General features: G+C 41.4%; 3 protein-coding genes across 18 annotated transcripts; 2 read left to right on the top strand and 1 right to left on the bottom strand.

Annotated features, from left to right (window-relative positions):
* The first annotated feature begins 43,902 nt into the window (after positions 1 to 43,902).
* Positions 43,903 to 45,285, top strand: INSM2 (INSM transcriptional repressor 2). The gene has a single exon (XM_060262381.1). It carries the CDS (start codon positions 44,010 to 44,012, stop codon positions 45,282 to 45,284), a length of 1,275 nt encoding a protein of 424 aa, XP_060118364.1. The 5' UTR covers positions 43,903 to 44,009; the 3' UTR covers position 45,285.
* Positions 45,286 to 47,424: 2,139 nt separating this feature from the next.
* RALGAPA1 (Ral GTPase activating protein catalytic subunit alpha 1) lies at positions 47,425 to 224,451 on the bottom strand. 16 transcript variants are annotated; one of them, XM_060262571.1, is made up of 42 exons: positions 224,075 to 224,451; positions 215,123 to 215,233; positions 214,162 to 214,211; positions 210,803 to 210,860; positions 210,037 to 210,080; positions 209,708 to 209,885; positions 206,583 to 206,698; positions 204,385 to 204,523; positions 202,630 to 202,838; positions 199,917 to 200,156; positions 197,251 to 197,442; positions 195,054 to 195,191; positions 192,218 to 192,366; positions 191,149 to 191,278; positions 189,837 to 190,074; positions 187,590 to 187,751; positions 170,077 to 170,217; positions 156,483 to 158,024; positions 154,574 to 154,698; positions 153,649 to 153,865; positions 150,239 to 150,415; positions 147,599 to 147,751; positions 143,555 to 143,748; positions 143,364 to 143,462; positions 143,108 to 143,263; positions 138,305 to 138,433; positions 137,659 to 137,784; positions 137,211 to 137,269; positions 136,908 to 137,016; positions 128,214 to 128,324; positions 123,049 to 123,117; positions 113,485 to 113,619; positions 112,598 to 112,781; positions 106,586 to 107,450; positions 104,931 to 105,002; positions 103,847 to 103,985; positions 98,678 to 98,833; positions 80,422 to 80,580; positions 77,927 to 78,054; positions 62,953 to 63,077; positions 50,731 to 50,845; positions 48,311 to 48,608 (listed from the first exon to the last, which is right to left on the bottom strand). In XM_060262571.1, exons 1-42 carry the CDS (start codon positions 224,178 to 224,180, stop codon positions 48,518 to 48,520), a joined length of 7,836 nt encoding a protein of 2,611 aa, XP_060118554.1. In that variant the 5' UTR covers positions 224,181 to 224,451; the 3' UTR covers positions 48,311 to 48,517. The 16 variants fall into 16 exon arrangements, with proteins under 16 accessions (XP_060118557.1, XP_060118558.1, XP_060118565.1 ...); XM_060262572.1 differs by having other exon boundaries at positions 103,847 to 103,970; XM_060262580.1 differs by having other exon boundaries at positions 157,857 to 158,024; positions 224,075 to 224,448.
* Positions 224,452 to 237,186: 12,735 nt separating this feature from the next.
* On the top strand, positions 237,187 to 273,001 carry BRMS1L (BRMS1 like transcriptional repressor). Its single transcript, XM_060261872.1, has 10 exons — positions 237,187 to 237,520; positions 253,533 to 253,623; positions 256,244 to 256,371; positions 259,313 to 259,392; positions 261,616 to 261,712; positions 264,320 to 264,403; positions 266,105 to 266,169; positions 267,790 to 267,829; positions 268,505 to 268,631; positions 270,643 to 273,001. Exons 1-10 carry the CDS (start codon positions 237,385 to 237,387, stop codon positions 270,764 to 270,766), a joined length of 972 nt encoding a protein of 323 aa, XP_060117855.1. The 5' UTR covers positions 237,187 to 237,384; the 3' UTR covers positions 270,767 to 273,001.
* Positions 273,002 to 288,358: the final 15,357 nt, after the last annotated feature.

Below are 288,358 nucleotides of genomic sequence, written 5' to 3'. Positions count from 1 at the left end.
GCCGGAGCAGGCGCTCAGACCTTCTTGGCTGCTGTGCATTGAGTGGGGCCAGGGCTGCTGAGAGCTGCTATTTTTAGGCTGGAGGGGGTGTGATGAAAGGGCAATTGGTTTGTGGATGTGCCCATTGTTTGGTGGGGCTTCCTGGAAGGGTAGTGATAAGGAAACTGGCTGTTGAATGTGACCATTGTTCCGTGTTAATTGCTGGGAGAGTTGGAAGGGGTTTGAAGATAAGGAAGATGGTTGTTGACTGTGCTGATTGTTCTGTGGAATTTGCTGGTTGTTCTGAGACTTTCTGCAATTTATAGTCTGTAGGGTGTTTTGCAGAGCTGGGTACCAAGACTGGTGAATGAAAATGCCTTCTTCCTTTCTGTTAAAATTGTGCTGGTGTTTGTAAGTCTCAATACTTCTCTGTTCAGGCGGGTATGATAATGTGAGACCGTAGAAAGGACTTCAGTTCTTTCAAAGTGGATGACGTGGTCTCCTTCTTGAAGTGCATGTTGAACATGCACTTCAAGAAGGAGACCACGTCATCCACTTTGAAAGAACTGAAGCACTTTGAAAGAACTGAAGTCCTTTCTACGGTCTCACATTATCATAACGGCTGAGATAGGTGAAGAAAAGTGGTTGTCATATAATCAATTATTAAAAATACAAAGTGGCAAAATAGAACTGAAAACTGCTGAAGAGTTGAATAATAAATATGATTGGTTCCAAATGCAACAATTAATAATTAATTAATTATTAATTAAGGGTACCTTTAATGTTAGTATTTTAAGTATAGAACACCGGCAGGGGTCAAGTAACGGGGGTGGGGTGGGTAGAAAGTAATATATGGGATAGAAAAAAAGTAGTTATTAATGATGTAAGAAATTGAAATTTATTACCATATTTTACTAAATAAAATTGTTTTACACACAAAAAAAGAACTAAAATTAATATCCTCCTCCCTCTTTTACTTAATCATTATCAAAAATTGTCCAATGTCCTTTTACTTTCCAGTCTTTTTCTATGTAACTTCTAAACTTTTTCCACACCATCTTAAATACTTCCAAAATCATAGTCTCTTAAAGTTCTTGTTAACTTGTCCATTTCACTCCATGTCATAACTTTTACTATCCAATCCCATTTCTCTGGTATTTTTTCTTGCTTCCACAACTGCGCATACAATGTCCTAGCAGCTGTGAGCAAGTACCAGATTAAATTCCTGTCTTCTTTTGGAAATTTTTCCATTTGTAATCCCAACAGAAAAGTCTGTGCAACTTTATTAAATTTGTATCGCAAGATCTTAGAAATCTCTTGTTGAATCATCTGCCAATAATTCTTCGCTCTTTCACAAGTCCACCACATATGGTAGAAAGAACCTTCATGTTTTTTACATTTCCAAAATCTGTCTGGCATCTTATTGTTCATCTTTGCCAACTTTTTAGGAGTCATATACCATCTGTACATCATCTTAAAACAGTTCTCTTTAATACTCTGACATATTGAGAGTTTCATAGAGTTCTTCCACAAATATTCCCATGTATCCATCTGTATTTCTTTATTTACATTAATTGGCCACTTAATCATTTGTGATTTCACTACTTCATCTTCCGTAGACCATTTTAAAAGTAACATAAATTTTTGAAATTAATTTTTCATTATCTCCAAGCAGAACTTTTTCCATTTCTGTTTGTTCTCGTCTTATTCCTTCAGTTTTAAGATCACTTTCCACCAAACTCTTTATTTGTTGCATTTGAAACCAATCATATTTATAGTTCAATTCCTCAGCAGTTTTCAATTCTGTTTTACCGCTTTGTATATTTATTAGTTGATTGTATGACATCCATTTTCCCTCTCCTGAAACAGCTGTTATTCTTATTATTTCTGCTGGCACAATCCATAATGGTTTTCTCTCATGACCATATTTCATATACTTCATCCAGATATTTAGCAAATTATTTCTTATGAAATGGTGAGAGAAAAAACCATCCATCTTTTTCTTCCCATAGTACATATAAGCGTGCCAGCCGAATTTATTTCCATAACCTTCCAACGTTAAAAGCTTTTAATTCAATAACGTCACCCAATCTTTTATCCGCACTAAACAAATTGCTTCATGATATAGTCTTAGATCTGGTAATTGGAATCCACCTCTTTCTTTAGCATCTATTAAAACTTTCATTTTAATCATTGGTTTCTTTCCAGCCCATACAAATTCTGAGATCTTCCTTTGCCATTTATTAAACTGTTTACTGTCTTTCACAATCGGAATAGTTTGGAATAAGTATATTATTCTCGGCAAAATGTTCATATTAATTGCAGCTATTCTTCCAAGCAATGACAAATTAAGATGTTCCACTTTATCATATCTTCATCCATTTTCTCCCATAACTTTTCATAGTTATTTTTGAACAAATCAATATTGTTCATTGTTATTTCCACACCCAGATATTTTACTTTAGAGGTAACTTCACATCCTGTTAGCCTCTGCAATTCCTTTTGTTTATTTACTTGCATATTTTTACATAAAAGTTTTGATTTTTCTTTATTAACATAAAATCCCGCCAATTCTCCAAAATTTTGTATTTTAGCTAACAACAAAGGTGTTACTTGTGTAGGATTTTCATTTATAAACATTTGTCATCTGCAAATGCTCTGTATCGATAAGCAAATCCTTTAATTCTCATTCCTTCTATTTCTTCATCATCTTGTATTTGCATCAATAAGATTTCAAGAGTAATTATGAACAACAATGGCGAAAGCGGACAACCTTGTCTTGTACCTTTACTGATTATCATTTCATCTGTTAGATCTGCATTTATACATAACCTTGCACGTTGTTTGGTATATATTGCCTTTATCATTCTTATAAAGTTTTCCCCCAATTTTATTTTTTCCATTACTGCAAACATAAAGTCCGAGTTCAGATTATCAAAAGCTTTCTCTGCATCCGTAAAGAATAATGCAACTTCCTTCTCTGGATGTCTTTCGTAATATTCTACAATATTTACAACAGTTCTAATATTGTCTCTTATTTGTCGTTTGGGGAGAAAACCTGCTTGGTCTTCCTTTATGAAATTTATTAAATATTGTTCAAGCCATTCTGTCAGGATTCTTGTATAAATCTTATAATCATTATTTAATAATGAAATTGGTCTGTAATTCTTTACATTCGTGACATCTCTATCTTCCTTAGGAATCAACGAAATTACAGCTTCTTTCCATGTATTATGTATTTCCCCAATTGATCTTATCGTATTCATTAATTTGTGAAGTTTCGGTACTAATTCTTGTTTAAGTATTTTAAAATTTTTTGCTGTATATCCATCTGGTCCAGGTGTCTTTCCAACTTCATTGCATTAATCACTGCTTCAATTTCTATTATTTCAATTGGATCATCCAAAACTTTCTCCATATATTCAGTTAAGGGTGCTATTTTGATATTTTGCAAATATGCTTCAATCTCTTCTTTCTTTACTTTAACACCCTTCAATAATTTAGCATAATACTTAAAAATTCTTTCTTTATTCCTTCTTGATCTACCAGCTCTTTTTCATCAGCCACAATTTTATTAATAATTTTACTTTCTCTCTTTTTCTTCAATTGCCAGGCCAAATACTTTCCAGGTTTATTTGCCCCCTCAAAGGATTTCTGTTGTAATTTTTTTCAAATTCCATTCCATTTCCTTATTTAACAAATGTCTCATTTGTGTTTGCAATATTGTAATCTCCCTTATAATTTTCTTTTTTCCTGGCCTTTTTCTTAATTCACCTTTTTTTCTTAATTTCATTTTGAATATCCAACATCTGTTTATCTTTTGCTCTCTTATCTTTGTTATTCAATGTTATTAGTATTCCTCTCATTACTGCCTTGTAGGCATCCCATACCGTCTGAAATTCTATATTTTCTCTATCATTAAGTTGGAAGTAAGCTTTAGTTTCCTTTTCTAAAGATGTCACTATTTCTTTATTTTGTAGTAAATCTTCATTTAATCTCCATCTTCTTGACTTTTTAGACAATTTTGCAATCTACATTATTGGGTTATGATCAGCTCCTATTTTGGGTAAGATCTCTATCTTCTTTGTTATAAGTCCCAAATCTTTGGTACCCCACAACATGTCAATTCTAGGCTGAAAAAAAGGTATAGTCCCGTACTTCAGGATTAAACTTTCTCCATATATCCTCCAAGTTTTCTTGCTTAACCAACTAAAAAAAAGATTTTGGCAATTTCCCTTCTTTATCATTTTTTTACTTCCCAGATCTATCTATTGTGTTCTGAATTGTTCCATTAAAGTCTCCCATCAGCAAAATTTGCTCATAAGTCACTTCATCCAAATGTTGCATAATATTTTTTTAAAAAAATGTCCTTTGCACCATTTGGAGCATAAAGTCCCAACAATAAAGTTTTTTTAGCATTCAGTGTAATTTCCACCGCTATATATCTTCCACCTTTATCTTTAAAAACCAATTTCAGGTCTAATTCTTTTTTAATATAAAAAATTACTCCTCTCTTCTTCTGTTCAGCCAATGTATAAAATTCTAGTCCCAATTGCTTATTCCATAAGAATTTATAATCCTTTTGTCTAATGTGCACTTCTTGTAGACAAACTATATTACAATTTTGTTTTTTTATCCAATGAAATGTTGCCCTTCTTTTTTGTGGTGAGTTTAGTCCATTTACATTCCAAGATATCAATTTGTAATCCATTATGGTGCAAATTCTTTATTCTCTCCATAAAATCTATGCAGTTCCTGTGTGCTTGCAATTGTAATTCTTTCCCTTTGAAGTTTAAAGCTCAAACCTTCAGGTATTATCCATCTGTATCTTATTCCGTTGTCACGTAATTTTTCTATCAATTTTTTGTATGCATTCCTGTCGGTTAACACTTGTCTTCGCAACTCTTTCATAATTCTTATTCTACTACCTCCCACTATCAATATCTTTTCGAATTTTTTGTTTATGATCTTTCCCACCATTTCTTTTGTTATAAATCTTATCACCATGTCTCTTGGCAGATTATTCTTTTTTGCAGAGTGAATTCACCCTATACATATAATCATACATATTTCTATTCCCTTCAGGATCTTCCTCCAAAAATTCTGCAATTATTTTTTAATATAATCTTTCAAATCAGATTCTTCATCCTCTGGTACACCTCTCAGACGAATCTGTGTCTCCATCAATTTACAGTCATGTATTATCATTTTTTCTTGTAATTTTAACAAGGTGGAATCATGTTTTTTCACTTTGTCTTCCACCTCTTGTACTTTTTTTGTTATTACTACAGTCTTGTTTCTGAGATTCTCTATTTCTTTTTTTAATTCTTTTTTTGAGTCCTCAATATCTTTTCTTATTTCTTTTTTGGAGGCAGTTATCATTTCTTTCGCCCCTTTATTATCCTGGCCTCCATTGCATCTAGCTGGGCATTTTCTCCATTGAGCCAGATCTAGTATAGATTTGCTTCGAATCTGACATATAAAAAGATCGAAAATTTTAATCTCACCAAATTAAATTTGGACCATCAGGATTAATAAAGTGAAACTTGCCCTTTCCAATGAACCCAATTTCGCTGTCCTCTGACTTTTGCTTCACTTTAAAAATTTTCCTTTATTCCCCTTTATCCAATTCAAATCTTCACCACTGTCCAATAGTCCTTATTTTAAAGTTGACAACTCAATTAACTCAGCCAATTTTTATTGTCCTAGTCACTTTAAAAACATTGTTAAAACTTTATCCTCCCAGCAATAGTCGCCAATGTTTCTCTCTGATATTATAATCCTAGAGTAGGCTGTTTACTTCTCCTACTTCTTTCTTCTTCCTCTGGTACTTTCTACTTTTCCTGCCACCAAGTCTCGTTTCACTGGTAGAGAAATCTCGCGATGTCTGATGTACTTCCTGTGTTGACTGTGAGTGCTGCAGATCTATGACAATGGGGCTACTTCCTCAACCGCAGATAGACTAAACAATAAATTCCTTTCTCCTTTTAGTACTGTCTCTTAAATTTACAAAGTTCAAATTTAGCCCCTTTTCTTCTCCTCCTCTCAAGCTTCCATTATATCCAACTCCCACCTTTTAATTTCATTTTGTTTAGCTTTAAATAGTCTTGGAGTGAAGAGATAGCAAACAATACCTTTTTTTGTAGTCTATCCAAATCGACACCAGTCTTTTGTAGAATAGATGTTTAAATTGTAAAAGAAGATTCGGATCCTGTCGAGCTTAAGTCAAATGAATGACTCTGGAAACTTCTGCAGATGATGAATACGCAACTTCTCTCCGGAGATCTCTCAAAGCCTCAAAAGAGCCAAGGTAAGTCTCTTCAAAGTATCTGTGCATATCTTGGACGATTCTCTAACTGAGAAAAGTAGGCAGAAGGCATTAATTTGCCTTTTACTACCCTGAACAGAAGTGCCAGCCTGCCCCCGTTAAGGAAAGCAGCTCAGCTTGCCATTTTCTGATCCTTCAGCAGGGCTTTTTTTTTGTAGCAGGAACTCCTTTGCATATTAGGCCACACACCCCTGATGTAGCCAATCCTCAGGGCTCTTAGTACAGGGCCTTCTGTAAGCTCCAGGAGGATTGGCTTATTAGGGGGTCTGGCCTAATATGCAAAGGATCTCCTGCTACAAAAAAGCCCTGGTCTTCAGGAAGCTTTCTTGACAGCTGGCATTGGCTGAGATCGCTGAGAAAGTATTGAGATCTTAAACATATCTTTTAATTTGGCTAAGAGCTTCTTGTTTAAAGAGCCAGAATGTGATTCCATTGTGCCTTCAGTGGTAGGGGCTGGGATATTCTGTGCAACCCACCCTGCAAATTGTCACCGCAGGCCATTAAAGACACAACACTTTGCCATGTTTGTGGGACAGAGCTGTATCTTTATCCAAGGGATTTTCTCTGTGAGTAGGAGAAAGCATCTCTGTTCTACAAACTTTTCACACACTGGTTTGCAGAGTGAGCAATGGCAGAGGGAAGTATTTGTTAATTCTAGAAAGAAGTCACTATAGCTGAACAGACAGAGCGCTTGCCCTAAGACTGGAAAGCAAAGGTTCAGATAAGAGGCACAGGATTTGCTAACACCTCATGGAAGAAACTGACAGCTCTATAGACTGCCATTTAGCCATCACTGTGCAGGTGAGGCAGTGTTGGGTGGAGGCAGATGTATTGCTAATTGCACCCACCAGAGGACAGGCAGAAGGGCACAGAGAGCAAAGGCTGGGGAATACTTTCACAATATTGTTATTATTTCTGTATCTTGCTCATTTATTAGAGAGTGTGTGTGCCTGGTGGATAATGAACACTTGACTAGAAAATGTTTATTGAAGAGGATGTTGCATCACATTTGCACAAGGGACATATGCAGCTGATGTGGGCTTCAGGGCAAAAGCCACCACAGCCACCTGTTATTCTAAGGTGACTGCTGTGTTGAGTAGCACTTGTAAGTTGTGAACCTGACTTTTCAAGGGGAGTATACTCCCATCCAAGGCAGGAGAGATTTAAAGTCCCAGGTCTGCCTTTCTACTAACTCAGAGAACTTCCATCTTCAGTAATTTCACAGCTAGTCCTTTATCCTGCAAAAGAAACTCAAAGACCTCTTCTAATTCATGAAGTACTATTTTACAAAGGTCTTGATGGTTGCTGGTAAAACAGCTATGGGTGTTTTCACATGGTGACTGTTTGCAAGTGGATTTTGCTATTCTTACACAGTAAAAATCCAGTTGCAAACCACGTTATTTAGTGTGTGGATGCACCCTATGATTGTACAATTTACATTATGTTGTTAGTGGAAATTTACGGGTTGAGGTGGGATGCAGACAGCTTCTTTGACACTAAATACCTTTGCTCTTCTGTCTCAAAAGCAAAGCAACTACAACCCCTGATACCTTGCTTAAAAAGTAGGTTAGAGAATGGCCAAATGTTCCGACTTCCAATTTCAGCGGCTTGCGAGTGAAAGTGGCTTGGACCGTCGCGTCCAGAGCCGCTTTCAAATTGGGTCATTGAGGGGTCACCCCTCGAAGGTCTACTCGACTCTGGGGCCCAGGAAGGGTCCCAGAAGGAAAGGGAATCAGAGCGGTGGATCGGGAATGTCAGTGGAGGTGGCTGCTTCCCGATCCCGCTTTTCCCCAGCATCAGCTTCCCGATCACCATTTTTAAATGGCCAAAGAGTCAGCCACCGGTTTTCTTTCTTCTTTTTTCTCTTTTTCTACACACTACATTTTGGTTCTTCAAGACTCATATCTTCAAGACTAAGGACACTGATCTTCTCAATATTGTGTTTCTCCATATTTTTGTTTGGATTGGTAGCAAGTTGCAGGGGAAAAAAAGAGAATCAGGAGCAGACTTCAAGTAAGGCAGGAGACTGAGAAGGTGGTGGTGGGGAAACTCTCCCTCTTTCTTTTCCAAGGCTTGTAAAAGTTTGCCTAATCTGATATATTGAAAATACCTGCAGCAAGAGATTTCATCAATCTGTAATGGAAGGTTGAAACTAATTGACTTGTATTAAACTTTCTTTGGGAGATGAAAATGTTTTGCTTCTTGGGAAAGATGTCTGCTGATAAGTGCACATGGATGAGAAAGTTGGCTGGTTTAAAAAAAATTTTTTGAAGGGCAAGTTCAAGTGCTTTGACTGAATTTATAAATACTTAAAGAAATTGGTGGGTACCTGATATGGATTTTAAGACACAGCAGGATCTTTGGTTGCAAGAAGAGTATTTTGTGCTTTTTGTAAACTTTTATAAAGCTCGATTTCTATCTATTTTAGTGAATATAATCATTCTAACTGGTATTTTATTTTTTTATTTTTGTTCTGTGTACATTTCTGGTTGGATTATTTTTTGGATATGGTTTTAAAGACTTTTGGTTTGGGATTTCATTTTTTGTGCATCTATATGTTTTTATTTTTGGATTTGCTGGCTTTTCCCCCTTTTTGTCTGGATTACTGATTTTTTGTTTGTTTTTGGGGGTCATGCTTGGATTATAAATAGGGTAATCAGCCCTGGATTACAGATTTATATTTTGTAGCCTCTGCATCTGGATTATTTATCTTTGGTTTTATGCATTTGCTGTTTTTGCCTTTATTTTTGGGTCTGTTGGTTTTGGTTTGTTTGTTTTTTCTTCCTTGTCTGGATTACTGGTTTACAGTTGAATTTGGGTCATACTCTTGGATTATAAATAGGGTAAACAGCCCTGGATTACAGATTTATACTTTGCAGCTTTTATACTTGGAATTTAATGGAAAGGCCTGGTGCTGATCTGGTTACAATTGAACTAGCTCTGCTTCATATAACAAACAATGACTGCAGCTCCAGTAAACTGAACTGAATTGTTTTCTCCTTGGACTATCTACTGTGGTGAACTGAAAAGGGGTGTTTATTATTATTTTTAGTACTGTTTTGACTAACACAAACTGTTGATAGAAGTTAGAAGGTTGTTTTTATTTTTGAACTGCTTTATAACAAGGATACTCTGGTGGAGCTTAGTTTATCTGCTACAAACAGGAATACAGAGTTTCAAAACAAACAGGGAAGAAGTGCCCTTGGATTTTTGCTTGTGAGTGTTTTTATTTTAACAAGAATGAGTGGTCCCAAGGAAACTGTAAAAAAAAAGACAACAAAGAAGGAAAACAAACATTTCTTTCACCTAGCAACCCATCTGGACCAGGCAAATTTACGACCATGTCAGGAGACATGAAAGAGATGCAGGCTGCTTTAATGACTGCTATAGTACAACTAACAAGCAAAGCAGATAACATTGGTGAACAGATGGCACAGATCCAAAAAGAACTTTTGGAGAATACCAGACGGACAGCTGAGACTAATAAAGCTCTAAAAGTATTAGAGGGTCAGGTGACAGAGAATAATCAAAAGGTGGAATACCTAGAAAAAGAACAGTTTACAAGACTCTAGACTCTTACAACTGAAAGTAGATAGAGCTGCATATATGTTGAGGTTTCAAAACATACCAGAAGAGAAAAATGAAGATTTACAGAAAATTCTAAGTGAAGCCTTGGCTGAAATTTTGCAGGTGACTCCTGAGAGGATGAAAGAAGAAGTTAGATGGGTTCCTTTGAGCTATACAAGACGAAACAAACTGCCTAGTGAAGTTCATTTGAGATTCACAAGAAAGAGGACCAAAGATGATATTTTAAAACAAGTAAGAGATAGACCGATGATGATAGCTGGAAACATGGTGAAAATTTTGAGAGAGGTTCCCTGGCTTGTGAGACAAAAGAGGAGAGAATACCAAGACTTAACAGACTTTTTGAGAAGAATAGAAATACCTAATATGTGGCTAATGCCAGAGGGCCTTCTTTTTACATACCAGGAGAACAGATACAGAATTAATTCCATTTTTAAAGCTCAGAACTTTTTGGAGAGAATAAAAGAGAAAGAAGAAAAAAAAAGAAGGAGGAAGAGGAGGAAGAGGTAGAAGGTTCTGGGGAAGAAAATCCAAATGAACCACGGAGATACCATACAAGGCAACACCTAAAAAAGGATAAGAAAGATAATGATAATCCAAACCCATAATGGCTTCAATAGTTTCAATTAATGTGAATGGACTTAATTCTCCTGTTAAAAGGAGGAAGACATTTAAATATTTGGCAAAACTGGAAATGGATATAATTTGTTTACAAGAAACTCATATTTTAATGAAAGACCAACATTTTTTGAAAAACAAAAAATTGGGCAATTTATTCACAGCAACAGACAAGTATAAGAAGAAAAGGGGTGTGACAATATATATTAAAGATAAATTTAATCCGCAATTGCAATTTGCCTCTGAAGATGGAAGAATTTTATTGGTGGAAATCACAGTGGACAATAAAAAATTTTTACTTGCAAATATTTACGGCCCAAATGATCGCCAAGAGAAATTTTTTCAAGACCTGCATCTTAAATTATCAAATTTGGAATATGCAGAATATTGTTTAATAGGAGACTTTAATGCAGTTTTGGAAAGGCAACTGGATAAAAAAATGCACAAACAGATAAAAAGTAAAGGTCTTCAGTTACCAGCAAGTTTTGGGAAATTAGCAGAAGAAATGGACCTGGTAGATGTATAGAGAACAAGATATCCCAATTCTAAAGATTTTACTTATTATTCTTCCAGGCATCAAACCTGGTCAAGAATTGATATGTGTTGGCTTTCGGCAAGTTTGATTAAAGACCTAACTGATGTAGAAATTCAAACAAGGGTTATCTCAGATCACAGTCCTGTAATGATAAAGCTAAAAGGTTCATGGAAGAGAAAATTTTTGAATTTAAATATTTCAGTTTTGAAAGATAAAGACTTTCTTAAAGAATCCAAGGCGGAGATGGAATGCTTTTTTAAACAGAATGAAACACAAGAAGTAAAAATGCAAGTAGTTTGGGACACTGCTAAAGCGTACTAGAGGGGTCTTGCAATTAAATATAGTAGCAAGAAAAAGAAAGAGAGAATTGAAAATTTCCAAAATTTAATATCACAAGCTGGAGAAACTGAAAAGAATCTTTAAAAAACAACCAACAAAATGTGAATTCCAAAAACGGTGAAAGAAATGCAGCATACTGAATTTAATTCTTATGAAAAAGATGGAAATTAAACTAAGGTATGCTAGACAAAACATTTTTGAACATGCTAACAAGCCTGGAAGGTGGTTAGCGTATAGGATGAGAGAAGAGAAGCTAAAAGAACAATTACGACACTGAAAGATGAGAATAATAAAGAGAAAAGTCAAAAACAAGAAATACGGCAAATTGTGGAGCAGTTCTATAAAAAATTATATGAAGAGAAGCAAGTTCAGAAAACAGAGTTAGAAGAATATATTAATCAAAATAACCTTAACAAATTCACAGAGGAACAACTTGAGCCAATAACAATAAGGGAACTTGGAGAGGCAATGACATCTCAAAAGAATGGCAAAACTCCTGGGCCAGATGGTTTACCTGTAGAATTTTGTAAAGCTTATGAAGACTCTCTGCTTCTACCAGTCAAACGTCTCATTGAAAAGATCCAAAATGAAGGTCAAATACCAGCCTCATGGCAAGAAGCCACAACATCTTTGATCCCAAAAGAAACTAACAATTTGAAAGATATTAAAAACTAATTTCCCTTTTAAATGTGGATTATAAAATTTTTGCTGCAATATTGACGCAATGCCTGAAGAAAGTTTTACAATCTACAATACACTCAGTCCCCGGCATCTCCAACTAAAAAGGGTCCAGGCAAGTAGGTGTGAAAAACCTCAGCTTGAGACCCTGGAGAGCCGCTGCCAGTTTGAGTAGACAATGCTGACTTTGATGGACCAATGGTCTGATTCAGTAGAAGGCAGCTTCATATGTTCATATGTTCATGTACACTATAATCAAGCGGAATTTCTTCCTAAAAGATATTTGAAAGATAATGTCAGAACAGTTTGTAATATTCTGGAATATTATGAGAGACATCCAGAGAAGCGAACTAACACATGTTATTAAAATTCAAAAAGGTACAAGACGAGGCTGTCCATTGTCACCTCTACTTTTCATTTTATCTTAAGAGATGTTGAATAACCAAATAAGGGAAGATCCAAATATAAAGGGAGCTGTGATAAAAGATGAACAACATAAACTGAGAGCTTTTGCTAATGATTTAGTTTTTATATTAGAACAACCAATTGACTCAATCGACTGCCTTATAAACAAGATGAAACAATTTGGCCATCATGCAGGATTAAAGATTAATTTTACAAAACAACATTTTTGACAAAGAATATGACGACGGAACAAGTTCAAGCCTTCCAGCAGAAAGCATGATTTTTAATTAAAAAAATTTAAATATTTAGGTTTGGTTTTTCCAAATAGATCCAGCAACCTAAAAGCAGACAACTATGATAAACTACTCAAATAAATTTAAAAAGATTTGGAAAAATTGCATGATTTAAACATCTTTAATGGGAAGAATAGCCCTAATAAAGATGAATATTCTACCAAGATTATTATTTCTATTTCAAACTATTCCAATATTTTTAAATAGTGGATTTTTTCAAGAACTGAACAGGATGGTTGCTAAATATGTTTGGCAAGGCAAAAAACCTAGAATCAAACTAAAGACATTGCAGGACTCTAAATTAAGAGCAGGCATGGGCCTACCAGATTGGCAGCTATACTACAAAGCATGTGTACTTTTATGGGTAAGAGAATGGATACTTTTGAATGACAAGAGACAAATGCTATTAGAATGACATGATTTGACTTTGGGATGGCACGCATATTTGTGGTATCAAAGACTCGAAGGCCACTCCTATTTTAACAATCATTGGTTTCGAAAATCTTTGTATCATATGTGGTCATGGTTAAAGATGAAAATTTACCAAAAAATTCCAAGATGGGTTTCTCCAGTAGAAGCGTTTACTCATCCAAACCTTCTAAAACCAAATCAGAATTATAGATATGAAGACTTATTGGGAAAAGATTCTCCATAAAACTGAAAACCAAAGAAGAATTGGAAAATGTGGATATTAAAATGAATTGGTGGTTGAGAATGCAAATTGAATCTAAATATGCCAAAGACAAGGTGACAGGTTTTAATACAGAGCAATATGTATTTGACAAAATTTTGTTGGGTCCACAAGAAAAGTTAATTTCCAAAATATATGCATACCTACTTCAAATGAAGACGCAAGATGAAGTTGTAAAGGACTGTATGGTTCAATGGGCAAAAAACTTTGGCTACAATATAGCATTAGAAGACTGGGAGAGACTACGGAAACTTAATGTTAAGTTAACTAGGTCAGTAACTTTCAAAGAAAATCTATATAAGATGTTTTATAGATGGTACCTGACCCCACAGAAACTCTGTAAGATTTATATTAATGTCCAACAAGTGTTGGAAATGTACTAAATAGATTGGTTCCTTTTACCATATGTGGTGGACATGTGAGATTGTGAAAATGGTGCATGAAAATGGAAAATGGTGCATGAAATGTTATAGAAGATCATGAAGAAGACAGATTCATTTCAAACCAGAACTATTTTTATTGACTATATTTCTGGAGGACTGTTCCAAAGAGATGAGACATTTGTTGGCCCATTTTAATACAGCAGCTAGGGTCCTTTTGGCACAGAGATGGAAAGCTCAGGAAATTCCCATGAAAATGGATTTGGTGGGAAAAGTTCTGGAAACAGCAGAGTTGGACTTCTTGTCGCAGCTGTTAGCTGGTAAATCTAAAGAAGAAGCAAGAAAATATTGGATGAAATTCTATGCCTGGTTAGATAACCAAGTCTCTTAGGATTCTCTGATGTGAACTTATTTTTTCTTTTTTCCCCCTGTACTTTATATTATAAAGGTTATCTTTACTGGAATTGTCAAAATTACTAGACAATTTTAACAAAAGGTTTATACTATAAAATTTGAAAATGGATTCTGTGCAGTTGAGACAAAATAATAGGGGACAATTTATGTAAAGAAAATATTGTAGAATTAAGTTTTTTGAAAGTATTCCTATGCAAAATAATACCAGAATGTATTGGGTTTTTTTATTTCTTCCCATCCTCCATCCCTTTTCCTTTCTAAAACCAATAAAACTTTATGAAAACCCAAGAATGCCCAAATGTTCCTCAGCTTCTTGCACTTTGGTAAGTTTCTTTCCAGCATCTGTCTAAGCTTCTTGTTTTATAGGATGAAAAGGGGAATTCCACCTTTGGGAGGGAGTATTTAAAATAGTGGCATTACCAAGGCTAATATATTATTCATTAGACTTTTCATTCTTGGAAAAGAGACTTATTACTGAGAATTCATTAACTGAATTGCTTATCTTGATAAGAAAGGCTAGTTATCTATTAGATTAACAAGGTATATATGTGTTAAAATAATGAGTATGAGAGTTGTGGGGAGGGAATGTGGCATAATTTAGCCCCAATTTGTCAGCTTTTGGAAGCTAAGGAGGGTTGGTGCTTGAATGAGAGACCAACAAAGAAAGCTGTAGTGAGAAATGCAATGGCAAACCACCTCTGCTTCTCACTTGCCTTGAGAACCCCTTGCTGGAGTAATCATAAGCCGGTTGTGACTTGATGGCACTTTACACACACACACACAGTAAGCATTCTGACCCTGCACACCTAAATTTTGTAGAAGCCAAACAATTATTTTGTTACTGCTCTGCTATTGTGATTGCAACAGCCACAACAGCTTCTGATATTATTATGTTTTCTTTCAGAAAAATCTGTCTTTGGAATCTCAGTTGCATGGGGGCACTCAGGAAAATCAGAGGCACCTCAAGGATTTTTCTTGCTTCTGATGTGTCCATCTCTGCCATCCCTCATGAAGTAAGTGATCATCATCTGTGTGTGAAGTGCCACCAAGTGAGAGGCTTTCAAGGCAAGTAAGAAGCAGAAGTGGCTTGCCATTGCCTACCTCTGCAGAGTCTTCCTTAGTGGTCTCCCATCCTACTGACCCTGTTTAGCTTCTAGGATTTGACCAGATCAGCCTATATCATGCTGCCTTCCCTCCCGGTGGTCTTCATACCCTTCCACAAATTTTCTTTGCACTTTGCAGGACATCACAGGGATAATCACATTTCACTTAGAGCTCCTGAGAAGGGAGTCTTATTGTTTCTATTCACCTGGGTGCCAAATATGAAGTGAGAGAACCAAATGAACACCAGGGGAGTAGGATAGTGAAGGATCCCTTCTGAAGTGTCTCCAAAATGCCCTGAAATTAAGCATTGGGAAATAGGGTGGTGGTGGAGGGGCTAGAAGGAAAAACAACAATCTCAGGATAAGAAGGAAACAAAGTAAGCAGTGCTGGATATTAATCTGTTAGAGAAATTAATGGTTAAAATTATCTTCCACACAATTCTGTTTATTTCCAATAGTCAGATAAAGGGCAGGGATTTCAAAACATTTCTGCTAGAGAAAAAAGGGCATCTATAACAAAGCCTGCTAATTTAATTTTCCAGTAACTCAGGCTTTTTTTTTTAAAAAGTAGCATTATAAATTACAAATTACCAGTGGCTTGTCATTGAAAAACAATTGTTTTTTATTTTCTGTTTTAAAATTCTAAGAAATGAAACATTTTAGCTGGTTACAGCAGTTTGAAATGCTGGTTACAAAGCAGAAGTATATTATTCTTCCTCCTGCTTTGATGCTCACCTTTTCATACAGAGAAACATTCCCAGCTCCTCTAGCTGCTTTTCAGACCAAAGCTTTGACACACAATAAAACACCTTTTCCTTGCAAAGATGGAGTGAAGTCATTCAAAATGCATAACCTCAAAAGGGACTATACATTAAGACAACCAGCTTTTTCCTTTCAGTACATGATTGCATAGATTTTTGTATATGCACTGAAATGCATTCATTTACAGGTTTGGTTGCAAACATTTTTTATCATATTGGCTCATAGCACATTGTCACATTACTACTCTGTTGCATTGAGCACTGTTATTTTGTTGTTGTGTAATGGAAATAACATTTGACTCTACCCAACAGTACATGTGTCATAATAGTTATACCTCAATGGGAGCAACAGGCATGCAACAGAGAATAAAATAAAAGTAAGAAAGAGGGAAGAATACAGAAATAGAAGGAGAAAAATTAAGCAGATAAAAATTTTGTAGGACAACTTCAGTGTCAGATGAAAACAGAGCTTGCAGTGTAACCAGAGACTGTGTCAAAATATGTTTTGCTATACAGACTTGGCGAGAAGCACATATTAGTGCACGAGGCAGAAAATGTTGCTGTGCTTCCATGTGTTAACTGGAGTCTCAATAAAGCAGAAAGGTTTAATATGCAAGCTTCATTGGAATTGTTATATTTTTGCCATATTGTGCTCAGGGCAGCATACATGTTCCCTGCTTTTATAATTACAATATCCTCATAAGGTATGTTAGGCTGAGAGACAGCCAAAAATGAGGGGCGGGGGGGGGGGGTGAATCCAGGGAATTCCTCTCATTTGATTGCTCAAAATAGCATAAAACTTTATGCAAGTTTTCAAACCCGTCAGAGATTTTTGTTAGGCTTGGTACACAAAACTGAAAAACTATCAAGCTTGCACAGAATTTTATGTTGATAATTTGGGTTGGTCCAATAAAGGGTATTACATGGATTTTACTCTTAGTTTTGGATTTTGCATGGACCCATATGGCCATACGTTTTCTACTTGAGAGGCAGCAACCATCCCAAGGTCACTCAGTAAACTTCACCATTTTGTAGGAATCTAAACCCAGATCTCCCCACTCTAAACCCAGGATTCCACTGATGATGACACAACACTGATTTCCTTTACTCCTGGGCCATTACCCAGTTCTGTGTATTTTGAGGGGGTTCGTGCAGGATCCACTGAGTCTACTGTGCTTGTTAGGACTCATCTGTCTATTCCAATCTGCCTTAAAACAGTCTCAGGTCACCTCCTCATGACTACTGTAAGAAGCAGTGCTAATTCACAATGACATTCCTTCTTCAAAAAGGTTAGGTTCCTGCACTTATCATTCAATTATTTAACCTAAAGTAGCTGGTGCAGAATTTGAAAACAGAGTTATAACATAGTGCTGGAATGGGGGATTTGTGCATCAGCAGTGATCCATGTCGTGTGTGTGTTCTAGTTTGTTTTTTTAGTTTGTGATTTAACTTTTCTGGTATGTGGAGAGATGAGGTGCTGTGTGGTTTATGATGAATGAGAGAATGCACTTCCTATGTTGACAAGTCCTTATATTACATCTGTTCTTGTGGACATGTGGTGTTATTTCAGAATAATGCATGCAAAGTTGCCCCACCCCCAGTCTCAACACAGTGCCCGGGGCTGGAGTTGGTATGATATTTATCCAGGGCTGTCTGGCCTTAATGTGGCCCTGATGTGATGCTTTGTGCCCCTTCTGGCTTTCTCATCTATGATGCACTGCAGAGGAGGCAAGTCCACAGGTAGGCTTCATAAACCATGCTGCTGCTGTTTACTTCTGTGTCACATGATTGATACCCCTGCTGAGTGCTGGCATGAAGCAATGTAGGTGCTATGTTACTCTCTTCCACAGGCCAACCACAAACCGTGGCCTCTTTCCCAACCCTTGCAGAATGGGCAGGATGGGCATTTCATTAGGAAACAAGCCCAAACGAACCATTTCAAATTATCTTGTTCTATAACATCTCTCTTTTAAAAAACGTCAGTCATTGCAATTCTAAGAACAATTTTCCTGGGAGAAAGGCCCATTGAATCCATCTAAGCAAGATTCTGTTTGGAACTGTTTAGGATTGCTGTGAGCTTTACTCAAGAACTGTGGATAAATAAAGTAAGGGAAAGATTTCAAAATGTACTTCTGAGATGTGAATGTTTTGCAATATAATGATGGCCTGAAAACAGGCCTTAAGTGAAACAAGTCTTAAGTTGGAAGCAACTGCCTCTCCCACTACAGCACTTAGAGGCTGATTGACAATATTAGCTCAGCTACCTTTTGGTTTCTGGTTCCATTTCAAATGCATTTTGGTTGGTGTGTCATGTTGTAGAACACACTGTGCTTCTGTTTAACCATCTATTTATAGTCATAAGAGGCATAAACATAAAATAAATGCATCTTGATGCATAGCTGTGCAGGAGTACAGATGTTTTATTAATGAAAATGAATCCAGCTTTTTGTAAGTCATGGCAGTAATATAACATATCATTGTTTAGTTCTTTGCTAGACAGTCCCTGCTGTTTTTTACATAGAAATTCCTGTAATACTTAATGGACATCTGGAAGAATTCAGCCAATTAATCGAATTCACACAGGAGCTAAGCTAATGGCTGTCTGAAAGACAGTTTACATTAAATCAAACTTGCAATATGAATGAAAGTACTTAATCATACATGCAACATTCATTAGATGCAGCACAGCAAGTGTTTTGATTGCTTTAATGAAAGATCAGGTAAAGTGCATCAACTGAACAGATTGAAGAGACAGCCTGCTTACAAATGTTTGATTATGCCGACTATCAACAGAAACAGTGCCAGTAATTTACAGCAAAATATAGTTGTAGATAGGAGATAGGGCCAATGAAATTGATGTGTGAAATTTGGGCCTCTCCTCCAAATACTTTAAAAACTAGAAATAAAAAGAAAACTTGTAACCCAACATGGAAAAAGCAGTCTAATTTATTGATACACATACAAATACATACATACATATATATATATATATATATATATATATATATATATATATATATATATATATATATATATATATATATATATATATATATATATATATATATATATATATATATATATATATATATATATATATATATATATATATATATATATAATTTTTTCTTACCAAATAAGCCACAGGCTCAGAACAACTACTACTGCTACAAAATCACTGTCTGGAGTCTGCCTCCAGTCTCCCAGATCTACCCAATAAGTAGGTTTGCCATCGTCCAGACGGGGCCAGATTCCCCTGGAATCACAACTGCAGGTATCAGTTTCCCTGGAGAAAATGGCTGCTTTGAAGGTTGGAATCTGTGGTATTATGCTGAGGTCCCTCCTCAAACCTTGGCCTTCCCAGGCTCCAACCCCCCCCCCCCAAAAAAAAATTAATGAATTTCCCAATCCAGAGTTGGTACCCTACCAAGAAGCATTGGAGCAATGAAGACTCCTCTAGGGCATGTGGACCTATGGGATGGGAATGGAGTCAGCAAACAGCTGACACCTGGCCCCACCTTCTTCCCCAAGAAGCTGCTCCCACCTAGTTGGCAAGGATATTGGAGGCAAGATCACCTTTGATGAGGCCAGCAGGGGTGGGAGATGTCCCCACTAGGGGTGGGAGGGGTGGGAATGTCCCCACTAGCAAGAGCAGGGCTCTTTCTCCCAGGGAGTTTCTCAGGTGATGTTTGCTTCTGGCCTAGGTTCTAAGCAACTACTGGTTGGAGCTCTGAAAAGGGAGCTCAGACAGAGGGGAGTGAGGATGACTGTGTTGGTTGGGACAGTCTGTGGCAGCTGAGAGGCACTAGCATCCTCAGACTTGCTCTGCTTGGACTGAGGCTGATTTTTCCAGGGGAGTGGAACTCTGGAGGGTGCTGCAGGGCTAGAAGGGCTCCTGGCTCATCATCTACTCACAATTATTATATTCAAAAACACAGACTTTGGGTTGGTTGGGATTCCATGACTGGCTCTCTTTCAGGTGAAGCAGCTGCAAGCTAAGGCTATGAGTGAAAGAGCCCATAAGTTATTCCTAGGTTTATAGGTTGCCTGCTTGGGTGGAGAACCTGCTGCCCCTGTGCTCCAGCTCCCAGCCTTGCTCTGTGGAACAGAGTAAAGGAAAAAATGGGGATATGTCTTCACAGGTGATCAAGAAGCTTTGTCTGCAATCTGTACAGGTGCGAAAATGGCTTTGATAGATAAATTTACTATAAATTTTATTTACCAAGGTGTGATGTAACCATAGGACAAAAAGCTGCTGTGCGAGCACAAATCTGCTTGGTATGGCATTCCAAAATCCATCAGCACTTACATCTAGTATGACCAGGGCTTTTTTTTGCTGGAGCCCACCAGAGCAGAGCTCCACCTGGGCTGGTGAGGGCTCCAGTTGGCCCAACACACCATGCAATAGCGCAGGGAGCAAAAGCTGCAATTTACAACCAGATTCTACCCTGACTTAAATCTAGCATCACCCTGAGTATGCTTAAGTCCCCCCCCCCCTCCACATGCACATTAGGATAAACAGAGCTGCCTGAGACAACGCTTTCCTCTCTTTGTACAAGCACACCAGTGCTCCTAAGCAGTGGATGCTCCTGTTTCCCCCTCCTCTCCAGGCCAGTTTCCAGTGAGGAATGAAAGGCTAAAGTGGGGCCCGACTTCAAGGCAGTTAGTGTGACGCAACTGATAGACAAATTAAAAACTAATAAGTCACCAGGCCCGGATGGCATATCTCCAAGAGTTCTGAAAGAGCTCAAAGGTGAACGTGAATCTCCTGACAAAAATATGTAATCTTTCATTGAAATCTGCCTCTGTTCCTGAGGACTAGAAGGTAGCAAATGTCACCCCCATCTTTAAAAAGGGTTCCAGAGGAGATCCGGGAAATTACAGGCCAGTCAGTCTGACTTCAATACCAGGAAAGTTGGTAGAAAGCATTATCAAGGACAGAATGAGTAGGCACATTGATGAACACAAGTTATTGAGGAAGACTCAGCATGGGTTCTGTAAGGGAAGATCTTGCCTCACTAACCTGTTACAGTTCTTTGAGGGGGTGAACAAACGTGGACAAAGGGGACTCAATAGATGTTGTTTACTATAATGTACTGAGTGACGAGACGTGTGGAAGGCGAGTGAGTACATCAAAAGGCAAGGCAATGCGGACCGGGTCCCGATTATATACATACCTCGAAACAACCCTCAGTCTGGCCAGGTCCAATCCTGGTCAGTTAAACTTCCCGCCACAGATCTTGATTAGCAGAGCGTATTTGCGGAGCTACATCTGGGGACCAGTGGACTTCCACTGGTCACCTCTGTAGCATCTGCTGTGTTGTAATTTCGGGACTGAAATGCAAGACCCAACACTCCTCCCCCCCTAGTTCAAGACACGAAGTCTTTCAAGTAGGCTGGCACCCTGCATTCCCAGGTCAACCTCCTCGGGGTTATTTGGGGAGTTGGAGCGGCTGCCATGGCTGGTAGGGCGGCTGGTTCCTCGTGGTGGGGTGAAACCGGAAAAGGGCTGTCCGTCACCTGTTGCTGTTTCGGAATCTCCTCTCTGGGGGGGGAGCTCCCTCCGCTGTGGTGCTCTTCCGCCCGCATAGTCGGTGCGGCCAGCATAGGCTGGGCAGCTTCCGGGGGTGTTGCTGTTAGTACTCCCCCGCTTCCTGCTGCCCCGATCGCTGTTGGTTCTTCTGGCAATGAGCGACGGCGCAGCTGGTCAATATGTCTCCTTAGGATCTGGCCCCCCTCCGACGAGCCCTTGTAGGAGTGGGACCCAGTGACTCGCAGTACCTGTGCGGCTAACCACTCTGGCCCTCTTGCAAAGTTCTTTGCGTATACCAGATCCCCTGAAAAGAATCCCCTAGCGGCTTCCCTGGTTTTGGGGGAACTGCGGAGGTCCGTAGCCTGGTCAGGATGCAACCTGTCTAGCCTCGTGATCAACTTCCTCCCCATTAGTAATTTGGCAGGGCTTAACCTGGTGACGGGGTTGGGGGTGATTCTTTTATCAAATAGGAAGGCTACCAGGCAGTGATCCCAATCTCCTTGTACAATGCGACCCAGGGCCTCTTTAGTGGTGTGATTCAAAAACTCCTGGAATTCCTGGGAGGTGAAAGTAGTCCCATTGTCCGTGATGAGGGTCTCAGGAATCCCATGAGTGCAAAAGACCCTTCGCAAGGCTCTGACTGCCGTCGCAGTGGAGGTTCTGCTACGGGAATCACTTCCAACCACTTGGTGTATGCATCGACTAAGATAAAGAATATTTGGCCCTGGTATGGCCCCGCAAAGTCTAGGGGTAACCGGGACCAAGACCTCCTGTTGGTCTCCCAGCGGTGGACAGGGACACTGGGTGGACCAGGTCGGGTCTCTTGGCAGGGTTGACACTTTCAAACCCACCCTTCTATCTCCTCGTCCATCCTCGGCCACCATACATAGCTATGTGCCAGGGCCTTCATGCGCACTATCCCTGGGTGTGTTTTGTGTAGGGCTTCCAGCACTTGCTTCCGCAATGGGGGGGGGGGAACCACCACCCTGCTACCCCAGAGAAGGCACCCCTTGTGCATGGACAGTTCTTCTCTGCGTGATGCAAATGCCCTGAATTCTGCATCCAGTTTGCCTGTGGGCCGCCCCCTTCCCACTTAGTCTAAAACGTGTGCAAGGATGCGGTCTCTACCCATGGCCCTAGCTACCTCGGCACCATGTAGGGGCCTCTCTGATAGAGTCTCTATAAGTATCACATGGTGGGCGGGGGTGGGATCCGGGTCCATAGAGGGCAGCGGCAGGCGGCTGAGGGCGTCCACGTATTCCATAACTTTGCTGGGGCGGTGGACCAGGGCATATGTGTACGAGTTGAGGAACTGGTTCCACCACAGGACGTGCTGTGACAGAATTTGAGGTGTCTGGCGGTCTGGGGCGAGGAGGCCCAGTAGCGGCTTATGGTCCGTGGTGATCATAAAACGCCTACCGTACAGGTAGTCATTGAATTTATGCACACCCGCCACTATTGCCAAGGCCTTCTTGTCTATCTGGGCATAGTTGCGCTCCGTGGGGGTCAGGGTCCTTGAATAATAGGCCATGGGAACCTCCCTCCCGTCCAGGAGTTGGTGCCCCAGAATGGTGCCTACCCCGTACGGGGAAGCATCGCAAGCCAGAATCACTGGTAAGGATTTGTCAAAATGGTAGAGCACATCATTGGAAACTAGGAGGTCCTTGACTGCCTGAAAAGCAGCGGCCTGCTTCTTTTCCCAGATCCACGGGGCATTTTTATCGAGAAGCCTATGAAGGGGTTCTGCGATGGCCACTTTGTGGGGCAAAAATGAATGATAAAATTTAATAATCCCAAGAAACTTTGTAACTCCATCTTGCACGTGGGGGCTGGAGCGTGGACAATAGCCCTGGTCTTGTCAGCCGTTGGGTGGATTCCCACGGTGTCTACTGCAAACCCCAAGAACTCTACCTTCAACACCCCGAGGGAACACTTCTCCTGCTTTACTTTAAGTCCCGCTGCCTGGAAACAGCGGAGTACCTCATGCAGATGGCTGCTGAACTCCTCAGCGTCCGGGGCGGTGATCAAAACGTCATCAAAAAATGGTTGCAATCCGGGGATCCCTTTGAGAAGAGCATCCATTATGCTCTGAAAAATCCCTGGAGCCACACTAACCCCAAATTGCAACCGCCGCACCCAAAAAGCTCCCCTGTGAGTCACAATGGTCTGGGCTTCTGCTGTCTCGGCGTCCACCGGGAGTTGCTGGTATGCCTGGGCCAAGTCCAGTTACCCAAAAACCTTAGAGCCTGCTAGGGCTGCCAGTACGTGGCTGACCACCGGAACGGAGTATGGGTTGTCCTGAAGTGCCTTATTTATTGTGCACTTGTAAGCAGTGCATATGTGCACATCTCCATTCGGCTTCACTGGAGTGACTATGGGTGTTTCCCATGCAGCATAGGATATCGGTTCTAGCACTCCCTGGGCCATGAGGCGGTCCAGCTCCGCTTCTATTTTTGGTTTAAGAGTGAACGGAACTCGCCTGGCCTTCAGCCTTATCGGTCTCACGTGGGGATCGAGGGGTAAGGTGATGGGAGGCCCCTTGTAGCACCCCAGGGACCCATCAAACACTTCCGGGAATTCCCGGCACACGTGCTCGAAATTTTGCGTTCACATCTGCTGCACTCCCACTATTTGAATACCCAGTGGTCGTAACCAAGCCAGCCCCAGTAATGTGGTGAGCTGGCGTTTGACCATGAGAATGTCCAGCTTGCCCTTAAAGTTCTTAAACTCTACCCTTACAGTGGCCCAATCCAAAATCTGTACAGGGTTTTTTTGGAAGTCCCGCAGTATGAAGACTGCTGGTCCCAGCTGGGGCCGGCCACGGGGACAAAGTTTTCTTAGCGACTCCTCCAAAATTATGGAGATTGAGGAGCCCGAGTCCAGCTCCATTAGGCATGGAGCGCCCTCGATTAGGACCGACACCCTGACCTTATCTGGGGTAGCGAGGGGCAAGTTCATTACCTGCAGGCTAGTCGATGCAGTCGAGTAGGCATCGGTCGAGTCGTGGTTGGTGGACTGGCATCTGCGGGTGGCCTTGGCCCGACAGGCCCCCACTATGTGGCCCACTCTTCCATAGTTCCTGCAGTCCACGTTGCAGTAGGGGCAGTCCCGGTGCTCGTGTGGATCCCCACAGCTGGCGCACTTGGTGTTGGCTGGTCTCTCTGTCGCTCGTGGCTGCGTGGGCACTCTCAGCCCCATTCCTGGTTGGTGACGTAGCTGGTTTGCCTCCTCCTCCTCTGGGTTGCCCTGTGCCATCTCCTCCTGGTGGACAGCTTCCGCTCGTGGGTTGTTGTAAGCTTTGGTTGCTCTCTCATGGGTTGCTCTCTCATGGGTTGCTCTCTCATGTTCGCTCATAGGTAGCAGTCGACCCGTTCCACCTATCAGGGTTGGCAGGGTTGAACTCTGCAAGGTGGCCCGTCATCCCACTTGGGTTAGCCATGGTGGCGGGCGCTTCCGTCTCCCTCGAATGCGTGCCTTCCTCATCTCCGGCCAGGTCAGCGAAGTGCTGCTTGGGGAGTTACCTGGATAGAATCCCATCCTCGTCGCCACTGTAATGTACTGAGTGACGAGACATGTGGAAGGCAACATTCTTTATTAGCGAGTACATCACAAGGCAAGGCAATGCAGGCCAGTCCCGATTGTATACATACCCCGGAACAACCCTCAGTCTGGCCAGGTCCAATCCTGGCCAGTTAAACTTCCCGCCACAGATCTTGATTAGCAGAGCGTATTTGCGGAGCTACATCCTGGGACCAGTGGACTTCCACTGGTCACCTCCGTACTGTCCGCTGTGTTGTAATTTTGGGACCGAAATGCAAGACACAACATTTACCTTGACTTCCAGAAAGCTTTTGATAAAGTTCTTTGTCAGAGGCTCCTTAGTAAGCTCGAGAGTCATGGAGTAAAAGGACAAGTCCTCTTGTGGATCAAAAACTGGCTAATTAATTGAAAACAGAGAGTGGGCAATCTTCTCAGTGGAAGACGGTAAGCAGCGGGGTGCAGCAGGGCTCAGTACTGGGTCTCATGCTCTTTAACTTGTTCATTAATGATTTGGAGTTGGGAATAAGCAGTGAAGTGGCTAAGTTTGCAGATGACACTAAATTGTTCAGGGTGGTGAGAACCAGAGAAGATTGTGAGGCACTCCAAAGGGATCTGTTGAGGCTGGGTGAGTGGGCGTCAACGTGGCAGATGAGGTTCAATGTGGCCAAGTGCAAAGTAATGCACATTGGGGCCAAAAATCCCAGTTACAAATACAAGTTGATGGGTTGTGAACTGGCAGAGACTGACCAAGAGAGAGATCTTGGAGTCATAGTAGATAACTCACTGAAAATGTCAAGACAGTGTGCGATTGTAATAAAAAAGGCCAATGCCATGCTGGGAATTATTAGGAAGGGAATTGAAAACAAATCAGCCAGTATTATAATGCCCCTGTATAAATCGATGGTGCAGTCTCATTTGGAATACTGTGTACCATTCTGGTGACTGCACCTCAAAAAGGATATTATAGCATTGGAAAAAGTGCAGAAAAGGGCAACTAGAATGATTAAAGGTTTGGAACACTTTCCCTATGAAGAAAGGTTAAAACACTTGAGGCTCTTTAGCTTGGAGAAATGTCGACTGCAGGGTGACATGATAGAGGTTTACAAGATTATGCATGGGATAGAGAAAGTAGAGAAAGAAGTATTTTTCTTCCTTTCTCACAATACAAGAACTCGTGGGCATTCAATTAAATTGCTGAGCAGTTGGCTTAGAATGGATAAAAGGAAGTACTTCTTCACTCAAAGGGTGATTAACATGTGGAATTCACTGCCACAGGAGGTGGTGGCGGCTACAAGCATAGCCAGCTTCAAGAGGGGATTGGATAAAAATATGGAGCAGAGGTCCATCAGTGGCTATTAGCCACAGCATATTGTTGGAACTGTCTGGGGCAGTGATGCTCAGTGTTCTTGGTGCTTGGAGGGGGCAAAGTGGAAGGGCTTCTAGCCCCACTTGTGAACCTCCTGATGGCACTTGGGGGTTTTTTTTGGCCACTGTGTGACACAGAGTGTTGGATTGGATGGGCTATTGGCTGATCCATCATGGCTTCTCTTACGTTCTTATGTTTGGATTTACCCTGGGTTCCTCAGGAAGGGCTCACTGCTTTTCTGAAGAGAGGAGCAGGCAGAGGTTGCATTTTGCATTTTGCTGTGGGCCACCTGAGGCCTGGAACACCCCCCACCTCGGTTATGGAAGAGTGAATGGGAGCTGAAGAGGAGCAAGAAAGACCGCAGCTGTTCTAAACGCTATCTTGGTTGGGGGACTTGGAAGGCGAAAGCAATGTAGAAGAGAGCCAAGTTGGGCTGGTGTAGTGGTTAGTCCGTCAGGTTGATGGGTGATCTTGGGCCACTCACTGTCACCAACTCCCCACACAGGGCTGTGATGGGGGTCAGATCAGGGCAGAGAGAGCTATTTAGGGATACCCCTGAGGCTCAGAGCAGGGTTAAAAGTATGATGGATGCAGCTGGGGGGGAAGTCCCCCCCCCCCATCAGATGTGCTGGTTCACAAAAGCTTTTGTGTCACAATAAGTTGGGTGGCCTTTCAGGTGCTGAGACTCTTGAGTTGGTTATTTTGTCTGCAGAAGGCAGCTAGCCCTCTAGAATCTCACTCAAAGGGCTATTCAGTGTGGCCTTAACTGACCTCACAGAGATATTGTGGGGATAAAATGGTAGCAGGAAGAACCATGTAGGCTATCCTTGAGCTTAAAGCAGGATTAAAAATATAATTGATGTAATTAAAAAATATTTCCCCCATTGGGTTATGTGACTCACAAAAGCTCTTGTGCCACAATAGTCTTTAAAGCAGTGAGACTCTAGTTATTTTGGCTGCAGAACATGGCTAGTCTTCTTGAACTGGCTGCAGAACATGGCTAGCCCTGTCTACCTGGCAGGATAATTGTGAATTTAAAATAGGGAAGGGGAGTTATGTATGTCTTTATGGGGTTGGAGTAGAAAAGAGCCGAAGTCCAGTAGCACCTTAAAGATTAACAAAATTTGTGGCGGGGGAAAGGTTCAGTGAGTCACTGGTAACTTCTTCAGATAGTGTGTGTTGGAGTTTAGCTGCATCAGACTACCAAAGCCAGTACTCTACCTTGCAGCCTTGTTGTAAGGATCAAGTTGCTGAAGGTGACACTTCCGGTGATGTCAGGGGGTGTGGCCTAATATGCAAATGAGCTCCTGCTGGGCTTTTTGTAGAATTCATAGTGATTAGTACATACATTGGATTTTGCAGCTACTAAGTTGAAAGTCCTGGATGGTTTTTAGAGATAAAGAAGGGCTATAGCTCAATTATCCATGTTTTATAGTCATACAAGTCAACAGTTAAGCTAACCTGTAAATTCATGTCTGTGACAAACTGTAATAAGCCATATTTTTGAATTCACTAAGCAATTCCAGAGCTGAGAATAACCTCTGTAAATTTTCAGTGCATTTTAGTGACTACATTTCTCCAAGAATGTCTAGCTCTTCACATGAAATCTTGAACTCAAGATCCTTTTCTACCAAGAGGTATGACAATTCCTAAGTACAGCCTTTTTCTGTTTGTATGCCAAAGCTAGTTTTAAGTAAAACCATTGAGTAAACTTTTTTAACATTATAAGTGTGAGGGGGGAGTAGAAAATCTCCATGTTAATTTGCTATAAATAGGAACATAAAAACATCTGTTCCATCCACAGAAAGGATGGAGTCCTGCAGAATCTTGGAGCTTAAATCCCATGGGGCCAAACAGGTGTCCCCCAAGCACCACTTTCTAGAACCTCCAGAGTATGGTGTTACTGATACCCATCCTAGCCAATTATTCCAAAAGTATACCAAATATACTCTGAGACTGATTTGCATTTTGAGATGGAATCTAAGTTGCTGTGGAACAGTTCTGCTTACACAACACATTCCAGATAAGTCATAGTGAGCTACTGTACATTCTAGACCAACATCATCAGGTATCAAAAACAGAAGCCTTCTCACCAGAGCCTCGAAGGCTTGAATCAGATAAATTTGTTGCCTGTAAGATTGTATGAGTTTTGTGTTTTGTTTCTGAACCTTAAATCCAAAAGTAAATGACTTATGTCCAAGAATTTCTGAAAGGTAAATGAGTTTTGTTCCATACCGATCTCTTTGCTGTGTTTCTTTTTTGTAAAGGTATAATATAGAGATAGCATAATCCTGTCAGCTTTCTGTTTTGCTTTCCTATTTCTCTTTTGTTCTGATCTCCCTTCCCAAGATTCTTCTTAATAGATAAAAATGCAACCAGATGTGTTAACCCATTAAAAATTCAAACAAAGCAAAACATGATACTTTTATTAAGACAAAATAGAAGTTACTGAATCTCACTGATTTTTTTTTCTCAGACTAAATGCTAATTCTCATTGAAATTTTTCTTATATTGAATGCTAAACCCCAAAAAGGCAGGGGGAGAGAAAAGACACTTCTGCAATATTTTACAGTCCTAAAATATGGAACAGAGATGTTCCTCCAGGCCTATGTTGAGGTCAGCAATGGTCTACCTTCAAGCCTGGCCTCCATCTCTCATTCTCCCCTCCCCCACAGAGCCTTCAGACAAGTATACTGTTGTACTGTATTGTTTTAATTGCTTTTATTGAGTTTGTTTAAACTGTTTATTTATTGATGTTGGCATTTGTTGTATACCGCCCTGAGCTCACTGGGGAGTTTATAAATGGAATCAACCAATCACTCTTTGCAGACTTATTTTGTATCCAGTGCAAAAGATCTTAGGTTGCATCAAAGTCTATTGGGACAAAGAAAGAATAGCCATTTTCCTCTTGTAAACATGAAACCTGGCAGATATTTGGATTTGTTTCTAGCCCTAATCAGATCTCACAGGTCTCTTGGAAGGCAGAGAACACAGTTAAAGGAAAGAACCCAATGTTGTGAGATAAATGGTGGTTAAGTTGTTTCTTATAATGCAAACTTGCATTTAATTTTTTCTCACAAATTTCAAGCAGGGGAAAAAACACTGGAATAATTTCACCAGGAGGGGTTGGATCCAGACTGAATCAACAATTTGCACCAATTGCCTCTCCTCACTGCAGATTCCCCTCATGTCCCCTATTCCTCAGAAGCAGCATTTTATGGAGATCAGTGAACTGCAGTGTGGTGGTGGTAGGTAGGCAGGAAAGATCTGTTTTGGTGATGGATCCAGCTCAATAATTAGTCCTAATTAAAGCTAATGCGATGTACTGTCAGTCAAGGATTTCAGAGATGTAAGTTTAAATCCCCAAACTGCCACAAATCTCACTAGGTGACCTTGAGCAAAGTACTCTCTAAAATAATCTATGTTACAGGAGGAAGGGAACACCATATATATAGCTGTTCAAGCACCTTGGAGGAAGGGTGGGCTATAAATCTGAAAGACAGATTAACACAAGTGGGGAAACCTGCAAAGAGTTGTGGGGTTATTTCATTTCCCTATGTATCTCCTTCCCTATGCTGTTTCCTCTCTCTCTCTTCCAGGCAGCCCCCATATCCTCTCCCTTTCCCCTACTTTCTTGCCTCCTTCTCACTCACCAACAAACTTTTTTTTATCTGCCCCCTTTCTTTAGCTTTATTTATTATTTGTATACTTCATATATACCCTGCCTTTCTCCCCAGTAGGAGAAAGCAGCTTACATCAGTCTCCTCTCTTCCACTTCACCTTTACAGCATCACTTTGGGTAGGTTAAGCTAAAAGTGTGTGACTGACCCAAGGACACCCCATAAGCGTCAACTGCGAAGTGGACTTTTGAACCAGCATAACTGCTGTAACTGTTAACCCAACCCAATATTTATGAAAGCTTATACTCAGATATGCACACTGTGGAGGGAGCCATGGCTTGGTGGTAGAGCATCTGCATGGCATTCAGAAGGTAAAAGGTTCAGTCCTCGGGACCTACAGCTAAATAGTTCAGATGTGAAAGCCCTCATCCTGAGACTCCAGAGAGCTACTGCTGGTCTGAGTAGACGATACTGACCATGATGGACCAATAGTCTGATTCAGTACAAGGCAGTTTCTTGTGTGTGTGCGTGTGCGTAAAATACTCCAAGTGGTCAGTCTACTGAATCAGAATCCTCTTCATCTTTGCTGCAACAAACTAATATGGCTACTTCTCTGCAATTTTTAAATTCAAGGAACTGTGTCAGCTAAAAGCTTCCCAGTTGGTCTTTGTCTTTCCCTTTGAGAATTTTTGGATACATAAAGATGCTCCCATTAACCACAGATGAAGCCAAACATACTTAGTTACAAGAACAAAAATCTCTCTATCCATACTGGATAACCTGAGGGTATCTTTCACTATCAGGAATAGTCTGGTAAAAAATTCTCATGCACTGTGAGTGCTCAGTCCTCAGGAAGTTCAGCTTCTCCTACCCTAGTTCATCACTTTAAATCACAGCTCACACAGCTGCAATTACAACAAAAATAACTATGGAACTTCATCATAGTTCTGTCCTAATATTAGCAGACTAGTCAGTTAATTTGATACAACTGGTCAAGTAAAGGATCTTTAGTAATCAAATGGGGCAGTGTTCCCTAATGGTAAAAAGGAATATTGTTTTTTAGACTGGGAGGGAGGTGATCTTCTGCATCTTCAGTACTTTCTGGGTCAATAAAGACCTAGTTACAGCTTAGATGAAAGAGAGGAAGGAAACAGCAGCCGTGATGCTGTAGGCTTCCTCACCTGCATTAAATAACGGCCACACAGAAAATCAGGGCTAAGTAGTTTTGATGCTTTTTGAACTGGCCAATCCTCAAGAGCTTCCATCCAGTGGCAGATGATTGAAACACTGGGAAAACAAAGCTGCTGGTATTGAAAAGCTTTTTAAAAAAATCAAAGGGAAGCAGCTGCAGGGGCACATTCCCAAATGCAGAAAATGACTGCTAATGACTTAGTGCAGTTTACAAAGGTGGGTGGTGGGACTGAGAAGTAGTAACTCAATATGAAAGAGCCGAATCAAGTGTATACAAAGGAAGGAATTGGGGATGTGTCCGATCAAGGTACAACTCAATTGCATGATTGGCTACGATAAATTGAGAGGAAATTAACCCAGATCACTCCTTAAGCCTTTCAGCAGAATTATCTTAGTAGTTGCAATGAAGGACTTGTACTCTTTAAAGCAAAACAGTGTAATACTAGTAAACACTCTAAGAGTAGTAAATCATAGTGTATTACCTACCAAGTATTCTCATATTACTAGAAACAATAGATACAGCAACCTTCAAGTCCTTAGAGTGTCTTGGGCAGGTTCACACATTACAGATTACACTCATGAACCATGAACCTATGAATGTTTACTTGGAAGTGGGGCTTACTCTCTAGGGTTTAGAACTGCATCCTTTGTGAGTAGCCACATGTAAGGTGATCTCCCTCTGCCTGTTTTGAAACTGTCTTCAAAAGGTCACATTTTTAAGCAAAACAGATGGAGAGTGTTTGAAGTCATAACCTGCCTATTGCTTTTCCTTGTACTTTTAGTACTAAGATTGTCGCCCCCCCCTCTCTGTATACAATTGGCCATGGAAGGAGGAACTCCTTGCCATTGGGGACAAGGAAACACTAGTTAGGTCTTTAAAAATTTAATTTACTTATTTAAAATGTTCTTTTATCCCACTTTCCTTGTTCTCTCCAGTATACTAGCCCTTCTGGGCTCTTTTCCAGCAGTAAACCCCTGAACTCTGGCTACAGTGTAGGTCTGTCTCCCATTTGCAGGGTCGTGACCCGTTACCAGGCCACAGAAGCCTCACTACCAGGCCACAGGAAAAGTCAAAGCTAATCCTGCCCCCAGCAAAGCTAGCCCCACCCCCAACAAAGCTAGCCCCACCCCATCTCTGTGTTGCGCAGAGAGGAGCTGGGCTGCCTCTCCTTCCTTCTCCCCCATTCCCAGTGTTTGAGAGAAAAGCTGGCATCCATTGGCACTTTAGACCCATGAAATGTTCTTCAAGGTATGAACTTTCATGTGCCTTGCAGTATGTTCTTTTGGGGAGATTTCCCCGGGAGGCCTGGGCGGCAAAGAAAGGTGTGTTTTTTTTTCAGCTGGGAGGGGCGGGGAGTGGGCATTCCAGTAGCTGTTTTTTTTACCAAATGACACCCGGGCAGAATTTTTGCTGTCTGGGGTCATCTGATGGTGAAGGCTTTTTTTTCCTTTGCCCCCTCTTCCTTCCTTCCTTCCTTCCTTCCTTCCTTCCTTCCTTCCTTCCTTCCTTCCTTCCTTCCTTCCTTCCTTTCTTTCTTTCTTTCTTTCTTTCTTTCTTTCTTTCTTTCTTTCTTTCTTTCTTTCTTTCTTTCTTTCTTTCTTTCTTTCTTTCTTTCTTTCTTTCTTTCTTTCTTTCTTTTCCCTGCAAGTGATGCTCTGTCTGTATTCTTGGTACTGTGGAGGGAAGCAACAGTGGGAGGGCTTCTAGTGCCCTGGCCCCACTGGTGGACATTCCGGTGCTTTTGGGGCATTGCATGAGAGAATTTTGGACTGGAGAGTCCACTGGACTGATCCAACATGGCTCTCCTTATGTTTATGTTCTTCCTTTCCTTTCCTTTCCTTTCCTTTCCTTTCCTTTCCTTTCCTTTCCTTTCCTTTCCTTTCCTTTCCTTTCCTTTCCTTTCCTTTCCTTTCCTTTCCTTTCCTTTCCTTTCCCTTCCCTTTTCCTTTTCCTTTTCCTTTTCCTTTTCCTTTTCCTTTTCCTTTCCTTCCATTTTTGCTGGATGAAACTTTTCTGTTCATCATACTGTTGTTGCAGACATAGGAGCTTTGCCGTGAGGCAGAAAGAGATTATTGGAGATTACTGCGGTATATCTCGACAGCACTGGAATAGATGGTACTATGAACTTGGCACCATTTTCCTGGTCCTGCTTTTAACAGCTGTCTGATACCAAAATTAAACTCCTCCTGTAGATATTTAAAAGGATAAAAGTAGATTCACTGGCTAAGTATCTGCACAACAGGTTGCTTTTAAAGGCATGGGAAACACAGCCAGTAAAAAGCTGCAAGCCCCTCATAAATATCCTTTTTGGGATAACTGCAGAAAAGCTTGTATGAACTTCATATAACTTGAAATTAATTCATTAATTGCAGTACAATTCTCTGATACCTTTCACAGCAATTTCCCAGCGTTTCAACCAAAGAAAAGTATGAAAAATAGCTGTCAAAAGATTTTCTTGAAACCAAGCAAGCTTGATTGTAGCTTGAGGCAGGGTTCCAGTAGCAGCTGAAGGAAGGACCTACTAAATGGGTCAGCATATTTTGAGGTAGAGCAACTGCCAGGGCCCAGTGTGGATGGTACACAGTGCTGGCATTCCTGATGGCAATGGCAACAGCACTCTCAACTGCATACACTGGCCAGTGCTGTTGAAGAAGGGATTGTTGGAGCAAGAATCTACATAAACCCAGTCTGACAGCTACAGTATGACAGCTGGTGATCTAGCTGCCAGGCTAGGTCACAGTGACCTGATCAGCAGACCGGCTTGAGCCGGCAGAAGCCAAGTGATGCAATCTGCTGAGTCAGCATGGCCAGGATTGGCTGCTTGGACTATATATGATCTGTGTGTGCATCACACAGGTCTCTCCCTGTGAGATGGTGGTTAGGCGAAGCACTTTGTCCGTGGAGGTGATATTGTATAGACTGCACAAGAGAGCACTTGTTGTGTATATATGTTAATACACCTTTCGGCACTAGTTGCACGTGTCTGCCTGATTTTCTTTCCTGAAGCCCTGTGTCGGGCAAGTCATCTCCCTCACTCTGCTACTCCCGCTCCGACAGGGTTATGGGCCCAGCACGCTTCCGCTGCGCGGAGGAGAGAGTTGAGAGTTGAGCTGACTGTGAGTTTGGAAAGAGCCGGAGGCGAGGAACGCCGGTGAAGGACACAGAAGCACCACCGTTCTCTGTTTGAGAGCCAGAGGGACGTCGGCAGCCAGCCGTGAGGAGGAGTCGGCACGATGGCTCAGCAACAGCTTGGAGTAGCCGTTGAGAAGCTCACCTCAGCCAACTACGCGGTGTGGAGCCTGAGAATGCAACACTACCTCAAGCGTGAAGGGCAATGGCTGTTCGTGAGTAACCCCCCTGCTGACTTATCTCCTGCCGAGGCTGTGTTTTCGGATAAGGCACTGGCCAACATAGTGCTGTCTATAGGAGATGACCAGCTGGTTTATGTGCGAGGGAAGGACACTCCCAAGGCTGCCTGGGACGCGTTGAGTGCGGTGCATGTTAGCACCACTGCTGGTTCCCTCATGGCCTTGACAAGGAGGATGTTCCGCACCGTTATGCCGGCTGGAGGGTGTGTGAAAGATCACATCAAACGGCTAACGGACTGTTTCGTTGAGCTGGAGGCAAGAGGCAAGACTGTAGCTCCAGACGACAGAGTGTACATTTTGCTGTCGTCGTTGCCACCTGAGTACACTCCCCTGATAACTTCTCTGGAGACGGTGGACGTAGCGACCCTGACCATGGAATACGTCTGTGCCCACCTGCTTGACTTCCAAGAGAGAATTGCGGCCGTGAGCTGTCCGGGGGTGTCGGCCGGGCAGCGTGCTGTTATCGGTGTGTCCGGGAAGACAGCCAAGAATGAGCCAGCTTTTGCTGCTGGCAGGCGTCCGAAGGTGGAGGAAGTGGAGCCGACTGCGTTTGCAGTCCGTCGCTGCTATGGATGCGGGTCGTCGCAGCACCTGCTCCGAGCTTGCCCTGAGAGGGAGAAGAGGCGGGGGCGTGTGCGGCGAGAGCGGAGGACCGCCAGCCCGTGTGAGGAAGCAACCCGGCTGGTCACGTCTGCAGTAGAGAGCACAGGGTCTGCTTGGATTTTAGACTCCGGGGCAACGAGCCATCTCTGCTGCGAGAAGGAGTTGTTGAAAAACATTGACAGTCCTGAGCATAAGTATGTGAGATTGGCTGATGGGACCACTGCCAATTCTGTTTGCTCAGGCAATGTGGAATTTCCTGCACTGAAATGTATGTTGCAAAATGTGTTGTATGTACCCTCACTGCAGTCTAACCTGTTGAGTGTTAGCACACTGTTTGACCAGGGATACCAGGTGAGATTTGAGAAAACCTGCTGCAAAATCCTGGGAGGTGGGGGAAAGTTGCTTGTGACAGGAAAGAGGGAAGGTAAACTGTATGTGATCCAGAGTGATTGTGCCCAGGTGGCTCAGGTGTCGAATGAGCCTGTGCACAATAATTGTATACATTTGCTCCATAGGAGACTTGGGCACTGCGGATTTAGGGCGTTAAAGAAAACCCTGGAGCTTGTGCCTAGTTTGAAAGTAAATCCTTGCAAATGTTACTTGGATTGCCAGGTCTGCAAGAAGACCAAAAGCAAGGCGTGTGCTGTTGCTAAAGAAAGCTCAAGGGAAAGCACACGAGCCCTGGAACTAGTCCATTTAGACGTTATTGGCCCATTGCCAAAGAGTCTGTCGGGGAGGAGATACTGCTTGGTGGCCACCGACGACCACACGAGGTACGCGTGGGTTTTCACCATGGTGCATAAGTCTGAGGTGTATAAGACATTCACCAAGTGGGTCAAAACAGTGGAGAGACAATTAGGGGTTAATCTCCTAGCTGTACAAACCGACAGAGGGGGGGAATTCTTATCTAACCAGATGAAACGTTGGCTGGAGAACAAGGGCATTGCCCACCGTCTGACGAACCCAGCAACGCCCCGAGAAAATGGGCATGGGGCTGTATTGCAGAATGTGATGTATTGCATGTTAGAGGATGCACAACTGCCAATGACCTATTGGGCAGAAACCATACATGCAGCTGTTTTTTTGCAAAATAGGGTTTGGTGTAATACTGTGAAAAATGTGCCTTACAGGTTACTGTTGAACAAGACCCCAGATTTGAGTTCTTTAAAAGTCTTTGGGTCACGGGCTCGGGTTGGCATCCACTCCACGAGTAGCGGGGAGGGGGATGTCCGGGCAGAGAGCCTAATTTTTCTGGGCTACAAGCCAAGGGCCAGGTGTTATCGTTTCTGCAATAGCAAAAGCAAGATAACACTTAGTAAGAGTGCCCAGTTCAATGAAGAAAGCAGCTGGCCAAGGTTGCACTCCTTGCAGAAACAATTTGTCCTGCTGCCAAGTAGCGATAACGATGTTGGAGCGCAGCCCAGAACTCCAGCCCAGGAGGTGGCACCCAGTGGGGCTGGAGAAGGTGAGCCGAATGCTGGCACAGAGCCTGACGAGCAGAGTCAGGAGGCAGAGCCTCAAATGCAGGAACTGGAGGTAAAGTGTGAGAGTCAGGAGGTTCAACACCCAATTACAGGGGCAGAGCAACCAGCCCAGGAGGTGGGAACAGAGCAACCCGAAGAAGACAAAGCTGGTCCAAGCACAGGGCCACGGGTGTCTGCCAGGTCCACCAAAGGCCAACGTCCCGCTAGGTACAAGTGTCCCTATGTCACTCTGACTGTCAATCCAGACCCACCCGGATTTGAGGAAATGTTAAAAGAAAAGGCTAAGAAATGGAAAGCCTGGGTGGCAGAGTGCGAGGCAAGGGAGAAGGAGGCTGAAGCCAAGCGTCTGAAAGAGCTGGCTGAACAGGAACACGATGATGTGTTTTACAATCATGATGAGTTCCTGAACGAATTCCGGGAAGGGTTCCGAGCTACGTAAATATGAACTGTAATGTTGCTGGTGGACATGTATGTAAACTGTGTAAAGTGTTTTGGTGCACTGGGTTTAAATAGATTAGGAGGTGTGTTGGAGCAAGAATCTACATAAACCCAGTCTGACAGCTACAGTATGACAGCTGGTGATCTAGCTGCCAGGCTAGGTCACAGTGACCTGATCAGCAGACCGGCTTGAGCCGGCAGAAGCCAAGTGATGCAATCTGCTGAGTCAGCATGGCCAGGATTGGCTGCTTGGACTATATATGATCTGTGTGTGCATCACACAGGTCTCTCCCTGTGAGATGGTGGTTAGGCGAAGCACTTTGTCCGTGGAGGTGATATTGTATAGACTGCACAAGAGAGCACTTGTTGTGTATATATGTTAATACACCTTTCGGCACTAGTTGCACGTGTCTGCCTGATTTTCTTTCCTGAAGCCCTGTGTCGGGCAAGTCATCTCCCTCACTCTGCTACTCCCGCTCCGACAGGGATGTGTAGGTGGTGCAGGCAATTGAACATGGGCATTAGGAGTGCTTGCAAGCTGGAGAAGAATACACAAACAGATAGGTTCATGCAGGTGTGGGGGTGAAAAGAGAAGACCGCCCACTTTCCACCCCCTTTTGGCTCAGCATGAGTTCCGGAGAGATTTTTCTGAAAATGTATTTACTTCCAAAGACAAGGCAGGTTTGGGGGAGTGCCCTGGAAGTGACATCATAGGAAAAGGTGGAGTTTTGGTTCAGTGTGCTCTGGAAGTGACATCACTTGATCCTTGACACCACAGGAAATGACATAATTCCTGTCTCTCAGCTCCACCCCCAAAGTCTCCTGGCTTCACCTCCAAATTTTACTGGGCCATGAAGGAGAAGTGTAAAAATAACCAGGAAAGAAAAGTTTGGGAAACCCTGGTGTAGGTCATAGGCAGGACTGACACACAAAAATGGGTAAGAAATCAACCCTACAGTTCTATATTATAAAAAGCACAGCAACAGCCACAAACTTCTTACTGACATAACTTCAGAATCTGGCAATTCAGGATCTAATTCACCTTAGATATAGAGCAAGGCAAACACTGGACTTGATAGATAAAACAGCAGTGTTTGGTGCCAGTATAGTGATGGAAATCAGCTTGACTTTCTGCAGAACTAGTACCCTGAATATGGGTTTTAGGGTTGCCAGCCTACTAGTGGGACTTGGAGATCTTCTGGAATTACAACTGAGCTCCAGACCACAGAGATCAGGTCAGTGACTGCTTTGGAAGGTGGACTTTATGGTGTCATGCCTTGCTTAGTCTCTCCTTCCCCCAAACCCCAGCCTCCTCAGGCTCTACTCCCAGATCTCTAATGATTTCCCCAACCTGGAGCTGGCAATCCAGGTTCACTGGCAGGACAGCCTTAGGTTTGTGAATGCACTGGATGGGAGTAGTTTGTGGATTGTGCACTAAGGAACCAGTCCTCCAGATTTTTTTCATGAAGAAAATGCATTTACAAAAAATATAAAAAACTACATCAAGCTAGAAACATTGAGATACTATAAATCCCGTTTACAATGGAGTTGTTTTATCTGTTAATACAAAACCACAATGACCAAAGATTATTTATTCTTGGTGTTCATTAAAAAAAATCTTGAATAGTGTAGGCTGCAACAAGTATGGAGTATTCTCAAAGCCTCAGGAGATTTTAGAAAGGAGAATGTTCCATACATCATACTAATATACTAGCAACCAATTCACTACATTTCCAGTTGAAAATGGAGCTGGATTATTGCTGGAGACATTATAGATTTTAAGAGGAGAGCACTGTAAAGATTTCCAGCAAATGCACTTAGTGTATATCCTTGCCAACTTGTGCTAGATCCTTCCTTGCATATTGATGTAGAAGCATTTTGTTGTTGTTTCAGTGATAAAAACAGGCTCATGCTCCCTGGACCCCAAAAGCAGATTCAGAAATGGCTGTAATACTAGTATGAAGTGATGAGGTGTTTCTCTGAAAATGTTATATGCAGCACAAAACTTCTTCCAAATTAATTTTGGTTTTAGCTAAAGCTGTGACCTGGTACTCCAGGTTCTGCTCCAGCCTCACTTGTTCTCTCAGCTATTCTGAGATGCAAACAAGCTCCACTTTATCACTTCTCTGGTGAACCACAGCAATATTTGCTCTTAACCTTGAGCTCTTTGAGGCCTCCCTCACGCATTCTATCAACACAGCAGGAGCCACTTTATTGTGTGCCACACTATACTGGCACACACATGATTAACATGACCATGTGGGTGGGCATATTGCACAAGTCTTTCCCACCTGGTTAGCATCCAATTGTGTAATTAGAAAAAAAGACTGCTGCTGTCATGAGTGAGCATTCCTAGTTACTTCTAGGATGGGGAAGAACAGTTGAATACTCGAAGAATGTATGCACAGAAAACCAGCATTGAAATGCACACTGTGGATTCCTGTGCCAGAAAGGTGCTGTTCTCTGTCTTTCATTCATAAGACACTTCTTGTTGATTTTATTGATTACTGTTTTATCAGTGAGATGGTTTTACTCCTGACAATTGTAATGTCAGACATTGAAAAATATTTTTCCATTGTTTGAATCAATTTTTATGACTAGGTTTGTATTCTATATTGTTTTATCATTTGTTTGCTTAGCTGCAAGATTTTGGAGAGGTGGGATAAGAAATATTTGTAAATAAATAAATGCAGTGGTCTCTCTGTTAAACATTGCATGGGTTAAACATTGTACAGAAGGCAGCAATCGGCACCATTCCAAAGAAAAAGAAATACAAGAAAGCAAAGTGGCTGTCTGATGAGGCTTTACAAATAGCTGAGGAAAGAAGGAAAGCGAAAGGCAAAGGTGAAAAGGAAAAATTCACCCAACTGAATGCAGATTTCCAGAGAACAGCAAGGAGAGATAAGGAGGCCTTTATGAAGGAACAATGCAAAGCAATACAGGAAAATAATAGAATGGGAAGGACAAGAGATCTCTTCAAGAAAATTGGAGAAATCAAGGGTACATTTCGTGCAAAAATGGCCATGATAAAGGACAACAACGGTAGGGACCTAACAGAAGCAGAAGAGATCAGGAAGAGGTGGCAAGAATACACAGAAGAATTATACAAGAAGGATCTCAATGACCTGGACAACCATGACAGTGAAATCGCTGACCTTGAGCCAGACATCCTGGAGTGTGAAGTCAAATGGGCCTTAGAAAGCATTACTAACAACAAAGCGAGCGGAGATGATGGTATCCCAGTTGAGCTATTCAAAGTCCTAAAAGATGATGCTGTTAAAGTGATGCACACATTATGTCAACAAATTTGGAAAATGCAACAATGGCCACAGGATTAGAAAAGATCAGTTTATATTCCAATCCCAAAGAAGGGTAATGCCAAAGAATGTAAAATGTAATGTAATGTAAAATTTTATTTATATCCCGCCCTCCCCCGCCGAAGCAGGCTCAGGGCGGCTAACAGAATGTTCAAACTATCACACCATTGCACTCATTTTACATGCCAGCAAGATCATGTTAAAGATCCTACAAGTTAGGCTTCAACAGTATGTAATCGGGAACTACCAGAAGCTCAAGCTGGGTTTCGGAGAGGTAGAGGAACTAGAGATCAAATTGCCAGCATTCGATGGATTATGGAGAAAGCACGGGAGTATCAGAAAAACGTCTATTTTTGTTTCCTTGACTATGCTAGAGTCTTTGATTGTGTGGATCATAACAAACTGTGGCAAGTCCTTAAAGAGATGGGAGTACCAGACCACCTCACATGTCTTCTGAGAAACCTGTATAAGGGTCAAGAAGCAACTGTCAGAACAGGATATGGAACAACTGATTGGTTTAGAATAAGAAAAGGAGTTCGACAAGGACGTATATTGTCATCCTTCTTATTTAATTTATATGCAGAGTACATCATGCTGAATGCTGGCCTGGATGAAGCAGAAACCAGAATTAAGATTGCTTGGAAAAACATCAACAACCTCAGATATGCAGATGATACCACTCTAATGGCAGAAAGTGAAGAGGACCTAAAGAATCTCTTATTGAGGGTGAAAGTGGAGAGCACAAAAGTAGGCTTGAAACTCAAAATCAAAAAAACTAAGATCATGGCATCTGGCCCCATCACACCTTGGCAAATAGAAGGGAAAGACATGGAAGTAGTGACAGACTTCACATTTCTGGGATCCAAGATCACTGCAGATGGTGACTGTAGCCATGAAATTAAAAGACGTTTGTTCCTTGGGAGGACAGCTATGGTGAACCTGGGCAGTATAATAAAAAGTTGAGACATCACCCTGCCAACAAATGTCGGTATAGTCAAAGTGATTGTATTCCCAGTAGTGATGTATGGCTGTGAGAGCTGGACCATAAGGAAGGCCAAGCGCAGAAGAATAGATGCTTTTGAGCTGTGGTGCTGGAGAAGAATCTTGAGAGTCCCTTGGACTGCAAGAGGATTAGATCAGTCAGTCCTTAGGGAAATCAACCTTGACTGTTCCCTGGAAGGTCAGAAATGAGAAGGGAATACTCACTGGAGAAGATCCTGATGCTGGGAAAAGGCAAAAGAAGAAGGGGACGGCAAAAGATGAGATGGCTGGAGAGCGTTACTGATGTTACAAACATGAATTTGAGCAGACGTCAGAGGATGGTGGAAGACAGGAGGGCCTGGCATGACTTTGTACATGGGGTTGCAAAGAGTTGGGCTCAACTGCGCGACTGAACAACAAAATGGGTTAAACTGAAGTCTCATTTTATCCCCCAAACTCACCAACTTCCCCTTTTGATTAACTGTTTCTTTGTATCTTTATTGGCCATACAAGTCAATCCAGATTTCCAGCTGTCCTTCACCACCACTAGGACTAATACAAGATTAATTGATACAGATAATATACATAATTCTGTCACTGATTAGTTGGAAGAAATTCTATATTAACAGATTCTATATAGCTGTCTTGGGGTCCCATTGGATGTGGTGGGGCATAGGGCATTCTAAACAGCATCACCAAGTTTGATCAATATCTCTTTTGCTTCACAAAGCAACAGAATTTTTAAAACAAACCCTTATAATTCAGGTTTGAGTTAGGGTAAAGAAAGAGATGCAAAGGTAAATAGGCAACAAATGTATCTAAATAGGTCACATGAACAACTGAAACTGCCTTATACTGAATCAGACCATTGGTATCAGTATTGTCTCTTTGGACTGGCAGTAGCTCTCTGGAGCCTCAGGTTGAGGCCCTTTATATCATTTGCCATCTAAGCTTTTTAACTGGAAGTGCCAGGAATTGAGCCTGGGACATAAGAGACCTGCTGGATCAGACCAGTGGTCCATCTAGTCCAGCATCCTGTCTTACGCAGTGGCCATCCAGTTCCTCTGGAGATTCAGCAACAGGGCAAAGAGGCTGAGGCCTTCCCCTGATGTTGCCTGGGGCTGGGATTCAGAAATGTACTGCCTCTTAATGTGGAGGTTCCCTTTAGTCACCATGGCTAGTAGCCACTGATGGACCTCTCCCACATGAATCTGCTAGTCTCCTTTTAAAGCTGTCTATGCCCATGGCCATCACTATATCCTTTGGCAGCAAATTTCATATTTTAATCACTTGCTATGTGAAGGAGTATTTCCTTTTGTTCACCCCAAATCTACTGCCCATCAACTTCATTGGAGCCCCCCCCCCCAGTTCTAGTATTTTGGGAGAGGGGGAAAAGTCCTCACTGTGTGCTTTTACTACTCTTTGCATTACTGTATGAACTCTTAGCCATCTCTTTTCCAAATCAAAAAGTCCCAGACTCTTCAGCATCGGGAAGGTGCTCTAAACTTTCTTCATACCAATCAGATGCTCTATAGCTCAGCCATGAGAAGGGTTGGAGGGGGGAGCATTTCAAAGATGTCCTAACAGGAGGTTCCACAGCCTTCAAGAGAAGGCAGAAACAGTTAAGGAAGGGCTGGCAGGGAAAAACAGATCTTGGGTATGAGAGAGGAAGGCTACTCAGGCTAGCGATTCCAAGTCCCCTCCCCACGGTTTGTAGTCTCTCTTTTCCCCAGCGAGGAAGTGAGGCTTCGACAAGCATTTGTGCAGCTGTGTGAAAATGAAGCATGGTGAGAAGATGCCACAGAACAGAGATGGCCTCACTGGCCAGTGGCGACCTCCGCCTGGCTCCACGTCTCAGAGGCAAGGCAGCCGCTGGAGGTGCTGGACAGCTCCCTGGTCGCCTTCGCCCCGGGCAAAGCCGTTTCCTTGAGCTTACCTGCGCCGTGGCCGTGGCTAAGGCTCGGGTGGCGGTCCTTGTTGCATGTGCCAGGGGAAGGGCGGGACGGAGAGCTCCCGCAAGCCTCTTTCCTTCACTACGGCGCGGGGGACCAAAGGCACCTGACCCCAGCTCAGCGGCGCCTCCTCAGCCTGCAGCGCCTGACTCGGGTCGGGGAAGGGCGCTTGTCCGGCCGACGGCCGAGCGGGAAGGAGAGCTGTGCCTGGCGGCGGTGGGGAACTTACAAGGTGCTGGGCCATAAGCGCCCCTCGTCCTCGCCTCAGCCCCAGGTGCTGGCGAAGCGCGCACCCCCCCCCCCCGATTCTCCCGCCTTTTGCCACCCGCTCCCCCTTCTCTTCAGCGCGTCTTCCCAACTCCTCATTGGCCGCCGCGGGTGAGAGAAGGATGACGCGCGGGCTCCCCAGAGGTGCCGGAGGTATAAATGCCCGTCGGGCACGCCGAGCCGCCGGTGCCAGTTGAGCGCTGCGGTCCGGAGTGGCCGGCAGTTGCCCTCCCGGGAAGATGCCGCGGGGGTTCCTGGTCAAGCGGAGCCGGAGGCCCGGCGGCTCCTACCGGCTGCGTCCTCCCGCTGCCCTCCTGGAGGAAGCGCCCCTCAGCCCCGCGCCTTTGGCGGAGCCGCCGCACCCGCACCAGCCTGAGGCGCTGCTGACGGCAGTCTGGGAAGTCGGAAGCTCGGACTGCGCTGCTGCTGCTGCTGCTGCTGCCCCGGACGCCGAGGAGCCCAAGCCCGGCGCCCGCTCTCCCGCCTCGGCCGAGCCCTTCCCGCCCAGCCTTGCCATGGTGGCCGAGGAGAGGCTGCCCCCCCGCACGCCTGTGCCCCTGCCCGTCGTCCCGCTGGCCCTGCCCGCAGCCGCGCCTCTCTGCCCGCCCGGCGCGCTCAAGCGGCCGCCCCGCGCCAAGCCCCCGGCGGCGGCCAAGAAGCCCAAGGCGGCGCGCAAGCTGAGCTTCGCCGACGAGGTGACCACGTCGCCGGTGCTGGGGCTGCGGATCAAGGCGGCGCCCGAGGGGGGCTGCGAGGAGGGGCCCCGAGCCGCCCGCCCGACGCTGCTGGGCGAGTTCGTGTGCCAGCTGTGCAAGGAGCCCTACGCCGACCCGCTGGCCCTGGCCCAGCACCGCTGCTCGCGGATCGTGCGCGTCGAGTACCGCTGCCCCGAGTGCCACAAGATCTTCAGCTGCCCGGCCAACCTGGCCTCCCACCGCCGCTGGCACAAGCCGCGCCCATCCGCCGCCGCCGCCGCCGCCGCCGGCCCCGCCCAGGACAAGGAGAACAGCAGCCGCGATCAGCACCACGGCGCCCGGGACAGCTCCTGCTGCCGCGACCCGCCCGCCGCCCTCCCCGCCCGGCTTGGCCAAGGCGGCCCCGGCGAGCTCTTCCTCTGCCCCTACTGCCACAAGACCTTCCGCCGCCAAGCCTACCTGCGCAAGCACCTGGGCACCCACCAGCCCCCCGGCTACCGCGCCAGCCCGCCCCAGCCCCCCCTGCCCTCGCCCCAGCCCCTCTCCTTCCCGTGCCACTTGTGCGGCGCCCACTTCCCCTCGGCGGACATCAGGGACAAGCACCGGCTCTGGCACGCCGTGCGGGAGGAGCTGCTCCTGCCCCTGGGCCAGCCCGAGGGGGGCGGCGCCGCCCCCGGCCAGCAGCAGATCTTCTCCTGCAAGCACTGCCCGGCCACCTTCTTCAGCTCGCCCGGCCTCACCCGCCACATCAACAAGTGCCACCCGTCGGAGAACAGGCAGGTCCTCCTCCTGCAGATGCCCGTCCGGCCAGGCTGCTAGGCTCAGCTCCGCTCCACCCGCCGGGCCTGGCCTGGCCTGGCCTGGGCCCCGGGGCTCTCCTTTATCGTGCGATAGGACCCGAACGAATCCTATCCGGACTGTAATTCCTATGGAAAGTCGCAGGGCATGGCCAAAGGGAACCCACAGACTTTCAGCCTGCGTCATGCCAAAAAGTATTAACGTCTGAGCACGAATCCTCCTTGCTGCCTTATAATGGGGTTCGAGCGCACGGTATGTTCTGTGAATCAAATCCCCACCCCCACCCCTCGGGACGGAAATCGTAGAATTTTCAGCGAAATAACGGGGAAGGAAGCCAACTCCATCTGCTCCAGGAAGAAAGCGCCCTCTCCGCCTTACGACGGAACATTGTGACGTTGCGTGTGGCAAAACTTTTCCGTTTACGCGAAATACTCTATAGCCAAATCTAGAGCCATCTGCGTGCCTGCCCGTGTATAAGCTTTCTGGGGAGAGTAGGACGGGTGAGCGACTTCTTTCATTCTGGTTCTTTCCGCTCCCCACCCCCCCGGTCTTAAGTAATTTCCCGACACTGTATTTAACGAAGGTGTATTCGTTTTCATTAGCAGAATCTGTTTTTTCAGCCTCGGAGGTTTATAACCTTTTAATTTGTTGTGAAGTATTTTATTCGTTGTGTCCTGTATTAAAATATCGCTGGATACTCGTAGCAAAGTCAAAGTCCCGTCCTATATATTTACATATTAAATAAGCGTCAGGGCCCCTTCTGTCTCGCTCTTTACTGGCTATTAAAAATCTGGATTCGTGATCTTTTGTTGTCCCGCGCTTCTTTTCTGAGTACCTTGTGCTGTACTCGAAGTTTATGGAAACGCCAACTAGGAATGGAGGGGTGGTGTCACCTCCCCCCCCCCCCCCCCTACTTCCAGATTCGGCTGAGATCCATACAATCATCAGACTAGTTCAGTGAGCTCTAAGGAGTTTAGACTTGCTTTTTTGAATAGAAGTCCTCCTCACCCCCAAGTCTAACCAACTATTTTGGGAACTGAAGATGATTCCAAAAATCAGTTTGCAACAGGGCATAGAGGTCAGCCCCTCCAAGAAAAGTCACAGTTTTTGACTGGGATACTGCAAGCCCCTTGTCAGAAGCCTGATATGACTTTCTGGTCCCAGTTTACAATTCCCCTTTGATTGCATTTGACATTTATTAGTTAATTATGATAGCCAGAAATAAAGGTATGCATCTTCTCCGTGATGTTCATTTTTTCAAAGCTTTTATATTTTCTAGTTTTAAGAAATTAATTTTGCACAATCTTTTATATGTTGCTGCTTTTTTTAGCCTGACAAAGCAACTGTTCCAGTACTGTGATGTTCAATGGCAGATTAGTAGAGGTGGCAAAAACCCGCTTCTCTTTTAGTTTACCTGCTGGGATAATTTCCCACTCGTCTGGTCAGGTGAAAAATACAACATGCAACATGAAGGATAATTCAAGATGAATTTAGCTTTGAGCCTCCCCCCTCCCCCAACTCACTCATTTACGAGAGCACCTAATACTTTTCCCTGCAAATCAGCAGGCAAGGGCTGCCTTAAAGTAGCTTACATGTTTGATAGTGTAAGAAAAAAAATAACCCCCACCTTCTTTCCACTTGGGTAATTTTTCATATTTCGTGGGAATCTGAACTGCTTTGGGCAGTGCTGGGGCTGATATTTACACAAGGCAGCCAGTAAACACTGATGAATTGTGAGAACAGTTTACCAGCACTCAGCTGTGAACACTGAAGCCAACCTCATTCTGCCCAGGACAACCCTACAGGGCTGGGAAATCTAGAGCCACCTTATACAGAAACTTCTGTAGAAGAATGTTTTGTACATGGTAAAGGAGGTGTTTTAGGCAAAATTAATTCAATGGGACAATTGCTATTTACTTTACTTGGTACAGGCCTATCAAATGTATTGAGCCAAGAGGTTTTAGATGGGAACCACTAATGGAAGAGTCTGTGAATGAGATTATTAGTTGTCACAAAGCTTGCTGTAAAAATCTCAGCAATCCCTTATCAAAAAGACAAGCCATTCCATGACTGCTCTTCAACCTCCTTGCAGAACTAGGCAAATTGCTATTGATTGAAGCATTTTCCAATGTTTTAAGTGGAATACAGAGTATACAGAAGGTGGTAAGAATAATTTTATTGTATTATTAAATAGCATGTCTTTTTTTCAACCATTACAAATTTGTATATACTACACGGTGAACAAATACATCAATATATAATTCTATAGTTGCCCAAGTGAGGGATGGGTATTTACACATGCAGTTAGTACTGGTGCCATGCTACATTTTGTTAGAGTGGAATATGGCAGACAACACAGTTGTATGTCTTCTTCAGTAGGAAAATACCTCTGGGGACAGTGGGAGTGTGAGGTGGAATGTGTTCGCATAGACATCTGCAGCTATAAGGGCACAGTCCCTTTTTCCCAGTACATAGCTCAGAGCAGTGACTTGACATGGCAAAGTGCTTGAAGACGTGTGAGTATATATGTATTTTACAGACTTAGGAATAGTCTCATTTTGCTGAAAGTAGGAATTGCTTTCTGTGGCCATAACTCCCAACTGGAAAGCAAATACTAGCAAGAGAAAGTAGAAAGTTTACAATTCAGCACCAGGATCCTGTTATTGTGCCTGTTCAGTAGTGAATGACAGTAACAGAGCTGGTGTTGGACCTGTTTACTTGAAAGGATTTATTCATATCACACACATACTCTGTACATAATTTTATGCAATTTTGAACATCACCTTTGAAGAGGACTTCACAGACACATCTTCATTGGAAAAGTAGTACATTCATTTGCAAATGGTACATTTTTTTTAATTATTGAGAGGGTTGCACAATAAATAGAGCAGAACATGCCTGCAGTCTCCATATCCAGGGGTGGCTAGCAACCAGCCCCAGAGGTTAAAACAGAGTGGCTGCTGTTGAACATCTCAGAAGAAAAGGTAAAAGATACAGAAAAGGACTGCACTGACAAAGTATGGCAGCGGGAAGTCTGATAAAAAATACTCTAACAAAAGCTAAAATATTTTCAGTGTGAAAATATTAAATTCCAATATGGTTTTCTAAAATAAACCTAAGAGTGGATGACTGTGGGGAAAATATTCTCTTTAGGCACAGGAATAGCATGAAAAGGTGCTGCAGGCATAATTTCTTCTTAGGTCTTGTTGGCTGAACCAGAGGAGCGCCGTAGCTTCATAGACATGCGGCTCTTGCTAGTCCGGGGAGACATGGGGAAGGCTAGATCGGGCCCGTCCATCTGCGCTGCTGCTGGAACTTCGGACGTCTGAGTCTCTGGGTAGGAGCCTACAGGGAACAAGAGGGACCCCATACATTAGAGCAAATCTGCTTCAGCAAGGAATCAGGAAGGAGGACCTCCCCCCCCCCCCCCCCCGCAATCAGCTGCTTCTTTGGTGCAGGCAGGACAATGTTAACTCAGCCAGCCAGAACCATCTCAGCAAACCCAGTCCATCTCAAGTAGTCATGCAAAGCCTGCATTTGTAAGGCTGGTGGGGTGGTCTAAGCTCAAGCTCCAAGGTCTGTGGCAACAAAGCAGATGGGGGCTAGGCTGGTTAGGCACTGAAAAGATACAGGCTCACATCTATTTTCTTCTCTATATTCTCAATACATAAATTCCTAAAGGTCAGAAGTGGATACTACATGGTTCATTATCTTTGTAAAAAGAACAAGACGAATTTGAGAGGCAGCCTGGTTGAGATTCTAAAGAAATCATTTTCCTTAGACAGGACTCCAAAGGAGAAGGGCAGCAACAGCAGCACAGGAATTAGATTTGATGGCTATAGCAGTGAAACTGCTATAAGAGATGGAAAAAAGGGCTATATTTCATGGGGCAACCTTCCATTAGTCCAAATATGTGCAGTCTTTTCATTTAATCATAACTGATTATTTCTTTATTCTTTGCCCACTGCCTATTAGAGATCACTTGCACAGCCCTGTAAATATAACACTGTAGTTGGGCACCAACTGACTGCAGCTGAAATTTACAAAAAGGTACCAGCTGCCCATACCATGAACAATGCCAATTCTGTCCCAAGTTCAGACACTCTCAGCTATACATTAAGAGCTAGAGACATTATATTGTTTACCTACAGCAAATGCAGGAATCTTAATTTCTCTGCAGGTCAGGTATCCCCATCGTCAAAACTACACAACTCATTTCTGTTTTTCAACAATGATGCAAACATGAAGGAATACCACAGTAAGCTAACAGCCAGTTCTAACAGGAAGAAAAAAGTCAAGCGTTGACTCCCAACACACATGGGCATAAAGTCAACTTATTTCAGAAAGTTTTATACACATGCACACCCACCCAGCTGAGGAACCTGCAGCCAAACACTGCACAGAAGTCCCTCTGAAATCTATGCCTCCCTTGTGCTAATATACCTTTACACTAATTTTAATGTTATATCCTAATATATTCAATGCATATTTTAGATTTTAAAATAATAACATTCTTCAAGGGCATCACTATAACAAATCATTTAGGACATCCATGTCCCAAAGTTATTTAACAGAATGTACTCATAGTCTGGGCTCCAAAGAACCCCAAAGCTCAAGTGAAAACACAGCAAGATGGGAGTGGTTGCTGATTTTTCCCTTCCAGCTGCCTCCCTATCAACCATATCAAATCATGCTCAAAAGGATACCCTTGACTTTTCAAGGGATATGATGGGGTGCCAGCAGAAAAGTGGTCAGAACAAGCTTTAATTCATGTATGATTTTCAGCCATACTGGGGTAGGAATGCTGAAAAGGCTTAGGAGAAAATGTATTGAAAATGAGTTAAGATGCTGCTTTTAAGCCAACTTTTGAAATAATTTAGATATTTAATATTGTTATGACTTTGTGAAAAATGTGTTGATATCAGAAAGCCACTCTAAATAAATGTTTGTGCTAATTCTATAGTAAAGAAAACCCATGCGTCTGGATTTCTGCTGAAGGGAGATAAATCTCAGGATGCATTTCTTGCTTTCATTCTGCTAGATTCTCTAAAGAGGTTACTGAAAGCCATGATGGCCAGGTCAGAAGTCTAACACGGCTTTTAAAAGCGCACTGCCACAAGCCTGATCTAATAACTCAAATGATACTGTGTCTGCTTTGCCCCAACACTTTCTGAAACTAGCAAAATCTTCCGTTTACTCTTGAAGTGGGGATGTTTCTCTTTATGACCCAGGCACTGAATCTTAAAACAATCACCGCAGGCACAAAAGTGGGGAATTTATTGTGCCCTGTAGAAGGGACAAAAAAATACACACGAACACACGCACAAAGATAAAAGAATTCCCCTTTTGAATACCCCATTCCAGTGTTCAAAAATTCTCTCTTGTTCTAGTTTTACAAGGAGCCAAAGCATTTTAAAATGGTGGGGAAGAGCAAAAAAAGTAACTGTTGATGTTCTGCACAGCATACCATTCATAGCTAGTGTGAAAGACCTTCCGTTTCAAGCCTTTGCCCTTTACCTTGAAGTGGCCAATGCTTTCTAGTGGTGGCTTGGGAAGGAGAAGAAATATCACACCATTTCTTTCTTTGTTGAGAATGGAGAAGTGATGAAGGAGAGGTGGACAGAAGTGAGGAAAAGGGAAGAAAGATAAAAAAGATTACAGGTGTGAGACGTGAGACGAACGGCAGAGGTTGGAGGGCATTTACAGATGAGTACAGGAAAGAAAAAAATTAGAATTTGTTATGTTGCTACTATGCATGCTAAAAGTTTAAAGAGGGATGTGTTAGTATGCAAAAATGAGCCAACAGCTTAACAATCAGGAAGAATACTCACCGTCTACAGGTTTACAAGAAAAAAGAAAAGAAAAAAAGAAAAGAGTTCTATAAAAATAGTTTTGATCCAGCAGTCTTGTAGCTAAAATATGATACATCCATTATGTTATAACCACATTTGAATGTTTTTGAAATCACACAGTACTACCAAAAATTGTTAGTGTTCACAAGAGCTGGAGCGTGCTAACAAGCAGTTTTTTCATCTTATAAGAAAAACGAATTAGGCTCCCTCTAAAATTTCACTTTGACCTTAGACCTCACCAACTTGCAAAAGAAATATAAATGCTAAAACCAGAAGAGCAGGGTAATACCTTTATTAGGCCAATCAAAAGAAGGCAAAATAGTGAGCTTATTTTCAGTTTCTCAGAGGATTTCATTGGTATGGATGTTAAGAAAAATAAGACACTCCCCATACCCTGTAAAGAAGAGAGATTGGGGAGAGACAGTTTGCTGAGGATGATGGGTTACAATCTTGTTCTCCCCCTTTCTCCTTCGTTGCTTTACTAATCAGCCTGAAGAAGGGTTCTGCTCACTACTTCGTGATGTTTCAGTTGGCCATAATAAATGGCAAACAACACTGGGTATGATTTCTGTGTGCAAAATTATTTAATTGTATTAATAAACAAAACAGCCTTTAGCTTCAGCAAAAATAAGTTGAACATTTTGTATATCAGAGCAGTAGAGTTTAAGAATTTTTGTCTGATAACAATGGATGGGTATATTGACATTTAATGTAGCCCCTAATAGGTTTTTTCCCCACCAGACTTTATGTCTTTCATGTGTGCTATTTTTAGGTTTGATATTTCCACATCATAATGTATTCACTGAATCTTGGGGCTCATTTAAAAATATGTTAAGGTGTTTTATGACATAAGCATTTAGAAGCCAAAGCTCACCAAAAGAAAGTGTCTTTTAAAGCTGCAGTTGACATTGCTACTCCTCTGGAATAATACTACCAAAATTTAAAACCAAGACCCCTTATCTGATAAATATATAGAGCCAGAAACCAAACATGGTAGCAATACTGATTAGTTTAGAAAGCCACAAACCACTTAGCTTTTCTGTCAGATGGTTGATACAGATTTAGGTAATTTGTTAATTTCATGGGTTATAGAAGTGGGCACAACAAAACTGTTAACTTATTACATTTATTTTAATTTAGAAACATGAGGTAACAAACTGTAGAAAATATGGACATGCTGAAAAATTGAAATATTACTTTATTAATTTCAAACTAGTATATAAACAAAATTCTTTTCAGCATGTATCAATAATGAAAACAATATGAACTATAAACAGTTGAGTTTTTTACCTTCTTTAAAATATTCTTTAAGAATCACCTATTTTGGCTATGTGTTTAAAAGGTATTTACAGTAAAAAACCCTCTGTCAATCAAGTGGGAACTATGAAATCTATATTCCACTGAACTTTCAAAGAGCTCATCTTCCATCCATGTTGTCTTCCATCCAAGTGATGTCAAGCCCTGATCTGTTAAAATTAAGCTGCTGATAATTTCCATTCAAGGGGAATTTGCTATTAACACAATGGTTTAAGACTCCAATGTGCTACTGGGAACTCTGTGCTATATTCAGATAAGGGAGCTTGTGGCAATCAGGAAGGCCTGAAACAGATCCACTTAAGGTCAGGTCAAGATTCTGGAGTATTCTGCAGCTGACTTATGATGACCCTGTAGGGTTTTCAAGGCAAGAGATGTGCAGAGATTGTTTGCCACGGCCTGCCTCTGTGTAGTGACCCTGGTATTCTTTGGCAGTCTCCCATCCAAATACTAACCAGGGTCAATTCTGCTTAGCTTCTGAGATCTGCAAGACCGGGCTAAAGATCTGCCAGATTGGGCTCTCCAAGTCAGGACTCATCTAACATGGGCCTAGGGCCCAGAACCCACAAATCCAGTGTCTGCCCCCCACTCATTTGGAGCTATTACTCCATCACTAATTGTGAAAATGACTGAAACATAAACATGGCTGCTCTGCATGATTTTCATTATTCAGATGTTTCTGGAATGGCTATTAGGTCTAGCAGCCCATTTTGCTCTGAAGTCTCATTAACAGAAGAACCCTTTCTCCTAATTTTTGTTATGTTTTTGTTACATTTTGTTACATTCTGGGAATGGCATCTGTGATTACTATCAGAAGATGGAATAGTGAGCTATAGAACCAATGTCCCAATACCATGTTTTTTCCCCCTTATCATCCCCACAATATAATATTGCTGCCAATATTAAGTGCCCCTTATTTTATTTATTTATTTATTTATACCCCACTTTTCTCCCCAGTGGGGACCCAAAAGTGGCTTACAACATTCTTCTATTCTCCATTTTTTGGTTATTTTTATTTACTTAGACATGCAATTGAAGGAGAAAATACCCATAAATATGCCAAAAATTTAAATTCATTATGAGACCAGAAAATCAAACTGCATGGGTAACATGATGAGTCATACCTCTTGGAGATGCTTACATTTCAGCATTACAACTACAATAAACACTACTCTCAGTCTCAGAGCCTCTCCCCAGCAGGTTGTAGACTGGAGCTATTTTCACTGTCAGATGAGCAAATCCCACAACCAGACAGGGCTAAACTAGGTTTGCCATGGGAAGACCCTCCCCAGTGGGGTCATCAAAGCCCCAATGCCACAGTCAGAAAGCTCAAATTAGATGATGATGATGATGATATTGGATTTATATCCCGTCCTATACTCTGAATCTCAGACCGGTTACAATCTCCTTTACCTCCCCCCTCCCACAACAGACACCCTCTGTGAGGTAGGTGTGGCTGAGAGAACTCTTATAGCAGCTGCCCTTTCAAGGACAGCTCCTACAAAAGCTATGGCTGACTCAAGGCCATTCCAGCGGCTGCAAGTGGAGGAGTGGGGAATCAAACCTGGTACTCCCAGATAAGAGTCCACGCACTTAACCACTACATCAAACTGGCTCTCAATTGGCACTGGCACTTCACCAAACTATGCTACAATCTGCTGACTATTTTTAATATTAAAAGCAGGTATACTTTATTGACATGGAAATAAAAGAATGACATGACATCTCTGTTTATCACTACACAGAGATTCAGTCAAAAGTCATATGTATGCACCAGGGCACCAAATGTGACAACTGGAACCTCATTATTTGTAATGAGGCAATACTTATATCTTTAATGAATTTATTATTTAACAAACAGATCAAAGCAAATGTAGAACCATACAAAAACTGGTCATACAGATACTTTTGTCAATAGCAGGCCAAAACAAAAGAAAATCAAAACACTTTTTGAAAGGAAGATATGGTAGTCAAAATCTCAACAGCAAGAAAGTCTCTTCACCCTCTCCACTGTGATGTTACTGCAAATTTGGCTCACCCTAACATTTTCAAATTACAAAGAGGGATCAACTTATATTTGAAATGATCAGTTTGTTTCAAAAATCCAAATATTTATTCCTTATATTATTGTACATTGTATAACAGAGCAAGTAACAGTCAAAACTTCCCACAGCTATATAGAGCTATTAAGGCTATGGGAAGATTTTTATTCAATTCCTCAAGACAGGATTTTGCAATCTCGAGGCAAAACAGGACCGGCAAAAGAAGAGAGAAGAAAAAGGAATGTAAATAACTCTCCAGGCCATGAATCATTTCTTACAAAATGTAAAAAGGTAAAAAACTGGAAGACTGCCAACAAGATTCCTCCATATAATATCACCAAGCTCTTTTATATGACATTGAACCTAGGCTGAAGACAAGAACTTTAAAGCTTGAAGATCTAAATTCATATATTTCCTAATGTCACCTTCTCTAAAAGGCATTTTCTGGAGTAACATATTGTCATCAAACAATCAAGCTTAAAATAATATATCGCAGATAACAAGATTTAAATATAATATTTTTGAGAATTTCCAGTAGCTGAATCTCCACCATTCCCCCTACTTCAGCAACATATGTTATCTATAGAACAACTTTCCCCAGGAACATCCTTAAGTAAAATTAGGTTTCCTCATTCAGTGTATGGAAAATTCAATATTATCTTGGCTGGACTGCAGCCTTTCATTTGGTTGCAGCCAGATAGTACTTCTGTGAACATTTTTCTGAAAACCCCAAAATTGTTTTTAAAAAATGTTGTATGTCCTTTGTAACCTATCCTTCTTGCCATAAATATTTTCTCCAAGACTACAGTTGTGGTCTTTTGATGTGTTTAAATGCTCTTGTTGACTGAGGTTCTATGTTGCTTAAGTAGGTATCTCAGCCCAGTTTCTGTGATAAATAATTGTACCATATCATCAGCATATAGCAAGATGGATAATTCAATATTAATTCAACACTGAGACAACTTTCCAGTATTGAAACTAGAAATGTGCTGGTGACTAAAGTTCAGAAACCAAATAAAACAAAGGCCAAACACCTTAAAGAATCATTTTTTCTTCCCACTGTGGGATAGCAATGACAGTAGCAGCAATTCTACAAAGCTTCATACAAATGTCTCTTTGGATCTTGCATATATTTGCTAATGATATAATTTAAGACAAAGTTTTGATCAATTGTGCCATGAACGGTAGCCCAGCCTTCCTACTTGTCCCACATGTATCTGGGCATACAAATTAGAAGCAGTATCTAGAAAACATATGGAACAATCATTTCTGCAGTCATGTTTGTACCCATTTTAAAAGCTGGATCTAATTATACTAATCTTTTGGGGATGTTGCTATAAAAGTATTTATATATGTTTATTTACTTAACGTATTTATGTACCACATTTATACCCTGCCATTCTCCCCAATAGAGACCAAAAAGGGCTTCTTTAATTTTCTTTTCCCCATTTTTTCATCCTCACAACAATCCTGTGGGTTAGGTTAAGCTGCAAGTATGTGCATGGAAGGTCCCAAACAAGCTTCCATTGCAGAGTGGGGATTCAAACCCAGGTTTAGGGATGTGCATTCGGTTCGGCCGAACCGCATATACAGCCGAATCACCACTGATTCGGCTGTATACAGAATCAGCTGTAGCCGATTCCCATTGCCGCCTATTATGCGGCAGCCGAATACGGCTCGCCGTATACTGCCGAATAGCTATTCGTAAGTATATGGCTGTCAATACAAAAGGCGGGAAAGTAGCTTCTGCAGCCTCAGGGGAGCTGCTTGCCTACTTTCCCGCCTTTAGTAGCCTCTTCCCGCCTCTCCCATAGCCTCCCTGGGATCAGGGGGGGGGGGGGAAGAGAAGCCCCAGCAGCCAATCCAAAGCATGCATTTTCAAAATGCATTGCAAATGCATGCTTTGCAGGGCTATTGTGTGTAGCTGATGGCCCAGCCATCAACTACATTGTTGTTATTTTGATCTTTTGCTTACTTGGGTATCCAAGTAAGCACTGTTGTCTGGCCAATCAGAGAGCAGTGCTATTTTTTGAAATTGCTCTCTGTAGGGCCAGAGAACCTTTCTAAGGAGTCTTCCTGGCTGGACTCCTCCATTGCTGCTGTGTTGGTGTGAGAGATTGTGCTGCTGCTGGCTGGCCCTTGGCTTCAGCTGCTGCCTGCTGCTCTCTCACTCAGCCTTACCAGACTTCCCAGGAGTAGAGAAGACAAGGTAAGACAGTTTTGGGGTTCTTCTTGTTTTAGTTTTTGTTGGTAAAAGGACTAGAGTCCCTTTACTTATCCAGATTTGGGTGGGTGAGTACTGGGTGGGTAGCCTATTTGGGGTTGGGGTTAGGTTCTGCTGGGGGTGGGGGCTTGGGGTGTGGGGGGGTTTGCTAATTTGCCCATATCTTAATTTAGTGAGAGGACTTTTAAAAGTGCAGTGTCCTTTTACTTCTCCTGATTTGGGTGGCTTGGATTTCTTGGGGTAAGGGTGAAGGGGTTTTTTTTGGGGGGGGGGGTTGGCAAAGTTCCTGTATTGTTAAAAGTTGAGTTTTTTACTGTTTTAAAAGTATTCAGTGTTTGATTTGTTGCTGCTGTGTTGTGCTGCTGTTACTCTTCTCTTCTGGTTCTTGGGGGGGGGTGCTGTTTGGCCTAATTTCCTAAGTTCCTGTATTGTTAAAAGTTAATTTTTTTACTGTTTTAAAAGTACTGTTTGATTTGGTTGGTGTGGGGGTTGGTGAGGGTGTGTGTGGGCTGGGTCACTTTCTTGTTTTTATAGAGTAGATTGTGTGCTCTGTGGCAGGGAAGCTGGCACCTGGGTGAGAGACCCAGAACCAGCAGGCTTGTTGTGGTTGGCCAGCTCTCCCCGTGTTGTTTGGGGCAGGGCTGGAGAGCTGGCATCTGTAGATTGCATGTTCTGTGGCAGGGAAGCTGGCACCTGGGTGAGAGACCCAGAACCAGCAGGCTTGTTGTGGTTGGCCAGCTCTCCCCGTGTTGTTTGGGGCAGGGCTGGAGAGCTGGCATCTGGGTTTGCTGCAGCCAGGTCTGCAGAGCAGACCTTGAGCCGATTGTGTTTTCTGTGACAGTGATGTTGGCAACTGAGTTTATATTGGTTCCAGGCCTGCAGGGTTCATAGAGTAGATAGAGGGATGTAGTGCATTTGGGTCCTATAGAGATTCTCTGGTGTGAAGTTAGGTTTGGCTTTGGGTGCCCCAGAATTGGACCCCCTGGTCCAATTTGTTTTTGGCCTTATGGGTTTTGTGTGGGACAGTGCCCTGAAGCTGCACAGCAGTTTGGGGGGCTCTCCTCAAAACCCCCTGCTCCCCAGAGCCACTTTTCCCACGACAATTACAGTGAGGAAGTGGCTAATTGGGCTTTCCCCATCATTGTTGGCAATGGGCCTTTTGGGGAGCCCAAAGACAGGGACCCCCTGGCCCAATCTTTTTGGGACTTGGGGGTTTTGTAGGGGAGAGTCCCCTGCGGGTTCCCTGCAGTTTTGGGGGCTCTCCCTCAAACCCCCTGCCCCCCAGTAGCCTCTAATTATGCCCTATGTTGCCATTGATTTCAATGGCCCATAGGGTATAATGATGGAATAGGGGCACCCTCTTTGGGTGCCCCTGGAATGGGATCCCCTGGCCCAATCTTTTTGGCACTTGGAGGGGTTGGAGGGGAGAGTCCCCTGCAGGTCCCCTGCAAATTTGGGGGCTCTCCCTCAAACCCCCTCCCCTCCAGGCGGCTTCAAATATACCCTATTTGCCATTGATTTCAATGGCCCATAGGGTATAATAGGGCCGTATATTCGGAAATAGCCGCGCATCTACCGTATATGCGGCTATTCCGAATGCGGTATTCAGGAGTATACCAGGATTCCGAATTTTTTCCCCCCGTATACTTCCGAATCCGTGTAACACCGAATTTTTTTTTTTTTGCACATCCCTACCCAGGTTTCCCAGTTCCCAGTCTAACTTTCACCACTACACCACACTGATTTTGCCAACAGGGAAGCTTATCTCGAATGCAATCTGTAAATAATCAAAGGGGCATAATGATCTGCTTTTTTTTTAAAAAATGGATCAATTGAATTAACCTTTTAGCTTCCAAGCAAAACAGTGCTCGTGGTCAGTGGCCAGGGTTGCCAACCTCAGGTGGTGGCTGGAATTCTGCTGTTATTACAGAGATCAGTTCACCTGGAGCAAATGGCCACTTTGGAAGGTAGACTCTAAAGCAGGGATGTCAAATATCTGACCTGAGGGCCAGAACTGGCCCGCCCAGGGCTTTAATCAGGCCTACTGGGTCTTTTCTCCCCTTCCCGTTCTCACCCTTTGAAGCTCCAAGGCTGCCGATGTTCCAAATTCCTTCTTCCTTGTCTTTGCAGGCTTAAGCAGGAAGCAATTCTGGGATTGCAAAGCTGTAATGAAAATGCGGAACGGAATTTCCATTAAGGTCTCTGTGCCCAGACAAACTATTCTGGGAAGTCTCCCTTTGGGCTATAATCCACCTGGCTGTTCTCTTTGCATTCATCATCAAATGACTCTAATTCATTATTTTCAATTCTGGTAGTAGTCTATCTGACCTTAATGGAAAATCCATTCCATATTTTCCTTGCAGCTTTGTCTGTGTTGCAATGTATTTTAATGGAGTAGAGCTCAGTTTCACTTTTCAGCATTTATATGGGCAATCAGAAGTTATTCCTTGCTGGAGTTGTGTGACCTTGCATGCCTCTGCTGAATGGACTTTAGAACTGGTCCTAGTGAGTACTCTAACCTGGGAACCCACTGCCAAAGGGGAACCATTGCCAATCTAAGTAGACCTGGGGGCAGGGGGAGAAGCTTGCAACGCTCAGCCATTTCATGGTTTCCTAAGCCCAGAGCATTTTATATTTTTGGTTTATATTTTTCGTTTCGGCTGTAATCATTGTGCTTTTTCTTGATGTTTTATTTTTAAAATTGGATTGACAAATCCCACTATTCCCTCACCTTTCCATTTTAAACAAACCATCACAACAGTTTTAAGCATGTTTGTATCTTAAGTAAAAAATATCGTTAATTGTGTTTCTCTTTATAAAGTTTATATATCCACTACCTGGCATTATATTTTATGATACACATGGCCTGGCCCCAGAAAGTTCCTGGCCTTTGTAACAAATGAGTTGACACTCCTGCTCTATGGCATTAAATTTATAATTTAAAGTATAAAGTATAAATTACACCCTATTGAAGTCTCTATCCTTCCCATATCCCAGCCTCGCAGTTTCTACCTCTCAAAGCTGGCAACCCTATCAGTGGCCTGTGTTCCACAAATCTAGGAACATGTATGTTGGAACATGCCACATAGGCTGATTAGCACTAGAATTAAACACCACTCCAAAATGTTTTACCACTTGGTATTAGCTGGGTCTCTGCATCAACTAGCGACATTTACTAGCATCTTACCTCACTGAAGTTAACTTAAGGATATGACTAGAGAGGTTTGAAATATTTTGCTTCAAGAATTTCTTGATAATAAGATCTCAACATTCTCCCTTTAGGCTATAATCCACCCGGCTGTTCTCTTTGCATTCATCATCAAATGATCTAATTCATTATTTTCAATAATAAATGAGCTTTGGGCACCTATCTGAGGGGGAACATTCAGATAACTTCTAGAACATACTGGCATAGTTACTGTTAGGACCAATTTCTACAAACAGTAAAAACTAGAGCATATTTGTCTAGAAGCAGGGCTTTTTTTCTTTTTAGCAGAAACACACAGGAATGTAGTTCCAGCTGGCTTGGGGTCAGGGTGTGTAGCCTAATATGCAAATGAGTTCCTACTGGGCCTTTTTTACAAAAAAACCCTGTACCGAAGGAAGAAGACTGAAAGAGATGGACACAAGCCTAACACTAATCAGAAAGCCCTTCCAAGAACCCATTGCTTTGATGGATCTTGATCTGCATCATAGTCCTCAAGAGAGTTGCACTGTGTAGACTGCACAGGCTGGGTAAATTATTTAATGAAGCATTCTGTTTTATTCTCAGTTAAAATGGAAGAGAAAATCCTATCTGAATAATTTGTCATGTGTAACAGGCAAATCCGGACCCCATAATCTAAGCAAATCGTAATGTATTTACAGTGCAATCCTAAGAAGGTCCCCTCAAACGTAAATCCCACTGAATTAAGTAGGAGTTCCTTCTAGATATATGTGTTTAGGATTGTGGCTTTACTCTAGGAAAGCATCTACTTAGAACATTAGCATAACTTAGAATAAAACAGATTTATCTTCTCTTACAATGAAATTTTAAAAATATATAATCATGTATAAAACTTACTGCCTCTTACTACTGTGACATATCAGCAGGGGGGGAAATGAAACAGAATATCCACTTTTTTATATAGAAAGTCCCACTTCAGCTCCCAGAATTTCAGGCTAACAGATATTAAGTAGAAGGGCTGGAAAAGCTTCTGCTTGAGACTTTGCGAAGCTGCTTCCAGACAGCAATGGGGTCAGCAGCCATTGGTCTGCCTCAGGACAAGTTGGCAATCCTATCCAAGTTCGCAATATTTAACTACTGATTTGTTTGATTTTAGTTGTTTTGTCCATGTAATTTTTTTAAAAAAACCCAGCTAAACACAGACAAAAAATTCTAATGTTGGGATTGAGAAGTGTAATTTTCAATACACTTCATATGTCTATAGAGTCTTCCAGTGTAAATATGGTTCATAATTGTTGGTCAGATATCTATTTTTTAAAATTAATTTACAATAGTTGTTAAAAGGTACCTGTTGAAGGGGGGTGGGGGTGGTACTCAACGTTTAACTCAACACTTCATCAAGCATATTATTGAAAAACAATTTCTACCCATCTCAGAAAATATGTACCAAAGGAAAATTGTGCCTTTCTCCATTAGTCAAAAGAATATGGCACAAGTTGATGAAAACATACTGCCACACTTTCTATAAAAAGAAGCAGGCAGTGCAAAATAGCCCTTCCCAGTCTTGGGATACATCTATTAAGCATTACTTGGTTGTATAAAGACTATGCAGCTGTTATATAAATGCACGTGTATAATTTCAAACATTTATAATTGATTGATAGATTAAGCAAGACACCATTAATAAAGGTTTAAGGACAATATTCAATATATTGATAGTATTTTAACACTGATTTTACATCTGTCTTATTTTTATCTTCATTCTAAAATGCTCCTATTGCTTTCCACTCTGGCATTCACTACACTGTGTGCTGCTTTTATTTCTATTTACCATTATCGTTTAAAGTAAAAACAATGAACACCGAAAGACTAAATGACTGCATCTTTTTGAGCTACAAGCCTTTCCAGTTTATTTCCTTTAGACCATATGTATAAATCCTGCTCTATTTGCATCTCTAGATTTCCATCTATTGTTTTCAGAAGCAAACTGCTCTGTGACTTTTCTTTATTGCAAGTAGGTGAGTAGCATCAGCAGTAGCATTTTAGTTTATTTCAAGACAGTATAAAAGTTTATCTGCAACACATAAATTGTATTTCCCTTCCCTTCTCTATCATACTGAATTTATAAAGTATCTGCTAACATCAAAGAAAGACAGTACAGGGTACAAAGCACACCACTGCCATCCAGTACTACTTGTTCATGCTGAGAAACAAAAGGTCAAACACAATCAAGTCTTACTAGCTCAACAGATGTCTCTCCCATTAGTTACCTTAATCCCAGAACCACAGTGTTAGTGTTTCATGCAGACCTGGGGTTAGTAAAGACTAAAACTCGAAAATGTAGTGGTAATTTCTCAGTAGTGTGAATTCCCCTCTCTCTTTTAGTATAAACAAGAGCAATCAGGAAAGTTTGCATACAACATGGTTACAAGCTTAGTGCTCTAGTAATAGATTAATAAGAACAGAAGGGGTTTTTTTTTGGACACTTTGTCTTACCTGCTGATAAACAGAACAGATATTTAATGATCTAAAGAGGGGAAATAAAATAAATGAAATAATCGTCAGGAGCTCAAGAAGTTATTTGTACAGGAAAGGTAAGGCCTTGAGTTACTTGTATTCTTAGTGATTGTTTTATTAGTTAACTGAAAATGCAGTATCTTATACAAGGGATTTAAAAACTTGGTTTCCATGGGGAAATGACCATATACCTATGTATATTTTTGAACTATAAACTCACTGATATCAGAAATGCTTACATATCTTCCAGAGCAAGAATAAATGTAAGCTTTCTTTTAAGATAAAATACATCACCTAGGCTTAAGATGATGCTTAAGTATCCTATACAATGATGACTTTCACATATAATGTGATGGTGTATTGCAGAAAAACAGCTGATTAGCTAGCTGTATTCAATGATTTTGATTTTGTAAACACAATCAAATTATATTTCATGAAATATAAATTCTTCAATATGGAAGTCTCAATCATACTATAGAACAGTTTGGTAGAATCTATGTTTTGACTATCTAGAAATACTGCACTTTAAGTATTAATAAACATAAAGATAATTTTTAAATTATTATATTCTTACCAGTTTCAGAGGGCACATGATGGCAGGGTGCTGGACAGAAAACCTGAGCTGCAAAGTCTTCAAAAGTTGAAGGATCTAGATGGTGCTGAACAATTGTTTGCAGGTACCGAGCTCTTTCTTCATAGCTAGTTTTACTCAAAAGTTAAGGTTCAATTTTAAAACTTTAGAGGAAAACAGAACTTTGTGTAGATTCTGGTAAGACTAAGTGACATCCATTGCTCAGTTTTGATTATAACAATAGCAGGAACCATAAGAGTGGATGGTCTTTTCTTCTGCTCAAACTCACCAAATATATTCCTCAATGGACAGGAAGGAATGTGGAAATACCGCATTGTTTTAAATTATTCTGTTAATTTTCAAGCAACATCACAATAGCTATCTGACAGAACATTAGGAAGAACTTCCGGACGGTTAGAGTAGCTCCTCAGTGGAACAGGCTTCTTTGGGAGGTTGTGGGGTCTCCAGAGAATTATAAACAGAGGCTAGATGGCCATCTGACAGCTATGCTGATTCTGTGAACAAGCAATCATGAGGAAGAGGGCAGGAAGGACTGCATTAGTGCTAAGTTCTCTTGGCCCCTTCTTACGCACTCAGAGAATTGCTGTTCACGACTTTGGAGTCAGGCAGCAATTCTTCTCCAGGCCAGTTTGTCCAGGGATCCTGGAGGTTTTTTTGCCATCTTATGGGCATGCAGCAGAGATTACTGGGGTTCAGTACGGTAGCCAGAAATTTTTTGCTGGGGGGGGGGGGGGCTGGCAGGGAGCAGTTTAGCACAGTGGAGCTTACTTTCAAGGAAACCTGTTAAGTGGATCAGGCTGTATGAAGGAATGGAGAAACTGCTCTTGCTGTTTTGACTGAGCAGCCATGTCCCAGGTCAGGGCTAACCCTTTAGAAATGCTAATGACCTCCCTAGCCAGAGACAATGACATGGTCAGTTCACACCTACTCTCCAGCCCAACAATTTAGAAATTCTAATAACCTCCCTGCCTGGGCTGGACAAATTGGGGAGAGCCCTCTCATAGCTATGTGTCTGCTGAGTGTGTTGGGGAAGGAGGCATTTGTGAATTTCCTGCATTGTGCAGGGGGTTGGGCTAGATGTCCCTAGAGGTCCCCTTCTATCTCTATGATTCTAACTATACCATGGAAATGAAGCACATCATACCAGTCCGAGATTCACTGAACTAAAACTTAAGGTTTAAATATCTGAACACAGTAAAAAGTTTAAATTTTGACCAGAATAATGGAAAACTTTTAGATGGACTGTATTCTATTGTTCTGCCTAGATAAGTGCAGTAAATTTTGTTGGCACAGAGCACATTCTATTGGCAAAGTATCCTCCTGGTCAGTCAGATGTGTTTTGTACCAAAGGAACTTATACCCTTGTTTATGTGAAGTGATGGGATACAAGTCTCTGTATTAATGTTGGCTATTGTACGCTACCTTGAAGGTGAGAAATATTTTAATAAATATCTATAACCCATACTTCTTTCATTTATATAGGCTCTGAAAGCAGTTCAAGAGAAATATGTTTTTCCGTGTGATTCTAATATTATTATTTATTCAATTTAATTAATCACCCCATCGTGGCCAAGGCCAAGCTCTGGGCGATTTACATAAGAAAAACAATTTCAATAACATCAGTTCAGACTGACGAATGTTGTACTCCAAATGATTCCATGTTATACTGGAAAACAAGTACTTTAAAAGGCAGCATACTCACAAAGCTGGGTTATAATAATCTCTACGAAGTGAAGTATAAAAGGACCAATTCCAAATGCAAATCCCACACTGGGGTTGACTTTAGAAATGAACTCCCTTTAAAGCAGTTAAGATAAACGTATAACTAAAAACAGCTAGTCAATTAGGTCATAGTGACAATTAGATATATTTGCAAAAAGGCCATAGGATCCATAAGCAAAGAAAGTATCTGCAGGACACCACCAGCAAAACATTGTACTTCTTCCCCTTTCCCTGCATCCTCTCTTGCTGATATTATTGACAAGAGAGTGGTATCTTGAAGTGCTGTTGCTTTTGAAGAACCCTCTCCAGGCTTCTTGTTCCAGCAGTCCTGATTGTGCTGTTAGCATAGGGAGTGAGAAAAGAGACAGAATATTTCTGCTGTTCATAAAAGCATCTATGGAAATGGCTGTCAAAATGTAGAGCAGCAGGCAGCAACACACAATTATCAAGAAAAAAAATACCCTGCTGACTTAGTGTCATAGGCTGATTGTGGGCTGGGAAATCAGTTACCTTTCTTGCAGAACTTATAAAACTTGTCCTGCTGAACTCAGTGGGTTATTCACGTATTACTTTATATCAGTCCTTGTTCTATACACAAATGTATGCTTTCATGTGTAATTTCAATTTGTGATCTTTCCTTAAAGAAAGAGAAGAAATACTTTGCATATTAAATTTAGCATCAGGAACCTGTGAGCATTCGTGGGAATTTCCCATCCCAATCCTTGTTTGATCAAAAGGAGCAGGGCTAAACCCTCCTACTCAGCTTCAACTACTGTTAGGAGGAGTGTGGGCCCCCCAAATCTTACAATACAATTTTACTTCCCTTTGTGATCTTTATTGCAATATGAGGCTGTATCTTGTTTGTGATATCATGTGCATGGAAATGGGTTAGGAGGATGTTTGTCTCTATCTTTCAGCAGCAAATGGACTTCATTCTTTCAGTGATGGGGTACTAACTTTTAAGCAGGGAAAGGGAAGCTGCCAATTGCTCTGTAAGAATGTCCACCCATTTCCTCCCATCCCTCTTGATGCTTCAGTGCTTCAGCAGGTGGTGAGGGCTAGCATCTGCAATCTTCCACTGCTATTTCCTGCTGCCATGAGAGAACTGTGCAGGTACAATTCTCAACTGTGCTTGTTTTTATGGGGAGTAGGGTTTTTTTTTTTTAAACAGAGGGTCTTTACCATGGTAGACTCTCTCCTATAGTGCTTGTCCTCTTAGTTCTTACTGACAGTATCTGCCAATGGAATCTGATATTGAAAATAAGATATAGAGATTATCCAAGTTCAGGGCTGCATGCACTGGCTTCTGCCTTCCACTCTCCATTACTTTAAGGCAAACATTTCCTATAACCAAATCCTTTCTAAGGCCCCTCCACACAGAATCATCAACAAAACTGGATGCCTTGCAACCAGAAGAACACCCCCCCCACCACCACACACACCACTTCCCCTTGGCTAACCTTTCTCCTTCCAAATTAGAAAAGTGCATACCTCCTGGTGATCTATTACTGGAGACAGGGAAGTAGCCATTCACTTAGTCTTCACTTCCCTTCATTTACCCTCATGTCACTAATGTGTGGTACACCTATGTGATAAACAGCATACACTAACAAAAAAGCCAAGTTTTAGGATTAATGAAGATATGTGTAAATAACAGAAGAGAACATAGATCAATCTTTCACTCTTCTTCACTATATTTCAGTGATTGTGAAATGCACAGCATTAATTCTACCACACAGAAAACAAAAGTATGCAAAAAAGTGCTTTGAATTAGAATGCATAGCTCAAACTAAACCACAACAAGGTCTTCAGAGTTATCACTTATACTATATCTGTCCCCTTAAAACAGAGATACAGTCTAAAAATTGCTTCTGAAACATCATAAATTGCAACATTAGATTTGGGAAGAGTATAAGCCCTCTTTGTTGTGAAGGTGCTTAGGTTGTGGGACATACACAAGATTGAGCCTTAACACAGAAGAGTAATATAGCACAGTTTTTAAGAGGCTGTATATAAGTGGTGGAGGATGAAACTGATGGTTGAAGTCTAAATAATACTACATATCTCACAACTTGTTGAAAAGCACTTTTTTCCATTGGGGGAGATTCACAGCTGCTGAATTTTCTGCAGTTAATAGAGTCCTTTGATTCACAGCAGTGCCCCTTGCACAAAAAATACTGGCCTTTGTGTATTACCAGAAACTAATTTTCTATTTGGCTGAAAAGGGAAAAATTGGGTTATTGCTTTTCCCTCCTACAGAGCTTTTCATTATGCCTGATGCACTCAACTTCTAAGCTCTTCTGAGAAAAAAAAATAACTGAAGAGGCAAGAGGTAGAAAAATGAGCTTGTTAGCACATTAGAAGTGAAGTATCTTGGTGGGCCCCAGAAATTCCCAGTGGTGTGTTAACTTATCACTCTATGCATGCTGGCACTGATAGTCTCCCAATTGAGCACTCTCTTTTCGCACCAAAGGTGCTGCCAGGAAGCAAAGGCTGAAGGCCCACAGGAGAACAGCCTGCTATCAAAACAAGCTGTTTTTAAAAGTCTGTTTGAATGGGTAAAATGCTTTATGAAAAGCAGGGTGGAGACACCTACCTGCTTTTAAAATACTCCTGTTTCAGAGGTCTCTAAATGAAACCTTGTAGGTTTATTTTATTATATATAATGCTTACACACAAATAGGACAGAACTGAAGGAAAGGTAATGCTTTTGATGTGACTGCATTTGAGGTTATGGAGGATAACTTTCAAAGACAGAAAGTATATGCCCTTCTGTTGATTCTGAAGGGTGGCCCTAGGTTTCATTACACAAAGAGAATGCATACTTAGCTCTCTTGAAAACAAGACTGAACACAAACCTTCATTTCATGTGTTCTTTGACAAGCTCCTGTGTGATGATCCAACAAATCCTGCTACCCATGCTGAAAAAGCTCTATTTTAGCATTGTAAAAGCTTTCTACTTTATTACACATTATAGTGGCCAAAGCCAACATTATCCTCATTCCATGTTCTTCACATACATTAACATGAATACTGGAAGGAAGAACTACACTGATTTCTGGAAACTGTCTGTCATGTCACCTTAAGTTCTGTGCTTTGCCCTACTTTGGAATTCCATTATTTCCAGATGAAGTTGTCAATTAGATTCATAGAACAGTGTCTGCTTGCTTTTGATGCTCTTTCTTTTCTTATCTACTACATGCTTCTAAATTGGTAGGGAATGCTCTCTCAGCAACACTATACATAGTTAAAATAGTCAAAACCACTGAAATATAGGGATTCCCAAAGGACCAAAAAAAAAAAAAAATCACAGAGAACTTCCCATTAACTATTTCCAGTTTATGGAATTATCTCCTGTAGGATCTGTCAGTGTTTGCAATACTATGCAAGACTTTCCAAGAAACAATGCCAGCATTCAATACCATTTTCTATACCAGTGGTCTACTCCTTATATAATCTATATGGCAATTATTGGCTTTGTGTGATTTTGCACTAAATAAATTGGAGCAAAATCTTTGCTTTTTGGATAAGGAAAGACAAAACCATTTTGAAGATGATGATGATATTGGATTTATATCCCGCCCTCTACTCCAAAGAGTCTCAGAGCGGCTCACAATCTCCTTTACCTTCCTCCCCCACAACAGACACCCTGTGAAGTGGGTGGGGCTGGAGAGGGCTCTCACAGCAGCTGCCCTTTCAAGGACAACCTCTGCCAGAGCTATGGCTGACCCAAGGCCAAGCTAGCAGGTGCAAGTGGAGGAGTGGGGAAACAAACCCGGTTCTCCCAGATAAGAGTTCGCACACTTAACCACTACACCAAACTGGCTCTCCAGTTTTGGCATTGTTTTCCTTTATAAAAAATTATGTGCACATAAACTAGGAAGTATGATAGTTCTTTTTGTCCCATGTTTAGTGCTCACTTCTCTCTCAGCTTCAGATTCTTATAGACCAAATGAATGCTGAAATGTCAGGGATCAAATTTAGAAAATCAAAACAATTTTATCATTGGTTTTATCATATATTAAATATTAGATGGCTATTTTAATTGATTTAGTAAGGCAACAATCATATGCATCTTTACTTGAGAGCAAGTCCAACTGAACTTAAGCAGGGCTTACTTTTGAGTATGCAAGCATAGGATTAGTATGTATGTATGAGACGTTGCTCCTTAATTCATTTTAAACTCTTTTCAGTAACATTATCAAAAAATGGTTGAATGTAGCAGTATGCTGACTTTTCATGATGAATTCTGCTATGGCCACTCTGACACCATACAGCAACAACAGCAGAGTTATTTTCATTGTTCCATCAGGCTACATAGTAGCTAAATTCTTCAGTATGGTTTATATTCTCACTTGTGAATGAAAGCTGTGATTCTGAGAGAAGACAATGCTGGGCTTTATTTAATCCATTCCTACAACCATACTGCCAAATATATATTGTTTACATTGAGTCTCAATTAAACAACAAGCCTGACACCTGGTACTTTTGTCCTGGGGGTTGCCAGATGATTCAAAATCCGTAACAGGTGCTATGGCAGTGCAAGTGGAGCCCATTATGAGAAGCTAGAGTTAGATACAATATGGACAATATTATAGGCTTAATCACTTAAAACACAATTGCTGACTGGAAGAAAGGAAGTGAAATTGTTCCATTCCCACCCCCACCCCCTTCACTGTCTATTTTAAAAATCAAATCTTTATTGTTACAGATTTTACAACTGCAAAACTGACCCTGGGCCTTAAACTCATGTTAATAAAAACAAGTCTTGCTGTAATCTGAAAATGACTAACTACCAAGCAGCTCTGCAACAATTATTTAGGGCTACTTCAATAACCAAATTTAAAATGTTGAAATATTATATTATTACTCATAATACAGCAATAGTGAGTAGCAGTGCAAACTTAAGAGTACTTTCCTGGGAGTAAGTCTCACGGAATAAAATAGGATTTAGCACACTGGCTTATGATTGCTCCCTTAATGTCTTAAGAAAAATGCTGGTCAATTGAGGTATTGTGTTATGAACTTTTGCAGACAAGAGCTTACATGCATGAACTGCACAGATAAAGTTATTTATGTGATTTTTAAAGTTAGCTTTTTGATAGATGGACGTTAGAGCACTGGTAAATTGGCAGATTTCAGACTATTTCATTCAAAGTAACCCCTCAAAGTTTCAGAACTGCCAGGACTGGATTTCAACTTTGTGTAACTTTTGTCTTTGGAAAAAAAATCAACTAAGGTCACACGTACACAAAAATAGATACATGCGCTAGACAGTTTGACATATTTGTGTTCTGCCCATGCTGAAGTCCAGCACACAAATATCTTCTGGGGACTGGCAAAATGAAATATACAGCATGATCAGAAAGTTCCTTGGGACTCCATATAGTTTCCTGGGTTGCAGTCTCCTCAGGGAATAAGCCATCCCAAGGACCGCAAACCTTAATGCAATCACCTGCAAATAGCTTCCAAAACAGACTTCAGTTCTCAAGGATATTTAGTTTAGGCATTCAGCCTCAGTCTCAGGGGTGTCTGTTCAGTCTCAGTGGTATCAGTTTATGTATCAGGCACTTTATACAGTATGTCACAGAAATGACTACACCCCCTCACATTTTGTAAATATTTTTTTTCATGTGACAACACTGAAGAAATGACACTTGGCTACAATGTAAAGTAGTGAGTCTACAGCTTGTATAACAGTGTAAAAGTGCTGTCCCCTCAACATTATGCAACACACAGCCATTAATGTCTAAACTGCTGGCAACAAAAGTGAGTACACCCTGAAGTGATAATGTCCAAATGGGGCCCAAAGTGTCAATATTTTGTGTGGCCACCATTATTTTCCAGCACTGTCTTAACCCTCTTGGGCACCAGAGCTTCACAGGATGCCACTGAAGTCCTCTTCCACTCCTCCATGATGATGTCATGCAGCTGGTGGATTTTAGAGACCTTGCGCACCTCCGCCTTCCCTTTCAGGATACCCCACAAATGCTCAATAGGGTTTAGGTCTGGAGACATGCTTGGCCAGTCCATCACCTTGACCCTCAGCTTCTTTAGCAAGGCAGTGGTTGTTTAGGAGGTGTGTTTGGGGTTGTTATCATGTTGGAATACTGCCCTGCTGCCCAGTCTCCGAAGGGAGGGGATCATGCTCTGCTTCAGTATGTCACAGTACATGTTGGCATTCATGGTTCCCTCAATGAATTGTAGCTCCCCGGTGCCGGCAGCACTCATGCAGCCTCACACCATGACATTGCCTCAGAGATTGAAGGGGTGGGGGGGTCAGTCTGTCAGTGCTCAGACCATATGCTGCACGCTGCATCAAATTGGTCTGCAGGGCTGTCATCCCAGATGGAAGCCTCTTCTAAGGTTGATGCACAAAGGCTGCAAACGGTTTGCTGCAGACAAGCAGACTAAGGACATGGATTTCTAGAACCATGTCCTGTGGTCCGATGAGACCAAGATAAACTTATTTGGTTCAGATGGTGTCAAGTGTGTGTGGCAGCAACCAGGTGAGGAGTACAAAGACAAGTGTGTCTTGCATACAGTCAAGCATGGTGGTGGGAATGTCATGTCTGGGGCTGAATGAGTGCTGGAGAAGTGGAAGAGGACTCCAGTGGCAACCTGTGAAGCTCTGGTGAACTCTATGCCCAAGAGGGTTAAGGCAGTGCTGGAAAATAACGGTGGCCACACAAAATATTGACACTTTGGGCCCCCTTTGGACATTATCACTTCGGGGTGTACTCACTTTTGTTGCCAGTAGTTTAGACATTAATGGCTGTGTGTTGCGTAATTTTGAGGGGACAGCACATTTACACTGTTACACAAGCTGTAGACTCACTACTTTACATTGTAGCCAAGTGTCATTTCTTCAGTGTTGTCACACGAAAAGATATACTTAAATATTTACAAAATGTGAGGGGGTGTACTCACTTCTGTGACATATTGTAAGTGACACCTGAACATATCTGAACATCTGGTAAACATGGCTGACTTCTGCAGGTAGGGAGAGAGTCTCTCTTCTCATCACCACTGAGTCTGAATGTGCCACCATGTGAGGCTCAGAAGAAAAGAAAGCTGCTCCAGATGGAAACAACTTGAGCAATCTTCTCCCTTCCCCTATTCTCATCCTGGAAAAGAGGCAAGCTGACATTGCTGCTCTCCAGTCTATACAATGAGCAGAATCATGGCACAGGCAAGGAATCATGGTACAATTGTAAAAAGTTGATAGGCACCAACCAAGTTTTTGGGGTTAAAAAGGAAATGTAGAACAGATTAATCAATCAAAGCTAATCAAAGCTAAGGAGACACCCTGTATTAAGTACTGAACATGAACACTGATGGGAGACCCTACAAGAAGGGGGGGGATCAGAAATTTTACAGTGGGCAATTACTTAAGAGCTATCTGTATCTAAATGTGCAATAATTTGATTACATTTCTATTTAATATTGCAATGATCAAGAACACAAAATAGTGATTTTATTACGAGAGAGCAGTAACAATACACAGCAAACTGATATTTAAGACTGTGTCATAGTATCTATGATAAGCTGCATATTGGTTTAAACTAATGCATTATATGCCTCTAGGGAACAGCAGGTTCAGAGACTGGATTTTAACATCAAAATCTATCCATTAATCTTGACTTAAATATAATCTACTCTGCTGTAAGAGGAAGAATGGGCATTCAATAAATTACCATCATGAAATACAGCATTAATATATTTTATCAATAATTTAAGTAGACTCTCAACTATGACCATACATATGCTTTCTAATTCCCTAAACCAAGAAAAAAAGACATTCGTTCACATCAAACATTACAACTAGTAAATCTAGTTTATGCTATATCTTCAGCAACCCCACACATTGTGTCCATGAAACTTTTTCCTTAAAAAAAGCAAATCTTCCCAATGGGTTTCAGCTACACCCAGCCCTACCAAAGTTGTCAAATGTTATCCCACGCTCTGCTGCGTGAATGGGAGGGAAGGGGAACAAGACTGATCCTATGTCACAGAACAACAAAGGCCACTTTGCTCGAACAACCTGATTACTGAGCAGACAGCTGAAGGATTAACACATGTATATGTCAGTTTCAAAATGCTAGGCAAGTGGCATGTAGAGCAAAATTGTTTTTCTATTTCACCAAATTGATAAAGAAAATAAACTCTGCTGCTCTATATATACAAGCCAACTAGATTTATTGTTGTTTTCAGACACTCTTTACCTGTTGCATTCAAAAGCTACATGTTTAAAGGTCCTCAACAGAATTTTTTTAAAAAAATCTGAATGAAAATATTTTGTAATTTGCCAAGGAGTAACAGTTTCAATATTCAATTAACTACTGGGTCAACAAAGTCCTAGTGTTAATGCCAAGTTTTTAAAACGGTGAGCAATTTTATTTGCTCCAAAAACTGAACTATATTTTTATGCAGAATTCTGTAAAATATAACTATAGAACATTCAGCCACAGTATGCTAAACATTTATTGCCCACCAGTGTGTGAGATTTTCAGACCTCTGGTGGGCTACAATATAGTGCTGGGATGCCAGGAATGGCTCACGACTGCATGTGGTACAGGTCTATTCTACAACAAGATTATTTTCTGAAACAGTAAGCAAGCTCGGATATCAAGGAACATAGCCAGACACCACAACGTACAAAGGGAACATGAGGTATAAATTCTTTACTATCCTACAAGAAGTAATGTTAATACGTATAAAACACAATGTACCTCACTAGCAAATACTTGGTCATCATGACAGAAAAATGTACTAAACATACCTCTGAATAATCTAAATGGTACAGCTGTAGATTGAAGACTTTGCAATATTGCTCCACTTTAAAGACTATACTGGCTATGAATGCTTCTTTTGATTGCCAAAAGAGACTATAAACATACAAAAATTAATCTGAATTTGGTTAGGTATTCATAAGTGAAACCTGGTTCCCCTCACAGATCCTTTACACTATCATGCTGTTGTATGGGGATCATGTTTTCAAGAAGCCTTTGCAGGCAACAGTCTAAATATTTATGTTTATTCCTAAAAACAGGTTGTCTTTATGCAAAAAACAGCATAAAGATATAAATCCTGACTTCAATTTTCCACATCCTTCTTTTGAACACCAATTAGCAAAACAACCCCTTCCCCCCTCCGTCCCAAAGCTGTCAAGCTGTTCAGAGTAGTTTGTACCACTACAATAGTACTATTGTGAACTGTGTCTGGGCTTCCTTCCCACAGAGAGTTAAAATGGGCAGTTCCTGTTGCCCATGATTGGTGTCCAGTGAAACAATACACAGCCAGGTTTTATCAGCTCCACGCCAAAAAAGTGAAGCCAGGGAACCCAAGCCTTCATATCATGCTGAACCATATGCCAACCCTGCTGGCCCCAAAGGTTTATCGCTGAGAATCAGGATCCATCATGTCCCCTGTGAAATTTCACCTCACATACCTTCTGTGAAATACATGGCTTTGCTGAAAATTGAACCTTTTCACAATTGGCAAGAACAGATGGATGGTAAATGGGGCTTGGCAACAGGAATTAAAAGATTTTGAAAGCTCATACTGGTAATAAGTAGAAGTACTCTAAACAAAATGGATAAATTTGTGACCTTTATCTTTTTATTTTAATAAACTGCTACTAATAAAAGCTTTTTTTTTAAAAAAATCTCTATTTCATTAAGAATATTAAGCAGCCCACAGTATTAGAGCTTCCTGTACTATCATGGGGCTTGCTTACATGTGAAAACTAAAATCAGCACCAATATCCTTTTTATATGAGTAGAAAATCTTTTTTTTAATTTTTTTTTGTAGTTACAGAACACATTTAATGAAATGTTCTTTTCTGGTTCTCAGTAGCAGCCTGTCAAAGCATGCTTAACTATTTTGTTATATAACCATTATTTTCCAAATTAAAGTAAAGATTTATAAACAGTCTCAAAACTTCTGCTACTTAATGTGAGATATACAAACAGTACAATTATTTATTTAAGCAGAGCACAGATATGCGTTTGGTCTTACAAAGGCACTGCAAAAGGTCAATGATAGGGCTACTGTGAATATTTTTTTTAACAAATACATCCTGAAGCTTGATGAGCCTAGGAGTAATAACAAATACTATCTCAATCAAGTATCTTCTATCTGGAGCTTATACTGCACTGCACAAAATAAATAATAAACATAAACCAAAGGGAATTTTATAGTATGACTGTGGTCAGTCACAGGGGTATTTCCTCATTTAGTCATTTTCATTTCCTTGTATTACTTTGCATTGCATACCAGTATAATCTGAACTATGTATTCATTTTCCATGTTGCTCAACCATGTATCTAATTGTGCATATTTTGGCAGTCTGCTTGCTCTAACTTTCTCAATATGTGCAGGAAGAAGACATTGGCAGTAGAGTTATCTGGTAGCCATGTCAGCATCTGCCTTTGGCCAGACAACCTTGACCATCCAGCAAAGGCTCTCTATGTTGTACACCTAACCCTGGGAATCTGACTGACAGGGGTTGGCTTTAACTTGTGCGCCTTTTTGCTTGGTATATTATTGGTTCTGTTTTGCAAGTTATTCTCTTCTCAGCAATGGCTTCTTGGTGTAAGGGTCTATTGCTCTGTATTCATCTCTAATAAGCTTCTGACTATTTCTATATGCACTGAGTTGACTGGGATTGATAACTGGCAAAAACCTCACAGTTACATTTCTGCTTCAGGGACAGAAATGTTTGAGGATCTGTTACAAGATCAACTTCTTTTCTGGAATCTGACTGCTGCAAAGTACCTTGTGCTCTCTCCCACCCATCAGAGGGTTGCTCCACAGTTTGAGAACTACTGAATCAGAAGCCTAGAACCACAGTCTGAACTGCATGCATGGACATATCTAAGAAACAATTAAAAAATTAAAACAGTGATGAGCAAGGCACGAAAACGGCAGACCACCACTAGAGTTTAGGAATGACAGGTTAGTGCAATCAATCATTTTTACTTCATGTACGTTCAGGGCTTTCATATCATTCCAACATGTTTAGCTGCTCATAAAGAAAAAGCACAATTTCTCATTGCAAGATGGAAAAATCATTTTGTGATGTCAGTAATTATTTTTTAACGTATCTAAACATATTTCCTGCTGAGGAAAAGCCAAAGAGTATTCTGGTGGTGGTGGTAGTGGGAAAGAAACACAGTATATTTACATGACCCTTATTCAACAGCACAGCAAGCAGACACGTACAATAATCAATGTACAAATCCTTAAATAACTTACATAAGCGTAGGCGAACAATCTGTATGGCAAACATAGACAAGAGTTAAAAACCAATCATGAATGCTTACTCAATCAGTGGTCTCTAGTGGTTAAATTCAAAAGCATTTAAAGCGATGCTTTGGAATTAGTCATTACAAAAAAAATTCCTAGTCTTTCAATAGGTAAATAATAAATAACTAAGAACAATCCTACGCTATACCTAAGCTCCTATTGTCAAGCATATCACTGCCTTCCTGTGCTCCCCCAGTGCTGTTTTTTCCCTGTCTAATTGTATGATCAAGCCAATAAATTGGTTTTGAGGGACAAAAAAAGGACTATAAAGTGCCTACCATGACAAAACTGGAGGTTGCAAGAAAATGCACTTTAGACACAAGTAAGGCAAGACAAGACAAATGAAGGAGAGGTATCAAAGCCTGAAAGACAGTCATCAATACCGACAGATTACTGTAATTCTGGCTGTCAGGACGATCGATTTAAGCAGCATATGCCAATCAATACTCTTGTAATTTACTGAACAGCATTAAATACATACTTAGCCAAGATGTGCCCAAGATAAGCCCTAGACTACTTTTAATGAACATAAATTACACAATTTATGCTTTGGAATCTCAGGTCTGTGGATAGAAAATAGCTTACACACTTCTTGGCATAAAATGTGTTTAAATTCTTTTGTCATTTTCATTATTCAGGAGTTTATTGTATCATCCATGATATATTTTTTTCAAACTGCTTCTATTTCTGATTGAAGTCTGCAAAAACATCACTTAGATAACAATGATTAAAAATGTATATATAATTAATTCCTTCTTTCTTTTGGATTGCATAATATTTGCAAGTCCCAAGCAGTTGGCTCCTTCCTGGATCTTCGCAGCTCAATGATAATTGTTTTCCATTAGAAAACTGGACCTTTACCACAGCAGATCTTACGTTTTAAATGTGATTAACACATGGTACAAATTTACTGAATCATCTTATGAGGTAACTTTAGAAAGGCACCTCTAGGGAATGCAAATAAATTATGCCTGCAGTATGAATTGCACACAAGCATCCACACAGAAGCTGATACACATACAGGTTTTGTAGCATAAACCTGTTATTTCTAAGCAATTTCTTCAATTTCCACTAAGCAAGGGGAATTATTATGGTATAAATGCCTTTCATCCATTCAGGTGAGTAGCCATGTTAGCCTGAAGCAGCAGAACAAAGTTTGAGTCCAATGGCACCTTTAAGACCAATGAAGCTTCATTTTGCATATCATTGTGCATGCACACAAAAACATACAAATATGTATGCACACAAAAGCTTATACTCAGAATAAAACTTTTTTGGTCTTAAAGATGCCGCTGGACTCAAACTTTGTTTTCCTTTCATCCATCTCATTCTTCAATGACATGATCCAGGGTTCCTCTCTCTCACTCCCAATCCCAATCATTACAATATACTACTGTACTAATGCACAAAACAGAAGAAATTTAAGAAAACCTGGGTGAAAATACATAATAAAGCTATATGGCACTGACTTTAAATGAAATGACTTACTGCAAACTCTAATTTTCAAGTAATAAGCTCTCATGACAGTACTATGCAGAAGGGATGTAAACAGTGCTTCTGCTCTGATGGGGAGGGTGGGATATAAATGGAACAAAATAAATACATAAAAATAACACTCCTTGAAGACAGCAGTCCTAAGCAGAACCCTAATCAGCAGGGTATAAACATCTAACAGCAGCGGGGTATAAACACACAGGTCTATTCAATGGGGGCTTAATCCCAGAAAAGTGTTTTTAAAATTACACTGTGAGTCTTGTGATTCCTGCACCAGTCCAGTTGAATTTCACAACTATTTACATTTAATATATTCCTTGTTGAAGACCTTTCCTTTAAAAAAAAGAAATGTACTAATAAAAACGATTGATTTCATTAAAAGAATTAGTATATATAAACACTGAGAAAAGTTTGGAGTTTAAAAGGATACAAGTTTTGGTATAATGGGATGAGTGACTTCAATGCTCTGCTTGCATTTATAGCTGTTGCACGAACCATAATAGGAAGAATTTTTCCATTCACAATAGCACCATCGAACAATGGACCAAAGAATGGGACCTGAATCAGAAAATTGGGAAATTCAGTTCTTAAATCACTCTCTTCTCTAACAATTAGTAATCAACATTAACAAAGAATTGCTCAAACAGATCATTCTTCTCACCTCTGGTTAGTCAATCACAACAGTTATTCAAAGTATTCTAAGAGACAGTTTATCTTATGAAAGTATGCCGATAAGATCACTTGATATTCTCAGCAAAAAAGTAATTTTTCTCCTTATTTTGCTTTAAGAAGTATTTGAATAATTTATCTTATTCAGTCTTAGTTTAAGGCTAATAACAGTCATGTATATTATATTCCTGAAGGTCAAACTATGAGAAAATTAGAGTAGGGACAAATCTGCTGAAAGGACATGATTACTTTTTAAAAGACAACCGGTAAGAATTTATACTCACATATATGGTTAGAGCAATCTTAACATGCAGTTAATGAACAAGTAATCACAATGACTGTTAAGATACTGCCACATCACTGAAGGATACCAACAAACAGCATAATATGGGACAAATTTTCTACCAAATGTGTTGGTTAATAGCATACATTCTGATTCAAAGATTCATATGCACAGCAATGGTCTGCATTCGTCTAGCCACTCAAATGGTGGTTGCTGCTATTAGTTACTATTTGACAGCTGAAACCATTCAGGGAGTGCTGCATTCATCATCTACTGATGTGTACTGCAGCCAAAGCTAAAGGCTGATGGGGATATCCAGCAAGGGCTTTTATGCATGCAGTGTTGTGTTGCAAATTCAGCTCCTAATCAGTCAATGAGAAAGCTACCTGCTCTACACATAAATCTCCTTTTCAGGAGTCTGATGATGGTAAAGTCCGATGATGGTGGAATGGATGGATACAGGCAATTGTTCCAGCTTTTCATTTTCCTACACCTTTCCTGACTGACACCTTGACATAAACATGGTTGTGGTTTTTAGTAGTCAGTAAATTAGGTCTGGATCGTTTCTCAAAGATTGTGTGAAAATGCTCTAATTTTTTATTCATTCTGCACTCTGTAAACAAACACTATAGATGCACACACAAGGGGTGGGAAACTCTGCATTTACACTAACTAGCAGGATGGGTTGGGAGGGGAATAAAGGCAGATGTCTAAGCTCCCCACAGATGTCGAGCCCCCTCCAAAGGCAACAGTTTGCCATGCAAAAACGGGGGAAAATATTTTAACTATTTCAGTTTGTATATTGCACAGACATAGCCAGATGGTCCTGACATGAGAATCCTAGAAAAGGAGGTAAAAGCTTGCTTCCATGCCAATTCATACTTCTTAGTGCCCTCTCAGTGAGAACTTTAATAGCTTGTAGAATGGTAATGCTTTCTTCTATCTGCCCAAATTTTGGCAGGGAGGTTCCCTTGGGTGATGGATGCAATCTATAAGAATTCCATCCCAGCTAGAAGAACAGAAGTACATTGGGAAGTGATTCCCACTGAAAGCAAAATAAATGGGTAGAGCTTTATTTCTGATATTTTAAAACCCCCAACTTGCTTATTACAGCTTCTAATTAAGAAACCAAGATATATTGCTACAAGCATATCACATTTTCCTTTGGCTGATTTTCTATACTTATCAGCTCCACGAAAGATTATAGTCTTGTCCTGTTTTGGAAAGTAGCATATACTGTATTAGATCCAAGGCTTCTGTGAATGGAAGCAAGTTCATGGAAGCAATTCCCAACATCTTCCCCTTCCAGCAGCCTCCTACATCTGAGAAGCTATTGCTGTGACAGAAAGACCCTCCAGGAAAACATGCCATGAAGCCCAGAGGATTTCAACAGGGAGGAAAATTGGTATCTTTCACCACCTTGCCACACACATAAGCACAACAGATGATAGGTAAAGTGGAAGGCAATAAAAATTGCTTCTGGGAACATGTGTTGTTTTTGCACGAACTTGTATCCAATCCATAGTGATAAAGTATGACAATACTGAGATGGATAGGGGAAGATAGCTGAAGTCAATCTCTCTTGTAATGTCATCTTGCCTCTCACACTATAGATGCTAAAATGCAATTACAGACAATGTAGAAACATAATTGTACCTCTGAAACAAAGGAAGATGGCATTTTACATTGCAATGATGCAGAATACCTACTCACCAGCTGATAGCCCTCTAAGCAGTGAACAAAGGGACAATTTTGTGGAATGTCAGTTTGCAAACATTTACCTTTGGAGTCTTAAACTGCTTTCGTTTCCTTGTCCTGCTCAGAGTTGAGATGGATTCTGTGTCAAGAGGGCTGCCTCTGTTTATGTTAACAACTAATTGAATGGATGGAACAATCTGCCATCTTGGAACTGGGAACAGGCTGAATCATGAACAATCTAGAACAATATATTGCAGAAGAAAATAAAATTTTACCTCAGGTTTTTTCATAATCTGGATACTGAACATGTAATTCTTCATTGGATATATAACAATGAGCACATCTCCAAATTCTGTAGGAATTATTCCTCTTCTGTAGTCCCTTGTATGCTCTGACCAGACAATGTGAACTTCATCATTTCCTAAATGTCTTAGCTGAAATAACAGAAATTTTTTATTTTTATAAATATATGCTTCTCTAAACTCTGGATGAAATTAAGGATTTGTACAATAAATAGTAACAGCTGCAGAAAATAATTATAAAATACCCTGAATCTATTTTAGGTTAAACAAGTCTTTTTAAAAGACTGAGTTAACAATAGTTTGTGTCTCCAAATTACTATAAAATAACACCTTGGTCAGCTCGAGAACAGACCTTAGGCTCTTCAGTTTCATTTGTCAACTTTCAGTGTTTGTGTATCACAAGCTAATGGAGAACACACTTCTAAAGACAAACCCTTTCAACATAAAGCCAAAATTCACATGCAATGACAATATGTGGTTTGGTTTTACAGGAATGAGCCTTGGAAATTCTCAAGTTTGTGCGCTTCCACTCCCACCCTTCTTGCCCTTGCACTCAGCTTTAAAAAATTACACACTTCCACAGCAATCCATAGTTTGTTGTTTTACTCAAATCATAAGCCATGGCTTGTTCTTTGCCCTCTGAACCAGGATTCCAAATGGCAATTGAGCTATGGTGTACAAGGTGAAAAAGAACTACCAATATAAAGTTCCTGTGTCTTCCCTTTGCTTAGCAGTCCTTTATGACTCCTGGAAACATTATTCCTTGAGCTGAGAGCTGGAATTCTGCTAAAAGAACAGGGGGCAACTAGTCCCCTGCAACATCCTCACTTCAACTCCCTGTCTCATGTAGCTGTTTATCCATGTGAATTTGTTGACTCCAGGGATGATTATATGGAGTTAAAAGGGGCTTCTGGATTGGGTATCCACGTGATTCCACCAGAATTGGGTGAATCCAACCCACAGTTTATGATTCAAATTAATCAACTGGCTACCAGTATAACAAAAATATTTATGTTTTTCTAATCATACACAGGAGTGGACAGGGTAAAGTGCATGAACCCAAGGGTTCCACAGGCTCATAAAAATAATGACAGGGTCACTGTTACAGTATGAAGCATACCTAAGGCTTAGTGAATAAACAAATTTGGTTATCAGTTGTGCTTATTGTCTCCCATCCTCCTCTTTCTACACAGTATGTGAAGACTGAATGTAAATATTTTCAACCAATTACTCAAGACTTCAAAATATAAACACTTGGACTAATTGGGGTTAGTTTGCCTACTTCCTTCCATGGTATGGTAACTATGATTCAACTATGGGTAAAAATCCTAATTACTGGAAAGGCACCTAATTTTAATGAGACATCCCCATTTGCTTTTTCAAATAACTGTACTAATTAAGGACTTCTGCCTGTGATTTCCATGCACCAGACAAGGAAAAATTGAAAGGACCGACCACAAGAAAGCAACAGTTAACTAGGTTGGTGCTAATTACAAATAAACTGAGGTTTGCTCATGAGATGTGAATACAGCCTCTGTAAAGTTCTTATATTTGAAGATGTTCAAGTATAAAAGTAAAGGTAGTCCCCTGTGCAAGTCAGTCGGTTTCTGACTCTAGGGTGACTTTTTTATGGGGTGGTTTGCCATTGCCTTCCCCAGTCATCGACACTTTCCCTCCAGCAAGCTGAGTACTCATTTTACTGACCTCAGAAGGATGTTTAAGTATAGTGATACTTGATTGACATTCACATTTTAAAAAAAAACCCCAAATGTAACATTGGTTTTTCTCCGAATGACTGAAACCAAATACACTTTTGCCACAGCAACAGTATTTATTTGTTACAATTTTGAATTACAATTTTTAGAGAGTTAAAATTCAATTCTAGCACAAGGATTATACTGTGTCACTGACAATTCAGTCTTAAAACAAATTTGCTTTTATTCATGGGCTTCCAATTTTCATGAAAGCATCTGCACACTTAAGACTGAAATCTTAGTTTGGTTCAAATGTTTGTTATATGATGAATGCAGCATCAGATGGTGACTTGCATATGTGAATGAAGTTAAGTTAAAGAACACTGTTAAGGCGCAGTCAACTCATGGCAACCATATGAAATTCCATCTTATTGGGTTTTCAAGGCAAGGAATGAACAGAGGTAGTTTGCCATTGCCCTCCTCTGCATAGCAGCCCTGGTCTTCCTTGATGGCCAACGCTGTTAGGCTTCCTAGCTCTGATGAGATCAGGCTGCTCTGGGCTATTAGGGCTGCTACATGTGAATGAAATATGATGCTAATACTACAGACAGAACATTCATATAATTTTTCATCATTGGAATCACTGCACACTTTCAGCTGCAAATTATTATGCATCCCTAATTGTGACAGGAAATTAAGTAGTGTGATTACATGTATGAATCAGCTCTTGCCTGATCAGAAAGAAAAACGCTCCATGTTTTTACAGTTCTTGGGAGTTCTTGTAGAATATGAAACAACCATCTATAAACTATAAGCACCCCTTGTAAAGCAACAGCTAAAAATGTCTGTTTCTGAAAGGAAGGTAATCTGGCTCATAAATTAATATGGATCCTTATACACTGCAACCTATTTGTCTGCGTGTTGTGCCCCTTTGAATCCCTTCCAATAGTTCTAGGTTCCTCTCTGTCCCCTCGGGTGGCCAGATACAATGTTGATGTCTCCCTTTGGGGGAAACTTTGTGGATGGCACCTACATCATACACAAGGCTCTTAATCTTATTTCCTAGTGGGGTACAAAGGATGAAGCAGTGAATTTATTCTGAGACATCTGCCTGGGTTGAGAATGGAAAGAATCACTTGTGGTGGTCTCCTGTCTGGTAAATTCCAGGATTAGTGCTGGGCTTTAAAGTCATGTTCTCACCCATGGGAGATTATGTAGGGATTTCATAGGTTTCTGTTCTCCATGTTTTTTAATACCAATGTAAGACAACTGGGATATGTTCAATGTTTTGTGGTTCAATGTCATCAGTATCAGATAATATTACTGTCTCCCCCCCCCCCTCTCTCTAATCCCAGTGAGACTGCAGAATCTCCCAAACAACATCTAAAATCTGTAATGGCCTGGATGAGGGCCAGTAATCTGAAACTCAGTCCAAATAAGACAAAAGTGATATAAGCATTTTGCTGCTTGGTAAGTCACATAGACCAGCCTTTGCTTCTTGACACTCACAAGGCAGTAGTAGCCAGGCGTGCTTTTTAAATCTCTACTTGGTGATTTGCTTGTATTCCCTCCTTCATGATGATCATCCATTCCTGAGTTACCTCTGAGCTAGAATACTATACATGAGATTACTCTTGCAGACCATTCAGAAACTGCAACTGTTACAGAATACCGTGGTCAGACAGACATCCTAGATCACAACCCAGTCCTAAAATAACTAATGTCCCCCCCCCCGGCATGTTCAAACCAGAGGTTGACCTTTAAAGGTCACACAATGGGAACCTTCTGAAGGAATGACTACCTGCATATCCTTCCCCTCTGAATTCTAAGATCAGCTGTGCAGGCTTTGAGAAGAAGTGTACCTTCTATCAATATAAGATTCAGAATCTCATTTATAGCTGTGTTGTAGTTGTGGAACTCTCTGCTGAGGGAGGTTTGCATCAGCATTTTAAAAGAAAGACAGTTAAAACTTTAAAAACAAATTTAAGCCAGTTGGACGTAGATGTTTTAATCTGGAGCTTTTTATTTTACTCTTAACCTTGCTTAGTTTTAGTGATTACAAGCATGGGGGTGTCTCATTTTCCCCTCCTTCAGTATTCCCTCTTTATCTTCCCTGGCAGTCTCCAGTCTCTCCCCACTTCAGGAAACCCTCTTCCCTTTTCCTTCTGTCCTTCCCATCACCCACCAGCCAACATACCATTACCTGTCCTGTCTTCAGCTTTCGCTATCTAGGCACCTTTTCCCTGGTAAATATCTGTGTGGGTCCAGTTGTTCCTAGGTAGGAACCTGGAGAATCTGCAATGACATTCCCCTGTATAATCCTCCCCAAACTGTTTCTACTCTTTCTCCTCCTGGCAACCTTCATGTCTTCACCTAGCCATACTTCCTTTTCTCCTTCCTACCTGCCCTTTATCTGCTTCAGTTATATTTATTTACTTCATTTATACCCTTATTTTTATTCCTGAAGGGAACTCAACACAATTTACAACATTCTCCTCACCTCCATTTTATCCTCACAACAGCACTGTGCATTTCTCTAGTTTGCAGAAAAACGTATTATGTGTCCATGGTGCCAACTGCCAGATTTAAGTATCCAAAGATGGCACTACATTGAGAATTAGATATATTTATGATTTTTAGAATTACTGATGATATTTTAGAATTATTATTCATTTTGATATGTTATTTTATTAGTTTGTACTGTAAAGCATTCAGAGAGCCTTGTTACAGACGTAACATCACCAAAAGAACATCAATCATTTACAAATGTTTCAGATGTTGCACAAAAGCAAGATGGTCTAATTATTCTAGTGAACTGGATTCTAGGTACTATATTTCAGTTCAGAGTATAACTTATGCTTTGCCACAACCAATTAGAAAGTGGTGACTAAACTCTGCAGCAGAAAACAACTCCTTTCTTTTGTTTATAATCAATCCTTTCCACCCTTCATAGTTCCCATTGTGGGAACGGCTGCTAACATAATAAGCATCTGACCTTGATGAGTGCTAGTAAGAAAAATTAGTCATAAAACAAATACCAAGCTTTACTTAAACTATTTCTACAGTTGTAGCACAGGGTTAGAATTTTTGCCTAACCACTGAAAAACTAACAACTACTGGAGAAAGAAGAGATACCTCAAATTTCATTTTAAAAAATCGAAATACTTTAAAACATTCTTAGTTTACAACCATCAACCGTGTCAGCTTTCCTAATAAGTTTATGTTAACTGAATACAAAAGAAATGTGAAATAAATATAACCAGAAGGGATGATCAAATCTAATTTTGATACATTAATGTCATATGCTGTACATGTTACAATACCAGCCAGAGTTAATACTAAGCTTCAGGCTACACTGAGATTTCCAAATGGCAGATTGTTCTTAGTGATACCAAGTATAATTGAAGTAATAAACAATAGTAAAAGCAAAGCACACTGGCAGGAAGAATTCAAGTATTTACTTTAAAAAAATTAAATAAGTTAGTTTTGGAAAGGCAAGACAACTGAAATGATGCAGGACTCAATTTACAGAAAGTTCCTTTCATTTATCTATTGCATTAACCCTTGAACTCTTGCCAGAATTATCAGTAACATGTAGAATCTCCTGATCTAAAGAGCGGATGAGAAACGACAATCTTACTTTTTGAAGTTCATGATCCAGTTATCATTTCTGCAATTCCATTCCCTCCTAAGGTATCAAATAGATTTTAAAATCAGGCCTAAGTGAGAAAAGGTGCTGCTGAGATTTGGCAGCACAGAAAAGAGGGAGGCTGGTTTCTGAAATGGAAACTTGGAAAATAAAACTGGATGTGGTGCGGTTCTTATGTCTAAAGGAAATCTTCACAATTTGGCAAATAAAGGATAACAAGCCAATAATCATCACTGAGATACAAAGAACAGGTAAAAGAGCTTGCAGGCGCCAGGGGGCATCATACTTGTGTGTTTTCCCCCCAATAACATTTCATAGCAAGTTGCCTTTGAAATTGACAGTGACATCCAAACAGTTTGCAACTCCGTCTATGGTATGTGCATGTTTACAACTGAAAGGAAAAACAAACCCACAGGACATGCTCAAGACCACCTTTGGCATTTCTCAAGTAGTTCTTAGAATCTTAGTCCATAATTGCAAAATAGTTCCAACGGTTCTTTAATAAAGCAACCCTTTGCAGAGTTACACTTCTAGGTCTATTGAGGACAATGGGCTTAGAAGAGTGTAACTCTGCTGTGGACCGTATTGTAATTCATATTGTAAGATTTATATGCATATGTGTTACAGTGTCCTTAACAGAGAAATATAATCCATGTACAAATGTTTAATACATTGCAGAGCTAATTAAAAATAAAATGGCATAACCCCTTTGAAGTAAGTGGCAATGGCTGATACCTTAAGAGTTTTTTCTCTGTTTTAGCAACTCTAGTCAGGTTAAAGTTAGTTTTTTGTTGTTTCCCCACACTGGCATCTTCCATTGCTGTTACAATTGTGAATAGACTGTTCTGGTCCTGCTCATTCTTCAGATAATCATCTAAAGATGGAACTGAAGAAATTTGAAATATTGCTCCCAATATTAATTATCTCAGTATTAATTGACTAAAAATGTTTTGTAAAAATTCTGAGGGGGAAAAAAGTATATTTCCCAGCAAGACATTGTTGGGACAATCTTTTTCATGTGTCTGCAAGGAAAGGTAAGCCTTCTGTTTAAGTGAAAGGAATGCCCACCTCCCCGCATTTCACATTGAACTATCTTGGCATCCTTGTTGATAGCAACAAAATAGAGATTTTTTTTTTAATGGGGGAGGGAATCAGGGCAACACAATTATGCTGTTACTCAGGGCTTTTTTTTTAAAAAACAGGAATGCAGTTCCAGCTGGCTTGGCATCAGGGGATGTGGCCTAATATGCAAATGAGTTCCTGCTGGGCTTTCTAAAAAAAAAAAACCCAAAACCCGCGCGTGAAACATTGAACTATCTTGGCATCCTTGTTGATAGCAACAAAATAGAGATTTTTTTTTTAATGGGGGAGGGAATCAGGGCAACACAATTATGCTGTTACTCAGGGCTTTTTTTTTTTTAAACAGGAATGCAGTTCCAGCTGGCTTGGCATCAGGGGATGTGGCCTAATTTGCAAATGAGTTCCTGCTGGGCTTTCTAAAAAAAACCCCCCAAAACCCGCGTTTGAAACAATGGCGGTGTCGGGGGGGGTGTTTCCTGGCCTAATATGCAAATGAGTTCCTGCTGGGCTTTTCCTACATAAAAAGCCCTGCTGTTACTACATTACAACAACAAAAGTGGTATGTGTTTCTCTGCTGTTTTAATTAGCATTTGAAAACTTCCTGAACCTCCCTTTCCTCTGCTCCCAAGTAGTAACAGGCTAATCAATATTTTCAGTATAAATGAGTATCTTATTGCAATTAGCATTACCAAGGATTCAGGTACTGAGGAGCAATGCTATGTAAATGTACTGAGGTTTTTAGAAGGTGTAGTATTATATTATTATATTATTGAGTACTGCTATGCATGAACCCCCAAATAAAAAGGTGGGTGGAGAATAATGAGAACCACATGAAAAAAGTGTGAGCATGTTTTCTACGTTAAAAGGGCAAAAAATATGGATTAAACAGGAGAAAAATCTGTGGAATCAGCCAGGTTTAAACTTAACTATTTAGTGAAACATAGCACATACATACATATAAATGCTAAACTGAGAAGACACTATTCTGGTCCTGCTCATTCTTCAGACAATCAACTAAAGATGTAACTGAAGAAATCTGAACTATTGAACCCAATATTAATTAACATTTTTATTCATTTATTTTAAATGTGTTTCTGAATTGCTGAAAGTTTCCTTTAACTGAAGCATGCCAAATACTATTTGTCCAAAAGGTAGTTAACTTAAATTCAGCCACTCACACGTCAGTTATAAAAAAAATGGGAAGGGGGGATATTTTCTTCTTCTAGCCTAATCATATTATATCTGTTATTTAACTGCTGTATCAAAACTCCATTCTTCCATGGAAATTGGTAGAAAATAAATTACTGAATTAGTATGGTATCTGAAAATAAGAATCTGAATACTGCAATGACAGGACCAGCAGGAAGACTTTTTTAAAATTTAATTTTATTTCCATTTCTAAGATAATTATCATTCACCTTTGGGCACACACACTGACATAAACTGCACATTGCAAATAATCTTCTGGGTTAAAAGGAAACAAACATTCTGAACACATCCAATACTTCTTGAGAAAGTTTCTGACTATTACAAAGTACATTAATAATTCCTCAGGGCTATTATTTGCTTGAGAAGGAGTCATCTAAAGAGTACCTGTCTTCTCAATCTATTGACAAACCCAGCTCAGCCCTATTATATATGGATGTGCACAAAATGATTGGTGTCACTTTTAGCGTTTATTTCTAAAAATGTTTGTTATTTTATGCATTGTTTTTATTCTATGCATTTCCAGGGGAAAAACATTTTGTTCTGACTGTAATTCTCCACTCTTCTAAATTCTCTACTATTCTAACTTCAATGATCCCCCCCCCAACCCCCCCCCCCCAAACAACCCTTTCTTCAACATTTCTGGCTGCTAGATGGAAGATCTCTATCAACAATTAAAATTCTTATCTGCAGTGCAGGTACAAGGAGGATTTGGCACCAAGCAAGCAGACATTTGAATGGGCCTGCCGTATTTGCATTTTTAAAACAGAAGGGTGGAGGGGTCCTCTTTTAAATAAAATAATGCATGGGAAAGGGGAAATCTCATTCTGTGCCTTATTTCTCTCATTCTCTCAATCTCATTCTGTGCCTTATTTGGTTATTTCTCTGTGCCCCACTGCTTTTTCTCCCATCCAAGCTCCTGTGCTGCAAGTGAGCTGGGTAGGGAGAAAAATGCAAAATGAAATGGAGTGCAGCACAGTAAATGAACTGGCAGATGAGTGAAAATAAAAGAGTATCCTTCCATTATGTTTAGTTCAGCCCTTAGCTTAATTAAGTAAAACAAGTGTCTTTTTTTTTGCCAACTAGGACTATCAACACTCAACCCAATGGCTACTTTTAAGTAATATATGGATGTCAGGAGATCTTATCATCATCATGGATCTTTTGCACCTCATTTACTTTGGCCCTAAATCTCTCTTTTATATTATTGCTTGAAATGCACAAGCATCAAGATGGCAGGGCAAATGCTGCCTGGTGTTTTAGGAGAGAAGCAAGTGTAACATTTGCCTCCATCTTTTGAAGTTCACTGTGCTGCCTGTCTACATGCTGGCATGTGCACAACAATCATCTCCTATGTTTAGCAGGCACAACACCAGAGAGAACAGAAAAACAAACAGGAGACGCTCTTTATATACGGATTTAAAACAAAGCCTCCCATATTAAGGGGAATAGAGGAAGGACGCCACAGAAGGAAAGAGCCAATATACATTTTTATTTAAACGTGAAAGTTTACAAGTTCATATTCTAAAAGAAACTGGATCCTGAACATGAAAGTCAGCACATACCTAGAAAACAGAATGACACTAAATGTATGGTCAAAATTATGTAGAACAATAATAAATCTATACTTTTATTTAAAATATAGGACTAACTTGTTTGGTAGGATACTACAGGCCACATTCTAGAATTACTTTTAGTGCTAACAAGCAGAAGACACAATAGGATCTCAGGGGGAGGGGGAATCCTCAAAAGGTGACAGCACCCAAATACTGGCTAAGATGCAACATATGCATAGATCCCTCTAAGCTGTGCAAGGGGGTGCTGGCTCACAAAACAGGCAGCCCAGGGATATCTGCTTCAGCCTACAAGGCATTTTCCCCTCCACTAGAAACAACAGAGGATGGGGCACCTCCTTCTGAGGCCATAGAATTGAACTCCCTTGTCCAATCTTTTTGAAACTTGGGGAGGTTTTTGAGGAGAAGCATCAGCAGCTATGCTGCAAAGTTGGTGCCTCTACCTTAAAAAAAACCCTAACCAAACAGCTCCCCCAGAGCCCCAGATCAATTCTCCATTATATCCTATTGGGCACACTGACTACAATAGTCCCCCCATAGGCTACAATGGAGCTGGGAAAAAAATTTTTGGCACACCCCATTACGCTTTTCAGTATGATTTGTAAACTGCCTTGAGTCACAGGGAAAAGTGGAATATAAATGGAATAGAATAGAGTAGTTTAGACAGGTTGCTAACATTAAAGCAACTTCCTGTTTGTTAGGTTAGGCAGGGTTCTGACAGTGATTGTTCCTCCTCTATTATACTTGACCTGTAATGCCTGTTGTCATATTTCACTTTAAAAAGAAACACAAAATGGAGTGCTCCCCACCCCTGCAAGTACTGGCATGTTTTCTAAGGCTCAGCACAGAACAACGGCCTGAGGCCAGGTCTACCAACATAGCAGAAAGGAGGGTAGACCTTGTTATCCAGAGGACACGTCTACCAATACAGTGAAAAGGGGTGGGTGAAATCTGACTTTATTCTGTTTTCTCTTATAATGCTGAAATTATTCTTAAAATATAGTTTTAAAATAATTTATTCAAATTTTTACAAGGTTATGGAAGTAATCTCCTAAAAAACTATTTACACAATAGTCAAATAGTCAAATGTAGACTCACTCACAACTTTAATGCTACTAGATTTTTCACTAGAATTTCTGCTCACCATGTGAGCCAAAGCCCCCTCTCCATTCTATATGGACATTGTGTTTTCTGGTCTAGCTGCCAGGATGCCTGGACTTCCAGTTCTCACACACATCTACACTTGGGCATAGGCCAAGCTGCCATCTTCCTGCCAGGCCTATGTGAATTGTTTGGGCCTCAGTCCTCAAGGCAATGTTCCCACAGACAGGCACTGACCCAGTAAGGATTCCCAGCCTGCTAACATGTGCAAGTCCCCAGCTCTGCAGAACAAGAGATCGCGTGGACGCCATGACTTGTCCAGCTATGTGGTTTTCAGCCCTCCTGATGGAAGCCATTACAAGGGCTAACAGCATCAGCAAATCTTTGGGATGCCATGAGAGCGAAGCGGGAGGTCCACGTACTCAATGTGCAACCTGGACATTCCATAAAGCAATCAAGCTTATCTCCATGTGCATCCTGCCAGCCATTCTAAGTGGAACATCTTACAAAAGACAGTGACAGCCAAGATGAGTCAAAGACCAAATCAGACCCAGAGACCAACACCATTGTGTAGGTTGGGTGTCACTTTTGATAACAATTTGGTCCTATATTGTCACAGCAAATAAGTTTGTTCAGTTATGCTAAGCCCATTAATCCCTGTTCCTTTCCAAATGTCACCATGGAGCCTCCCCTTTTCTGAGGTCACATACCACATGTCCCAGCATCATAGCCCACCTGACCCGTGTCACGGGTCATCTGGCCTCACCCCGAGGGTACATAGTACTCCTTAAAAGATCTGACCCACGGCTCAGGTGTGCATTTGACAGTATCCCTACCCTGCTGTAAAGATCCACCCTCAAAACCTGATCAGTTTCAGGTCCCTCAATAGTAGGATACACTGGCTGTGTCTTGCTCCCCTTTCCCTTTTTTGTCGGTATTGGAACTTCAACTGAAGACTACGATAGGTAAAGTATCACCTTGTCTGTGTTTCCCCTTTCCCCTATCAATTTCATCTCTATTTTTCTTAGGTTTGTATGAGTGTTGAATGAATTTATTTTCTTGTATGCTTGACTGATTTTTTAAATAAAAACCATTTAATTTTACCAAATATTCTCCTCGTTATTTGGAGGGAAGTTCTGGAGGTCATCTCCTGTATTCATAGGTTCTGTATCCTACTGAGCCATAGTTGCCCACCACTTTATTTCCCCTACCTCTCATTGAGGGCAATTTGGTTTACAACCACACTGTGGAGCTTAGAGGGAACATTGAAGTATTTTTTTTTAGCATGCAATATTTGTGCAAGTGCACACATCACTTCAGCAATCTGGATTTTTAACCCCCTCCTCAGATGTTTCTGCAAACATGAGGCCCACCCTAGTTTGTAGAAAAATCTACCATATGAATATTTATTTATTTATTTTGATTTCTATCCTGCCCTCCCAAAAGGCTCAGTGTGCTGCGGGTTACAACAATTTAAAACAATTAAAAGATTTAAAATACACATAACACCATTTCAGTACATGGCATAGACATCATGCTCCCAGGTTGAGACTGCCACAGTAGCTAATCCAATCCCCAGACTGAGGAAGCAGGAGGGGGAACGTCAAAGGAAGACAGCCGTTGCCTCCTCAACTAAAGGCCCTGTGGAAGAGCTCTGTTTTGCAGGTCCTGTGAAACTGTAATAGATCACGCAGGGCCCTGATCTCCAAGGAGAGTTCATTTCACCAGGCAGGGGCAGGGCCAAAAAAGCCATTGTGAAGATTATTTGATTGGCACTTTGGGCCACATTCAGAGTTAAATGTACAGATTGGAAATTACAGTACAATCCCAAATAATCCAAAGCAAGTCTCCTCAGAAGTAACTTCCATGTTATTCAATGGGGCTTACTTCCAGAAAAGTGTTCTTAGGACTGCAATGTTAATGGCTTAAGTTCTGTTTATTTCAATGACATTTAAGCACACCAAGCCATTTAACTGTGATTCAAGTTTTTGTAGTTAACAAAAAGCTGATGCAGAAAATGTGATCTTTAAGCAGATTCCAATTATTGTGTAGAGATGAGCTGTAATATGTCCAAAAGAGCCTATATAAAAGTTTACTATATGAAGAAAAGATCAACAAATCCAGTGCCACTTATGATAGCCTACTCATAAAGCTTTTGACAACCACTCAAGGAATGGAACGCATGCAGCCTTGTACTATATTCTTAGTCTTTTGATTACAGCCAAGTGTACTTTATGAAAGGATTCCTAGGTTGCTCAGTTTGAAATATTTAGATGTTTTACAGTTTTTAAGTCATTCGTGAGAAATTTTATAGTACCAAGGGAGCAATCCTAAGTATGTCTCCTTAGATATGTCCCATTTTATTCCAATAGGGCTAATTCCCAGGAAAGTGTTTTTGGGATTGGAGCCAAAGTCTTAAATAATAATACAAAGAATCATCCACAGGTTGAACATAGACCAAAAAGTCATCAATAATTGAAGCTTGCCAGAGGCATAGCTATTTCTCTGTACTAACTGTCGGCAATCTAATTTAATTACAAGTATTAAACTCCATGTTGAGGTCAACCGGCCCCACTTCCTCCAATATTACACTTCAACCAGCGCTCATTAACGTCTGTTCAATGGATTAGCACATCTGAAGATATATTTACAGAATAGAGGGGGGACCATCTAATGATAGCCAATTGTTCATCTGTAATTGGGCAAATGTTCCAGGCCTTAACTTATTATCTCTAATATGAAATGTATTAAATTTTAAAAAGAAAAAAAAATACCAATGGTGACACAGTTTATTCCTGAGGTGGCTGTAAGAAAGCTATTACAGATGACATATTGGCTACAAGTATATATAATTATCAAAAACCAATACAGTTAAATATTTCATGTTACATTTTAGATGTTTGGAAAATAAAAATTAAATGAATATTGTGTGAAGAGTACACTCACTGGATACTCTATAGGAAATCAGTGTTCAGATACTGGTGAGGGTTTAAGGGTTGAAAGGCGCAGTTTGGAAACTGGTATGTCTGCGGCTGCACATACATTATGTTGACTGGTAGGTAGAGTATTTACCTATGCCAATAAATATGGTTTACCTGCTTTGCATCTACAATGGACATCATGCATTGCTATGGAATTCAAAGTATAGTACAAAACTCACAGTTTGTGGGGTATTTGTTCTTGATATCACTGTAAATGGTAAAATCCACAAATACTGGGAAGGAGGGGTACGCTGCTTCCCAGCAGCTGAAAACCAAATTCCTTGCAAAATTTAGTGATGTAATGACTACAAAAATGGCACTGTGTAAAAACAGGTTGGAGACCACATATTAATGTGATTGCAATCATGAATCTGTGAATGGCAAAGGTCTGCTCAGCTGTAAATGAATGTTATAACCTTGGTCTGACTGAGCCTCTGCCCTTTGTCTACTCAATGCCCACTGCTATAACAGACTGAATGGTTTACTGGAGGCCCTTGGAATGGACTCAGTAGAGAGTTCTCCCTGCCGACTCTGCTGGGAGCTCTGCTGGGCAGCCCAATTTTGTAAATAATTCCTGAATATATCTGGAATTTTTTTTCTGATTCTCCCAAAAAATCTTGGGTACATTGGGAAGATGAAATATACCCAGAAAATATTGACAAGGTGTTCTCCAGGTATATTTTTGGTTTGCGTACCCCTAGCCAGCACCCTGAGGTAACATTGTGATGGCCTCTTTTACTATAAGGGAAGAGACAGAAATTTTTAGGTAGGGGGGCTTTTTAAAAATCCAGGGGGCACTTGAATTTTTAAAAAGCACCCCATCTAAAAAATCCCCACTATGCCCCACTGACCTTCCCTTCCCACCATGGCTCGAAGGATGCCCCGCCCTCCATGATTCAAATCACAAGGGAGGTACAGCAGGAGCAGTCCCCAGCATCCACATGTGATTTAAAGACCCCCACTGACCAGCTGGTCAGTGATTTAAATTGCAGGGGGGAAGGAGGGAGTGGACCAAAGCTTGGCAGCCTCCTCCACAATTCAAATAGCTCCAGAGATGCAGCAGGACCCCGCCAACCAGCTGTCTGGAAGGGTGTTTAAATCACACATGGAGACTGGGGGCTGTTCTTGCTGCACCTCCTGTGTGATCTGAATGGTGGGGGGGGGCAGGGATGGCTCACAAGTCATGACAGAGGCAAGGAGGGGAGGCCTTAGGGCTGCCACCTCCTTCCCTGCTATTCAAATTGCGTGGGAGGTGTGGCAGGAACAGTCCCTAGCTTCCATGTGCAATATAAAGACCCTGCTGGTCAGTGGGGTCTTTAAATCACTCCAGGAGGCAGATGGCTGCTCCTGCCACATCCGGAGGTATTGATGGTGAGAAACTTGGAAGGCTGAGATGGCAGCAAGGACTGAAGTAACCTTTATTATTGACAACACCCACAAATTGTTGGTAATTTGGCACTACTTTCCCTAGAACTTTGATAACTGTTCAAAAAAGAATTCTTCTAATCATAGTCAGAATACTGGTGCACCCATGGAGTGATGGTCCCTGGGTGAGTGGAAAAGGTATTTCCTCTTTGCCTTCTACCTTGGGATTGCTGGCTATAGGAAGGTTTATAACTCTGTTGTCGGGGCATGGGAGCTTAATGACTATAGTGCAAAAAACAATAAGGCCTTGACTGATGACACCTCTGTGTATGCCTTGGAAAATACCTTTGTTTATATCATAGATGTCGAACTCATTTGTTATGAGGGCCAGATCTGACCTAAATGAGACCTTGTCGAGCTGGGCCATGTCAGGCTGGGCCATGTGTGTACCTATTTAAGATTAGGTAGCAGAGATATAAACGTTTAAAAGGACACAAACAAACACCACTAGATTTTTTTTTTTAAAAAACTTTAAATAAAACATGCTTAAACTATTAGCACTCATTGGTCTTAAAGGTGCTTTCTTTGTATTTCTCCCATGGGATCCATGGAACTGGGCAAAGAAAGCTCTGGCTCTTTCCCTCCCTCTAGGGGACCAGGAGGCAGAGCAGCCTCAACCAATGGAGAAAACAGAGGTTTTGCTCTGTAGCTCCTGTGCAATTGAGCAAGCCTGGCAAAGCAAGCTGAGATGCAGAAGGAAGCAAGAGAGAGAGAAAAGGAAGCAGATGACAGCCAGTTGCTCGGGGGCCTGAGAGGAGCCCTCCGGGGGCCTGATTCAGCCCTCGAGGCGCATGTTTGACACTCCTGGTTTATATGATGGCGCTGGATTGGGTGCTGTACCCAAAGATCTGGAAGTTAACTTGTTCTTCCTGATGCCGTCGAAGTCTGTATCAGTGTGTTCACTAAACAGATCACATCTAGGGGTGTGTGTTCAGTATAAACTGAGCCGAAAAAACCCCCTGAAAAATACCTCATCAGTATTTACTTGGTATATGAGCCCGCTAGGGGAGGGTGGGATATAGATCTGATAAAATAAAAAAAATATATATTCTCAGCTGGTTACTAAGTGACCCACTAATTTCACTTTTGGGACCAATGGATAGCCTTTCTCTTAGCTTTTTTTAGCAGCAGTTCCAACACTGATCTAGTTGCAGTTGGTTGGCCTTCTTGGACCTTTGGGGTAAGGTTGTGACAAGACAGGCAAGAGATAGGTCCTTTTCACATTAAGATTCTAAACCGGATGGGATTTGTTCTTGTTCCGTCATCCAGTAAAGTAATACAAGGACTGGGAGTTTCACACAGCAATTCTACTTCTGCAAACAAGCTGTCTCTGAAGTGCTATTGCCCTTTCAGACATGACCACTTGTGCTGCATGATTACCCTCTTCCCCCCTTTGAGATCGCTAATGCGCTCAATCAATATAGCAGCGCGGTGCCATAGCGGCTTCATAGACATGCCCCATTGGAGATAGAGCCACATTTATAAAGGTTTTTTGAGCTGGGGCAAGGGGAGGAAGCATGGGGGGGAAGGAAGCCAAAGGGGTATTTGTTATTTATTTTTAAATACTGCCTTGTGCAAACATGTGCTTTTGCAAACCTTGGCGAGAACAGCAAATAAACGGGAGAAACTTAAAGGCTTGTTGTGCTGTCTGCCTCAGAAGCCCCTCCCCACTTTGGAAAAGACAGAGATGTGTTTCTCACAAGCCCCAGAAACCAAGCAAAAAACGTTTTTACCTTCTCAGCTCCCTGTTTGAAAAACAAGAGCGCTGAAAACCCATTCCTGCGTTTCTCAAGCCACCCCTCCTTTCAAACTGTGGAGAAAGAACTCCTAAAAGCCTGGGTGCTGACTGTTTTATTTAAAAGGATCCTGGATACAGAGTTTTAGAAAGGGGGGGGGCTTGTACTTCCCTCATCACATTTCCTCCTACACTGCTCCTGGCAGCTGGGGCTTTCTTGCTCAAAAAAACAATGGGGCTCAGGCCATACCTGATGCACAGACACAGAGAGCCTGGTTTTTAAAGCATAACCCCTCCAAAAAGCCTCCCATTCCTCCCCCCCCCCACTGATCTGAGAAGTCTTTAAAAAACTAAATCACCCAGCAAAAAAGACCCAGCACTGAAAGAGTTAACAGCGGTTTGTGAAGGCACAATCCCAGGCGGCTGACAGTGAAGAGAGGGAGGAGGAGGAATGCCTCAGCCAATCAGCAGATGTCTTTAAAGGAGTGAGAAGGAAAGATCCTGCAGGCCCACACACAGACGCTATAGATGGCCATTTCACACAGCTCAGCATAGCGATTCAGAAGAGCAAGGCAGGGTTTGATAGCGGAAGAAATTGCTTTTCATTAATAACGTCTCAGCCATGCCCTGCTAACGGGACACAAGTGGGATTGTGTGAATAGGTAAATATATTCTGTTAGCAGCCAGTTACTAAAGCGGATCTGTTTGAAATGGCAAGAATGATTCATTAGCGAGTAGTTATTAAAACGGAATACATGGCCCTCTCCCATTCATGATTTGTGATTATAATTCTGGGCTATTTTGGACTCAAAGTCCTCACTTTTTAAAAGACGGCCATTCTACCAGCTCTGTCAATTGATTTTTGTAGAAAACCTTTACTTGCATCAACTCTTGGATAAACCAATGAAGCACAGCAGCAAGAAGCAAACTGAGAGAGAGAAGACTACTCTCTGTCACGTCATCCTTTGGGTGGGAAAGGGACCTCTGTAGATAGAAAGGAGAGGAAACACTCCTAATGTTTAGAATATTCTTTAAAAGTCTGGAAGGTCTTCTCCACAGCTGGCCTGCAAACATGCAGTCCCATGTGGGATCGCACAGAAGCTGTTAAACAGCATTCTTGCTCCTTTCCCCCTTGCCAATAGGAAAAGGATGTACATTGCTGAGTATGTAAGTGTAGTAAAGAAGTCAATTAGGAATCCCTGTGTGGAGGAACAGATGCATTACGTGCTTGTGTATACATAAATGTAGGGTTGCTGACCATCAGGTGGGCAAATGACAGTTCACCCGGAGAAAATGGCTGCTTTGGAAGGCAGACTCTATGGAATTACACCCCATTTAAGTTTCACTCCTCCTCAAACCCCACTGTCCCAGGCTTCACCCCCAAAATCTCCAGGTATTTCGAATTCAGACCTGGCAACCCTAATACACAGGGTACCAAAAAGATGAGTGGAAAGCAAGCAAACAGATTCAGTGAAATCACTACAGTATCTATTTAAGCAGACTTGGAAAAAACATTTAGAATCTTCATAACAGAGCTTCTGCTTGGCATTATTCTTCTTTATATTTTACTATCAGGCTACTTACTATAGATGTTCTTCCTCTTAGAAGTCCCAAGAAATGCAGTGAAATGAAAAGATTTTTCTGTGGCATAGAGCTAAGGCAAGATCACCTCAAAGGTATAATCAGTCCAAAGGTTTAATAAATTCTCAAACGTTTAACAGAATTATTTCTTTACCCCCTGGATTTATTACCACCCTAAAGGACAGTTATTTCAAAGCACTTACCTTTTTTGTCAAGGAGTCATCTGAATCAGAAGGCATTCTGGTCGAAACATGAAACATTACTTCCACAGTAGAGGTAGCAAAATATGGAGTGGTTAAGCCAGTACTTTTATTTTTTTGTAATCCTCCCATAAAACCACAATGGTTTGTAAGGTTCACCTACAACACAGAATGCACCATCATGCTTTTTAAAAGTGTTGTACATACTAGGTCATCTTTCTGTGGAAAACAAGAACTATCTATTTGGATGTCTGAAAACCATTTAAAATACTCAGATGTGAGTCAATTCTATTGATGCCGCTTTTGTTGTTAAAATGCCTCAGTTTTCCAATTAACTTGAACTAAACAGAATAACCAGTTTCTCTATCTACTGAACGGAACACAGGAAAGAGGATCACCTTTTTAAGAATATACTATATGTCCAGAACTGAGGCCATTATCACAGGCCTTCTCTGTGTGCCTGCACATTAAAGAACCTAGGTAGGTAAGCACCATAGATGAGGCCTTTTCAGTGCCAGTAAAATAAGTTTTTTTCTCCCAACCCCTTCAGAATGCCCTCCCCCCCAGTTGATTTTAGCTACCATATCCTGCAAACTGGGTAAAAAAATCTCATGCACTGATTGGAATATGATGCTAACATAAAGTTTCATGAAATCTACTGAAGCTATGTATTCCCCAACAATGAAGAGCTTTTAGTATGAACTTTACAGTTTGTTGACCAAAAGTCTTGAGAGTTTTGCTGAGGACCAGAGATCAACTATTCAAGGTAAAAGAATAGTAGCAGAACACCACCCAATGAGCTTTTTGTGATTTGAGGGGGATTCAGGCAAAGAAGTGATAGAATGCCTCTAATATTCAAAGCAGCCCCCCTCCAAAATTTGGAACTGTGAACACTCATGTATTTAATTCTTCTAGGCACCATCTGATTGAGATATAGGACTTCTAGATGATGATCTGACAGACAAAATAGCTAAGGAATTGGTGTGATAACTGAGTACTCGGTCCATGTTGAAATCCTGTACAGGTATGCTTAGTAATCCCACCGTTTCCATATGAGCTAAGTGGGCATCTACTTGATATGCAGTAGAGACAAGCTTTTCTGTGGGTACCATGACTGGCACTACCATTCACAGGACAGTCAATTGGTACCATATTTGAAAACCTAGGTAGCAGGTAAAATCCATCCTGTTTACCTGCACTGTTTCCTTCCCTCATCTTTTACTGCTGCTTTTTTTACTCCTACTTCATACTGTTTTGTTTTTAGGTAGTATACTGTACTAGGACCACCTTGGCTTGTAGCAGGAAGGTACCATGAGCTTTTTTGAAGATAAAAAGACAGCCAATAAAGGTTCTGTGACTGTGACTACAATCAAAGACAGTGGTCTAAAGTCAGCTTCCATCTGATTACTGTGAGTTAGATCTCTCTACGTTAGTGTGAGTTAGCTCAGTTTTTTAACCTCCAGCTCACACATTTTTGTCTTAGCCCTGGAAAAATGGCCCCTGAGCCAACTAATTTATGCAGTAGCTCACAACTTTAATGCCAGCAGCTCACGAAGTAGAATTTTTGCTCACAAGACTCCACAGGCTAGAGGGAGCATTGCATCTGACCCTAGAGAGCATATTTAACCTAAAGCAAGACAATCCTGAATGTAGACAACTGCCCCTAATTTTGTACACAAAATATTTAAATTACTATATAAAACTTTAACTTGAGTGCAAATTTAAGATGCCCCTCTGTTTTTCTTGAAAGGCACATGTGAAAAGCAAACAAACCCAAGTCTTCTTTTCATATCAACAAGTTATCTCTCTGGCTATTCCTCTACTGACTCTTTAATTCATAACATGCTTTATGCTACCTCAATCCATTCTCACAGACTCTGCTCCTTCTAGGCTCCAGCCTGGAAGGCTGGAATATATTAAAAGAGACTACGTAGCTCTGGGTCAGAAGGTGAAGGAGGCTGGGAATGCAGGTTATGTTCTTGTCTGTCGAAGGCTGTGGCTTAGGATGGGAAAGAAGAATATTGCAAATAAATGACTGGCTATGTAGACGGTGTCATCAGGAAAGGTTTGGATTTATTTATTTATTTTATTGGATTTATACCCCTCCCCACCGAAGTAGGCTCAGGATTTTTGGATCATGGCTTACACTTTTGAGATAAAGCTTTTCTACCGGGAGATACTTTGTACCTCATAAGGGTTGGAAAAAATATGTTGGTAAGAGCCTTACTAATAAGGAGGACTTTAAATTGTATGGGAGACTGAGACAATAATTCAAAGCCTAGTATAATGGCAATGACTGGAGATAAGAACACTGAAGTTCTGCAGGAAGTGGTACATATTCTAGGTAACATTAACTCACAGCTAAGTATAGAGATGAAAACTGGAATTCCTAATCCAAGAAGGGGACTATGACCTGATAGGCATTACTGAAATTTGGTGGGATGACACTTACAATTGGAATATTAGGATTGAGGGGTACAACTGATTTAAAAGGGACAGACAAATAAGGAAGAATGGAGGTGTAGAATTATATGTGAAGAAGGTATTATACTTATGAGGAAATAGGTGAATCTGAGCATGGCAGTTTAGTTGAGAACCTATGGGTAAAAATAAAAGGAGTAAGAAATAACAGTGATATTATGGTGGGGGGATCTGCTATAGACCATCAAGCCAGGCAGAACACTTAGATGAGATACTCCTATAACAGACTGCAAAGTTCTCAAAGAGAAGGGACACAGAGGTCAGGGGAGATTTCAATTACTCTGACATCTGTTGGAACTACAACTCTGCTAAAAATGAAAGGTCAAATAGATTCCTGCTTGTCTTGCTGACAACTTCATTTTCTAGAAAGTGGAGAAGGAAACAAGGGGATCTGCTATCTTGGACTTGATTCTCACCAACAGGGAAGAACTGGTTGAGGAACTGGGCATGTTTAGCCCGGAGAGGAGGAGGCTGAGAGGTGATATGATCACCATGTTCAAATACGTGAAGGGCTGTCATACAGAGGATGGTGTGGAATTGTTTTCTGTTGCCTCAGAAGGTAGGACCAGAACCAATGGGTTGAAATTAAATCAAAAGAGTTTCCGGCTCAACATTAGGAAGAACTTCCTGACCATTAGAGTGGTTCCTCAGTGGAACAGGCTTCCTCAGGAGGTGGTGGGCTCTCCTTCCTTGGAGGTTTTTAAACAGAGGCTAAATGGCCATGTGACAGCAATGAAGATCCTGTGAATTTAGGGGGAAGTATCTGTGAGTTTCCTTTATAGTGCAGGGGATTGAACTAGATGACCCTGGAGGTCCCTTCCAACTCTATGATTCTATGAGGTGGAAGTAATGGGTACCCTGGGTAGTAGTGACCATGTAATTCTGGAATTTACAGTCTTAGGGAAGGATAAAACTGTACATAGTCAGACAAATAAGCTGAACTTCAGGAAAATGTCATGGTCAGAAATACTTAAGGAGAATTAATTTTAATAGGGATAAATGTAAAGTTCTCCATTTAGGTAGGAAAAATCCAATGCATCATTATAGGATGGGGGAGACTTGTCTTGGCAGTAGTACGTGCAAAAAGAATCTAGGGGTCTTAGTGGACTATACATTGAACATAAGTCAAGTGGTGGCTAAAAAAAGTTAAATTCAATTTTTGGCTGTATCAACAGAAGTATAGAGTCCAGATCACATGAAGTGATGGTATTGCTTGACTCTGCTCCAGTTAGACCTCATCTAGTATTGTGTTCAGTTTTGGGCACCACAATTTAAGAAGGTTATAGACAAGCCAGAATACGTCCAGAGGAGGGTAATGAAGATGGGACCAAGTCCTATGAGGAAAGGTTGAAGGAGCTAGGTATGTTTAGCCGAGAGGCAGCCGAGAGGTGATATGATCACCATCTTCAAGTACTTGAAGGGCTGTCATATAAAGGATGGTGCAGGATTCTTTTCTGTCATCCCTGAAGGTCAGATCAGAACCAATAGTTTGAAATTAAATCAAAAGAGTTTTCAGCTAAACTTCCTAACACTGAGCAATAGAGCAGTTCCTCAGTGGAACAGGCTTCCTTGGGAGGTGGTGGGCTCTCCTTCCATGGAGGTTTTTAAACAGAGGCTAGATGGCCATCTGGCTTCTTCTGTGAATTAGGTAGATCATGAGAAAGAGGTCAGGAAGGGTTGCATAAGTGCTTAGATCTTGTGGCCCTTTCTTACATGCCTAGGGAAATGCTGATTGATACTTTGGGGTCAGTCAGCAATTTTCTCCAGGCCAGTTTGGCAAGGGATCCTGGAGGTTTCTGCCATCTTTTGGCCATAGAACAGGGGTCACTGTGTGTGTGTGGGGGGGAGCATTTGTGAATTTCCTGCATTGTGCAGGGGGTTGGACTAGATGTCCCTGGAGGTCCCTTCCAACTCTATGATTCTATGAAATGGATCACATGTTCACAACTGGGCAGTAGTACTATCACCGTCTCCAAACTAGGGATTAGGAGAGAAAAAGAAATCCATCCACTGGTAGTGCATACCAGCATAGTGTAGTGGTTAGAATGCTGGAGTAGGATCTGTGAGGCCCAGGTCTGAATTTCTACTCTGCCATAAAAACTTGCTGAGTGACCTTGGGTCAATCACATTCACACAGCTTAACTTACATCAGTGAGCTGTTGTGATGATAAAATGAAAGAGAACAGAGCAGTGTCAGCCACTTTTGGTTCCCATCAGGGAGAAAGACAGGGTATAAATAATGTGAATAAATAAACTAACCACCACCTCTGAATAAGAACTGGCAGATTTCATCTCTTGATGTCTATTGGACAAACAAGCATGTTTCTCAGAACTAATGGCTGTGAAAGATTGCACCCCATATTTAAGCCACTTCCCATCAACCAAGCACTTAAGAAAAATAATCAGCAAGAGAAGAAAACACTGATATATTCCTCCTATTGCATCTGATAGGTGGTAAGGAGGAAGGCTGTTTCATGCAAGTAGCTGGAACATGTAACTTCTTGCCTGCCTATAAACTCTACAGTTTGTGACAGAAGCATGTGACAAAAGCATGCCACCAAGTCAGAGAGAGAGAGAGAGAGAGCACTTAAAATCTGGACTGTAGGGCACAATTCCTGAATTCCATAGTAATTGCTATTATTATGGAAATACAAAGCAAACTAGAATTAAGAAAGAAGTCTGAACAGATACCTCCCAACCAAGGCCTGCTACAAAATCCTCGTACGCTTGACTTCCTCCGGTATTAGTGAGGATGGAGTGTTTATCCTCTTGTCCCTCAGCAACATAAAATACAGCAATTTTGTGCGTCTCCCGGCTGTAAGACACATGACTGCAATTACATAAGAATGTACTCTGAAGTCATTAAAGAATGACATATACAAATAGAAAAGGGGCTATAACATTGACAGTGTAAATTCATCTCAAAGGTTCTTTCTTGTTTGGTGTTTGTACAGTTTGGTTCACTTGTTCCCATTTCCTTGTAATTTTTGCTGGAAAAACACCTTATCAGAAATGTGTCTAACAACCTTGGTTCAAAATAATCGCCTCGCTATGACTGTGAGTTAAACGTCTGATTAAAAAAATAACAAAACTATGTGTAAATATTATCCGGACTCATCCTAATGAAAATATATGGGGAAAATGCTGGAAAAAATGAGTCCCTATTGAATTTGTTCCTACTCGCTTCTGAGTCTAATTTGCAGATATGAAACCACACAGTTTAAATGGAAATAAGAAATAAATAGTTATCTCTTTTTGATAATTTAAATTAAATGACTGCATGTAATGTGCTCAGAAACAACTTGTGCGACAATCTGAAAACTAACAAGAGCAGGTGCTTAATTTATAAAGAAGCAGACTATTTTTTTACTTGAAAAAATGTCTTCTAGGGGAAGCCTATTTTCTCTGATTTTTCAGTCTTTAGGGAAATAGTTATATTTGCTCACAGGAAACCTCACCTGCAGTCAGCTTCATTCTTAAATCACTGATGACTTGAGCAATGATTTCTATCTTTAGCTAAGGAATAACTGTTGTTTACAGCCCAGCTGCATACAAAACCAGTAACCAAGGCTGAATTAAAATTAGCCACTGGCACTGGTATCTCTGTTCTCAAGACATTTATTTATTTAAATCCCACTAATTTCAACTGAGATGGGCAAAATTTCCACCCTCATCACAAACACTTTTGCTGTAAATGGATGTGGCAAAACAAATTCTTTCAAAATTAAAATGATCTACATTGATTTAAAAGCTTGATTATAAACACCTAACTTGCCATTGTCTCGAGTCCAAATTTCTCAGTTCCCGAAGTAGCTTTTCATTTTTTTTCAGGAGATGAAAGCTTCTCCTAAATAAGGAAATTTAAAAAACATCACCTGTGCAATGACAGATATAGGACAGCACAACAACACATTTTCAATTCCATTCATGCAATCTCCTACAGTTTTCATGCCTTTTGTAAGACCTTTTTCTATATCAAAGATGAATAGATCTTTTTAAAATAATATATACATATAGTTATTTTTTATCCCAGGTGGTCTTCTGCATCCTTGTTAGTGCCTTGAACATAATCCCCACTTCATTCCACTTCTTCCCATTTAATCTGGTGGGCTAAACAGGACTCCCTTCGGAGCACATAAAACCTGCTCTTTCATAGGCCAGACGATAACTGCTTAGTGATAAAAAGGTACTTCCACACCAGCCAAAAGAGCAAATGCAAAAAAAAGGGAGGGGGGAATAAGGGAAAAACAAAACTCTGAACTGTGGGCTGCAATATGACAGAGTAAAGCAGCACCTAGACGTACCCAAAATTCTCTACAGAATTTCTGAAGTCTAATTGTGTTATGCTAAAATAGCTATCTTCCGGCACTGCTCATAAAAACATGCTAAAGGAGGACCTTCTAATCCAGAAGTACAAGATGCTTTAACAAAATATTAGTACAAAAGTGAAATGTTACAAAAACTGAGATCTAATTGTTTCATATAACCACCAATGGCTGGTTAATCATCCTATATTGGTATTAAGAAACCTATTTCTATTTTGGATACTATACATATAAGTAAATAATTGTAAACTAGGATAATAATTTCCATTGTAAAATGGTTTCACAGATAGATTACAATAGATCGAACAGCACATTTGGATATGCTTATTCTGTGGTGTGATAGCACTCAGAGACTGATTTGCTTACTGTTCATATTTTTCATAAAGTTGCATGTTGAACAGACCGTACATATACCACAACCAAACCAAAATACTGTCCACAAGAGACAGTTCAAACTGATGGTATTTCTGAATTCAGATCAGCGTAGGGGAAAGGAATGCATCTATATGGGAGTCTGGATCAAGGACAAAGAGAAAAGGAAGACTGAATAGGCAGCCTTTCCCTGACCAGGAAATCACTGCAATACAGAACAAACAAACCTGTTCAGCTTCCCTTTGCTCTCTGTAGAATGGGGTTAAAATGGCAGAAACACCGCATTTCACCTAGTCAACATTTTTCAGCTGTAAATTGATCATAAGGCCTTACTGGCCCAGTTTAGCACTGTCAACATGTAATAACATTAATAAGAGTTTTATAATAAATAAGGGTCAGAACAAGACATTAAGGGGAAGTCATGGCTGCAGCCAAGAACAGCAGCCTAGCGTCTCCATTCCCTCCCCTCCCCAATAATGTAACACAATACAAAATGCTTGATAGGAGTCAGCATGTGTTTATATTTGGTGCTCCTGTTTTGTATGTGTTGAAATATGCATAGTAATAGCTCTACATGTTCTGTATTAGCTGACGCTATCAGGAATCAGATGTAGGCCTTCAGCTTTAAGTGGAAATCATGTGCTTTGTCCAGAATGACAGAAGACCAATCCCTCCCCCCGCCCCCCCCCCCCCCAAAAAAAACCCCAATGCATTTAATAGCAAGTATTATTACCTTTTATCCCAAGAATTCATTCCCAGAATACTAAGAAGTAGTCTACAATAGTAAAATGGTGAACAGGGTTTTTGTGGGGTTGGCTCATCCTGCTCCATAGCTTTTGTATTTAAGTCATTGAAATGCTTTTCAACAAAATCTCTTTCTTCTGTGTGTTGCTTAAGGATTGCATTGATTACATCATTTTCCTGCTTCTCTGAGACACAGATAGGCTGAGGAGCAGGAACGTTGAGTGACACACCTGTTCTCTGCAAGCACTCAGGGCTAGTGATGCCTATGTACTGCAAGAGCTCATCAAGGGCATCTTCTTCATCCCTAATTGTGTCCCATGTTGGCACGGTTTCCCTAAACCTCCTCTTCACCTGGAGTGCATTTCCATCCTTTACACATGGCTCTTCTACATATGTGGTAGTTTCTGAAGCATCTTCTAGTTTCTCTTGATGAGGTAATGAGAGGACAAAAGAAGTTGGCTCAGATGAACTACAGAGCGGTGAAGGTCCATATAGAATGGCTGAATCCCATGAATATTTGCCAGACAGGTCACGCACTATAATTCTAACATTTGAATTAGCCGATACAAGTCCAGCAGATAATCCCCCTCCGGGCATGTCCTCTTCTGCACGGATTTGTATACATGAAACTAATGTTGTATTATTTAGCACGAAAAACTGGAGGTTGGGATTCTCAAAAAGTTCTGGAGAAAGTTCAGGGCTTTCACTGTAAGGATTGTCATTGTTCTCACATACTTGACTTGTGAGCATAGCAGGGCCTCCACACATTGGATAATGGCCCAAATGGTTTACCAGATGTGTTATAACAGTACGAGCTGCCACAGAGATCAATCCTTGCTGGATATGAGATTTCACTGAAAAATAAAGGGGAATTGTTTAAATTATAAAATAAAAGCAAACATTTCAACTTAAACAGCATGACCTGTATGCAGACATACAAATAACACTATACAGTGGTTAGAGTGTTGGACTAGGATCTGTGGGATCCTGTTTCAAATTTTCATTCTGCCATGGGAGTTTGATGGGTGACTTTCGGCTAGTCACACTCTTCTCAGCCTGAACTACCTGTTATGATGAAATAACTGAGGGAAAACAATGCCTGCTACCCTGAGCTTCTTGGAGGAAGGGTGGGATAAAAATGCACTAAAAAAATATAGTGAAAAATATTGCTTTTCTAGATATACCATATTTTTCGGACGATTAGACGCACCGGAGGATAAGACGCACCTTCCTCCTGGGGGGGCGATCCGCTGCCTCTTCCTCTGATCGGGCGCTTCCCCCGTGCCTGCTTGCCTGGCTCCATCTTCTTCAGGCAAGCGTGGGATCGCTCCACGTGGCCCCAGCGCTTCGCAAGCGCCGGCTGCAGAGGGAGCAGCGTGCTTCCTACTTCCCTGTGTGCCTGCCTTCAGCTGTGATGTTTAAAGCAAGCGCTGGGATCGCTCCCTCCCCCCTCCGATTCCAGCGCTTGCTTTAAATCACAGCTGAAGGCAGGCACACAGGGAAGTAGGAAGCACGCTGCCCCCTCTGCAGCCGGCGCTTGCGAAGCGCTGGGGCCACGTGGAGCGATCCCATGCTTGCCTGAAGAAGATGGAGCCAGGCAAGCAGGCGCGGGGGAAGCGCCGGATCAGAGGAAGAGGCAGCAGATCGCCCCCTCGCCCCCCGAAGGTACGTACCTTCGGACCATAAGACGCACACACTTCCCCCCCCCACTTTTTTTTTGGGGGGGGGAGTGCATCTTATGGTCCGAAAAATACGGTAATACATATTCTAATAAGCAACCAGAGCAAAGAAAAGTAAACTCTTCATTTAAAAAAGGAGAAAGGATATTTCAGAGTACAGCACTATCATTTCAAAAACTAATTGTTTCAACTGAGGCATCAAAACCTCATGCACTCTGAAAAGCTTTGTGCTCTTCTGAGCAACATCTGCTGGTAGTCCCTGGCCTGAAAGATGTCTGCTTAGCCTCAACCAGGGCCACGGCATTTTCTTTCCTGGCCCCAGCCTGGTGGAACTTGAGCCCATTTGAGATAAGGGCCCTGCGAGATTTAGCACAATTCCTCAGGGCCTTGAAGACAGAGCTGTTCTTCCAGGCTTTTATTGAGGTGGCAGACATGTGAAGACCTTGGTTTCCCCTGCCCATGTTGCTTGGTTGAATAATCCTTTAGAACCATCCTAACATCTGTATGAATGGGTTCTACTATGAGTTGTTATGCCTTGAGCTAGAGGGAAACATTGGTGGGTATCAAAGATGGCTGTGTGTTTTGTCGTTTTTAAATCTTAGTCTGTTATTAATTATATTTATTGTTATTATTTTAATCCTGTGATCCGCCCGGATCCCGCTTGTGGGAAGAGCAGGACATAAATACAAAGACAAAATAAATAAATAAAAACAAATAAAAACTGATGCATGATGTCACCACAAAATAGGTTGTAATGCTTGTGTTGCAGCTAAGTCTAACAGTTCAACAGGCAACTATACTAATGCACTGCTCAAGATCACAAGTAGCCCACCAGAAAGAACAGCATGATGGGTTAACTGGAGATCTGCAATGCATCACTTTAAATTTACTTATACAGAACCCCATTAACAAATCTGTTGTCCACTCATTCAATTTGGGGAGCTCTTTTAGGGCTCTTCACAATCCTGCCAGCTCTCATCATCTTGAAAAAAATTGGTATCAGCCATAAATTTGGCTACTTCATTGCTTATCTCCAATTCCAGATCATTTATTTATGCATCAGTTCCAATACAGATCCCTGGAGGACTGAACTGCATATTCCTCTCCATTGCAAAAAGGCTTCATTTATTCATCCTTTCTACTTCCTGTCATTCAACCAGTTACTAATCCAGGAGAGAACCCATCCTCTTACCCCAAGTTTGTTCAGAAAGCTTTGTTAAGGGACTCTCTGTTAAACACTTTTCATGCATACAGTATTGTAACATCTATATATTTAATGACAGAAAGCAGATATGCACAAGCCCTTCTGTTAAAAAGTGTCTGTGCATACTTGATGCTGTTTCTCCATTCAATTAATGCAAAAAACTGTCAATAACCCTCCTCTTTCTTAAAGGAGGATTGTAGTATCAATTATTTGACTAGGGCTCTAGATTGTTCACCAGCTGCTTCTGCACAGATGCAGAACCCATAGAGAGAACAGCACAAAGACAAAGAACCGCCCCACACCCCTGAATTTTATTGCTCAGGAATACCACAAGACATTTTGGCACCTGAGGTGGACAATGTATATTAGTTACTCTCTCCCCAGTTCAATTCATAAAATGCATATATAAAAGTAAAAGATAATTTGTTGCCCTTTACTGCTATGGCAGGCCTAGCCCAGTTGCTGCTGATCTTTCGTTCCCACTAATATTAACTCTCAGAGCCACACATGCAGATAGTGCCAGGGCATTAAATATCATTCTTGTTACTGAGTTTCAAAGAGTCCATAACATGTATGTTGAGGTTTCAAGAAGTACTCAGCTGGAAGAAGCAACATGTAGCTTCAAATAAGCTTCACTTAGTAGAGCCACCAAAGTTCCCTCTCTCATATTTGTCACTGTGTCAAGCTGCTACTTTGCAGAAAGACATGGTAGCTGAAATCTCAAAGCAGATTTTTATTTTAAAAATTACCATCCTGGTCTCTACAGTTTCAAATACACAGCAGCAGAGTGCTACAAATATATATGAGGAAGTATTTTCTTGTCCTGAAAACCACTATGTAACACTAAATGAAAAAAGAGGCAGGAAGGAAATCAGATGCAGGGAGATGGATAGGACCTTGAATGACAAAATCAAAATGAAAATGCCATTGTCTAGTTCCCCAGTTCATGTATCCTATGAACTATTCAATTAAATAGAAATGCCTTGAACTAGTTTCTCTCCACTCCCTACCTTAAAGCTCCTTCTCATAGGAGCATAAAGTCAGTTTATTGCAAAGATTAAGAAATCGTCTCTCTTTCAAGAAGCTTTTTTCATATTCTGGGAAACCTGGTCCACTTATACCAATTTGGAATCCATCCATATGACCAATGACATGTCTGGCCTGAGGACTGAGGTGCTGAACTGGTGAGAGTCATTGCGTCTAGCTATTCTTGACAATTCCAAGGATCGACCAGAAGATGGTTATTACTAGGCAACAGAAATCATACTTCTCTTGGACTAAAAACATGCAGACATCAAGTGAGTTAAAAAAAAGGGTCAAGGTCATGGAGAAGGGGGGAAGGCTGAGGCGCCAGAGCCCCATTATGAGTGTTCTACCGTTGGATCTCGTTTCCCACCCCCCAACCACATAAGCAAACTCTTCCTTCCCTTAATAACTATCTGCAATGCCAGCAGAACAAGCATTGTTCTCTTGCTGTTAGCACAACTACAAAGCTAACAAAGTTGTAAATACTATAATTAATCTAAGAGTCTTTCATTAATTGTCTCACCTAGTCTATTTAAGATTTACAGGAATGTCCATTGAACATAATTTTAAAGGGGAGGGGGAATTATGTGCTTAAACTCATCTAAGCCAAAATAACATGCGGCATTAATAAAATGTTATTTAGGATTTTCACAAGAAACCAAGAAAATGAGTCCTGTGGGGAAATGCAAAATGAAGAACAACAATGCTTGGTTTTTGTGCAACAGACATTCATTTAAAAAAAAAACCCCACCTATTCAAGGATGTCTTTTCAAATTGTCAGATTAAACAAATCACACAGCATTTGCTGCAAACCCATAATTACACATTATTATAGCATACAAAAGCACCAAGGCACAAAAAGCTGCTGCAATTCTCTACACTTGCAATGGAACATGTAGGGGAAGTTAATTTTGGCAAATACTTTAAATATTAGCTTTGCATAATATGTATAGGTGAAACTGTAATTACGGCAGAATGAATCCTTCGACGCTTCTTTCATTCTGACCCTGCAGATGATTACTCTTTGCTAATAAGACCTCAGCCATTTGACAAAAAGCCAACTACAGTACCTTGCTTCATTCTTCAGTAAATTTAATAATTACCGCTCCTCCTGCCAATAGTTCTCAAATCAGATTTGTTCAATCCAATACTGAGCTTATTAGAGGACAGCTCTGTGTTCAGAATTCTTTGGCCAAAAAAGTACTTGAGGATGATGAAGCATGCCTTAGACAAGGGCACAATGATTAGCCATTTTCTTCACATAAAAAAAAAACAGCACGGAGTCACTTCAGACCACAAAATCACCTGCTGTTAGCACACAGCTGCTACAAAAAGGTTCTGCATTTATCTAGTCCTTAATACCTTTAAGGAAGCCTAAGGGGAACAGCTTAATATAGGAGGAGAATGACACTACACAGAATATTTGGTATCAGTATTAAAGCCCATCTTCTCCAAATTTCTTTCCACCAGGGCCATTTGATATTTGCTAAAAGAGAAATGCAGCTTAGAACATCTTGCAACCTTTATTTCAGTGTTTATTTTCAGAGAAAAAATATCCCCAATGTGGAGAAGTCTTTGTGAAATGTTGTCTTTTAAGATTCAGATGAATTTCTGTGAGAAATAAGCATGAAGCAATTTTAAATTAGTTCAGAAAACCCTCTTGTAAATGACAGAGCTTTTAAATTGTTTAATTTTTTAAACGTTAATTAAAAAAAAATGGCACAAGCATTTCTTAAGTGGTGGCTTGTTTTCATTTAAGTGTTGAAAAGATAAGATAATGTAGCTAAAGCAAAACCTATGTATTGTGCTACTTGTTTACTCATGCACAGAAGGCAGATCTATATAAAGATGTACAGAAGGGCAGAAGGATCCATATTAAATTGATTTTTATGTTGTTGAGGAGATACTTAGTTGAGTTAATCGAGTTACAATTGCTCAAAATTGCACTGAATTATTCCACATTGATTAACACTATCTATAGTCTATAAAGGTATTAGATGTAATTTAAAATTCACACTTTAGACAAACAATTCAGTATCGGAAAGTGTTACATTATTTGGCCTTAAGGAGGAATTCATCAAGGCCAACTGACCTTCCGTGACTGGCTGAAGTTTTGAAGACCGTTCTGAATCAGGTGAATGTAATGGCTCTGGTTCCTTCAAACTTTCTAAATGCATAAAAGGATCATAATCCGAAGATGCCAAATCAGAAAGGTTCATAGGAAAATATTTTGGATTGCTAAAGCACTGAGATCCATAGACACATCCATGAAGAACCTATGAGCAAACACAAAATTGATTAAGTCTATAAACATGTGCTAAAGTGTGAGAAAACTGATAAGTGAGCCATAATATGCATATGTGCATAGAGTGCTACATATGTACACTCAATAATATGCTGTCCTTAAGTCCCCCCAAAGCATTTCCGTGTAGAAAATATTTTCCACATAGATGCTGAAACTCAGCTGCTAGTTAAGTTAGTTTTAGTACAACAGTGGCTTGCAGTAAACTAGCAGGGTAGACAAATCCTGAAAAATAGATCCTCCAGTGCTTTACTTGCACTTTTTTTCCTTTGGGGCTCCACTGGAGCAGCAGCCAATGCATCTCAAGTAGCAAAATTTCCCATGGCCATCTCTAAACAGAGATGTTAAATAACACGTAAACATTCAATTTCCAGCTATTTCTTTGTATTTTAGAGCATTTTGAGTGCTTTAGGTTACTTGGTTTACTGGTGATCTCAACAGTGATTGTAAAGTACAGTTAAATTCTTTTCAAAGATCACACACATCAAAACTGCGAGAAAAAATAATTTAGCAAAAGGATGAGGACAAAACAGTTAACATAAAATGTGCTTCATGTAAATGAAATAACTTCCAGTGTGGAAGAAGCCTAAAGTGAAGTGCTTTTCATGCATTCTCTGTAATTTCAACTCTCATTTTAAAAACAAAGGAAAGAAAAAATTTGTTTTAAAGTTAACTACCTTGTATATGCAATTGAGAACAGATTTTTCTGTTTTATCATTTTCAGATCCTGCTGGGCAAACAGGTTGAAATAGTGTCTTTAAAGGCAAGGCCATTATCCAGTCCAACAAACAGAGAAGCAAAGCTACCACCAGCTGAAATAGAAGAATTCATAATTACAGGTAACTATGAAGAACTGACTGCTTGACTCTATATTTATTTGCTTAAAACATTTGTATGCTGCCTTTCTGCCCAATTTGAGCTCTCAAGATGGTGAATAATTAAAAGTAAATAAAACTCAACTTTTGGAAACCGTAAATGTTGGTAAAACAAACAGAATACAAGACCACGAAGGGCAGACCAAATAAAACAGGAAAGTTTTTTTTGTGTTGATGGAGGACAGTTACTGAGGGTGACAGATAAATTTTTCTATGGAGGGAATCCCATAGTTCTGTGACCTTTCTTTGTCACTGAGAAGGGCCTTTCTGGGGTTGCTTGCCACCTGTCAAGACCACGAAGGGCAGACCAAATAAAACAGGAAAGTTTTTTTTGTGTTGATGGAGGACAGTTTTTTCTACTACCAAAAGCAGTGGGCTCCTAGCCATAGAAACTAGATAAAGGAAGAAAAAAAGCATCTGAAGATGATCCCCTAGAGGTCAGGTAGGTTAATATGGGAAGACTGCCTACCTGACCATTAGGATCATCTTCAGAAGCTCCTTCCATCTGCTTTTGGTAGTAGAAAGATGAACACCAAATATACAAGACATGATCCCCCTAAAAGTTAAGCATATTTGAGTGTGACTGAGTTCAATGGGAAAGGTTAAACCGAGTGGGACCAATGTTTGTGGACTGTATCTGTAATGAACAGCAGACTAACTAAGGGCCATCACATTCATTAATTTTGTTACATATACATGTAGTAAAAGAGGTATGTGTAGTATCATTCTATGTAGCATGAACATGTTTTGGATACTTATATAGGAAAGTTGTCCAGTTTGGAGTGATTCTTAAGACTGTGCATACTTTATAGGAACTAAGTCTCATTAAATTCATTTATACTTATAACCAAGCAAAGAATGTACTCCAAGTCTCACTGTTGTGGATGAAGGCCATGGAAACAAACAGCATTGAAGTTCCAATAAGGGAACACTAGAATGAAGTTTTAGAAGTGCATACAAAGGCAGTTCAAGTGCATTGCAATAATAAATTTCTGAGCTTCTGTAAGCATGAATGGTCACATCTACACATTAAGAAAAAGACAGGCCACCCAAATAAAAAGATATACTTATACTTCTTGTGAACTTCTTGTAGACAGGAGGGCATTCAGCATAGGAAAAGTGCTGCTCCTGGAACTGAGATGATGGTGCTGAAACATGGTTGCACTTACTTGTAACTGATGTTCATGTGCAGGCCTACTGCAAACATTCTAAAAGCTCGCAACATGATGAGGCACTTTCCCATCCTTTAGGGGGTTTCTGCCAACAGTGCCTATATAAAGAATGAGAGAGCACCTCTCTCAGTTCTCTAAAACCTATGCTGGAGAAGAGTGCTTGATGAACATAGATTGTGTACACCAAGCGGCTGCCTTACAAATATCCAAAAAGGAAGACCCGTTATGGGAAGCAGAGATGCCTTGACTCTCAAAAGCTTATCCTTGGAAATTTCATTGGTCTTTAAGGTGCAATAGGACTTCAGTCTTGTCTTCAAAATGTAAAATTCTCTACCTATGAGAAAGAGAATGCCACAGACCTTAGTCAAGAGTGTCTTGTTTCCTTAAGGTAATGGCAGAGGCCAAGGACCCAGTGGAATAGTCTGCGACATGACAAGCAGTATTGATGTTGCTTAGTCTAATGCCAGTTTGGTGTAGTGGTTAAGTGTGTGGACTCTTATCTGGGAGAACCGGGTTTGATTCCCCACTCCTCCACTTGCACCTGCTAGCATGGCCTTGGGTCAGCCATAGCTCTGGCAGAGGTTGTCCTTGAAAGGGCAGCTGCTGTGAGAGCCCTCTCCAGCCCCACCCACCTCACAGGGTGTCTGCTGTGGGGGAGGAAGGTAAAGGAGATTGTGAGCCGCTCTGAGACTCTTCGGAGTGGAGGGCGGGATATAAATCCAATGTCGTCGTCGTCGTCTTCTTCTTCTTCTTCCTCTTCTTCTTCTTCTTCCTCTTCTTCTTCTTCCTTCTCCATGCAGCACCTTGGCCAAATCATCCTTTTTCATCAGGGATAAGTTAAGAGTTAAGAGTATATGTTCTCCCAAAGGAAGAGCTGGTATGTTCCCATTTCAGCTTCATAACTGGCAATTCTAAATGATAGGGTAAAGGAGGCATATAGTTTACCCCTCAAAATATCAACCTTTCTGCTTTCTTTATCTAAAGGGGCATTACGGGCTGAATTTTTCTGGGTAACCTTCTTCTGAAGGGCTTCCGTTATCACACAACTGGATCAGGAGGGAGTGAAGAGAAAAGCCACAACCTCCTGCCTTGTCTTATATATATCCTCTAACTTTCTGGAGGTCACTCGAGTAGAGGCAAGTTTGATTCGGATTTCTGCATTACTGGAAAGGCTACAAGCTTAACCATTTCAGAGTGAAAGGCCTTAAATACTGGGTTAATCACAAGAGAGGCAGAGAAAGTAACTTCTATTTCCAGGGATTTGGCCATGAACACAACTTTTTCCATGTATAAGCAGAGATCTTCACTTGGGCAGGGGACAGTAGTTCTACTACCACATCAGAGGGAGATGGTTTTGAAGCATCTCTGAGTTAGTCATGGTCCTGAGGGCATGGATCTAGGACTGTGTCTTGACCATTTGCTAAGCTGTCAGGCTTGCTTTGAGAGCAATGTGGTGGCTGAAAGTATGAAGGACCTGGCTTAGAGTCAAGTGCCCCTGAGACACTTGACACTAAGGTATTCATAGAGTAATAGTAAGGATGGGGGACAGTAACTCAGAAATACTGACATGGAGAGACTTAACAGGAGTATTGGCTCCACTGTCAATAATGATAACCCTATTCAGCCCTGAGGATATGTCTGGACAGAACTACACTTGGCCTGGTCTTCGAATCTGGTTGCAGCATGGATCTGAAAACTGGTGATGGAGGCAACGGAGATCTCCCCCTCCAAGATGGAGAGAGGGAATTGATGCCTGGAGTGAGGTGTAGGTGAGGGAGTCTTTGAAAGGAAGGTTCCACTTCAACTTATGCTAAGACTTTGATGAAGATGATGAATAAGATGGCCTAACTGCTTTGCCCTAGGACTTTGCTTTTTTGGATGGGAGGTTCCAATGTGCTCCAAAGAGATGGATGAGGTCTTGGAGTACAGCCTGGATCTGAGGCAGGGGTTGTGTCTGTACTACAAACTGGATCATCAACTGAGGGAAGATGGCCTGCAAGCCAAATCAGGAGTAACACTGCAGGCAAAAAATGCTTCTTTGCTACCCATTGCCTTCTCTGAATGTTTGGGAAGGGCCTAATAGTTCCTTCTGGCTCTCAGAAAACAAAGGTCTCATTCCACAGCATGAAGATCAGGATGAGAATTCTCTCTACTGAGCACTGAGGGAGGGAAAGACTCATCAAACTTGAGGCATGGAAAATCCTCTTTTCTCATGTCAGGTGAAGTCATCCTAGCTGTTTCCTGCTGCATAATGCTGACACATGAAAGCAAATGCCAAAGCATAGTGTCTTGCCAGGTTCTCCGGTACTACTACTATACTATAGTGTAATGTCTCCAACAGGGTCAAGTTTCACTGTCCTAATCATCCAGGCTATAGAAACGACATATCTAGATCCAGTCTGTGACACAAGAGAGGGGTTGAGTGCAGTGAGCAGCTGGAGGAGTGAATTGGTCCCGGGATGTTGGTCCCGCACCCCAACTTCCATCTTCCCCCTCCTTTCCTTTCATCTTGTGGCTGCTAGTAGGGGCGCGGCTGGACCGGCAACTGGAAACTTCCCGACTGGGACTGTGATTTCCCTGGCTGAGGCTATAGGGGCTAACTGAGACAGCTGGGAGGACACAGGGGAGGTCTCACCCCCCCTGGGTCGCCTGAGCTGTGATTACTATCAGGCCCCAAGGAAGTCACGCTTACTTGAACTGCACCGCACTTTACGACCTGCACAGCACTTTGAGGACGGCACTTTGAGAACGGCACTGCACTTTGAGAGCACAGCCTGTGAGAACAACTGCGATTATTAATTATATATAATTAATTAGATTTTAACGGATTGATTAGTAATTTGGATTGTTGATATATATTTATATATTCAATTAGATATATTTATATATTTATTTTTAGCAGATTGATTAGGAAATTATAAGGGGGGCTATTTATAAATGTGCTAGAAATGGAAATTAATAAATTAATTTGACTAATCAATTCGAGAGAGTAGTCGGGTGGGTTTAATTAATTCGACGTATTATATAGCGAGTCAGATAACAAGGGGGTAAAGCGGATGGTGAGGCAAGAACTAAGTTGCAGACTGAGAATCTGGATGAGAGGGGGGAGACTGTCCTGGATCAGAAAAATCACACCAGGCATAGGTGTGGATGCAGGGCCAGGGGATTCCAGTGCTCCTGGGGAGGGGAAGATATGACGGTGGGAATAGACAGAAGAGCAACGGAAGGAGGCGGAGACAAAATAGTGCTCAGCCCCCTTCCAGTCTACTTCCCATCCCAATGGTGACAGGTAGCGGGGCCAAGAGGAAGTGCCTGTCTCCGTCATTGATGTTATGCAACGCCAGGTCCGTGAATAACAAGACCTCAACCCTTAGGGAGTTCCTGCTTCGGCAGGGTGTGGACCTGGCTTGCGTGACCGAGACCTGGGTGCGAGATGGGGAGACAGTGGCTCTCTCCCAGATGACTCCCCCGGGTTACTCGGTCTTCCATCAATCACGGACTAGTGGGCGGGGGGGAAGGGTGGCGTTATTCATACGGGAGGGTTACTCCTTCCAGGCCCTCCCAGCCCCAACGATCGAGGGTATTGAATGTGCTGGCCTAGCGTGGGATGTTGGAGAGGGATTGGCGATCTGGCTGGTGTACCGTCCGCCTAACGCATCAGCCAACGCCTTACCATCCCTGATGGAGGCGGTGGCAGGCTGGGCGTTGGAGTACCCAGGGCTTATGGTCCTGGGTGATTTCAACGTCCATGCTGATGACGCGGCCTCCAATCAGGCGATGGATCTGGTGTCGTCCATGGCGACTCTGGGACTCTCTCAATTTGTCACGACACCCACGCATCAGGCTGGGCACACGTTAGACCTGATCTTTGTGTCCGGGATTCTGGTGAATGATATCACGGTAGAAGCGATACCATGGTCGGATCACCTAGCCCTCAAGGCCCGTATGGAGATGCCGCCCCAACCCGGTATGGGCGGAGAGCCTATTTTGGCTCGCCTGCGGAGCCTAATGGACCCGGAACGGTTCCAAATGGCCCTGCGGGATCCCTGGCGATTCCCTTGATGACCTGGTGGAGGCAAGGCAAAACCGGCTGTCGAGGGCAATCAACGAGATCGCACCTCAACATCCTCTACGCCCTCGTGTGAGGCTGGCGCCATGGTACACCTTAGAGTTACGCCGGCTGAAACAAGGGCTCAGACGACTAGAGAGGCAGTGGCAGCATACTCGTGACGAAGCGACAAGAACATCCTATAGATCGTTTATGAGGCCTTACGAGATGGCAGTCAAGGCCGCGAAGAAAGCTTACTTTGCAGCCAGGATTGCGTCTGCAAATTCGCGCCCAGCTCAATTGTTTAGAATAATTAGAAGTCTTACTACACTGCCTCAAGGCAGACCAAACGTGAGGGAATTAGAGATAGGCTGCGAGGCATTTGCAAAATATTTTGCAGATAAAATCACGTCGCTCTGCCAGGACCTGCCTATCACATTGCATACAGTACAGGAACTTGAGGCTCCGTGCCTGTCTTCCGATTTTGCTCTGGATCGCTTCAGCCCGTTCAGCTTGGAGGAAGTCGACAGAATTCTCTCTTCTGCACGCCCAACAACTTGTGATTTGGACCCTTGCCCCTCTTGGCTGATTAAATATTGCCAAAGGGAGCTTAGATGTCCTTTACGGGACGTCATAAATAGATCCCTCTCTGAGGGGCATTTTCCAACACCCTTGAAAGAGGCTTTGCTCCATCCCCTCCTGAAAAAAAGTACAGCAGACCCGGCCGAATTGGCAAATTACCAACTGGTCTCTAATTTACCGTTTCTTGGTAAAATTATTGAGAGGGCAGTGGCGTTGCAGTTGCAGGGTTTTCTGGATGACGCTTCCGTCCAGGTCACGGGACGGAGACAGTGCTGGTCGCCTTGGTAGATGACCTCCAGCGGCATCTGGACCAAGGCGGCATGGCGGTGCTGATGTTATTAGATCTGTCGGCTGCATTCGACACGGTCGACCATCGGCTACTGACCCGCCACCTCGCTAGCCCTACAATGGCTTTCCTCCTTCCTCAGGGGTCGGGGACAAAGGGTGGCAATTGGGGGTGAGCTGTCAAGAGGCACACACTTGATTGTGGGGTGCTGCAGGGAGCAGTTCTCTCCCCAATGCTATTTAATATCTATATGCGCCCCCTTGCCCAGATTGCCTGGAGGTATGGGCTTGGGTGTCACCAATATGCAGACAACACCTAGCTCTATCTGCTAATGGATGGCCGGCCTGACTGCGTTCCAGGGAATTTGGACCTGGCATTGCAGGCCATGGCAACTTGGCTTAGGCTGAGTGGGCTGAAGCTGAACCCAACGAAGACAGAGGTCCTTTGCGTGGGTCGCGGCGCCCTGGGGAGGGAAATACCTCTCCCAGTTTTTGATGGTGTGCCTCTGAAAGCAGTGCACCAGGTCAAGAGCTTGGGAGTTCTACTGGAGCCTTCACTATCAATGGAGGCCCAGGTAACAGCGACTGCTAAGTCGGCGTTTTTCCATCTGAAGCGGGCAAAGCAGTTGGCTCCCTTCCTGGAGCGCCAGGACCTAGCAACAGTGATCCATGCAATGGTCACCTCAAGATTGGATTACTGTAATGCCCTCTACATGGGGCTGCCTCTGTGCTGAACCCGGAGGTTGCAGCTGGTGCAGAACGCGGCAGCTAGGCTGATATTGGGGCTCCCGAAGTGGGAGCACATACAGCCGGGGCTACGCGAACTGCACTGGTTGCCAGTTACCTACCAGGTTCATTACAAAGTGCTGGTTATTACCTTTAAAGCCCTATATGGCCGAGGATCTGCCTACCTGAGGGACCGTCTCTCCCTATACGAACCCCAGAGCGCACTGAGGTCAGCAGGGAAGAACCAGCTGACTATCCCTGGACCAAAGGAGGCCAAACTTCAAAACACCCGTACACGGGCCTTCTCCATCGTAGCTCCACACTTATGGAACCAGCTCCCGGAAGAAGTGCGAGCCCTGCGGTGCCTTGACCAGTTCCGCAGGGCCTGCAAGACCACCCTTTTCAGGATGGCCTTTGCTGGCTGAGAGACCGCTGTTGGGTGACTTTCGCTATTATCATTTATAAATGAAATTAGCACCTGGAAATCTGTATAATACTTGGTTAACTGGAATGTTTTAAAGTTAATGTGGTTTTAAACTCTGTGTAATTTTATGAAATGTTGTTAGCCGCCCTGAGCCCGCCTCGGCGGGGAGGGCGGGATATAAATAAAATTTTATTATTATTATTATTATTATTAGGGGTTACATGCAGGGGTGGAATTCTAGCAGGAGCTCCTTTGCATATTAGGCCACACACCCCTGATGTAGCCAATCCTCCAAGAGCTTACAAGGCTCTTTTTTGTAAGCTCTTGGAGGATTGGCTACATCAGGGGTGTGTGGCCTAATATGCAAAGGAGCTCCTGTTAGAATTCCACCCCTGGTTACATGTGACAAATGGCTACCTCATTTGTGGGCTCCATGCCCCCTTCCTGACAGACTAGGTTATCAGAAATGAGGGGCAGGAAGGGAGAAGGCTTCCAATTGAGATAAGCCTTGAAGTCCTTATTTTTTTCCTTCTATTTCTGTTTTTCTATTTTCATTTTATTTAGGTTTCCCATGCATTTGTCAGCTCCGCAAGGAACAAAAAGGAAAAACCCTGCCTTCCCTTACTAAGGCAGAAAGATCACTGAGGGAATCTAGAAAGAGGTGCTGTTGCTCAAGAAGTGTTTGTTAGCTCTGGCTATCAGTCCCAGAATCAGTACTTTCCCTAAACTGAATGCCTTCCTGCCTAGAGAATGCCAGTTCTCATGACACAGCCATTACATCATAAAATGTTAGAGAAAAGTCATTCAATGGGATGATTTATTACAGAGAACTCAAATGGCTTACACATGTAGCTTGATCACATCTAGACAGTTTCAAGCTGCCTCCACATGGCAATCATATCACAAAATATCTCCTAGGTACCTTACCTTTAAAGCTTGGTGCTGCTATACTTAAAGATTATCTCTTCCCATACTGTCCAGACTGCCAGTTAAGATCCTCTTCTCAAAACTTGCCCCCCTCATGCAAAGGTGAGGTAGACTGTGACTAGAAATACTTTGATCACCTCTCTCCTTGAATACCTTTCTCCCTTGAGGCTCACCTAGTGTTTCCTTTATTCATTTTTCAGGTACCAGGCAAAAATATTTTTTCCTTTAACTGGCTTTTAACTGGAGGTATCCATGGTTTTTTAAGCCATTTTAATTACCTGCTTCTAGGCTGAGGACCATTTTATATCTACTTTATTATCAACCATGTTATGCTTTTAAAAACTTATCTTCATTGCATTTGTTTTTCTACTTTGTGTACCATCTACAGCATGCCTCTGGAGAAGCAGCAAATTAATTTCTAAATCACACCTATAAAGAGGTTCTGTCTAGGGTTGCCAGGCTCCTGCTGGAGGTCAGGGAATCTCCTGCTGCAAGACTCCTCCCCCAGTGCCAATTAACTGGCTGGCGACTTACCTACAAAAAGAGGCTTAGGCCTGCACTGCCAGCAACACAGTGATGTAACTTACAGCATGCACTGTAAGGTATGCAGTCAGGATGCTGGTGATGCAGGGACACTTTTGGTATTTGGGCAAAAACTCTGTGGTAAAAATGACTTCTACCATCGAAGTTTTGTTCAAATACCAGGTGCTACCATGTTGCCAGTGACATAGCACTTTCAATGTGCACCAGAAGTGACCTCACTGCATCACTGGCGACCTCAGCCTAGGCTTCTCTTTACTTCAGTCCCCATCCCAGTTGCCAGGGAATACCAGGGAATTCCTGGCAACACTTTTCTGTTCCCAAGCAGTGCCATTATGCAACAGCCAGTTGGAAGAGGCAATATACCACTCATAACAAATAAAAGCCTACCAGACATTATTTGTAGCTTGAAAATACCAGTGAGTAGTTGTGATTAAAATATTAATCTTAGGTAGAAACTCACAAATTGTCATGGGATGTCAACAAACAAAAACATACCATCAAAATGAATGTTAAGAAGTGCAAACTGCACTATTGATACATAAGAGAAATTTAAATGTCAGCTTTCATTACATCACCACTCTGGGCCTCCTTAATGTTACATTAAAACTATATGGACACAAGGTTAACAATTTTTTAATATGCTCAAAACACTGTATTACCCTCTTGTCCTGTTCATAAGAAGAAGCTTCGGTACTGGGCAAAAGATGAGTGATGGTTGCTACCAGAATCTGTGGACAATAAACATTTTCTTTTAAGATTTCCACTAGTTTTTGAAGTTTTAAAACAATTAATTAGTTGACATACTGTATTTTACTTTACCTGCCTTTTAACCAATATGGAATTAATTCATTTGTACCCAGACTGACAGAAATTGCTCTCTTACCTATCTTTGCCTTGATTTGATGATGACAAATAAAATGCTATCAATAAGGACATCCATAAGAGATAAGACTGTGTTCAAACAGTTGATTAAGGGGAGAAAAAGTTCATTTACTATGACAGATATACAAGATGTTACACCAGTAAGAAACAGAAGAACAACAACTGAAAACATGTATGATCAAATGGATGCAGAATTTCTGAGAGCAGACACCTATGGAGAAGACACATATTGAGAAAACAGGCAAAAATTACAAAGGAGAATGCTGTAAATGCCAAGACACAGATGAAAACTTTTTTTCCATATGTAGTGGACTTGTAAAAAAAAAAAAAGGAAATACATGGGAAATTGCAGAATATACTAAAATTAAAGTTTCCTATGGAAACTAAGAATATGCTATTAGGTATAAAAGGTAAAAGTAGTCCTCTGTGCAAGAACCAGTCGTTTCCGACTCTGGGGTGACATTGTTTCACAATGTTTTCATGGCAGACCTTTTTATGGGGTGGTTTGCCATTGCCTTCCCCAGTCATCTACACTTCCCCCCCCCACCCGCAAGCTGGGTACTCATTTTACCGACCTTGGAAGGATGGAAAGGCTGAGTCAACTTCAAGATGGCTACCTGAACCCAGCTTCTGCTGAGATTGAACTCAGGTACACTGCCTAATAAAATACCAAAAATTCTGGAAGAGATCTTCAAATACATGGTGACAGCAGTAGCATTATCTGTGTTGCAAAATGAAAACTAGATGTCTGTCCCCAACTAGAAGAATGGGAAAAGAAATCTGCCAAACATGCAGTAATGGCAAAATTAACAACTTCTCTGAAAAATGGATCAATAATGAAATTTGGGGAGAGACAGAGTGTGCATTATGCAAGCAGAAAACAAATATAGAATGAGAAGTTCAAAAACTGTACACAAATGTACTGAAATGTAGACGTAGAATGAGAGTAAGTTTTAAATGCAACATTTTGAATATAAATGTATAAAGAAGCGAAACCTGGGCAGAAAAATCCTTTACCTTCCTTCTTCCTGTACTCTGATATATTACTTATTGTTAAAAGTTACACTGAATAGGTAGAGGTGGCAAAAATATATAATACACATATGTAGTAAAGACGAAATCAATAATGTAGATGTGAAAGGTTAGTTATGGAATCTGAAATCCAAAATGTTGAATATAAATGTACCCCAACACAAGTATTATTGCATTTTACAAATAGTTTTTAAAAAGTTATAATGAAGGGAGTGTTAGGGAGAAATGCCTTTTTTTCATACACCCCGGGTTACATAATTAATTTTTATATACATAACTGTGATATGCAAACCCTTCATTTCTGTATCTTTACATTCCCCCTTAAAAATTAATATATATCTTAAAAGATACAGGGGCATCCATGATAACCACCATTGGTTCTTTTTATTAACCCCTTACAGCTTAATTAATATGTTATTTTTTTCAATGCAGTAATTACTCAGCACGGTTAGCATAGACAGAACAGCTACTGCTTTCCTATTCTGTCTGCTGACCAATCCAGTGCTATCTGTCAAGTCATGTCAACATTGTTAAACCTCCTGATGTCTTCCAATGCAATTTTGAAGCTGAGTATGACTCAGGAGGATCATAGTCTTTACTCAAAATGGTCCTCTTGATTTCAGTTGAATGTCTCTGAACTTATTTCTGATCTCATATTAGCTACCTGTATCAAAGTCTGCTTTGTTCCACTGAAAAATATCAGAGCTACTATGACCAAAGGCATCCCTGCTTCAGGCTATTATGCACAGTGTTAAAGAAATTTCAGCTGTTGTGGAATTCTCTGTAATGGAAACCAATACATTGGTTATTATGCAATGATCTGTTTACAGTGCAGTTGCCCCTTACAGGAGCTAAATTTCCACAAGCTATCATCTACCCTATCTCAGCTGTACTCGTATGTGGAATCAGTGCAAATATTTGGTTTGGGCCATATCACTTAGAATCTACTCAAATTTCCTCAGAAGGAAATTTACATTATTAGAAGTTAAAGTGGGTTAAAATATGCAGTGAACATGCAAGAGAAAAAACAACCAGCCATTTAAAGAAATCAGAGAGTTGTAAGAAAAACTGTATCCCAACAGACAAAAAGTAAAAAAAGAATGTAATGTTTATGATCATTTATATGCTAATGCCAGAAGCCTCAAAGACTAAGCTGAACTGCAGTACTTGGTACAGGAAGATAAAATTAATGCAGTGGAACAGCAAGAAATGATTATCCCTGCATATAAATTTCACAAAATAGACAGAAATTGGTACAGGGAGGGAGTAGTGGTTGTATTCAAAAAGGACATAGGGTTCTCACAGAAATAGTCTTTATGAACTGAATTTTTAAAACCTAGTTATCAAACTTATCTACAGTCCAAGACCTTTCCTCTGCCGGGAAGCAGAGTGAAGATGAGGCTTATGTGAGTGTATGGACAGTTTTCTGCTGGAAATGAGTATTCTAGCTGAGGTTATTCTTGCATTTGTTTCAAGTTTAAATACTCTGATCTGAATCCCCTTTGTGATTAGCCGTGGTGTCTTTGACTAAACATATTTCTCTAACGATCCTGACTGGCAACTTCTATACCACTCTGGTTTTGGATACAAGACTTGATTCTACTCCCTGTGCCCATATAGCTCTCAAGTGTGCGCTTGAGATGGCGTTAGCCAATTTAAACAACGTACTCCTTGCTGGTGTTTCTCCTTTTGGAACATGCAGCTGTCTCCGGTTTGAAGCAGTCTGACCAAACTCTGCCTGAAATCCATATACGTTTTGAGGGACCCTCCCTAGCTAGACAGTTAAACAAAATGCTTTTGAACTGGTATTATATACTTCATACCTTTTACAATTTTTACATGTTTTCTGCTTTGTAAATTCTACTTTAACTTTTGGATGACAATATTAATGTGATGGAGATCATTCATACCCCACCTACTTTAATGACTCACGTATATAAGATTTGCTTCCCTGATAACATTTGGGTTATTTTGTTCCTTCTATAGGAAGCTTGAAACAAGAAGCTGTGGCTGTCTGAACAACCTGTTCTCCAACTGTTTTTTTTTTCTTGAGGAGGGCATGAGAGTAAGACCTGAATGGCCCAAGTTACCATGATCTTATCAGATCTAGGAAATTAAGTACAATTGACCCTAGTTAGTATCTGGATGGGAGACCACCAAGGACGTCCAGGGCTGCTATGCACAGGCAGGCAATGGGAACCCACCTCTGTTGATCGCTTGCCTTGAAAACTCTATGGGATACTATAAGTTGGCTGCAACTTGACAGGACTTTGTAACATCACACAGTGAGGCAGAAATTTAGGATAAGAAAAAAACCCCTTTATTACCTCTGTTATCTCTACAGCTGTTAACTATATAAAAGGAACAATTGTACTCCATGAAAATACAGTGGATGGAAATACCAGTCCCAGAAGATAATTTCAGTGGAAGCCCAAGTACCTCAAGTGGTTGCTGTTCTGCAGGGACTTTGAAGTCTGAGGATTTTTACCAGGGTACAAGCCCTTAGTGCTGCAGGGGGAGGGGTGGGTGGGATATGGAACAGTTTTCCTTCCTGTGGCAAACATAATGTGTGGAACTCTGGATCCAGGCTACTGTTAAGAGGAACCACCCTTAATATTTTCTTATAAATCCTCTAATACAACAACAAACCAGAATTAGAACTGTCTCAAGAAATAAGAGAGTGCTTTGAACTTTGCTGAAAATGTACTTTCACTAAATAATCAAGTATCTTAGCCTGTTTTCCTGTTTTCTTAGTCTTGCTTAAAATGGCAGGACTAACTGAAAAGGTCTGTGTTTTGTAGCGTTAGGCAGCTTTTGTTTATGTTATTTTCCAGTTTCTAGAATTGTGGTTCTGCTGCATAATTTTATTGGAAGATGTGGTGGCTGAGGGGGGGGAGGAGAGGCACTGAGGCAACTGCCTTCTGAACTGAAGAATATCCAGTTCCTACTCTGGCCTCTCCTATAGATTCTTCATATTCCAGCCTCTCACAATCACATAAAAATGAGGACATAAGCTTTAAAATAAAGATTGGTAGTGTGTAAACAATGTGTTCCCTAAAGGACTTTTATATGCAAACCTGCTAGACTAAGGCTGTATTTATATATGAGATTAATAGAGACCACTGATTCTTACATTTTTGACTTGATAGACAAGTCACAAATGGAGATGAGTGACATTAGCATATGTAGTGAGATAAGAAACCAATATCTCTGTTAAGCCTTGGGGATTGTTCTGAGCGAGGCTTTTTTTTGTAGAAAAAGCCCAGCAGGACCTCATTTGCATATTAGGCCATACCCCCTGACATCACCATTGTTTCACATAGAGCTTCTTGTCGAAAAAGCTTAACAGGACCTCATTTGCATATCAGGCCACACCCCCTGGCACCAAGCCAGCCGGAACTGCGTTTCTGTGCGTTCCTGCTCAAAAAAAATGCCCTGGTTCTGAGTACTGTAATAACTTTTAACTCAGCAAGCCCCTGTTCACTGAAAAATTATAATCAAGGCTCTTGTCAGTTGGGTTTGAGTCTCAAAATTATAATCTGGGCCCAGAGAAAAGTTTCATACATGAAGGGGGAGAGAGCAGTTTGCACTGATTTTCCTCATCCCATGTCAAACATCTGACTGCTGCCATATGCTGTTTGGGGGAGGGAACACCTCCTGTGCTCCAGGAACATCATTCAGCATTTTGGGCAGCACTTAGAGCTGCAGTAAGAGAGGGGTGGGGGAGAATCCCATTACACTGAGAAAAATCCCATCTGTTAGCAGCGATTTTGCCTGGGATCCAACCATATATCTCAAAATTTGCAAGGAAAACACTTATCTTGTTACTTGGAAAAATAATCTTTTCCCTCATACTTTTAAGAGGAATTAATAAAAATTAAATTAAAGCATTCCTTTACCTTTCACTTACCTGAATAATTTTTAATGGTGAATCAGGTTGGTACTTTTGTAGCCTGTGTACATAATGAATCAGCATATTAAGCATATTGCAAGCAACATGTGCAACTGTTTTATTTGGAAACTGAAAAAGAAAACAGAAATATTAAAATATAACAATTTCAATATTATGACACATTTTATGCAGCAAACAACTCATTAGTATTACATATTCAGAGGGAAATTAGACACTCAAAGTGTAAAGTAGTCAAGTACAAGACTAATGCTCTAATTTGAACAGCCTTGAAACTGATTATTTCATTAAAGCCTAAGAATTACACAGAGAAACATCCAAGCAAAGAAGAACAGAGGCAGTTGAGGAGGCAAGCAAAAAAGAGCATGCAATTTGTGAGGACTGTGTGGTAGCAAAATACAAACATATTTAACTGGATGAACACAAGTTATATGCACACAATTCACCACTATTAGCAGTTCCCCCAAAATATCAAGTTGTATGATATGTAATTAGATGCAAACCACAGTCCCTAAATCAGGAGCAAATGTTGAAAAGCAAAATATTTAAAGATCTGGTCTAAAATCAAACTTACAACATTAAATTCACAAGAACTAACACACCTTTAGTGTAAATCTAAATACAGAAAACATGGAGTTGGATCAGAAGAAGACTTTTTCCTCAGTGGAAGAGAGGGGCCAGTTCATACAATAGGAACTAAATATCTGATACATATGTTTGCAGTATCACTTTTTTACAGTCTTTGTAATTAAAGGGATTGCAGCCAGTCATATCTATGATATACCATTTAATGTAAATCATGTTTTGGCTTACACATACATAAAACCACATTTTGTGAACCAGCCCTCATTCTTTTATGCTGTGAGCCGCCCTGAGCCCGCTTCGGTGGGGTAGGGCGGGATATAAATCAAATCAAATAAATAAATATAAATAACTATGGTTCACTAAAAGCTGTGAAACAACTAAAACAGATATTTACTCTGACACATATTTTTATCTTAAATATTGCTGCATTCTAAAAATATATATATTTAGAAAATGGTAATATTGACTGGTTTAACATTGGAGAAATTTTAACAAAGCAAAGGCATAAACGAACTCTTTCTGGCAGCAAAAGAATAATTGGCATTGCATGCCTAAGACTGAAACGCTTGTCATAACAACAAAGCCTTTTATGATCTGCCAAAAGATGCTGAGGAAGTAGTAAAAGAAAAGTACAGCAGGCAGAATGCACAATGTCTGCTTAAGGGCTTGGGTAGCATCCAGCATATTATGATGAACATCAAAGAAAAATTCAGACACTCAAACAACATGTCTGCAGGACCCAAAATCAAACACAGATAGCTAGAGGTGTCCTTCGAAGACTGGTTCTATAAGAAAATAGACTCTACAGGATTCAGACAATAGGTGAAGAAGCTGGAAATGTTCATCTGACAATGGCCTATTGTTGGATTTAAGGGTAAATGCCACAAACATAAACTTGGCAAGCAGCATTAGGTACCCAGACTGCCAGCAATTCAATGCCATCAATTTGAAGACAGGGGGAGAATGTTTTATGACACAGGAAGCTCAAGTGGCTATCAGAAGCAAATGTCTTTTCCAGTTAAAAAAACAACTAGGAAATATTTTGTTTCAAGTGGAAATGACATTTAATAAGTTATTTCTCAGCCCTAAAATGCATACCTAGTCTTTATCCAAAACCAGTAAAAAACATCCAGTGCAAATACTAAGTAAGCTTTCCATGCTGTCCTTAATGGGTCAGTTACACGGCTACCAATTTAACAATTCTTGTTCACATATAATAGGAATAAAATACTTAAGGAAAAATATTATGAGTAGGTAAGTAAATATGAAAGGCTTCCTTTCACTTACATTAGACCCCCAAAATTTGCTCTTTCTGGGACACGCTGCTCTGGCCACACTGATCCATGTAACTGTAACCATAGAATCATAGAGTTGGAAGGGACTTCCAGGGTCATCTAGTCCAACACCCTGCACAATGCAGAAATTCACAAATACCTCCCTCACCCCACACCCACTTCCTGATCTTCTTCTCATGATCTGCCTAATTCACAGAATCAGCATTGCTGTCAGATGACCATCTGGCCTCTGCTTAAAAACCGCCTCCTGTTCCACTGAGGAACCACTTTAACTGTTAGGAAGTTCTGATTTAATTTCAACCCACTGGTCCAGCCTTCAGGGGCAACAGAAAACAATTCTGAAGCATCTTTATATGACAGCCCTTCAAGTACTTGGTGATGGTGATCATATCACCTCTCAATCATCTCCTCTCCAGGCTAAACATACTCCTTCAACCTTTCCTCTGGACTTGGTCTCCAGATCCCTCACTATTTTCACTGCCCTCCTCTGGATGTGTTCCAGCTTGTCTATATCCTTCTTAAACTGTGGTGCCCAAAACGGAACACAATACTCTAGATGAGGTCTAACCAGAGCAGAGTAATGCAATGCCATCACTTCACGTGATCTGGACACTATATTTCTGTTGATACTGCCCAAAATGGAATATGCCTTTTTAGCCACCGCATCCCACTGCTGACTCATGCTTAGTGCACAGTCCACTAAGATCCCTGAATCCTTTTCGTGCATACTAGTGCCAAGACAAGTCGCCCCCATCCTATAATGATGCACTGGATTTTTCCTACCTAAATGCAGAACATTACATTTATCCTGGTTAAAATTAATTTTATTTGTTTTAGCCCAGTTTTCCAGCCTGCCAAGATCATCCTGTATCCTGTCTCTGTCTTCTACAGTATTTGTGACACCTCCCAATTTAGTATCATCTGCAAATTTAATAAGCATTCCCTCTAATCCGTCATCCAAATCATTTCTAAAGATGCTGAACAAAACACGTCCTGGGACAGATCCTTGAGGCACTCCACTTATCACTCTTTTCCAAGAGGATGAAGAACCATGCACAAGCATTCTTTGGGTGCAATCTGTCAACCAGTTACATATTCACCTAATGGTACCAAACCACATTTTACCAAATTGTCAACAAGAATAGTATTGAAAATTTATCAAAAGCTTTATTGAAATGAAGATAAATTATGTCTACAGCATTCTCCTGATCCAGCAAGGTAGTAACGTTCTCAAAAAAGGAGATCAGATTAGTCTGACATGGCTGGTTCTTGAGAAACCCATGCTGGCTCAGTTAATCACAGTCATCTTTTTTTAAATGTTCCAGGACTGACTGTATGATGATTTGTTGCCATGTTGAGTACTGTTTCCTTCACAAAAGAAGACTGATGCAAAGTAGGAATTGAGTACTTCTGCCCTTTCTTCATCACCTGTTATAATTTCACTTTCTTGTCCTTGCAATGGACGTACCATGTCCTTGCTCTTTTTCTTACTTTGTACATAAAGGTAAAGGTAGTAAATTTATGGACTGCATGAAACAAATAAACTATCTCAGTTCTAGAACAGTATATAAAAATCATTTTAATTATGGTGGGCACAAACCAGCAAAAGCATGTGTTTAAATCTTTTCCATTCAAACTACTAAAAGTGCTTTACTTTGTCTGGATTGTGGCCAGTAACTTATATCTTTGTTCTAAATTAAAGTCTGAATAATGTCAAAAGTGGAAACCATAGCTTGTGTAGGTGCTTTGCTGGCATGCTAACACAGTACACAAAACAATCTGGGCCTGAATGTGTGCAGTGCCATATTTTATGCTTGCCTGCCCAGTACTGCATGTAAATCAGACCCAAGAGAAGACAAATAGCTGCCAAGAAAGACTAGCTGTAGACCAACCCTTCTACTAGGGGTTTCATTAAAGCTGACCTAGCTTTCACACAAGCTGATCAGTCCTAAGAAAGCCTCCCAAACATTGGCTAATCACTGCAAGTTAGTTAACATTCCCCAAAACAGAAGGGAATATTCACAGTCTGCCATGCCTAGCTGAAAGAGCTGGATTCTTCCTCTCCAAAATATTTGCACAACTGCCCTGTGTGAGATATGACTGGGAAGGAGAAATGATTGCAGTATGTATGGAGCTAAATGTGAGAAGATTAAAGTGATTCCATGAAATTTTACAGGCTCTCTGTGTCAAGCTCTGTTCATTCATGATGTTATTAAAAGCTGCTACTAACCATATTCAATAGTGCTTAGCAATGCCCACTAACCTAGGAGGGGGGTAGAAAGGGGGGAGGGGGAGAGTAGAATAACTTCCCAAGAATATCAAAGGGTGCCAAGGTCCTTTTGAAGTGAGCACTATGTGCCAGGTTCTCACCTCCTCTCCAGAGGCTCCAAGGACGGCGCTTCTGGACAAAGTAACCACCAACTGAAGAGATAAGGGGGGAGTGCTGGGAAAAGTCTCACATGCAAGAGCAGCCTTTTGTTTTGGGAAATGAGGGGTAGAAATGATTGCTTTGAAGTAGAAGAATAAATGTCCATAGCTTGAGCTAATCTTTATCAGTTCCAATATCTGCCTCGACGGAGTAACTCTGATGTACCCAATAAATGCAACTTTGTTTCAAATCACTAAGTTTGTGTTATTGTGGACCTCAATGAACCCACGCCTGACACTCTGGTGGTGTAATACTGCACAGCAAGGAAAGCTACCTGTTTCAAATCAGACACTGGGCACATGCAGCACCTCATGGGTAAGTGCTTCTTTTTCATTCATTATCACGGGTTTTAAAAACTCTCAGACTGCTGGTATGGCTCTACTTAGTTCCTAGTATTGGAATATGAAGTTGGGTGCATTCAATTTATTTGCAGTTTCAATGTCAAGTCACCTTCTAATCTGGGGAGTTTTCTTCAAGGAGCAAACATCCCACTTTTTTTCCTATTATTCTAAATGACGACAGCTTTTTGGAAGACATGAAAAATTTGCCTCTTATGCATAGTACCTTGAATGTTCATTGTCTGCAAATTCATTATTAATATGGATCTTTGCATTATATTCTTTGAAGGGTGGAACTGCATACATAAGTATTATAATTTTTACTCCTGCACATGTAGGCCTTTGTATTTTCTTCACAGCCACTTGGAAGGTCCAGCAACAAGTAGTTTAATCACTGTCCAGATTACCCTGGGTATAAATAATTTTCTGTCAACTGCTTTTCAAAAGGAGTCTAAGGCTAAATGCTGTTTTCTGTTCTATTATAAGTTTGTGTTGTGCATTTTTAAAGAATGCTAGACTGCAATTCAAACTCCAGGTTTGGTCATTGAAGCTCTCCATGTTGTCAGCATGTCTTTATCTGGCCTGAAACTTTCAATGATGGTTTGGCTTCACCCGTTGCTTAAAAGATGGGTTGAGCAATTCTCTTATAATTATGTGTGTGTGTGCATGTGTGTGTGTGCACGTGTGTGTATAAAATATATAATAAGAGAATGGACAAGGTTTTGTAGGCACTTCAAACCCAAGCTATTTTGGAGTGGCACATAACGTAGCCTCTAGCGGCAGGGGTTGAAAGAAGCGATTAGGATCTTTGTGCTGAGGCTTTCAATATGGCTGAGACACAAAAGTTGTGACTTCACACTGTCTAGAAGAAATAAACACTGCCTATCCTTTGACAGAGGAGCTTGGTTGGAGCTCGAAAAGTGTTGCTGCATCTGTATTATAAGGCTGCAATTTGCTTTTGTCAGCTACCATTCCAGTTCAATAGTGTGCGTACTGCACTTGTCAATAAGACTGACGAGGAACATCATATCTGGTATCTGTACTCATTCACATCTCTCTGCAAGAAAAATTGTCTACTCAGAGGGTCTTTGAATAAGGTGGGCTCTAGCTTTCAAATAAGAGCCCCCAAGATTTGTTTCTTCTGGACACATTTATCAACTTTTAAAATTTCAGCTTAAAAACAAACAAACCAGGAGAGAGGACATGGTTCACTTGTTTTCTCTCACCTTAAACGACCAACACAAAATATGACATATTGTGCTACAATTTCTTACACTAAATATCAACTTTTCAAGCATGCTTCAGTTCAAATTACTACTTTACAATAACAAGTAAAGAAAAACAGTGGAAACTCAAAACATGTAGATAAAGAGACTAAATCACTTTTGTTGAATACATTTTTAGAAAGGGGACTAGGAGGTTGCTATAGAATCTGGTTTCCCATCTTCCATTCTTCTCTTTCCTTTAAGTATTTTACATGAGACTTAAAGCTAGATCATATAGCTTAGTCACACTGTATTACACTGGGCTCACCTTTTCATAAGCACACATATAACTTCAGTTTCAGTAACTATGAACAAGATCCAGTTTCCTATTATTTTTATTCTGCTTTTATGAAGGATCCAGCAATCAGTACTGTTTCCATGGGTGTAATAGTTTCAGTTTTCTAGCTCCCCTTTTCCAGTGGCAGCCTGAAATGCCCCTCAAAATCTTATTTCTGCAGGTTCCCCCTTTCCCAATAACAGTATTTCAGGACCCTTTGGGGCTGCTGCTGCTGGTGGTGGTGGGATCAAGTTCCCTGACTAGAAATCCTTGTGCCTCTCCGCCCCAGTAGGAGGCAAACTTCAAACAAGCATGGTATCAAGGTAGCCCAGTGTTTATCCCCAGTCATTTTTAAAAGTTTCCACCATCGAAAACTGCAAATGGACTACTCTAGCTTATGATAGGTTCTGGATCACTGTTTATTGAGCAAGCATAAGAAAGCTAAAACTTTCCATTTTCTCTCCTTGTTGCTGGGTAGTGAAGCCATTAGTAAAACTGTCCTGCAAGCAATAAAATGTAAGTATACAAAATCCAAATCTCAGTATCTGAAATCAGATTTAATTTTCCTGTGGAAAATATGTACTACTGAATTTGCTCCCCCAGATGTGTTTAGAGGCCTGAGACCATTCATTATGCACATGTAAGGATACTGTTGTCACAGCCTGACAAGGGGGATTGAGGGTTAAGACCTAAATTCAGATCCTTTGAAAAATAAGCTCTAAGATGTGAAGAGCTGGAAGCCTCAAACACTGACCCATTCCTAGCATCAGGAATCAGACCATGCTTGTCTTGGAAACAGACTCTAGAGCAAAGGTGTCAAACATACAGCCTGGAGTCTGGAACCAGCAGGGTTGTGGCAGGACAAAAAGCACCCCCTGGACGTTTTGGAAATAGCCTCTCCACCAGGCCTTCCCCTCAGCTGTGCCACTTCTGTGGAAAACACAGGAAGGATGAGAACTGGGGGTGGAGGCATCTGGGAGAGCCAGGTTCAGACCCCCCCCCCTCCTGAGCTAGGACCCTGTCTGGGTCTCCCAAGGCTGGTTATTCAGCCTGGCCCACTTCACAGGGTTGGTGGGGGTGATGGAGGGTGCAGTCCAGTGTACCTCCTTGAAGGCAGGACAGGGGATGAGAGGAATACAAAGAGCCAGAGACATATTGTAGCCGTGCTGAGCAGTTGGGGCTGGGTGTATGGATGTGTGTGTGCTACCTTATTTACTCATCTTAGAATCATAGAGTTGGAAGGGACCTCCATGGTCATCTAGTTCAACCCCCTGCACAATGCAGGAAACTCACAAACACTTTCCCCTAAATTCACAGGATCTTCACTGCTGTCAGATGGCCATCTAGCCTCTGCTTAAAAACCTCCAAGGAAGGAGAGCCCACTACCTCCCGAGGAAGCCTGTTCCACTGAGGAATCACTCTAACTATCAGGAAGTTCTTCCTAATGTTGAGCCGGAAACTCTTTTGATTTAATTTCAACCCATTGGTTCTCATCGTACCTTCTGGGCCCACAGAAAACAATTCCACACCATTCTCTACATGACAGCCTTTCAAGTACTTGAAGATGGTGATCATATCATATCATATCTTCTAAAAGTGCTATATTTATGTAAAGTAAACCAACTTTTATGGAAATGTAAGATTCCCCCCCCCCCTCAATATGGTATCCCTTGGGCAAAACCTAGTCTTGGCATATGATTAAATATATTTGTTGGGGCTTTTGTGGGTTTCCCAGTAAATCAATTGCTTTCACTGCTATAAAATCAAGTATAAATAAAAAATAATATTGTTAATTGGTTTTGCTTGTGTCCTTCATAAAGTTTATATCTCTAGTATCTGGCATTACAGTTTATGACACACATGGGCCAGCCTGACAAAGTAACATTTATGTTAGATCTGGGCCCTCATAACAAATTTGTTCAACACCTCTGGTCTAGAGCCCTTTAATTTCCACCCTACGGCTTGAGCCACTCTATGCACCTTATGAATTGTCAAGGCTATAAGACTAAGTGCAAAACCAGAATAAACCACAAAAATATTCAAGTCACTTGCTGCCTTGTCTGACAACCTCTTCCTCCTAATCTTTGTCTTAGAGAGATTGCCTTAGCAGGTACTGCTCCATGATTCTCTTCAATGATCACTCTGCCCAAAAACAATTACTTAACAGGCTGGGAAATGAAGACGGGATGATCACTGTCAATAAGCCTAGCCAAGAATAAAGACAACATGAGTTCTGATTAATGGAAACTGCTAGATATTACTGTATAGACTAAAATATAATAGCTTTAAGAACATAGGAAAATATGGTATATATTTTATACTTGAACCTACTTGCAGGTTTTCATCAATATATCAGTCACCAGCCAGGAGGACATTCCCCCTCCAGCCCTTGAGAACAGCTTATGAAAGGGGTGTGTGCATGTACTGGTTCAGAAAAGCCCTAAATAACAGGTGGAACACTTCACACACTTGTCTGACCTCCAAACTCTGTTGATTATGGGCTTACTTTCAATGATGCACAGATCACGTTCAGGGCTTCCTTGATTTGGGGATGATGAGATTCATGTACCAGTTCTTCACAGATCCATATGCCAAGGCTGCATAGAGCAACACATCTGCAAAACAACAATAGATGGCAGGCCAGAGACTGACTTCAACCTGGTTACGTTTTAGTGTTTGCATTTCATTAAATATATTCCGCATCTACTACTTTATAAAAATGTATTGTCAGCAGAATACTTTATGTCAAAATGTAAACATTTAAAAGATTAACGGAACACATTTGCCAATGATCTTTCCTTATCTGTACCTTGCAGGCCCAGATGGTTCCTCTCTTGCAGAATTTAATACTGTTTTGATGATGAGTTCCTAAAATAAGAATGTTTAAAAATCAGTCAAGAATGAGTGAAAGGATAGCAAATGTTCTTTTTACATTATCAAGAGAAAGGCTTGCTCCCTTCGGGGTGTTTTAGCCACATACCTTTGCTGATTATCTTGGGCCATTCATCTCTGGGCCCTGTACCACTGCCCACCTGCACAGCCATCACCTCTCCTCTCACAGAGAGAAGGCCTGAATTGTTGCTTCCTCCTCCCACAAAAACATACAAACATTAAAAAAAATAGATGCCCTTCACATCACTTTGGATAAATGGATTACTGGCTGGCCAGTACATGAAACTTAATATTCTTTCCTATTCAGAAGGGAAATGATTAAATATAACTATTTAACCATCCACTTAAAACAGTTCAAAACATACCTTAACGTCTGTGAACTGAGAAACAACAATGTCAGTAGTGTTTGGATGTAGAGCTGGGAGTTCACAGTATAAGTTGGGAAAGCAAACTAGAGATCCTAAGAGAACTTGTGCTTCTACTCGTGGTGCCTAAGTGAAAGAGAAGAAAGAAACATTTAATCTTCAGCTCCAAATTAAATGAAGCTTGAATATGCATAATTTCATTTTTGTAAGCATTTCATGGTATTCTGGCCTCTCCTACTCTTCCATCTCCCCCAAACTGTTAAAATTTAGATTGCAGAAGGGACCTATAACTTTTGCTTAGATTGTAGAGATTTTGTAGAGCTCTCATGAGGCTACCAAATAAATGAATATACAGAAAACCTGTAAAGAAATGAACTCTAACACCATGTATCAAAACCCCACCTAGTAAGAAGAGAATGTAAAATGTGTACACACATTAAATGTATAGCTTTATATACATCAAATGTATAGCTATATATATTCAGTATGTTGTGTGTGTTTGGTTACAGAACATCGATGGTATGACACTTACTAGAAGGCAAGCAAACATTATAAACAGCATACTGTTAGCATATATCTTAGGTACATGCAATCACAAACAAGTGTGCAAATCAACAGTAACACCTGAAACTGAATGATCACTTACATTAAGAAAAGATGATGCTGCCACTCTACCAGCTGCTATAATGAAGTCCATGACCAGTGTGGTAGCACCAGGCAAACCAAGTGAAAAAAACTGAGGAGAACAGTGCTTGATGATTGTATTTACAATATCCTTGAAAGAAAAGGAGCATACAACTACTTATTAGGTAAGTTTCTTACAGTGTTCATAAGGTTAAAGAAAAAAAAACACACCAAAATGACAAAGTCTGAAATTTGAAAGTCTGAATTGTCTATTCAGATTAGCAGTGGTTCTCCATGGTCTCAGGGAGGGGTCTTTCACATCACCTACTGCCAGATCTTTTAACTAGAGATACTGGGGAGTGGGACTGAACTTGAAACCTTCTGCATGTGAAGCAGATGCTCTATAACTGAACCATAGAAGTGTTCTGCTTTTTTACTTATGAGCAAATGTGAAGATTAATTTAATTTTACTTTACATCCTCATCATTCAAAGTTTAATCAGGTTTTCAGTTAAAAGATCTGGTAGAAGAAAGAAAGGAGAAATTGCTTCTGTGTTCTACACACTCCCCCCCCCCGACCCTAGCTTGTAACTTATGAATTGCATATGCATAGTTCCCCATTATTTAACTTCTGAGGAATGTGGATCCAAAAGACTAAAGAGAATGTACCTGGAGAGGGTGGTATGACAGAAAGGATGGATGCATTTTTATATAAACACTTATTCTACATCATATTACATTTTTAGTATAATAATAATAATAATAATAAATTTTATTTGTATCCCGCCCTCCCCGCCGAACCAGGCTCAGGGCGGCTGACAGGACATGGTCTACACCATGATTTGTATAAAACAATTTTAAAATATAGTTAATAAATACATTTAAAAACAGTTACATAAAAATTTAAAACTGCAATAAATTAGGTGCTATTTCCAATAGATGTATTCCGGCGGCTAGATATCGCTTTCAGGGTTCCTTATAAGCTTGCAGAAAGAGGGTGGTTTTGCAAGCCCTGCAGAACTGATTAAAGTCCCTCAGGGCTCGCACTTCCTCCGGTAGTTGATCCACCAGTGGGGGGCCATTATAGAGAAGGCCTGCTCCCTCGTTGCTTTCAGTTTGGCCTCCTTTGGTCCAGGGATCCTTAAAAGGTTTTGGGAGCTAGATCTTAGTGCTCTCTGGGGAACATGTGGAGAGAGGCGGTCCCTAAGGTAGGCAGGTCCTCGGCCATATAGATTCCATAACTATAGTATCTTCAGGATGTATCCAACAATAATCTCTTGTGCTGCTTTTCAGTATACTGTGTTCCATTTCCAAGTTTCTTTTCATGCTTACTATAAGGTTAAGGCTCTATATCACAATGATATTAACTATCGTATCCCATATAAAAGTAAGCATCACAATGTCAATATTTACATTTTCCTGTACCAATTATAAACAACATAATTCCAGCTACCAGGATATCAAACCTTTATTAAATTGCAGAAAACTTCAACCGCAACTAAAATCAAACTGAAAATTCAAGGATTTATATTTCCTTGTGGAAATGAAATATTCTGTTAAAATACTTACAAATTTACAGTTTATAGAATATATGTGTACAGAGAAACTTACTTTTCATTTAAAATAATGTTACATTTAATGTTACATTAAATTAGTTGAAATTCTTTTATGAGTCATCGTTAGTGGATTAAATACATATAGATTCCATAACTATAGTATCTTCAGGATGTAAGCTATATCAAGAATGCTAACTAAAGCACAGAATGTTTTGTAAACAAGCCTCAACTTGTGCACAAAGAAACAGAAATGTAATTACATTCCTTTGAAAATCCTGCCACAAGTAACATGCTGAGTATCAAGGCTGTCTGTCACCTTATAGATCTGCAGTTCAGCATGAGAAATCAAAGAGGATCCCTAACATTTGCTTTTCCTTCAAATTTAAGACTCCTGATTAAGACTCCTGAATATTGTCTCCACCAATCTGTGACAAAAAAAATCACTTGCCTGCTGTAATAAATGGAAATTTTCCAACTGATCAGTGGAAAATTTCTTAAATACATAGCAAAACTTATTTATGTCTGTGATTAGCTCTGTACATACAATATATCTACAGACAATATAATGTGCAGAGAGATGGAGAGGGAATGAATGTTGGCCACAGGGATTTTCACTTGGATACATCTTATCAGAATATATATTCAATTATATATATGTATCAGTATTTGGGATTCTTGGAAATACTGGTACCTGGGTCCCGTAGATGTCCTGAAATACTTGGGAATACCTGGGGACAGACTTCCAGGGATGCTTTTTTCTTCCTGCAAAAAGGATGACTGGGGGCATGTTCTACACAAGGCTATTGTGTCCTGCATTTCCTTGATTCCAACAATGAGCAGTGCTGAGTACTGGTACAGAAAGTCATAGCATGGTGGCATCAGGACCAGTGTTCCCTCTAGGCTGAGTTAGTGTAAGCTAGCTCACAGTTTTTTAGCCTCTGGTTCAAACATTTTTGTCTTAGCTCAGGAAAAACGGCCCCAGAGCAAACTAATTTATGCTGTAGCTCACAACTTTAATGTTAGTAGCTCACGAAGTAGAATTTTTGCTTTCAAGATTCCACAGCTTAGTGGGAGTATTGATCAGAACATGGATAAATTTTACTACAAATTATAGGAGGGGAGACTGGCACACAGCTTCATGTTTAATATTCTTGTGTATAGACACAAAAATATTTTCCAGAAGCATGTCATTCATGTTCAAAAATGATCCTGTTACCAGGATCTTACAGGAATTTCGATTCATAAGAACATCTTTGTTAGGCTGCATAGACCACTCATTCTAAGGTAACATTCTCACATACATGCATAATAGGAATAAATCTAGAACATATCCCATGAGTGCAAACTGTCTAGTCACAAATGCTTGCAAGTTAACATAGGAATAATAAGAAAGAAAAATGGTGAAAAGCAAATGGCAAATGCAGCACACAACAGGAAAAGGGAATAGAATTTTCTTCTAATATATAAGAGTGCTGCTAACTTTCTAAGACAAAAAGAAATCGGAATGGGATTACTGGAACCACTGTCTTTTTGTTTGCCAATGAACCTTAGATTTCTGGGAAGGTATTTTATTCAGCAGTATGACAGGTTCTTGGCAATTCTGTTGAAAAGGCACAGCCTTACCAGAACTGTTATAAATTGGTAATTAAGATGGTTTAGCAAGAAACTATACATATGAGACAAAGAGTTACAGTGCACTACCCTAAATTATTGTTCACTCAGATTTTGACAGACTGCCCAGAAGCCTCATATAACAATTACAAACTAAGATCCTGAGCTGACTTTCAGAAACAGAAGACAAAGTGGCAAACCTGTGTCTGGACCACAACACCTTTGACTGCGAAGAGACTCCTGATTAAAAGCTCCTCTAAACAAAACAATTCAATTCACAAGGAAAATTAACATTTCAGGAAGAAGGCTACTTTAGAACCCTTCTCCCTGACATCTAATTTACTATGTTCAGGGAACTTTCTCCCCTTTTTGAGGGGGTGGTGGTGGTAAGGAGGAACATTTAGTCATGCGAGCCTAAAATGATACAATCCAGATAGTGATTTACCATTTCCTTGTCATCTTGTTTGAACTGAGTCCCTGACTCCAGGCTATAATAATCTACTCTAATCATTTGCAAAATGTGTTCTTAAGACCTCCAGGGGTCTTATCAGGTGTCCCTCAGTGGGATGCTCAATAAACATCACTGAAAGACATTTACCACTATTTCTGATCTTACTTCGCTATATACAGCCACAGGAACTTGTTCTAGAATGGATTCTCAGTTTTCTCAGGGCAATCATGAACTCCAACAGGCCTAGTCATATAGGCTGTCATATAGAGGATGGTGTGGAATTGTTTTCTGTGGCCCCGGAAGGTAGGACCAGAACCAATGGGTTGAAATTAAATCAAAAGAGTTTCCGGCTCAACATTAGGAAGAATTTCCTGATAGTTAGAGCGATTCCTCAGTGGAACAGGCTTCCTCGGGAGGTGGTGGGCTCTCCTTCCTTGGAGGTTTTTAAACAGAGGCTAGATGGCCATCTGGCAGCAATGAAGATGCTGTGAATTTCGGGGGAGGTGCTTGTGAGTTTCTTGCATTGTGCAGGGGGTTGGACTAGATGACCCTGGAGGTCCCTTCCAACTCTATGATTCTAGTCAGCACTCCACACGAATTGACTATGCAACTAGAACACTCCCTAGGACAGGGGTCCCCAACCTCTTTGAGCCAGTGGCCACCTGTGGGTGGGGGCACAATCACAAAAAGTCTGCCAGGTGGAGCGAGTCACAAAATGTCTGCTGTAAGAGGCAGAGCCAACCACAAAATGTCAAGGATTGAGGTTATATATAACTCTAATAGTAACTCTTCAGCATTTCAGCCACAAGCTCTTTTTAACAGAATGCCTTTTAATCTGCACAGCCAATCAGAAGCCCTGCTTGACAAAAGCCCCTTTTAGCCCTGCCCATTTTCTAAAAGTACTCGGCAGGCACCAGAAAAAGTATTGGCAGACCTTGTGGCATCCATGGGCACTATGCTGGGGACCCCAGCCCTAGGATTTTCTACAACATGGAAACATTCTCCATTCGGCAAATCCATGTGGAAACAATTCCCTAAAGGCAGAAGGTTTAAAAAGCAACATGTGGGAGACAATTTAATTTAGGGTGGATTATTAAAGTTAAGATTGCTTTTACTATTCCTGATGAGACTAATGTACTTTTGAAAATATCTGAATAATATTCTCAGAGTAATGGCCATTTCTTTAAGATTATTTTTAAAATGCTTACCTGATCAACATGAAGTAGTCCACAGTGCATGATATTGTAGAAATGAGTTAAAAAGTCCCTATTTGGGGAAACATCTTGTCTTCGCTTCATTGTATTACAAATGAGTTTATAAGCATGTAATTTGCCTTGTTTGTATTTATCACTCAACATGGTTGCCTAATATTAAAAAAATGATAAAAAAATAAAGTCAGAATATTTCAAACATTATCACAACTTTTGTTTTGTTTTCTTACTGATTGCACTATGTTGTATTTACCTTGAAAAGCCACGGAGTAAGAATTCTCAGTGGAGGAATCAAAACAGGTGGAGAAGGAGATGTCATGTTATCAGCTGAAATGCCAAGATTATCTCTAATCTGGAATAATTTAGAAACACAACAGAAATGTATATTGAGGTAGATTCACAGTTTTGATTTAACATCAAAATTACATTTAACTTTCCAAATACCTTAGCAAGATTCTGCCAGAGTTCACAAAGGTAATCAAAAACTTGGGCATGTATTTCAGGATCCATAATGGAATTGACATCTCCTAAAATGCCTAACATTCGCCTCCACATTACAGTAGCGACATCTGCATGCCACCCAGTCAGGGTTCCTCCTGCCATCACACTACAACATTCAGATGGAAAATCACTAGTTTCTGTAACAGGAAAAAAACATACCATCAAGGCCAATGTCTCTTTAAAACACAAAGTTTAAATGGAAGTATTTATTTATTTATTTGATTTGATTTATATCCCGCCCTCCCCGCCGAAGCAAGTTCAGGGTGGCTGAATAGTGTTGCTACCTTAAAATGTGAATCCTTGTAAATATCTGATATAAATATCAGATTTGCATAATGCTGAGCCAACAGACGGGGAGAAATTTACACCCAGTGTTCTTTTAAGAGGATTCCTTTTCAATGTTTTCCATAAATAGCCCTTAAGTACATTTTAAAAAGCCCTCCTAAATTCAAGAATCACTGTCTGAAATTGGAAAGAGAGCCATTTAAGGATGAATTTAGGGAAGAAAGTAGTGTTCCCATGCACATGTGGCAGTTTACCTTTTAACAAAGGGAAGCTCCAAAAAAGCTTTTACTGAAGCTCCATTTCTATGGGGCATTTGTGGATGAGAAGTCAGAGACATTCAGGAGAGCATGTGAAATGTATGTGCCCGAGCCCTGAACACAGATATTGTATAAATAAATTTATTTATTGTTCTGAAGCAAGCTCCAGCACTTCACAAGCCTGGAACTATTGGTAGACTGGGGAATGCACAACTAAAGAATGGAATTATTGGTAGATTGGGAATGAACAACTAAAGAATGGAATTATTGGTAGATTGGGAATGAACAACTAAAGAATGTAAATCACTGTTAGTTGCTAGCTGCTCTTTTACATTTGTTTTCAATGGCTGATTAGTTTATATTCTACCATTTGGAAACAAGAATTAACAGACAGTGCCCATCACGGAAATTATGCAGTCATTAGTCTGCTGGGCAAATAAATTCAACTAAAATGGCAAAAGCATGCTAATTTTAAATATTAAGAAAGGGTCTTAAAACAAGTGATGAAATTCAGAGTGTTAAAACATTCAGTTTTCCAACAAATCTCAACTTTCATTCTGTGTTCAATCATCTCTCATTATTTCTGGATTGGTTTATGAGTTTCCTTAAGTATTAGTCATCTACATAAGGTACGTATGATTTTTACTAGGCATCCACTGGCAATGTAGAGAATGGATGGATACATATGGACATTCATTTTGTAAAATTCTGCTCCTTTTTATGGGGGAAGATATCAGGCACATTTGCATTTCATGTATGTCATATGTTATGGGGCATGTGAGGGATATCAATAACTTTAACTCAGAGCCAGTGTGGCATAGTGATCAGTGTGAGACTAGAGCCACAGATACCCAGATTTAAATTCTAACTTTGTCATGAAATTATCTGGGTCTTGTTGGACCAACCAGTCTCTCTCCGTCTATCCTAGCTGATGAGGTTGTTGTGAGGATAAAATGGAGAAAAAGGGAACTGCAAATTCTTTTCATGATGCTTTGACAACTGTGTGCTGCAAACCACAGCAGGAAGAATCCCAAAGACAAGTAGTTAATAAGCCAGAGATATTACTTGAGATTTCCAGTATATCCTGTTATTTTGGCTGCGGTAGTAGCAATATTTTCTGACTTCTGGACTAAGTAGCTCATGATCCATAGCAAAATAATTTAGTGCAGTGTTTCCCATTTGTAGGGTCGCGACCTGGTAGCCACGGAAGCCTCACTACCGGGTCACAAGAAAGGCCAAAGCTAGCCCCACCCCCAGCAAAGCATGACCTCTGCTCTGCTTCCTTCCTTCCCCCATCTGTCTGTTGTGCAGAGAAAAGCTAGTCTTGAAGACTGACTCAGGCTGCAAAGCCTGAGCTCTGTTCGGCTTCCTTCCTTCCTTCCCCCATCTCTCTGTTGTGCAGAGAAAAGCTAGCCTTGAAGACTGACACAGGCTGCAAAGTCTGAGCTCTGTTTGGCTTCCTTCCTTCCCCCGTCTCTGTGTTGTGCAGAGAAGGGCTGGGCTGCCTCTCCTTCCTTCTCCCCCTCTCCCAGTGTTTGAGAGAAAACCTGGCGTTCACTGGCACTTTAGACCCATGAAGTGTTCTTCAAGGTATGAGCTTTCCTGTGCCTTGCAGTTTGTTCTTTTGGGGAGATTTCCCTGGGAGGCATGGGCGGCAAAGAAGGGTGTGTGTTTTTTTTTCAGCCAAGAGGAGCAGGGAGTGGGCATTCCAGTAGCTATTTTTTTTTTTACCAAACGACCCCTAGGCAGAATTGTTGCTGCCTGAGGTCATCTGATGGTGAGGAAGGCTTTTTTTTCTCCCTCCCCCCCTCTTTCTTTCTTTCCCTGCAAGTGATGCTCTGTCTGTATTCTTGGTGCTGGGAGCGGGGGAAGCAACAGTGGGAGGGCTTCTAGTGCCCTGGCCCCACTGGTGGACATTCTGGAAGTGACATCACAGGAAAAGGTGGAGTTTTGGTTCAGTGTGCCCCAGAAGTGATAGCACTTGGCCCTTGACACCACAGGAAATGACATAATTCCTATCTCCCGGCTCCACCCCCAAATTTTTGTGGGTCACAAAGGAGAAGTGTAAAAATAACTGGGCCACGGGAAAGAAAAGTTTGGGAAACCCTGATATAGTGTAAACCTATTCACACATCAGATAGTCTGAGTAAAACCAATGCAAGGAAATGGGATGCAGCAGCCCCATGCCATGTCTGGACCCACCCACCTCATCCCTAGCCTTGCATACCATAATTACATAATGGTGAAACAGTAAGTAGAAGCATACAGCACAGGCCTGTAGCCATGGGGGCGGCTGGGGGGCAGGGTTTCTCTATTCAACTCCCCCTTAAAGCTCTGTGATCCCTCCATTGGGCCAAGACCCCAGACAGATGCTGCTGCCCCCCCCGCCAATCAGGTGATCGGTGGGTAAAACTGCTGCAGCAGCTGCTTCCCCCTTCCCTCCTCTTCTGCGGCTCCATGCCCCCCCGCAGCACCTCCTCCTCCCTCCTTCACACTTTTAAGGCCCAGGGAAGGGGCGATGAAGCACTGCTTCGGGCTCTTTAAAACGCAGCCCCCCCCCCCAATCAGTTGACCGGCAGGAAAACCCGCACAGAAGGCTGGCTGCTCGGCTCCTATGCCCCTCTGGTGTGCTCACAATCAGTGCTGGGGGCAAAGAGGCAAGGGCGATGCTGTTTTTTCCGTGGGTCGCTCGCTGCTGCTGCCCCGAGTGATGATCATGAGTGTGCTAGAGGGGCATAGGAGCTGAGCGGCCAGACTTCAACCATTTTTTCCCGTCAATCAGCTGATCAGCGGAGGGGGTGCCTTTTAAAGAGCCCAGACAGTGCTTCACCGCCCCTTCCCTGGGCCTTAAAAGTGTGAAGGAGGGAGGGAGGAGGCACCACAGGGTGGGTGGGTGCAGAGCTGCAGAAGAGGAGGGGAGGGGGGGCAGCAGCCACTGCAGCAGCATTTTACGCCCCCCTCCCCCCCAAAAAAATTTAACTGCTGGGCCTCACCACCAAAAATATTCTGGCTACGGGTCTGATATAGCATGTTAAAATTCTCAGTAAGTACAATCTTTACTTCCCCATCAATTTTGAAGGATATGAATTATTCATTAAGGTATATAAGCATGTAAGACTACATGCAGATATGCACCATTATATCAAATACATGGGGAGCACATTAAGGCAGGCACAGTGTCATCTCCTTTGCCCCATGTAGCATAGTGTCATCTCCTTTGCCCCATGTAGCATTGAGTTTACCCAATTGCTCTTGTGCCTAATTCACTCAACCATGTGTTTAAGAAATAAAGAGGATTATTTCTCAAAGCACAGATTGCAACACACGTGTTAAAAACATGACACAAAGAATACAAAGCAGTTTCCTCTGACAGCACCCCAAATTTAAAGCATCGCACATGGAAGAAAAGAAAGGCTAATCTTAAATTCTATATCTTAGATATTGCCTAGGTCATCTGGAGTCTGTAAAACGGAGTGATGGAGCTTCTCATCCAGCTGTAGATCCTTCTGTTCATTGTGATCTGCACTCAGAGTAGCAGGTGATGGTGTCTGGGACCGTGAACCTAGAGCAGACTGGATAGGTGACGCACTTTCAGAACCTGCAAGTAACATTTTGGCTATCAGAATAAACTATATTTATTCAAACTTTACTTTGATTGTCAAGCCACATTAAAGCTTACTCTGAATATCCAATTACAGTAAAAGGGAAAATTATACCCTGAGATGGGAGTCTGTACTCTAATCTAGTCAACTTTGTTAATCTACGTCAACTTTGTTATGGATACTGAAATAACAAAAAATAATTTATTAAATTACTTTCCCCAAACCTCCTTGTTTTAGTATATTCTTTTATGTTCATGTTAACTATAATATTAATACTTAATTATTTCATCTGTCTAAATTTGAAAGAGCGGCAGAAGCAAAATTAAGTCAGGACAGGATTGCTATTTATAGTCCAGAAGACATTACATAACTAGACTTACAAAAAACATTTTAGCAAAAAAACAAAGGAAAATAAAGAAGACAGATTCGCTTATGGCTCAGATTAAATAATTAATCAATAAAAGGATGTCATAAATAAACATTTTCCATAAGAAAAGGACTACTGGGAATTTTATTGGGACTAGTGATACTTAATGCAGTTAATAATAATAATAATTTAATAAATTATCTTGAAAGCCTCAAAGGTGAAATCCCAAGGAGAATCAACTCCAAAAGGACCTCTAAAGTTGGGTATACAGAAAACAAAACAGCAGCTGTGATCCTGTATAACTGCAAATGATTCACATTGGGGGAAAAATCCTAATCTTAAACACATGCAATCCAGGATGGATGTGGCTATAACTGCCTATCCAAGGATGTGGTAGAAATCTCATTTTAAAAGTGTCAATGTGCTATATTGCAGCAATGAAAAACACAAATCAGTGTTGGGAATTACTAGGGAAGTTATTTAAAGTTAAAATGGCAAACATTATAATGTACTTTCAAACATCTTTGGTATATTTATGCTTATAAAAATGTTTTCTAGTTTCCACATCTTAACGATGGTATTGCAAAGAGCATGAAAAAGCTACACAACAGAGCAGCTAAAATGATCCAAGAGTTAAAACAGCTAACAGTTTATGTTTCATGGAGACCACCTGACAAAAATCTTGTAAACGAATATACACCTTCCTTATGAGAAGAGACCAAATTGTCTTTCTTTCTTTAACTAAAAAACTCACTCAAGATGGGACATGATGGATTCTTCATTAAATTATGAATAGCAAAGAGAGCACAGAGAGATTTTCCCCTGTTTACTAGAACACAGGCTCACACAAATAAATTGATTGGCAATGCATTTGGGACAGACAAAAAGAAGCACTTATAGAATATGCTTGCACAAGACATGACGGCAACCACTGGCTAAGAAGGCTTTAATGGAGTTACAGAAAAACTTATGGAATATAGCAAGGGTGGCCAACGGTAGCTCTCCAGATGTTTTTTGCCTACAACTCCCATCAGCCCCGGCCATTGGCCATGCTGGCTGGGGCTGATGGGAGTTGTAGGCAAAAAACATCTGGAGGGCTACCACTGGCCACCCCTGGAATATAGCACTATCAGTAGCCAAAGCAATGGTAACAGAATGAAACCTCTTCTTTAGCATCTGTATGTTGAAGAACCAGTGCTGAAGAAAACATGGGAAGGCTTCAGCCTTCATATCCTACTGTATTAACTTGAAAGGAAGGTGATGTTGAATGTAAAATTACTCCTTTAAAATTATAAGCCCATTTTTACTGTACATAACTAACTTGCATGTAAATACAAGACAACCCCTTCTTTTTTATGGCAACTCACCACCACCCCCATCTTGCATTGGAGTAAATACTGTACTTGTAAGCATTTGATTGCACATATGTAGAAACAAAAATGTTGGACTAGAGCAATTACGGTCTGATGCAGCAAGGCAATTCCTTATGTGTATAAATATACATTTCACAAACATCAAATGCCATGCATCAAACCCCTGACCCATGTTTTAACCTCAGAGAACCTCAGAGAAATTTAAGTATCTTCAGGGCTTGGAGAGGGAAGCTGTTAAATAGGAAAAAAGCTAATATGCATAAGTACTTATAAATGCTTTGCTTTGAACAAGCCTACTTTTATGATACACCACACTTCAATCAGTTCTCTATACAATGCTTCTAAGAGCAGGACTGCAAAATTTCACACATGTAATCAACTGTATCACTTCTGAATTTGTATAGCAACCCTAGGTTCAGACACATCTGCCACCTACTGTCCACCCTCCATTGTTACACTGCTTAAATTATTACTTCTGTGAGGAGTTAAATGTACAAGAGACCTGCTGAGTTAATGAACAAAACCTCTAAAAGACAAGATTTTATGTGGAAACAGTCTCTCATTAAGTGCATGATACAAGCCTCTGAAATCTGTACAGTTTGTTACTAAATAAGCACAAAACTATAATAGTTAAAACACATACAAAGCATACACAAGAAACTGCACAGCTTTACTTTTTAGTACTGGGAGAGAAGGACAACAGAAATATCTACACTCAGTTTGTTTTTGCTGCTCAGCCTTACCAGTAATAGTTGCTACTTCAGCAGACAATGGTTGCTGATTGAGACTGCTGGTTTCAGAATCAATGTGAAGTGTTGTCAGACTAGCCACTTCCTGTTCTTCAGCACTTTGCTGAGGTCCTGAACCTGCATCAGACACCACAGAACCTGCTGTGTCACCCTCAGGAGCAAAACTGAAATCTACAACAAAGAAGAAAAGGTTAAATGTCCCATGCTCAGATCCAGATTACATGTATAGCTTTTACGCATTTCCAAAACACAGTTCTCTGATTTTGTAGATGCTAAAGATACTTTACCCTGCCTTATTATGTATAACAAATATATTTTATATCTAAAGGTGGGACAAGCCTGGATTTGTTTTTTTACTCTACTAAGGAAATGAATTGTTCTCACTTTTTCTCTTCCTGCTCCAACCCCTAGAAAGGAATTAAAATTACCACAAACTCAAGGTGAGTTTTTTACAGCTTGCTTGTGCCCTGCTTGAAGACATCAAAGGTAAATTGTACGTCTATACAGAAAGGGAAAAGATGAAAACTGCTTGTCTTCAGCAGGTTGAAAAGCTGGCGGCAAAGGGTAAACTTCTCTCCAGTCAGAAGGGCACAGCCAGTAAACAAAATCCCATTTCAAGAGAAACCCTTCCCAGTTTCAAAACATGAACAATTGAGAAAGAGACTACCATTAAAAATAAGGCGGAACAGTTCTGGATTCCCAGACAGGGCCAACTAATAGAAAAGAAAAACCACAGCACAAAATATATAAAGTTAGGAAAGGATTTTTACACAAATCCACAATGGGGCTCTACTGCACTGATGCAATCTCACCATGAAAACGCTTGAAAGAGACAGCAGAGAAGGTCTGCCTGCTTCCTGAAGACTGATATATCAAGTGTGAGTCTAGATGTTGCTAAGCTCAGCTGAGGAATCTGGATGTAGAAGAAACATCCTACAAATTCTTTTCTGGCAGGTGTTGGGATAGGAGGGGAGACAATAGTAAGGAGCAGTGGTCATTTTGTAGAAAAACAGGTGGTGGAGCTCATCCAGGGATTGTTATGCAGCTGCACATGTTATTCAATGGACAAGGAGAGGTGGAATTCTCAGAAGGAGGAGATGGAACTCTCAGAAATGTGCTGGAGCTATGCTCCTGTGAGCTCCTACTGAATCTAAGGCCTGGAAGGAGTCTGCTGTTGTCCTTTTCATAGGTCTCAGACTAAACAGCTGCAACAGAGATGTCTGGGCAAATAACACTGGGGGACAGGTAAGAAAAAAAAGAACCCACCTGCTCAGATCCTTTCCCTTCCATGATGAGAGAGCTGCCAGGATCAGTTAAACTCAAGGCTGTAAAAGCCATAACCTATGTCTACTCTCACTCCTCCTTACCTTGCTTTATTAAAGAGCACCAAGTCAAACAGAAAGAAAATCAGAAGGACAGAAAATATACAACTGGCTGGCTGAGCAGTTACTCCAAAAGCACTGCACGAGTAGAGATGCCATCATCCATCAGAAAGCAAATATAAAAACTAGCAGAACTCAGAGCTGAACATCAGCTTTACTGTTATCAAAGATTTCAGGTTTTCACGGCTGGTAACATCATTAGGGTTTGTAGAATCTTTCGGGATCAAGTGCCGTGTTCTACTGGAGAAAGTTTTTCCTTCCAGACGTTTCGTTCTCAGCTGCGGAGAACATCCTCAGTGGCGTTGCAGCTGGAGCAGGCGCTCAGACCTTCTTGGCTGCTGTGCATTGAGTAGGGCCAGGGCTGCTGGAGAGCTGCTATTTCTAGGCTGGAGGGGGTGTGATGAAAGGGCAATTGGTTTGTGGATGTGCCCATTGTTTGGTGGGGCTTCCTGGAAGGGAAGTGATAAGGAAACTGGCTGTTGAATGTGACCATTGTTCCGTGTTAATTGCTGGGAGGGTTGGAAGGGGTTTGAAGATAAGGAAGATGGTTGTTGACTGTGCTGATTGTTCTGTGGAATTTGCTGGTTGTTCTGAGACTTTCTGCAATTTATAGTCTGTAGGGTGTTTTGCAGAGCTGGGTACCAAGATTGGTGGATGAAAATGCCTTCTTCCTTTGTTAAAATTGTGCTGGTGTTTGTAAATCTCAATAGCTTCTCTGTTCAGGCGGGTATGATAATGTGAGACCGTAGAAAGGACTTCAATTCTTTCAAAGTGGATGACGTGGTCTCCTTCTTGAAGTGCATGTTCAGCTACAGCTGATTTTTCTGGCTGAAACAAGCGACAGTGTCTCTTGTGTTCGGTGAGACGGGTGTTGATACTGCGTTGGGTAGTGCCAATGTAGACTGCACCACAGGAACAGGGTATTTTGTAGACTCCAGGGGTTGAAAGCTTTACTGCTGTTACCTTTGGACTGAAGAGGAGTTGACCCTTTGCTGCCTGTTCTTCTACTATTTGAACAAGACAGGTGATACAACTTCACAAACCCTCAAGCAATTCCAGACACCATTAAGTTCCCAAGAGCCTCAAGCAAGGAATATACAAGCTCCCCAGTTCCTTCCAAACTTTTCTCTAAATCTCCTCAGATTCAGGGAAGTGTCTTGCTTATTTTTACCACCTCTTTTATTTCTACCCAGGGAAGCTGCAAGAATTCACATCTCTAATGTAACAGTCCCAGTTGAAAACACACTTTTGGTTTCCTATAAATCTCCTCCTTGCTCCCAAAAGGAAGAAATCTGGAGCATACCTAGGAATCCTAAACAAGCCATTTTATGTAACCACTACAATATGCAATTTGATTCCCTGTTCCTTCCCCGATCACTCATACAGATTTAACTGCAAAAGCAGAGGAAACAATGTGGTTCCTTCCAGTATAAATACTGTTTGGCCACCTGCTAGGAGACAATAAGACGGCAAGCTGTTCCCAAACTGAGTAGTGAAAACACTCAACCAGAAAACTACTGAAGCTGTAGCCAATTCAACGCTGCTCTGATAGCAGTTTACCCTGGAGAGCCAAAAATTTTTTAAAAAATTAGAGCTAATGGGGTATTGTGAAAACAACTGAATAACTGACAGCCTGAGTGTCCCTTAATCAGTGCAAGGAATGGTCCTGGCTTAAAGTACTGGTTTCTAAATTTGGTTATAATCCAATACATAAGACTCAGCATAAATACTATATGCTATTAAAGCATGAAGTGCTTAAATATCAATTTCACAGTCCTAGAGGTCATTAAACCACAGTACATAGTTTCCATAAAGACCTCTCTTCAAACCACATGTTTTATACAGCTGCCATTTCAGTGGCATTCCTTATGGATTTCATTCTGGTTCACACTTCTTTAACAACCCTGTTAATGGCAGATTTGATCTTCACTATGACATCTGCTGAACAAAGCTGATTAGAAAACAAACTAATATGCCATAGATGGTAGAGATCCAGGGGTAATGGCATATGGGAATACTTGCTTTCAAACTTGTGGCCATCATACTGGAATGCGCTGAAGGAGTCAGAATGGCTATCCGAACTGACAAGGTCACTGCTGCCTGCACTGGCTGGAGATGTCCATTCAGAAGGCACTCCTGGGTCATCTACAGGCCGCATTTGGCTCTGCTTGTTTAGTATGTCAGGAAGGTCCTTTGGAACTTCTAGGCTTCCTGGACTGCTCCCTCTTCTTGTCACATTCTAGGTGAATATTTGAAATAAAAAATAAAAAATGTCTTTACAGTATCATGTTCCTATTTCACATACTAAGTTGTCAAGAAACAAACATCAAAATATATCTAGCTTCCACAAATTTAAAGTCAAAATTTGTTTTTTTCAAACAGTGACATTTTTGAAATAGCCCCCCCCCCCCATTTATATACTGTATAATAACAGTGATCATTTTAATTTGGCTATTTTCTTTGTTACAATTTTTTTTAAATGGTCTCTTACCCCACCCATTAAATAATAGAGCCTCAGTCTAACTACACCTAAAAAAATGAATTATCTTTTTCACAAACAAAACACATAATGTAATGTAATATAGTTGTATGCCTAAAAGCATTCCTAAGAGACAGAGAAATACTGACACATATATACTGAGAAAGAGACCTGAGGAGATTGAAGATAGCTGTCAGGCTCTGATAAGAAAGTATGGGACAGCTGATGGTATTACATAAGGGCCTAAGACTGCAATGAACCTTCCCTCTTTCTGTAAGATGCAGAAAGGGGCTCACAAAATAGGGCAACTTGAAATTAGCTGGTGGGGGGAATCAACCCCATGAATTTTAGTGTCCCTTTAGGTTAAATTACTGCATCACTAGTAATTAATAATTGTTGATTCTGTAACTTAATTAACATCATCATTATATTTGATATTTCAAGATAAAAAAAAATTCAAAAGCTTACCAAAGCACTACCACTGCGTAGTCTTTCTGCTATAAACTCATCCATGAGATCAGGAATATTTGTATTACTACTGCCATTATCACTACCCAGAGGGTTCTGCTTTTGGCTCATATCCTCTCTATTGGCTAAAAGCAAATGAATGACTGTATATAGTAAAGAACAATTTCAACAACAATAATTTTTTAAAGTACTGAAAAACTAGCAAATACAAAAGCTAATTTCCAAACATGCACTTAATGCCTCTTTTCTCTTAAACAGATTTAGTTTTAAGAATTAGTAGATCTAGCCATTCCCACCCGCCCTACCATCACCACTGAGCAAGTGTTAGTCAATTTCTGGTGTGACCTTGAAAAGAGCAAGAAAGCTTACAGATAAGCACTACTTAAAGTTGTTAATGCTTGCTTCAGCATACATTCTTCATTCCTCCATATCACCAAACACATAATATGCGCCACTGAATTCTGCCAGTGTATGAGAATGAGGAATATGTAGGTAGGAAGTACCACTTCAATGCAGTACTGTATACACAGAGTACATCTATACAAAATGATAACAATGATAAAAAATGATGTGATATGAAGAGAAATAAGAGTTGCAAAATTATGAATGTTTTATGATCAATTACCCCATCAGTACAGAATTACACTATTTCAATGATACTGTGAATTCTGTTAAATTTTTGGTATTTTGATCTTGAAGGTTCCAATTTTTGGTATTTTGATCTTGAAGGTTTCAATTTTTTCCTGATTTATATTTGTCCATAACCAACAGTTATTCCTTCAAGAAAACGTAAAGCAACCATGCTGTTAAATTTGAGATGTACTTCATTTTTATATATTAAATTTTGAAATATAAAGTTTTAAATGCTATAACCTAAATACTCTTAGAATCCAGACTGCATGTATTTTCTAAGAAATTTACTAAACAGCACATTAAAATAAAGTCAGTCTGAAAGAATCTAGGGAATTGCTGCCCAGTTTGCTGTGATCTGCTTACAAAGACTGCCCTCAGATGGTACTAACATCTCAATGCAGGATGCATTACAGAACATACTGTTAATCATGCTAGCATACAATATAAAAAAAAACCAGCCAAAAAACCTACCTCACTGCTGAAAGTTAACGGATTGTTCTTTTAAGGTTAATTAATGTGAACTATGATGGTGATATTAGAGTGACAGCAAGCTTTACCCATTTTGATAAGCACATAGAGGCCTTATAGTTAGCTCAAGTAGAACTATCACAGAACCTTTATGCACTTTCACAATCCCAGTAAAGAGCAATGAGATGTTGTTAGGAAAATGGTGCATCCATTCTAGTGAATGCACACAGAAAGCACTAAAGCATGTTTTGAAATGTCTCAAAACAATAATGGCTAAATTCATCCTGGATTGTTATGATCAAATAACCCAACTTGAAATTTCTACATCTGATTCAGTGTTTTTCAGGAGGAGGAGGAAGAAAAACAAATTGAACCTAGAATTGGCTCAACTGCAATAATTGGTAAGTAGGAAGATGAACTATAAATATCCAATCTACTTTTGCTATTGGAAAGCATGTGTGCCAATTATACATAAATGAACTTCAAGACCTACCAGGAAAGGAAAAGTATAGACAGGATCCTTTGGTAGGTCATTTACTGTCTCTTCCTCTTCCCTATCTCAAATGTTCAGCAGCAAAGTAGTTCACTAAATGTCTTTAAAAGGATAATTAGTAATTTAAAGTTTATAAATACAACTTATGCTTGGGAAGAAAAATTCAGCTGGCCATATGCGCATGCAAAACCAAACAGGAAAAGCACTGATCATCCCAAAGCCTTTTGATTGCTTTATAAGAGCTTGCTTCAGGTGCATTAAGCCAAACTGGTGCTGCCTTTCTCCTTTTGCACTCTGCACACTGTTAGTGCTCACCTGCAGCTTTCTTTCCAAAATAGCCCATTACATGACTGTACAGATCCCTCAGTGGAGCCTCTGCTGGCACTCTGTTCTGCCTCTGTGGGGAAACATTTGCCTTCGGCTTCGAAAGAGCATGTACAACAGTTTTATAAACACCACCCAGGGAGCCCTGCTGTTGTCCCGACTCCTGACTCGCTGGTTTAGGTGGGCTACGATTAGACATCTGATTTACTCCAATACTTTCCTTCTGCAATGTGAAAGCTGGAACTTCTCCCGAATCTTTAATCTGTTTATTATTAGCAGAAGTTGTATTGATTGCATCTAGAGGTCTATATATTCCAGGCCTGACCAGCACGGCCACAGCAGATGAGCCGGTGCTTGTGCTGCTGCTACTGCTACCACTACTGAAACCACTGAGTTTACGAAGCCTTGCTTTCCATGGGGCCTCTTTGTTTTCTAGAGGATTATAAAACTGAACTGATTCAGTAGATGGTCTAAATGTAACATGAACACTGTTTCGTTTTCTAGCTGCTATTTTCATGATTTTAGCCTTGTGAGTTACGGTTTCAGATATGCTTCTCTTGGTTGGTGAGACTTTGCTCATGCCTGTCACGTGAACCATTTCAGGGTTAACTAAGGCTTTAGGTGGCATTTTCTTTGCATGCATAACACTTGTGCTGATTATTTTTTCATTAAAAAGGGTGCTTTTATGCTTGTCAGCTAACACTGTTTCCACAGATACATCTGCATCAGTGGCAATTTGTCTGTGCAAATATTTCTTCCTTTCTTGGTTAGGAGGGCTACTTAACCCATATTCAGGCAGGTTTTGGGCATGCTTATCAACATTTAACTGTTTAGCTTTATCAGCGTGGTTTCCTGTCGAATCGTCTACTTGTGTAGGTGCAATATTACTTATAAAGCCACTTTGGTTTTGCTCCAATTGCATCTCTGCATTATTGATCGTTGGTGCAACCGTGGTACTACTTGAGCATGTAACAGTTTGGTCTGTGTACTCTACTCCATCCAATGGTAATTTATCACTCTTACTTATTCCTTCAACTTCAAGAGGAAAAGGCTCTTGCTTATCTATCTCAATGCTACTGCAAAGTTCTTCTTTTTCCTTAAGATATTCTCTCAGAGAGGAAAAAAGATCATCTTCACCTTCAAGGTCAATATATTGGTTTTGTTCAAAGGCTGTAAATTCAAGTTCTACAGGGCCTACCAAATGACAGAGATGGTCATAAATACTATCCCCAACTTCCAGAGAGGACTCTCTGCTATTTGAATCAGTAACGTGACTCTCAGTGGATCTACATATTGAAGAGGCCTCAGTGGAACTCTGCAAGCTTGGAGCATGATGGGATGAACCGTCAATGACAGGAACTGCACCTTTGACTCGTTCAACTGTGAATGGTTCCAGGATGTCAGATGTGCTGCTACTTCGTGGTAGTGGCTGTTCTTCATTCAGCACATCAAAAACTTCACTGGGTGTTTCCTCACTCTGTGAAAAATGTCTGACTCGAGGTGGACGTGGGAGGATCTGAGCATCATCCATGTCTGCAGAAAAAGTATGGCAGTATTTATCTGCATAATATATTTCTTATAATTTTATTTATTCAATGCTACAATACAGTAATGGTCTTTAAAAGCAGCCCAAAGTACTTCCTTTACAATGAAATATTTTCTATCAAAAACTAAAAGAGTGTTAAAAACACTGACACACATCACACACTATCAAGTACAAAGTGAGATGTAACTGAGTTAGAACATCAGAACACAGTCTTAAAATAGTAACATGCATAGAAACAGACAGCGAGATTATGGGAGATTTGGAAATGCTGTTTAAAACTAGAGCTGTGCCAATAAATTATAAAATATTTATTTAAATTGACAAATCCACAAAGTTTATATATAATGCTCCCTATAAAAGAACCCCCTAGAGAAACAGAATTTTATAAAATATGCCACTCGAGTTGATTCCAAAATTCTGGTCAGAATTAAGATGACTCACTGTGCAGAGGTAGTTACATTATCTTTCATCATTCAGTAGACTCTTACACAGGTGTAGGGAGAATTATAAAACAGGTTTATAATTAAGAACTGGATTTTACCCTACATTTTTCTCTTGTTTTCTCAGGTACTAGGGTAACTCCCCCCCCCCCAACTGAATGAAGGCTTCCTTCCCTCCAAATGTTAAGTGGTGAGGTAAGGAATGCTGCTCCCTCATTCAACCACCAATTAGGATCTTTGAAAGCAGCTAGTATCACTACAAACCAAAAACTTATTTCCTGTAATAAGCAGGAAAAAAGCTTTACCAGTGCTTCAGAGAAAGGTTAATAAAAATTGAGTCAGCTGCTTATGATTACAGAACAGTTTTATTTCTCCTTTTTAAAAAAGAGCAAAATTATATATGGATCTTTTCCTCTGGTTCCATTAGAGTGCACTGAACCAGCACATGGAACAACAGTAGAACCACTACTTATCGGCAAGAATATGTCTTCCTTTCTCTCCTACTCTAAATGCTAGCCCAAAGAATTATGCCCTCTGTGGTTAGAGATAATCACCAGCCAGGTTCAGATTTACACATATTGTCACAGTATCTGCCACTTAAGAAAAATGATTTCATAATTTCCTGCAAAATCTATGGCAAAAGGTTGCTTCTTCTGACACTAAGGTCTCTATAATGCCCAGAGGAGTTCACAGAAGCCCCTGCAGCTGATCTGCACATCAACTTCTAAGAGATTCTGGATTGCAGTCTATGGAAAACTACTAAATTGAAAATTGTACATACATCTGGGGAATCATACCTGTAGCAATTAAGCTTTCAGAATGCAAGTTTTAATAAACTCCAAACTAGAGGAGGTTGTGTTTTTTGTTCACCTTTCCATAATTAATAAGCAGAGTCTACCCTAAACAAACAAGTCCTATGAGTACTTTAACTCGTAATCTTCAATATAAAGCTTGGGGCAGAGTTGCCAAATTACTATGGAGCATATGTAGTTTAGTCTGGGTGGAAGAGTCCTCATCTTAACTTAAAAGTGGCAGAAATCAGTCAGACCCCTTCCCTTAGTTAGTGCTATATTTAGCAGAGTTGCACTGTTCTATGTCCATTGAAGCCAAGGCCTTAAAAGGATGTAACTGTGCTTAACATGGCACTGCTTATTATCTAGAGGATGAACCAACTGGCCTGACTGTTAACCCCCTACATATAAATGATTCAATCAGGTGATAGGTCTAATCAGGGGACATATCGTAGAAAAAGAGGTGCTGAAGTTCATTAGCACAACACATTTGCGTATGCCACACACCCCTGACATCACTGGAAGGTGCACTAAATTATATCAGCTCAGCATCTACCTTAAAATGCTTCTTGAATTATAATTGCCATAATAAAATCTTATCCCCATAATATTTTTAAAATTACTTTCTCTTATGCAGTCACAGTGGTATGATGAAGATTTCCATCTGTCTGCTTGATATGTTTTGGTTATTTTCTCATTTTCTGTTGGCAAAAATATTTGAAAGTTTGTCAAATCTTAAGAGTTCAGCAAAATTCTCATAGGGGGTTGAACGATGGAGTCCAGAAGCAATTATTTTTGGGGAGAGAGAGGAAAGAAAGCAGAATAAAATTTAGAGGTTCCAGAGGTTCTGTGAGCTCCTGCGCAAAATGAGGCCTGGGTCTAACAACTGGCTGGTTTTTGTGCATAGCTCCTCAGACTGGTGCCACACTGCATGACCTTACCTCAAATCAGATAAGCAACCTGTGACAGACTAGGCAATGGCCCAACATTCCAGGGATGAGTTTTGGAACTGGCTTTTATCCTACAGCCATAAAAGAAAGATCACATAAAGATAGTGGCTAGACGTAAAAACTGTGTTGTCATAGGTGATTTTAATTACCCCCAGATTGATTGGGTCAATATGTGTTCTGGTCGAGAGAAAGAGATTGAGTTTCTAGATGCTCTCAATGACTGTGCTATGGAGCAGATGGTCTCTGAACCTACCAGGGGTGGGGCAATCCTGGATTTGATCCTAAGTAATGCCCAAGACTTGGTGAGAGATGTAAAAGTGATCACACCGCATGGGAACAGTGACCATAACGTTATTGATTTCACCATTTGTATAAATAGGGAGTTGTCCCAAAAGACCAGCACAACCACGTTTAACTTTAAAAGGGGTAAATTCTCTGAGATGAGGAGGCATGTGAAGAGGAAACTGAAAGGAAAGGTAAATGCAGTCAAAACCCTTGGGGAAGCTTGGAAGATATTTAAAACTACAATCCTAGAAGCTCAGATAAAATATATACCACAAGTTAGGAAAAGCACAAACAGGTATAAGAGAAGGCCTGAATGGTTAACAAACAAAGTAATGGAAGCTGTAAAAGATAAGAAGGACTCCTTTAAGTAGTGGAAAGCTAGTCCAAGTGAGATTAATAAAAGGGAACACAGGCAGTGGCAAATTAGATGCAAGACTGTGATCAGGCAGGCAAAAAGGAACTATGAGTAGCATATTGCAAAAAAAACATAAAGACCAACAATAAAATTTTCTTCAAATATATTAGAAGCAGGAAACCAGCCAGGGAGGCAGTGCGGCCCTTGGATGACCAAGGGGTCAAATGATTACTGAAGGAGAATAGGGAGATGGCTGAGAAGCTGAATGCATTTTTTTGCCTCCGTCTTCACTGTGGAAGATAAGAAGCATTTTCCTGCTCCAGAACCATTTATATTGGAAGGGGTGTTGAAAGAGCTGATTCAGATTGAGGTGACAAGAGAGGAGGTCCTACAACTGATAGACGAATTAAAAACTAATAAGTCACCAGGTCCGGATGGCATACATCCAAGAGTTCTGAAAGAACTCAAAGTTGAACTTGTGGATCTTCTGGCAAAAAAATATGTAATCTTTCATTGAAATCTGCCTCCGTTCCTGAGGACTGAAAGATAGCAAATGTCACCCCCATCTTTAAAAAGGGTCCAGAGGAGATCCGGGAAACTACAGGCCAGTCAGTCTGACTTCAATACTGGGAAAGTTGGTAGAAACCATTATCAAGGACAGAACGAGTAGGCAAATTGAACACCAGTTATTAAGACTCAGCATGGGTTCTGTAAGGGAAGATCTTGCCTCACTGACCTGTTACATTTCTTTGAGAGGGTGAATAAACATGTGGACAAAGGAGACCCAATAGATATTGTTTACCTTGACTTCCAGAAAGCTTTTGATAAAGTTCCTCATCAAAGGCTCCTTAGTAAGCTCGAGAGTCATGGAGTAAAAGGACAGGTCCTCTTGGGGATTAAAAGCTGGCTAATTAATAGGAAGCAGAGAGTGAGTATAAATGGGCAGTCTTCGCAGTGGAGGACGGTAAGCAGTGGAGTGCCGCAGGGCTCAGTACTGGGTCCCATGCTCTTTAACTTGTTCATAAATGATTTGGAGTTGAGAGTAAGCAGTGAAGTGGCCAAGTTTGCAGATGACACTAAATTGTTCAGGGTGGTGAGAATCAGAGAGGATTGTGAGGCACTCCAAAGGGATCTGTTGAGTCTGGGTGAGTGGGCATCAACGTGGCAGATGATGCTCAATGTGGCCAAGTGCAAAGTAATGCACATTGGGGCCAAAAATCCCAGCTACAAATACAAGTTGATGGGGTGTGAACTGGCAGAGACTGACCAAGACAGAGATCTTGGGGTCGTGGTAGATAACTCACTGAAAATGTCAAGACAGTGTGCAATTGCAATAAAAAAGGCCAACACCATGCTGGGAATTATTAGGAAGGGAATTGAAAACAAATCAGCCAGTATCGTAATGCTGATAATGCAGTATCATAATGCAGTATCATAAATAATCGATGATGAGGTCTCATTTGGAATACTCTGTGCAATTCTGGTCACCGCACCTCAAAAAGGATATTATAGCATTGGAAAAAGTGCAGAAAAGGGCAACTAGAATGATTAAAGGTTTGGAACACTTTCCCTATGAAGAAAGGTTAAAACGTTTGGGGCTCTTTAGCTTGGAGAAACGTCGACTGCGGGGTGACATGATAGAGGTTTACAAGGTTATGCATGGGATGGAGAAGGCAGAGAAAGAAGTACTTTTCTCCCTTTCTCACAATACAAGAACTTAGGGTTTGTAGAATCTTTCGGGCTCAAGTGCCGTGTTCTACTGGAGAAAGTTTTTCTTCCAGACGTTTCGTTCTCAGCTGCAGAAAACATCCTCAGTGGTGTTGCAGCCGGAGCAGGCGCTCTGACCTTCTTGGCTGCTGTGCATTGAGTGAGGCCAGGGCTGCTGGAGAGCTGCTATTTCTAGGCTGGAGGGGGTGTGGTGAAAGGGCAATAGGTTTGTGGATGTGCCCATTGTTTGGTGGGGCTTCCTGGAAGGGTAGTGATAAGGAAACTGGCTGCTGAATGTGACCATTGTTCTGTGTTAATTGCTGGGAGGGTTGGAAGGGGTGTGAAGATAAGGAAGATGGTTGTTGACTGTGCTGATTGTTCTGTGGAATGTGCTGGTTGTTCTGTGAATTTCTGCAATTTATAGTCTGTAGGGTGTTTTGCAGAGCTGGATACCAAGAATGGTGGATGGAAATGCCTTCTTCCTTTCTGTTAAAGTTGTGCTGGTGTTTGTAAATCTCCATAGCTTCTCTGTTCAGGCGAGTACGATAATGTGAGGCCGTAGAAAGGACTTCAGTTCTTTCAAAGTGGATGACGAGGTCTCCTTCTTGAAGTGCATGTTCAGCTACAGCTGATTTTTCTGGCTGAAACAAGCGACAGTGTCTCTTGTGTTCGGTGAGACGGGTGTTGATACTGCATTGGGTAGTGCCAGTGTAGACTGCACCACAGGAGCAGGGTATTTTGTAGACTCCAGGGGTTGAAAGTGGATCTCTCATATCTTTGGCCGAGCACAGCATGTGGCGGATCTGTTGTGTGGGTTTGAAGACTGTGTCAACATTGTGGCGTTTGAGAATTTTGCCAATGCGGTCGGTGACAGAGTTTATGTAGAGCAGGAAGGCTGTACCTACATTTGTGTGTGGCTCGGGATTTGGTGTGGCTGGTCTCTTGGGATGGAGGGCTCTTCTAATTTCTTGTAGGGAGTATCCATTGGCCTGCAGTGACTGGTTGAGGTGGTGTAGTTCCTGCTGGAGTTGGCTTGGTTCACAGATGCGTGATGCTCGGTGGATGAGGGTTTTTACAACTGTACGTTTTTGGCAAGGATGATGATTGGAATTCTTAGTTAGATAGCGGTCGGTGTGTGTGGGTTTCCTGAATACAGTGTGGCCGAGTTTTCCGTCATCTTTCCTGGTAATGAGGACGTCAAGAAAGGCAAGTTGACCATTCTTTTCTTTCTCCACGGTAAACTGGAAACGAGGATGGACTGAATTCAGATGAAGGAGAAAGTTATTCAAAGCAGCCTCTCCATGACTCCAGATGGCAAAAACATCATCCACATATCGGAGTCAGCAACGTGGTTTTAGGAGGGCAGATCTTAGTGCTGTATCTTCGAAGGTTTCCATGTAAAAGTTAGCGATGACAGCGCTAAGGGGGCTTCCCATGGCAACTCCATCAATCTGTTCATAAAAGTTATTGTTCCATTGGAAGTAAGTAGTGGTGAGCACATGGTGGAATATTTATTTATTTATTTACTTTCAATTTATATCCCGCCCTCTCCGCAAGCGGACTCAGGGCGGCTCACAGCATCACTTTTTAAGAAGGGTCGGCGCTTGTTTCCCGCCTTTCGCCGCCGATAGGAGCCTCAAAGCGGGTCACAACCACCTCCCCCTCCTCTCCCCACAACAAGCACCCTGTGAGGTAGGTGGGGCTGAGAGAACGTGACTGGCTCGTGGTCACCCAGCAGGTTTCGTGGGGTAGGAGACGGGGATTCGAACCCGGTTGATCACACCAGATCCGAAGCCGCCACTTTTCCCCACTACGCCACGCCGGAATACGGCAGTGATGTCATCAGGAAAGATGTGTTGTAGTTGGACAAGGGTTTCTTTGCCAGGAACCAAAGTGAACAACAAGACGACATCGAAGCTTACTAAAAGATCGCTGGGTTGGAGTTTTAGGGGTTTGATTTTTTCCAAAAAATGTGATGAGTCCCTGATATAAGAGGTAGTGTTGCCCACAAGGGGTTGAAGAAGGCTGGTCAAGTGTTTGGCTATGGCGTAGGTAGGTGAGCCGATGGTGTTGACTATCGGTCGAAGAGGAACATTGGGTTTGTGGATCTTAGGGAGGCCATACAGTCTGGAACTCGTGGGCATTCAATGAAATTGCTGAGTAGTCGGGTTAGAAAGGATAAAAGGAGGTACTTCTTCACCCAAACGGTGGTTGACATGTGGAATTCACTGCCACAGGAGGTGGTAGCAGCTACAAGCATAGCCAGCTTCAAGAGGGAGTTAGATAAAAATATGTAGCAGAGGTCCATCAGTGGCTATTAGCCACAGTGTGTGTGTATATATATATATGTGTGTGTGTGTGTGTGTGTGTGTAAAAATTTTGGCCACTGTGTGACACAGAGTGTTGGACTGGATGGGCCACTGGCCTGATCCAACATGGCTTCTCTTATGTTCTTATCACCTTAAATGGTTCTAGATGAAGTCTAGAGTCTTGTTCTGGAGATTTTTTTTCTTTTGATGTCTCAGAGTTACTGGCATTAAAACCCCCAGAAATGTGAGTATTGTAATTAAGTGATTTTCAAAATGCTTTAAACTGATAATAATTTATGCTTTAAAATGTTCTAGAACTCTGAATGTGTCCTGGTTTCTAAGTTTGCATGGAAAAAAACTGGGTAGTATTTGTTACTGTTATTATGACTATTCTAAAATCTTGCCTCTCAAAACTAAAAAGACTCTAAGTTAACCTCCAGGCAAAGCAATCAGCACAGAGCTCAGAAAAGCATATTCTTCTTTCTCCACTCCGTGGGTGAATACCACAGGGCACTGGACTATTACAGGAACACTGTGTGTCTCCTGTATCCCCAGCTGCCCTCCGCTCCTGCCTTAGAGAAAGAGTTCAAGTAACATCAGGTAAGAGGGAGGATGGTCAGCATTAAAAGATATGCACATGAGTCTTCCACTGATGGTGTGGGATGTTTCAATGTACAAATCTATGGAGGAGGAAGGGTTCTATTGCACCTTATGCTGATCTGACCACATGTGTGGCTGTGCTGCACAAAGATCAATTGTGCCCTCAGTGGTTTGGAGAGGGTGACTGCATCTTTTGTGTTTGATAAGCTTTAAATTCCTACTAAAAGGGATAGCAGATTGCTGTGATCACGTCAAGATTGGAATCCTGAAGGAAAACACCACTGAAATGTTTGAAAACCTGTGCTTATAAGCAACAATGATAATTTATCAAAAAAAAAACCCCAAACCCTATACAGTGAAAACAATATTTATAATTTAACTTTAATGGACTACCATGAATTATTCCTGTAATACAATCTGCATGCTGAAAAGCAAAATTTGCTTCAATATGAAATCCATTTTTAGCCATGGAGAGAAGAGCAAACAGTTTCAAACATTCTTGTCACTTTGTCACAATAGATCGTAAATTGAAAAATGCCAAAGACAGATAAGAAAACAAAGATTACTGCAGCAGTAACACAGAGTTTTTCTTTTAAAATAAGAGTCCATATCTTACGCTAAGCAACTATAAATTAACTACAATGGACATTATGCATTAGCACAAATCTAATGTTTAAGGGGATCATCTGGTACAATCCAATAGTCATTTTTATATATTTCTAAGAAGTCCTTATCATCTTAGTCTATTATTAATCAGCTGGTGATTGATAAAATTTCAGAAGCAGTGTCAAAAATTCTTGGGAGACTGATTTTGGGACACACATTCCACTTATAAGGAACTGCTGGGGGAAGGAGCAACAGAATGACTCCTACCTGGAAAAAAAAGTGACCTTCTTTTACCTAGAAAATTAAAGGGACAAGAAACTAACAGCAAGTTAACAAGCCAAATAGTGAACAGGTCTTGGGCCAAGGTTAGTGGAGAAAGAAGAGCAGCCAGGGAACTGGTAAGTTATTATGGCTTTATAGAAGGTCACAGTTACTGAATCTGACTTTTCAAAAGCTACTGTCTCTAGATTTATGTACGTAGCTGAGCATGGAAAATGATGAAGATGGGCAACTCAGTCTGAAGTGGGTATTTGTTTTTTAGAGTCTTTAAACATCCATTGTTACTAGTGCATACGATAGCAGCAACCTAGGCAGAGGCAGGCCTGCATTACTAGCACTCTGATAATCAATTTGTGAACCCAATAATTGCCATGAAAAGCAGTCTTGGCTCCTATGCACAACAAATGGCTTCAGTTAGAACAGGGGTAGCCAACGGTAGCTCTCCAGTTGTTTTTTGCCTACAACTCCCATCAGCCCCAGCCATTGGCCATGCTGGCTGGGGCTGATGGGAGTTGTAGGCAAAAAAAAAAAAAATCTGGGGAGCTACCAGTGGCCACCCCTGAGTTAGAAAACAAGATTGTAGGACTAAATATGGACTCTATACAGCAGGTTATATAACAAATAAGTAATCATTTGCATTGAAGATGCATAGACTTTTTCACTTTTCTTTGGTTTGGGAAGTGAAAGTTTAGAGCCACCACCATTTTAAAAGAATATGAGCTATGATGGAAGCTTTGCTACATCAGTGGGGACTCTAACAACACTCTGAAACTGGAGCTCAACCGAGAAGAACAGGAATTGTTGTTTTTGTATGCAGAAAATCCCCAAAGCTATGTGTAGAACGATGACCAGAGTTTAAGGTAAGCAGATACTATCATAAGAGATGCTGGCAGACTGGGAGAGGCTATGACCAAACTGAGAGCACAAACAAAAGATCCACAGCCAAGGACACAATCCATTATAACAGCTAGGTCTTTGTTGATAATTATTTTCAAATAAGTGCTGTCCAGCTGACAAAGCTGTGCCAGCTCCAGAGGCAACACCATATGCCAGGGGTGGCCAACGGTAGCTCTCCCCATGCTGGCTGGGGCTGATGGGAGTTGTAGGCAAAAAACATCTGGAGAGCTACCGTTGGCCACCCCTGCTATATACAATATTTTTTTTTCTCACAATACAAGCGGAACCCAATGAAGCAAGCTGTTCTTAAAATATGGCTTGGTTTTTCTTTTGGTTTTTCCCTCATACTAATTTGTTAAAACTATTTGGGCCTAGCCATTCTTGTATAAACTATTGCTTTGATCCCATGTACAAACAGCTGGAATCTGTACATGTACTTGGGTCAGTGGGAGAGTGATGCTATGCTTGAAGAAGTCTTCCAGCCCTTTGCAGCAACAACTACAGCTGGAGGGAAAGAGAAAAAAGACCCACACACACCCCAAGCAAGTAACCATGCCTATATAACTGTAGTTCACATATTTCTATACTCAGTTGATGGAAAAGGAACAAAGCTTTGAGCTTCTCAAAGCATCTGCAAATTCTGCAAGAGCAAGATTTCAGAACTATGTAGGACACCACAATTTAACAAGGGCTCACCAGCATAGTGGTTATGGTGTGAACAGTTTTCTACAATATTTCATTTCTACTTTATCAAACCCCCCTATTCTTTTCTATCTGAAACATGGCACACTAATAGTTGCTTAAGCTAATGCTTTGGACATGACAGTTAATCCTACTAAATAGACTTGCTCTGATAACTGGCTAAGTATGCCAGGAAAATGAGCTTCCAAGAAATGAACAATAGAATCTTGTCATAACCAACCTGTCTTATATAAAGCAGAGATTCTGTCCTTACACTAATGATTTTCTGTAGCCTATTAAAATAGTTTGTGGGATGAAGTGAGCCCATGGGATGAAGGTAATAGAGACAACTAAGTATGGAAATGGAAAGAAGTTAGTTTGACCACTGTCCACGCTTGAACATGTTCAGTGACTGCAATCACTTGGTGATCAGAGCTAAATTATTACTTTATCTAGTGCAAACACAATTATGTATTGCACAACATCTATCAAGAGATCCCTTTAAGAATCCAGACTGAAAGTGGCAGTTTTCATTAAGAAGATAATTTTCAATGCCAGCTTTAAAATCCAATCAAACTGATCACAACTGGACATTGTCTCCTTCAGCCTCCTATGATTTTTAATATTAGGAGGAAATACTTGTACCATTGCCATTCCAGTGAAAATATGACTAACTTTGCTTAAAACTTGGGAAAAAAACCCCAGCAAGTCTCTCTTTTTTTTTAAACTATATTTCATACATGGTGAAGATGGAGCTTGCACACCTGTCCTGCATACATTTTATGAATCCAAAACCCCAGACTTTGTTGTCAGCCTCACACGCGGAAGAACTTTTTTTCACATACTTCAAACTTAATGACAGCTGCCCTTCTGTGTCTCAATTTCAAAGTGGCTTGGCAAATTAACTACTCAGTTTTGTGAAATGCAGAAAGTAGATTTCGTTTTCAATTGTTTATAAAGTTAAGACTAAAATGTGATGTGTAGACATGTGGGCTACCATCTGTATTTAAGCAGTATAAACCTGCTTGTTCACTCAGCGTATGATGAAAAGAATGTTTCATGGATGGTTTTTCAAGTACAAAACAATTCCTCAGTGTGCATGTGCATGGTGAGTTAGGGAATTGCATTAGCCTTCATTCCAATCCAAAGTAATGATTACAGATTTTCTGTTTACAAGGCACTAGAAGAGACTGGAATTACCAAACACAGCATTTTAACTGTGAATAAAAATACTTTTTTTCAGTTTGAAATTCAGAAATACAGGCATTAAGTTCAGTTGCTTCAAAACAAAATCCACCATAATAAAGAAGCAGTGCTTCATGCCATCTAATACCATTCAGGAATGCTGATTTAAAAGGAATGTTACCAATATGGTACTGGTATTGTTATAGCACGTGTGCTTAAAAATATGCTGTTCAGGGGAGAGCAAAAGAGTTTCATTAGCAGGTCAACAGGCTGTCTAAAGCAGTGTATACACATGTAAAAATATTTGGTTTATGTTAGACAAAAGAGTGGGTTGGCTCTTATTTCTATACAGTATATTAGTATTATTTGTAAGACATTTATATATTCTATGTGTGTTATACTTGTGCAGTGTTCACTAATGTAATCCTGCTTTTTAGTAAACCCTATTCATTTACAGACATGTTTCCCAAATATACTGATCATAACAAGCAGTCAAAAGCAAAAGTCCATAATGTTGGTAAGTTAAAAAAACGTGATAGCTATGATGTTGACCAGAAAGGGTGTGCAAAATATCCTCAACAGTTCCATGTTGAAGACTGGTATGATAAAACATCTTTTCTTCTTTCTTCTCCTGTCTTGCCATCCCATTAAGAAAACCTATTTCAAAAGTATTCCCCAGATAACTGTGTTAAACTTTTTAAAAGTCAGTTGCAAAAGCAGAAAGTAACATTATTTTCATTAATTGGCACAGCACTAGCTTCTCACAGTTCCAGAATGAGCCATAAATATAGCACATCACATAACTCAATAGATTCATTCTTAAGCTCTTCTGCATTTTCTCCCCACCCCTAAATATTTTACTCTGAAAAATGTATTGATTATGCAGATTTTTTTTGAAAGCAGAAGGATTAAAAAAGTGAAAGGGGGTGCAGAAATTAGCAGAGGTGGCACTACCTGAAAGCTCATCAGAAAGGGGAGTGAGAACAATATCAGGCAAGAAGGGTTTGGAAGTATGGATCAGAACAGGAGCACTTTTAGCACTGCGTATATAGGCCGATGGCAGAGCACATTCACCAATGGATCGGCTTCTCATGGCTTTAAAAAAAGGAAAAGAAAGAAGTGGGGAAGGAAAAAAAGAAGAGTGACTATAATGAAAGGCTAGTGTCACAGAAAAAGCAGCAACAGAGAAAACAAAGATAAAAAGGAAGAAAATTTAAATTAAAACATTTCAGCACAGCAGATATTGGCAGAGCTGTAAGGAAAAAATAATCAGTGGGCACATCAAACATTTTTTTAAAAACTCTTTAATGTAAGATATCAATAAAGCCTATATTTGCACAATTACAATTGTTTCATATTCCAAAAAAAGGCTAAGATCTATTACTTTTTCACTGCATCAGGGGTTGGGAAAAAGTTAGCAAGTTGAAAGCCATTCCACAAACACTCAAAATGTGCAAAATTCTACTCTGATAAGGCAGATGCCTTATCTTTGCATTTTTTAAAACAACTGTCTTTTAGACCAGATTCCTAAGAGCTTCTAGGCAAACATTCAGTAAGAAATACAATTTAATTCATCCAGAAGTTTGTCAATTTTAGAGGATGTTCAGACATTATAGGACTTGATGTCTTTCAACTGTCATTGAGGGTCACAAGTGCACTAAGAATGTACTGTGTGTGGATCATCCATACATATAGCTACAATTGTGTGGTGGCCATTTTTGTAATCATAGGCAGCACACTCTTCAGCCGGTTTGATCACGAGAATCGGTTTACAGTAGCTGCTAGTCTGTCTGGATTAGTTGTAGGAGTATTCTCAAACATAAGGGGAGGGACGGTGGCTCAGTGGTAGAACATCTGCTTGGTAAGCAGAAGGTCCCAGGTTCAATCCCTGGCATCTCCAAAAAAGGGTCCAGGCAAATAGGTGTGAAAAACCTCAGCTTGAGACCCTGGAGAGCCGCTGCCAGTCTGAGTAGACAATACTGACTTTGATGGACCAAGGGTCTGATTCAGTAGAAGGCAGCTTCATATGTCCATAAGATTAAAATGTGACTTTCTATCAAGGTAATATGCCAACAGATGACCTTCTTCAATTTAAATTATTGTCTCCCCCCCCCCCATATCTATTTAAACAAGAGGATGTATCCAAGAGTTCCATTGCTCTAGTTGTGAAACTTTCCACCAGTTGAGGGAGTCTTGTTCTAGAGGAAGAGGTATCTTCCACCAGCAGAAGGTTGCTTGTACTGGAAGAATACTCCATTATCAGGCAAATGGAAACTTGGGATCTAACTTGAAATCTTGGTAAGATCAAAATGCTACAAGATTGCATTCCTTTCCTAGGAATCCTTTCCTAGGACTGTAATCCTTTCCTAGGAATAACCCCTTTGAAAAAAATGAGACTTAATTCTAAGTAGACCAGCGTAAGATTGCTCCCTATATATTAACAGTGCTAGGGTTGCCAGGTCCAATTCAAGAAATATCTGGGGACTTGGGGTGGAGCCAGGAACAAGATTGTGCAAGCATAATTGAACTCCAAAGGGAGTTCTGGTCATCACATTTAAAGGGACCGCACACCTTTTAAATGCCTTCCCTCCATAATGAAGGATCTGGGCACCTTCTTTTGGGGCTAATAGGATGGGACCCCCTGGTCCAATCTTTCTGAAATTTGGAGGGTATTTTGAGGAGACGCACTGGATGATATGCTGTAAATTTGGTGCTTCTACCTCAAAAAAACAGTCCATCCGAGCTCAAGATACCCTCAGATCAATTCTATTACACCCTATGGGAATTGGTCTCCATAGGGAATAATGGAGTGCCCAGCAGACATTTCTCTCCCCCCCCCGCTTTCTGAGGACCCTGAAGTGGGGGGAGGGCCTCCAAATTGGGGATCCCTTGCCCCCACTTGGGGATTCAATATGAATAGAGAATCACAGATAAATGACTAGCAAAGGAGCCCCTAAGGGTTCTGCAACTAAACCAGCCTCCAATATAATCAACAAATTTTCATTGAAATTTATAAAGGAAACAAACAACCACTTAAAGCAGTGAATTGTACATAAGGTGAAGTCATACAATATGCACAGTCCTTTCTAAGGACAAAATTAGGTGAAGTTATATAGTATGCACAGTCTTTTTTGGGCCCAATAGGCCTCCAAATGGTTTCAGCCAAGAGCTGGCAAAGTAGAGTCTTCTTCACAAGTCAAACTGCTGTAGAAAAAAAGCCAACAGTAGCAACCAGCTACGAAGGCAGCGCCTCTCTGCCTCCGTTTCTCTGAAGCTTCCACAGGCTTAATGCAAAAGATTACAAAGTTGATAATGGAAATCAATCCTTCAAGTACAATGAAAGTTGCATTTATAATGTGGTGCTCCACAACTTTCATTGTACTTGAAGGACTGATTTCCATTATCAACTTTGTAATCTTCAGAGAAACGGAGGCAGAGAGGCGCCGCCTTCGTAGCTGGTTGCTACTGTTGGCTTTTCTTCAAACTTCTCTAAATTACTGATGTGAAAGTTTGATGCTTGTTCTTAGTTCACATAATGAAACCAGAGGCCATGAAAATTCACAACATCAGCAATTAAGTAACAATGCACCCAAAGCTTTCACAATCACAGGTATCATCTAACAGTAAAATTGCATGTACATCATCAGTAAGTCTATACGACTTAATTAGCATTTACGTTTTAACTGTATGCTAAATGTTGTAATTAAGCTTAGCTTCACGGGTGTTAATGACTTGAAGAAGCAGTGTATGAGCACAAGGCAAAATATCCCATGCATTTTATTCTTCTTTGGAGGGAAATAATGTGAATTAATACCTTATTATTGCTATTTTCCAGTTTCGGGGAATATTTTAAGATAAATTCTCACTTGGTAATACATCACAGGATACTTCAAAATATGTTCTACTTTTCCTTTAATAAAAGGTAAAGGTAGTCCACTGTGCAAGCACCAGCCATTTCCGACTCTGGGGTGACGTCATATCACCTTTTCACAGCAGACTTTTTACAGGGTGGTTTGCCATTTCCTTCCCCAGTCATCCACACTTTCCCCCCAGCAAGCTGGGTACTCATTTTACTAACCTCAGAAAGATGGAAGGCTGAGTCAACATTGAGCCAGCTACCTGAACCCAGCTTCCGCTGGGATCGAACTCAGATCATGAGCAGAGAGCTTGGACTGCAGTACTGCAGTTTTACCACTCTGCACCACAGGGCTCCCTTTTCCTTTAATAGATCTAAGTAAAATGAACAAGCATGTAATAATATACCTCTGGGATTGGCATTTTCTAAATAATTTTGCACTGTTTCTGTTTAGTCAACCAATGCCACAACAACTACACAAAAAGTTTACAAAAGGGCACAGAAACTTATTTTTGCCTTACCGAAGGAAATCAACTTAGTAAAGATTTTTAAATCCATGTGCATATCAAATTATGAGGTAATTAAAATAAACTTGTAAAATCAGACTGATTACATAAGCTGCATGCAGAAGATGAAAAATGAGGTTATAAGCCCCACTCCACATAGGGCTGGCCCTTCCATTAGGCTTTTGTCTAGGGTACCGTCAGGGCGGGGAGGCACCAAATTTGGCCCTCCCCCCTCCCCATGCCCTAGGCAAATCCCTCATTTGCCTAAGGGCTGCACTCCCTAGTCTCCTCCCCCCTCCCGTCCCCAAATCATTGCAATGGCTGGGAAGGGGCAATGGACTGCCATGGTTTCCCAGGCGATTTAAAGCCCCCACCCGCCAATCAGTTGATTGGCGGGTAAAGTAGTGCCAAAGGCTAATGGCTCCTATGCCGGCCCTCTGGCACAATCAGTGTGGGGTGAGGCTGGCCGGGGCAGCAGCATCGGGAAGGAATTCCGGCGAAAGAGCAGCAGCAGCCACTGCTGCCGCTGCCTCCTCCTACCTTCTTTCCCACCATCCAGGAAGGAAGGTGGGAGGAGGTAGCGGCAGCAATGGCCATGGCCGCTCCTTCTGCGGGATTCCTTCCCAATGCTGCTGCCCCGGTTGGCCCTTACCCCACACTAATTGCACCAGAGGGCCGAGGGCTTTAAATCACCTAGGAAGCCGTGGCGGTCCACCGCCCCTTCCCAGGCATTGAAATGACATGGGGAAGGGAGGGGTGAGGTGGCTGGGGAGCCTGGGAAGGACCCTCGCAGGCTGTAACCCTCAAGAGGGGTGAGGTGTGGCTCTGTGGAGGGGGAGGAGTGCAGCTCTGCAGGGGGGGGGGGGGTGGCGGGAGGTAAGTCTGCCTGGGGCGCCCTGCAGATGGCCCTGTGCACACACTGACTTAAGTGTGCAACTTGTGACTGATTATGAGATAATGCTCACCAAGTTTCTACAAATGCTGACAAAACAGCTTCCTTTACCCCAAGATATTCAAACTATGCTCTTTTGTCTCTACACACATACTCAAACCCAACCAGAAAGCAGAATATAAATCGACAGTTGTAAATAGCCTTGGTCATCTTTATAGATCCAGGTGGGTTAGCTGTGTTGGTGTGAAACAAGAGAACAACCTTAGAGTCCAGTGGCACCTTTAAGGCCAACGAAGTTTTATTCTGTATATGAACTTTCATGCACATGCACAGTTCTTCAGATATATCTGAAGAAGTGTGTGTGAACGTGAAAGCTCATATATTGAATAAAACTTTGTTCATCTTAAAGGTGTCACTGGACTCTAAGGTTGTTCTATTGGTATTAAATAGTTTAAAATTTATTTTAAAAATTATTTTTTGAAACTTTGTTCTATTGGTCATCTTTAGATAGAGAATGAGTTTAGAAATTTTAAAGTCTATACTGTTTTTTTATAGTATATTTGAATCCAGAAACCACACAGAGGATTCTGCTCAGGCACCTTGTTTCAGCCTCTGCCTCCTACAGTCTTTTGAGTCATCTTGAAGGTTTGGAACAAAAAGCACAGGGACTTGTTTGCAGAGAAAAAGCCTCCATTCACCCCTGCCCCCCACACACATATTATTGATTCCAAAATTTTCATCTGTTAGTTCCAACAACAAACATTGTTTAAGTACTGTATTTATTCTACACTGCAGCATCATGGCCCTATATTTACAACTGATATCATAAACAAACAGTGCATGACCAATGCATATGCCCAACAGAAGGACAAACAATGCCTAGAGAGACTATAAAGACACAGGCCTCTCTCTCCTTATGATCAAGACTACAATCAGAGAAGAAAAAGAAACAACATTGAGATGAACCAGGATTTTTCACATGACCTTAGAGAGTGTAGTATAATTAGTAAGAGATGAACCCATGCTGCTTTGAAATCAAGCCCTGGCCCATGTAGGAGAGGCAGGTTGGAAATCGCAAGAATAAAACAAATATTAAACTTGTGGTATCAAAACTGACTGCCTTCAAATTCCTAGCACAGTCTATTCCTAATGACAAAGAGAGGGAGGGAGAGATGAAGAAATGTACAGGAATTTTATTTAATTGATAAGAACATTAAGAAATTGCAGGAGGTATCAGCAGTACACATTTATTTTTTAAGATATATGAAAATTCATCCTGGCAAGCAGATGTGTAACTGTACATGATGAAATCCCTATTGAGGAACTGTATGTGATGAAATCCCTATCATGAATTTCTTCAAAATCTGTGAGATCACTTCCTAGTGCTAATGTAAAGCTGCATAATTTAATAATTTGTGATGTTCATTCAGAATGTGAGATGCAATAGGTTTTAAATATGTGGCCTGGAAGTTTCAGAATGAGGAGCTCATCTCTGTGTCACCATTAGAACAGCGAAAGGAGAGAACGACTGCATCAACCACTTCTATAAAAAGCTTCTTCAACACTAGTAAGCCAGAGTGGATCACTTGATAAGGCTGGATTCCTATAAAATTCCTATACAGTTAGGACCGTATCATGTCTTGGCAGAAGGCCTTTCAGACTGCTGCTTTCTGGACTATCTACATGACTTGGCAAAAACCTGGTCTAGCAATTCCAAACAGTCTGTTTTCTTAGAATCTTGAGTGTAAACACACAATGCTAAGCCACCCTTACAAATAATTACTTGCCCTCTTCTTTAACCTCCTCCTAATGTCATCTTGCTGTTGCGCTATGGCTCTGCTTCTCTAATCTTTTGAGGCTGTAAGACAGAAACTAAAAGATGAGCAAGACAGACACACCGCTGAACTTGTACTTTGTGCTAGTAGGCCTTAAAGGCTAGAAAAGACAACACAGCGTGAAGGTAGCCATTATCTGTGCAATGAACATGCTTTCCATGAGCCAAGTCAATTTGCCACTTTTAGTGCTCCCTAGGCACAGTGCAGGTAAACAAACAAGTGCCAAATCTTAAGACCTCTATAGGTTATCAGAACAAGTCAAGTAATTTCATCATCACATATGTAAGCAATCAAATATTTATTGCAAACAATATATCCTTCTTTCAAATATCAACCAGCAGAACACTGACTACTGATAAACATTCCAGGCTTTGTGAAAAGGAAAGTGTACAGATCTAGCCGTAACCCTGAACAAAGATCAGCTGTGCTAGATATTACATATGATAATAAGGATTATAAAGCCTAACAAAAGACAACAGTTTAGTCCAAAAGACATGGTATGCTGAATAACTTATGAAGCCTTTGAAAGAGACATTAATTCCTCAGTTCTTTCTCCTAATATTTTAAGACACTATCTTTTGTATAGTACATCATTTCTATACAGACTGTGCATCTCTTGCACAAAACATTCATTACATTCCTCTAGTGATATCTTAATGGTAAAATAAATTTGTGTAAAAAATACCAAAGAGTAACAAATGCAGCTATCAAAACCACTGATAAACAAGGAAGGAAGTGAGCAGAAGGGTCCCCACAAGGATCAGTGAGCTATTTAATTTGCTCATATATTTGGAATCGGCCATGAGCAGTGCAGTGGCCAAGTTTGCAGATAATGCAAAATTATTCATGATGGCGAAAACCAAGACAGATTGTGAAGAGCTACAATACTTTTACTGCAGACAGAATTAAAGGGCTGAGTACTGTATCTATAATGAACAGTCACACTGTTCTTTGGCATTTCAGAGCACAGCCTCTTCACTGGACTGCTTTTTCTTGCAACAGGAGGATCTTTAAATTAGGCAAATGGGCAACAAAGTAGCAAATAAATTTCCATGTTAGTAAGTATACAGTTATACACAATGGAACCTAGAATCCTAACTTTAAATATATGCTGATGGTATCTGAATTGGCTGAGAACAAGACTGAAAGAAACCTTGGGGGCTTGAGAGACTTTGCCCTTGTAATTGTGGAGAGGTAGAGATGGAGGTGCACATATTTCTTCCATGTCCTTTTTATGAGATTCATATTCTAGGTATTCTTCCATTACTTGAATCCTGTTCAGATACTTCTGATTTAGATATTATAAACTGGTTTCTGTCTGATGAGGATACAGAGATTATTCAGAAAATAGCTAGGTTCTGTTCCCAAGCGATGAAACTTTGTATTATTTGTACTTCCCAGGGTATCAAAGAACTTGACAGAGTGGGTTCTAATTTTTAACAGTTTCTATTCTAACTGGAGAGGTGTATATTTTTAATTATATCTGTTCAAGGATACAGGTTAGTATATACTGTAATAGTATTAATATTATAAACCCTGATCAGTTTGTATTTGCTGATCTGTATTAATGCAAAGATTTTATATTTTTTGTTTTTAGTATCTATGTTTTTATCTGTTACCCCTTGTATTCTGGTCATGGACTGTAATAAACTATTTGATTAGACTCTCCCTTCGTCATCTCTCCTCACCCCATGGACAATTTTATAAACCTCTATCATATCCACACACCCCAGTCATCTCTTTTCTAAACTTAACAGTCCCAGATTCTTTCTTCATTGGAAAGATGCTTCAATTCCATAATACGGTGACAGAACTGTACACAGTATTCTAAATGAGGCCACTTTATCGATCTATACAGGGTCATTATATTATCAGCCCTCTTATTCTCAATCCCTTACCTAATAATCCCTAATATAGAGTTTGCCTTTTTCACTGCTGCAGCACACTGAGTTGACACTTTCACTGAGCTATCCACTACAACCCCAAGATCTTTTCCTTTTTGCGATAACAGCACGGTGCTAACAGACGTGTTTGTCAGAGCTCCGGCTCTGCAGAATCTGTGCTGGTTTTTTTGGGGGGGTTCTTCAGCTGGTAAGAACTCGGTGGTGACTCTGTTGGAGGGGCACTCGTGCAGAGGAGTGCTGGGTGCTCTGTGCCGGTTTTTCTGAGCATAGAGCCCATTCAACATACTACTTCAAGCCCGGATAGACCAGACGCCTTAATGGCGAATTAGCTGTGACCACCGGAGAAGGAGAGTAGGTGAAGCGGCATTTGGAGGACAGAATAAATGGTAAAGAAGGGGGGGGGGGAAGTATAAAGTATATAACTGGAGACATAAACAAAGGAAAGAACTTACTAAGTGAGTTGTTTTGCCCCTACTTTCGAGTGGAGTCCAAAGCTGGGGGGAAAGAGACTTGGTTTGGCGAATACACAAAGGCAGAAAGTGGAGGAGTGGTGGAGGACTACCTTGGCAGCAACGGTGGAGGTTGGGAGTCGCAGACTGGCTGTGATTGTAAAAGTTTGTGAAGAGCACTGAGACAGAGGAGGTGAAGAAAGGGGGAAAAGAGGAAAGAAGCAGGAGATTTCTGATGATTTAAGGGGAGCCTTCATGAACTTCTTTTCCTCTCCCTTTTCCCATATGCTCGTGTGTGGCGATTTTCTTAAGGAGACAAGGAGCTAAAGATGGGAGACTTTTGATGTAGTATAAAGTTTCCAGGAATGCAAGGGCGGAGGTGAGGTGGAGAGGCTGGAATTCCGTTGGCAGAGATGTGGAAGAACAGGAATGGATTTACTGAACTGGCTTTTTGAACTGGTAGCAGAAAGGAGGAGCAGAGATTGAAATTAAGAAGAGGAGGAAAAGGGAGAAGAAGAAGAGGAAGACAGAAGGATAAGCGGTTGGGAAACATTAAGGATTCAAAAGAGACAGTTAACAAATAATTAATGGATTGAATAATTAACTATTGTTAATTTGATTACTGCTGATTTTCTATATGATTTTCTATATGTAATGAGTTAATGTGAATGTTCGGGTGAAGAGTGTTTGGTGGTAAAGAATAGTAATTTAAGGATATAAAAACCAACTGGCATGTGAGAGTGTTAAAGGAAGGTGATGTATGAATTTTGAGTGAAGTAAGGCGAAGTAGTAGTATATGAATTGGAATTGGGGTGACAGTAAGACCTTGGACAATAGAAAAATGAGTACGACGTACAAGTAAGACAAAACAGATAGGTTAGTCCCACTATTGGCAACTTTAAAACTGATGGAGGTAATGTCCTCACAGGAAGTTATAGAGGAACTGCAGAATTCTATGCAACTGTATTTTATGAATGCACTGAGTCAGGTGCAGGCAAATCTGACAGAACAATTAGATGGAGTAAATAAGAAATTAGATGGCCTGCAAAAGCAACTGACGGAAGTAAAGGAAGAGATTCATGGCTTGACACAATCTACAAAATATGTGGAAGGAAAGTTGGAAGTAGTGAATGAAAAGTCTGAGGAGACTGAAAAAGTTCAAAAATACGAAGGGGACAGATTAGTGAGAATAGAAACGGCGCAGGTAGTGCATATTTCAGGAATGCAGAATATTCCAGAGGATAGGTATGACGATATAAAGGAGGTGATAGAAGAGATCTTGACACCAGTTCTTGGTATGAAGAAAAAGGAACTGGAGAAAGATATAGAAAATGGCTACAGAGCTTGCCTTATTTATTTCAAGGAAAACCTCCTGCTGAGAGAGGTTTATATAAGGTGTATTAGGAGGAAAATGAAGGAACTGGTCTGCCAGACGATGAGAGACAAATCATTAAAGTTATATCGTTGGCATATTACACCAATAAAACTGAAAAAGTGTATTCCAAAATTGCTGGTTGCTTTGTTGCAGGGAAACAAATTGATACCATACAATTCATAAACAAAGTAAGATGATTTGAAATGCCAATGTTTTTTTTTCTTCTTTTTTGGACCACAGTGTAGAAGAAAGAAAGTTTTTTTTCCGTTAGTTCTAGACTTAGCTGAGCTAGATACTTTGATGGAGATATTAAGAGAAGAAATTAACAAATAGACAAACAGATAGAAGAAAATGGAATTTATTGTATGAAAGTGTATTCCGAAATTGCTGGGTTTTTGTTGTTGTTGCAGGGAATTAAATTGATATTATGTAATTTATAAACAAAGTAAGATGACTTGAAATGCCAAATGTTCTTTTGGATCATAGTGCAGAAGAAAAAGTATTTTTGGTTGGTTCTAGACTGAGCTGAGGTAGATACTCTGATGGAGATATTAAGAGAAGAAATTAACAAATATACAAATAGATAGAAGGGAAATGGAACTTATTGTATGAATGGTTATGGGGGAAAGATAATAAGAATATAGTGTAAAAAGGGGTTAACTGTAGAATGTATGGTTTGGGTTAGGCTAGAACAAAGGATTTGTATTCTAATGATCTAAGTATATAATGCATCCCGCGGTCTACATCCCTAAGTTTATGTTTTGTGTGTGTGTGTGTGTGTGTATATATATATATATATATATATATATATATATATATATATATATAGTTGTTGTTGTTGCTAAATGTAATAAAAAGTTAACCCCCCCCCCCAAAAAAAAGATCTTTTCCTTTTTCAGTCTTAGCAAGTTCAGACCCTATTAGCCTATACTTGAAGCTGGGAATTTTTTTTTGGCCTGGTGTGCATCAACTTACACTTACCAACTCTGAATTTCAGTTGCCACATTGTCACCTACTCACCCAGTTTGTGGAGGTCCTCTTGAACGTCTTATACTGAGCTTTTCATAGTCACCATCATGAATAACTTTGTATCATCTGCAAACCTGGGCACTACACTACTCACTGCTAGTTCCAGATCATTTATGAATATATTAAATTAAACTGGTCCTTGTGGGACCCCACTGCTTACTTCCCTTCGTTATGAAAACTGTGTTTATTCCTACTTTTTGCTTCCTGTCATTTAACCAGTTTTTAATCCATAAGACAAGCCATCCTTTTATCTCATGATTCTTATCCCTATTTCTTCCTCTCCCATAATAATAGAACTTGAAGGGTTCCCTAGTTATGGAAACTAAGAAATACATCTTCACCTAATTAGAACATAAATTGTACAATTCATTGCTAATGGATATAGTGATGGCCCTGAGCACAGATAGTTTAAAAAAAGTGTTATGAAGAAGAGGTCCATCGACTACTAGCCATGGTTAGTAAAGGGAGCCTCTATAGTCAGAGGCAGCAAACCTCTGAATATCAACACTAAGAGACAACATCACAGAATCAGCTTAGTCTCTATATCTTGATTGCTGGCCCTCTTGCACAGCTGGTGTGCCACTGTGTGAAACAGTATGCTGGAGTATATGGGCCAATGGTTTGATCCAAGAGGGCACTTATGCTCTTATACTGAGCTTTAAGCATAAAAATAGTAACATGACTTTCCCCTAACTCATTGTACTTCTTATGATCAAGCAAGAGTATCTTCATCTCTTTATCAAACTCAGCCAACAGGAGAACACAGTTATTCTTAGCAGTTTCTCCAACATTATGGACATTCAAAGACTTGAGCAACGAGTACCAGATCTTCTTATATAAAGACTGATGTACAGTGGTTGATTTTAATAAAGTAAAGATAAGTTGATTATATCTGACATATTTTTATTTCTGGAGTACTGTGATCATCTCAAACCCATGAGAATAGAGATGTGAAGGCCTGGAAATAAAGCACATTCTTTTTTTCTCCAAATACTTTATTTCAAGTTTTCCAGTGGGAAATATGGGTGAGCATTGAAAAGAACTCTCACTAAACTTTTTTTCTCTTATTTGTAACGAGTGAAATGCATTGCAAGATGAGGTTTAACTCATCTAAAATGTATTGGGAAAATTAGGAAATATCAGGTACCACTGGGGGAAAAACCCTGCTCGAAAATATTTTTTCCCCTTTTGGAATCAGTGAAATGCATGAAGACAGTGTTTCCCATTTGCAGGGTCACGACCCGGTACCGGGCCACGGAAGTCTCACTACCAGGTCACAAGAAAAGCCAAAGCTAACACCCCCAGCAAAGCATGACCTCTGCTCTGCTTCCTTCCTTCCCCTGTCTCTGTTGTGCAGAGAAAAGCTAGGCTTGAAGACTGACAGAGTGGAAGGAGCTGGGCTACCTCTCCTTCCTTCTCCCTCCCCTTTCCAGTGTTTGAGAGAAAAGCTGGCATCCACTGGCACTTTAGATCCATAAGTGTTCTTTAAGGTATGAGCTTTCATTTGCCTTGGAGTATGTTCTTTTGGGGAGATTTTCCCAGGAGGCCTGGGCGGCAGCGAAGGGGTGTGTGGTTTTTTTAAATTTATATCCTGCCCTTCCCACCAAGAAGCCGGGAGGGGCGGGGAGTGGGCATTCCAGTAGCTTTTTTTTTTTTTTTTTAACCAAACAACCCCTGGGCAGAATTGTTGCTGGCTGGCATCATCTGATGGTGAGTAAGGCTTCCCCCCCCCCACCTTTGTCTCCCTTCTGTCCTTCCTTTCTTTCCCTGCAAGTGATGCTGTCTGTATTCTTGGTGCTAGGTGGGAGGAAGCAGCAGTGGGAGGGCTTCTAGTGCCCTGGCCCCACCGGTGGACATTCTGGTGCTTTTTGGGCATTGTATGAGATAATTTTTGAGTGGATGGTCCACTGTCCTGATCCAACATGGCTTCTCTTATTTTTTTTCTTTCCATGTCTTTCTTTTCTTTTCCTTTCCTTCCATTTAATTCTTTCCCTTTCTCTTTCTTTCTTTCCTTCTATTTTTACTGGATAAAACTTTTATTTATTATGTATTTATTTCATTAAATTTCTATCCCTCCCTCTCCGCAAGCGGACTCAGGGCAGCTTACAACATTCATTTTCACAAGTTAAAAACCAATAAAACATAATTACAATTTTAAATTTTTAAAAAACCATTTCATGGTGCTGTATCACTACAATGTACAATATAGGCGGGTTCTTCTTTTCAAACGGTGATCACCAAGTACTCTATATGATGTCAAGTGGCAGCTCTCTTCCAGTTAAATATCAAAGGCCTGTTGAAACAATTCGGTCTTACAGGCCCTGTGGAAAGTAGAAAGATCCCACAGGGCCCTTATGGCCTCCGGGAGAGCATTCCACAATTCTGGTGCTGCCACCGAGAAGGCCCTAGCTCGTGTCAAACACAACCTAGCCTCCTTTGGTTCAGGGATGGACAACAGATTTTTTGTCCCTGAATGCAGTGCTCTCTGGGGAATATGTGGAGAAAGGCGGTCCTGCAGATAGACAGGTCCCTGACCATAAAGGGCTTTAAAGGTCAATACCAACACCTTGAAACGAACTCGGAACACAACAGGTAGCCAGTGCAGCTCTTTCAGCACTGGCCGAATGTGCTCCCATCGAGGGAGCCTCATTAACAGCCCTGCCACAGTGTTCTGCACTAGCTGTAGTTTCCGAGTCAGCGTCAAGGGTAGCCCCATGTAGAGAGCATTACAGTAATCCATTCTTGAAGTGACATAGCATGGATCACCATTGCTAAGTCGTTGTGCTCCAGGAAAGGGGCCAACTGCCGCACTCGCCAAAGATGAAAAAAGGCAGATCTAATAGTGGCTGCTACTTGGGCCTCCATTGTAAGGGAGGACTCAAGGAGCACACCCAAGCTCTGTTGACAATACCTTGTAGTGCTTCATGCAGCAACGCCTGGCTAGCTTTTATAAGCCAGGACAGGCACGAGTCCAACCCACAGGTCGTAGGGCGTACAGCAAAAAGGATCCTGTCGACTTTCTCCAGGCTGAGTGGATTGAAGGAATCTAGAGTTGGACCAGAAGACGTGCTCGGTGCCCCAAGTTCTTTCACTGTATCAATTATGGTGGGAAGGTCGCGTCGGAGTGACGAGACCTTATCTGTGAAAAAACTCACAAAACCTCACAGCCATTTCCAATTCTCTAATGTTTTGTTTACCATGCGGTAAAGTTGTTAATGACCAAATTATACTAAACAATTGTGCTGGGCGTGAGGTCACAGATGCAATCCGGGACGCAAAGTAAGTCTTCTTTGTGGCCCGGACTGCCATCTCATAGGTCCGCATAAATGACCTATAAGATGTTCTCGTAGCTTCGTTGTATGTCGCCATTGTCTCTCTAGTCATCTTAATTGCCGTTTCATTGATTGCAGCTCCAGGGTCTACTATGGAGTGGATCGTGAACGAGGATGAAGAGGACGTCGGGGGGCGATCTTGTCGATGGCTGTAGAGAGTTGGTTATTCCAGATCTCCACCAGCTCATCCAATGAGTCACCAGAGGGCCAGGAATTCCGCAAAGCCATTTGAAGCCGCAAAGGGTCCATCTGGCTTTGTGGGCAAGCTAAAACTTGCTCACCGCCTAAACGGGATAGGGGTGGAATATCCATACGAGCCCTCAGGGCATGGTGGTCAGACCATGGCACTGCCTCGGCAGAAATCTGATCCACTACAACTCCCGCCGCAAAGATCAGGTCTAATGTGTGCCCAGCCCGATGTGTAGGCGCTGTTATATATTGGGACAGTCCCAGTGCATCACCCAAGTGGAAGCCGCGTCCTCGGCATCGGCATTGAAGTCACCCAGGACTATAAGCCGAGGATACTCCAATGCCCAGCCTGCTACAGCCTCCATTAGGGACAGTAGGGCACTGGCCGGTGCGTTAGGCGGATGGTACACCAGCCAAATTGCCAAACTCTTCCCCACATCAGGCCAGCACACTCTATGCCCACGATCTTTGGCGGCGGGAACGCCCTGAAGGAGCAATCCTCCCGTATGAAAAAGGCCACCCCGCCCACCGCCCGCTAGTCCAAGCCTGGTGAAGAATGGAAAACCCAGGCGGGGCTACTTGGGAGAGAGCAACTGTCTCCCCGTCCCGCACCCAGGTCTCCGTTCATTTTCTGTTCATCATACTGTTGTTGCAGACATAGGAGCTCTGCCAATGAAATGTTGGCACCCCCAGTTGTAGCCAGCTGGCCTTTCTATGAGATTTCTGTGTGAGTGAGTGAGAGGTGTGGGGCAGAAAGAGATTATTGGAGATTACTGGTGTATATCTCAACAGCACTGCAAGTGATGGTACTATGAACCTGGCACCATTTAACCTGCTTTTAATAGCTGTCCAACACCAAAATTAAACTCCTCCTGTAGATATTAAAAAGGATGAAAGAAGTTTACTGGCTAAATATCTGCACAACAGGTTGCTTTTAAAGGCATGGGAAACACAGCCAGTAAAAAGCTGCAAGCTCCTTATAAATGTTCTTTTTGGGATAACCGCAGAAAAGCTTGTATAAACTTCATATAACTTGAAATTACCGTATTTTTCGGTCCATAAGACGCTCCGGACCATAGGATGCACCTTCCTCCTGGGGGGCGATCCACTGCCTCCACCTCCGATCCCGGCGCTTCCCCCGCGCCTGCCTGCCTGGCTCCAGCTCTGCTTCCAGCAAGCGTTGGGATCGCTCCACGCTGCCCCCACCGCAAACCCAGTGCTTCGCGAGCACCAGCTGTGGAGGGGGCAGCGTGCTTCCGATCCTGGCGCTTGCTTTAAGCATCAGAGCTGGAGCCAGGCAGACAGGCACGGAGGAAGCACGCTGCCCCCTCCGCAGCCGGCGCTCGCGAAGCGCTGGGTTTGCGGTAGGGGCAGCATGGAGCGATCCCAGCGCTTGCTAGAAGCAGAGCTGGAGCCAGGCAGGCGCAGGGGAAGCGCTGGGATCGGAGGCGGAGGTAGCGGATCGCCCCCCCCCTACAGAGGAAGGTACATCCTATCGTCCCTTCGCTCCAAAAGACGCACACACTTCCCCCCCACTTTTTTTGGGGGGGGGAGTGCGTCTTATGGTCTGAAAAATATGTAATTCATTAGTTGCAGTACAATTCTCTGCTACCTTTCACAGCAATTTCCCAGTGTTTCAGCTAAGGAAAAGTATGAAAAATAGCTGTCAAAAGATTTTCTTGAAACCAAGCAAGCTTGGTTGTAGCTTGAGTCAGGGTTCCAGTTGTAGCAGCTGAAGGAAGGGCCTACTAAATGTGTCAGCCTATTTTGAGGTAGAGCAGCTGCCAGGGCCCAGTGGGGGTGGTACACAGGGCTGGCATTCCTGATGACAATGGCAACAGCACTCCCAACTGCATACACTGGCCAGTGCTGTTGAGGAAGGGATGTGTAGGTGGTGCAGGCAATTGAACATGGGCATTAGGAGTGCCTGCAAGCTGGAGAAGAACACACAAACAGATAAGTTCATGCAGGTGTGGGGGTGGAAAGAGAGGACCGGTCACACCACCCCCATTTTGGCTCAGCATGAGTTTCAGAGAGATTTTTCTGAAAATGAATTTACTTCTGAAGAGGAGGCAGGTTTGGGGGAGTGGCTTGGAAGTGATATTACAGGAAAAGGTGGAGTTTTAGTTCAGTGTGCCCTGGAAGTGACATCACTTGGCCCTTGACCTGGAAGTGACACCACAGGAAATTACATAATTCCTGTCTCCTGGCTCCACTCCCATAGTCTCCTGGCCCTACCCCTGAATTTTAGTGGGCCACGAAGGAAAAGTGTAAAAATAACTGGGCCACAGGAAAGAAAAGTTTGGGAAACCCTGCACTAAGACATCTTAAGGTGCAGCTATCTCTTGCTTTAGTAATGGGTATGCTTGCAATTTGTGGAAAATTAAGGCATTTACACTTCATTTTATCTTGTTAAAGCAGCACAATGGTTTTATGTTTGATAGAAAAAACACTGCCTTTCAATTTTTCCCAAAACTGCTATCTTTACAAAATAAACAAAACGATTTCCAGCGGCTTCTGGTATCTGGAAATGTAACGTCCCTACATGACAACAGCAAAAAAATAGAATGAAATAAAACTACATACTTTCAGAAAAGTTACAGGTTTAGATGAATGCATTTCTAAGGCAGGCATTTCTAAGAGCCCAATCTTCTGTTTCCTCTTTAGCAAATAAAGCAGCTAATTATAGAAAGTCCCATTCACAGAGAGACATGAATTCTGTCTGACAAGAATTCACTACAAGCATGGCTGTAACTATGGGTGCTGCTGTTTGCAGAAATTAAATCACAATGACCTGTCAATATACCTAACAAAAGGCAATCGATTGTGTCTGGATCATGAAGACAAATCCTTACATGTTGACTATGCAATGGATCACAGGATCATCTCTTGGAAGTCAGATATTTGGGTTTATCTGTAAAAAATGATCTGTATCTTAAAGCCAAACACCAATGTTTCATTACCTGACACTAGGTTTGTCTATGCATGCATATAAAGTACAAGCTACATGTAGGAAAACACTGTTTGCAGATAGAAGCTTTGGATTATTAATTCATCTTCCAAATGTTTTTATACATCATATAAGCTCCTTGGTACATACCGACTGTTTTTTGTCGCACTATGCTTCTGGCCTTTTCTGTTCCTGGAGATCCAGTTGTGGTTGCGCTGCGCTGCCTCATTGGGGCCTGGCCTGGCTGATCACGGCTCCAGCCTCTTGAAAATGACTTATCAACAGATGCCTTTTGAAACTCATGTCCAACACCTGCAGGAGATAAAAAACCCAGACAATTATGGATCAGTCCATCCAGCAGGACCATTATATATATTCTATGACACTTTAAATCAGGGTTGTCAAACATAAGCCCTGGAGGCCAGAACTGGCCTGTCCAGGGCTCTTATGTGGCCAGCAAGCAACTGGTGCAAGAGAGGGAACAGGAGGCTGCTCGGGGTGGGGGGCTAGGGAGGGCAGAGCCACTCTGATTGTGGCTTCAGCATGGTGGAATAACCTCATCTGCAGCAATCAAACAGAACCTCTTCAGGGACAGCCTCACTGATAAGTTGGGAGCCACTGCAGCAACATTCATACTGCTCCACTTGACCTGCAGCTCCACGGATGCTGTCCCAGATGGCTGCAGCGATCAGCATTTGCACAGGGTGGGGTGCAGACATTCCTCTATTGGGGTATACTGGCAGCCAGCTGTGCTTTGGTCCATGGAGGGGCATTTTTGGGCAGTTTCTTCCACACATTGGGGCCCTAGTCCACTAAGCATGTGACTCAGCAGCTGGGTCTCCTTCCTCTATGGACCACCCAGCACATGGTCAGGCCAAACAAAGTGACATTTATGTCAGATCTGGCACTTATAACAAATGAGTTTACCTCTGCTTTAAATTAATGAAGTCAGTCAATGGCAAAGATAGTGGGGCCTATACTTTACCATGAACTCAGCAAAATCTGAAGAGCTTTTCTCCAGCCTAATGTGCCTTCTGGAAATAAGAGCTACTTCCACTGGAAGGGAGCTTCTAGTTTTGCTGAGTGGAATGGAAGGACAGAATTCCTTCAAAAGTATTATTTAATTAAAATAGTATTTGTGGTCCATATAGCAAAAGAAGGGGACAGATGAATAACTCTGGGGAGAGTTCCAGAATTTCTCCAGTCATGCTGTCATGACTGAGAAGGCTCTCTCCTGGGCTGCCACCCACCTAATCTCAAAATGTGGGGGCACTCAAAGCAGGGCCTCCAAGTTGACCCGTGGACTCACAAGGGATAAGGTATCCTTTAGGTATGCTGGCCCCAAACTATACAGGGCTTGGACGGCCAAAACCAACACTTTGAATTGTGCCTAGAAACAAACTGGAAGTCAGTGTAGGTGGGCCAAGTCTAGAGTGATATGGTCCCTGTGACTCCCATCAGTCAACATGCTGGCTACAGCATTCTATTAAGCCATTCTAACAACCTCACAGCCCTCTGACATGCTCTTCTGGTATAAGCTAACATGATTTTAAATAATTTCTTCTAACATCCTTACAGATAACCATTCATTTAAAAGACTTCAGCATCCAAGTTGGCCTGGATGGGAAGTGTAGACCACAGCTCACCAATATGGATGTAACAGCAAATGGACAGCAACAGGTGAAGCGGGAGGGGAGCAGAAGGTATGACCAATGTAATGCATCCCAGTTTCGGTTTAGACATTGTAGGCAAGTTCCTTTTCGAAGAATTTTCCAGCTACTCACCCCATAATTAGCATACAGAACAATTGTACTTGAAGCTTCAGAAGGGTGATTTACTGAGATTTTTAAACATGGACTACAGGATGACAAGGCTGGCTATCAAACATGAATACATATTAATGTAGTTTTTAATTTAAATATTAAATACTATGAAAGACTGCTCAAAAGCAAGAAAGAAAATAAAAGGTGTTTATCTCTTCTTTCCCATGCCTGATCTAAAATTTAAAATGCCCTAAGCTACATTTCAATCTGTGTGTGTGTTTGGTGTAATGGTTAAGAGCCAGCTTGGTGCAGTGGTTAAGAGTGGTGGTCTCTAATCTGGAGAACCAGGTTTGATTCCCCACTCCTATATATAAAGCCAACTGGGTGACCTTGGGTCAATCACAAGTTATCTCACATCTCTCTCAGCCCCACCTACCTCACAGAGTTTCTGCTGTGGGGAAAGGAAGGGAAAGTGATTGTAAGTTGCTCTGAGACTCCTTTGGGTAGTGAAGGGTGGGGTATAAAATCAACTCCTCCTCTTCTTGGGGAGCAAACTGCAACTCTGGAGGAGCATTTAAAAGAAATTAAAATACCCTTTGAGGAGCTGCTAGCTTGGAGATGTTGAATACTGTACCTTTGCCTTTATGCTTCTTTTGTTTCTGCTCACTTAATTTATCCAATGGCAAATCACTGAGATCCAAGCTGTATAAGTTTCTAGCTAATACTTTTGTTAGAGTCTCCATGGTTAGGGACCACTCAGTGGCCAGCTCTTCCCAATAAGTCAACGATGATAATACTGACAACAGGTCATCCCAAAGTTCTCGGGAGATGTACACATTTAGATTTGCTTTGATCCAAGCTACTATAAGAGTCTAAAAAACAAACATGTCATTAGTAACAGTAAAAGGTTACCACATCCACCCTGAGCCCAATTTGGAAAAGGTCAGAATATAAATCCACAGAAATAAATAAAATAAATAAATGAATGAATACCAACAGAACAGGGATGCACAACTCAGCTCATTTTCAGGCCCATAGATTTTTTACAAACTCAAGAAGGCCTTGCTGCTATGTTAACTTCAGAAAGAATCTTCTGCTGCAATATAAGCACCACATTTTCTATTTAACCCTTTTTAAAACTAACATCTTTTTTTCTGGAAATACCCCACCACCCACTTTTTCCTCACCTGAAAGGGTTTCAAGTATGTGTTAGCATTCACAAAAAGGCGATATAGAATATAAAGCATGATACCATACTGGCTATACTCTGAATAAGATGCCTATTTTAGGACTATATTACATATTTATCAGAATCAAACTGTGGAATTTGCCTAGAACTGTAAACTACAGATGAACGTTACCCATTTCTGAATGTTCCCTTACTTACAAACATCAACAGAACACCTGCTTATCAAGGAGAGAGATATGCTGACAGTTTCCCTTTAATTTGTTAAAGAATTGCCTTGCTGGATCAGGCCAAAAGCTAGTGATTTATCACACAGATTAACAGTTGGCTAAGCATTCACTAAGAAAAACTGATGGCCATCTTCTGTTTGTTCCCTGAACCTTGTACTGATGTCTAACACCTCTATACTCAAAAGATCCATTTAGCCAACAAAGTGTGCTACAAAAACAACAAACATGCCCCTATAAAAAACATGCCTCACATCAACACTTGAAGCGTGAAGTGGCACAGCCCATGAAAGATCTTGTTTATAATTTTGGTCAGGTATTAAAGACATCAGGGACCATCAATAATTCCTTAAAAATACTTTAAAAACTACCCTACACCAAGCTGTTCAAAGCTGAACATTCACTACTGCTGTTCTTACATGCTACTGGACTTAACATACATCCTCAAATCCGGTGCTGAATGAAAGTCATCTCAGCTGAATGGAGCACAAGCAAATTTACAACTCTTATCACATTAATATTTATTTATTTGCCTGGAAAAGAGGACCAGCAAGCCTTCCTGCCAAAGTTGAATTCTTTCTTCCTTGATATTGCAGAAAAATGTGAGATGGTATTTTCAAAACCGATTCTGTGACCCTGAGCAACACAAGCAGCATCTGTTCCCTGCAAAGCAACATTAAATAATATTATTTTGAGGCTCACAGGCATTTAACAGCTTCCGCAGACTCTAACTTACAAAAAGTGATAAGAGGCAAACTGAGGCTTTTAACTGAGTCATATTACAGTGCAATCCTAAACACACTTACATCCTTCTAAGGCTGCTGACTTCAATGAGAGAGGCATAATCCTGATTAGAACTTCAATGTCAGTTTTTGACCATAATGTGTTGTTCCTACCTTTCCTCTGAATTATTTTATATGGAGAAATAGTAAAAGGAAAGTCAAAGAGGATTCTGAAGATTTGTTTCACTCTAACTGTCCTAATGAGGATATCTACTGTCAAAGAGAAAGGAAGAACCTGACAAATACTGTTCTCTACACAAAAGGTTATAAAATGAGACAGATGTTGGAACATGTTGGGAAAATATGTCTGTCAATTTAAACAAGGCCCCCAATAACTTCAAAGCTTACTTCCAGGTTACTTGTAAACTCTTCCTTCGCCACGCAGTGCAAAAGAGAGATCCTTCATTGAATACATGCCAACAATAGTAAGATCAATATTATAGTTCTGGGTACTAATATTAATCATGGGGGTAAATGGACAACAATAACGCATAATAGCACAGAACATATTATCTTTAAGGTGACTGGACACTTTATAGGTATTCACAGCTTGCCTTATTGCCACACTGGGAAAGTTTCACTCAAGTAACATTGTTCATGCCAGGAATTTAGGAACAGTGTAATTGTTTATCAGAACTGGCATTCCATTCTTCTTGCTGGGGATTCAGAGAGCCAAAGAAGAGAGAAAAGCTGTTCGCTAAAGACAGTGCAATGCAGTTACATGGCAAATAGAGATAGTCCCCATACATCATTCTGACTTCTTGGAGCTTAGGGTGGCAGACAAATCACAGACAGTATTAAAATTTTTTTAAAAAATTACCAAGTCTTCTTGTCCATGGTTACTTGCACCACCATGTATCGGTAGATATTCAGAATGCGCTTACACATATCAGTATGTTCATCCAACAGAGTTTTAATCTCATTTGCTGGTTCAAGCAGAAATATATTTGAGGAATTTATTATAAAAACCTGTGATTTAAAAAATTAGACTTCTTTAATAATATTTGTACTACAGAATAAACAAGTGTTATCAGGAGTAGTTGAACAAAGTTTAATTTGTCACACTTTTATGTGTTAAAGTATCAGTAGTTAGAACACCTGTTTGTTGCCACAGTTGAAACAAGTTGGAATTTTAAAAGGACATTCAATTTGACACTTATATAGACTTACTGGTAATTTAGAACTGGATTACAATACAAAGGAACAAGAATGTATTCGGTACAAGTGAACATGCCAAGTAATCCTAAAACTATATTATGTTGTGGAAAATGATAAATGTGTTACAGTTGATGCACTGTAGACAAAAGCAGATGCAACAATGACTCCCTGTTAATAAATCAGAAATCAGCACAATTCCTCACCCACAGCCTTACCCTTTCATGTCAATTTGCTTCCTCCTCCCCTCCCTGCCACCCTTTCACATTTTAGTCAGATTGCTGCTATAAATTAGCAGCAGCTGAAGTTACCTATGGATCTGAAATCTCACAATGAAGAATATACTGATGGCTTCAGTTAGCTGAAAAGTTGTATATCCTTCTGATGTATGTCCTAACTCTACCATAGGAAGATTTATGCCTGTGTCTGATGCGCACTGACATGTAGTAGTCTCCTGCATCACAGCATCTTTTATTATTACTATGGTTCACCTAATGGCTCTTTGTTATTGACAGCTGATGATGCCAATGTTTTAATTTTCTGATCCATGCTTTTACTGCTTCTCAATGCTGATATTACAGATGGCTTTTATTATTATATTTAATACAGTACATTTTAACTGTTTTTATAGTTATGGTATTTGCATATATGGGGATTTGTAAGCCCTCCTTGGGAATTACTGACTAAAACCAGAGTATAAACCTTCTGAATAAATGTGCACAATAAAATATGCAATAAACCTGACAGATGCAAATACATCCAACACTCAGTATCAGTTATGCCACCTAAGAAAGCACAAGTAGCTTGGGATTTAGGCCTTTGTGTTTAAACTAATCAGCTGCTGTACCTGGCAAATAGACTGGGCTACTTTAAAAGTTGCCTATCGTTATATGATGGTGGTTATGAAGTGCACAGTATCTGGGACCATATCGGAGATCTTACTAAGGACTTTCCCTGTGAGATTACTGAAATTTTACCTCGGGGGGGGGGGGGAGTTCTTCTTCTCCAGTATTTGCAAAAGTCCCCATAGCATGAAACTGTTCTGTGCAGCACCACACTAATGTTAATAATAATAATAAATTTTATTTCTATCCCGCCCTCCCCACCTCGGCAGGCTCAGGGAGGCTAACAACACTTTATAAAAACATACAATAATAAATAAAACCTTTAAATTTTACAATATAAAAACATTAAACTTAATAACATTAAATCCAATAATCCAATACATACGGTTAAGTAACTTCGACTGACAGTGCTGATGGTGTTTAATGCTAGTTCTGCCAGTTTATACACAGCGGTATAGGTCTTTAAAACCGCATTGGCGGATCCTTGATTAACAAACTTCTTTAGCAGTCCGAATGTGCAAGTTTAAAAAGAGTGGTCTTGCAGGCCCTGCGGAACTGATCGAGGTTCCGCAGGGCCCGCACCTCCTCGGGGAGTTGGTTCCATAGGGCTGGGGCCGCGATTGAAAAGGCCCGTGTTCTAGTATTCTGGTATTTACTTTCCTTCGGCCCAGGGATAGTCATTAGGTTTTTCCCGGCTGACCTCAGTGCTCTCTGGGGTTCATATGGGGAGAGACGGTCCCTCAGGTAGGCGGGTCCTCGGCCATATAAGGCTTTAAAGGTAATGACCAACACTTTGTACTGGACCCGGTATGTAATCGGCAGCCAGTGCAGTTCACGCAGCCCCGGCCGTATATGCTCCCGTTTCGGGAGCCCCAACAACAGCCTGGCTGCCGCGTTCTGCACTAGCTGCAGTCTCCGGGTCCGGCACAGAGGTAGCCCCAAGTAGAGGGCATTACAGTAGTCTAGTCTTGAGGTGACCGTTGCGTGGGTCACTGTTGCAAGGTCCCGGCGCTCAAGGAAAGGGGCCAACTGCCTTGCCCGCTTCAGATGGAAGAATGCTGACTTGGCAGTGGCTGCTATCTGGGCCTCCATCGATAATGAAGGCTCCAGTAAAACACCCAGGCTCTTTCAATGGCGCACCGTCGAAGGCCGGGAGAGCTATTTCCCTTCCCAGAGCGCCGCGGCCCACACAAAGGACCTCTGTCTTCGCTGGGTTCAACTTCAGCTAAAAAAAACCCTAATCAAAGCTCCATCCAATACTGTGCAGACAGACCCCTAATACTCTGGTTCTTGGCCCTGTTTTTTCTAACATTTTGTTTCAAATCACTTGGCACATTTTTCAGCTCTACGTTTTCCTTGTTCTTGTAACTAAAATTGCCCAGTATCTTGTCGTAAGTACCTGAGTCCGCTTGCGGAGAGGGCGGGATATAAATGCAAAGTAATAAATAAATAAATCTTCTTAACGCAGAGATAATAATAAGGATTCAAAGAGGTTGCCAGTTTCCCTCTGGGTGCAGTTTCTTCTGCTTCATTCTCTGCTAGTGAGATTCTGCAATGACACTAGCATGCCATACCCAACAGCCATTTAAATCCATATCAACATATGTGTACCAATAATTTTACTCAGAAGGCATTTGCTATGAAACAGTCTCTTACTTGCAGTACTGCTTGCACTCCAGCTCGTATGCCTTGCTCAGTGGCATCCAAGTCAGATACTTTATGGGGAGTATCCTGGTAGCAGTCATTTCTAGTCCAACTTGAATTTCGAACAGGACCAGAGTTATTCATAGTTTCCTAACACACATACACAAAAAAGGAGGATTTTTTCTTTCCAACTTCGTATATATTTAAAATATTTCTACGGTATTTTGCTTTTCCAGCTATGCCCGAGATAGCTCACAATATGGCCATGGAACAAGCAACAACATGAAAATAGTATAAAACTTCAGTATAAAAAGACCAGAATGCTTATAAAGAAAGCAACATACACATAATTACACAGATAACATCTGGGTTCAATAAATTTCTTTAGCTGGACAGTTAGCTATAAATAGGCACTGCCTCAATGTTTCCTCTTCCAAGACAGAGGCCATGACTGAATATACACAGCCAAGTAAACAATGTTAAAATCCTACCAATCAGTTGTTTGGAGGGAGAGTTGAGCTGGATTCAGTCTACCCATTCTCCACCTCCCATATCCCAAAATATTCAACAACAGAATTTCAGCTTTATTATTATTAAAGGCTACACACATACAAGGTCCATTGATTTGCATTTTCTTACTTTGAATGGAGTAAAAAAATCTTCTCACAATGAAGTTTTCATTTTATAAAGGAAGGCATTCTTCTCCATTGGAAATACCTGCCCTTATTATTAGGCAGGGCAAAACTTCTACCAATTCCAGGGGGAAACTGCACAGATGGTAACTAAGAACAGCAGGAGTTCTTCAACTTTTGTATTGGGTTTAGTAAACATGAGATCTGTCACACTACAGATCTCTTACATGGAGAACTATTTCAAAATGCTGCTGAGATTACTGCCCTGCTTCAATAGCAAGCCATTATTGCTTATTGTGAGCATTTTCATAAAGCCCCTATGCATTTGTAAACCATCTACAGTCTCTCAAAACCTTTTGCCCAAGGATAACAGAACAATGCAAAGAACAATGCAAACAGTATCAACAAACATGTCTGAACATATGCCATTTTATGTTTAGCGTATGCCATTTTTTTCTGATGAACTGGATTTGGATAAAAGGAGAGAAACACCACCTTCTAAGAAAGCACAGAGTTATCATGAGGTAGGTTCTAAGGATTCCTGTTCCCAAGAAAAATAAACAGATGTAGATTCTAGGTCTCTGCTGTAATTCTTCATACCATAGAGCCCATTCCCAAACATTACCCTTGCCTTTCACTCCCATCTTCTCCCCCTACCCCACTATAAACTCCTAAGGTCAATGAAATATGCATTTAACTCTTTCACTATAAGTGCTATAATAAAGAACCACTCTTTCTACTGCCCCAACAACTCAGTAAAATCCCTTTTTTCTTAGCACTGATAGCTGTGGTTCTGGCCACACACATTTTGTTTGGTTTAAGAAGCAATCAAGCAGCCAGTTGGTAGGAGGACTGCCTCTGATCCTGAAGGCCTGATTGCCTTCTCAAATTACTTTTACGTTCTCTTCCCTAGACTGTTAAACAGAGGAGGATGTGCAGCTTATCTCCCAAGCCTTGTGAAGTTGACTCCTGCACAAATGAAGATGACCTAGGAAATTCACTTTGCATTGCCTTGACTGCAAAAAGAGCCACTCATCATGGAAGATGATGCTCTGTGGTAACAAGAGGTACCACTGCCTTTCCAATGGGCACTCTCAATGAGGAGCCTGGTCAAATTGAAAATGAACTGACTTAAGAGCTCGAGGTATTTGAAATGCTGCTGCTTAGGCAATAGGCAGTGCCATCTGAACACCCTGCCCCTGGAGATAGAAAAGCTACTGGTCTTTCCTCCAGAACTGGATCATGAAGAGTGCTTTAAACAAGATTTAAACAGGCAGCACTGGGACTACTTTATTTTGAGCAGAAAGGTGGTAAAAGTATACGTAATGCAGACAAACATTAAAAGCAGCATCTACTTTGAAAGACATACCTAAACAAGTGTTCAAGTGCTTTGGTGGAATATCATTTGATGTACACCAACAGACCATAGCAGGTAGTTGCAAACCTAGATCTCATTATCCCTAACCCCCTCATCTACATTAAAAGTAGCTACTATATGGAAATAAGGCTAGTACTTTTACTACTTTGGAAAACTAGCGACCAGGTTCATAAAGTACACAGAATTTTAATATTTTTACCTCCTCTATTTCATTCCCCTTCTCCAATGAATTATGTTCCACCATGTTTTCATCACAATCTGTGTTTGAAGAGGACATTATTTCTTCTGGATCTTTCATAAATAAGGGCTTCTCCTCCTGTTGGATCCACTCCTGGTATACTTTCACCACTTTCCTCATAGCTGCTGCTTCACATATTGGCAGTAAAAATGCCTAGCAGGGAAAAAAATGTAATATTTATTATTGAATAGCCACTCTCTCCTACAATTATAGGTTTGTGTACTTCACCCTTCTCAACTGGTTAACTCAGCAAGATGGCTGACACAGAATATAGCCCCACCTCAGGAGTTCACAGTGGACTGTTTTAGGCCTATCTTTGGTGATGAGCAGACCTGTAATAATTTGGTCTGACCCTTGGGAAAAAGGCAGAGTGGTTTGAGAGAAAGCCTGACTTGGTGCTTAAGAACATAATAGAAGCCTTGTTGGATCAGACCAATGGCCCATCCAGCCCAATGATCTGTGTTACACAGTGGCCAAAACCAGGTGTCATCAGGAGGTCCACCAGTGGGGCCAGAACTCCAGAATCCTACCCACTGTTGTCCCTTAAGAATACAGAGCATCACTGCCCCAGACATAGTGTTCCATCTATACCTTATGGCTAACAGTCACTGATGCAACTGTGCTCCATATGTTCATCTAATCCACTCCTGAAGCTGACTATGCTTGTAGCCACCACCACTTCCTGTGGCAGTGAATTCCACATGTTGATTACTCTTTGGGCGAAAAAGTACTTCCTCTTATCTGTTCTAAACTTTGCTGCTCATTAATTTCATTGAGGGCCCACAAATCCTTGTATTGTGAGAAAGGGAGAAAAGTACTTATTTCTATACCTTCTCTATTCCATAAAATTTTGTAAAACTCTATCATGTCACCCCTCAGTCATTGTTTCTCCACACTAAAGAGCCCTAACCTCTTCAGCCTTTCTTTATAGGGAAAATGTTCCATCCTTTAATCATTTTTGGTGTCATTTTCTGCACTTTTACCAGTGCTTTAATATGCTCAATAGCCTGTAATTTCCTGAATTTCCTCTGGAATCCTTTTTAAAGATGGGGAGTTACATTAGCTACCTTCCAGTCCTCAGGAATGAAGGCAGATTATGATAGATTGCATATTTTTGTCAGCAAACCCACAAGTTCAGTTGTGATCTTTCAGAACTCTTGGATGTATGCCATCTGGGCCTGGTGATCTGTTAGTTTTTCATTTGTCCATCAGTCGTAGGTCTTGTCACCTCAATCTGACTCAGGTCTTTCAACACCCTTCCCAAAATCAGCAGTTCTGGAATGGGCAAGCACCTCCCATCTTCCACAGTGAAGGCAGAGGCAAACAATGCATTCAGCTTCTCTGCCATTTCCCTGTCATCCTTTAGTAATCCTTATACCTTGGTCATCAGAAGGCCCTATTGCCTCCCTTGCTGTTTTTCTGATGCTAATGCATTTGAAGGAATTTTTATTGCTAGACTTTACGTTTCTTGCAATATGTTCCTCACAGTTCATTTTTGACTGTCTGATCACCAACTTAACATTTTATTTGCCACAGCCTGTGCTCCCTTTTATCTACCTCTCTTGGACTAGCCTTCCTCAGCTTAACGGAATCTTTCTTACCTTCTACTGCTTCCATTACTTTGTTCGTTAACCATGCAGACTTCTAAAAATACAAATTCTGTACCTTTCCTAACCTGCGGTATACATTTTATCTGAGCTTCCAGGACTGTAGTTTTAAACTGTTTCCAAGTTTCCTGAAGGGATTTGACCCTCCTTACATTTTCTTTCAAATTCTTCATCACAAGTCCCTTTATTTGAGAGAAGTTAGCCCTTCTAAAGTTAAATGTCAGTTCTTTTGGGCAACTCCCTATTTACATAAAGGCTGAACTTTATGGTCACTGTTCCCAACCAATGCTATCACATTTGCATCTCTCACCAGGTCTTGGGCATTACTTAGGACCAGTTCCAGGACTGTCTCTTCCCTTGATGGTTCTGTTATCACATGCTCCATGGCATTGTGATTAAGAATATCTATAAACCCAATCTCTTTCTCCTGACTTGAACACATATTGATCCAATCAATGTTTAGGTAGTTAAAATCACCTATTTTCACACAGCTATTTTGTCTAGCTGCTTTCCTTAATTCTTTTGCTATTTTAAAATCATCCTCTAACCTTTGATCTGGTGGGTGGTAATGAACTCCCAGAGTTAAAATTCCTTTTGGATACACTCTTTCCACCTATATTTTTTCTGTAAGCAAATCTATTTATCTTACATCCTCAGTCATTGGACTGTATATCCTTTTCTGACATAGGGCACTTTTACCCATGCTAAATAATGCCGTTTCAATCCAGCAACCCTTTACAAGTGAATTTTGCCTTTTCACACGGTAAAAATTAGTTGCAAAGCACACTGAAAGTGCATTAATTTAATGTGCATGAAGCATACATACACAGATGATTCAATTCTTCAGTTTTGTCTCGGATTTAAATAGTGACTGAATATAACTTTCATGAACACCAAGCTGCTGTAAGACTTGCTGAAATAGTACAAGTGAGGCACCTTCAACATTATAAAGCAAATGCTAAGAGCAAGAAAAATGTTGACATATAGACCTAAACAAATATTTTTCAGAACAGAATTTACCTGACGAAAGATTTCTGTAAGAAAGTTAACATTACTTCTCTTTGTAGAAAAAACTTTGCGGACTATTTCAATATCGGTGAGATGTTCTTCATCAATACTGCAAAGGCTGGAGGAACTAGGTTCTCTCTCTGTTAGAGTGCTTGTGTTTGAATGAGATTGTTCAGGCTCTGCACTTCTATCAGGTCTATCAGTACTGTCATTTTTGCTGTCTTCTCTAGAAACAAGGCTAGCAGCTGCCCTCTGAAACCAGAAAGAACAAGACAAATAATTCCCCAGGCTGGCTTTTATTGTGATGGTGCAACAATACACAGCAAAGAGTTGGTGCACAGTACAAGGGTTAAGTCACATAACTATCTACTGTACTGAAGTGGCCAAAAGTAAGATTTGCAAGCCAGAAAATCCACAGTTCACATCTCCCCTCAGAAGTGAATTCTTTGGACCTCAGCTTGTTTACCCCACACCTCACCCATATTTGCAAAAGAGGAAAACATACACTGGACTTCTTTTATGACCTGCTGCAAGAATTACTGAGATAGACTACTTTTGATATATTTATTCCCTTCACTATGTTTCCCCCCCAGAATTAAACCCAAACAAATAGTGACAGAAGGAAGAGGTGGTGATGGTGGTATTGGATTTATAGCCCGCCCTTCACTCTTAATCTCAAAGTGGTTCACAATCTCCTTTATCCTCCTCCCCCACAACAAACACTCTGTGAGGTAGGTGGGGGCTGAGAGAGCTCTCACAGAAGCTGCCCTTTCAAGGACAACTCTGTGAGGGCTATGGCTGACCCAAGGCTATTCCAGCAGCTGCAAGCGGAGAATCAAACCCGGTTCTCCCAGATAAGAGTCCATGCACTTAACCAAACTGACTCTTGTTATTCCAGCTTGGTCCTTGCATCTGTCAAACAACTTTGCTAAGCTGTATTTTAATTCGTTACTCACCCTCTACATATATTTATGGACTAATAATTTCTATTTCAATGTACCTGAAGAACTGTGTGTGCACACAAAAGTTTATACCTTGAATAAAACTTTGTTGGTCTTAAAGGTGTTATATCACTTCCCCTCAAGTAGCTCTCTTTGCTTCCAGAATCAGGAGGCCTATTCTTCTGACAATGGAACTCTCTCTTTAAACACACATAAGAAGATCTGTATATACAACTTTATTACGCAGTGTAGTGGTTCATAAATGTTGACTGGTCTTATTTACTTATTATTTATTCTTCGTATTTGTATCCCGCCCTCCCCGCCAAAGCAGGCTTAGGGCGGCTAACAACAAACACCAACAATAAAAACAGTAAGCAAAACAGTTCAATTAATAATCAATTACAGGTTAAACAATGTGGGAAGGGCGGGATATAAATCCCAAATAAATATAAATCCCAAATAAATAAATAAAACAATTTAAAACAGTTTAAAATAATTAAAACAACTTTTGGTGCTAGAGTTGGTACAATACATTCAGCGATGTTGGGCATCTATTTATACTAGTTTGGCTAAAAGCCAGTCAAAATAGAGTTGTTTTGCAGGCCCTGCGGAATTAGGCAAGGTCCCGCAAGGCCCTTACATCTTTTGGGAGTTGGTTCCACCAGTGGGGGGCAGCAACTGAGAAGGCTCTTTCTCTGGTAGCGTTCAGTCTCGCTTCCCTCAGCCTGGGGACTGACAGTAAATCTGTGATCCAGATCTAAGTACCCTCTGGGGAATATGTGGGGAGAGACGGTCTCTAATGTAGACAGGTCCTCAGCCATATAGGGCTTTAAAGGTAATAACCAACACCTTGTAGCGAATCCGGAATACTATTGGCAGCCAGTGCAGTTCCCGCAGCCCTGGCTGTATGTGCTCCCGTATAGAGAGACCCAATAACAGCCTGGCTGTTATTTAAATCAGATTAAAATATGTCCACCATGGTCACCTTCTAACCTTGCCTCAGAGAAGTTTCTAGTGTGACATCATGCTGAATGCAAAAATATCTGGAGTGCTTCAGGTGGGCAAAGAAAGGTCAGAGTTAATTACCCAGCATTCCTACCAAGTACCGAGCTCAGGAAGAGGGCAAAGGTTTCTTCCTATATCTGCACTGTGTTTCAGAGACACTCAGGAATTACAAGATGCAGCCTGAGGGTCAGGGACACTCTACACCTCTCCCCTCCAAGTAAGGACTCATCATAGTTACTGAAGAAGGGAAGGACACTTGCTATAGCAAGCAAATAAATAAATCAGTGGACTTCTGTCACAGTGTGGTGGATTTTAAATAGTGAGTGTAATGGCAGACTACTGGAAAACCTGGGTTCAAATCACCATTCAGTCAAAGTTCACCATGGAACCTTGGCCAATAACTCAGTCTCACCTACCTCACAGAGTTCTTATGAGGATAAAGGGGGCAGGACCAAAGGGCCATGTATGTTGCCTGGAGCTCCTTTGAGAAAGGGTTGCCAGCCTTCAGGTGGTGCCTGGAGATCTCCCAGAATTACAACTTGATCTCCAGAGTACAGTGGCCAGTTCTTCTGTAGAAAATGGCTGCTCTGGAAGTGAGACTCTATAGCATTATAACCCGCTGTGTTCCCTGCCCTTCCCAGACTCCCCACCTCAAAATCTCAAGGAATTTCCTAGCCCAGAGAAGGCAAACCTAAAACTGAAATAAACATATATAGAGAGAGCAATGTCTGCTTCTTCTCTCCTTATTCCTCCACCCCTTATTTCCTTCTTGACTCTACCTGAATATTCTTTGGCACAATTTCACCCTCCATTCCAGGAATTTGAGGTCCTGCATGAGGTTTTGGCTCAAGCCAGAAAGACACCAACCACCGGATGACAATTACACGAGCCTTAAGAAAAGGCTCCTTTGTGCAATATATTGCTTCATTGGTTTCAGCATCTTTCTTTATCATTATATAGTGTGGCTTTGGTCTCATTTGTGGCATCTCTGTAGGGAAGAAAATTTCCAAGTGATAAGATAAAAAAACAGAGCAAAGCTCAAACACACATTTGAGATTGGTGGATACTTGAAATAATTAAAATTTCATAATTTCATTCTTTATGACTCCATAAGGGGAAGACCTTTTTTTAAGGGGAAGATAGTTCCTCAGTCATACAAAAATACAATCACCTAACAAACCGTAATTGTGATGGACAGCTTCCAGTTTTGTCCTCCAAGTGTCACAACCAATCTCTGATTCTCTATAGTGAATATAAATTCCTAGAGTTTCTCAGTGGGAGGCTCTGGGGGTGGGGTTAGAAGAGCAACTGAGTAAGTTATCAGGCAGACATATAGAGAAGCAGGCACTAGATAGGACTAGGCATTCTGTGGTAGGCAGGTTAGTCTGTCAGGGAAGTAGTAGGTTAGGGATGGGTAAATCCTGAGATATCAGCTAATCTTAACATCAACGGTGACCAGCCTAGGGACTAAAGAGATAACGTCCACAATTCCAGTATCACTGTGGTGAAAACAGTAGTGAAAGGATAAGAGATTCCAGGGTATAGTGAGCCCTCCCTAGATAAAATCACTCCATCTCTCTTGCTGGGAGAAATAGCCTGCCAGTTCTGTAACCAGAGGGGCACATGACGCATTGTAATGACTCTGAAGAGAGCTGCAGCCCAGCTTAATGGTGAAAATCATTACACTTTACAATTATTTCACTGTCAACCAAAACAAGCTGTGTAACCTTATACTGAAGAGACAAGAAACTCATTATTGTGCTGTTAAAACCAAGGCTCTGTGTCAATCAAAAAAGGAGGGGTTGAGGAAAAGCAAAAATCATCCACTGAAACCTGGGTTAATGACCATAGGTCATTGCTATAATTGCAGCAAGTTTATCAAGCTTTCTTACAATCAGCATTAGTTTTACTGACCACTCATCAGCATGCATTTATTGTGTACTACATTCTGCTAGCCAGCCACTAAGCACTGCAACTAAGGTTGATGTAGAACCCTATCCACCACAATAACAATAGTTAGGGTTCACAGACCCCCACTGGGGGAACCCCTGCTCTGGGGCTCCATACCCCTCTTATCAGCTATCTAGTGGGGCAGTTACCAACAGCAAACTGAGACCTAGGCCTCTGTGACTGGTGACACCCTGGTAATTTGAACAACTCAAAGTAAGGCTGTAATCCTATCCAAATCAACAGCTTAATTCTTAAGTAAATATCATGAAGTTCAGGTTGTAAGATTGCAACCTTAAATTTACACATTATTAAAGTTGTGAGTAAATATGAGTATCTTAATATGAAGCACTCATAATTGCACTCAAAAATATCCATGTGCTCTGACCATTATTCAATTAATTCCAGTCTTTTATATAACATAGCATAGCGACAGATCTGCTCATGGGTAAACCTAACATAATATTACCAGCAGTATTACAATCACAGGAGAAGACCTAAAATATGGAAGGAGACAAGATACCCTGAGCTGTAACTTACATTACAAAATGATGAACTCTTCTCAGAGATACTAAAATAATGCTTACCAAGTACAGGGTTATACAAGCTGCTCTCCTTACATATGTTTGGGAAAATATAAGGCAAGTAATATTTCTTAAAATGTGAAAATAAGAATGAAAATCCCTTTTCTTGGTTTTCTTTATTCTTCCATTCCAGACTTTTTACCTGCAATGAAAACACTAAATTACTTTCATTCATTTTGCAGGTAAATACAATGCAGCAATATGTTCCTATTATAAGAACTTTGAAATACAATTAATACATTTATTTTCATTCACTTAACAATTCTCCATTTGTTTTCTCTGCATCTTTAACATATACATATTTTAAACGTAGCAAAACCAGTGTTGAAATTGTGATTACATTTCTGTTCAACATTAACATACAACATTCAGCATAAAGCAAAAAGCCATACAAAGTGTTTTGTGTGTAAAATGGATTACAGAAATTTGGGCTTTCTTCCTCCCCATTTTACCAGAACAGAAGACAGAAGAACAATGTGTGGGGCAGCCAACAGGAAAGTTTCTGTGTTTCACAAAGCTATCTCTTGCTTGCTGCTAAAAAAATAAAGCTGCAATTATAAAGGCCCTTTCCTAGAATTAAGCCTCTAAATAAAATGAGGTTTACTTCTGAGTAAAACTGCGGGGCTTGCTCCCTAAGAGAGGTATGAACCAAGGAAGGACAGAAAATTACACCTGTTATTTCTTTTCTTGGATTCAAAGGGGGAAATTAAAGCAGGAGAGCCAGTTCAATTCCCAATATACCCATGGGTATTCTGCTCCATCCCTGAATCTAACAGTCACTCTACACTTACCAGGGATGTGCCTTCAGTATAAATCAAGCCAAATAAATACCTGAAAAATACCATATTTGTATTTTTTGGCATTTATTAAGCCAAATACAGATTAGAGAAGTTGATTCAGCTACCACTATAGCTGAGTCCAAATAAAAGCCAAAAAAATCCATTTTTATTTGAGCTTAGCTATACCTAATGGCTAGTGGGTTCCTCTTCCTGCTTGCTGCAATGCCTTCTGGGTGAACTTGCGGCTTTGGAGTTGACTCTCATGCAGCATGGCTTGCAAAAGCCATTTAAAAAGAATGTGCTCCCTTTAAATGGTTTCACTCCCCCGTTGGAAAAAACAGATGGGGGCACCTTCTTTTGGGGCTCATAGAATTGGACCCCCTGGTCCAATCTTTTTGAAACTTGGGGGCTTTTTTGAGAAGGCACCAGCAGCTATGCTGAAAAACATCCTGTCCCCTGAGCCCGAGATACTCGTGGATCAATTCCCCATTATATGGTCCTCACAGGGTATAATGGAACCAAATAAATTTGGGTTTCCCTAATATTTACCAAATTCCAACACTATATCAAAACTGGGATTCAGGAATATTGGAAAATACCAATATTGTTCTGGTCCAACAGACCTGAATCTGGGGTGAGGTGAGTTTTTTTTTTCTTGCACACCCCTAATTCTTACTATACCACATAGCTTTAGGGTTTAATAAAATATTATCAAGGTATCTATAGCATGATATATTATTTGTAAATCACTGCTTATTTATGACAAAGGATACTGCACATACTCTGTCTGAGACCAGCTAGGAAACTTTATAGCTAATTTATAGGCAATGGAGGCAGACATGTTGGTCACTGCTCCCAGGAATGGAACACTTCCAATTTCTTTTTAAACCAAAACGACTTGTTTTTAAGTAAGTGAAACTATCTGTGTGCAAAGATGTGTTATTTCCAAGAACTGTGATTTTCACCATATTCAGATGTTTGAGATGAGGGACACACATCCAATTTTACTAAATATGAAGAGCAAGAAGAATTTCACAAAAAATGGTGGTTTTTTTGCTGAAGCACCCTAAGTAATTAAAAAATATTCTGTTGGAAGGAAACATTATAACTAATCCCTAAGGAGTTTCTAAATTAGCACTAGAACGTTTTCAAAGTTCTAATTAACTGCAATAAACCTGAACCAAAATAGCAGCTCTATCAATTTCAGTGTAATGACAGGATATTTTGGAAGTCATGAATTAATAAGGCACACAGAAGCAACTTGATAGTACATAACACACACATTACAGTGTGGCTAAATTGCCAAACCTTAATGGATGAATTTGGATGGGAGAAAAATGTTATTGGGGTGGAAACTGCATAGCCAACAAAAGCAGCACTATGATAGTAGGAAGAAATCAGTTAGTACCAGTTACTACATACCTGAATCACCATGTATTTCAAAAGTGCTTCTAAAAAATAGCTTGTTAGATCATCCTGTCCTTTATCTCCTGATTGTGGAGGGACTAATGGAGTAATTTCTTCTACTGTCACTTGTGCTGTTCAAAAAAAGAAACATGAAAGCTGTCAAGTTTCATTCAGAAAGATAACATACTATATAGCTGTATAAGGGATATTTTTTTTCAAACCTTTTTACTCAAGGGTATTTTTTCAAACCAATGAGACCAAAACTACACAAAAGGGATAATTAAAGAAAACATTACTATCAACTAAATACATGTATTATGATGCGGTGCTCAGTCATGCAGCATTAAAATATTCAGGGTCAAATGCCACAATTGTACAGGACAGATCATCACCTTACTCAGTAAGACCTCATCCTCATTCCCTGCTGCCTTCTTGGGTGTGCATGGATTCCACCAAGAGAGATGTTAATGCTAAAAATGTATATGCCCTCCCTCTCTTCTTCAAGGTTTTAGGCTAGAACCAGGGCCCTAGGGAGTAGAGGGAAGACTCTCAAACTGATTTTTCCTTCTACATAGTATCAGGAATTCTGCAGTCTGTGAATCGCCAAAAGAGGAGTGGCTGGAGAAGAGGACTCATTGGATCCCCTTCAGCAATGCCCTTCAGAGACACAGAAGCATTCTCAAAAGACAACAATGTGTTTGCAGAGATTACTCTCAAGCCTGAACACTTGAAAACATCTCAAAAAACTTCAGGTGAACTTCCTGTGAAATGAACATGCTTAGAATCATACTCTTAGGCACGGAACAAGAACAATAGCCCACCATACTTCAAGTATTCTATATCAGGAAGTCTTCAGTCTCAGCACAGTATAAAAGAAGATGAAGGAGCATGCGAAAGGAAGACTTCTTGACTTTCTTTCATCTGAATGAAATCAAGGTGGTAAAATCTTTCCATTTTGCCAAGAGTTCTTGGTAAATTACTGATTAAACTCTTAACTGGTTTTTAAAAAAACTTTTGTTGTGGTTTGCTGCCTTTTACTGTTCTTAATTACTATACACCATTTTGTAGATTTTTATATGTGAATAGAAAAACAGTTGAACATTTTATAAATAAATTATTCAAACATTAACTAAATATACTTTCACCATGATTGTAAAATGTTTACATTGATTTGGGTTCTACTGAAACCAGTGTATTACTGCGAAGTAAGGGGTTTGAATCAGGTTATTAAAGCTTCCATCTTGTCTAGGAATAAAGCCTACTGAGTTTCAAAAACAGATTAATGAATGCATTTTCAAACTAAGGGAATTTTCTACCTATGAAGGCACAAACACATCCAGAGCCGTTCCTTCATAAACTCTACTGGAATTACTACTTACTGCTGAATTCATACTTGGCAGCTCGAGATACTTATTTGCAATGGGAGGCAAACATTATAGCCTCAATAATCCTTATCTGTTCAGATCATAATTGGACCAGGAGAACTTTTCCTTGGTACCTGCTGGAAAATTGCAACAGCAGCACCTCAGACTACAAGGACCATGGGTAATATTCTGCAGGAGCTGCACTGACTTCCAGCAGAGTACCAATTAGATTCAAGGTGCTGGTATTAACCTTTAAGGCCTTTAACAGCCAGGAACCCATGTGCCTTTGGGAACACCTCTCCTAGTATACCCCCAAGAGGGCATTATGCACCAGTGACCAGCATCTGCTGGTGGTCCCTCGTCTGAGAGAGATCCAGCTGTCCTTGACTCAGACAAGGGCCTTTTCTGCCCTGGCCCCTGGTGAAACTCTCTGCCAATTTCCATCCGGGTCCTGTGGGAATTACTACCATTCCACAAGGTCTGCAAGTCAGATAAATTCCACCAGGTATTTGGTTGAGAACAGATAGGGTTTACATCTGGCACTTCCACTTCTGCTCTCACTTCCCAGTGAGATAGCAGCATCACATGTACTTGATGTCATTTGGTTTCAGGAACTGAACTGTTTTTATTGTTATTTAATCTGGTTTTATTTAGTTCTGGAATGTAAATTGATGTGAACCGCCCTGAGCCCAGCTATCAGGAAAGGCGGTCAAAAATATATACAAACGTATACAAATATATACAAATGTAGTTTTTTGGGCTTGAATCCTTAGAACAGGGGTGGCCAAACTTGCTTTAATGTAAGAGTGACTTAGAATAAACATCAGATGTTTGAGAGCTGCAAGACAAAAATAAATGTCACACACACATCTTTATTAAAACTCTTAATACATACAAATGCACTTTACAACATGACCATGCTAGAAGGAGATTTTTTTTTTTTTAACAAAAAGCTAGGGATAACAGCCTCCACAAGACCAGCATAGGGAAAGGTTAGGGAATTACTTTTTGGCATCAAGTGGGAGAAGGAAACACACATGTACTATATAAATCACTGGCCACCGTTTGTAATATTATGCATCTCTCTTTTGTCTTGACCCAGCATTAGTAAACAGCTCCTACAAGAGCTATGAAACTAAGGGGGAACTCTGCATCACCCTCTTTAATTCTGTCCCTCCTTCCAGTGGCTCCTGTGCTCTCTGTCCTTGCTCTAGGTCTTTGGGCGACCTCTGTAGTGGAGGAGAAGAGCTTGCAAGCCTGCCTATTTCCCCCTCCTTCCGCACTTTACATATGCAGAAATAGTCACTTACCTATGCATCAGCACTCAGATTCTAAGTCTGCATAAGATCCTTCTCAACCTCTGGGAGCCACGCAATGTGTGTGAAAGAGCCACATGTGGCTCCCAAGCTGCAGTTTGGCCACCCCATTTTAGGATGACAACACATACCCAAAAAACTACATTTCTCAGGACTCTACACCAAGAGCCCTGAGACAAGTCCATCTGTGTGATGCACAGAAAACACAAAGAAGTTACTAGATATTTTTTGGTGTGTTTTGGAAAACAGCTTGGTTTGTAAACTTAAATGCTGAATTGCTCCAAGGGACATTAACTCATCACTGACTGATAACAAATTTGTGGGCATGGGTGCTTTCTAAGAAGCATTTTGGAACAATAAGTTCAAACAGATCAAGCATTCCTCACTAAATTTACTTAAAATAATCTGATAGTAGTCAACACTGAAATACACAGCACATTCAAAACTGTTGATCACTTACTTTCATGAACGTTTAGTACAGGATTTATTAGATTATCTAGAGTCCGAGGTCCATATTCAGACTGTGGTGGTGGAAATCCAGGAATTAAACAAGAAAACATACACAGTTGCTCTTTACTACAATTATTTTGAAGAGCTTGCAACCATAAGAGGAACAGACGTACACCTTCACGACGAATCTGTAAAAGAATGTCACAAGTTAATTCCACTTTTATTTGTAAATAAGATCATTTCAACAGCTGTACGAGTCCAGTAGTAGAAAACTCCTGATAAAATATATCTTTGCACTAGTCCTTCAAATAGTGAATGTTTTAAGACCATCAACCATACCTTTAAAGAATTCCCTGTGTGAAGTAATTTCTTTAAAATTAAGCCTGGAAAAGAAAACATACATTTAATATTTGTTACTTTATGGCTAACTTAAGGTGTGAGAGCTCTCGGTCAGACTTGCTAAAATCTTTCAGCAAGCCCTTGGCAATCTCTAGATTATTCTTGGTGAACTTTATGTCTTCTGGTATTAAGCTCAGAACCAGAAGTGAGAAAAGATCACCTTCTTGATATTTTTGAATCTGGGGTGTTTTATTTACATAACAAAGACACACATATGACCATGCAATTCTGATGACTTAATGGTACATATGTCTTCAGAAGACATAATGTGTCTGCTCCAGCAGCACATCCTTACTTTGCCCCAGTGTCATTTCTTAGGGCCCTTTATAGCTGAAACTTTGTTCAACTGTTTTACTACAATGCAATTACAATTTTGTAAGTAAAATACAATTACATTGTTTGGACATGGATCAGGAGTCACTAAGGGTGTGTAGGGAGAGGTAATTCCGAATTTCATGCATTATGCAGGGGGTTGTACTAGATGACCCTGGAGGTCCCTTCTGACTCTGATTTTATACTGCCACCAACTGATCATCTCTGCTTTAATCCATAATATCATGAACCTTTCCCACCCAGAATATTTGATATAAGAGTTGTTAATATTTTATAAACCTTCTCTCAAGTTTACAGCTTTACTGCTGGTGAAAACTACTGATGGTGAAAACTACTAATTATTAGGGGAAAAAACTGTTTCTCCAACACCTACCAATACTGTGAAATTGCCATCTTTGATGAATTCTTTCTGGAAGAAGTTGTAAAATTTTCTACAAAATCAGAAAAAAGACATAATGTAGTTGTAGTAAGAAATCTCATTACTGGGCCTGTGCTTATCTTTATATTAATACAAGGTAGCTTTACTTTGATCGTAAGACCCTGCTTTCCGACTCTTTCAGTCTTCAATCCACTATTGGTCATTTAGATGGAATTTTCCAGGGCAGCTTTCTAATTCAGGTGAACTGGTTGCAAATTTAAGTAAATGTAATGAAACAAATATAGTAGATAGAACATTATGAGAACATTATTTGAAAATTCTACCTACACAGATCAAGGCCCAAGTGAAGAACATAATTCTATATGTAATTTTCTTCAAAACTTTTAATGTCAAAAATTCAGGATCAAAAATTCAGAAAACCACATGACTGCTTCCGTGTGTCCCTGGAGTGTTCACTTCCCTTATTCCCTAACAGCCATCATCTCATACCTCATTTCTCATATTTGGGAGCAAAATAAAACAGGAGACAACTATGATGAATAACATTTATTTCATAAAAGTTCAGGAATCAAAAAATGTTCAGGAATCATCAGACATATCTGTAGTGGCCCCACTCAGTGTAACGGCCTGCCTGAGAAGATCAGGAAGCCCCCCTACTCTTTTACCACCCTCTTTCAAACTACTAAAGATGCCTGCAGGCTCAAAACCTTTAGGGACTCCTGCTAAACATGCACATGGATACCCATCTGCAATTATCAAATTTGGATGGCTTTTCGGAAGTAGTTTCAATGTGATCATCAGTCAAAACCCCAAAAAGTATCTATCTCGCACACCTAAAACAGCTCTCTCTATGAGCCATAAACAAAAATTCTGCAATCCTCTATCTCAGGGTTTCCCAAACTTTTATTTCCTGTGACCCGCTTATTTTTACACTTCTCCTTCGTGGCCCACTAAAATTCAGGGGTGGAGCCAGGAGACTTTGGGGGGTGGAGCCAGGAATTATGTCATTTCCTGTGGTGTCACTTCCAGGTCAAGGGCCAAGTGATGTCACTTCCAGGGCACACTGAACCAAAACTCCACCAAAACCAAAACGCCACCTTTTCCTGTGAGGTCACTTCCAGGGCACTCCTCTAAACCTGCCTCTTCTTCTGAAGTAACTTCGTTTTCAGAAAAATCTCTCTGAAACTCATGCTGAGCCAAAATGAGAGTGGTAAGTGGGTGGGAAACTTTTTCATACCGAGCCAGTTTGGTATAGTGGTTAAATGCGCAGACTCTTATCTGGGAGAACCAGGTATGATTCCCCACTCCTCCACTTGCACCTGCTAGCATGGCCTTGGGTCAGCTATAGCTCAGGCAGAGGTTATCCTTGAAAGGCAGCAGCTGTGAGAGCCCTCTCCAGCCCCACCCACCTCACAGGGTGCCTGTTGTGGGGGTAAAGGAGATTGTGAGCCGCTCTGAGACTCTTCGGAGTGGAGGGCAGGATATAAATCCAATATAATCATCTTCTTCTTCTTCCCAGGGTCCTCTCTTTCCACCCTCACACTTGCATGAACCTATCTGTTTGTGTGTTCTTCTCCAGCTTGCAAGCACTCCTAATGCCCAATTGCCTGCACCATCTACACACCCTTTCCTCAACAGCACTGGCCAGTGTATGCAATTGGGAGTGCTGTTGCCATTGTCATCAGGAATGCCAGTGCTGTGTACCACCCACACTGGGCCCTGGCAGCTGCTCTACCTAAAAATATACTGACACATTTAGTAGGCCCTTCCTTCAGCTGCTACTACTGGAACCCTGACTCAAGCTACAACCAAGCTTGCTTGGTTTCAAGAAAATCTTTTGACAGCTATTTTTCAAACTTTCCCTTGACTGAAACACTGGGAAATTGCTGTGAGAGGTAGCAAAGCATTGTACTGCAATTAATGAATTAATTTCAAGTTATATAAAGTTCATACAAGCTTTTCTGCAGTTATCCCCAAAAGGATATTTATGAGGGGCTTGCAGCTTTTTACTGGCTGTGTTTCCCATGCCTTTAAAAGCAACCTGTTGTGCAGATATTTAGCCGGTGAACTTCTTTCATCCTTTTTAATATCTACCGGAGGAGTTTAATTTTGGTGTCAGACAGCTGTTAAAAGCAGGACCAGTAAAATGGTGCCAAGTTCATGGTGCCATCACTTCCAGTGGTGTTGAGATATATAGCAGTAATCTCCAATAATCACTTTCTTCCCCACACCTCTCACTCACTCACACAGAAATCTCATAGAAAGGCCAGCTGGCTACAATTGGGGGTGCCAATTTTTCATTGACAGAGCTCCTATGTCTGCAACAACAGTATGATGAACAGAAAAGTTTCATCCAGCAAAAAAAGGAAGGAAGGAAGGAAGGAAGGAAGGAAGGAAGGAAGGAAGGAAGGAAGGACATAAGAGAAGCCATGTTGGATCAGACCAGTGAACCATCCAGTCCAAAATTCTCTCATACAATGCCCCAAAAGCACCAGAATGTCCACCAGTGGAGCCAGGGCACTAGAAGCCCTCCTACTGTTGCTTCCCCCCACCCCCAGCACCAAGAATACAGACAGAGCATCACTTGCAGACGGAAAAAGAAAGAAGAGGGGACAAAGAGGAAAAAAGCCCTACTCACCATCAGATTACCCCAGCCAGCAATAATTCTGCCCAGGGGTCGTTTGGTAAAAAAATAGCTACTGGAGCCCCTCCCAGCTAAAACACACACACAACCTTCTTTGCTGCCCAGGCCTCCCGGGAAATCTCCCCAAAAGAACATACTGCAAGTCACATGAAAGCTCATATTTTAGATCCATGAAGTGTTCTTCAAGGTATCAGTGGGCGCCAGCTTTTTTCTCAAACACTGGGAGAGGGGGAAAGGAAGGAGAGGCAGCCCAGCTCCTCTATGCATAACACAGAGACAGGGGAAGGAAGGAAGCCAAACAGAGCTCAGGCTTTGCAGCCTGTGTCAGTCTTCAAGGCTAGCTTTTCTCTGGACAACAGAGAGATGGTGGAAGGAAGGAAGCAGAGCAGAGCAGAAGTCATGCCTTGCTGGGGGTGAGACTATCTTTGGCTTTTCTTGTGACCCGGTAGTGAGGCTTCCATGGCCCGGTACCGGGTCCCGACCCTGCAAATGGGAAACAGTGCTCTATCTTATCTTATACAGTTTGGTTCCTGGAATTTAAAAAACAACAGTACTTCTCAAACTGAAATACAGTGACAAAATTATTGACTCACTGGGCATTAATCTTTGACTTTTTAAAACTACTTGACCTACGAGAATGTACATAAGCCTATCAGAAAACACACACACCAAATCTGAATAGACTGTTCTACATTTAGAAAAATCTTACCTCAAAAATAAAAAGTATAGCGTCTAGTTCTTCCCTCTGTGACTTGTGTCCTACAATTTAAAAAGAGAATATTTTTCAACAATAACAAGGTTAGAGTCCAACTACATTCAAAATAACCATAGATAAGTTACCAGAAATGTTCTTTGCTGCCATACTCTTCACACTGCAGCCCTTCTACCTCTGAAAAGGTATTCCTGGGGCTTGTGGGATACGATGAAGTTGAAAAATAGGCATAGCTGCCCTTCCTTGCTCTTGGACCAATATATCAAGAGCTCATGCAAAAGAAGGAAGTATATCTGTCAATTCCTTCTTTCCACTACAGCTCTCACATAACATCTCATGTTGCTCCTCTACCCTTAGGAGTAGCTTTTGCAGAGACATTGCAGAGGAAAGGCACAAAGATGCTGTCCACAAACTCCCATTAGGAACTGGTTGCCTCTCACCATTTAATACACTTCTGCAAACTACCAGCTCTCTGTCAGACATTAATATTATGCTTTGAAGTATTAAGGTGTATATGCAGATTGTTAAAAATGTCAGACCAAACCACTGAAAAATAAAAACTGGACCCCACGTGAAATGATACAGCATTGCTTTACATTACATTTTCTCAAAAGTTGAATAATATTTTTAAAAAGACGTTTTGCCAAGTACAAGAAAGAGTTTCTGAGAAGTGTTCAGAAAATCCATCTCTAGTGTGCAGTCCCTTGTACTGCACCAGAGGGTTACATTTTACTACAGTAAAAGAGCAATACCAGAACTAATGGGACCAATCAGATCAGTATTTATAGGTTTAAAAGTTATATTTTTTTAGCAATCTAATAAACATTATATATATATCAGAGACATGTTTTCAAAATCAGGACAATGAAGAAAGAATCAAAGCATAAGGTAATAATTTTAATAAACATTATGCACAAGAACTAAAACTGCAAATCATACATTTTGTTTTGATTCTCACCTTTCTGCTTGAGACTTATTTCAATAGTCACAAAATTTTCAAAGAACACATAATATATGTGTGAAAAGTGTAGGTCAAAAAGCTGCTTAAGGTCTACAGACTCTGCGTTTTCTGGGGGGGAGAAACAAAAGATCATTTCGGTATTTAATACCACTGAATGGCAAAACAGACTACAGTCATTATATTATATTATTTCTATTTTAGAAGTGAGATGCTATTTATACTTCTAAGTGTATAGAGGCAGACTGGGGGATTTATGGTTCAGCATTAATAATGCTAACTTTAAAGAACACCACTTTACAACATCTTAACATACTTAAATGACTTTTTCATGAAGTATAAATCTCCTTGAGTAACCAGCCTATATTATTGTCTAACTATGACCATAATCCTTAAATTATGTTCTGTCTCTCATACCCTCACAACTTTGTATGTTTTCCACATAAGCCAAACAACTCTTCATTAGCATGAACAAGACAGACACTGAAGCAGTAAGTTTTTATTGGTACAATAAATATATACGTAAATAACTTTACTATCCAAGTATTTCATAAATGCCTATATAAAAGAGTATCATCCAACTCTCAGAGAAATCTCTTAAATCTGGTCTATAGATCCAAGTGGGCAGCCGTGTTGGTCGGAAGCAATAGAACAAAGTAGGAGTCAAGTAATACCTTTAAGACCAACAAAGTTTTATTCAGAATGTAAGCTTCTGTGTGCACATGAAAGCTTGCATTCTGAATACAACTGTGTTGGTCCTAAAGGTGCACCTTGACTCCTGCTTTGTGTTAAATCTGGTCTGTTTGTTTACCCTTGCAATGCAATGGATTTATCTAGTAGAGCTGTGATCTATATCGCTGTCAAAGATATTCCAATTACAAAATGGGTTTCTGGGAAAGCATATTTGGCCTAAAGCCAACAAAATAAACTGAATACTATTACAATTAGATAATACTCACTTAATGGGTTATATTTACCAGATTCTGCTTAAATAAGTTTAAAAAATCAGTAAAGACTATTTTAAAAAACACGCCGAGCTGCCAATATAGTATTTATCAACAATGATTGTTTAAAATAACACTAGCAAAATGGTAAAAATAATCACAATACAGCTAACAACCTGAACTGTACTAAGTATGGAAAGACTTAGTTTACAAAAGAGCCAGCTTGGTGTAGTGGTTAAGTGCATGGACTCTTATCTGGGAGAACTGGGTTTGATTCCCCACTCCTCCAATTGTAGCTGCTGGAATGGCCTTTGGTCAGCCATGTCTCTCGCAGAGTTGTCCTTGAAAGTGCAGCTTCTGTGAGAGCTCTCTCAGCCCCACTCTCCTCACAGTGTGTCTGTTGTATTTATTATTATTATTATTTATTTCATTTATATCCCGCCCTCCCCCACCACGGCAGGCTCAGGGCGGTTGTAGGGGAGGAAGATAAAGGAGATTGTGAGCCGCTCAGAGATTAGAAGTGGAGGAAAGGATATAAATGCAATATCAACATCATCAAAATAAAAACAGCTTTTTTAAACTAAAAAGGTAACTTTTTAAAGGAAAAAAATACATGAAGTGTGCCTCTAGAACTGGATGCGAGGGCAGGATTTACTACCATACTGAAAGGCCTACTGCTTGCAACCTGCTCTATAACAGACAAGGGGTGGGGGGAACAGTAGTGCTGAACTATTAGGCTTCTGGTTAGCAGCAGAATTCTAAGACAAAACAGTACAAGCTATGCTGAGAAAATATTTATTAGGAGCATTTTACAATTATATGCTAATTTCAAATGAAACTTCAAAATTAGGGTTGCCAGCTCCCAGGTCCCAGTGAGGGATCTCCTGGTTTTGGGGGCTCCTCTCCACCGCAGAACAGCTGGCTAGCAGAGAAAACCCCTCCCCTAAACAGGGACATTACCATATGATGACATCAACCATAAGTGATGTGATTGCAGGGGAACACTTTGGTTTTTGGGCAAACTCCATGGTTTAAAACCAATTTAACCATAGAGTTTGCCCCAAAACTAGAGCATCCCTGACACAATGATGTCATTTCCAGGTGATGTCATTGCACTGGAAATGTCACACTATATCTCTGACTACCCTGGAATGCCCTCACCCCCAAAAAATCCCCCACCAGACCAGTAAGGGGACCTGGCAACTCTATTAGAAATTGGTTCTGATTTTGGAACACATTAAACTTGCAAATCCATTACTATTCTCTTAACATGTAACCTACACTAACAGAGAATGCCTTGGCAATATGAAACGTCTCTCCTGAATTTTAAAAAAAATTACAATTAGCTGGCGAACAAGACAAGGAGCCAAAGCAATGGTGCAAAGCCAAAACTGAAGTCAAAACTGAAAAAAGTTACAATTGCCAGTAAAAGGTGGCTGCTTCAACTTTTCCAAATTGAATCCAGCACCACAGAAACTCTCCTTTAGCCTGCACACAGGAATGTAAAGATATAGGCAACATGCAGACACCATAGACCAAAACTGAAGCCCATTATTTTCCATACCAAAAGGCCATGTAACACAGAATTTAATTCATCTTTTTAAAAAAGTATGTATGATTTGTGCCACTATCACAGAAAGAAAACAATTTCCACATGCAAGCAGACATTACAGTTCAATCCAGATTTCAAAAATGTTGGCATATCTTTGGGGGGGTGGGGAGAAGGACAGAAAAAAATTTACAATGGATAATTTAATTGGACTAGATGACAATTTCTTGCAGACTACATACACACTTCAAGTAAATGGAATCGGAATACATTCAATTGCACATATTAAAAATATGAATTTGGCCTAAAATTAAGGTTAACACAACAAAAGTTAGTAGTAACACCAGACCTTTTTAATGCTTTTTAAAAATAATATGATTGGTACAACAGGATACTGGGTTCACAGTTGCATATGATACGGCACAGTCCTGTCAACAATGAACTTAATAGCAGAAGTGGCTCTAAAATTTTCAGATGTAAATGTCCTAACTGTATGGAATTTTACAACTGAGTTCAGAGGTTGGATCTTGTGATTTGTATTTGTAGCCAAAAGTCTGGTACTGCATTCTTGGAAAAGCAAGTATTCTCCATCTATACACCAAGAGATAGAAGATGCATAGCCTCCAATGCATAAAGATACCGCCACAAAACTATCCAAAGAGATAAGACAAACCATCAAAATTAAGATCCCGCCTTCGGCATTAGGGAGCTGTTAGTGATACCACACACAATGTATTTGGCAAGAGCTTTTGTTTATGCTAACATTCAGAAGTGCTCATGGATATTTATAACTGTTTCTGAAACTCAAGTGTTCCCGTGCAGACAATGGATGAAATGGCAGACTTAACTAGAGCCCAATACAGATTCTAACCTTGTGCCTATTTTTTTTAAATGATGAACACCTCTGGTGACAAAAAAATAGGAACTTTGAATAAACTAAGAACTTGGGATCTGAGTACAGCAATTTTTCTGAGCAGCAATACTGGGCAAGTATGAGTCTTCTAACTGTCTTCTCTGTACACACATTTTTCTTTTTTGCAGTTTTGTGATGACCATATACATTTGTCAAGATACTAACTTTGTCAGAATGGTAGAGTAGCTGCATACTGATATTGTGTCATTTTGTACTGTGATGTGGATTTATTTTGACTATGGCATAAAATCCCTCCTCCCCTTGATTCTCTTACCTATTTCAGTTCTGACAGAATACTCACAATGATACATTTTTATACAGCAGCATCAGTATACATGGTAATCCATATTATAAAAGCAAAACTACAATTCCTTGTTCCACATCATTTTGAGGCATGCTTACCACAGTAATGCAGCTGTAACCAATGTGTGTTGGGTGGTGGGAACAATATGTCAGACATCTGTATGGCAAAAGCACTCCCTCTCAGTGCTGGGGGGGAATGTATAAACTCAGAAATTGTCTATTACATTTTTATCCTTCCCTCCAACTCAGTGTATACATTATTCTCCCTTCTCCCAGTTTATCCTGTGAGGTAGATTAGCTGAGACAGTGAATGGCTTCAGACAAGGTAGATTAGTGGAGAAACAGTGAATGGCTTATGGTCACTCAATGAGTTCCTTGTCTATGTGGGCATCTGAAGTTAGGTTTCCCCAGTCCTACACCAGTACTCTAATTATTATACCATATTGGCTCTTCAGAACAGAACACTGCAACTATATGGGCAACATTAACCAGGGACGATGTTTTGCTTTTACAAGTATAAGTTTCTTTGAATGTGTATGGCTTTGTTCATAAAGGGCTTCATTCATAATGATGGAATACAGCTCAGTTGCAGAGTATTTGCTTTGCATGCAGATGATCCAAGTTAACTCCAGTAAAACTAATAACAGTATTAATATAAGATCTCAGGGGCAGAGAAATCTCTGCTTGACTCCTTCCTTACAAAGCTGGTACTAGTCAAAGTAGATGGGTCAGTAGTACAAATGAAGTCTGCATGTTCATTACTCAATTCATTGCCTTTGTTAAGAGAACATTAAACAATTTAGGGCAAGCAATGAACATACTTGCTGTTCTTGAAAGTGTATGTAAATGTCAAAGCTTATATCTACACAGATGTCACTACTAATAACGTTCAATTTTCTATTCAAGTGTCCTTCTGAAATAGTTTAGTACACACTGGTATGAAAGCAATGCCATTCCTTTGGCACAACAGTCTAGTCTCATCCAGCATGCCATTCGGGAACTTCAAACTTGTCTACAAATCATTTCTAAATCCCACTTGAACTTTCTAATCAACCAAACCACAAAGTCACCTTGGTGTTCACAAATCTGCCTTGTTATCAACAATAACTTTGTTCAGAGCATATGGCTGCACTCATAGTTATCCAGCAGTAAGTCAGACAACATAAATGCTTTTCTATAAGTCTATTTACACTTCTCTTGAAAAGATTTTAAAAGGCATGAAACAGGGCTAGGCTCCCACTAGCACTCCTGTATGTAGATCATTCAGCTGTTTGGCCCCATTTTCTGTAATTTCTGGCCTGTTGGATCTCTGGAGGGGAGGAAATGATATGATAAGTATGAAAGGTCTCATTGTATAATGAGGTGAAGGGAGCATGAAATGAGATTGGAAAAATGCTTTTTCCAGAGCTGTTGCTAGTGTGGTTGGCTTCTCTTCCCTGGAGTACATGGCTATGTGCCCATGATTACAGTCTAATACAGTAGGTTTAGAATTTGATAAACAGAAAGATGTAAAATTTAATCCAGGCTGAGGGCAATTTTAGACATATATGTAATCTGCTAGCTCCCCTTAGAGATTTCATATTATGAAACATTTTGAATACCTCCTAAGACCATATTCTGAAGAATGGGAAACACTCTGCCGGCTTAGTTAAATACATTTCCTAAAATGTGCATGTGTGTGTATGTGTCCACATATTATTTTCTAATTGGGCAAACAATGTATTAGACATCTTTGGAAAAGCATTCAAACTAGTCATTTAAAAAAAACACATGGGTAGGTAGAAGAGCACATCTGCATAGCTTCACAGTTTGCATCTAAATCAAGACAACAACAACAATACTCAACATAACTGTGCCCTAATAATCCAGTATTGTAATTTGACTGCAAGGAACAGTGCCTGGGTGGCAAACTACTTCTGCTGTAGCAAGAGTGATGCTGGCACAGCACAATGTCTTGTTTAATATAGAAATAAAAAGAATCTCCTCCCCATCTTGTAGTCATATTACGAATACTGAGAACACAAATCTGCAGCTATCTCTGTATTTACTAAAGCAGCAGTTAGACACAGAGACTGGCTGACAGTGATACTCTCCCTCATTCCCCTTCTAGTGAAAAAAAATTAAACATGCATTCATGGGAGAAGAAGGGAAGGGTAGTAAGATTATTAAATATACTCAGATATAGATGTGGAGAAGGGCTGGACAACCAAGCCCTTTCTTATATTTATATGGCAGAAATACCCAAAGAATCAAGTGCATAGGGTACAAGACAGTATCAGCCCAAGAATCACAGAACAGCTCTCCAACTCATTTGTTCAACTTATCCAATGGATTTTTGCATTAATTCAACAGAAGAAATTTGTCTTGCACTCTTTCAACACTTAACAGCATTCTGTACGGTGTTCGAAAACTATGCTGGCTGATACACACAAGACACAACACCACTATAATCAAATAATGAAGCACAGGTTCACATACGCATTTTGGAAAAGCTGTGTTTTCAGCAAACAATTCTGAATCAAGAAAATGATAGCACATTGCAAATATCAACGGAGTCATAAAAGGAATACACAGCATATCTACTAGAAACATCTTAAACTTGTCCTTTCCAGAAATTTAATTTAACTGCAAATGATCATTGTTATGAGCACAGAGAAACATTTCAAATGGTCGCTCCACTATAAAGGAACTCTCCCCTTCCAGAGATTTGTTGAAGCAGAACCCTCTGTCTCTTCTGAAAATAGTTTTAACTCATCACTTTCTTAACTTTAGGTGGTCAAGTCCAACCTAATGGAACTCTCTGCCTTATAACATCCATGCCCTGTGGGGCTTGCATTCGGTTAAGGAAAGCGATGGTTCTATCCTGGCACTTCCCTGTTCCCCACTTCTATAAGTGCTACTGGCTTTTGCACCATCTTCTGCAACACTTGCTTGCTGCTGGCTTTTAATTTGTTTTTAAGTAATGTTTTATGCCTACGTTATACACCACTCTGAGCCTGGTTTGCTGGGAGAAGGCAGTTGAAAAATCTAATGAAATAAATAAATAAATAAATCTCACTTCCAGAACATACTTCATTAATCCAAAAAAAAGCAAACACTATTCATATAATCCAGGAAAACTCTTCAAGCATCTATTTCTCATTCTCTCCTCTCCTCCACCCTTGTGCAACTTCTTGCTTCTTCATTCTTGCAAAACAGTTTTAAAATTTCCTTCTTAAAAAGCAGCTCATTGTGTGGCACATATAGGCATCTGACAATGAAAGCAAAGATCATCAAACAGTATTCTGCACTGTGATCAATAATCCGCTTCTTTAAAGAAGCATAAGAATTTTAAATTCACTTATGATTCATCTCATAATTTCCAAGGTACTTTTATAGCCAATTAAGTTTTTATCTGTTGCTTCATACAGACTGATAAAAATGCAAATATTACAATACTGCGTAAAAATATTTTTATGGTTTTCCCAACAGATACCCACTTTTAAAATATTTTTATATATATAATTTAGAACTGTATGAAGGAAACAAAGTATAAATTTGTGAATGTAAGGTAGTTTGTGCTCTCAACTTGATTTTCCCTATGCGCCTGATTTCACTCTAAGGAAGAACTGAGTATTTCAGATATATTGGATTTTGCCTTTTATCATACACTTGTCATAAAGTACTATCTAATGGAAGCTGACATCCACAGATATAGTACATTTAAACTCAGCATGCAAACATGTGGAAGAATGCACTTCAATCAAGTATGAGTGATTACCAAGACTGAAGAAAAAGGCAGTTAGATGTTATCAGTCCTTTGGCTCTTAAAGTCAAAACAGGCATGCTTTTATGATCAAATCTAAGAACTAAACAATTCAGGCCAGACAGTTTTTCTCCACTTTGATCCGGGTTCACTTGTAAACAATAATAAAATTACCACTGATTTCAATTAAAGACCCTCAGACTAATTATCTGTCAAACAAAACTCCCTGGCATATTATGTCCACTAACTCAGTATTCGTAATCACAGCCTTTTAGGAAATGCAGAAGCCAATGAAAAATGTGAATATTTACTTGAAAACACACTTATAGGAATATGTAGCAACTTTATAAAAAAAATACAGGAAATGGGGATCCAGAAGACCTTTAATCTACTTTAAGGAACGGGGAAGAACATGCTGGCAGACTTTGAAATATTAAGTTCTCAAAATAACAGGGGACCACAGTTCAATTTCTTTATCAAGGGCAGGGCAAGCAGCAACCTTTTAGGCCGGGAACTGGGTTTAGAAACAACTCATTTTAAACCACACAGTATGAGCAAAGCTGTCTATAGTGCAAAACTGCCTTTTAAAAAGATTTTCAAGAAAACATAATATCTACTGGGGATGCTGTAGGACAATATCTAAACAGAAGACACAAAAACTCCCTTCTCATCCTACACTCTGTAACTTCACTACATGCATTGCTTATTCAAACAAGCATCACAAATGAAAAACACCAATCCCAGGACACCTTTGCATCATCGAACTGGAAAACAAAAGAGAAGAAGGCAGAGAACTCTTAACAACCAATGGGGTCAGGAAATTCCTACACTCTTGGGTGGATGTAGGAATATGCAGGAAGCTTTCAAGAGACAGATTTTTCCCTGAAACACCCCACAGAAAGCCAGACAGTGCATTCCTCTAACTCAGCGGCACAGCCTGCTGGAGAACAGCACTGGATCAAATACCCGTTGCTTAATGGCTACTGGAAGACATCTCAAAATTAGGATTGCCTGCACAGACCTGAACACACAACTAACAGGAGAGTTTCCTGACCAACCATGCCTATAAAGCCTGATTCCATTTTATCCAAGAGTCAACAACTCCTTAAGCATTACAACTACGTGCTGCTATGCAAACAGGCCTCGAGATCCTAGCTTGAAATGGAAAGGATATGGATTTTAAAAGGGGATATATTTTTACTCTCCCCAGAGACCCCTTCCCTCTCATTCCCACAGTGCCTTCAGTGTCCTGGTTGTCATGCCAACGAAGAGTTGCGATGCTGCTTCTTTCGTTCTCTAGAAGCTCATCTCGCTACACATCTGCCCTCACCCTTGTGAGGTGGGCGGATGGGAGGAAAGGAAAATGTTTACATTAGACTCCCTCGCCCCGCAGAGAGCAGCTATCCCTCAGCCCAAGCACCAGATTGAGCAGCCGAGAAAGCCCAGCCTCCTTCCCCTTCCGCCCCAGTTGGGCCTTGGGCCGCTTTTCCCTTCTCACCGATAACGACGCGCAGGTGTTTGAGGCGGGTGAGCGGATCCTTGCGGGTGTCCAGCACCTTCTGCGTAGATTTCCGCACATCGCCGTGCGGCTTTTTGGAGAACATCCCGCCTGCGAGGGGACCCCCGTGGGTGCCTCCGACTGGGTTCTGCTGCTGCAGCTACAGCCTCCGGGACACCCCCCCCCCCTCCGAACTCAGGGGGAGGCGCGCTGCGGCCTCTAGATCCGCGCCCCCACCTAAAGGTCCCTACATAGCAAACGGTGCCGCTCCGAAGCGGCGGGTGCGGCCAGCGCGCTCTCAGGCGCGCGGGGCTGTGAGAGGGAGTGCGGGGAAGCAGGACTGGCTGTGGGCTCCCCCTCCCCCCCCAACACCTTCTTACTCCTCCTCTTCCCTACTCGCTTCCCACTGCTTCACGACAGCCGTCAGGTGCGAATTCCATCGTCGCCGAGGCAACCGCCTTTGCTCTGACGTCATAGCCGGGGGACTCAAAAGAGAGTGAACGGGAGGGCGGGATGATGTTTTGGACGCGAAACTTTAAGGCCTGAGAAGAAGAGAGGGGCGCGAGTGCTGAATTGTGCTATGCTTTGCGTGACCTTTTTGAAAAGAGGAGGGACGTCACAAGGAGCGGTTTTTGTTAGTTTCTCTGTTGTGATGTTAATTGAGCAGTGAGCGTGATCACAAAATCACTTTTATTACCCGGATTTAGAAGTGTGCGAACTATCTTAAAAACGCAGCTTCGGCAGCAGTGCGAAAGGGATCGTTATGAATACAGAATCTCACAGAATGCGAAATGCTTTTAGAAAGAAACTTCAGACTTGAGTCTAGAAAGGATGTCTTAGTGTCTCTTATATGCCTCCCAGTCTCCTCTTGCTTGGGGCAGGCACACATAGAAGGACAACCCCCAGGTTATCTAAAACTACAGGCAGGTTTACAATAAAAGGTGTCTGTAGAAACATCGCTTTTCTGACCGCTTCCGCTTCTTTACAAGTGACCACCAGTACAATCTTTTCTTATTCTCATTTTTATAGTTTGCTGTCCACCTTTGCCTCTTTCTGTCCATGAATTCCCTCATCCTGCTACTTTCTACCTGACGAGTCTGCACTGCAGATAACTAAATACACATAATTCTGCTGTAAGAAAACAAGTAGTAATGTGTAGTGTATTGCGTTAGTACACTATCACGTTATTGCATTATTACGCCATATTGTATCACAAGCACCGCGCCGCCATGCAGCGGAGGTGACTGGGGGGTCAGTCCCCAGGCGACTCTGCGCAGTGCGCGAAAGGCTCCGCCTATGACCAGTGGCGGGACGTTTGACTGGCCAGGATTGGACTGGCCAGCCTGGGAGGTTGTTCCGGGTTATGTATATAAGCGGGACCCGGCCCGCATGTTCGCTCTCTTGTGATGTGCCTCTATTAAAGCATGTTGCCTTATCATCGTCTCCAGTCTCAGTACATTACAGTGGCGACGAGGATGGGATCTTAGCCCGGGAAACTGGGCTACATCGGAGACCTCAAGGGCAACCCACAGACAACGACTGCCGCCTCTGCAGCCACCATGGCCAACCAGAGCAGAACCACAGGCCACGTCGAGGCGTTCAACCCCTCGAATCCAGAGGGCTGGGAGTCCTACTCGGAACGGGTTGAGTGCTACCTAAGGGCCAACCGGATTACGGAAGACTGTATGAAGAGGGATGTTCTCCTGAGCGTCTGCGGGGCGGCCACGTTCGAAATCGCCAAGGGTCTCTCGGCCCCCGCAAGGATCACGGAGAAGTCCTACGAGGAAATCGCCAGACTCCTCACCGGCCACTTCTTGCCTCAACCCTCACGGGTGGCCCGCCATTTCCTCTTCCACCAGAGGGACCAGGCAGCAGGAGAATCGGCCGCCGACTACCTGGCAGCCCTACGCCAGATCGCGGGCAACTGCAGCTTCGCACAGCTGGAGGAGACCCTGGCGGACCGATTCACGTGGGGCCTACGAGATGAGAAGCTCCAACAGAAGCTCTTCGTGAAGGAAGAGCTCACCCTCCAGAGCGCCTTCAGCGAAGCCGTGGCGTTCGAAAGGACCACGAGGACCTTCCACAGGGCGAGAGCCGACACGGTCCACCAAGAGGAGTTGGACTCCGACCGACAGGAGGAAGGAGAAGCGTTCCAGCTGCGCCGCCCAGCAGGGGCGACCACCCGAGCGCCACAGCGACCCCAGACGACGGAGAAACCACCCACAATGAAATGCGCCAGCTGTGGCAACCCACACGAACGAAGGGACTGCCAGTACCGCAACTGGGACTGCCGGAGCTGCGGGAAGACCAGCCACATTGCGCGGGCTTGCCGAACCAAGTCCAGCTGCTGGAGGCCGACCACTCACCACGAGTCAGCGGAGACCCACACTACAGCATCCACCAGTCTACAGGTACTGAACTTGCCCCTCGCCACCCCCGACAAGATCAAGATGGCAGTCCTCATCGAGGGGGCCCCATGCCTCATGGAGGTGGACTCGGGGTCCTCTATCTCCATAATTGCGGAGGAAACCCTGAGGAAACTGTGCCCCCGCCGCCGGCTCCAACTGAGGCCGGTGGACTTTATTCTGCGGGACTTAAAAAAAAAACGGTACACATCGTGGGGTGGGCCCGGGTGCAAGTGGAGAGAGGGGTTTTCCGGGGACCGCTGGGCATCCTGGTGGTCAAGCGCCAGCTCACCACCCTGCTGGGGCTAACATGGTTTCGCCCATTGGGGATCCGTTTAGAGGGGGTGGAGCAAATCCAAGCAACCAGGGGGTTTGGGGAGGTATGCAGCGAGTTCCCCGTGGCGAGCCTGTCGGTCACTTCCGGGTTCCTGTCCTGCATCTCGACCTGTGTTATTAGTGACAGGCTGCTTCGGCGGGCCGCTGCGCCGGCCCCCTGGGTCCCACAATGATGGGACCGATGCCACAGGGACGGGCTCGAAACACTCTATAACCCCCAAAAGAACAGCAGTCTAGCTCGCTTCCCCCGAGCCCTGCCGCCATAAGCCTCAAGGGGGCTCATTTTGCGGCATCTCCCGGCAGGAGGGTGGCACCCGCACGGGACACATATCAAATGAAAGAGGGGGCGCAGGGCTATCAGAAACAGCCGGCGGAGGGAGTCGGGAGACCACCCCACTGGGGGATCCACACCCCGAAAGTGATGAAGGTGGCGCAGATAGAGCCAACAGAGCCAACAGGACAAAATAAATAGGCTGCATTATGCAGCACAGTTGAGAAAGTGCCTTATCCCATATACTGATGAAGTATATACAGAATTTGAGAACAAAATTGTTTCCGGCGGTGATATTTGGGGGATTTTTGGGGACGTCACAGGAAGTGCTGTGAAGTCACTTCCTGTTTCCGGCAGTGGCACTTGGGGGAAATGATGTCATTTGGGGGAAGTGATGTCACAGGAAGTGATGTCACTTCCCGTTTCTGGCAGGTGATGCGGGGAAATGATGTCACAGGAAGTGGTGTCACTTCCTGTTTCCGGCGGTGGCATGACATCACCGGAAGTGACGTCGCCGGAAGTGACGTCACTTCCTGTTTCCGGCGGCGAGCGCACTTTGCGCGCGCACCCCTGCCTCCCCCCTTCCCCCCCAAGGTGTCCCTGGCTGGCCTTCAGACATTATGGTCACCCTAAGGTGCGGATATGTGCAGACTACAAGTGCACAATCAATAAGGCACTGCAGGACAACCTTTCCGGTGGTCAGCCACGTATTGGCAGCCTTAGCTGGGTCCAAGATATTCGGGAAGTTGGATCTGGCACAAACCTACCAACAGCTCCCAGTAGACGCCAAAACGGCCGAGGCCCAGACAATAGTGACCCACAGGGGGGCCTTCAGGGTGAGGAGGCTGCAGTTCGGGGTCAGTGTAGCTCCGGGGATTTTCCAGAGCATAATGGACTCTCTTCTCAAAGGGATCCCCGGAGTCCAACCATTTTTCGACGATGTTTTAATCGCCGCCCCGGACCCTGAGGAGTTCAGCAACCGCCTGAGAGAAGTACTTCGCCGGTTCCAAGCGGCGGGGCTCAAGGTCAAGAGGGAGAAATGCTTGCTAGGGGTACCGCAGGTGGAGTTCCTGGGGTTTGCAATGGACGCAGCAGGAATCCACCCGACGGAGGACAAGTCCCGAGCAATCGTGCAAGCCCCGGCCCCCAAGTGCAAGGCAGAGCTACAAAGCTTCTTAGGATTGCTGAACTTTTATCATTCATTCTTGCCCCATAAAGCAGCCATCGCGGAACCACTCCACCGGCTGCTGGACAAACAAGCCCCCTGGGAGTGGGGCAAGCGACAAGCCGCCGCGTTTCAGGCGGTGAAAGACATCCTAGTCTCTAACGCAGTGCTCCACCACTTTGACAAGAGTTTCCCAGTAATCCTGGCTTGCGATGCCTCGCCATATGGGGTGGGCACAGTCCTGGGACACCAACTCCCGGACGGGAGGGAGGTACCGGTGGCGTATTACTCCCGAACACTATCCCCGGCAGAGCGCAATTACGCTCAAATAGACAAAGAGGCCCTGGCGATCATAGCAGGGGTCCACAAGTTCAACGATTATTTGTATGGGAGGAGGTTCACCATAGCCACAGACCACAAGCCACTCTTGGGTCTGTTAGCTCCGGACCGCCAAACCCCACAAATCCTATCGCAGCGCGTGTTGAGGTGGAACCAATTCCTTAACTCATACACATACACCTTGGTCCACCGGCCCGGCAAGGCAATGGGTCACGCGGACGCGCTCAGCCATTTGTCGCTACCCGCCATGGACCCAGCCCCGGCCCACCACATTATGTTAGTCGAAACACTCCCGGAGCAGCCCCTACACGCAGCTGAGGTTGCAAAAGCCACTTGGAAGAATTAAACACTGGCGAGGGTTCTCGACTGGGTGGTAAGGGGGTGGCCGGATGGGAAGATGGGGGAAGAGTTCAGGCCATACAACATAAGGAGGGAGGAACTAGCCGCCCACAAAGGGTGCCTCTTGTGGGGTAGTAGGGTAGTGGTTCCCCCCCCCCCCCGCTACAGAAGCGAGTACTAGAGTCACTCCACGAAACCCACCCAGGTATAGTAAGAATGAAAGCCTTAGCGCGGAGCTATGTCTGGTGGCCGGGGATGGACGATAGAGATAGAGAACTGGGTTCGGAGGTGTAGCGTGTGCCAGGAGTCTCGTCCTGAACCACCCAGCGCCCCCGCCACACGATGGCAAACCAACCGGAAACCATGGTCGAGGCTACACATAGACTTTGCGGGCCCCTTTCAGGGTCAGATATTTTTGATTGTGGTGGATGCCTACACCAAGTGGCTGGAGGTCATTCCAGTAGCGTCCACCTCATCGGCAGCCGCAATCCGAGCGCTGCGCAGGGCCCTGAGCACACACGGTATCCCGGACACAATAGTTTCGGACAACAGGACGGCTTTTACCTCTGGGGAATTCCAGGCATTCTTACAGAGGTACCTAATCAGACACATACGGTTTGCCCCATTCCACCCGGCCACCAACGGCCAGGCGGAGCACATGGTGTGCACAATTAAGGAGGCACTGGGTCGGATTGTGCAGGGCAATTGGGACCACCGGCTAGCCGCATTCCTGTTTGATAACAGGGCAATCCCCAACCCAGCCACGGGGGTGAGCCCGGCGGAGCTTCTCATGGGGTGCAAGCTCACCACAAGGCTGGACCGGATGCACCCCGACAGAGCCTCGGACGTCCGCGGGTCCCCCGAGATCAGGGAAGCGGCCAGGGGTTTCTTCATGGGGGATCCGGTGTTCGCTTAGAATTACGCGCAGGGGCCAGAATGGGTGGTGGGACGACTGCTGCACGTACTAGGGTCCCGCCATTATGAAGTGTCGACAGAGGGGGGCCAGATCTTAAGACGGCACATCGACCAATTGTGCCGCCGCACCTTGCCGGACGAACCCACTGAGGCAAGGGACGCGAGGGCCAGGGGTGAGCCAACAAGAGGTCTGCCAGAAGCGGCAGCGCTAGAGCCAATCCTGCCCGCGCACGATCCCCCGAGTCCAGCAGAACCAGAGCCCCCTACAGAACCGAACGGGCAGCCATCGGAGGGGGCACTCCCTGGGGAGACTCCAGCCATGGGAGCCGCCCCGACACCACAAGCAGCCTCTAGGCGATCAACCCGGGAGCGCCGGGCTCCCGCTTACCTACAGGACTATGTACATCAACTAGGGGGGGAGGAGTGTAGTGTATTGCGTTAGTACACTATCACGTTATTGCGTTATTACGCCATATTGTATCACAAGCACCACGCCGCCATGCAGCGGAGGCGACTGGGGGGGCAGTCCCCAGGCGACTCTGCGCAGCGCGCGAAAGGCTCCGCCTATGACCATCAGTGGCAGGAAGTTTGACTGGCCAGGATTGGACTGGCCAGCCTGGGAGGTTGTTCCGGGTTATGTATATAAGCGGGACCCGGCCCGCGTGTTCGCTCTCTTGTGATGTGCCTCTATTAAAGCATGTTGCCCTATCATCGTCTCCAGTCTCAGTACATTACATAATGCATTATAGATTGCTTCTAAGTTCAAACGGGTGCATCTGAAGATGCAGTGGATTTAGGTGGAGTGCGGATCTGATGATGAAGTGCATAATGAAAGGTATTGATTGCATCTGATGAAGTGAACTCTGATCTTGAAAGTTTATGTTGGAATAAATTTTGTAAGCCAAGGTACCACTAGACCCTGTTTTATTGTGCTTCAAGTTTGGATTTCTATGCTGCTTATCAAAGATAGTCAAAATGTTATAGGGAGACGGTATCTTCGTCTTTTCCTACCATGAATACTAATACAATATTTGGAATAGGTAAGAAACTGCCAACTTTCTTTTTTTGTTCCAGACAATGCAATACATGGGATAACTCATGGTTTCTATTGCTTTTATCTGTAAACCCAAATACTTCTTAGATTTATAACAACTGCTTTGCTCCTAAAGTACAAAGATGTTGTTGGCAGGTGTGCCATATTGTGCTATGGGGTTCTGGATTTTACTTTTCAACTAGTATGGTGCCAACAACTTCTTTATTTTATTATGGTCCCTGTATTAATCTTATAAAGAGAAGAACATGACATCTGGATGATAATGTGAACAGCAAGAGACTGTGCAACAAGGTAGAATGCCATAATTTGGCCTCAACTCTGTCTTTAAATTTATACCTTAAATTTATCTCTTGGGTTACTATAATGGCTTGCATGTGTTTTCTGTGCTCATGTTTCAAAGGTGATTTTGAGTCTTGCTGGTTTAGAGAGGTTTTAGAGACATATGTTGGGCCTGGATTTTTCTGAATAACTTCTGCATCTAACACACAATGTAGGCTTCACTAGTACCTAGGAACATATACTGAGATTAATTTTTTTTTAATTTAAAAAAGTAACTTCAGCCTGATATAGAGTCTTGAAGAAATTGAAAGCTTGCACACTTGTACACATCAGTTCTTCCTAATAAAAGGTATTGATTGTATTCTTGTGTCAAAGTCCATAAACATATGACTGAGATTCATTAGGAGCTTGAAAGACTTCTCAAAATCTGTTCTCTGCACTGTTAGGGCATGGGTCAAAGTGTGCCTGATTCTTTCAAAGACTTGCTCATGTTCAGACTATCTGGTAAAAGTGGTTCTTTTCCAAGAGTTATGTCAGGTTGGTGGCCACCATGGCAAACTGAGCTATGAACTGACTATAGTTGTTAGCATCTGTTTTTTGTATCTGTTGTATCTGTTTTTTTTTTTTTTGGGGGGGGGGGGGTTGTTCCAGTGTCCATAAGGAATTGACCCTTGATGGAAGGGGGTGGGATGACTTCTCCCTAAATGATGTCCCAGATAAATCAGCTGGTGAAACCCAATTCAGTTTTGAATTAATACGGAGACCTGCTGCAGATAGGCTGAATGATTTTCTCTAGGTCCAGCTATAAACAATGATGTTGTCAAGGTAAGCATGGGTAAATACTTCACAGCACCTCCATGGAACCTGAAGAACACTATGGGCCCTGGAGCATTGTGAAGGCCATCTTCTATGAATCCTGAAACCCCAGGAGGATATGCTAGTAATCTTGAATCAAATCAAGTGAGACTAAGACACAGTTCTTCTACCAGCATGGGACAGGAATTGAATTTGACAGTCCAGTTCATAGTCTTAAAGCAGCAGACCTGTCCATTGGACTTGAGAACAAATGCAGTTGGTCTGCACCACAGACTGTGGGAGAGCTCAGCCAATGCTTGCTGCAGCACAGGTTGCCAGCTTCCAGTTGGGGCTTGGAGATCTCCCACTTCTAAAACTGATCTCCAAAGGGCAGAGATCAGCTCCCCTGGAGAAAATGGCTGCTTTGGACTCTATGGCACTGAACCATGCTAAGGTCCCTCCCCTCCCCAAACCCTGCCCTCTCCAGGTATTTTCAATACAGACTTGGCAACCCTACATGCACTTTCTTTTCTACTTGTGGGGCACAGGACACCATACTTTCCAGATCATGATCATAAACTATCCAGGGCCAGATCCAGACTTTTTTGCACCCTAGGCAAGGCTAACTACTAGCACCCCTCCCCTGCACTGATAACCAATTTTCAAAAACAGATGAATTGTGGGAAAAATGAAAAGCACAAAACTTGAAATTGTTTCCTGACCTGATCTTGTGTAATCTTGGAAACTAAGCAGGATCAACTATGGTTAGTACTTGGATGGGAGACCTCCTTGGAATACGAGCAGTTGGGAGGCAGAGGCAGGCTTTATTCAGCCACCATTCTGAATATCCTTCATGTGCCTGGTAGGGGTCAGTAATCAGAGGTCACCATGACTTCCAGGTGCACACATGCACACACAAATATACAAAAAACCCAACTTGATATTGCTATTTTTTAAAAATGTGAGAATAAGCAATACAGCAATCTCTTATTTTCTTTCTCAAATAGAAAACAGTTTTAACACACAAATCATAAATAATTTTCAATAATCCTGTAGATTGTAACGTTACAATTTTAATTTCTTGAATATTTCCATTTTAGGCACATCAGAATCTTACTTTGTGTGCCTTTTGCTTTGCAAAATTTGTCACCAATTCCTTCAGGTCAAGTGTTGATGAGAGAGAAGTTGCTTAAACATTATCAACCTGCCCAAACTATTTGATTATTCAAATATTTGTATCCCAAGTTTGGCAGTGACTTGAGGCAGCTTATAAATCATACTGAAGTGAAAAGCATAATAGGGGTGTGCAACAAAATTCATTTTTTTCCTGGCTCCATTGTAGCCTATAGGGACCATGATAATCAATGGCCCCATAGGCTATAACATAAAATCAATCCGGGGGGTTCAGGGGGGCTGTTTTTCTTAGGCAGAGGCAACAAATTTGCAGCATAGCTACTGGTGCCTCTCTTCAAAAACCTCCCCGAGTTTCAAAGCAATACCATGTGAATAGCTAGAAATATAGACCGTTCCATTGTAGTCACTCACAGCAACAGGCAGTCTGCTGATTACTGCAGTCTCTGAGAATAAGAACAAGGAACTTGTCACAAAAATTGCCAGCACTGAAACGCTAACTTGCACTCCTAATTGATCCATTCCCTTCCACACTGAACAAGGCCACCAGAATCTAGCTGGCAGATTTTAAAAAGGGACGGAGAGAGAGGAGAGGTGGTTGGGATTTGCCTAAATGATGTGTGTGTTTATGAAAACGTTCATGACAGAAGGGCAGATGAAAACCAACACTGGAGAAATAGGAAAACTCATTGTGACCAAGGACAGCAAAGCTGCAGGTTGCTTGGTGTGGCAGGCAACAGATGGCAAGTTAGCTGGGCTGGCCAATTCAAGAGAAACCCACATTACAAAGCCACTGCCAGCAGCCATCCATGCCCAGGGCACGGGGCGGGGGGAGGGAGACAAATATCCAGGGCAGGACCATTTTTAAAAAGGAAGGTTGTGAAAATAAAGCCAGGAGCCAGCCTGACGTATCTGAGTTATATATCTGATTTTCTGCATGCCTTCAATTACAAGAGGTCTGGTCTCTTTGGAAGAGAGACCAGGGGTGGGGATGGAAGCAGCAGAGGTAGGAATCTAACCTCTTGGATCACTTAAAAATATATCTGTGATTTGGAGGAATCACAAAGAAAACCCCTTCCTCTGCCCCCCTCAAATGGGCTGAATTCTTTGCCCCTCCTTCATCAGGTTAGGGTTGCCATGTTCCCCCTGGCTGGGGGAGGGGAATGGAGGAATAGGTTGTAAGATCCAGGTTGGGAAAATCCAGGAGGTTTGGAGATGGAGCCTGGGGGAGGACAGAGTGGAGCGGAACGCCAGAATCCAGTTTACCTTCCAAAGCATCCTTTTTATCCAGGTGAATTGATCTCTCTGGAGATAAGCTATTATTTGTAGGCTGGCATACCTGCTGGAGGCCCTTGGACAATGGGCTCAGGCCAACAAATGAGGCTGTTGGAGAGCAGAGAGACCCTTGGATGGTGGGCTCTTGTGGCCACTTGCCCCCTCCCTCCTCCCACCCCAAGGGCCTGCTGGTGGTCCCTGCTAGCTGCAATGGCCAGGTTGCACTCTGCCCTCTCCCTCTTGATGAATCTACTGGAGGCTTTTGGATGGCAGGCTCAGGCTGCATGCCCCCTTTCTCCTCCAACCCCATGAGCCTTCTGGAGGTCCCTGCCAGCTGTTGGGGCTGGTTGCACACCCCCTCCTCCTCTGGCAGTCACCCTACAGCGTGAGTCCATCCCACATAGCTTACCCCAGCTCCAACTGGCTGATGCTTCAATCTGGTTCTCACAGTATGTTCTCCAGCAATCGTCAGCCGGGAAGAGGCTTTGGAGAGCTGCATGGGAGACTGCAGTATTAAAGAAGGAAGTGAGGGGCAGCTGGGCAGGAGAGGGCGGGACAACCCAGAGGCAGTATCCATGCATTTAAGATTGAAAGCCATGCCTAAAGATCAGCAAATATGTGCATTTTCCCCACATGTACATAACGCAGACTAAAGGACTCAAACTGCTCCTTCTTCTGACCCTTCTTCTGTGCCCCCCATCTGTGGTCTAGGCAGTTGCCTACTTCCCCTAGTGGAAGATCCAGCCATTACTGTACCCCAGTGTTATGTTGTGCTAAGGTGGTCTTCCCTGGCCATTTTGAGAACAATAACCAGAATTCTGTTAGGAGGGTGTTTGTCTAGTGAGCCTGGTGATCTGTCAACTGTGCTATCACCAGAGGAACTACTGGAGACATGAGATTCCCTGGCCCAGGGATGTGTGCTTCTTTTCAACTAAAAGCAGAGAATCCTAGACGTTCTTGACTATTCCACTTTTTAGATGGAGTGTTTTCTTGGCCTGTTTTTGGTTGGACTCCATTTTGTTTAACAGCAGTAGGAGACTCACTCTCTCTCTAGGCACTGGGGTACTCCATTTTATCAGGCAGTGCCTCTCAGTAACAGAGATGCCTGGGATTGAAGCTCCTGTATGCAAAGCATGTGCTGTATCACCAGGCTTTGCACCTTTATTCTATATAGCCTTGAAGAAGAGGAAGAAAAAGAGTTTTTTGCAACCCATTTTTCTCTACCTCAAGGAGATTCATAGCAGCTTACAATCACCTTCCCTTCTCTCCCCACCACAGACAACTTGTGAGGCAGGTGATGCTGAGAGAGCTCTAAGAGAATGTGAGTACCCCAAGCTCACCCAGGCTTCATGTGGAAGAGTAGGGAATCAAACCCAGTTCTTTGGATTAGAGTCCACTACTCTTAACCACTATACCATGCTGGCCTTGAGTTCTATGATGGAAAATGTTGCATATATGGTTGGAATTGTATCTATTATATGGAGTTCTTGCCTGGCTCATTGGAGCCTGTAGGACTGAGCTTGGGGACTCAGGAACAATAGGCAGTAGGATCCAAATTCCTGCTGCCCTGCTCCAACCACGAGCCCCCTGCTGGTTTGAATGGTCCAACAGCATACTAGCAGAAGAAGTTTGTGTGTATATATAGTTGGCCTGGTTGGCCCAGTTTTGAGTCTTGAGGCAGCCCTATACTATGCTGTATTGTATTCAATAAATGAGCTATGATCACTACCACCTCACCTCATCATTGCATAGAACCCACCATATTATAGAAAAACTGTGGTATATTAACATAACAAATATTCCTGTCCGAACTAGGGGAACGGACAACATAACAGCCAATAGGTTTCAGTATAAAAAGTGTAAAGTTATGTACATTACTCCCTCCCCAAACCTAGCCATTTATACACTGATGGAAACATGAGAGCTACCTAGATTAGAAAACATTCCGTTCATCATGACCAGGCATATTCTGTGTTTAGGAATATTAGGGCTGAGAACAAAACTGCCAACATTGTGGGGCTTTAATTTGTTGTAAGGTTGCATCTGGCACACTGTGTGCAGTTCTAGTTGTCTCACTGGAAAAATTATATTGCAAAATGTGCTGAATAGGGTAGACACAATGATCAAAGGGTTGGCTAAAGCCTTTGGGGATTTATAATTTAAGATATAAGATGTTTAAGGGGAATATGATTTTGTTCTATAAGGACCTGCTAGAACTTTTTCCTCTCCAAGTGCATAATGTTGATATGGGGTGACCCAGTCCAACTAGCAGTAGATTCAGGAAAAACAGAAGGAAAATACTTCTTAACAGAACACATGATTTTCATACGGGATTTATTGTCTTAATACGTACTAATGGGCAGTGACTCAAGACGACTTTAAAAGAAGATTTAACAAATTTATGGAGGTTATCAGTGGCTATTAACGATGATAGCTTAATGGAATCTCCTAAAATCACAGGCAGTATTGCTCTGGATACTAATTGCTTGGGGTGGGAAAATAACAAGCATTAAGGAAATACTGTTGCCGCCATGCCATGCCTGTCTATGGAACCATCTGCCTTGCCTCAGTTGAAAGCAGTCTAAATGGACCCTCGGTCTTTTCTTAAGACTATTTTGGTTATAATAGGAAGCCTGTCTTAGAATCTGAGGAGGACGCACTCATGATTTTATTATATGTCTTGGAAAGAGGTGTGCTCGCCTTCCAATAAGAGTCAATAGCTTCTTCTTTCTGGTCACCCGTTGCCAACTTCATGCCGCCGTCATCCTAAAAGACTACACGTCCCAAGACGCTTCGCGCGACAGAGAGCCCAGTCACGCAGAGCCCCGGCTGGTGAGCCCACCCAGTCGGCGTAGCCTCCACCAATGAGCGGCCAAAAGGGGGGTTAGGTTGTGCGGGGTTTGGGAGGATGGCGGGGTTTCGTTGAGGAGGAGCTTCGGGCGCGTTGGCTCGCGTCGGTGGCCGTCCTGGTCCCTGGCGGGTCTCGCCAGTGCCTGCGAGGGAGCAATGCCGGTCCATTCCCGGGAGAAGAAAGAGAACAACCACGATGAGATGGAGGTGGACTATGGGGAGAACGAGGGCAGCAGCTCCGACGAGGAGGAGTCCGAGAGCTCGTCCGTGTCCGAGGAAGGGGACAGCTCAGGTGCTGCCCGGGTAGAGAGGGAAGGGGCGAAGCGGGCTCTGGGTCGGGTGGTGTGGAGAGTGGTCGGGTGGTGTGCAGCCCAGCCCTGTCTTGCTCTTTTCTGCCAGACCCGTGCGCCGCTTTCTGTTCCCCTGCCAGCATTACCTCCCAGCCCTCATCCTCTGGGTGGGTGACTATGACCAGAAAGTGGGGTGGGAGGGGGGAACATGAGAGAGTCTTTCGATACCCATCCTAAAATATGGCCATATAGACTGCTAAGGAAACTCCTCCTGTCCGCACGGCTTCCCCGCCCCCTTCTGGCTGCCGAGGTCGCCGCCCCCCTTGCTCACATGCTTACTAGGAGAGTAGCGTGCAAAACTCCTTCTGCGTCTGTCATGCTTGGAATAGAGTCACTTCTGGGCTAAGGAGACAGAATGTGCAATCCTCACAGAGTTATTCTAGAGATGTCAGTCCTATGCTGAGTTAAGCCCGTTATTTCAATGGGTTTAGAGTGGAGCTATTGCGTAGGATTGCGCTGATCATAATTCCTTTCCCAAACTTTTTCATGCAAACTGAGGGTAGAGGCAAAGGCAGATTAGCTCCTTTTCTCTTGGGACTTGGTCGGTTATCTCCAGGCAGCCGCCTACCAAAATGTAAATCTGTTGCCTTCAGCACTCTGTCTAGTCAAGAAGGGATCTCTCCCCGCCCCCCTTTATTGCCTATGAAGCAGATTTTTGTGGCTCGCTGTCTGGTTCTATGGAGTGCAAAGATGTGATCCTGCTTTCATGTCCATTCCTATGTATGCTTGGAATGGGCTGCCTTAGGGGGCTGCCACCTTTAAAGGCATTTAGGAGGCACTGCAGGGCTACTCTGTTTGCCAGAGCTTTTAATGGAGTGCAAGCATAATATCTCCCCATAAATTTATTTTTAATAGGGTAGGCTTATAAATGGCTACATAGCTGTTTAACTGGGGTAAGTATTGGCTGCAGGCAGGGAATATTGTAAAGTGCAATAAAGTTGGTTCTGATTTCAGGCTGCCACTGTGTTGATGTATATGAGCCCTTTCTCTCATAGAATAGTAGTTGATTGTATCACTAATTTTCTCTCATAATTGTGCTAGGTTTGCCTTTTATTTTCTCCAATATGTGCTTGGCCGAGTTTCTATTTTACCTTTTGTTTCCCCCAGCCTGAAATATATGAAGTGTTTTGCATTTGCCCTATTGAATGGATTTACCCCTTCTTCCATGTATCTGCGTGACACATTTCTACTCTCTACCCTTCCTTATCACTATCTATCTGTCTGTCTGTCATGTATCTATCATCTCCTTTTTGTGGTGGCAAAATGGAGCACATTGATTGGTTGGGATTGTGCTGCATCAATCATTGGCTCGTCAAGCCATCAATCAAGGTCTGTTGCATTCCATTGGCTGAGGGTGGGGGGGGGAGGGAAACAGCCACAGAAAGCCTTCCCCCAATTGGCTGAGGGCTCCTGAATCTTCCTGGTGAGTGTATAAAAGGAAGACAAGTGAACAGAGACCCTCTGTTTGTTTGGAGCTGCTCTGCTTTCATTTTCCTGTTATTCTTTAGAAGTTGGTTGAAACACAGCAGATGGTTACATTCAGTACTTCTGGTCAGTAAATTGCTCCACTGAGTAAATTGCCTTGATGAGATCACAAAAGTGTGTGCTTGCAAACTGTGTTTATTTGGCTGCTTTGTGTGAGAGAGTATGTGTTCACTTTCATTTAGTGGAAGTGCAGTCAGCTGGTGGGGGATGAGGAAATTAATAGACTGTATTCAAGGGAACAATGTTGTATTTTTGGGGGGAGGAGGGAAAGTCTCCTGGCTGCACCCCCAAAGTTCCCAGGTGTTTTCTGAGTCGGACCTGGCAACCCTACAGCCAAACTTGGTTCTGTCAGTAAAAGGCTGGGGGAGGAGGCCCTTTCCAGAGAAAATTATTTTAGGTAACTCCATGCAGCTGTGTCTTGGATATCTCTTTAGGTATAAGACACAGTGTTATAGTAATATTTCCAGTGATATAGTAAAAAGTCATAAATGGTGTTCCATTAGATCCTCAAGGAAATAATAAGTTTTTGGTATGATTTTAAAATGTTTCAAATACTTTAAAAATGTTTTAAATACTTCATTCATGTATCATTGAAGTGGATGGTGCTACAGTTATTTAGTAAATGTAAGAAATAGAGTCCAGTTCATCTCTTAAAATTATCATATTTAAAGTACATTTAAGTGGAAATATTACATATGGTTCCAGCCCACAATAACTTTGACAACCACTGTGACATGACAGTCAGCACTTCGGGGCAAGATCTGTCAGACCCAGGTTCCTACTGTGGAAGCTGGCTGGGGGGATTTTGAATCAGTCACAGATTTTCAGCCTAACCTACCTCATAGGGTTGTGTGGATAAAAAGGAGGAGAGGAAAATAATGTAAGCTGTTTTGGTCCCCACTGTGGAGAAAGGGGTGGGTGGTGATGGAAAACTGAAGTCAGAGGGGGAGATAAAGGTAGGTTGATGGTTGGCTGGGAAGGAGAGGGGATTGCCAACTCCAGATTGGGAAATTCTTGGTGATTTGAAGGGTGGAGCCTGGAGAGGGTGGGGTTTGAGGAAGTGTGGGAACCCAGACAGGTACAATGCCATAGACTCCACCCCCCCCAAACCAGCCAGTTCCTCCTGGGGAACCATTGTTGCCAGTTTCCGGGTGAGGCCTGGAGATCCCTACAACTGTTCTCCAGATGGTCAGATATCCGTTCCTTTGGAGAAGATGATATACTCTGAGTCATTACACCCTGCTGAGGTCACCCTCCTATGACAACCGGTGTGACGTGGCAGTTGGCATTTCAGAGCTGCCAGACCCAGCTTCTTGGGTGACTGGGTGATTTTGACTGGGTGATTTTGGACCTGTCAGAGTCTGCTCTTTCTCTAGTGGTCACCAGCCAGATGCCTCTGGGAAACTCAAAAGTGAATCATGATGGCCATCTGCTGTAGGTTTCCCTTATTGGTATACTGACTTTGAACACAGAGGTTTCATTTTTAACTATTAATCAAGTTAGAATTCATAGAAGAAAGTCGAATGCTTGTTAAAAGCTATCTAAATTAGTGGGCATTGCCCTATTTTTGTTGCAATGAATTCTATAGGGTACTTACATATTGCATGAACATTATTTTTTGCTTGGAGTCTTGTGGCACCTTAAAGATTTTCCAGTTTCCATCATAAAGTTTCATGGATTAGACTTTCTAATATTTTTTCCCCACACAAAAAAGGGGGAAATAACCGAAACATATAAACCAAACAGATGGAAATCTTCATCATGCCACTGTGGCCACATAGGAGAAAGTAATTTAAAAAGTATGATGGGAGTAAGGTGTTATTATGACAATTATAATTCAAGAAGCTTTTTAAGGTAGATGTTGATAGAATTTAATACACCTGGTGATGTCAGGGGTGTGTGGCATATGCATTTTTCTACAAAATGATCCCTGATTGCAAGTAAGCATGGCGCTTGAGGACTAGTTAGTTCTTAATTGTTATGAAAAACCTGTTTCCCACTGGTTGAGATTAAAGCCCATTTCTTCAGATGCTGTGAGTGTGTCCACTCCAGGTACTCCCTGCTAATATCAACTATACCCTCTTGCTCATTCTCCAGTGTGATGTATGCCATTGTACGTGAACAATGCTCTTCTGCTGTCTTTGCAAAACATACCGCTCAGTCTGTATGCAAAATAAAAAAAATGAACAGAAATCCAACAAAACTGGCAATATTCACAAACCAATGGGAGAGCTTTGCCTTCCTGGACTTTTATATTGCTGAACTGAAAAAGTCATAGTTCTCCCTCAAAAAAGTGTCAGAGTAAAACTCCAGTGTGAAACTTCTCAGCTGGAATTCAAGATGTTTCACATCTTCCACTGCCCTGAGTTCCACAGGGACTTGGTATTTATATCTCCTTCTAGGTGTCAACTCTTAGCAAAACTAAGGAATGTATTTTTCATGATTAGATTTTAATTTTAGATAGTTATGCTTCATTTTGTGCTTCCTGCACTTTGTGACCTTTTCACCCTGTTGTTTGCTGTTTTCATATCATCTCCATAAAAAGATCTGCCTGGTGAGGATCTGCCCACTGCATCTGAAGAAGTGGGCTTCAGTTCATGAATGCTGGAATAACATTTATGAGTCTTCAGAGCGCCAAAAGTCTCCTTCTTTTTGCTGCAACAGGGTAACACAGTTACCCAAACATGGTAATCCTAAAAGGGGTATCTTGAACCTACTTTTGGTCCTAAGAGAATGCAGTTTGCCTCTTCCATCCAGTGTTCATTGTAGCAAGAGTTTAGGGGCACTCTTCCCCCCTGCATATTAAATACTGGGTTTTACTAGTGATGATATCCACTGATGTGGACAGTTGTATTTCTGTCTGCCATATCTCACTCAACTAATCTAGTGCTGATGTTCAGCTGAAGTCAGGTTACCTAGCATCTGATTAAAGGTTGCCTTGTTCTTTATGTGTAGTATGCTTTATAAGTGATGGTATATTAACTAGCCCTAGCCTATAATGATGTATATGCTATGTAGGATTGCTTCCGCATGGAGCTCTTGCTCCATGTCAAACTAGCCCACACACCCTAATCTCAGCGCATATAATCTTGGCTTCCATGTGACATTGTTGTGCTTCAGCCAGTGTTTTGGATTTCCCTTCTCCTCTGGAGACACTCACTTCTGTCTTTTTTTCATCAGATTCAGATGAGGTGATAGAAGTTCTGAATTATTATTTGCAACTAGCAGTAGACTGAATTGGGGCAAACCCCCCCCCCCCAAAAAAAAAAAAAAAGAAAAAGAAAAAAAGATCAGTGTGGATAAGATGAAAATGCTGTTGGTCAGTAATAGAGCTAATTGGGGACTGGAGAATCAGTATATTCTGGATAGAATTGAATGCCCCTTAAAAGTGTAGTTTCACACTTTGAAAGTGTGATTGGACCTGGACCTGCAGATTTAGACATCTTCTCTGTAGTGTGTAGTACCTTCAAACAGCTTTGGCTAGGGTGACAGCAGTGCCCCTTTCTTGGTATATGGGATCTGGACATAGTTATTCTTAGTCTGATCATATCCAGGTTAGATTATCAAAATGTACTTTACTTGGGGCTGCCTCTAAAGACTGCTGAAACACTTCAGCTAGCACAGAACATACTAATTTTATTGCCAGTTATTTGCTGTACAGAGCATATTTCTTTGGTGACAAAACAATTGCAGTGATGACAGTTTGTGCCATTCCGACTTTTGAAACATTTCCCACTTCAAAAAAAATTCTGGGAAAGAGCTGAGATGTATGCAATACTGAAATCCAATGCAATAAATAAATACTTATAAAATAAATACTTATTTTAACAACATAAAATTCATTGTTTTATAACTTAGCCATTAGAGTGTTGGACAAAGATCAGGGAGACCTAAGTGTGAATCCCCACTCTCCCATGACAGCATTGGGTGTGTGCAACACCGTGCACGCTCTTCCCCACATAATCCTGAACAGCTCTTTAAAAGTTCTTTAAAAGCCGGAGCAAGTATTTTTTCTGTAGTGGTCCCATTCTTATGCCCCGCTGAAGGCAGGGGCCGTCTCTTCTCTCATCCAATATCACCAACACAGGAAGTCCTTCTCCTGGTTTGGTTTTAATAATGTTTAATCATGTCAATTTTTGGCTAATGGCTTTTTTGTAAAACACTTTGAGCAACAAAGAAACATGGTATAAAAATACACCAAATAAATGGACACTGCCGGTTATTACATATAAGCTTTTTTCCCTTTATTTTCACATTACAGTGAAACACTTCCTTGTAAGTATGACCTATTGAACAGGATAGGAGTGATGGTGTAAAGGTTGTGGATTGCAATTGTGGGAGGATAGGTTTCTTCAGTGTTTGCTTGGTGGACTAAAATTAGTCAGGGCAGCCGAGGTGAGAAATAGCAGGAGTCTATTTGATTTTATATAGGAAAGCGGGGTGTAATATTATATAAAGTTGGCTACAAATCAAACGTGCTGAGGGTAAACATTATGGGTAAAGGTAGGAATGGGGGAGGCCGGAATTAAGTTGGGGTACAATAAACATATTACAAAGTAACGCACAAGCAACAGCGTTAAAGCCTCCTGCAGGATCATGCTAGGGAAAGGTGGGGGGAGGTATATTCCGTGTCTAAACACGTAGGTAATCCCATCATTCTTTTACCTTTATGTCCTTTTGAACAGTACTTCCTCTACATTAAAATAAAATACATTTCTATGACCGTATCTATTACAGATGCTTAATTTGTCAGCTTCTTGTTTTGTAAGAAATTTACTGATTGGGGGAAAGTAGGCTGTAAAACCATATCTGTATAGAACTGGCGGTATGGGGCATGGTTGGAGTGGGCCGACATATTTATCGGCAGTCATCAAAGAGTCACTATGCTGGGCGATCTGACAGCTGAGACAATGCAGCTGGTGGATAACTACTTGCAACACTATCTGAGCGGTTCGGCGCTGTCTCACAGCCACACGGGCAAGACCCTGCGGACAGTGACTGACAAGCTGGAGAGCCATGAGAAGATGTTCTTTCACTCGATTTGCTGCACAGCAATCTTGCCGGAGCCCGGTAGGGCAGCCGCCCACTTGAGCTGTGTGGCGGCGCAGATGGAATCTTATGGTGGGCTTAACGGGGGCCAAGTAGTGGCGCTGTTTGTGTTCACTGGCACCTTGGCAACTGCACTGGCGGAGTGGGGGGCCCGCGAAGAGATCGGCAGCCTGATAGAGGCATTGGTCATCTTTCTGTCTGTGGAGAAGCATGAGTGGCTGGAGGTGCACGGTGGCTGGAATGGGTTCTACCACAATGGACCCATCGACCCCGATGGAACCTAGAGGCAGACTGGAGCCTTCCATGGCACCACACTGTTTCCCACCGCTACCACCGTGGAAGCAGCGTCAGTGGCCACCCACCTATCCGTACTCTTACCCACCATATCAGTGGTTTCCACCGAAGGTATTTGTGGAGTGGGATCAGCAATCGGAGGCATCCTACATGTCGAGGCTTTCACACCATTCTAGAAGGCCATCGGCATCGATCCCTCCGGAGAGGCGCACCACCCCAGCGGCTGAGACTCATCGGCGGCCATCGGCATCGACCCGTTCACCCATCCGGGAGTCGACGCCGATCCTCTCCGAGCACTCCATGCAGAGGGAGTCTTTCTCGTTGGACTCTGAGAGTGGTACCGACAACCAGGAAAGAGCCTTGGAGCCTTCGCCAGTGTCCCATACGGCCGAGGATCTTCCTATCTCACCATCGGAAGATCTGAAGTCCTATGGCGAACTGGTGAAGAGGATGGCAACCTGAAGAGGATCCACAACCTGTTGTGGATGATAATGTCTTCGACATTATGCAAAGGGACACATCCACAGCAATCGCTTTGCCGGTCACCAAAGTGATTCTGCAGGCAGTCAAGGAGCCCTGGAAGAAACCATCTTCTACGCCGGTGTCATCTAGAAGGCTAGACCACATGTATAGAGTCCAGGAAGTGGGTGCCGAGTTCCTTTTCGCCCACCCGAAACCAAACTCAGTCGTCGTCTCTTCCTCCTCCAAGGCACGTAAGGTCCACTCATCCCCACCTGACAAGGAAGGGAAGAAACTGGACAATATGGGAAGAAAGGTCTACTCTGCAGGGGCCCTAGGAGTAAAGGTATCTAACTATGCTGCTTGCATGGCTAGATACCAATACTCCGTATGGGAACAACTCACCCCTCTCCTCTCTTCCCTGAGTGAAGACAAAAAGGCTGCTGCCAGGAAGCTGCAGAAAGAAGGCTTTGCTGTGGCCAAGCAACAATTGGTTGCAGCAAAGCACATGGTGGATGTGTCTGCGAAGGCACACGTCTGCCATGTGCCTTTGTCGACACTCATGGCTAAGGTCAACAGCCCTGCAGCAAGACACGAGGGCCTTTGTTGAGGACTTGCCCTTTGAAGGGGACGGCCTTTTCAGCACCACCACAGATAGTGCACTGCAGGAGATAGACAAGAGCCTGAAGACCTCCAGGAACTTGAGTGTGCAGGCAACCTCCAAAGCTCCCAAGGCTAAGCAGTGGCACAAATCCTGGGCCAGGAAGACATATCAAAAGTTTTCACCTGAGCAGCAATGGAGACCTCACTCGGCCCAGCCTGATAGTAGGCCTTCATATTCTGGCAACAACAGGAACCGTTATGGCTCCCACAGGCCACTGGCAAATCAAAAGCAGGGCCTTTGACTTTCTCGTGGCACGCGTCATAGTCCCCACTGGTTCTACATCTATCCGCCTCCGCCCTTTCCTACCTGCCTGGGAGTGGATCTCTACAGACAGGTGGGCGCTGTCCATCATAGAAGAGGGCTACAAAATAGAGTTTGTTCAGATTCTGAACCAATCCGTGGTAATCACCACTCCCCCTTCCCCACCTTTGCTGGTGGAGGTGAACAACCTCCTACAGAAACAAGCCATAGAGAGGGTTCAGATGGAGGCCAGGATGGGAGGTTTTTACTCTCGTTACTTTCTGGTCCCCAAGCGGGACAGGGGCTTTAGACCAATTATGGATCTTCGGAATCTGAACGAATTTATTCTGTGCCAGAAGTTCAGAATGTCCACTCTGCAAACAATCCTGCCCCTCATCAATCAAGGGGACTGGATGGCGACCCTGGACCTCAAGGATGCCTACTTTCATGTCAGCATCCATCTGGTGTTCAGGCGTTCCCTTCAGTTTGCAGTGGGTTCCCAACACTTCCAGTTCAAGGCTCTTCTGTTCGGCCTGTTGACTGCACCTCGGGTGTTTACGAAGATGATGAGCGTTGTGGCTGCCCATCTCTGTCTCCAGGGAGTTGTCTTCTTTCCATACATCAACGACTGGCTCCTTGTGGTGAAATCGAGGGAAAGTTTGTCAACTCACATTGCCATCACTCTACGTCTTCTCGACACCTTGGGGTTGCAGGTCAATTTGGAGAAATCTCACCTTACTCCGTCAAGGACAGTGCAGTTCGTAGGGGCTTTGCTGGATACGAGCCTGCATTGCGCATTCCTGCCTCCGCAGAGAGCGAGGGACATTATCTGTCTGGTACAACTTCTACAGAGGCGAAAGTGGGGCACAGCGCAGCAGCTGCTGGGGCTGATGGCGGCGACGACAAGCGTGCTACTTTTAGCGAAACTGAGGATGAGAGGCCTACAGTTGTGGTTTCTTCGCCACTTTCGTCCACTCAGTGACTCACCTCGAAAGAGGTTCGTCATCCCATCCATGACTCTTCAGACGCTACAGTGGTGGGAGTCGGAGAACAACATCTGTCAGGGAGCTCCCTTTCATCTCCTGCCTCCCACTGTGACTATCACAACAGATGCTTCCTTGTGAAGTTGGGGGGCCCACATGGAAGGTCTGTGTTTGGGGGGCCCTTGGCCGCCAAAACTGACACAGTGCCACATAAATTACCTAGAACTGCTGGTGGTTCATTTTGCCCTATGCTCTTTCTGCCCCTTGGTGGCAGGGAAGATTGTAGCATTACTCACGGACAATACCACTGCCCTGTGCTAGCTACATCAACAGGCAGGGAGGGACAGTTTCTCGCCGGCTCTGTGCATTGGCGATGGACCTCTGGTCGGAGTGTCTACAATACGACATCTTTGTGAACGCTGCACATCTTTCAGGGGTCCTCAACATACAGGCAGACTCCCTCAGCAGGGGTGGGGCTTCCCCACACGAGTGGGAACTGCAGTGGCGTTTTCTGAAGCCTGTATTCCAGCTTTGGGGGTACCCACAGCTGGATGTCTTCGCTACGGCTGAGAACAAGAAATGCCCCATGTTCTGTTCCAGAGGGAGAGCAGATCCAGCGTCACTGGGAGATGGTCTCCTGCTTCCTTGGGAGGGTCGGTTCCTCTACATGTTTCCGCCTCTGCCGTTGTTGATGAAGGTGGTCAACAAGATAGCAAGAGAGAGACCATGCTGCATCCTGGTGACTCCCTGGTGGCCTCACCAGAACTGGTTCTTGATCCTGCTCTAACTGTCGAGGGGGGTCTTCTACCAGTTTCTGGCAGAACCGGAACTTCTATCAGCTCAGGGCGGTCACGTACTCCATCACAACGTGCCCCACCTGAAGCTGACAGCGTGGCTCATCGACCCTTGGGGTTCTCTGACAGAGTCCAGCAAGTCCTCATGAACAGTAGAAAACCTTCCACCCGCGCTTCCTATGACAGGAAGTGGCGGAAATTCACTCAGTTTGTAGTTGACCCTTCAGTCTCACCTAGGAGGGTGGGGTTGTCAGTAATTTTTGATTTTTTGTTATCCCTAGTGGATGCTGGCCTTGTTTTTTCCTCCATTAAGGTGTATTTGGCAGCAATATCTGCTTTTTATGATCCAGTGGAGGGATATTCTGTTTTTGCGCACCCTCATTCCAAAAAGTTTTTGAGGGGTTTGTTTAGGCTGCATCCACCATCAAGATCACCCCCGCAGTTGTGGGACTTAGCTTTAGTGCTGGACAAACTAACTCGTCGCCCCTTTGAGCCGATGGCCACGTGCTCTTTGCAGCTCCTATAATGGAAAACTGCATTTTTAGTTGCTATCACATCAGCACGTCGTATAGGGGAGCTCACGGCGATGCGTTGTGATTATCCTTATCTTGTTTTTTGGGAGGCTGGAGTTTCTTTAGCTCCGGACATTACTTTTCTTCCTAAGGTGGTCTCCCAGTTCCACCTCAACTTAGAGGTTTGGTTGCCCACTTTTTCCCCTACACTTTCCTTGGATGAGGAACGTAGATTGCATGCTTTGGACGTAAAGCGTGCTCTGTTGTTTTATTTGAACCGTTCAAAGAGTTTTCATAAGGACAAGCAGCTTTTTGTTTCATATGCTGCTCCCAAGTTAGGTTCCAGGATTTCGTCTCAGAGACTCTTAAAATGGCTCACTGAGACTATTAAACTCTGTTATTTGTTGGCAAAGAAGCCGTTACCTGGGCCTATTCGTGGACACTCCACAAGAGCGATGGCTACGTCAGTGGTGTTCCTGAAAGGCATGTCCCTGACTGATGTCTGCAAGGCTCCACCTGGTCTTCTCCGCATGCCTTCATGAAGTACTACGCGCTGGACGTGCATGCTCAGCAGAGGACTCGGTTGGGAACTGCGGTGCTGCAAGCTGTTTCTTCCAGTTGACCGTCTTCCCACCTCCAGGTATGTCTTGCTTGCTAATCTCCCATGAGTGTGAAGCACAGAGACCACGAAGAAGATAGACAGGTTGCTTACCTGTAACTGTAGATCTTCGAGTGGTCATCTGTGCATTCACACTACCCGCCCTCCTTCCCCACTGCTGACAGTCTCCCTCCAGTAGGGGCTTCCAGCGGTCAGGAAGGAATTGACGGGATCCTTGCGCTGGCACCGGTGAGCATGCATACTGGGACGCCTGTGCATGCCCATTGGCGCCGAGCGCAGAAAAATCCCGGGCTTTTCAGATACCGATTCGGGGATCGGCACAGGCGCTCTATCCCATGAGTGTGAATGCACAGATGACCACTCGAAGATCTACAGTTACAGGTAAGCAACCTGTCTTTCTCCAGTCTGGCAACCTCCCTGAGTGCTTGCAGAGAACAAGAGGCAGTCTTCATAATCGTCTGAGAACAGGCTGCTGAAATGCTAGAAAAATAGGATTTAATGTTGGAAAAGCGTGAATAAGAAACTATAGGTTTTTGCAATTAATAATTAATGGGGCAGTGTTATTAGAATGGATGGCAGAACTAGTCATGCTTGTTTTGCAACACTTCCCCCCCACACAGATAGACACTGAAAAACCTTTAACACCCCCAACATACTTTTCCCCCCAAAGCACAGCTTTTGCACAGATGCCCGGCATTAGAGTTGCCAACCTCTGAGTTGGGGATCTCCTAGAATTACAAGGCACCTGTTTTTGAAAAGCTTACCCATTGCAAACACAAACCAGTGCAAAAATAGCTACCATTTTACACACACAACAGCATCCTCTCAACAAGTAACTGTGGGGGCTGGCAAACCAAGGATCTAGGATTCATGCAAAACTCTATGGCATTACTGAGTCCCCAGACAGTTGTATCGACACGCAACCTGATGTTAAAGGGATATGTTACTGGTATAAGGTTAGCTGTGTTCAGTTTAAAGCCATCATTTTATCCATTGGGTATGTCTCCTCTCCAAACTATGTCAGCTTTGAACAGTTGCTTCTCCACAATTCTCTAAATAACATCTGTGTTGCTAAACATGCTTTCCCCAAACAATATGAAGCAGGCTACACCAAAAGCATAGGCTGACCCCTCTTTTTCCCCCACATAGAAAACATCTGGCATTTGTTGGTTGGGTGGATCCCTAGCCTCCCATCAGGGACAGTTGCCTCAGTCCCCCATAGGAAACAGCCGGTATTCATTTTGTGTGTGTGTGTGTGTGGGAGGGCAGCTGTCACTTTGGTATGCGGCTTGATGATTATAGGGTACCCCTATCTACTACTGGTATGCCTAGGGTTGCCAACTCCTGGTTGGAGATTTGGGGGATGGAACCTGAAGGGGTGGAGTTCAGGGGTGGGGAGAGTCTTCAGTGGGCTATAATGCCATAGAGTCCAGCTTTGAAAGCAGCCATTTTCTCCAGGTGAACTTATCTCTGTTGCCTGGAGATCATTTGTAAGATCTCCAGCCACCACCTGGAGGTTGGCAATCCTATGTATGCCTGCCACTTTCTGTCATAGTCCTATTCTAGGATGAAGTTTAGAAGTCTCCCCTCCTTTGGGGGAAGAGATCAGAATGCTGACTCTGACTTTACAGCAGAGCAGCTGAAAGGTTGTGTTCTGATCTTCCCTTAACAGTTGTGTGAGTCCTAATGAAGTTGGGTGATACCACAGGGCAGCCCACTTAGCTCCAGTCAGGATCCATTATGAGCCCTGTAATTGGTTGAGTTGTGCACTCCTGCTCTAAGTGCCTCTTACAGCTGACCTTGTACATATTTTACCCTATGCTGTTTTATAAAGTGTTTGTTTTTGTTTTTATAGACTTTAAAAATAGATTTAAAAGTAAGCTGCCCCAATAACTTTTTGGTTGAAGAATGGGGGCATCAATGCTTTAAATAACCCAAGGCAACAGCACAGCAAGGGCATGGCTGGTAGGCTTGACTATGGTGAAGCCAGGCCAGAGGCCTCTGATCCTTGAGTACCAGAAGCTCTCACTGCCTATGTGACTTGTGGTGCAGTTCTGACCTGTTTTTTTTTTTTAAATCTAAACTTCATCTGTTACCTTTGGGTCAGGTAATAGTGCTACTATCTCCAAGAGTTGAAAGTGGAGGAATTACTTTTTCTGTTAACTTGTTCAAAGCTATTCTTTTAAAGGCCTGTGATTGTTTTAATTCAAGATGCCTGGATTTTCTGAATACAACGCAGATACTCTATCACTAAGTCATAGCCCCTCCCCAAATTATTAAGTTTCTTGCATCTTTGTAAACTGCATGTCCTGTGTGTGGATGTACCGTGCACCAAAGTAGAGAAAGGGACAGAATGGGGTGGATGAGGGGGTTCTTGCCAGTGGAAAAGGCTTCTGAAGTATGCTGGAAGATCCTACCTTTAAAAAACCCTTCTTTTTTGCCCTGATGCTTTTCTTCTTTGAGAGTCAGATAATCCCCCATGAGAATTCATGGAAGAGAGACAATCCCTTTCTAACTCAAACTTCTTCCCATCTCAACATCTACTGTACCTTTGTTCTCCTTGTGGCTGCTCCTTATTTACTTTTTCAAAAATGTTGATTGTGATCTTGGGTGACTCTCTGGTGAGGGAGTTGTCCTTCATGTGTTGCTTCATTTCTTGTAGGGGTACTCATCCTCTCCCCTTTTTAAAATTTTTCTGCAAGCCTGAGGATAGTCACACAAAATCTTGGTATTTTAAAAGTTACGTATTCTCTTTTTTAAAAATAAGATTATCTTCAAACCTTGGGTCACCCAAACCCTGAGCTCTGTGAATTCAGAGAAGGGTGGTATATAAATCTAAATTATAAATAAATAAATACATTTGTAGAAACATCTCCCCATTCTGTATCAGGCCCTATTGTGTGGATTTTTTCATCTGTGCTCTGAAGCCATGTTAAGAATTAGATAGAAAGGTTTTTAAAAAGTAGGAGCACACTACATCAGAGTCGCTTTCACTAGTATATTTCACTAGTATCATAGCACTAGTATATTTCATTAATTTTATTAATTTTAGAATTTTAATCAGAATTTTAATTAAACTGTCAATGTAGTTATATTTAATATTTGTATGACCAATGTATGAAACTATGCTGTTAGCCGCCCTGAGCCTGCTCCGGCGGGGAGGACGGAATACAAATAAAAATTGTTGTTGTTGTTGTTTCACACATGCTGAATAATGCACTTTTAATGCACTTTAGCAATTGTTTGCATATGGATTTTTCATTTCACACAGTAAATTCCACTTGCAAAGTACATTGAAAGTGCATTATTCAGTATGTGTGAAAGCGGCTTCAGGTTAAGAACTTTGATGAATCTGCACTTTTATTATGCATCCCAGATTGTATCACACTTCCTCTTCCCAATATATTCAAATAGTTCTACATTATAACATACAACTCATCTAGAATATGAGTCCAGTGGCATCTTTAAGGCTAACAAAATTTTATTCACTGTATGAGCTTTTGTATGCATGCACACTTCCTCTTCAGACCAATACGGCTATCCACCTGAATCATACAAGAATTCAATTCTTATGCAAGAAATAGTAAAAGCGATTATCTCAGGTTGAATTGGCTTTCATACTTCTATTAAAGGGAGGGCTTCTACGCACCCAAACAATTGCTGTAGAACTTGACATTTGAGATTACCTATTCCACTAGTGATATACAGTTGATGAAATGACAATTTTGTGAAGTAATCAGCCATAGCCTGTGCCATATTTGGTTATTCTGGTAAAGTTATCTACTGCACTCTTCTGTGGGTCCGTGTAGAGTAGTATTACTCTTATGTGGACCTGAATAGGACAAAAGCACTCTGCCATAGCAATCTGCGCTTGTACCATGTTTCGTGTAAACCAGTCTAACACCCTTGCAAAGGAGCAGCATATGTTTCATTAGCCCACAAGTACAAGTCCCATCAAGGTTACAGTTCTCTAGGATACAAACTAAGCTGTTGTCAAGTTTAAAGAAAAAGATATTCTGGTACGTGAAAGTTGTGCTGTTATCAACTTTATGTTTAATTACTTCAGATCTTGTATTTAGTCCACTTTTTATCCCACCTTTGCTCCAGTCAGTTGAGGGTATACAATTTTCTTCTTCACAGCAAATCTGAGGTGGGTTTCAGGCTGAGAAGGAATGACTGTTCTAAGGCCACCACATAAGCTTCAGGGCTGAGTGGAGAGTTGAACCAGTTCTCCCAGGTCTTAGGTTCAATGCTTCAACCAGTGTATCACATGATCCTTGTTTGACAATATGTTAAAATATTAGCAGAGTTGTCTTTAAGATACAGAATAAATTTGAGCAATCTCATAAAGGAAACAAGACAAAAATAGAACAAAAGGAAACAAAAGGAAACAGCTTCCGGTTGGCATATAATTAAATGTGAGCAGAATGCCTGAATATTAAATCTTAAACATCAGATTACTGAATATTGGAAATTTGAAGGACTGATTTAAGGAATAGTAGCATAGTGTATATCGATGTGAGTTTTATGTATTTTTAGGTTTTTATGTATTTTATTGTATAATTTTAATCGTATTTAAATCGACCTCTGTTAGCTTTTATTGTTGTAAGCCGCCCTGAGCCCACCTCGGTGGGGTAGGGCGGGATATAAATCGAATAAAGTAAAGTAAAGTAAAGCTTTCATTTTGGTTGTCTGTGTTTTCCAGCAGCATAAAAAGACTGATGAAGCTTCTGCATTTAGAGCACTAACAAGTGACTTCATTTTGCTGAATAACTTTATCTTGATGTTAAGTTTTGTGGAACAGATTGGATGAGAAGAACCTGTTGTTCTGATGCATTCTTAATTCCCTTCTCAGAAATGGATGATGAGGACTGTGAAAGGAGAAGAATGGAATGTTTAGATGAGATGTCCAATCTTGAAAAACAGTTTACAGACCTTAAAGATCAGTAAGTATTTATTTTTAAGTCTCTTTTATCACATTTTTCCACTGGAAGAGGTCCCAAGGCAGCTTATAAAGGAATGTAAAAATTAAAAAATCCAATAAGAAGCTATAAGCCAGGGGTGTCAAACTTATGACCTGAGGGATGCAACTGGCCCACTCAGGACTTTAATCAGGCCTGGGACTCATTTCTCCCCCATCCTTCCCCTCCTGTCCTCTCCCTTTAATGCTCTGAGGCTGCTGAAGTTCCCAGTACCTTCTGCCTGCCTTGTCTTTGCCTGCTTCATCAGGAAGCTTTTCTGGGCTTGCAAAGCTGCAAAGAAAAAGTGGAATGGATTTTCCATTAAGGTCTGGGAGTTTTACATTCCATGTTTTTCTTGTGACTTTGACTGTGTTGCAATGTATTTCAATGGAATGGAGCTCAGGTAGTTTCCCTTTCCAGCGTTTGTATGGCCATTTGAAGCTGTTGGTTACTGGAGTTATCTCCTTGCAAATAAAGGCTTGATACTTGGAGCCAGCTTGTCTGCTGAATGGACCTGAATACTGGCGCCTAGTACTCTAACCTGGGAACCCACAGCTAAAGGGGGATATTACACTGGAGAGCCATTGCCAATCTGAGTAGACCTGGGAGTGGGGTGGGGGGGGGGGGGGCGGAGAGAAGCCCAACCATTTAATGTTTTCTTAGGTTCAGAGCATTTTATATATTTTTAGTTTCTGCTGTGATCCCTGTGCTTTTTCTTGATATTTTATTTTTAAAATTGATACCCCTGTCTATTTCCCTCCCTTAGAGGCAAGATTTTTCCTCCATTTTATCTTCCCTTTTTTGACTGAGCCATCCTAGTTGTCTGTTTTCTTATTCCCTGAAGAATTCTGGCTATCCCACTCTGTCACAGTATACTACTTTGGCTGTTTGCTCAACCTAGGAATAGGAGCCCCCTTTCACTTATACAAATTAAATGGCAGTTTATATCCCAGATAAACAAAATGTTTTATTTAACATAGAGGGGAAAGGTCTGGTAAAATCCAGGGGCTGAAATTTCCGAAGTAACTCAATATAGATAACTCTGAGGTAAAACCAGTACATGCACAGACTTTAGTTCTTGTACTTCATGCTAATGAAAGTTTCTTAAGCTATTCCATTCTTCAGAGCTAAATTCCTGTTTGACTGGGTAGGGAAGTTCTCTTCTTACTACATGATCTATCCACTTTCTTTGGCCCAAATGGGAGTCTTTACCTACTTCCCAAACTTCCTTGCCAAATTTCCCCCAGTTCTCCTGTCTGTGTTAAACTGCTCTCAGTCAGGACTGAATTCAGAAACTGTCAATACTCAACTCTTAGCTGGGGCTGAGATCAGACTGTCAGTACTCAACTCAGTCAAGATAGAGCATGTAGCTCTCTCTCAAGACTTTCTCTGCTCAATGTTAATCTCTTGGAATAGCCTGTCACTCAAGGCTCTCTGGCTCTGTGAAGAAGTAACCCTTCACAATCCTTTATCTGTTTGTACGGCACTTCTAAGCTTTTAAAAAAAGTACAGTCCATCACAGTCCCAGTGTAAGGCTCATACAAGGTCCAGTTCTGCAATGTGTATTGAGATTTTTTTTAGCTTTTCCAGATTAAAGTGGGTTTACAATTCCGTAGAAATAGACCTGAAACCTAATAACTCCTAGTTGTCATTCTAAACTGTGCACAAAAAGCAGACCTTTCCCAGACAGTGTAGCTACTTGGGCTTTTGGTGGATATATGAAAATTCCTCATGCTACAACCTGTTCAGAGTTGGTTGCTGTGACTAGCTGTGCCTTTCAGGTTCTCAGGCAAGGAAAGATCTTTTCCATTACCAGGTACTTCAGATTCTTTAGTGGGAGGCGCTGGAGATTAAGCTAGAACCCTATGCATGCAAAGGATAGGCTTTATCACTAAGCTAAGGGCTGAAGGTAGAGGAAAACACCACTATGGCACTGGGATATGGTGGAAACAGGAACTTCCAACTGTATGTGCTGCAACATATATTCCAATATAAAGGTTGAATTCCTTAGTTTTGCTGGCATAGAAATATTTAACAGTGACATGGTAATGAGTGTTAAAGGACAATTTTTTAAAGGTGAGCCTCTCTTGATTTTTTGCATTTCTTTGCTTCTCCTTTGCATTTGCTGTCCATCTGAGTTTTATGTATAAATGCTGCTGTCAGTCCACCTAATAAGATAACTTGTGTACCGTGGCATGTGGTTACTGTGGCCCCTGTTCTGCCCCAGTTTGCCAATTCTACAACTACCATACCCTTAATAAATCATGTAAATAAATTGCTATCAAGTAGGTTTGTGTCCCGCAACACTTTGTATGGATTTGGGCTATTAGAAGAAAATCCTAGATGAATCCTTTGTCTTCAGCTGTTAAAGTTACAATTTGGAAGCATGCGGAGAAGACAAATAACATCTAAATGATGAATTGGCCATAATTTGGTGTACAGGTTAATATGTTTTAAGTCTAGTTGATTTCATTGTAGTTGACAGGCTTAACTGTTTGTTGGGTTGTGACCACTGATGACTGGTGAAAGGATTTTTAGAAATGTTATTATACAATGTTCTCTGCATGTTTTTTAATATAATGCACTCCATCTTCATTATGTTAAGACTTTACAAAGAGAGATTAAGCCAAGTGGATGCAAAACTGCAGGAGGTCATAGCGGGAAAAGCACCAGAGTATTTAGAACCACTGGCAGCTCTGCAAGAAAACATGCAAATCCGAACAAAAGTGGCAGGTAAGAGCATGAAGTGGTTGCTGTCGACTCAATTAGCTATATCCTGCAGGGTCTGGGTAGAAGTAAAATGTTAAGGAAAACATTTAGATATGCTAGTATTTAACTCTTGAATGCCTAACTCAAATAAGGAGTTCTCAGCCCTGTAGCTGGATGATGGTAGTGTTTGGAGCCCTGCAGTGGGATAGAGTCTTCTTGTTTGTGCAGTTTAACATGCATCTTTCTAGTTCCTTTGAAGGCCACTAAACCACAGTCTTGCAGCTGCCTTAGTCCTCATGAAAGCTTGTTACTAAATTTGGAAGGATTTGGGAGAGTTTTATCAAATATGCATGTATCCAGTTTTGCTAGGAAATAACCTGTGATCATCTGTGGACATTTGAAATCAACTTTGTCTGCAGTCTTGATTGAAATTAGCTTTTAAAACTTATTCATATATACCATATTTTTCTCCCCTCCTCCATTTTATCCTTACAAAAATTACAATGTGAGGTATGATTGAGCTGAGAGTAACTGGTCCAAGGTCACTTAGTAAGCTTCGAAAGTAGAGTAGGGATTCAAACCTGAGTCTGCATATCTTAATAAAACACTCTAACTACTGTAAATGCTGCTCTCAGTCCACCTAGTAAGATAACCTGTGTACTGTGGCATGTGGTTTCATTTTCATCAACATGCATCAATTTTTTTCAACCCCTTTTTAGAAAAATCAGTTAAAAAAAGCAGTTCTGGAGCCCAGTGGGAGGGGGAAGTTTTGAAAGGAAAATTGACTGAAAAGGCCACTGCACTGTAGCTACTGTCAGGGACTGCAGCTCATAGTTACCCTTGAGGCAGCTGACATGCCAGTGTATGTACACCAGTTTCTTATCCCACTACCCCGTACTGCTTTCTGTCATGGCTTTATAGATTACTACTGCAAGTTTGGGAGCGGATGTGTTAGACAATGCAAGGGGCTGCTTCGAAAGGGGATTTGAAGATTTGTTGCAAACTGCATGATCCTGTGTATTTTATATTTATGTCCATGTGGACTATGGCTGGAAAGCTATAATCTTTAAAAATAATCTTAGTTGAGTACAGCTTTTTGTTTGATGGTTCAAGTCTTATATTTCTTTAGCCTGTTGCATGGAGCATGTGGCCTTATTTGGAGATTACATTAGAATGTATCCAGTTTTGGGTTTGTATAATAATTTGAGTTTGTCAAGTACGTAAAGATAGCAAGCATTCTTCATGAGCCAATTGGGTGTAGTGGTTAAGTGTGTGAACTCCAGACTGGGAGAAATGGGTTTGATTTCCCACTCCTCCATATGCACCTGCTGAGTGATCTTGGGTCAGTCACAGTTCTTGAAAGAGCTGCTCCCTCAGAACTCTGTCAGCCCCACCTATCTCCCAGGGTATCTGTTGTGGAGAGAGGAAGGGAAAAGAGATTGTAAGCCTCGCCTCTCTGAGACTTTGAGTGAAGGGCGGAGTATAAATCCAATCTCTTCTTTTCTTCTTCATGTATTGTATTGATAGAATCTATAGGACTAAGCAGTGCTCAAGCAAGGTGTGATGCTATCTCAAACTAGTGGAGACATTTCAGTGGAGTTTGGATGAAAGTTTGTAGAAAAGAAAAATGAGAGGCAAGTTTTATTATTTTTCATTGCTTTTTGTGACTTCTTAGAATCATTATTCTTTTCCTTTTTTAGTAAGTTGTAGATGGTTGGTTGCTAGTGCTGGGCCGTATTCCAAATGCCTTCTATGCCTCAGACAGAAGACACATTTTCTAAGCCTTTTACTGACTTGTTCACTTTGGGTTGTAGGCAGAAATGCAAGCAGAAGAATTATCTTTCGCCAGCAGCCCTGTGAGAGATTTGAAAAAAAATTGTTGCTGGAAGTTGCAGGAGCTTTGTGGGCAGAACAGCAGGAAGCATTGCTGGGGGCAGGTTGCAGTGATCAGGATCAATTGGAGAAGAAATTTTTTTTATTTTATTTACGTTTATATGCTGCCCACTCTTCAAGTGGACTCTGGGCAGCTAACAGTCATGATAAAAAGAAATTTAAATTACAATTATAAGCATAAAAACATATATAAACAATTTAAAAGCATAACATATATAAACAATTAAAAAAACTAAATATTAGGTGCTATAGGAAAAATTTTATAACATAGGCGGTTTATCAATATCTCCGTTCTCTATATTGAAGATATTGAATTTATACCCTGCCCTTCACTCTGAATCTCAAAGTCTCAGAGCGGTTTACAACCTCCTTTACCTTCCTCCCCCACAACAGACACCCTGTGAGGTGGGTGGGGCTGAGAGAGCTCTCACAGAAACTGTCCTTTCAAATAAAACTTCTGCAAGAGCTATGGCTGACCCTAGGCCATTCCAGCAGCTGCAAGTGAAGGAGTGGGGAATCAAACACAGTTCTTCCAGATAAGAGTCCATACACTTAACCACTACACCAAATATCTCCTTCACTCCCCCCTGCCACTGCTGTGCCAGTAAAAAATTTCATTGGTGGAAGTGAGGAGGGGCTGTGTTGTCCTTTCTCACTGCAGTTATCCCTACCCCATGTCATTTGCATTCATGAGGCTCTTGTTGCTCCCACAGCCATCTTTTGAAAGCTTTTGGAGTACAGTTGGATTAAGGGAGAGGCAGGAAAAAGAACCATGAGTGCCATTGTGCTTGCAATTGATAGAATACAAACCTCTGCCCAGTTTTAGTCTTGCTGTTTTTACTGTTGGCTTCAGTAAACCATTTTACTGCTGTAGTTGCTTATTTTTAGCCTCATTGTTTTAATGGATTGCATAAACTGCCTCAGAATTGGATTTTTTTCCAATTGAAAATATGGGACATTAAGATTTTAAATAGCAATAAATGGGGAATGCTGTGGTGTGTTGAAATCTGGTTGGTGAGCCATATGTTACCTATCCTTTAAAAAAATTACACAAAACTGATTTTTTTTGTAGGTATCTACAGAGAGCTCTGTTTAGAGTCTGTAAAAAACAAATATGAATGTGAAATTCAAGCTTCCCGTCAACACTGCGAGGTACTGTTTTAGTTGGAGAGAGTTTTCATCTACTTATAACCAATGAGATTTACCGTTGGGAAGCATGCATAGTTCTATAGCTGGCAAGTATTTGTGGACATAGAATATCCACAAAAATGACACAGCAGTGGTTTATTGTTAGTTTGTTTTTGAAAATGTTGATATGTTTAGTGATCTATTTAAGCATCTTTGTGAAGTTTGCTTTTAAAATGAAGAAAAATGAGGCGCTTGTTTTGCATTCAGTGGAAACATATGAGCTGAATAACTCATTGTTAACTGAACACAATCTGCATGAATCTTTCACAAGTGGTGTGGTAAGTTCTGTGTGACATGGTTCACTGCTGTGTGATGCCACCTTTTAGACCTTTGCTGATGGCATGGCATGTAGTAGTTCAGGGATCTGAAGAATGTAGCAAAGTAGGTGGGCAGCCATTGTTCTCAGGTCACAGTCCAAGATCCAAAAACACAGTCCAAAGGCAATGTCTAAGGTCTGGTCCAGTATTCCAAAGGCAGACTCCAAAAGCAGTCCAAAGGTCAGGTAACAAGTGAAGGACATTAACTTATGATGCATACAAAATACCAGAGGTTTGGTTTTTTTTAGGTATGCTGCAAGATTCAGTCATACTTGGTGGGGTTCTTGAATTTGAACAACAGGTCCCAACTCTGTGTCACATGCTGATTTTGAAACACTTCCATTTTTAAAAGTGGGACTAGTGAGAACAGCAGCGGCACTGGTGTTTTAGAAATAAGTGTTGAAGGTGTAAAGCCCCTTTGGGCACACAAAGCCAGTTGCAGCGTCTTTTGGATTCTGGCTATATGGTTTCCACCAGGCCCCATACCCTTATTTGTTATTCATTCTGTGAATTATCTGAGAACCACATGCTTCTTTGTGTAGGATATTGTTGGTATGGCGTATCATTCCTATGACCAGCATGGATCTGAGTGCTGCTCTTTCCTCTTTCTACATCAGTCATTTGTGGGACATGGAAATGGTTTGGAGGGTGACCCATCGTGCAAATTACAGGGTGGCATCTGCAAAACCACGCAGTGGCAGGAATGCACAGAGTAGACTATAGAATGGCAGAATGTCACACTCTGTAATGCAAACTTGATTGCTGGGCAGAATAGCTGCCAGGATTGCTATATTAGTAGCAATAAACAAAACACCACCTGCACATGCAAAACATTCCATGGAAAAGTAAGAGTAAAAAATCCTGTAGATGTGATCTAATGCGCCAAGTTGCATGGCATGGGCAAATTTATAAACAAATAGACATGCAACATCTGCCCTTTCTGTCCCTGTCTCTAATTGCTACCATCAGTCACTATTTGCTGTTAACTATAAGGACCACAACCTCTTGAAGAGTGACTGAAGTTGTTACCAGGACTCCATGGACACAGTAAAGTGTGGAAGAGTCTGAACTGTCATCTTTTAGAATAATTGCTGTTATAGTTTTTAACTGTTTTTACATCTTTATAACTGTGTGTGTAACCTGCGCTGAGCCATTTCACATAAGAACATAAGAGAAGCCATGTTGGATCAGGCCAATGGCCCATCCAGTCCAACACTCTGTGTCACACAGTGGCCAAAAAAATTATATATACACACTGTGGCTAATAGCCACTATGAAGGGGAGGATAAAAGTCAAACATACAGAAGTACTAACAGTTCATTTAAAAATGCTGCTGAGCACCAGGCCTTATCTGCTCTCTGTGAGTGTTTAGAATCTGTGTGTATTTAAGGGTCATGTTTTAAATGGACATCTGGAAATCTTGGGCTTCCACTTGTAGGATTAAGAAAAGTGTGGTAATGACGTATCCAGTGTTGCTTCTTGTATTGTATACGTTTCCACTCTACCTAAATTATTGGTATTGACCAAAAAGTTTTATTAATCAAATTGATCAAAGCAAATTCAAAATGTTTCTTGGAAGGAGTTTTGACCCAGCTCTCTTCTTAAACCATACACCTGCTTAAAAGACATAGATCCTTTTTTTTTCATGTGTTGTATCATATTCAAGTATCTGAAAGCATGACTGTTTCTTTTCCATCTTGCCTCTTTTGCTTTGAACCTAGTGAAGGAATGTAGCTTATAAGTCTCCATGTAGCTATTGTTGTCTTGAATTTATCTTGAATGCCCAATCCAGTAGGAGAAGTATTGTGTGCTTTTAGTGGTTAATGTTTGACTACATTATTAACTTATCTTTAGCAACTTCTTCTTCCAGAGTGAAAAGCTCTTGCTGTATGACACAGTTCAGAGTGAACTGGAAGAGAAAATCAGACGACTTGAAGAAGACAGACATAGCATTGACATTACCTCAGGTAACTTAGAGCTGAGGAGCTAGTCAGCTGTCTGGTGAATAAATTTCCTGTAGATGGGATGTTTCAATGAACTGCAGCATGCTTTGGGGCTTATTTGAGGTCCTTCTGTTCAACACAAGATGATCAAAAGCAAAAAAAGTATGATTGTAGCCAGTATTTTGGCAGTACTGTGTTTGGACAATTTTGCTGCACACTAATAGCAAGTAAAGAGCATATACAAAGGACTTTAATATATGAGCATAAGAACACACGAGCAGCCCTGCTGGATCAAATGAGTTGTTCCTTTACATCAGCTTCTTTTTTTCACTCCATGATCAGCTGGATGCCCCAGAAAGGTCTACAAAAGGACAGATGGACCAAGGGCACCCCCTGTTGTTGGCCCCCAGCACTAGCATCCAGAGACTTATCACTTCTGAATATGGAGGTTCCCTTTGTTTGCCATGGTTAGTTGGGAACCAATCCTCCATGAATTTGTCAAATCCCTTTTAAAGCTATCTAAGCTTATAGTCATCGTTGCATCTTGCAACTGTGAATTTCATATGCTAATTATCTTTTGACTCCTTTTTGTTTGTCTGAATCTATCAGCATCATTTGGTGGTCATGAATTCCAGTATTATAGGAGACTGGCTTTTCTCTGTTCACTTTCTCTACCCCATGTCTAATTTTATAAACCTAAGCCATGTCTTTTCACCTTTTAAGTGTCATATGGAATGTGTTCCACTGCCTTAAGTGTTTTAGTTGCCCCTTTTCCAGCTTTAGATGTGGTGATCAGAACTGTACACAGCATTCAGAAGTGGAACAGCACCATAAATCTGTGTAAGGGCATTACGTTACAGGCAACTTTAGTTTCAGTTCATTTCCTGATAATCCCTAGCATATATTTTGCTTTTCCCTACACTGTTGTGGCACACAGTCAGTCATTCCCAGTTTGGAATTTACCACGTGTATGCGAAGCTGATATTTCTTTTGTCTCATTGTAACTTTACACTTAGATACATTGAACCTCATTTGCCATATTGTTTTCTACTCATCCAGTGTGGACTAATCCTCTTGGAGCTTGTCAGTCATCTCTGGTTTCCATCATCCTTAATGATTTAGAATTCTCTGCAGCCTTGGTTACTTCATTACCTACCTCTGATTGGAGATCTTCTGTGAACAAATTAAATGGGACTTGTCCCAGTACTGACCCCATTGCATACTTTCATCCGTTATGACAACTGTCCATTTAGTTTCACTCCCTGTTGTACTAGTCTCTAATCCATGAGAGGACCTATCTTGTGCCTGGAAAATTTATTCCAGAGCCTTTGATAAAGGACTTCCCATAAACCATTTTTGAAAATCCAAATATATTGGATTAAAAGTTATGGAGTATTTACACATGCAGGTACGGTTCTTTACTACTTCCCCCTTCCCTCAGTGGTTATTGGAGATATCCAAAATGCTGGTGTTGGAGTTTGCAGAACTCACTGAGACAAAAAGTCATGCAACTCAACAGGCTGCACCGAGGAGGAGCAAACAGGTTGATACTACTTCTCCTGCAAAGGAATTTCTGTTGACTGAAGAAATACGGGAGATCAATTTTAACGACTTCTTGCTCCTCGCTGTAGCCCCTTCCAGTTATGTCAGGTGTTTTCCATGTGAGTTCAACAATATCCAGTATTATCATTTTAGAGGGCTTCAGAAAGGCTAGTGGGAATATGCACATACTCCACAGGATATAAGCCTCAGTGTCGGTGAAATTACTCTTATGTTTAGTAGAAGTTTCTACTAGATTACCCTTATGTGCATGCTTATTAACAATTCAAAAGTTTAGTGAGACAGGGATTTCCCTTTACAGAGGCAGTGGAGATAGTTGAACCATAGGACATGTTCCTCTATGTGCTTAATAATTTTATCATTTAAGGACTGTTTCTACTGTTTTACCCAGAACAGTCATTAGAATAATTTGCCTGTAACTTCCAGTATTCCTCTTGATAACTCTTTTAAAAGTTTATGTTGTGACTGTTATCCAGTTCTCTGATAAGGAAGCCAAGTTTAGAGCCAAATTGAATACTTTTGTTAGGTCAACTGTTTCCCAGCTGTGTGTTTCCAAACCCAGAAACTTGGTTTGTTTATAATTTGTCCATTAGCCATAGAATTTCAGCTCTTATGTAATCCCTTTTGACCCAGTTTTGCAGCAACCCTTCCTGAAGATAGCATGGTTAACTATCCAGTATTTTCCACAGTGGAAACACAAAAAGAATATATTCAGTTTCTATGCAATCTCCCTATCTTCCTTTAGTAATTATTTCAGCTCTTTGTTGTCCAAGTGTCCAACCTGTCTCCCCAGTTGATTTCCTGCTTCTGATATTTTCTCAATATTTAAGTCAGAAGCTTAATTTATAACCGTTAAATTCAGTAAGTTAATAGACTGCTGGCATAATGACATAACATTTGTTCTATAAATTAATAACACCTGCCAGTGATCATTGTGGTTCCTAAATAAGCATATGGCATAAATAGTTGTCATGAAATATATTGATTGTTTCTCCTGACATGGCTGAATTCACTTATTTGGATTTTGTAGAAGAAAAATAGTTTAACTGCAACATTTTTATGTTTTCACAGAATTATGGAATGATGAACTTCAGTCTAGGAAGAAAAGGAAGGATCCATTTAGTCCAGACAAGAAAAAACCCGTTGTTGTATCAGATATCCTTTTCTTTTTGTTTGTTACTAACTGGCTGTGATATTCATTGCACTAAACAATATGGCTGCCCAATGACTCTCCACAAAAACATTAATTAAGAAACTAAGGGGGTGATTTGAAACCAAATGAATCTGAAGACAGTGATTAAGATTTTTACAGGGGTCTTGGAAATAGTTTACTTGCTGTGATTATCTGGCAAATAATCTGAATGTCTTTTGCTTTGAAAACTCCAAGGCGTCATTATAAGTCAACTGCAACTCAATGGCACTTTCTACCACCACCAGAGTGGTACAGAGCTCCATGGGTCTATTACGGCAGCCTCCTTGACAATTTGTGGCCACTGGAGGATTTGCACATGTCTTTTGTTTATGGTAATTTCTCATCTCTTTGGGTGAACATAAAAAGGTCCAAGAAAGCTCACCAGAAGCGAACATGGGGAATGGGAGAGCCCAAAGCAAGTGAAGAAGTTGGCCCAGTGGTGGCTCCAATTTATAGGGGTGGGGTGGACCCAGTGAGGAGTCCGGTCCAAGGACTGCCCAAGGGTCATATGAACATATATGAACATATGAAGCTTCCTTATACTGAATCAGACCTTTGGTCCATCAAAGTCAGTATTGTCTTCTCAGACTGGCAGCAGCTCTCCAGGGTCTCAAGCTGAGGTTTTTCACACCTATTTGCCTGGACTCTTTTTTGGAGATGCCAGGGATTGAACCTGGGACCTTCTGCTTCCCAAGCAGATGCTCTGCCACAGAGCCACCATCCCTCCCCTAGTCCTGCCCCTGACCTGGCCATCCCTGTGGCCTTTCTCTCAGTGATGCAGAACTGGCTGTGCTGACAAAGCATGCTTCCTTTGTTCACCTCTGGATTGCAAATGCAGCACCCAGTTAATTGGGGCTGTTACTTCAGTCTATCTGCATTGCCTCTCCTTCCCTGGTTCAGATTTTGGTATGTTGCAGCCAGTAGCATGGCTTCTGCTGAGACACTTTCACTGTATGAATTGTTAGAAGAGAGTATCTGATGTGTTCTGCCATGGAATGTTTCTAGGAGAAGTCAAGCATGGATAGAAACAGGAAAATGGGGGAGGAACTAGTATTTGATATAGTGAGGCCTCTGGACTCTAGAAAGATGGAGGGGTTTCCAGAATTGGGCATGCTGCATGTCATGTGTTGGTAACCGTAGCAAAATGAGTTAACATAGGTGGGTCTGAAAAAGAAAGGGCTGAATTAAAATAGATTTTTTAAATAGTTAACATTGCAATGCATCTCTCTTTGGTTAAGTTGTGTGCCTTTGTAGTGTACAAATTGACTTTTTATGGTGAGTAAACCATAACCTGTGTTTCAGTCTCTTAATTTTGATTCATGCCTGCTCTATGCTTAAATTTTCTCCCTCATACTCAAAAGATACCATTTCTCCATAAAGTTTGCTCTCCTAGAAATGTAATTTGGACTTGTTATGAAATAATTATAGGATTCGTTAAGCAGCTTTGGAAAAACTTCTCCAAAAAAGTGACTTAGACTTTGCTTCATTAAATAAACATATGCACCAGTGCTTCAAGAGAAGCCTTCACATTTTCAAATGTATTTGGGAACTAACTTAGCATTTCTTTAGGCTTGGTTGTTTTATACTAAGCATGCTTTATGCTGGTCCATGAAATACGCAAGTTCTATATCTGGTCAGAATACAAGTTCTTTAACTTATGAAACGTCCCTATATAGTATATATGCTACAAGATCTGGACATACTTGAAGACTGGACAACAATAAGAAAGGTATGAATGATCTTATCTCTGATGCAGGTGTCTTAGATTTTAAGCTGTTTGTTGCTAGGAAGAATTTATCTAGTCTGGATGTGGTGGTGTGCATGGAACAGGAATGGTAGCCAGATGACTTTATTGGATGGTGGGAGGAATGAGATCTACAATATACCATTGATACTGGGGCTAGCTGGGTGGAGGAACTGATGCCACAGTTATACAGCACATACGAATACAGATTAATTAATTTGTGATGTGATTCACAGCTTAATTTTTAACAAGCAAGTTCAAAATACTTAGTTGCATGGGGAAAGTAGCAATTTGTAACATTGCACAGCATTCAGATGATATAAAATACAGTTTTAAGAACAAGCAGCTCTGGTGGTACAGTTGGTTTACTCTGTGGCTAGGTCTAAACTGTTGTTCCTGTGTTCTCAGTGAATATATCTTTTGCTGATTCCTGAACAAGTGCACCTTACAATCACCTTGGCTGTACTCTGATAGGCTGTAGGAAGGCAGAATAATAGGTCAGTGTGACTGTAGCAGTGGTTCTATTCAGTATTTACATGGGCTGCCATAACAAATAGTTTCTTGTTCTGAAGTTAATCAGTACCCAAGAAATTCAATCTATAGGTCTTGTTCAATCCATATAGAATATGGAGCAGACATGTCCAGGTGTAACCAGAAAAGAAGCATTTGTGGTATGACTTGCAAGTATCTCAGGCTGCTGGAGGAGTAGCAAAAATTAGCTACATGTCACTGGGCCTTATAGTTGTACAGAGAATCAGGTACATGCAGGCATAAACTCAAGAAAGGATTATGAATAAATGACAGTTTAATATATTATGTTATTAACTGTGTATGACAGTACTTGTCAATTTTCTGGCAGTAGACTTAATTAGAACTTTGTAATTAATTTTTGGTTTGCTCTAAAGTCTACAGAGACAAAACCTACTTCAGAATTCTCTGGGCAGCATTGTTCTGGTATTCAAAGGCACCTGAAAGAAGAGGAGTTGGTTTTTATAACCAGCTTTTCACTACCCAAGAGCAGGTTAACAATCACCTTCCCTTCTTCTCCTCACAACAGACTGAGTTTATTCCAAAAGCTTTCTTGCTTACAGTCAAAACAGGCAGAGATAAAGCAATGATAGCCTTTCCCCTCTGCTGCTTTTATGTTTATTTTGTATTTATTGTAGTTACAACATTTATATCCCACCTCTCTACCTGCATCAAAGCCACCAAGGCAGCTTACAAACTACCTAGTTGGAACTACTGTATTATTACTTATGTGGCTGTACTTAAGTTTCACAGTGGAGCCGGTAGCAGCTCCACTGGATGGTTTGCAAATGCAAAAACAGTATAGGGAGACTACAGCTGCTTTCTCCCTGCCTGTTTTGTTTGCAAGCAGGAAAGAACTGGTATGTATTTGGGAAGCAGAAAACTCAGCACATAGCTGATACCAAGTCATCATGTTTTCCCTAGTGAATATAAGGGCTTTACAATGTGTAGATAAGCCCTTAGAGTATATTTTGTGAACATCCATTTATTCTGGAACAGGAGCTATCATGAAGCTTCTATTTTGAACAAAGCAAATCAATTTGCTGGAAGGATGACTTTACTTCTTTGTTTTTTCAGGCAATGGCTACCTTGGGACCACACAGAGTGAAAACGGAACGTAAGGGCAGCTTTCCTAACACTTGATTTACTCGTGCTTGGGGGGGGGGGATCCTTAACAAGCAAGGTTTAAATAAACCATAACAAAATTGATAAAACCTCAGAATGCATGCTATTTAGATCACAAACTGGCACTCACAAGGAAGAAACTTCTGTTCTGCCTGGCTTTAATAGCTACTCTTTTACCCATGCCATTTCTGTTGGAGTACTCTTCTCAAAGAGAAGCCTTCATCATTGAGCAAGGGCACAATAGCTTCCAGCTGAAAGCTGAGGTGGAAGACTAACATCTGGGCTGCTCCCACTGCTATTTCTACTAACTAATATTCTGAGCGTTAAGCCAGGTCCCAACAGATGCTGCATATTTCATAAAGTTTTGTTTGATGTTTAGGGAGAAATCACAGAGGAACAGTGCTTTTCAGCAACACTGAATTTTCACAATTGAGAGGTTTTAATTTAAAGTCACTTCGAGAGTTAGTCTGGCTGAGAAGTGTGATTATAGAAGCAAAATTGGCTATAGCTCTCTGTCCAGAACTAAGATCAGTCCAAAACTAAGTCCTGGACTGATAACTATGAATATCTAGAAAAAAGATGAACTCTCTGCTTCTTGGGGGAGACAGGTATTGAAATCTTAAATTGTTTCCTGCTTTGTCGGCATTACTTGTACTGATTCTTTCAGCCCCTGTCAAATTGGAAAAACACTTGTACAGTGCAAGATCGGAAGAAGGAAGACTCTATTACAATGGGGAGTGGTATGGACGTGGACAAACAATATGTATTGATAGGAAAGATGAATGCCCTACAAGGTAAAGGTTAGCATGTATGAGTCTCTTGACTAGTAGGTAATAATTTAAACTGGATTTTGTCTTCGATAGGTGGTAGAATTAACTGTACCAGTCTTGTGCGTGATGACTGTTGGAGGAAAGGAGTGCAGAAATGCCACAGGGGTTGTACCCTGTGTTTTCACTGTTTCCTCTAGTGCAAGGGTGGCCAAGGGTAGCTCTCCAGATTTTTTTTGCCTACAACTCCCATGCTGGCTGGGGCTGATGGGAGTTGTAGGCAAAAAACATCTGGAGAGCTACACTTGGCCACCCCTGCTCTAGTGGTTGGTGTTACACCAGTGCATCTCAAGCTACTTGAACTGGGGGAGGAGGGGCTCCATCTTACACACTCCAAGTGATAAACTCAAGGGTCATTTTGTAGAAAAATAGATGGTGGAGCTCATCTAGGGATTGTTATGCAGCTGCACGTACTATTCAATGGACAAGGAGGTGGAACTCTCAGAAGGAGGAGGTGGAACTCTCAGAAAGGTTCAGGAGCTGTGCTCCTGTGAGCTCCCACTGAATCTGAGGCCTGGATAAACTCATGTACAGTTTCATGTAAGTCAGGCCTACTGCATGGCTACTGTTGTTCATGGAGGAATCTAATACTGCCAGCATACAAAGATATCTCCAAACCCTTTCTAAAAAGATCCCTAAACATCAGTCCTCCGCAAACTCCTTTTTATTTCTATGCTCGCATGGGATTAATGGGGGACACTCACACATGCATTCCTCAAGTAAGCATTCTTCATCTTTTTCTTGCAGATTCCATGTCTCTTCCTCCAGGAATATTTTCACAACATCCTAAGCAAAGTTACCCCCCCCCCCCCCTAAGGCCAGTGGACTTAGAAGGGTGTAACTAATTTAGGATTGCCCTATAGGTGCATTGTGGATATATTTACTAGGTGCATAGAAGATTGTTGAAAGGCATTACTGCAGTGCAACATGTGGGTTGATGCTATAGCACCTACAGTTGCTGTTGTCCCTTGAGCTGCATAGCGGGCTTGCACCCAGCCATTTCATAGCTAAAAATGGATTGTGGTCCATTAATTTGTCCGTTGCCTGATGTAAAGAATATATGTCAGCAATAAGTTGCTGACAGTGTTGAATTCTTAGTAATGACAAGAATTGTATAAGCAAGATAGTGGAAGCCAAGCATTAATCCCAGTAAGCAAAAGTACTTCAGCAAGGAATGGGGAGACCCTTAAATCGCTGAAATCAATGGTGTAGAAATACTCTGATCCCAAAAAAGGACAGAAAGCTTCCCTGAAACACGGTCTCCAGTTGACAATTATAAAAGCATAATGGACTTAGGTCAAAAGGACAAGAGCATGTATTTGCATTTAATTTAAGTAGATAAAACGATACAGTGATTCAGTAGAGGCTGGGCATTAATACATCTAGAACAATTCACTTGCATGTGCAGCAGGAAAGCACATAATGCATATTTTTATGAAATCTCTGAAAATGAATGATTATTTAAAAACCTGAAGAGATGGGAAAGTGAGAACAAGGCTGGGAAAGCTTCTCTGAGTGACACATGGGCAGTTTCAGTTATAATGGAGCTGATTATGCTATGTGTGTAAAAACCCCATGACATTGAAATAGTTTTTATTGTGGGATTGTTGTTGGTAGGCAGCACTCCAAGTTTGCTTCTAAGAATGCTGCTGTGGTTACCACATTGCCAGCCACTCACTCTGTTGCTGAACCTGTGGGATATGAGAGTCTTTTTTTATTTCCTTAACAAAAAGGGAGCTGTTAGAGATGTGAATGCTTTGTAAACAAACACAGTAATGTTTAGTACATTTTCCAGTATCAGTGTTCCAGTATTCTATTAACTATCCTTAATTTAACGAGGTACTTGTTGTTATAATATTAGTATGTTCTATTACCAATAATTACTGTACTGTTTAGTAATGGCAATGCAGTTTAGGGTGATCCTTTAGATTTACATGGACACTAATGTGCTCCTGATTTTTATCCCCACTCTTTTCAGTGCCATAATTACAACAATTAACCATGATGAAGTGTGGTTTAAGAGGCCTGATGGAAGCAAATCCAAACTGTATATTTCTCAGCTACAAAAAGGAAAATATTCAATCAAACATAATCACAACTGACCATTAAACTAACCAGACAGTGTTACCCTGCTTGATGTGCCATGAAATTACAGATGTATTTACTGTATGTTCTCATCTATTTTTGTGGCAGTATCTGTGTATTTGTAGTAGTGTAAGTAATATTCATACAGATGTCTTGAAACAAGTGACATGTAATCATGTTGACCTCTCATTTGGGTCCAGTGCCTGAAATAGGAAACATTAATCTTTGGGGAGTCAGAGAATATCCGTGGCTGCAGTCCTTACAAATTATGTTGTTCACATGGGATTGGGGTGTCTTTGGTGTTTCTCCTGTAGCTGCTCACAGAATTGAATGGGAGAGCTAATTTTAAACTTTCTTGTTGAGCTGAATGGGAAGCTGTACTAGAAAGTCTTCTCTCAGATGTGTGTTTAGTTCTCCACTGCATACACACACCAGTTTCTCGGATTGCTGGCTACAGGTATAACAAGAAAAAAAATGGTGGTTATATCATTTTCTAAAGTGATGTGGTAACTGTGAAGTTTATCGCTACATGTTAAAAACTCATCTTGTATTTTACAGAACACCCCATGCTTGTCTTACAAGGAAGTTAGATTGCACAAATGTTACTTTAATGTGGTCTAATGGGAAGGTGTTCTTAAGTCAACAACTGAAAAAATGGAGACCCAAAATAGTTGTTGTAGCTCTGTTACCTCAATTTACTAATTTTAGTTAATAATAAAAAGGCCATAATTTAATGTGCAGGGGCAGCCCTTATCTAGGCTGGTACCTGATAAGACCATTGTGTCTACTTCCTCCTTTTCTAGCACTAAGCTTGGAGCTTGCCAGAATTATTGGTGGAAAGTAGATTATGTTGTTTCTACTAGTATTAAGCCCCCTCCTTCCCCTCCCCAGGTGTGCCTATTCTGTAACTGGCAAAACAATAATTAAAAGTATTGCTAAACATTCTATATGATTGGTAGCCAAAATAAGTGTAATTCTTTGAAATTAGGAATAGGGAAGAGATAGTGGTATTCACTACATATCCCAAAATCTTTTGCCTCTGCTGCTCCAACAGTGTTGCATTTCAGAAGCTTAGCTTCAGGAGAAGGACCTCTAGGTTTTCCTTACACATTTGAGTTGTGTAGAATGGATTTGGGGGTGGGGAGGGGGGACATTATTTGGTGGTTTATGTGCACTTTACTATCCATTAAGATGCATCTTTGAAGAAAGCCTGCACCTGATGGAACAGACTGCCAAAAGAGTGTTTATGTTCTAGATTGGATTGGTGCTAAATCTGGAATCCTAACATGCATCCTCACGATATCAGAAATCTTGAACTGGAATGCCAATGTGTTAAAAATCATTGCATTCTCAAGGCAGATGCCAGTAATCCTAACCCCATATTCATCAAACTGGTTCAGTGGGTGGAAATGGGTTCATTAGTAAAGAAGACCATTGCATTTGAAAGTGGCGCTCTTTGGAACAGTTTTACTTGGTTTAGATAAAGTAGAAATGTATTGAAATATGCTGCTCTACCCACAGGTTTGCAGTTCATTGGCTCACCTTCTAATTAAAAATGTATTGAAGATAAGCAGCATTAAAGAGAGATTCCGTCCTAACAATTTTCTCTTACTTTTTGTGAGCTGAATCTTTTCAGCTGTGCTTAGTGGTGGGAGCTCACTTTCCTCCAAGAGAACTTTGTAATGTATTGGGATTTTTGAATGAAGGATTTTAAGGTGTTTGGCCTTGCACAACTGTGCCGATGGAAGTGCAGTTGTCCTGTATTGTCCATATGTAATGTGCATGCTCTGCATTGCAGTCCAGAGTTGGGCACAAGAACAGTATTGCAGTAATAAAGTGGCTGCCTACTGCTCTTCTTAAAGAACATGTGCTTCTGTTACCCCACTACTGAGTGTCAAGAAACTGTGGTGTCTTTGTAGCCAGTGTCACTGATCCTAGTTATTGCAGGTCAGGATAAAATCTGTTCAACTCAATATACTGCATTTATGTTTGTGTGAAAATGTACTTGCTGGTATGGGGGAAACTGTTTAACCATCACCCAAAGTCTAAAATCCATCTAGAGCAGCACTCTCTCTTGTTACTCTGCATGTCACTCATAATAGCCAAATTGTATATAAAGTAATCATGACAGGTGAGCTTTTGACAAAACCTATTGTATGTACACAGTTTGATAAAGCCTTTTTTTTTGTAATGAAATATTTGTATTTTTTAACCTAGTGTATAAATAAATGACCTGTCATGGAGAATCCAAATACCTGTGCATAGTGTGTATGGTTTCTGTAGCATATTCTTTCAAATAAACCTTATTCACTGGGTCCTAAACTGTAAGTAATAGGCCTTAATAGATCTCCAATATACCCCGCCCCCCAATAGAGCAGTCATCACTTTCATAATTTATTTTGGCATTATGCTAGAGCTGGCCTCTACAGCAGTGGCCTCTAACCTTTTTGGCACCAGGGACCAGTTTCATGGAAGACAATTTTTCCATGGACCAGTGTGTGTGGGGGGTGCTGGGGTTTTGCCACCCCGGGCTCCCACCCCACTAATGCCTGTCCCTGACCCCATGGGGGGGGGAGGCTGGAGCTGTTTCTGCCACCTCTCCACTAGTTGGCCAAGCAGCAGAAGGCCAGTCTGCCTTCCCCTCCCATTTAAAGTCAGTTTGGTGTAGTGGTTAAGTGCGCAAACTCTTATCTGGGAGAACCAGGTTTGATTCCCCACTCCTCCACTTGCAGCTGCTGGAATGGCCTTGGGTTAGCCATAGCTATCACAGGAGTTGTCCTTGAAAGGGCAGCTGCTATGAGAGCCCTCTCAGCCCCACCCACCTCACAGGGTGTCTGTTGTAGGGGGAGAAGATATAGGAGGTTGTAAGCCGCTCTGAGTCTCTGATTCAGAGAGAAGGGCGGAGTAAGAACATAAGAGAAACCATGTTGGATCAGGCCAATGGCCCATCCAGTCCAACACTCTGTGTCACACAGTGGCCAAAAAAATTATGGTATAAATCTGCAGTCTTCTTCCTTCTTAAACCCCCCTGCTGATCACCTGATTTGTAGGCTAAGTTCACATCAGTGCTGCCCCTTCCACCAGCCCGGGACCCAGGTGGATGAAAGTGGCGTTATGGCCTCACTCCAAGGCCGCCTCTTCTGCAAGGGGTGGAAGCTTCAGAGCGAGGCCACACTGCCTTTTTTGCCTGCATGGGTCCCGGAGCAGACGGTGGGGCTGCTCTGCCTTGTTCTGCAGCCTGGTACCGGTCCACAGCCCGGTGGTTGGAGAGCCCTGCTCTACAGGAATCAGCCTAGCATGCAAGCCTATGAAATGGGCATAGACTGGGGTAACTCTGCATAAGATTGCATTGTGATTCTGGCCAATTGCTACAACATACCTGTTCAATTTCTTATGCAGCATCTTGTTTCTGCAGGTAGCAGGGAAGGACAAGAAAGGTAGTGCTGAATTGCTTTTGTGTGTAGGCAAGTGGTAGTCTTCAGAATGCGCAACATGGAGCTAAGTGAGCCAATGATCCAACATAGTGTTCTGTTTTGCTGCCACTTTTGTGTATTTAATCTTGATACTTCTTTAATCTTCTGTTGTTGGATGTCTTGAATATGGATGCTCATTTGACGCTCAGACTTGGTGTGTTCAATGGAATGAACTGATCATTCCATCTGTTCAGTTCATGTTGAGGAGCTGTAAATGCCTGCTGAACCAGTTTGTATCAGTTTTTCCGAAACTGCACATGTGCAAGGATGATGCTGATTCAAACTTATTTGGCAGTCATTAGCATCATTAAAGACTACATAGCGAAACACTGAATGGCAGGATTTTATTGAAACACAGCATTTATTGATGACTGATTTATTTGTAGGTGATTTAACCAATTGTGAGCAGAGCAGATGTGCAGCAAGGATTTGGGAGGGGGGTAGTAGAACTCAATTGGACTGTGTGAGAACTTGCATGTTGAAAAAGCCTATTGTGCTGTACTGCATGGTTAGTAAGAAATCTAGTGAAACAACCTGTTGAACACCCACAAATAGATCAACAAGCTACCAAATTGATAATCAAAAAATCACGTCTCTGTTAATTACTGACAAACAGGACAAGCCAAATTTGCTGTCTCTCACAACCCCCTCAACAAAGCCAGTCAGCCCCACCCTTTAGAGTGCAGCTACCATCCAGTCATCATAACATATTTCATCCACACATCCAGCCCCTCCCTCCCTTCTTTGATTTCTATCCTGTACTTCCTTGCAAGAAGGCTCAAGGCAGGTCAATGAATAAAACAGTTGAAAATAATGCAAAATATATTTCATTTCATTCATTTTATTTGATTTATATCCCGCCCTCCCCACTGAGGCAGCTCATACATTAAATGCCTATAAACCCAATGATATAAAACATGATGGTGAACTAAAAAGAATAGAACCCCCTGTTGTAAGTTGTAAATATGCCCAAGGGCTGGCACATCAAGAGGTGGACAAAACATCCACTGATGGACAGCTTAATAAGTGCACAATGGAAAATAGACTAGGCATGTTTGTGCAGGGGAGGCCGATGTAGTTGATACCTCAACCAGAGGCCTGGCGGAACAACTCCCATCCTACAGGCCTTGTGGAACTGTAATAAGTCCCACAGGGCCCTGATCTCACCAGGGAGAGCATTCCCCCAGGCCAGAGCTGAAAAGGCGCCAGCCCTGGTTGAGGCCAAATGAATATCTTTGGGGCTGGGAATTACCAGAAGGTGTTCAGCTGAGCATAAGGCTCTTAAGGGGACATATAGGGAGAGATGGTCCTGCAGATACCTTAGAGGCCTGCATTTTAAACCACCGGAAATATACATACAAAATCTGACATTAATTTGCTGAAATAAAACACAAAATATATTTACACAGCAAAACACCACAGGCAGTGTTGTTGAAAGGGTTGGCTGACAGCTGCTAGTCACCTGGTAGAGCCTAGGGAAAAACATCTTGCCAACATTTTATCTAGTGCTTATTCCATGTCTGACTCTGATAAATTAGCTTTCATGCTATCAGACACCAACCCTTTTATATTCAAGAGAATGGCTCTTTTTGCTCTGGCAGCAAAAAAGATCAGAGCAAATCTGGTAGTTAAGAAAAACATATAAACAACCAATCAATTGAAACAGTTAGATTTTAGGGATGTATACATTTTAAATCTGTATGTTTTACAGTTTTTGTACATTTTATGATTTATTGCAAGTGGATTGTAAAGGCCTATGGCCATATACAATAAATTTATTCTCTCTCGTGAACAGGATGCTTTTAATAAAGGAACTGTTATTTGGTTGGCCAATGAATGAATGTGTTTTTGCAACTACCATAGTTTTTGTAACTACAATAGCTGAAACATAATGTTTTAGCTATTATATGTTTTAACTATTATACTGCCTTTTAAATAATTAAACTGACTAATTTCTGGACATGTGTCTAAATCTTGCTTTGCTGTAAGCATGTCACAAATATGATCCTCCTCAGGGCTTTTTTAGTAGAAAAAGCCCAGCAGGAACTCAATAGTATGTGAGGCCACACATCTTACATCACCATAATTTCCATACTAGGCCACACCTCTGATATCACCATAATTTTCATGCCACACCTCTGACATCACCATAATTTGCATACTAGGCCACACCTCTGATATCACCAAAAGTGCTATAATATCTTTTTTGAGGTGGTGTACAATTCTGGTCACCACACCTCAAAAAAGATATAGCATTGGAAAAAGTCCACAAATATATCTCTCTCTCGGCTTGGCTTCGTGAACGAAGATTTAAGAAGGCTGCAATAGTCCACGTCTGCTGCAGGCTCGCTGGTGGCTGACAAGACCAATGTGGGACAGGCAGGTCCGGCCACAGTGGCTGCAGGGAAAAGTCTGATTTAGGGTTGGTATATACACACACACACATATATATATATATATATATATATATATATATATATATATATATATATATATATATATATATATATATATATATATATATACAGCCATACATAGCCATCCCAGAAAAAAAAAATTAAATTCCAACACACTACTTGATCACGAGCCAGCATGGTGTAGTGCTTAAAGAAAAAAAGAGAAATAAAGCAAATAGGGAAAAAGACTGACTGACAGAAAGAGAGAGAAAGGAAGGAAGGAAGGAGAGAGAGGGGGTGGGAAATAAGGCAAACAGGAAAAAAGAAATATTCACAGAAAGATTGACAGAAAGGAAGAGTGTGGGAGCGGAAAATAAGGCAAATAGAGAAAAAGAAAGACTGACAGAAAAATGAATGAATGAAAGAGGGGAGAGAGAGAGAGAGAGATGGGGGAGTGGAAAATAAGGCAAACGGAAAAATATTGACAAAGACTGACAAAGAAAGAGTGGGGGAGTGGAAAATAAAGCAAATAGAGAAAAAGAAAGACTGACAGAAAAAATGAATGAATGAAAGGGAGGAGAGAACGAAAGGAAGGAAGAGGGGGAAGAGAGAGGGGAAAGAAAGGGGATGGGAGCAACTTACCTGAACTCAGCGCAGCTTGGCTTCCTGACCCTGGCCATTACCGGGAGGCTGCCATGCTTGTGTGGCTGGGCCTCCTGACCCCTGCCGGACAGCATGAGGGTGGGAGGCTGCCGCGCGCATGTGGCTGGGCCCCTGAAGCTCCCTGGGCTTTGGCAGAACGCTGGCCAAGGCAGCCAGAATGCTGCCCATGCCAGCCAGAACGGAGTTCTGGTGCATTCCAACTCAGAACTCCCAGATCCTGTTTCTGCTTTCTAGTTATCTTTGTTTTAGAGGTGCTTGTAATAGCTCTGACCTGGATGGCCCATGCTAGCCTGATATCAGAGTTTGGAAGCTAAGCAGGGTTGGCCCTGCTTAGTACTTGATGAGAGACCACAAAGGAAGCCCAGGGTTGCTATACAGAGGCAGGTGATGACAAACCACCTCTGAAGGTCTCTTACTTTCAAAACCCTGCAAGGTCACCATAAGTCAGCACTTTACACACCACCCTAGCCCTGTGATACAGGGGAGGTGTGGGGTATAAGTCAATAAATAAATAAAAATAAAATAAAACCGCACACAAAGGTTGCAATGGAAAAGCTGTTGCTCCTCTTGCAGTGTTTTTGTTACTTCTGGTTGGTTGGCCTTACTGTGCACTCCTGTGTTACATGCCTTTCCAAGTCCATTAACGCATCTGCTTAGGAATGTTGTATAAGAAGCCAAAACTTGCTCTGCTCATAGAGCCCAGGAAATGTTTCCACATTATCTTAGTGGGTAACAACGGATTCAACTATTGTTAATTGCCCAAACAAGATGTTGCTGGTTTAGATGAGTTTAGAGCTTTGCTTATCATTCCGCCTCAGCAAGGGCAAATCCCATTTGACTCTGCATCAGTTGTTTGCCAATGTCCCTTTAAGGTACAAAATGTTGCTTTAATTTCTTGCATACATACATTGAATTTGTTAAGCCTCTGGCTTCACTCTTGACTGAAATTTTTTTAATTTATTTTTAAAAAGTCTGTTGTGTAGTTGCAATAAATGGTCCTATTTCCTTGGAACAAGAATTGAAAGCAAAACTAGGAATTCATGTAAAGTTTTGCCTGTTTTATTTTCTTCTGAAATTATGCTACTTATATTTTTGTGTTTTATTTTTAAAATGGACTCCCTTGAAAAATGGACTCCTTAAGGAGAAAAGCAATTTTGAAAAAAAAAAATGTTCTGCAATATTGCTTATATACACAGCTAGGATAGTTCTTGCCTTTACTGGTAAATAACTTGGAAAGAGGCAAGAAGTTAATTGTCTTTGCAACAAAGCACACTGAAAATCCTTTCTAAGGTGGTATCCCTCATACAATTCTCCCTTTTTTGATGCAAGCCAGCCTTCAGCAGTGGATTAGAGAAAGCAAAGGGGGTTCTGGTGGTAGTGGTAGTTACCACAGGAGTAAGAGTCCTGTGCAAATAAATACCCATCTGTTACCAAGGTGAATGTGGGAGCTGCACTCATTATGAGAGCCACTTTTTAAGGGTGTTATGGGAGAGACGGAAGGAGAGGGAGAGAAGCACTTCTATGCCAACTGAAGCATAAATGTTTAAGCCTCTTGATGCCTCCAGAACATTAATGCAGCCTTTATATAATGCAACATTGCTAACTAGAAAGGAAAGCATGGACTCTAGTAATTCAGATATTCTTTTGTCCTATAGTGAGGGGAGGATAGGGAATCTGAAGGTATTAGCAATGTGTATAAAAAGCTAGGTACTCCTAAAGCAATCCTAAAATTTGACATGTCAGGTAAAAATGGAATGTGTTGATCCACCACTGTTAGAGGTGAGAGATGTGATGCTTCCTGAATCTCCTCTTCACTGTAGGCTTCAACATCTGTGACTTTTCTCTTCACAAACTGTCACAGAGTGCTGTTGGAGTGCAGGAGAGCAGGGACTGATCATATTCAACCAACAGAAAGCTGGAGAGATCCGACCTGAGTTTTCTCAGTATGGGGCATACACAGTGACCAGAGATGCGCAAAGGTCTGATGATTTCTGCCCCTTCTGTGAGTCTGATAAGGAGAGGATTACCTGACTGGATAAAACCAAGTTCTTTTCTAGAGTTTGCTGGACAGCAGTGGCTAACCAGAAAAGCCTCTGAAAGGCTACAAGCAGGACATAAAGGTATTTTTAGGTACACTGCCTCTGAATGATTAAATAAGTTTATCAACAGATAGCTTCTATACATTGTTTAGCAATCAAAAGCATATGCAGAGTATAGAGGTTTGCATTTGTCTGCCATGGTTAGCTCATACTCCTAAAACATTGCTATAATTAGTTAAAAACATAATGAGGCAACATGTTCCTCAAGTTTAAGTGCTAAAACTGTCAAAATGGTGAAGAACTACCTTAACCTGTACAGGCAAGAGAGATGAGTGGTGGATGTCAAGTTAGAAACTGTTTTGGGCGAGTTTTGATTTGATTCTTATAGGGGTTGCTTATAAAATCTCAGAGTATTCTTTTTCTTAGCCCATCAACCTTTGCCTTAATTCAGTATAAAAGACATAGTGGAATTCTAAAATCGACTCACATTACATCATATTTACATAATAGTGGGTAGCTATCAAGACAAAGGGACAATTTTGAGAGATGTGTGGGGGGGTTAAGTTATCCAGAACCATATGGTTTTATACACACATTTATTTAAACTATTTATGTTTCCACCTTCCCCTGAGCATCCCAGGATACTAGGCAGGTAGATATAAAAGCATTGAAGCCAGTCTCCGAATGTGTTGTGCACCCTTCTTCTGCCCAGACTAAGGAACCAGACATGATGATGTCCCCCATCCCTCACAGGGATGCTTCTCCCCTTATAGGGCTGGGGTCATGGCCTTTAATATTTTAACTGTTAATTCCCTGCTGAGAGTCAAGGCTAGAAGCATCTGGGTAGCTGTGAGATGCCAGAAAACTGCAATCAGATGGAGAAGATCGAACATGAACAGGACCAGAGCATGGACTTGGGCAAGAGAGGGGGAAATTCAAGCCAGTGTACTTTATAAGCTGTATGTATGCACTCATATTTTTGTAAATAAATGATTTTAAACATGCTATCTTGGGCCCTAACTTCTTAAGCCAGAACAAGTACTTAGGATGAAACAAGTCTCCCTTCTGTGGTAAAGTTAATCCATACAGCCAGAATAATTTGGCTGCTTTTGCATGGGGCAGCACCCTTACTTATGTGTTCCAGTACAAGATGTCTTCCCTTGCTCCTACTGAAAGATCCCAGTGAAGAAGAAAGCTCACTGCTCCATAGCAGGTACCGAGAAATACGTACTAGTGTAAGTAAGAACAGTCATTGCAAATTAATATGTTTGAATCTAGGGTAGAGCCTGGGGTATAAGTGCCATAAACTCCACCCTGCAAAGCAGCCTTTTCTCCAAGGGAACTGATCTCTGTTGTCTGGAGATCATTTGTAATTTTAGGATATCTCCATGCCCCATGTGGAAACTGGCAATATTGAGAAAAGCAGTAAAATGAATCCACTCAGAACCTGCTTCTGATACCACACTTGTTGACTGCTGCTGTTCTAAAATGAGATGATTGTGATCACTTTGCAGTTAAAATACTGCTTTTAATACTTTTTAATACCCCCAACTCCCTTTGTGTTTTCTTCTGTGTTCTGTTCTAAATATTTAATGCAGTTAAAATACTGCATTTCATGGACTTGTTTTATATAATATATATTGAGGGACTGACACAGCATTGCTTAGAATGATGTGCTAGCCTCCTAAACTGTGGCAGTACCACAATTTGTGTAGTTAAAAGTGACAGTGGGATCTGATCACAGCTGGGGTAGCTGTTCAGCTGAAGCCATCTGTGTTGCTAAGCTGCCATAGCCCCCAGGTACCTGTTTTGGTGCTGCATACAGATGTGTGCACTGCAGCAACACATGGTGGAGAGGAAGACACAGCCATTAACAGTACTGCTCACAGCATATTAGCAGTCAAATGGACAGAGGAAGATAGCACAGTCCTGCTTGGCTATAAAAAGGTGTTATTTTTACTTTCACTATGATGACTGCTGTCTGATCAGCTGTGACTGAACTAAATGCACAGGCTCTGAGCTGCTGTTAAAAAGGAGATCTACCCTCCAAGCTCTGGGTTTCTGCACGCAGACTGTGATTCTGTATTTCATTAAATTTAGCTCTCTACTTGAAAGATACACTTGAGTCCAAAGAATCATTGATTTCATTGTCCAGTTATAATGTTTTGCTTCTGCAGAGAGAGTCATGATGTTGAATACTTAAAATACGTTGAAAATCAAAAGGGAACTATTAGCTTACAGTACATTGATTTGGGAACTCTTTCATTTAGACCAACCCCCAACTCCCTTTGTGTTTTCTTCTGTGTTCTGTTCTAAAGTTGAGCCAGCCTCTCTACTTTCTGGGCCAAGTGTGATGAGAAGTTGAGAGAAAGAAATGTGGATGTAGGGAAAGGAACCTCCATGGATCGGTTGAAACCAGGTTGTTTTTTTTGTAGAAACAGCTCAGCAGGAACTCATTTGCATATTGGGTCACACCCCTGGCACTAAGACAGCTGGAACTGTGTTCCTGTGCATTTCTGCTTTAAAAAAAAAGCCCTGGTTGAAACCTCTCCATGGAAGCTCTCGCTTCACATCTTCAATCAAAGGATTGCAGAGTAGCTTACAACACAAGATCCTTTTTGTTTCTCTTCCCATGCTCTCAAGAGGCAATCTGGGGGCTATTGGCAGAGGGGGTGGCCATGATGAACATATGATTCAGGCACATGTTAGAAGTTCAGTATGAGTTCATATTGTAAATAGAAAAATAAAAAGCCCTGATTGCAAGACCTTTAAATGGGCAAAACTAGTAGAGTTATTTAAAAAAAAATTCAATTACTAATTGCTGATATCTATATTTGATTAGGAGGTTCAGTCCTAAAATAATGAGCTGGTTTAGTCAACAATTGAACATACTGGATGTCTGAGTATGTATACAACTAAATGGGGCTTTTTGGTAGCAGGAACTCCTTGGCATATTAGGCCACATGCCCCTTGATGTAGCCAGTCCTCCTGGAGTTTACAGTAGGCCCTGTAAAAGGGTAGGCTTGCCAACCCCCAGGCCCTAGCAGGGGTTCTCGCACTTTCCCAGGCTTCTCGCTCCCAGTCAGCTGGCCGGCGGGGGGAAGCCCCATCCCCACAGCCACCATGCCTGTTCCAACTCCGGAGGCTTCCTCTTGGGATGATGTGTCTGTGTCTTTAAGGCTGAATGGGGGCGAGAGGGATGAGCAGGCAGAACAAGATGGCTGCTCCCAGTGGCTGTGAAAACAGCCCAGACTGTCAATTGGTTGCACAAGCTTCTCAGAGGTCGTTTGCATAGGGAAGGTAAACTTTAAAGAAGTTGGAGGTTCAGCAACTCATGAGTACAGAAGCCAATTCCCTGCTTCAGAGTTGTCAGAAAGCGAGGGGGGGAGAAATCGATTCTCATAGGGTATAATGGAGAATTGATCTGGAGGTATCTGGGGCTCTGGAGGGACTCTTTTTTGAGGTAGAGGCACCAAATTTTCAGCATAGCATCTATTGACTCTCCTCAAAATGCTCTCCCAAGTTTCAAAAGGAGTGGACCAGGGGGTCAAATTCTATGAGCCCCGAAAGAAGGTGCCCCTATTCTTAATTATTTCTAATATAGGGAAGGCATTTAAAAAGTGTGTGGTACCTTTTAATATGATGGCCAGAACTCCCTTTGGAGTTCAGTTGTGCTTGTCACAACTTTACTTATGGCTCCACCCCCAATGTCTCCTGGCTTCACCCCCAAAGTCTCCTGGCTTCACCCCCAAAGTCCCCAGATATTTCTTGAATTGCACTTGGCAACCCTAAAAAAGAGCCCTGTAAGCTCTTGGAGGATTGACTACATCAGAGGGTGTGTGGCCTAATATACAAAGGAGTTCCTGCTACAAAAAAGCCCTGCAAATAAATAATCTCAGCTGCTATTGCTTTATGTGCATGCATATGCAGAAATATCAGTTGGCAACTATTAATGAAGCTGTATTGTTCCATTTCTTTTTATAATATGGCTTTACAAATTTGTTCTCCATTTAGATATGCATACTTATTTGTTTAAAGTATTTTACCTTGCATTTTGGAATAAAATACCGTAAAGTTGTTTACACTGTTATAAAATCTAGTTACAAAATAGTCAAAATACTAAGCTATACATTTACTTAAATTGTGTCCAGTGGAGTGGAACTTGCACAGTAGAACTTGCCTCCCCTCTTCTTCCTGCTGTAGTCTCCTCCCCCCCCCCCCAAAAAAAATATTGACCTCAGGGACAGCCTTCCCTTCAGGAACAATGCTGGGTGTGATGTGTGGGAGTGGGGAACAGGTAAAACTCACCCACTATCATCAGCAGAAAACTAGGCTTGGATCCAACCCAGAATTAATAAACTGTATCAAATGCCTGTTGTTTCAGTGTTCCCCCAAAAATCATGAGGATTTTGTAATATTGGTGTACCACCAAGAAAGTTTTGTTGTAAGTGATCACCCCTTGAACATCTGATGTTGTTACAATACAAAGTTGAGACCTCACTACATGACCTCCTTGGCAGGCTGATGTTGCTGAAGGTGGATTTTCAAAACACTTTCAAAAGCACCTGTAAAAATGCAGCAGACTTATTCAGTTGCAGGGGGAGCTTATATTAACAGAATGTGAGAAGCTAAATAGATGGTCAATTCAGTTACATGCCGATTTCTTTTAAGGACCTTTGATTCAGATTCCATTAATGCGTTCCTTTCTTTATATGCACACAACATAAATTTGTCCGTTGTCTTTAAAAGAGTTGAGAAGAATTTGGTACAGTATCAAAGATGCATTTTGTTGAAAGCCTGAAGATGGCAGCAAATTCCTGCTGCACTGGTTCAGCAGCATATTTGGATATTCTGCTCATTCTGTGCTCCCCCTCCAATTTGTATACAACATTAGTTATTCAGTTTCTTGGAGTTGCAATAGGTTTCTAACTGGATTTAATCCTATGGCATACTAATTAAGGGATATTCAGGGAGGAAAAAGTCCAGAGTTCTAAAGAAGGATTATTTTTACTACTCTTTTGCTGAAAGAAAATCACTAAGCTGAAGGCTTAAGAACTGAACATGATTATGTTTTCTGTTGCTATAGTAACAAGTATGTAATTAAAAGAAACATCCTGCAATGGTTGTATTGATGAACCAAGAAAAGAGTACACAACACATTTCTTTTAGATCTGAGATATTTTCTACTCAATCCATAGAACCCCTATGGTGGCTCACTGGGATTCAACACTAACTTAATTTAACATAAAATGATATTTTGGTTTTCAGATAAAAAACCGTGCTCTTTTATTTTCTGGGCTTTTAAATTTAAAATCAAGGCTGATAAGATGTTCTGAAAATGATGCCTAAATGTAAATATATTAAATATTTTATGCTGTTATGAGGGGAATAATCCAAAACGGATTCATACTTGGGGAATCAAAATTACAGTAATTTCAAAATAAAATGTACACAAAATCAGTAATATCGATTTTTTTTGTAGATGTGAAATATTGTTGTATTATTCAAATCTTTGCTGTACGTTTTTGCAATTGATGTATTTACAGTCTGCCTTTCTCACTTAGACTCCAGGTGGATTGCACAGAGTGACTCAATTTATTCAACAGGATAGGATATTCAGCAAGTAACACAATAGGATTAGGGTTGTAGAACCAATCAGAAACATACAAACAACTGAAGCAAAGCATAAGTATTAACATGACACTTTAAGTAATTTCAAAATTACATAGTAAGATCCTGGTTTCAGCAAGCTAAGCACAGTAGTGTAAACTGCAGTCCCTAATTATAGAAATAAACTTTGTTAATTATTTAGCACAGTGCAACTCGATTGTCTGTGCAGGGGTCATTTTGTAGAAAAATAGGTGGTGGAGCTCATCCAGGGATTGTTATGCAGCTGCACATACTATTCAGTGGACAAGGAGGTGGAACTCTCAGGAGGAGGAGGTGGAACTCTCAGAAAGGTTCAGAAGCTGTGCTCCTGTAAGCTCCCACTGAATCTGAGGCCTGCTGTGTAAAAAAAAAAAAATCAGATTTCAGTACCAGTATTATTTTAAAAGGATATATATGTTTTGATACCCTCCTTCATGTATGTGTTCTGTTTTCAAGACATTGTTTCAAGTATAAAACTAAGATTTGGAACACAAGTTTTAGGAAAAGACTAAAAATTGGACAGTAGAGGTTTTCACTTGAACATAAAGTCTGTCTTCTGGTTGCAGCCATTGCTTAAGCAAAGAAGTTCATACCCGTATGTGATGGAATGGGACATGGGAAATTTCCCTTCATACATTTTAGACAAAGTTCACATTTTAACAATGAAATCATATTTACTGGCAGTCATTATGATCAACTGCCAGAAGAGGGCACTTTCCATCTTGCCAAATACCAGTTCACTGTAAAAGTTTTTGACTGCTCTGGTTTCTGTCTCTTCCTTTTCCCTTAATATAAATAGATGACTGAAAAAAAGCATCTATCTTCTCAAACTACCCAGTGAATTAGAGCACTGAAAATTAAGCACTGCTTTGCAAAAAGCTTGAGAAGCAGATGGATAGCAACTTACATTATGGAGAAATAAAAGTGTGGATATTCCTGGACATAAATTTGTATAGATTTTTGTGAATTTTAAAATTATTTCTCTGACAATTTTAACACACACAACAGTGTAAATATATATGTGCACCAGTGGATTTTGATGACCAATGTTCTTGAAACATGCTATGCCATTGGTCAACAATCTTGGCAAAGCTGTTCTTGAATCAAAGCATTTGAGAGCATTATAGAGCTGATGCTGTAACCCACAAGCATTCAGAGCTGGTGGCCAAAACCCACAAGTATAATTTCAGAATCTTATGTATAGGACTAAAGAAATCAGTCACTTGGTTTGGAATGGGATATAATACAGAGCAACCACTCTAAGGCTGTGATCACACACACAAAATAATGTATTTTCAATGTACTTTCTAACTGGATTTTACTGTGAATTGGCAAAATCCAGTTGGAAAGTGCATTGAAAGTGGATTCAAAGTGCATTATTTGCTGTGTGATCACAGCCTAATAGTGCAATTATATATCCTTTCCTTTTTATCCAACAAAATCTCCATGAACTTAAGTTGTGTATAGTTATTGTTAATAACTTATCACCCAATAGACAAAAGGAGTCTATTCGATCCTTCTCAGAAAGTAAGAAGGTAACTAAGTTATTAGAATATACATTAGAATGAGCTTGCAAACACAATAAAATATAATGCCTCCTGAGATTAGCATACGAAGGACACTCCAGAAGGATATGAACTATTTTGTTGATCTCGCCTAAGGGACAGGGACAGATTCATTCTGAGTAAGGTGAACCTACCCATCATAACTGCTGAGTGACCATTTTAGTCTGGTCAGATGAACACTCTTAATGGGCTTGAGAAGTCAACATATAGGTGTAGGAGAGAAGAGATTTTGGAGGTGGAATACCAAAAATTTGGGATGAACAGGTTTGGCATGCTTTAAAGGCAGAGCTTTGGTGATTGATTGATTTTACATGATTTCATAGTAAAGCAAATGCTGCATGAAACCCCAAAGCCTGGAGAGTGTCCAGGTTAACATCAAGAGCCAACAGTTTCTCAAGGACAACCTTAAACCACGCTGACCTACAGAATATAAAATACATGGGTACTTCCATTTACGATTTTACCCCTGCGTTTCATTGTCAAAATCTGTTGCTATACCTCCATAGAAATTTGTGCTAGTATATCTCACTGATACTAGCACAGTATCTGTTGTCCGCCCCTGGGCCAAAAGAAGCCAGCTTGTGTGTAACAAGATCTAGGGCTTTTTCAATGGCAGCACCAGAACTTTGGAACACCCTTCCAGAAGCCATAAGGGCCCTGCGGGATTTGTCTGCGTTCCGCAGGGCCTGTAAGACCAAATTGTTTAAGCAGGCTTTTGCTGTTTAATTGAAAAAGGGCTGCCACCGGACATCTTATAGAATGCTGGTGATCACAGTCGAGAGTTCAATATCGCTTATATTGTACTGAAGCAGCACCATAGAATGGTTTTAAAACCGAAATAAGTAAATTATGGTTTTATATGTTTTATTGGACTGATTGTATTGTATGATGTTGTGAGCCGCCCTGAGTCCGCTTGCGGAGCGGGCGGGATATAAATTGAATGTAATAAATAAATAAATAAATACCTCATTTACATTTAATATAATTCTAGGATAATAGTACTGAACAATGTAATATTAAAACAATACAAATACTACTACCATTATTTGGATCAAGTAATGCATGACAATGTAAATAACAGTATTATTTAACAGTGTAAATAATGATAATTAACTAGCTAGTATTGAAGATATATTAATAAGAAATATCAGGATAAGATATTTTAATTACACCACCAGCAGCATTTACAATGTTGACTTCCATACAAACTTCCATAATGGAGAAGTGAAAGTTTCTTCTGTTTCCAGATGCTGGAAAGAATGGCCATCCTGGTGTCCATAGCAGAGGTCTTCTGCAACAACACTTGCTTCTAATAAGAGAAGGTTACAGGGTCCAGGATCATACAAAGACAGCAATTGCAGTGCTCATTTCCTAATCCTATACCAGGCTGATTATTCCCCATAAGCCTTCCCTTCTGAGCTCAATGTTCAACTGAGCATCAGGTGGCTATCAAATACCTAGAATGCAGTTTGACTTCCTGTAACCCTGATGCTCAAGGGAGAATGGTGCCATATCATACTTGCAAACTGAGTAGTGAATACATGAAGCTACCTTATACTGAGAAAGGCTATTGAAATACCAATATTATCTACTCTGATTCCAGGGTATCATGTAGAGGTCCTTCACATCAACTGCTACCTAAGATTCTAACTGGAGATCCAAAGAAAAGAATCTCCCTTTCTCCAGCCCAGCTACAAAGGCTGTCACTCAGATCACTCTCCCTTTCTTTTCCACAAGATATTCTCCTATTTCCCCAAATGCTAGAAAGTTTACATTTTAACCACTATCAAAAAATTAGCAACAAAGACAGCTATCCCTATGGGG

Source organism: Heteronotia binoei, chromosome 21 (assembly GCF_032191835.1).
Source record: "Heteronotia binoei isolate CCM8104 ecotype False Entrance Well chromosome 21, APGP_CSIRO_Hbin_v1, whole genome shotgun sequence".
Taxonomy (NCBI): domain Eukaryota; kingdom Metazoa; phylum Chordata; class Lepidosauria; order Squamata; family Gekkonidae; genus Heteronotia; species Heteronotia binoei.
This window is presented reverse-complemented; position numbering and strand designations above follow the sequence as displayed.

Coding starts and splice junctions, on each gene's coding strand:
- INSM2 (XM_060262381.1), top strand. CDS start 44,010: ATGCCGCGGGGGTTCCTGGTCAAGCGGAGCCGGAGGCCCGGCGGCTCC.
- RALGAPA1 (XM_060262571.1), bottom strand. CDS start 224,180: ATGTTCTCCAAAAAGCCGCACGGCGATGTGCGGAAATCTACGCAGAAG. Junction 154,699..156,482: donor TTTTGGAAAGAAAGCTGCAG/GTGAGCACTAAC, acceptor ATTTGCTTTTAG/CCAATAGAGAGGATATGAGC. Junction 112,782..113,484: donor TTCTCAATTGCATATACAAG/GTAGTTAACTTT, acceptor GTTTGCTCATAG/GTTCTTCATGGATGTGTCTA.
- BRMS1L (XM_060261872.1), top strand. CDS start 237,385: ATGCCGGTCCATTCCCGGGAGAAGAAAGAGAACAACCACGATGAGATG. Junction 256,372..259,312: donor AATCCGAACAAAAGTGGCAG/GTAAGAGCATGA, acceptor TTTTTTTTGTAG/GTATCTACAGAGAGCTCTGT. Junction 266,170..267,789: donor ACTGGACAACAATAAGAAAG/GTATGAATGATC, acceptor TTGTTTTTTCAG/GCAATGGCTACCTTGGGACC.